General features: G+C 40.4%; 1 protein-coding gene, 2 long non-coding RNA genes and 1 pseudogene across 6 annotated transcripts; 2 read left to right on the forward strand and 2 right to left on the reverse strand.

The window, feature by feature from the left end:
- Window positions 1-30,051: 30,051 nt before the first annotated feature.
- Window positions 30,052-37,545, reverse strand: LOC133040454 (uncharacterized). Its single transcript, XR_009688963.1, has 3 exons — window positions 37,279-37,545; window positions 32,291-33,579; window positions 30,052-30,549 (listed from the first exon to the last, which is right to left on the reverse strand). It is a non-coding gene; the product is annotated as an uncharacterized LOC133040454 (long non-coding RNA).
- Window positions 37,546-37,985: 440 nt separating this feature from the next.
- On the forward strand, window positions 37,986-243,278 carry POU2F1 (POU class 2 homeobox 1). Of its 4 annotated transcripts, none has more exons than XM_061120175.1 (16): window positions 37,986-38,447; window positions 150,403-150,468; window positions 179,065-179,165; window positions 183,310-183,363; window positions 185,248-185,367; window positions 188,157-188,345; window positions 189,740-189,866; window positions 190,954-191,048; window positions 196,115-196,288; window positions 202,441-202,582; window positions 204,352-204,497; window positions 204,962-205,141; window positions 206,574-206,679; window positions 229,387-229,732; window positions 230,461-230,549; window positions 232,352-243,278. In XM_061120175.1, the coding sequence occupies exons 1-16, from the start codon at window positions 38,123-38,125 to the stop codon at window positions 232,660-232,662; spliced, it is 2,571 nt and encodes an 856-aa protein (XP_060976158.1). In that variant the 5' UTR covers window positions 37,986-38,122; the 3' UTR covers window positions 232,663-243,278. The 4 variants fall into 4 exon arrangements, with proteins under 4 accessions (XP_060976158.1, XP_060976159.1, XP_060976160.1 ...); XM_061120176.1 differs by lacking the exon at window positions 37,986-38,447 and adding an exon at window positions 146,329-147,267; XM_061120177.1 differs by lacking the exon at window positions 37,986-38,447 and adding an exon at window positions 147,388-147,441.
- Window positions 100,334-147,253, reverse strand: LOC133040455 (uncharacterized). The gene is made up of 3 exons (XR_009688964.1): window positions 147,162-147,253; window positions 126,044-126,189; window positions 100,334-100,697 (listed from the first exon to the last, which is right to left on the reverse strand). It is a non-coding gene; the product is annotated as an uncharacterized LOC133040455 (long non-coding RNA).
- Window positions 155,250-158,570, forward strand: LOC133041086 (large ribosomal subunit protein uL11-like; annotated as a pseudogene).
- Window positions 243,279-245,792: the final 2,514 nt, after the last annotated feature.

Genomic DNA, 245,792 nt, shown 5'->3' on the forward strand with positions numbered 1-245,792 from the left:
AGAAGAGTACCATATTCCTCTTAAAAAGTTTAAGGATTAATTAGTAATAGTTACATGGAAGACTAAGCAAACAACAAATAAGATAATTATTTACTTCAGGAGAAAAAGGAAAGTAGTACTTGATAATAAATATAATTACAGTAGACTGAGTGGTTCAACTGTAACCTGGATCTGTGCTGTGCTGTGGTTAGTCACTCAGTCGTTTCTGACCCTTTGCGATCCCATGGACTGCAGCCCACCACGCTCCTCTGTCCATGGGTTTATCCTGGCAAGAACACTGGAGTGGGTTGCCATGCCCTTCTCCAGGGGATCTTCATTGCAGGCGGATGGATTTTTTACTGACTGAGCCACCAGAGAAGCCCACCTAACAATAAAAATGTCAATTCTGGTTTTATATGTTTTACTATAATTTTGAATGCTGATTTAATTAAAAAATTAACACAGTCATAGCTCTAAGCGAGGTGGTATAAGAATAAAGGAAACTCATCAATCCAAACTAAATCCTATCTACATCTACAATTAGAAGTAAATAAATAATGTCCAAAATATAAAATTTTGAAAAAAATTGGCAGTATAAGCATATTTAGACAGTAAAAAACAGAAGAAATAGCTAAAAGGTTCTAGGAATAGGCATTGGAGTGGGGAGAATGAGGCTTATGGATATACGTTTAATTTCTCAAATTTACAGCAGTATTGAGTATACATACACACGTGTTTTGCTTTAATACACATGAAAAGCTTTTCAATGACTAGAGAACAGAAAGAAAGTGTTTTTATTTGTGATAGAAAGCAAGGCTCTCATTAATTTAATAGACTTGAGACGAAGATAAAAATCATTATGTGGTCAATCTTTGGCCTAAGACAGATGTCAATTAGATTTATTAATGTAGTCAATGTAAACAAATATACTGAATTATAAAGAAAGAGAAAAAAACAGCAGAATAAAATGCTTAAAATAGATCATGAAGATTCTATCTAAAAAGGGGGGTAAAATGATGGTCTTTAGGATGTATTTAATACTCTGAAAATGTGTGTATAACTCTCATTTTACACATAAGTCCATTTATCCTGTAGTACAGGTCTAATTTTCCAGGCAGATTTTTAGGAATACACTATATAGGGGGGAGAGTGGGGGGAAAGCATATATTAACGTTTAAAAGCTTGTTTAAAATAACCAGATCATCCTAATTCTCCTCTTCAATGAGAGACATTTCATTTCTTTTCCCATTCTCAAAGACACTACATGAAGGTATTATTTTGGCACATTTTCTCTGCATAAAGGTCCTTATGGTGACTCAGACGGTAAACAATCTGCCTGCAATGCAGAAGACCTGGGTTTGATCCCTGGGTCAGGAAGATCCCCTGGAGAAGGGAATGCAACCCACTCCAGTATTCTTGCCTAGAGAATTCCATGGACAGTGGAGCCTGGCCAGCTGTAGTCCATAGGGTCACAAAGAGTTTGACACAACTGAGCAACTAACACTTTCACTTTTACTTGAGTTTATACACCAGAAGACTCTCTTTTTGGTCAGGAGGCCTTGTTGTATGCTTCCCACCCATAAGACACTTTCTCCAAACTTTCAGACTCTCTTTTACATTTCAGATCACGGCCAGCTAGTGGACTATGGGATTCCTGCAAACTCCAAATTATGTTCTGATGATTCCCTCTTCCCCTGACCCTTTTAACATTGTGGGCAGAACTTTTTTTTTTTTTTCCTTTTCAGAAAAAGTTTAAGAGTAAATAGCAGGTGCATCAAGTGTCCTGTAAGAGAAAATGTGCGTGTGATTTTATAAACCAGTGATTTCCATCCAACCAAGCTGTCCCTTTTAGGTTTGTCTTGACCCCACAAGCGGGTAGTTTTCAGTTCAGTTTGGAAGCCACTCATGTCATTCATCATCAACAAACATCCAAGGCGTGGTTTTTACATAGTTTTAAAACAAACATAATAATAAATAATAAATTTTCTTCCCAACTAACATTAGCTAGAGAATATTTTAAGCCAAAATTAAAACCCAGAAATATTTCTGAAGTACAATAAATATAATTAGACTACTAGCTCTCTTTTAGTCTTTGGGTTCTTTTATTGCTGGAGGATGATCCTAATTTCCTAAACAAAGGTATACATAGGCTATTCTTATCCTATTTATCCTTCAAAACCCAGTCAAAGAGTCACCTCTTTCAGGCCTCCCCTGCCACTGCCTACCTTCAGACTAGATAAAGTTGTATGTTTCCTTGTGATTGGAATATTTTTTTATTGTTATACACAAATCAGCAAATTGTAATTTATTGTTTTCTTTGTAAGGTCCTATAATGGCAAGGATTATGTCATATTTACCTCTAGTTCCCTTTGACCTAACTCAAGGACTGGCATAGCATGGAGTAGTCAGTAAACATTGGTTGAATAGAACTGAATGGTAATTGAGAGTCTTTTCTTACTTGTGAATTGAACTATTTTGAAGTCTTACAGCTATATGAAATATCTTTCTATTTAGTTACATATATAACAAATTGTCTTTATTAAAAAGATTTAAGTTACATGAAATTGGAGTGTCCTAGAATGTCCTAAACATATGACCATATGGCTTCAAAGTCACATGATACTGGCAGCTTGGATTTATCTAATTTGACAAAATGAGGTGTTCAATGGCATTTGAAAAGAAATGTCAGAAAAAAGCATGGTGCAGGGCAGTGGGGCAGGGCGAGTAACTGGATGTGGGGGGGAAGGTGCTTAAATCAATTTCAGTTGCCAAAGGGAAGTGATTCACTTCCAAGTGATTTGTTCTGACTCTGGTATTAATTTCCTAGATCTGGTAGTTTATCTTCTAGTAATTGGGGTAACACCTTTGGGTGTTATTTGGCCCTTTACACTGAACAACTCAATGTTAAAATATAAGAAAACACTTGTTACAACTTGCTAATTAAAGAACTAGATTCTTCTAGTCTTTAGGTTCTCAGCGAAATTAGGAGGATGATTAGTACAGAATTACTTCAAAAGCAGTGAAAATTACAGGGGTTAAACCAATTTGGATTATGAAAGAATAAGGTATAGTGGTGGGAACTTAATCTTCCTATGCTGGAGAAATAGCACCTGCAGTATTAAAGCATTTCATTAACTCACTTGTTCGTTTCAACAAACTTATTTTGAGGCTCATGAAAAACACTGCAGTGGCTATGGCATACAGCAGGACTCCTAAAAAAGCACTTGAAAGGATGTGCCAGCAGGTTGAAAAGTTATTATCCTTCTTTAAGAACTCAACGAATGTCATAACTTACTTTGGTCATTGAGGCATGAGATACAAGAGGGGTCTTATAAGAATAGTCAGCATAACATGTAACTCGATTCCAGGTGAACTGGATTTATGCTGATATTCAATCCCTAATTATATGTTTATCAGAGCAGAGAGAACTTAATCTACAAAGAATCTTAGGCATTAACAAGATTCTGTGTACAGCATTCAAACCTGACTTGTTTGTTTGTTAATGAGCTAATGACATTATTTAATGTGAAGAAAGTAGGAAAGTATCCAGAATCTGACTCTTTCCAGGCTTCATCCTTTGTATTCAAGAATCTTGAAGGAGATCCTTGACAGTGAGTGTTCATCTCAACCAACAGACTATTGGCATAAAACCATTAATTTTGTATCTATTAAGTCTGTAAGGCACTAAGGATGCCAAAAAATATAAGCTATGATCTCTGTCTTCACTGGGCTTCAGTTCAGTCGCTCGGTCGTGTCTGACTCTTTGCAACCCCATGAACCACAGCACGCCAGGCCTCCCTGTCCATCACCAACTCCCGGAGTCCACCCAAACCTATGTCCATCGAGTCAGTGACGCCATTCAACCATCTCATCCTCTGTCATCCCCTTCTCCTCCTGCCTTCAATCTTTCCCAGCATCAGGGTCTTTCCCAATGAGTCAGGTCTTCGCATCAGGTAGCCAAAGTATTGGAGTTTCAGCTTCAATATCAGTCCTTCCAATGAACACCCAGGACTGATCTCCTTTAGGATGGACTGGTTGGATCTCCTAACAGTCCAAGGGACTCTCAAGAGTCTTCTCCAACACCACAGTTCAAAAGCATCAATTCTTCGGCAATTAGCTTTTTTTATAGTCCAACTCTCACATCCATACATGACCACTGGAAAAACCATAACCTTGACTAGACGGAACTTTGTTGGCAAAGTAATGTCTCTGCTTTTTCATATGCTGTCTAGGTTGGTCATAACTTTCCTTCCAAGGAGTAAGCATCTTTTAATTTCATGGCTGCAGTCACCATCTGCAGTGATTTTGGAGCCCCCCGAAATAAAGTCTGACACTGTTTCTACTGTTTCCCCATCTATTTTCCATGAAGTGATGGGACCAGATGCCATGATCTTAGTTTTCTGAATGTTCAGCTTTAAGCCAACTTTTTCACTCTCCTCTTTCACTTTCATCACGAGATTCTTTAGTTCTTCTTCACTTTCTGCCATAAGGGTGGTGTCAGCTGCATATCTGAGGTTATCGATATTTCTCCTGGCAATCTTGATTCCAGCTTGTGCTTCTTCCAGCTCAGTGTTTCTCATGATGTACTCTACTTGTAAGTTAAATAAACAAGGTGACAATATACAGCCTTGATGTACTCCTTTTCCTATTTGGAACCAGTCTGTTCTTCCATGTCCAGTTATAACTGTTGCTTCCTGACCTGAGTACAGGTTTCTCAAGAGGAAGGTCAGATGGTCTGGTATTCCCATCTCTTTAAGAATTTTCCAGAGTTTGCTGTGGTCCACACAGTCAAATGCTTTGGCACAGTCAATAAAGCAGAAATAGATGTTTTTCTGAAACTTTCTTGCTTTTTTGATGATCCAGTGGATGTTGGCAACTTGATCTCTGGTTCCTCTGCCTTTTCTAAAACCAGTTGAACATCTGGAAGTTCACAGTTCACATATTGCTGAAGCCTGGCTTGGAGAATTTTGAGCATTACTTTACTCGCGTGTGAGAGTCACTGGGCTTATTGACTCTCAAAGGATGAAGTGTGTATAAGAAGACAATAACATTGGAGAAACATGCAAAATGCTAACTACAATATAAGCTGTAAATTCAGGGATGGATTGTCTGGTTGGAGAAATGGAGGAAGAACTCGACAAAGACCTTCAAAGAGGGGCATGTGGCAGAGGGGTGAGAGCAGAGTGGGAGAATAGGAGGACACAGCAAGAGTAACAGAAGTGGGGATGGAACACTGGCGGCGTTGGAGAGCAGTGCATAGACCAGTTGTGCCATGGGGTGTGCACAGTTAACTTGGAACAGGGTTAACACACTAGAGCCAGATGCCCAAATTTGCACTATAGTATGTGCATTATTTGGCCTGAATTTAGTTTGAACATTGAAAAACTGGTAGAATTCACATGAAAATCTAGATTCCTGATATACTCTTATTTAAAATGTTATTGAAGTATAGTTAATTTACATTGTGTTTAATTTCTGCTGTACAGCAAAGTGCCTCAGTTATACATATACTTTTTCTTATTATTTTACACATTCTTTTCCATTATGGTTTATCACAGGATACTGAATATAGTTCCTTGTGATGTATACAGTAGGCTTTTGTTATTTATTCATCCTATGTATAATAGTTTGCATCTGCTAATCCTAGACTCCCAATCCATCCCTCCCGCACCCCTGATATACTCTTAAAAATTGGAAAGTCTGATAGGCCTGTGTTCCTGAAAGGCAGTAACCACTTGAAGCTGAATCACTGCTATGCCCTTCAGACCAGAGCGGGTTTTCCACTTTAATGGAAACAAACATTTCTCAAAATCTTAAGGGCTCACAAATACAAAATTTTATTTCTCACTCTTATTACACGTAAACTGTGATTAGTTGTGGCAGTGCTCTGTGTATCTTCTTTATTCTGGGATCTAGGCTGAATGAGCAGCCCCCACCTGGATACCTCAGTACCTTTTCCAAGGCAGAGGAGAAAAAACAGCAATGGCAGAGTTATGAGATGGCTCTTAAAACTTTACTCAGTCACAGCATACATCAGTTCCTCTGAGAGCACATTTGGTCAAAGAACGTCACAGGCCAAGCCTGGGTCCGTGGTTTGGGAAAGTGTCATCTCACAGGGCGGTTGGTTGAGTGACTAACTGGGAATATATAATAGCAATCCTCAACATTACTGAATGTATTCCTCCCCTACTGAGATATTTTGGAATGAAATAGGAGTGAGAATCTGAGGCCTTTGGATGACAGCTACAAGGCTTCATGTCTGACAGCAAAGTTCCACGTGGACGTAAAACAAAGAGACAGCATTAACAGCAACAAAGGCCCAGGAAGGCTTGACTCTAGGAAACAGGGCTTTTACATCCCCCTCGTAAGAAATGTTCAACTGGACTCAACAGAAGCTAACAGAGGCAGAAGAGTGGGTTGGATCCCTTTGCTCCTGTCTTCATTTACAGCAAAGGACAGAACCCTTTGTCACCTTGGAAACCACCAACAAAGGCAGTGTGTAAAGCTATAGGCTCTCCCTGTCGGCTCTCTCTGAGGTGGCTGGGCTAAGTGGTGGGGTGGGGTATTCTGCTATTCAACTGCCCTGAGTCTTGGGTATTGTGAAGTCAGGCAGGTAACCCCAGCTGGAAGGAAAAGCTGTTTGGCCTTTGATGGCCAGAGCTGACTACATATGTGCCTCCTTGTCTTCTGTATTCCAAGATGTCACTGCTGACAGAGCAGAGTGCGGCGACAGTGTCTGAACCTGTGGCCTACTCTCGGGACGGTTCAGCCTCTCTGCTGTGTAGCTATTCTTCACGTTTTATTGAAGAACACAGTTGGTTTCTGCTTTTACTTCCATAGTCACACACTAATTAAATTTTAAAAATTCTTATCATTATCAACAACATTTACTAGAACATCTTCTATATGACTATTCGACTGCTTCAAATATCTGATTGTCTTGAATGTAGAGCTTTGTTTTTTTAAATTAATTAATTAATTAATTTATTTTAATTGGAGGATAATTACTTTACAACATTGTTGTGGTTTTTGCCATACATCTACCTGAATCAGCCACATGTGTCCCTCCATCCTGAATACCCCTCCAACCTCCCTCCCCACCCCATCCCTGTAGGTTGTCCCAGAGCACTGGCTTTGAGTGCCCTGCTTCATGCATCGAACTTGCACTGGTCGTCTATTTTACATATGGTAATATACATGTTTCAATGTATATTGAATGCTATTCTCTCAAATCATTCCACCCCCACCTTCTCCTACATAGTCCAAAAGTCTATTCTTTACATCTGTGTCTCTTTTGCTGCCTTGCATATAAGATTGCCATTACTTTCTAAATTTCATATGTATATGTTAATATGTTGTATTGGTGTTTCTCTTTCTGACTTACTTCAGTCTGTATAAGAGGCTCCAGTTTCATCCACCTCATTAGAACTGACTCAAAGGTGTTCTTTTTTATAGCTGAGATACATTCCATTGTGTATATGTACCACATCTTCCTTATCCATTCATCTGTCAATGGACATCTAGGTTGCTTCCCTGTCCTAGCCATTGTAAACAGTGCTGCATGAACATGGAGATGTTAAATTAACTAAAAGATTGCACCTGATCTTAGCCAAAAGGCTGAGAAGCGATAACTAAAAGATTGGTCACACTTATCACTGTGTCAGCTTGGAGACTTCACTTGATTTCCAATGTCAGGTTGATGCTACTCTGGCATTACCAAGAGGTCGGTCCTTGGCCTTTGAAATAGGATTTTGAGCTTCTTAGACTTTCCAGCTAGTATCAGTTAAGTAACAGCACACAGTTGACAGTAGTTCAGTATGTCTATAGCCTCACCTGTGTAGTTTGTGCCCTCCACAGCATTTGCATACCTGAGGCCATTTCTTTGTGGCTGTTCACAAGTGACATCATTTTGGGGTTTTTTTGCCTTTTGCTAAAGAAAGCATCTAGATTAAACATTATTGAGCTCAAAACTATATACTGTCTTCACATACAGGATGGTTTAATTGCAATGACAACAGATTGAGGGGAGCCTGAACTTTGGTTTCAGCTTTACCACTTATTTGGGCTTCCCTGATGGCTCAGATGGTAAAGAATCTGCCTGCAATGAAGTACTATCCCTGGGTTGGGAGGATCCCCTGGAGGAGGGCATGGCAACCCACTCCAGTGTTCTTGCCTGGAGAATCCCCCATGGACAGAGGTGCCCGGCGGGCTCCAGTCCATGGGGTCGCAGAGAGCTGGACATGACTGAGCGACTAAGCACAGCGCAGCATAGCACCACCACTTACCACATGACCACACGGAAGCCATTGACTCCCGGGTAAGAAGAGAGGACTAGAACAGACAAGAGACAGCAAACAGACGCCTAACGTGCCTTTGACAGTTTAACAAGGCTACTCAGTGGTGGCCCTGATTCCCACAGATCCTGGAATGATCCTCAGGATCCTTTCCAGCACAGAGTTCAAGGCAGATACCACCAGTCATTAGGACTGACACAGGTTGAAATCATTGTGAAAGTCTAGGTCCAGACAATCTGCAATATATGTAGATAACATGTGAAAGTGTTGCAAGAATGGGGACCCCTTCCAGGCCCTGAGAGTGGGTTCTTGTCTAACACTCAGAAATAAATTGTCTGAGGAGACACGCATGCTGATAAAGCAAGAGACTTTATTCGGAAGGCGTAAGGCAACCAGGAAAACCGCTCTGCTGTGTGGCTCACAGTCTCCAGTTTTATGGGGATAGGATTCATTTCTGGGTTGTCTTTGGCCAATCATTCTGACTCAGCATCCTTCCTGGTGGTGCATGCATTGTTCAACCAAGATGGACGCCAGCAAGAAGGATTCTGGGAGGTGCTAGGACTCGTGGCTTCTCCTTTTGACCTTTCCTGAACTCTTTCGTTAGTGGTGGTTTGTTAGTTCCAAGTTCTTTGGTGCTGGCAGCAAGTTTCCATATGTTTTATATGTCTCTAGTTCAGGCCCAATTTGTTTATTGAGGATGATTCGAGGAGGAGGAGGAGGAGGATGTCAGCCAAGAAGTCCTTTGTCATGGTAATGTTTCAACGTTGTGTTAGTAACCTTTTACATAATGTCTTTTGTTCTTTCCCTAACTCTTTCCCTAAAGTTTCAGTAGTAAACATGGTTCACAGACAGAAAAAGGGCAGCAATGTCCGAAAGTCTTCTTTTGGAGGCAGGACGAAAGCGCAAGTTTGTAGGCCGACGTTTATGCATAATTTTGCTGGGCCCATACACAAAGGAAGGACTTCATAACCTAAAGAAATGTTAATTAGTTTTCCCTCCTCCCCAGGGTGTGACGGTTCCAGGGAGGGGGCATATGGGTGGAGTCATTGGTTGGGTTCCAGGGAGGGGGCATATGGGTGGAGTCATTGGTTGATTCGATGGGTCTTTCCTCGTCCACATTATGACCTGAAATAAAGGGGGGTTGGGTAAGTAAATTAGTTAATCCGGCTTGAGCTGGGGGTTGCAGGCCAACGGAGCATAGCGATAAGGTTTCAGGACTCTGAGACATTCCCTGTTGAGAAATCAGATTCTTAACTTGATTAGTGAGGGTTTTTATTTGTCCCCAAGTGGGGAGATCATAGGGTTGATGTCGCTGAGGGTGGTACTTTCTGGAGATCTTTAGAGCAGCCATGGCCTGTATTGGAATTTCTTCCTCCCAGGGTTCTTGTTGTTTCCATTTTGAATGTCGGGGGCCCCCTTGGGTCGAATTTTCCGAGGAAAATATTTATTGGATCCATCTGAGGAAATACAAGCATATCCCTTTCCCCACAAGATTAATTTCTCAGATTTCCGTTGTTTCGTTAACCCGTCTTGGTACCAAATGGGCAGGGGAAGAGAAGTGTCCTTCAGTTCCTCGAAATGCCTTTCTGCCCTTGTTAAAATATTTCCCTATGGCAGGTTTAAAAAATTTAAAAGAAATAGAGCTGTATTAACAAAAATTTTGGGTTTAGAAAATATCTTATGTTGGAATCTAGTAAAATCTGCTTTAGATAAGGAAGACAGTAGTGTTCCTGTGTATTCCCCCTTTAATTTTTTTATTTGTAACTTAGTGTGTGATGTGTTTGTTCGACTATGTCTTGTGTCTGTGGATTATAAGGAATACCTGTAATATGTTTAATAGAAAAAGATGGTAAAAATTGTTTGAAGTGTCTAGAAATATAGGCAGGGCCATTGTCTGTTTTAATAGAACTAGGTGTTCCCATTACAGCAAAACAGGCTAACAAGTGAGTGATAACTTGTTGTGTAGCCTCACCGCAAAGAGGTGTGGCCCAGATAAAAGAGGAATTTGTATCGATACAGACGTGTAGGAAAGAGGATGGAGAAAGTTTAGGGCAATGAGTTACATCCATTTGCCATAGTTCATTAGGTTGTAAACCGCGAGGATTAATACCTCGTGCGATGGGTCGAAGATGCAGGGGTCTACAAGTGGAGCAGTTACTAATGATTTCTTTAGCCTGACGGTATGGGATTTTCCATAGCTGGTGTAGGGAGCCAGCATTGTTATGCAACAGAGCATGCTGTTCCTCCGGAGTAGCAAAAGAGACCAGTTTATCAGCTTGCTCATTACCATAGGTCTTGGGTAATATAAATGGGAGAATTGCGATTTTTAACAACAGATTGTAGTTCAAGAAAGAGTTGTTGAATAATGGGTTGATTGGAGTTTATGATGGAAGTTTCTATATCTATTAATACAAAAACTGAATATTTAGAATCAGAGACTATATTAATGGGGTAAGGATATAGGCAAATAACTTGAATAAGAGCATATAATTAATTTTGTTGAGCAGAATGAAATTTAGTGTAAAAGACTTTGTGTTTTTTAAGAGACCAGAAAGAAGCTTTGGCATTTTTAGTCCCATTTATATAAAAAACCTCAGCTTGTGGTATAGGCTGTGAGCTGATAATGCGAGAAATAATAAATTTAGTATTTTTGAAGAAATTCTACAGCTTACCAGAAGGATAATGATATGAAATTTCTCCAAAATATTTTAGAAAAGCTATTTGGAAATCAGTATATGTTTGTAATGTCTTCAAATTGAGACTTATTTGTAATAAAGTTTTATTAAAGTATAAAGGAGATAGAGAAAGCCTCTGACATAGGCATCAAAAGGGGGCGGAAAGAATGCCCTCCTGCTAGTCTTTGGCCAGATGTCATATAACTACCAGCAGTCTGTTAATTAGAGAAAGGAAATGTCTCAAAACTGAAGAGAATAGCACCAGGTCCCTCACCCACAACATGCACTTTGAGATAACATTAGCACCAGGTGAGTTGTCTCCGGCCACAAAATGATTGACATGAATCTTGAAGAAAGGCAGGTTTCCAAGCAAATACACTTTTATTAACATAGCTTAAGAGAACATTTGCATGAGTAAAACATACCTGTTTGTCAAGTCTGAATGAGTCTTAGGCAGAACCAACTTGGAGACAGAGTCTGGGGTAAATGTATAGCACATTAACATAGCTTAAGACAAACATTTCCATAAGAAAAATGTATTGGTTAGCTCAAGGTTTGAGAAAAGTTAAGTTCAAGTGAAACCAGGTGTCATTATGGCAACACAGTATTTTAAGAGAAACCTCTTTTTAAATTTGTATAGAGAAGGAAAAAACATATATTTATATCGCTAGTTTGTTTTTTCCTGTTGCTTAAGAGAGATAAAAATGTCTGACACTTGTAACCTAGTTTTTCCATTTGGAGACCCCGGTCCTTCTTGCCTGTTAAGTCAAACTAGATTGGCCAATAAAAGACTGAAGGTTTGGGGGCAGGGGCCCAAAAAAGTCTAGTAGGTATTCTAGAGGGGACTTTTTGAGGGTAAAGGAGTTTAGGGCTGGTATATCGAGGGCAATGCTGCCAGATGTTGAGGCTTTGAGGGAAAAGATGGAATTTGTCCCTGGTTTTTGTTGAAGAGGACCTGGGAGGTCTCTTGCTTGGAGTTTCCCGGAATAGGTTTTTCTTTAATATCAAATTTAGATTTACACTCTTTGGCCCAATGCATTTTATCTACGGCAGCAAGGGCAGATTTTTTGGAGGTCTTTTAAAGTTTTCTTAGGGCAGCCTCTTTTCAAATGGTACTTATCTCCACATGTAAAACATCTATTATTTTCCTATTCTTAAGGCAGCAACCATTGTTTCAGCTAGTATTTGTATCTTTTGAGTTTCTGATTCTATATTGCGACAAGCCTTTAAATAATCAAAAATAGTTTCTGCATCACGAATTGGGGCTATAGCCCTTTGACATTCCTGATTTGTATTTTCATAAGCAAGTAATTTTTCTAGTTGCCTTTTAGCTTCTTCTCCAATCACTGTACGAGAAATAGCAGTTTCTAATCTAGCTAAGAAATCAGCATACTTTTCATTAGGTCCCTGCAATATTTTAGTGTAGCTACCTGTAGGTTCCCCTTGAGGAGTAATTTGATCCCAAGCTTCAAGGGCCACTGTTTTTAATTGATCATGCAACAAAGGAGGGCATCGTATTTGAGCTTCTATAGCGTCAAATTGTCCGGTGCCAGTTAACATTTCAAAAGTAATTTGGTTTTGGGGAGCGCCAACTCGAGCATTTCTGTTAGCATGATCTCTGGATATATCTTGGAACCACATTGTCCACTGAAGATACTCTCCTGGTTTAAGGAGAGCTTTTATTAAAATTCGCCAATCATAGGGAATAAAGTTTCCAATATTAGACGCCAGAGCATTTAGAATCTCTCTAGTAAAAGGCGAATTCTGGGCCATACATAGTTACAGCCTTTTTCATTTGTTGCTTGTGAAAAAAGTTAATACCTTCATATTGAGGTGTTATTTGCCCCTGAGTATCAACATTTCTTAAAACTGGAAAGGCGGAGAAACCTTCAGCTTCAGAGACTTGCAATTGCAAAGTCAGCAACTCAGAGAGCCTCCGTCGGAAGCGGGTAGATTATTGTTATTCAGAAAGGTGTTGTCAGTTTTAATGTTAAAAGGTGTCTTAGGGGAATCTTTGTGAAAATCATTAGGTTTTATCCAGGGAGAGACATTGGGATATGTGCCCTCTGGCAGGGGAGGAGCCCTTGGAGCAAGCGGGGCAGGGTTAGTAGGAAAATCTTGAAGTATCTTTTGTTGTTCTAATTGGGCCTTTTGTAAGGTATCATCGTCTAATTTATATTCATGTAATAAGTGTTCTGCCTGTTGCTGAATATCAGGAGGGCTAGAATTACCTTGAAATGGCAGAATCACAGTTTCAATGCGAGCCCATAGGGGCCAGAAATCTATCGGAACTACCTTCATTAGGGAATCAAGGGTTACATTCAACCACTGTCTGAAGGCAAGCCTCTATTCTCTGGCATGAAACCGAAAATCCCTGAACTTTAAATAAGTGCTAAAGTAAAGTAGAAAAGTGAGGGGGCTTTCCAGCCGATTTACCCGTGTCTTAGTACTTACCGGCCTCAGTAGGCCCCGGGGGTCACTCCGTCCGAAGCCACGTGTACCAGAGTCCCTGTTTCTGGGAGCCACTTGTTGGTTCTTTAATGGACCAGAACCTGGGGGTCCGGAGTCGACGATAAGAAAGTAAGAGAGAGCGCTTGTTGGTCCTTTAATGGACCGGAACCTAGTGGTTCCAAGAGGAAGAGAGAGAAAGAGGCTGACATCCCCTGGTTTACACGGAAAGCCAATAGAGCCCTGTTCTTAGGGCTCGCGCGGCTGCACGTAGGCACCGGGCGCCCTCTCGAGTGGGTCTTAGAACCCCGGGCAGGAAAGTGAGCTCAGCGGGCCTCCGCGCTCCAAGGAATTAGCCAGAAATAGAAAGAGAGAAGGAATAGAAAGAAAGAAGGAAAGAAAGAAAGACACGGGGACCAAAGCTCTGATGGAGCAAAGGTGTTTTAATCAACATGGCGTGGGCATATATACCGTAGTAATTCTCAGCAAAGATAAAGATTAAAATTCCAGACTTACAAAGCATAAGATGATCCCTATCAAAGAGAGGGAGTTGCAAACAATCATCTTTTACCATTTGGCTCATAATAAGGAAGAGGGTACTTATCACTGTAATGAGAAATGCCTGGATTCCTCAGCCCCGGGAAAGGAGTGCCTCTCCTCTTAATTCCTGAATATTCAGGAATCAATAAGGGCCAGAGGGCTCCTGACAGATCCAGAACAGCACACAGGAAGCCTCTTGTTAAATGCTTCCTGACAATCAATCTTCTCTCAAGGTTGCAGAAAATTTAAATAAGTTAACAAGTATAAAATAAAAAGTAAAAACCATGATTCATAAGTTGTACTCTATAAATATTAGTTCCTAAGGGTGGAAAACTGGTTTATAATGAGCACTTTGGGACTTTTGACTCATTTTCTATTTTAGCAAAAGTTTGGTAAGCTTTAAGAGTCAGGAAACATTTTTAGTCAGAAACATTATTATTTTAGGGCAAGAGATAAACACCTGTACTCCCTTGGATCACCATCTTCCTTTGAAACAAAGGTAAGAGCTGGAATATAAGCGCTCCCTCTTTAAGATTTGCCTCCTTTACCAATGAGATGTTACAATTTCTTTTTTACATAAAACAAATTAGAAATGTTCAAGAGAATGATAACTCAATAGCTGCCATGCTTTGTGGATGACATTCATTAAGGGGGAAATGTTATGACTCAAAATAACATACTTCTAACTCTGTGCTAAGATTTGAAGCATGCACAGTGCTTGATGATGTACATGAGAATAATGCAAATCCCTCTGGAAATGTATATGTGACACTTTTCAGAATGATCTGTGTCAGAGTTCCAAGCGCCCCAAATAGAAGGCTTCTAATGCTCAAAATCCAGATAAATCTCCTATTTCCACCACAAAGATTACAATTTCTTTGAAACCGTAACCTTAGCACCTTTCTTTTGCCTCCACGACTATGCCTCTTCCTTCCACCTGCCGCTCTGCCAAGTTCATTGTCAGTATGTATTTTCCCTCCTATTTGGAGTGCAAAGACATATAATTACCCCAGAAGGAAAATTTGAGAGTACAAGCTGTACACAGAAGGTTAGGATTGCTAATATATAACTTAGCTAAAAATCTGTTTATTTAGAGTAGCTTGTTTCACAAGTCTTGCTTTTGTGGTAGCCCATTTTGGGAGCAAAACATCTTCTCCAAAAGCAATGATCTGCTGTAGATCAACACTGATGAAGGGTCTTAAGGCCCAGCGGTATCTGTTCAATTTGTGGGGTTTCCTAAGGATTAAGGGAAAAGATTTCTGAGTATTTTGTTGAGTATATTTTTTAAAATGCAAATGGATATAATTAATCCCTGAATTCAAAGCCTGTGGTAAGCAATCTTTTTGTGAAAGAACCAATGTAAGTGAAAGTGAAAGTTGCTCAGTAGTGTCTGACTCTGCAACACCATACTGTCCATGGAATTCTGCAGGTCAGAATACTGGAGTGGGTAGCTGTTCCCTTCTCCAGGGGAAAAACCATTATAAAAACATAAAAAGTTTACAGCCCCCACTTCTTATTTTTTCTACGTGAAAATGTCTTTTTTTCTCTTTCTTCATAAAAGCGGTATAAACTCAGGAAAAATTAGGACTGCTTTGCAGTCAATAACTATGAATATCTAGACCCATTAAAGAAGCAGCCAAGTGGGGATCTTTTTCCATCTTTTTATTAAATTAAATAAAAGTGCAAGGCATGCAGCTTTAAGTTAGAAAGAGCTCATCACTTTTCTAAGGGTATAGAGTTTTTTCTTTTAATGTTGTCTCTTCTGAATTATTATGGTGGGCCAATAACATGATTGTATACCTGAGAGTCATAGGAGAATCACTTTTAAAATGATCATAACTGAATTCAATATGAAAACTAGTTTAAAAATATATTTAAATATGTGTGTATATATACAAACACACGTATACATATATATGTATATACACACTGATGTAAACACATTGATCTATATGTATGTGTTGTGTAAATATGTATATCAGAAGCCTTTACCTCTGAAAGTTGGGATAATTCTAAAATAATTTTTACATATAGGGAGATAATTACCTCCAATTAGTCCCTTCTACTGAGAAAGACTTATGGAAGCAGGAGTGGTAAAAGAAAAATAGAAACTTTAAATCCTCACTACTCTTTGTTGCTAAAATGTGAGACACAGAATAGATGTCTTTTGTTTTATCAGAGCTTGTAATTGTACCTTTGGATGTGCAAAGGTGGGTCAGAGATATGCAGAGAGTACAGAGTGAAGCTATTCAAAATATATGATAAAGAAAGTGAGTAGGCAAAGGGGTTCAGTTCCCCCATGGGGTCCATGAATTGTTTAAATTGTGAAGAAGAGAAGAAGAGACAGTAACAGTGGGATAAAAGTGAGATCCAGAGATCAAGTGTCAGAAGAGACCATGAGAACATAAGGTTCCAGGAATTTGTAATACTGTATTGAGGGAAGTAGGACAACAGGCATTGCAGTTAGCACCAACTGTGAGTTAGGAGCATTAAGGTAATTGCACTTCAGTCTCAAGGGAATAGATACCCATTTATATTAGTTTCATGAATCAAGTCTGGAGAATATGTACCAAGGTATTCATGGTCATAACAACAACTCATTCCTAGATATTTTAATTTGTTAGGCTTGGAAGCAGAGCCGCAAATGTGTTTATTTAAAAGGTTATTCAGGAAAAGTACCAAGCATTGATGAGAGAAATAAAAGACCTAAATATATTATATTGGTATGTAATATTTTCACTAACTGAAATGTTGAGTTTTATGAAGATGTCTCTCAAAGTTATCGAGAGATCTGATGTAACCTCAGTCAAAATCATGACACATTTCTTTCAGGAAGTCAATGGTCTGGTGCGTAAATTTACATGAAACTGCAAAAGACAAAGAACAGCCAAGCCAATCTTAGTGAAAAAGAAGACAGTCAGAGGACCTTTATGCTATCAAGTACCATGATATTAATATCAATATTAATAATATCACATAGGCATAAATAGAGAAATGGAATGCAATAAGGTGTCCAGAAACAAAGTCACACAACTGATTTATGACATGTGACTTATGACAAAGGTATCACTGCAGAACAATGGAGAAAGTGGGTTTTCTCCATAAATAGTGCTAGGTTGATCGGTATGTATCCATAGGGGATTAAAGGAAGGTTGACCTCTACCTTGTACCACACACAAAAAGTCAGTTCTAGATTGATGATGGACTTAAATGTGAGAGATAAAACAATAAACTTTCTGGAAGGTAACATTGGAAAATATATTTGTGACTTGACAGGATCCCTCCCTACCTCAAAGCAATATGAACCACCCAGCCTGGGGTAACCAAGCATTCTGGCTTGTTTTGGACATTTCCTGTTTTAGCGTTGACATCCCATGTCCTGGCAAACCCCTTAGTTACAGCCAAACTGGGATGGTTGGTCACTTATAAGGGAAAAAAAGATTGACAAAGTGGACTGTGTCAAAACTTAGAAGTTCTTCTGTTCATCAAAGATATCACTAAGAGAGTGAAAAGGCAAATACAAGGATGGAAGGAGATATTTACAACACATCTAGCCAACAAGAAGTTCATATATAATGCCCCTGCTACAGATCGATAAGAGAGGTTTCCCAGGTGACTCAGGGGTAAAGAATCCACCTGCCATAAAAACAAGTAGACCATATGAGGATCTTTAACTTTCATCTAGCTTGTGTCACTTTTTCTATTTCACATTCAGTGCTCTCATCTCACTTAGTTATGTTTTCCAAGTTCTCGCTTTTTTGTTGTTCTTTCTCAAGCCTTTATCAAGCATAGCAGAAAAGCTTGTGTATACAAACATATAAGTAGTATGTATAACATAATATACATATTTTAGAAAACTTACAAATTTTTGCCTAGCTAAAAAATTTATAACATTTTGAGTCTACTTGTCTGACTTAGGAGAATGCTAGATTTCTAATTTATATCACTCAAAAATTTGATATATTTCCGTGTATTTTGGCATCCAGTATTACTGCATAAAGTCTAGAAAGTTTATTATCTTAATGATTTTTAAAATTTTTGAATGATGCTTGAAACTGTTAATCCAATTCTGAGGATATAACGAAATACTATGTTGTAAAAAAAAAAAAAACCCAGGAAATTAACATGTGATACAGTTATTATTAACTAAAGTGCCTTATTCAAGATTTCACACTGCATTTAGTTGCATTGAGTAGCTTCAGCTGCATGCAAAAAATTCTGATAAATTCTCTTTTCATTTTTATTCTATTAGAAATATTTTCTAATCTTCCTTGTTATGGTTTCTTAGATACACCCATCATTTAAAAGTGGACATTTAATTTCCAAATACATGGGGCTTTTACAGTATCTTTGTTATTAATTTATTATTTAAATGCTTTCTTCTCTGCAGTTACCTTCTGTACTTTTTTAGTCTTTGTTGAGCCTTTCAATGGCTAAGTGAAAAATCTCTCTTGGTAAATGTCACATTGCACTTGAAAATATGTCAGTTATTTTCAAATATCTTTTGATATGGATTTCTAACTTAATTCCACAGAGATAAGAGAACAGACTCTGTATGATTTCAATACCTGTAGACCATGAAATTTTTGCACGTTGTTTTATGTCCCTGGATATGTTCCAGTTTCTCCTAGTTTATAGTCTATGTGTACTTGAATAGAATTTGTATCCTACTGTTGTGTGAAAATTGTCACATATGGTCAGGTTTTACCAAAGCGTAAATCTTAATAACTTTGAATTGGTTCATGGTGTTTTTCAGGTCCACTATATCCTTCTACTTTTCTATATATTCATTCTATTAATTTTTGAGAGTTTGATATTGAAACTCCACCTAAAAAAATCTTAATTTATCTGCTTAAAAAGTAATTGTAATATATAGGGGAACTATATGTAACTTCATTCTGTATTTTCCAAGTCTCCTGTAAATGTATTATTATACTTTCATAATTTAAAATTTTTTTAAAATATTTTTAAAATTAAAGAATATGCCTGCCAATGCAGGAGATGCAGGAGAAACAGGTTCGATCCCTGGGTCAAGAAGATCCTCTGGAGGAGGAAATGGCAACCCATAACAATATTCTTGCCTGGAAAATTCCATGGACAGAGGAGCCTAGCAGGCTGCAGCCCATGGGGTGGCAAAGAGTCAGACGTAGCTGAGCAATTGAGCCCACATGCACAGATCACTAAGACAATATAATAGTAAAATGAGCAGATCTTGAAAAAGCATTTCTCAAAATAACCAACAACAAAGAGACTGAAAATTACTCAAATTTGTAAGTCCTGGGTTACATGGTTATTATTAATACATGCTCTCCAGGAGATCAAACATGGGTCTGTCAGACTATAAGGAGGATCCAGATAGAATCAAGATATTAATATTAATACATGCTTCTCCTTTTACATATTACACATCATGAGGAGTTTCCAAAGAGTTAACAGTGGGGTCATTTTGTACTAATTCAACTGTATCTCTAATCAGTATAAATAATTATGCAGAAGTTACTTAGAAAACTATCTAGAGTTTATGTCATGATGAAAGTTTTGTTATTCTCAATTAATCCGTCTTTTGTTATTCTCAATTAATCTGTCTTCATCAAGTCCTGATACAAAAGAACTCAACATGAGGGTTTTTAGGGAGAGATTCCTGCATAGGATGGGTTCTCCAAATATAGAGTCAGTATTTCCATGCCCAGTGAGCAAATGGGGGAGTGAGTTCCCATCACCAAATCATGTCCAAGTTCTGGATTCCTGAGTTGCATGCACTCCTGAACTAGTTTGGAGTCCTGTTGGTGGAGATAAAATGTGGACTGCCAGCAATGGTGGGAAAGGTTGGAGCCCAGAGGCATGCTCTTTTAAAAAATGTAACTATTTTTTAATAGTGGCTTAAAATATTTCCATGAAATGATGGCTAGTGAAACAGTGAAGAATGAATTGAGAATCCAATTGGCGAATGAAATAACAGTGGGGGAGGAGGCATGGTCAGATTTTACGGAAGCACAGCCCTCAAGGCTGAGGAGGCTACTATGTGGCTTGAACAAATACGGCAGCTTCCAGGAAAGGGGAAAGTGGGGATGGGAGCTGAGTTTCTGAATACTATTCGGCTTCAGGGAAAGTTTTTATGATTTAAAAAAAAAATATTGTTTCATTTAATGTCCTTAAAAAAAACAGAATTAAAAATTTTCAAACATATTATGGGGCATGATTCTCTAGAATAATTCCAAAGCCAGCTTCCACAGTGTGTCTGTCAAACCCATCAGCTGGCAGTCCCAGGAACCTGTGTTCATTACTATGAGTGTTGGGGAGAAGCATTCGAGGAGGTTAGGGTAGATACTGTGCTAGAGAAGAGAGGGGAAAGTGAATTAGGAATGGTGCCTGTTCCCCACTCAGGCCTCAAGAGAGAGAAGGAATAATTCAAGCTGAAAGAGCAGTTTTCTTAAGTCATTTGGTAGGACTTGGAGCATAAGCAGGGACTCTTCTGGGCTGGTTGACAGATTTCAACACAATGGTACAATGCACTCTAGCATTCAAGATCACAGCAGGTCCAGAAACTGTTTGGTGTGCCCAGGGGCTTGGGGCTGTGACAGCCCTGGGAAGCTGCCTGATCCTCACTAGCAAGGGTGGCAGGGGGACTCGGCACTTGAAAGGCCAACTTCAAATAGCATATGCTGTCTTACAGTAATGGGAATTGGTGCTGTGAATAGGAACTTTGGGGTTATTGTGCATAATTTAACTTCCTTTATACCCATAGGACAGTAGGGTCTTGAGGCATCTAGGGTTATATGATATCAACATGGTTTATGTAGTTTTCTTTAAAAAAATAAAAGAGGATTCAATTATAATATATAATAATATATAGTAAGATGCTCATTTATTTCACTTGTTAGGGAACATGATATTCCAGGTGAGCCAATTTTTTCCAAATGATTGACGCAGCTCTTAAAGATTTGTAACATTTTAATCTTTCTGATGGAAAACCTGCCAAAATATACTGTACACTTTGCTACTCTCTGAAGCAGAAACAAAGAATAATTTAACCATTCCTTGGTATCTCTGAGTCATGATGAACATTGATTACTTTTTGTACATAGTATTTTAAGGTCTTGGGGCTTCCCAGGTAGCACAGTATAAAGAATCCACCTGACAATGCAGGAGATGCAAGAGACTCAGGTTCAATCCCTGGGCTGAGAAGAACCCCTGGAGTAGGAAATGGCAACCCACTCCAGTATTCTTGCCTGGAAAATTCCATGGGCAGAGGAACCTGGAGGGCCCAGTCCATCGGGTCTCACACACACACAGGATAAGGTCCTGAGGTGTGTAGGGCCACACTTCCCTAGAATACATTGCACCTAGACTGCCATGTTTCTGAATTCTTGCATCCACTTTTGGTGGCCTTTTTTTCTTCCAGTTATTAGGTTGTCAACAGACACTTCCTGCTTTTCTCAGGGAGATGGTTTCTAAGAATCTTCCTTACCCCCATCATTTTACTTTGATATTTAGTCTGCTTTGGATCTAGAAGTTACATGACTCTTCTAAAAATTCTGCCTAAAAAAGCATAAAAAATTGGGTTCTCATTTCTGACAGAGGGTCAGAAAGGTTTGCCTATGAATGAAGTGCAAGTCTTTAAGAAATTAATTTATTTGAGGCATTGCAGATGAACTTTGGGTCTTGGCTGTATTCCTCCAAACTGAAGTTACTGGATGAAGGACTTTCAGAGAAGTGGGTTTTAGTGAACATGTAATTGACATCCTGAGGAGAGGGGAAGAGTTGATTCTAGCCCTCCATCTCACCCTGATCAACATTATCCTATTTATTTTATGGAAACTGTAGTTAATATTCTGAATTAATTAGATTGTACAATCAGTTTCAAAAGCATAATGCAGTAGTGTATAAAATATAATAATGCATAAAACCTGTTATGGAAATTTAAAATTTTAAGACCTAGATGAAATTCAAACATGAATTTTGCATGAAGAAATGAAACAAAACAATTTTGTTCGAGTGATTTGCTTTATTACAAGGGAGAACATCCACAGCATCATTTAAATATCATACCATTCATCATATGCAAGTCTTCCTAGCAAACTAATTTTAGATAGACTCAATAAATATCAAAAGGGTATATCATTGTCCCACCTCTGCTTATTTTCCTTGTGAGGATCAGAAGGCTTAGTAAAAACAGATTTCCTAAAATAAGCATTATCATATACAGAGAAGACTGGAAATCATAAATGATGTGAGCAACTTCCCTTGATTATGACAGGAAGTCTACATATGTAATCTTTGTAGTGAATAAACATCTTTAATTCCTAGTACTATATCATCCAATTCCAGGAAAACATTATCATAATATGAAATAGATTAGAAAGTAAATAGCAATCAGAACTATCTGGCAAAGAGAAACACTAGGTTTTCTCTCCTGAGCTGGGGCAAGCCTGGCTTAGTGAGAAGAGCAAATATAAGGTGGTCCTAGGTTCAACTCTAAGTGCCTGAGTCACTCTGACCAAGTTACTAAACTTCTCTGAACCTCAACTCTTGTCTTTTTTTTTTGGTTGTCATAGGAATTTCTTTGTATGTACATATGTATGTTTTCTGTGAGTGTTCATATTTACACATATACGTTTCCCAAATGAGTAAACCTTAGTTCCTCTGAACATGTAATGAAAATATTGCTTCATTCTCAAGGGTGGCATCCTATTTAAATGAGACAATGTATTTTTAGCACTTTTCTCCATCCCACAAGCCTTCTATTTATTTAGAAACTGTAGCCCTATACCGATAGGGTGCAGGTCCTTACCTCCAGCCCCAGCTCCCTTCTTGTGTGTGTGTCTTTCTAGGGCCCTTCCAACTCCCAGCCAGGAAGCTAGTGGTTGTTCAAGAGTCCACCTTTCCTTCCTCCCACTGGCTCCTAATTCATGTCTGAGTTGTCAGATGCATCTACTCTGAGATCCCCTGATTTATGTGGATTTCATACTGTATACTAACCCACACTGGTGAATGCCCAATAACCTAAAATTCTCTTGAGGAAAGGAATTGTACTTTTATCTCTGGCAGGATAGCTATGGACCTGAAGTGAAACAAAAGAGAAGCACAGTAGCTCAGTAAATACCAGTTTGTTCTCTCCCTATCCCTCCCTGGCTATGATCAAGATGGGGACTTGTGTGTCAACTCGTGTCGGACTAGTCCCTGTGAGTGGTGGGACTTGGTGGGTGTGTTCCATGATCTTCCCACCACCTGCAACAACAGGGACCATGGAGAGAGTACTGCAACCCTTATTTTCTAGAGGAAACCCTAAAGTAAAAGGCATTCAGGTCTCTGGCATGAGGTTAAACAGTGAGTGAGAAGCAGAATGGGATTGATCTCAGATCTGGCTGATGCCAGAAGTCACCTAAGGATTACATTCTATTCCCTTCTCAAATACAACTGACCAGTTACCAGAGAGAGCGCCCATCTTATGCCCATTTGTCTATAAGCTCCCCTCTCTAGACACTGCTATTGCATTTGATTGGTGCTGCTGATCCCTTTTCCAAAGCACTGAGGTCCATGATTTCCCAAACGGGGCAGAGATCTCTCTTTCTTTTGTGCATTAAACTCTATCAGAGTAGTATTAAATCTCCTTATATCTCAATGTCCTATAATAAGTTTCATGAGATGGTCTTTACAGACAGGGCTGAAACTCAATAGGTAAGGTATAGCTGGCATCTACTCTGATGGACTGGTTGTCTGTTCTATTCCATCCATGCTTGTACCATACCAAGTGTTTAATATTTTGACTATCACTTCTACCTCCAGAGCTATTGAAAGTGAAAGTGTTAGTCAGTCATGTCTGTCTCTGTGTGACCCCATGGACTGCAGCTTGCCAGGCTCCTCTGTCCATGGAATTCTCCAGGTAAAAGTACTGGAGTGGGTTGCCATTTCCTTATCCAGGGGATCTTCCTGACCCAGGTATCGAATCCAGGTCTCCTGAATTGTAGGCAGATTCTTTAGCATCTGAGTCACCAGGGAAGCCCATTGAGATATAGATCCAATTTTAAAAAGTGGATAAATTGCTTTAATATAAGCTAAATGTAATTTTAAATAAGTTAACATAATTTTAAATTTATTTAATATTAACAATTTGAAAAATATATTATATATTAGTACACACATATGTTTTGGTTTTTTAATATATACATTTATATGCATACATATGTGCATATTTGTTTTGAAGTCTCTCTCTTTCTTTGGCTGTTTAATAGTTTTGTAGTTAACACCACACCACCTCCTAAAATTTTGGTCCATAACTAAGTGTACTGATGGTGCTTAGAGGCTCCTGCAACACTAGAACAATCCAAGGAGCAATTCTACTTACTTCTTGGTAACAAGGCTGTGCCTTGGTCTTCCTACTTGACTAACTTCTCAACTTCCTATAAAGCTGTAGTTCCAGGCAGCAGTCAAGCAGCAGTTTTACTCAGCTTCCATCTATAAAGGTGTGTGAGTATAAAATAGAGTATAAAAAGGAGTATAAAATGCCATAGGTAGAAGGTTGTGAGTAACATGAAGTGTTTGTAAATAGCTTGTGTTCTGCAAGAGAGGAATGGGTGAGTAAACCATGGTTTGTGCACACAATGAAGTACACACAGCCACAAAAATGGTAAGTAAAGTCTCCAAATACTGATATGACACAATTTTCTGGATATACAGATATGTGAAAAAAGCAAGGTATGGAACAGTACATATGGCATCTATATTTTGTATAAGAAAGAGAGGGAAATAAGAACTTATGTGGTTGTAAGAAGAGATTTCGGAGAAGGCAATGGCACCCCACTCCAGTACTCTTGCCTGGAAAATCCCATGGACGGAGGAGCCTGGTAGGCTGCAGTCCATGGGGTCAGGAAGAGTCAGACACGACTGAGCGACTTCACTTTCACTTTTCACTTTCATGCCTTGGAGAAGGAAATGGCAACCCACTCCAGTGTTCTTGCCTGGAGAATCCCCGGGACGGTGGAGCCTCGTGGGCTGCCGCCTATGGGGTTGCACAGAGTCAGACACGACTGAGGTGACTTAGCAGCAGCAGCAGCAAGAAGAGATTTAGAGGGATAAGCAACAAATAAATAAAAATGATTTCCTAAAGAGAAGAGGAAGTGGGAAATGGTGTAAACATAAGAATTCCTTGTATTATATCATAAAATGCTGTAGTTTTTATTTTTTATTTATGTAAGATATATCTATATAAAATGACTTATATAAGATTTATGGAAGATAAAATTGTAACAAAACACCACCAATTACAAAAAGTGTGTGTGTGTTGTGGCGGGGGGCGGTGGGGCCAAGATGCTTCAAGTCATGAGCCTAGTTCTAGCTCTTTCTCTTTGTGGCACTAAAATCCCAGCACCACTGCCTTCCTCCTGGCTTGCAGCCCAACAGGCCCACAGCGGCAGACCCACTTCTGTGCTATTCCTGATTCACGGAAAGAATAACTGCTTTGGGGCCCACTCCTGTTTGGTTCTCGTTCCTTGTAGTTTATCTATCACTGCCGTAAATTTACAGCAGAGAAAATACTGGGTGTGAAACATCTCTGCTCAGGGAAGTCCCTTCCCTTTTGTTTTAATCCTTACTATTGAAAATTCCTTTAAAATATTTCTTTTCCTGCCTTAGAAACTCTAGCATACTCAGGATAATTAAATATTTCTTGGATGATTAAACAATAGAATGAAGTTTCTAAACCTTTGTTTTCTATACACAGTATCATACTTTGTTGATTTAATATGTCATTGCTTGTAAAATGTACTATAATTTAATATACTATTAAGAAGTGCTGCCAATTAAACTATGACACAACATTTTCTTATATACTAAGATGAATCTTGATTTAAAAGATCTTAAAATGTGAAAAAAAAAAATGTGCATCTTGGAGTAGATAAGATATAGAGTTATCGAGGTAGACTTGGGCGTTGAAAAACTGAATTAAATGTGTACTCACCCCAAGGTGTTCCAAGAAACTAAAGGAAATGTTTTGCCTGGAGTAATGCCGAGTGCATGGTAGGTACTTGATGAATGCTTGTGAGAGAATAAAGTCTTCTTAGCTGCACTGGATGGCCACTAAAATATATGAGGAAGTATGTAAAAATTGTTTTTTAAAAATTGTTAAGCAAAGACTATATCTAGGTTTGTGCTATAACATAAAACACAAAAAGAGAAAAAATAAAGAGGACAATATAGTCCAGCCCTTGAATATTTTATACTCTGATGAAAGAAAGAAATGTAACAAACATAGTTTGACACTGGAGTGAGGTCAGGACTGAAGGTGTAGCTTTGGGGGTTGGCTTCAGAGAGATAACAGTTAAAATTGTGGGGATAATAATGACATCAAACAGGCTTGCAGCAATGAGGAAACAGACAAGGGCAGATCCTTGGAGAGCACATACATTAGATGGGAAGAAGGGGATCCAGCCAGGAAATCCAAGATGTGTTTAGAGAGATCAGAGGAAACAGTGGAGCACAAACTTGTCACTGAAGCTAGATTTGGACAGGTGGTTTTAAGAAGGAAGGAACCATTGCTGTTGTCCAACTGCTGAGAGATGGAACAGGATGAAAACTGGAAGTGTTACCAAATTTTGCAGTTGGGAGGTCATCAGTAACTTCTAATAAAGTAATTTCAGGAAAATGATTGGAGCAGATATCAGACTATAATATGTAGATGAGTAAATGCAAGAGTTTATTTAGAAATAGCTTATGAGGAAGGATAGGAAGAGACAGGGAAAAAATAGAAAGGGCAGAAATGGAATCGATGAATGCAGGAGGGGAAATAGAGAAACATGCAAACAAAGCAAAGGCCTGGCTGTCTACATGCAGTAGAAGGCAGCTTGGGAAGGCAGAGGGCAGCCAAGGCACAGAGCAGATCTGATGTCCTAGAGACGCTATGGAATCAGGCAGTCTTTCATTCAACTCCTAGCTCCTTACTGTATGAACTTGAACAAGTTACTTCACCTTGGCCCTTCAGATACCAAGAAAAAATCCTCAGAAAGGAAACAGACACGCCAAAAACACTCTTAACAGTAAGTATGATACATTCCTCAGTTTTTTTTTCCTCCTTATAATTTTAATGTAGGCTGATGACATAAATCCAAGCATAATTCTAGGAAAGAATCTTACAGGCAAACAAAATGACTGTTTTCAAGTGCATGGCTCTCTGACAGTTTGGCTTTTAAGAATACCTAGAGATGGAATTAGAAGTGGATTTCATCCTGAATGCCAAAATTGATGAAATGCCAATGACTGCCTGAGGCACAGGTTGGAAGAAACATGAGCAACAGTCAAGGCTTGGCTTAAGAAAGGGTTATGGATTAAAGAAGGTGTCCAGGGGCTTGGAACAGACAGTACAAGAGTTCAGTTCAGTTCAGCTGCTCAGTCGTGTCTGACTCTTTGTGACCCCACGGACTGCAGCACGCCAGGCCTCCCTGTCCATCACCAAGTCCCAGAGTTTACTCAAACCCATGTCCACTGAGTCAGTGATGCCATCCAACCATCTCATCCTCTATTGTCTCCTTCTCCTCCTGCCTTCAACCTTTCCCAGCATCAGGGTCTTTTCAAATGAGTCAGCTCTTAGCATCAGGTGGCCAAAGTATTGGGGCTTCAGCTTCAGCATCAGTCCTTCCAATGAACATTCAGGACTGATTTCCTTTAGGATGAACTGGTTGGATCTCCTTGCAGTCCAAGGGACTCTCAAGAGTCTTCTCCAACACCACAGTTCAAAGGCATAAATTCTTCGGAGCTCATCTTTCTTTATAGTCCAATTCTCACATCCATACATGACTACTGGGAAAATCATAGTCTTGACTAGACGGACCTTTGTTGGCAAAGTTTCATGTCTCTGCTTTTCAAAAAGCTGTCTAGGTTGGTCATAACTTTTCTTCCAAGGAGCAAGTGTCTTTTTTTTTTTTTTCCTTTATTAGTTGGAGGCTAATTACTTTACAATATTGTAGTGGTTTTTCCCATACATTGACATGAATCAGCCATGGATTTACATGTGTTCCCCATCCTGAACCCCGCTCCCACCTCCCTCCCCATCCCATCCCTCTGGGTCATCCCAGTGCACCAGCCCTGAGCACTTGTCTCACGCACGCCAGTCCAGGTTGGATGCATAAGGCAAGTGTCTTTTAATTTCATGGCTGCAGTCACCATCTGCAGTGATTTCGGAGCCCCCAAAAATAAAGTCTGTCACTGTCTCCATTGTTTCCCCATCTATTTGCCATGAAGTGATGGGACCAGATGCCACGATCTTAGTTTTCTGAATGTTGAGTTTTAAGCCAACTTTTTCACTCTCCTCTTTCACTTTCATCAAGAGGCTCTTTAGTTCTTCGCTTTCTGCCGTAAGTGCGGTGTCATCTGCATATCTGAGGTTATTGATATTTCTCCTGGCAATCTTGATTCCAGCTTGTCCTTCATCCAGCCTGGCATTGTGCGTGATGTACTCTGCATATAAGTTAAATAAGCAGGGTGACAATATACAGCCTTGATGCATTCCTTTCCTGATTTGGAACCAGTCTGTTGTTCCATGTCCAGTTCTAACTGTTGCTTCTTATCCTGCATACAGATTTCTCAGGAGTCAGGTCAGGTGGTCTGGTATTCCCATCTCTTGAGGAATTTTCCAATTTGTTGTGATCCACACAGTCAAAGGCTTTGGCATACTCAATAAAGCAGAAGTAGATGTTTTTCTAGAACTCTCTTGCTTTTTTGATGATCCAGTGGATGGTGGCAATTTGATCTCTGGCTCCTCTGCCTTTTCTAAATCCAGCTTGAACATCTGGAAGTTCACAGTTCATGTACTGTTGAAGTCTGGCTTGGAAAATTTTAAGCATTACTTTGCTAGGGTGTGAGATGAGTGCAATTGTGTGGTAGTTTGTGCATTCTTTGGGATTGCCTTTCTTTGGGATTGGAATGAAAATGGACCTTTTCCAGTCCTGTGGCCACTGCTGAGTTTTCCAAATTTGCTGACATACTGAGTGTAGCACTTTCACGGCATCATCTTTCGGGATTTGAAATAGCTCACCTGGAATTCCATCATCTCCACTAGCTTTGTTCATAGTGATGCTTCCTAAGGCCCACTTGGCTTCACATTCCAGGATGTCTGGCTCTAGGTGAGTGATCACACCATCATGATTATCTGGGTAGTGAAGATCTTTTTTGCATAGTTTTTCTGTGTATTCTTGCCACCTCTTCTTAATGTCAGTATAAAATATTATAATATAATAAGATATTATATGAGTTGTGACAAAAATTTGCTGACCCTGAACCAGAGGGGACCATGGACTATATGTCTATCAGTTCTCCATCAATGATACTGAGCTTTCTGATAAGTATTGACTTTTAAAGATTTCAGTGTACATTCTTGAAAAAGTACATACTATACATTGTACATTAAGGGTAGAAACATAAATTGCAGCAGGTAGCTACAGTAAGTAGGTTTGACATCCCTTTATGAAAGTTAAGATATGTGATCAGGATACAGTTACTAATTTAATAGAGGCCATCTCCACCTGCTCATAGAGGAGGATCACGGAAATATCTGAGGCAAGATCAAAGTCTTCCTTGGGAAAAATTCTGGGTACACCGTAAGACATGGAGAAAAAGGAGATCAAGGTCCCAATGCTACTTATACAAAGGTCATGATCATTTTATCATGAAAATTTTTAAAGTCATTGTTGCTAATCTTGCTCCACTCCAAAGAAGCACTCATAGTATATGTAGCTTTAAGCAATGAAACATCTTGGTTGAATCTCCCAGGATAGTAAATTTCATATATATATATATATATATATACACATGTATATGTATGTATGTATGTATATGTATACATATGGGGGCTTCCCAGGTGGTGCTAGTGATAAAGAATCCACCTACCAATGTAGGAGACGTGGGTTCAATCCCTGGGTTGGGAAGATCCCCTGGAGGAGGGCATGGCAATCCACTCCAGTATTCTTGCCTGGAGAATCCCATGGACAGAAGAGCCTGGTGGGCTACAGTACATAGGGTTGCAAAGATTCGGACACAACTGAAGCAACTTAGCACACATATACATTTTATATATATATATATGGATTATATATAATGCTTTAAAGTAGTGATACCATGTTTTCAAATGAATCTTATCTTGATTTCCAGTACAGGTAAAGTAAAATCATTTCAGCTAAAGAGGAGGTGGAGGGGTTGGTCTTCACCCTCTCTTAAGGCCAGGCCTAAGATCTTCATGAAACATGGCTTGAAAACTCTGCTATAAGAGTAACTAGTTATGAAATACACCTTAGGTCACTAGAGAAATTAATTTGCTATATTAGAATGATAGTCTTTATGAATAGCTAAAATGTTGGAGATGTTTATAAAAATACAATTGTTTTTAATTTATTCAGCTAAGGTAATTAGAATCATTAAAATACATCTCCCAGAGTCTGGATTCCTCAGTCTTTAACAAAACTATCTAGCAGCACGGAGAGTTAACTTCAGTACAAGGAATTCTGTGTCCGGCCCAGTCCCAGTCCCAGGCTTCCCTTCAGCTGATTGGCTTGTTGTTTCTAACATGTTCTCTCTTGAGAATGGTACTCCATGGTCCAGGAAAGCTGCAGGAATTTCAGTCTTCACATCTGCATTCCAGGCAGCAGGAAGGGAAAATGAAGAACAAAGTAACTCTTCTTTTAGAAGCTTCCTAGAAAGCCAACCCAACAATTCCTTAAAACCCAAAAGGCAAAATTTAATCACATGGCCACACCTAGCTACAAAGGCTTATGTGTTACCCTTTAGCAGCATAGATTTACACATTCACATCCACACATTACTGCTGTCAACTAAAGAACATCCAGTAACAGTAACTTCTAGGTAGACTCATCATACCTTTGTACTACTTCTGTACCTTATATGTATATGGTGTGAATATATATATATATATATATATATATGTACACACACACACACACACATGCACCTTCTTTCACCATTACCTGCAGGCATCTACTGACCAGTTTTATTTCAAAGATGTCATGCAAATGGAATCATACAGCATGATTTGAGATTTTCTGCTTTCATTTAGTATAATGCCTCTGAGAGTTCTTGCATTTGTCAATAATTCATTTTTTTTTTAAACTGCAAAATAGTATTCCACGTTATGAATGTACTCCAGTTTTTTTTTCCATTCACTTGTTTAAGAGCCTTTGAATTGTTTCTAGATTTGGCAACTATAACAGAGCTGCTATTTGTATGTATGCTTTTTAGTGAACATAAATTTGCATCCATGTCTGTATTGTAATTATGAGATTACATACAGGGACGTTATGTGTTAATATGTTCTCTTACCACATGAACTTTATGCACCTCCAGGGTTTGGCCTGATCCAAAGCAAGCATCAGTGTTAAGGAGTACAATCCCTGAACAGTGTTTGAATGTCAGTTCTACTGTTTAAGTGGGGTGACAAAGGTTAAGTTACTTACTACCTCTATGCCTCAATTTCCCCCACCCTGGAAAATGGAAGCAGTTGTCATAACCTACACATTGGTTCCTTGACCTGGGGAGTCAAGGCTATTACGTGGGAAAGGCCAGGTGGAAGCCACTAGACCTACTTCTATCCAGGAAAATAGTAAATCAAAAGGAATGCTGCGTTACTGGAGGGATTGTAAAGATTAGTTCCACCATCAAGGATCTGAAAGTTGTAGGGGTGGTTATTCCTACCACATCCCCATTTAACTCTCCTATTTGGTCTATACAGGAGACAGATAGATCTTGGAAAATGACAGAGGATTACCAAAGCTTAACTGGGTGTTGACCTCACTGACAGCTGCTGTACCAGATGTGGTTTCAAAGCTAGAGCAAATTAACACATCCCCTGGTATATAGCTATTAATCTAGCAAATGCCTTTTCTTCCATCCCTGTTAATAAGACCCACAAGAAGCAGTTTGTTTGCAGCAAATACACCTTCACCATCCCACGTCAGAAGTATGTCAATTCACCAGCTGGGAATCACAATGCAGTTTGCAGGATCTTGCTTTCTTTTCTCTTTCACAAGCTATTACACTAGTTCATTGCATTGATGACATCATGCTGATTGGACCTAGTAAGGAAGAAGTAGTAACTACTTCAACTGGCAACTTTAAACTAGTAAGGCATTTACGTGTCAAAGTGTGAGAAATAAGTCTGACAAATTCAGGGGCTTTCTACCTCAGTGAAATTTCTAGGGACCCAGTGGTGTGGTGCACATCAAGATATCCCTTCTAAGGTGAAGGATAAATTGTTGCATCTGGCTCCTCCTACAACTAAAAAAAGAGGCACAGTGCCTAGCGGGGTTTGGATTTTAGAGGAAACAGCCCACATTTGGGTTATTTCAACCTACTTACCAAGTGACTCAAAAAGCCGTGAATTTTGAATGAGACCCAGCATAAGGGAAAGCTCCGCAACAAGTCCAGACAGCTGTGCAAGCTGCTCCAGCACACGGGCCATAGGACCTGGCAGATCCAAAGATGCTCCACATGTCAGTCATAGCGGGGGATGCAGCTAGTCTCCGACTGAACCACAGGCAAACCCTTAGGACTTCAGAGCAAAGCCCTGACATTTTCTATAGATTACTACTCTCCTTTTGGGAAATAGCTCTTGGCCTACTACTGGACTTCAATAGAGACTGAATGCTTACCGATGGGCCACCAAATTACCATGAGACTTGAGCTGCCCATCATGAACTGGAAATTACCTAATTTATGAGGGTGTGCACAACACTTCAAATGAACTCCTTGAGTCTTATAACTGTTACAGACAGAAATCTTGGGAACAAGTATGGAAATGGATATTAGGGGATTAGAATAACGATGGAAAGAATATAAAGTTGAATCAGGCCTTTGCACTTGGACTGGAACACAACATTGCTTCTTGGGCCTTCAAACTGCCGATCTGGAGACTTTTCAGCCTCCATAATTATATAAGCTCATTCTTTATAAAACATTTCTTTCATATACATATATATATATATATATATATATATGTGTGTGTGTGTGTGTGTGTAACTCCAATTGGTTTTGTTTCTCTGCAGAACACTGACTAATACAAGTAAGTTACATAATATCTATATGACTCAATTTCCCCCTCCTGGACAACTGGGATAATCAGAGTTCTTATTCTCCAGAGTTGTAAGGATTTTAAAAAGTTGATACACAAAGTCTGCTGGGGTCAAAGCAGTATCTTACACATTTTCATATCCTTCAGTTCAGTTCAGTTCAGTCGCTCAGGCGTGTCCGACTCTGTGCGACCCCATGAATTGCAGCACGCCAGGTCTCCCTGTCCATCACCAACTCCCGGAGTTGACTCAAACTCATGCCCATGGAGTCGGTGATGCCATCCAGCCATCTCATCCTGTGTCGTCCCCTCCTCCTCCTGCCCCCAATCCCTCCCAGCATCAGGGTCTTTTCCAATGAGTCAACTCTTCGCATCAGGTGGCCAAAGTGCTGGAGTTTCCACTTCAGCATCAGTCCTTCCAATGAACACCCAGGACTGATCTCCTTTAGGATGGACTGGTTGAATCTCCTTGCAGTCCAAGGGACTCTCAAGAGTCTTCTCCAACACTACAGTTCAAAAGCATCAATTTTCCGGTGCTCAGCTTTCTTCACAGTCCAACTCTCACATCCATACATGACCACTGGAAAAAAACATATTTCATATCCTTAACACCTAGTAAAGTTTATGGCAGAATGAAGATTTCAAAACTATTTGTCGAATAGATGATGTATCAATTTTTAAAATAATCCTAACATATATAACTGTATCATTTATTATTTCTTACTCAACAAATATTTATGACTATCTACTATGTTCAGTTATTGTGCTAGGCCCTGGGCTCAGATCCTGAACTCCTTATTGCCAAATTCAGACTTAAATTGAAGAAAGTAGGGAAAACCACTAGACCATTTAGGTATGACCTAAATAAAATCCCTTACGATTATACAATGAAAGTGACAAATAGATTCAAGGGATAAGACCTGATAGAGTCCCTGAAGAACTATGGATGGAGATTCCTGACATTGTACAGGAGGCAGTGATAAAGACCATCCCCAAGAAAAAGAAATGAAAAAAGGCAAAATGGTTGTCTGCGGAGGCCTTACAGATAGCTGAGAAAAGAAGGGATGCTAAAGGCAAAGGAGGAAAGGAAAGATATACCCATTTGAATGCAGATTTCCAAAGAATAGCAAGGAGAGATAAGAAAGCCTTCCTCAGTGATCAGTACAAAGAAATAGAGGAAAATAATAGAATGGGATAGACTAAAGATCTCCAAGAAAATTAGAGATACCAAGGGAACATTTCATGCAAAGATAGGCACAATTAAGGACAGAAATGGTATGGACATAACTGAAGCAGAAGATTTAAGACGTGGCAAGAATACACAGAAGAACTATACAAAAAAGATCTTCATGGCCCAGATAACCATGATGGTGTGATCACTCACCTAGAGCCAGACATCCTGGAATGTGAAGTCAAGTAGGGCTTAGGAAGCATCACTACAAAAAAAAGCTAGTGGAGGTGATGGAATTCCAGGTGAGCTATTTCAAATCCCGAAAGATGATGCCGTGAAAGTGCTGCACTCAATATGTCAGCAAATTTGGAAAACTCAGCAGTGGCCACAGGACTGGAAAAGGTCCATTTTCATTCCAATCCCAAAGAAAGGCAATCCCAAAGAATGCACAAACTACCACACAATTGCACTCATCTCACACCCTAGCAAAGTAATGCTTAAAATTTTCCAAGCCAGACTTCAACAGTACATGAACTGTGAACTTCCAGATGTTCAAGCTGGGTTTAGAAAAGGCAGAGGAGCCAGAGATCAAATTGCCACCATCCACTGGATCATCGAAAAAGCAAGAGAGTTCTAGAAAAACATCTACTTTTGCTTTATTGAGTATGCCAAAGCCTTTGACTGTGTGAATCACAACAAATTGGAAAATTCTTCAAGAGATGGGAATACCAGACCACCTGACCTGACTCCTGAGAAATCTGTATGCAGGATAAGAAGCAACAGTTAGAACTGGACATGGAACAACAGACTGGTTCCAAATCAGGAAAGGAATGCATCAAGGCTGTATATTGTCACCCTGCTTATTTAACTTATATGCAGAGTACATCATGCACAATGCCAGGCTGGATGAAGGACAAGCTGGAATCAAGATTGCCAGGAGAAATATCAATAACCTCAGATATGCAGATGACACCACCCTTATGGCAGAAAGTGAAGAAGAACTAGCGTCTCTTGATGAAAGTGAAAGAGGAGAGTGAAAAAGTTGGCTTAAAACTCAACATTCAGGAAACTAAGATCAAGGCATCATGGCAAATAGATGGGGAAACAATGCAAACAGTGACAGACTTTGGTTTTCTTGGGTCCCAATATCACTGCAGATGGTGACTGCAGCCATGAAATTAAAAGACACTTGCTCCTTGGAAGAAAAGTTATGACCAACCTAGACAGCATATGAAAAAGCAGAGACATTACTTTGCCAACAAAAAAGTCTGTCTTGTGAAAGCTATGGTTTTTCTAGTAGTCATGTATGGATGTGAGAGTTGGATTATAAAGAAAGCTGAGCGCCTAAGAATTGATGCCGTTGAACTGTGGTGTTGGAGAAGACTCTTGAGAGTCCCTTGGACTTCAGGAAGATGCATCCAGTCCATCCTAAAGGAAATCAGTCCTGAATATTCATTGGAAAGACTGATGCTGAAGCTGAAACTCCAATACTTTGGCCACCTGATGTGAAGAACTGACTCACTGGAAAAGACCCTGATTCTGGGAAAGACTGAAGGCCAGAAGAGAAGGGGACAACCGAGGATGAGATGGCTGGATGGCATCACTGACTCAATGGACATGAGTTTGAGTAAGCTCTGGGAATTGGTGATGAACAGGGAAGCCTGGTGTGCTGCAGTCTGTGGGGTTGCAAAGAGTTGGACATGACTGAGCAACTGAACTGAACTGAACTGAGCATACATTTGGAAACACAAATATTACCATCAAGAGGAAGATGAATCACTGATACATAGTATTTTCAGCTTTCTTTTCCTCACAGAGCTATTTTTCTTTACATAAAAGTTCATTCCATAAAACTTTTCCTTTTATATAAATAAAATAATAATGAATAGCAGATGCAGTGGCTTCAGTTCCTTTCTGAAAGTCATATTAATTTACTTTTTGAAACAAAGAGCAAAACAAAGATTAAATAGAAGAATTTAAACAAGGGTATTTAATTTCTTTTTCTTAGTGGAGATGACTTCAAATTTGTTGCCCTTAAAGCAGGGTCATGTACTTAACTTTGTCCCTTGTGCCTCAGCTGATAAAGAATCCGCCTGCAATGTGGGAGACCTGGGTTCGATGCCTGGTTTGGGAAGATCCTCCGAAGAAGTGAAAGGCTACCCACTCCAGTATCCTGGCTCAGAGAATTCCACGGACTGTACAGTCTGCTAGGTCGCAAAGAGTCTGACACAAGTGAGCAACTTTCAAATAGATTAAGGATTCTGAGACTTTCTATTAATAGCAATGCTGGTGAATATGCTATATTTACAGATTAATTGTAACATGATTAAATTTTGCATTTGTTTAACTGTGTGTTGGTTGGCCATTGTCTGAAATAATTAGATTATAGGGTAGCCCAATTATTTGGCTTAGAGTCATGCATACACCCTAGGCCTTAACTGCCATGAATAAATCAATACCACCTGGAATTCATTGGCTGACATCGACAATAGGTTTAACTGTACTTGCACAGTGTAAGAAATTCAATGAGCAGGCTAAGAACAATGATTAAAACTTCAGCTATTAAACAATGGCTGGCTATCTCCTAGTGATCAGTTTTTTTCCTCAGTGCAGAAATTGTGCCTGCGTGCTCAGTCGTGTCCTCCTCTTTTCGACTCCCTGGACTGCAGCCTAACTGGCTCCTCTGTCCATGGGCTTATCCCGGCAGGAATGCCACTGCCATGTCCTCCTCAGGGGGATCTTCATCACCCAGAGACGGAGCCCCAGTCTCCTTCAGTTCCTGCACTGGCCAGCGGATTCTTCATCTGAGCCACCTGGGAAGACCAGAATTTGTAATCCTTCTCAATTTAAATCTTACATTTTTTTCTCCTCAAGACTACCTAAAACTGATTTTTTTAAAAAAACTTTTATTTGGTAATCATCAAATACAGTACACTCCTCTTAAAAAAAAAAAAAGGAAAAATCACAGGGCTTAAAAATTCGTAAAATAATTAGACCCGGGTCTTGTCCAGGAAAATCTATTAAATTTAGATAAAGAAATCTTAGAACATTATGACTAGTTACAAGCAAAGATATCTACATCGGAAAACGCCTGCTTTTCATATTTACCTTGAGAAGCAACAAAGTAAAATTCTTGATGAAGCTACCGCTGATTTCGACATTTTTTTATTGACTAGGTCGTGGGTTTTCAGTTTATGCTAGGTTTCAAAAGATGTTCATTACCGAAAGGAAGGGAAGAATGCTTATCTGGAGACCAGAGGTCGGCTATTTGCTTCCATCCGGTGCGCGGCGATCAAGGCACCTGAAAGGGTAGGGGCGGGAACTGGCGGCTTAATAAAACTTCCAGATAACGTGCAAGCCAGCCGGGTGTTGAAAACAAGTAGAGCAGAAGATCTGGGGCTAACTAAAAGAATCACAGGACACTCCCCCTCGCATCGGCCCGGGTCAGGTCTCCAGCATCGGCAAGGTTGAGGGCGGGGACTAATTCGGATTCAAACTTAAAGCGGGAGGCCAGCGCCTGGCCCAGCAGGTGCCTCCAGCCCGGTTCCCCGCCGCTGGTTTCCGCCCCTACCTGCCCACAGGGCCGGAAATTACCTAGCAGGGGAGCGGCCCGTCCTTTGTTGTCGGTGTTTAAAAAGCGCGGAAAGCCTTAAAAAGTGCGCAGCGAAGAGGGCGCGGGCCAGTCCGCCCACCGACACTTCGCGCGTCTCTCCCCTTTTGGCCATTGGGTCCCTTGTCCTTCTTGTAGCATGCCACTGGGGGAAGCCAGAGTAAAATCGGGAGGAGAGTAAAGCGGGAAGAGAAGGGAGGATATTAAGATACCACAAACGCGCTCCGTACTACACTTCACAGTTCACACATCAGGAGGGAGCCAGGGAAAATGGCGCAAGCGCAGACCGCCTTTTAGGCGCGTGGGGAAATTCGCGCATGTGCAGAGCCCAGACGGGAAAAGATGAAGCGAAGGAGTGACTCGCAGGTTGAGGGCGCTTCAGCTACTGAAGAGCCACGGCTGCCAGGGAGCGCGTGCGCAGAGAGCCCTGTGGAGGTGGGCCTCTTCCAGGGGGACAGCCTCGCGCGCCCCCTGGCGCGCGCCCGCGGAGAGGCGGGAGCTGGAGGGGGCGGAGAGCAGGGAGGAGGTCTGGAGGGCGGGCGGGGGGAGGGGAGCCGGAGCGAGGGAGGGTTTATCGACCGGGCGATTTTGGTTAAAATATTCAAAATGGCGGACGGAGGAGCAGCGAGTCAAGATGAGAGTTCAGCCGCGGCGGCAGCAGCAGCAGGTAATCATTACAGCATTTTACATATTCATATTCATACTCAACCCCGGCTCCCGCTGCCCCCCCGCGACTTAGCATAATTTATTAGTACTCAGGATTATTATAATTAACGGCGGGGAGATGGGGGGCCAGGGAGCACGGAGCCCCCGCCGGGCGCCTAGCGGAGGGGGAAAGAGCCTCGGAGCGGCCAGGCGGAGGGGGAAGACGAGGGGCAAAGGGGGCTGCGATCTGCCGCTCTCCTCCTGCCCCGAGCCCACCCCGCCGCGGGCTCGCCCGCCCGCCGGCACCGTCCTCCTCCTCCTCCTCCGCCGGCCGCCTCCGCCTCCTAGCCGCCGAGCCCCTACCCAAGCGGGTCCGCGGCGGGGCCGCGGGGCCGGGGCAGAGGGAGAGGACAATAAAGACGTTTTACATATTCATAGCTGCTGGGCCGGCGGGGCGCGGCGGGGCGCGGCGGGGCGCGGGCGGGCGACCCGGGCCGGACGGGCGCGGCGTGGGGGGGCGTGGAGGGCGAGACGGAGGTGGCGGCGAGCACAATGCCGGGGAGGCGGCGGGGCCGGAGCGGACCCCGGCGGCCGGACCGCCGCACGTGTCCTGCCCCCGGCGCGGGCCGGGGCGACCCCTCCCCCGCGCTGCTGGCCGCGGGGGGCGGCCCGCAGAGCGGCCCGGGTGCGCCCGCGGACAGTGCCCGGCCCGCGCCGCGCCGCCGCACCGGGGTCCGAGCGGGGCCGAGCCCGCGGGTCACGGCCCCGGGCGCCCCGGCCGCGCCCCACTCATCCCCCGTACGGTGGCCTGACCCGAGCCGGGCCTGCGCTGTGGATGGGTAGGGGTGAGCGGTCCTGGGCGCTGCGAGGGGGCCTCCGGGCGCAGGGACTGGGGAGTCCGCGCCGGTAGGCGCTTCGCCCCCTTGGGGGCGGACTGGGTTGAAAGCGGCCCTTGGGGAAAGTTCTCCTCCGAGGAGCAGGTCCTCTGAGGCCATCCCATGTGCTCCAGGCCACCGGTCAGGGGTCCCAGCGGGTCCTGGGGAGGCCCCTTGTTCCCCGGCGGCCGTGGTTTCTCGGGAGAATTGAGCCGAATGAAGGTGCCTGGCGCGGTCTGAGCTCCGGGTCCCCTGCCCCACCCTGTCTGCCCCCCGCTGCTGCGCTTGACCCAGACCCGCGAGGCCGGGGGCCCTCGGGGGCCTCTCCCCCTCAGGCCGCAGCGGCGCCCGGAGGCCTCCCGGGAACTCGGACGGAAAGCGCTGCCCTCCTGCCTTGCCCCAGAACCGGCTGCGCTGACAAGTTGATAATATTCTTGGTTTCCCCCCACCGGTTGGGAGTTGGGTAGGGGCGGGGATCCCCCTTCCTGGTTCTCTGCTCCTGTTTTCTTGCTGGGTGCTGGGTCCTCTTACGCTCTGGTTAGCTGAACCTCTCTCATTTGAATAATGTCTAATTCGGGGAGGTTTATATTATTGAAATGGCCGCCTGGCTTTCCCCGCCTCTCATGTTTAGTAATTCAGACCTTTAATAACAGCCACTCACAGCCCAACGCCGTGTTTATATTTTACATTCGCCCCATGTGCTTTTGTGGTTCGATATGATTCTTTTTTTTTTTTTCCCTTGGCAATCCGCAGGGCTCTGAGATCAAACCCAGACTGTGCTGGGAAGAGAGGGAGCGAGCTAGGCCTTGGCTCCTGCAGCAGTGGCCTAGGCCTCATGTTCTCTGCCGCTTGATTTATTTACTAATAACCAAAATGACTCCCCCCCCAACCCCAAAACTAACTTCCGTACGCTTACCCCTACTCCACGGGCAAAAGAAACCCTCTTGGGGCGTTAGCAGCTTTCAAACAGCTCCTAGCTAAGCATCAACTCTGTCGTGTTCTGTTTTGTCTTAAAAAGACTTTCTTATAGTTTGCCATAATATTGGGCCTAAGGAAAAAAATCTATGCTTTCTCATTTTCAGAGGCGAATGAAACCTATTTTGGTTTAATAAAATCACTTTGTTTTCGGGCTAGTTCACCCCTGCCCCTTGACTTCTACCCCCAAGTTAAACACTTTCAGGCTTTGTAAAGATCTTCAGTATTTGGGAAAAAAAAAAAAGCAGTAGTGTTTTCTAGGAGTTGTAGAGTAGCTAGTTATTTTAGAAGTTCCAATTAACAGCATGCTGCATTCCCCTTTCAGCCTCTTCATTCTAATTTAAAATGGAGCTGATATTAATTTTGTGGTACCACTGTTATAGACTTGCTTATTTTAATTGTAGCACTCCTGAAAACAGAAATGGGGTTATATTTTCTTTGAGTGTTTGTGTCAAGGTTAAATGAGTGAAAATAGAGGAATAAAACTGAGGCATTGTGTCTACCTTGATCTTGAAACTTATTCCCTTCCCAAGCACACCCACCCTTCATCTTTAAGTTGTCAGAATTGATTTTATGTTTTGTGTAGGCTTAGAACATTCGGTCTGTGAAAGGCAGATTAACTTTTGCTATTTAAAAGAAATAATTTTGATTTGGGGGCTTTCCCATAGTAGAGTTGTCTTTTTAATTTTGCATAGTTCTTAGCTGTTTCTTAAAAGCATGGTGTGGCTTCTCTTTGGTGTTTTTTTTTTAATCCCTGCTAGTAAAGTATCAGAGAAGAGTTGTTGAACACTGACATGTTTAATCTTTGAAATTATGTTAATGCACTTGATGGTCAGTTGCAAGATACATATTTTGTGAGACATTAGTCTTCAGATTAATTGGAAACAAAATGCTAGATTTGATGGGCTAAAAGCAAGCCAATTTCAAATACCAGTTCTCACTTTTTTTTTTCTTTTACTGCCAGTAGGCAGGGCCTGAATGCAGCAGGAAAAAAGAATCTGTAGCTTTCATTAGAATGTTCAGGTGAATAACTGCTTCAGAGACTTGAAGCATGAGGTTGGATGGACAAAAAACAGTAATATGACTTCATGCCTTAAATAGCATATGTTTTTGCACCCAATTCTGAAGATGTAGTCAAACTGATGATGTCATTGGACAGAGGACAAGGTGCAGTTAATTTGATTTATTGTCCTGAGGTGAAGTGTAGCAATGAAACCTTCTCATAGGGAAACCATTTATCTCAAGACAATTTCCTTTATAGCTGCAATTTAACCACTACTGAGGCTGCAAATATTTTATCCAAGATGATAAAATGTACGTTGCATTTTACAAACAAAATTTCTTTCTTACAGTTATTGTGATACAGGAAAGGGTGAGTATTGTTAACTGGCCTTATATTTTGGTTGGCTTCCCATGCTGTTGTAAAAATTCACTTCCTAAAATTCTCAGTTGGGGACCATGGTTTAAAATAAGTATAATCATAGAAATGATCCATAAGCATGCCTGTTTTAGATTGGTTTTTTTCATAATCCCCCAAACTCTAGTAAGAAGCTATATTTCTTGATATAGTTTCTTCAAAGCATTGCTCAGGATAAAGGAGAGATCATATTTGGCTTGGAACCTGTTACAATGAGTAGCGTGAACTTGAAGAGGATGAGGGCTGTATATTCTGTTAGGTTGAAATTATAGTGTTCAAAATACTTACAGTAAAGCTTTGCTTTTGTGTTTTGCAAACAGTTTTTTTTTTTTTTTTAATTTCAGAATTCTTTTTGGATTGTCTTGATTTAGTCTGGATAAGTTTGTGCATTTTATTTTGACTGATTAGTGATTTTTTAAATTGTTTCACTGTGAGGTATGAATGCACAAATGATTTTTGACCTATTAAATTTTCCTGTCAGACATTTTCCATCTTATTTTTAACTAGTTTATCTTAAAGTGATGATTAAAATATCCTGGGAATGTGGTGGACTTGTGATTTATTCCTGACTCTGTCCGTGTGAGACGAGAGTCACAGAGTATCCAGGTTACTGTTGGGCCTGCGTAAGTTTATGACCTGCTTCTGTCCTTTTGCATCTGTCAGGTGGCTTCCCACAAGTTTTCAGAAAAGCCATTGTGACTTCCTTCTTTCTTACCCCCTCTAGTAATTATAGTGGTACTTTTGAATTTAGATCTTGAAAATTTATGTGACAACTGACGAAATATTTTAACTTCTAAGAGGATGGTTCTTCCAAGGCATTACTGTTCAAGTAATTTTTAACCTTGACCCCCAAACTAATTTCTAATTCCTTTCATTTTGTCATTGTCAAAAATCCCAGTCATCAAGGAAAAAACAGTGACTATTATTTCAAGTTTGAGTGGTATAGTATTCTGCCATATTTTAGATTTATTATTCTCTGCTTTGATAAGCAATATAAAGAAGAAGAAATAAAATGTGTTTCATTAGTACATAGGTTGAAGTAATTGTTAATCTGTTATTCATCTGGTCGGTGGATCTTGGAATAGGTTTAGGGTTCAGAATGTTAAATTGCTCTTATAAAGCCACCAAAGATGTTTAAAGGAGCCTTGTATATCTTAAGCAGGTGGTTCTAAAGTGACATAACTGGAAATTTGAATGTTGCCTTTCATAAGTATTTTCCATTAAGAATGAAACAAAGTTTCTTGATTTTGTATTGCTTGATCTTGAGTTTAGGTGTGGGTTTGTATGTTTAAGTTGTGTTTTTAAAATTGGTCTCTCACTTTCGTTAATGTCTGTCCCTTTGTACTAGGAGGACTATAATGTAGTAGTGATTCCCTTAATGTTATCAGTTATTTTTTTAATGTTGGAAGCCCACAGCTTTAGTCTTCTTCCAAGCCCCATTAAAATTAACTTTCTTTTAAAATGCTGGTGTGTGACTGTCAGTGTTGGTTCAGTTACAGTTTTTGTAATTAGTAAAGACTTACTAGGAAGCCTAATTTTAAGCAGGAATGTGTTTTCCTAGTGGAAATGATTGTGTTTGGGAATATTCAAACAATTATTGTTTACAGAACAGAGCAAATCACAGGCAAAACTTGTCCCTTTTTGGTCACCCATGTTTCTGTTGTCTCCTGTAATGTTAAATGTCGGAGCAAACATGTTTATGACTTATTTCTTCAAGGAAATCTAATATTAGGCATTAGAGTGTAGATTTGATTGCTATGCATTTGCCTTATTTGAGTTTCTATATCCCTCCTGAATGAGTTCTTTCCTCATTTTCCTCTTTATAGGAAATTCTTTGGACCAGAATTTTCCTTAATTCTTATCTTGATTGTGTTGCTTAAAAATGTCTTTTTGAGTGGAATCAATTTTGAAAGAGGTAATACTTATGGTTCACAGATTACTTATCCATCTTCTTTTGCCAAATATTTTTGCACACTGATGGTGTTTTGTAAAGATACTTGGATACTTTATGTTTACTTTAGATTTATATTTCTTCTTAGGAATTAATTGCTTTTATTTGGTACTGAAATACTTCTAACTATGCTCTAAACTGGCAATGAGCCCTTATAAACTCTTTTAGCAGTAGTAGCAACGGAAACAAAAATAGCGTGAGTGGAGCCAGTGCTTGACTTACTGATCCATGTACAGTATATTTAGAATTTGGAATATGAGAATTGTCTTGAGTATCAGAACCTCTGATTTGAGGAAGCTCTTTATGTATAATACATGTAGTTTTTACTGTGGGATATTAATTTACTGAGCATTGATAAGATATCTTATTTGTATTTAATCACTGATAAAAACGCTTTTGTTTTTCGTTTTTAAATTTTTTTCCCCAGTTAAGCAAATACTCAAGTTTTCAGTGTTGCCTAGATTTTATAGACAGACCTAGCTATCAGCAAAAGAAGAATCAGCAAACCCCTAGATTTATCAGATTTTTTTTTTTTTAAGTACTATACAGGAAACTAGATACTCATTTGGAAGAGAATACGTAATAATTAATTTTTAGAATGACAGTGTGAAGCACAAAACTTATCACTGTGAGTGTTGGTAGTAGCTTTACTCAGCCTGTGATATTGAAAGTCATTGCAGGTACAATTTAATTTGTCACTTGTTCTATTTCATAATTCTCTATGTAACTTTATTGGTTTTTATGTTGGAATTACAGCTCTAGCATGTAAAGTTAATTATTAAATCAGTAAAATAATAAAAATTATGATAGGCCTTTTTTTTTTTTTTTTTGGACTGGTGAGCTTTTGTTTACAATAGAAGATGCAAACAGGAATGGCTAGGAAGTGAACATTATGTTGCGTATGTTAAACAACTCAATTATTTTTAACATGTGGTCACCTCAAGTTGTACTGACTAGTTTTGTAACCTGCAGAATGGATATATATTTTAGAGAAAAGTGACTTAACTATTTTCTTACTTTAGTATACTTTTTAAAATAGTCTGCTTAGTGTTAAAACTGCCCTTTTTTTTGGCTGATTAATGCTTCAGTAGGCAAATATATTTTAATCAATCTTTTAAAAATAATTATTTAAACATTTCTAAGCTTACAAAAATATCTGCTGCTTTGTACCAGGTCCCTATGCCACTTGTCTTTGAGGCTAACAAGGGAATGTAAGACTCTCCTGTGGAGTTTATACTTAGCAGGGAAATTTTTAAAGCAATGTATCTATGGTCAATCCTCTATATTGGTGAGTTTGGCATCCGTTAATTCAGCCAACTGCAGAATGAAAATAATGGAAAGAAATATTCCAGCAAGTTCCAAAAAGCAAAGCTTAAATTTGTTGCATCCTGGCAACTATTTACTTAGCATTTACACTGTATTAGGTACTGTAAGTAATCTAGAGATGATTTAAAGTATATGAGGATGTGCATAAGTTAGATGGAAATGTCGTGCACCCCTGGGTTTTGGTATCTGTGAAGATTCTGGAACCAATCACCTGTGGATAGCAGGGGATGGTTGTAGTTACATATTAAAATATATAATAGATAATAATGGTCAGAGTAGAGATCAGGTCTGTCCAAGTTTGTAGGAACCAAAGCATCCTAGAATGTTTAAAGCTGGAAGATAGTTTAGGTACAGTCTATTTTAAAACCTTTATAGATGAGACTATTCTCACAGAGGGTGGTGGTTTAGTGACTTGCCCACAGTCTCTTAACTGTTGAGTGATGAAGACTTCAGGCTTCATATAAGTCTTCTCCTCCCCCTGCCCCATCTCTCCCTCCACCGCATTGCTGCTAGTCAGAGAAGACTTGTAGTAGGAGGTGAGATTTTTAAGCCACATTTAAAAGGGTGAAAAGAATTTAGAGGAATGGGAAGACAGAGAAGATATTGCAGAGGCGGTTGTGTTCAAGATTGTGCTATAAATGTAAAGAATGAGGTTATTCTATGTGCAGGGAGGCTGTTGGAGTTTTTTGATGTAAGGAATCCTGTGATAAAAGCAGCGTTCTGGGATTAACACGGTGGTGTGCAGGATGGTTTGAAATAGGAAGGGAGGGATTTGGGTCCATGGAAACCAGTATGTAAAAGTCGGGGTGTGTGGTTTTTGACTAATTAAGCTATGGAGATTGTTGTTGTTTAGTTGCTAAGTCATGTCTGACTCTTTTGCGACCCCTTGGACTATAGCTCACCAGGCTCCTCTGTTCATGGGGTTTCCCAGGCAAGAATACTGGAGTGGGTTGCCATTTCCTTCTCCAGGAGATCCTCCCCACCCAGGGATTGAACCTGGGTCTGCTGCATTGGCAGGCAGATTCTTTACTGCTGAGCCACCAGGGAGATACAAACAGTATATAATAAGACAATTACCGTACATCAAAAGGCTTTCAGTCTAATAGTGATGTAATGAAAATATAATTCATAGGATGTTGAGAATGTTGTTCAGTTACTCTGCACAGAATAAGGACCTTTGGGAGAAATTCTTGCCGGTCTTTACAGTAAGAACTTTTTTATTTCTGACCAATGATTTTGTTTTTAGTCTCTGGGACACTGAACTAATTGCCTTTATTTCCTTTTCAAATCAAACTACACGGTTTGGACCACATTATCAACCTGAAAACTTAGATAGGCAATTATAATATCCATTTTTCTTAGCCTCATTCCCAGTTCCATTTTAGGTCCTTACCTTTTGTTTTGCATTTCTTTTATTGCTTCCACCTTTAAACTCTTGTTATTTTGTGTTTTGTGTGGTCTAGCTTATATCCTTTCTGGAGCAAAGCAGGTATAGATAAAATTACCATTAATCATAGCATAATGATACTGTCTGTATTTTTATAGTACCTTAAAATTTATAGTGGTACTCTTATTTTCATTAACTTGTTTGCTCCTTTCAGGCAAGAATTATTCTACCCATTTTACAGTTGAGTAAAATAAGGCTCAGACTAAATGTCTTTCCCAAGGTCATGTGCTTAATAAGCAGTAAGTGTGTTTGGGGACTAGCAGGACTTCCAGGCTGGTGCTTACTGAGGCTGCACAATGCAAAGTGATAGAAGGCCGCCAGGATTCTTTTCTGGAGAGCTCTGCATGTCAGGCGCTGATGGTGTAGGAGTTTGGATTTCACTTGCTTGGCAGTAGGAGTCATTGAATTTTTTTGTTCTGTCCTGAGCCATAATCAAAGTTCTTAATTTAAAGTGTTTAAAAGCAGGTAATTAGAGTCAAAGGGGATACCAGTGTTTTGAGCTTAGAGTATCAAAAGCAGTGCTGTGAGCTTAAGTAGGGAAGTTGGAAGAGAGAACTATTTGGGGGACTAGGCAATGAATGCAATTTTAGACATGTCATTTGAGATAAGATTGGGTGGTTTTCATGGGGTTACACGTTTATTGTGAAAATCAACAAAGTGTTACTGAGCTAGATTGTGTGTATGTGTGTGAGTTGCTCAGTCGTGTCCAACCCTTTGCGACCCCATGAACTGGAGCTCCTCTGTCCATGGGATTTCCAGGCAAGAAGACTGGAGTGGGTTGTCATTTCCTTCTCCAGGGATATCTTCCTGATCGAAGAATCAAACCCCAGTCTCCCGCATTTCAGGCAGACTCTTTACTATCTGAGCCACCAGGGAACCCATACAAATAATAGGATTTGAGATTTATGTTCATGCCACTATGTGTGGACTGAGCATTAAGTCTCAGCATGGTAAATTCTAGGCATCTCATTTTGCCTTTGCCACTGGCTTTTGTAGTGGTTTCAGTAATAAGATGGTGATAATACCAATGTTACAGGGATGCTGTGGGGAGTTACAAATTGATAGCAGAAGCATTTTTAAAGTTCTGTAATAGTTTTTCTTACATTAGCACAAGAGTAAATTTAGCAATTATTATTATTTGTGCTGCTGTAGAGAGGGAGCTTTTAAATTGATTCTGTGGGACACCATACTTCAGGTTGTACATTTCCATGTGTAACCAGCACCTTGGGAAACGGAGGTACTCCCGTAATACTCTTTTGAAAGCTATATAGTGGAGGTATTATTGCATTGTAGCAAACATAAACTTGTCCTTGATTTCAAGGCATGCTGTTATCTCACCCCTACCCCTGCCTATACATTCTTATCTTTTACTACTTCCTTAAAGAGCATGACTCAATAATTCCGATGGAAAATTCCCTTTATAGTCAGTTCAGTTGCTCAGGCCTGTCCAACTCTTTGTGACCCCATGGACTGCAGCACGTCAGGCTTCCCTGTCCATCACCAACTCCCGGAGCTTGCTCAAACTCATTCCCATCGCCCTTTATGTCCCTTTATAGGCCCACCACAAACAGTGTTTCTTTTAACAGGTTTTAATTTTTAAAAAATCACCTTAAAACTTTGTCTTGAAGAGCTGTTCTGGGAAGGTGGCTTTATTTGTTTTGAAGTGTGGACTCTCCTCCCCCCCCTCGCAGTTCTGTCCCCTGACCTGAAAGGACACCCACTGTCTGGGCCAGTCCTGTGTTTGGGGTGCTCTGAGAACTCTTGGTCACAGGCTATGCTGCCCCCTTCCTTGGAATGTTGTGGTATGTCCTGTGGTTCAGTGAAAACAGCATTGAAGGTTGGGAGACCTGGGCTCTAGATCACTAATTAGCTTTGTGACTGGGACAAATTCCTTCACCACTGATTTTTTTTTCCTTTATTTGCATTTGTAAATAAGAGTTTTCAAACAAAAGGCCATTGGAATCATTTTCAAAATGAATTTTGGACAGAAGCTTAATGTTAAAAGGTTAAGAGTGGAGCTCTTCTGATTGAGGAAGGCGCAGGGCAGGGAAGACATCTGCCTCTGCTCCCCAGAGTGACCCTATAGACCCTTCATAGGGTCTTAGACCTCCTGCTGGTGCGCTGTTTGAAACTGGCTATCCTTATTTATCATGCAGACCTATCTGTTATTCTGTCTCTACGCCTATGCTTCTGTCCTGCTTTGTCTGAATTTAGCACTTAATTTGTGTTCATTTAGCTAATTTAGCACTTCATTATACACAGTCTTATTTTCTTCACTAATTGAGTTATATAAGTAAATCTTGTCTCTTCCTAAGAAGCCTTGAGAGAAGGAACACACTGCTAGGGACAGAGTCGACAGTTAGCAAATGATGCTTGATTGATTAAATTAGAGGTTCTTAATCTTTGCAATACTTTGATAACCTGATGTGAAGAACTGACTCATTAGAAAAGACCCTGATGCTGGGAAAGATTGAAGGCAGGAGGAGAAGGGGATGAGAAGATAAGATGGTTGGATGGCATCACTGACTGGATGGATGTCAGTTTGAGCAAGCTCCAGGAGTTGGTGATGGACAGGGAAGCCTGGTGTCCTGGAGTCCATGGGGTCGAAAAGAGTCAGACACGACTGAGTAACTGAACTGAATCTTTGCTGGGATAAGACTTGCCCATTTTTCAGCATGAAGAGGCCCAGACCTTACCTTCCAAGTTTCTAAAAAAGCAGAGGTCTGGTGAGCCATAGTTTTTAAAAGTTTGTAAAAAATAATTCAGTTACTTTGAATTTGTTGCATTTCTAGATTGTTGCTTAGAATATTTTGAATTGTGGTTCTCAGTGGACCGTAAAGTCTTCATAGTGGAAAGACAGAGAACTAGGAAACTTGGATCCTTACTCTGTTTGTAGCACTATCTCGCTTGATGGTATTGAACAAATCTCTTAACTTTTCTGGCCCATAGGGTTCTAAATTGACAAATTGTGTTTTATTTTCATATTTTGTTTTTCTTTTTAAGCTGTGGAATTCTTCAAAAGCCTCTTTTTTGGTGAAGACCACTAAACACGACAGATACTTTGGCTTTCATCTGAATACCATTTTAATAAACATATAAAGAATATAGAACATGGTAGGCTTGATCCTATCTCAGCAGCAGAGCTAAAATATATGGGGAGTCTGAAAATGTAGTATTTAGATTTTAAACTTGAAACAGCTTTCTAGAATGTGAATGAACAAGGACAGTAAGCTTATCAGGAACTGTAATAATTCTTGTGAGCATGAGGTGGATTATAATTAACCAATCATTTTTATTAGTTGGAGGCTAATTACTTTACAGTATTGTAGTGGTTTTTTGCCATACATTGACATGAATCAGCATTGGGGGGAAAAAAAAAAAAACGGAAATTTAAAAAATTCAAAAGAAAAATAAATAAATAAAATGCATGAGAAAAAATATAAAAACAAAAAAAATAATTAACCAATCAGACTGGTCCTTCTGCATTCATATAATTCAGTAAATGTAGACTTTTGTTCTGTTCCTTTGCCTTGCACGAAGCGCTGGAGAAAGAGTGGTAAATAAGACAAATACTGCTCCTGGCCTCTGAAATCTTACAGCCTGTTGGGCAAGTCATACATTAAATAACGCTGTTTACAGTTAATTGAGTAAAATGGGGGAGATTCAGAATACTCTGAATAAGATAAGGACATTAAGATAGGGACACCTGATCAGGACGAGAGGATTTAGGAAGGTCTTCCTGAGGAAGCAGTGTTTACACTTGAGACATGAAGGGTGACTGCAAGTTATCAGTTCAAGTCTGGGAGTAGGAAGTGGGGTTGAAAATGTTATAAGCAAAGGAAGCAATATATATGTAATTTTTGAAACCAGCGCTAGTTACTAAGCTTTACGTGCATTTTCCCATTAATCTTCACAGTGACCCCATGGAGTGTGTTTAGTTGTCATTCATCCTCATCATCTTTCAGGTAGGAAAGCTGTAAGAGGCTGAGTGGTACACCTAGGTCTCTGACCTATTTTGGATGCAATTAAGAGCATAAACCATTAACTTCTGCTTCCAGTCAAATTGAATGATGAACTGTTTAGCAGCTATTATTTTTGAGTTTATCCTTAGTGCTCTTGCAGTTCCCAGTTCCAGATTGTGTGGTCTAGAATCAGTGGTGCATTTATCTCTATCTTGCAGTTTGGGGAGATGGACAATTGATCAGCAGATCCAATGTTAACCTAGCTTTCAGGCATCTCCAGTTGTTGATTATAAAAATATTTTGAAGCTGTCTGGGGGAGATGGACAATTGATCAGCAGATCCAATGTTAACCTAGCTTTCAGGCATCTCCAGTTGTTGATTATAAAAATATTTTGAAGCTGTCTGTATGTAGATTGTTGATTCTGGTGGTCCGTAAAGCTTGAACATTTTGAAATTATACTTGAAAACTGAAGCTACTTGCAGATGTTAACATCCAGATAATTTTCATCTGGGGTATCATTTATATTCTTCTGTTGGCTAGATTAGGAAATCAGAACATGTATTTAAAATATTTGAATGTTTCTCCAGTGAGTTGTGACTTAAAATTGATATGCTGGCAAGTGCCGGGAATTTGTTCATCACTCCCCTTCCCCCACGAAGCTGTAAGTAAGCCAGCTTTCAGTTGAAGGAACAAGACAGTTGATTATTGTCTCTGATGAGAAGTTGGTCATTTAATAGTATGATATTCCCTATCACATATACCATGTTTAATCCTTCCCCCATCACCCTGTTTATTGGTACAGTGTTTGTGTGTGAAACATTTTTCTTTACAGTGCATAGTCATTGCCCTCTATGTGCGTCTTCAAAACGTCAGCCAAGAAGGCTGCTTTGGCAGACTGTAGTATATGTTAATTCATCTGTCAATCACTGTTAGGTAGAAGGGAATTGGTGAAAATCCTCTCGTGTCATGAGAGACATTGTAAACATCACTAAAGCCTGGGAAGGCAAATTAACCGTTTTATGAGTGTTGCTGGAAGAAGCCATGGTGTAACTTGAGAGAACTGGAGTGTCAGCACCGTCGCCAGTCCGTGGTGCTGGAAGCACGTCTGAACGGTGCTGTCCTGCTGTGGACACAGTGTGGTGCTGGGTCAGCGAGTGAGCCCCTGTCCTGCAGTGTTCTCGTGTGTGCACGCGCACACCTGCATACCCTAATTAGATGCACGGTGTATCCACATCCACTCTCCTACCTCAGGTGTGCCTGCCCCTTGTGTTTGTGTGGCTGTTGTTTAGTTACCGAGCTGTGTCCAATTCTTTTGCAGTCCTGGGGACTGTAGCCTGCCAGGGTCCTCTGTCCAAGGGATTTGCCACTTAAGAATATAGGAGTGGTTTGCCATTTCCTTCCCTACGTATATGTGTGTACATAATTCAAAAAGGAGTCAGTGTGCATCCTGCTTTTTTTTTTTTCTTTTAAACATGTCATCCTATTTTAGGTTTACCCAGGTAAATAGACCTTTTTATTTGTTAAGTACAACCACTGGGTAATTTCAGGGCTTCTCTGGTATCTCAGATGGTAAAGAATCCGCCTGCCATGCGGAAGACCTGGGTTTGATCTCTGGGTTGGGAAGTTCCCCTGGAGAAGGAAATGGCAACCTACTCCAGTATTCTTGCCTGGAGAATCCCATGGACGGAAGAGTCTGATAGGTTGTAGTTCATGGTGTCACAAAGAGTTGGACACGACTGAGCTACTGAACTGAGCTGAGCACTAAACACTGGGTAATTTCAAGGCTAACTCCCCCACCTTTTTTTAAAGATCTTTGAACTTCATTTAGTTGAGTAACTTCTAGTGGCATAAATAACAAACAGTAAACTGATTGTTGAATTGTTATTCAGGGTAGCTGTAACTGATCAAGGATGAGTGATCTTAGGTTAATCAGAGAGACCCATTGAAGTCAGTAGTGGGGCAATTTTCACCTTGTCTTATGAAACTGGAAAATATTGACATGTCTGCAGCTTTCAGTTCTTCAAAAACTAACCTAACCTGTCCTTTTACCTAATAATTTTTTTTTTTACAAATATCCTTCCATACCTTACCTAATCCTTTTTAGTGCGTGTATATTATTTTATTGTATTGATGCACCAGCCTATTTACTTGTTTCTTTTGGATATATGTTAAATTTTTTCTGTAACTATGTTATAAGCATCCATCTATAGTGTTTTTTTTTTTTAAAGATAAATTCTTAGGAATAGAATTGTAGCATTAAAAAAATTAAATGTTTAAAAATTTTGTGCATGTTGTCAGATTGTCTTTGAGAGAGGTACCATTCTGTGTTTTTATCTATAGTACATATTTTATCTATAGTATTTAATAGTATCAATTTCCCCATAGTGTCTTTAAAATTTTTGATGTATTGATAGATGAAACATTGTTTTAATTTTTATATTTTTGCTATAAGTCAAACAAACATTTTATTTTCTTTTTCTGTATATTTTCCAAATGTAAAGCAGTGACTTCTTACTCTTGTATTGCTGTAGTTCTGACCCTTTGATGAAAATTTATAACTTCTTAAATATTTTCTTTTCGTGAGTACCCCGCTCCCCCCACACACAATTAATTCCTGTACCTCTTTTGCGTAGCAGTTTAGAGATGAGAGGAGAGTTGGCTTCATGCCTTGGGAACACTTAAGCATTCTTCCTCAGCCTCCCTAGTATCCCCCATTATATGAGGTAGCTATCTTTCCCTGTTTCTGTAGATACTATTCTTGCATCTTACTTACCACTTTTAATTATTGGTCAGCTTGTTTCTCTTTTTTATAATAACTTAAGCTCTGTGCTGTCAGGGACTGTTTTACCCCAGGCATTTAACAGGTTTGTTGTTGCTGATCAGTTTGTGTCTGACTCCTTGTGACCCCATGGACCGCAGCATGCTAGGCTCCTCTGTTGTTCACTGTCTCCTGGCATTTGCTTCAATTCATGTGAATCAGTGTTTCGATTGGGCCATGCCTTGCGCTGGGCAAAAATGTTTCCTTTAGTAGAGGGGAATTAGGGTGAGCCTAATTTTTTACTCTGCCTGTTCTGAAGAAATTTTGATTTTTAATCAAATGTTTAGGATGAAGAAGAACTGGAAAGAAATACAAGTTGGAAAGTCTAGGAATTTATGTACTCCCATCTCGTCCTCTGCCGCCGCCTTCTCCTTTTGCCTTCAATCTTTCCCAGCATCAGGGTCTTCTCCAATGAGGCAGGCGGCCAAAGTATTGGAGCTTCAGCATCAGTCCTTCCAATGAATATTCAGGGTCAGGTTCCTTTAGGATTGACTGTTGTAACACATGCTTGCTATGTATTTGGTGTTCAACAAATATTTACTGAATGATTTTTTTTTTTTTTTTTTTGATTCTCAGATTTTCTTCTAGCAATGTATCTAATAGCAGAGGAGAATGAACTTGATTTCTGAGAGAGCCTGGGGCTGTATCACACAAAAGAAAAAACTGTGGTGGCCTCTAATACTTTAAAATTTATATCTATGAATACTTTGTTTTCTTTTATAATATGTTGATAATTTGTTTTATATATCAAATATTATAAATTGCTCAACTTTTGAGTAAAATTTACTTTCTAGGAAGAGAAGCATATCTATGGTTTTGAGTACTCTGCCAGAGAGCCTTGCCGAATCAGTCTCCTTACCAAGGAAGCATATGAAGTGAAACGAGCTTCAGTTCTAGAACCAAACAGACGTGGGTTTGAATCCTGGCATTGCCACCTACTGACCGTGGGTCAGTGGGCTGGTGGGCTAGTTATTTAGCCTCCTTGTAGTGCTTTACAGAATTATCTATTTAACAAGTTTATTCATAGCAGATATTTGTTGAATGCCTACAGTTTGTGGCATTGTGCCGTTTGCCAGGTTTGTGATTGTAATAATCATATGTTTGCCTTCATGGAGCATCAGGTGTGCCAAGGTTCTCTTCCTTGTGGCTAGTAGCATTTACCCTCCTTCCCCTGGATCTGTTGCTAATTTCCCATCCACTTAGCAGTGCTTCAGCAACAACCAAGTCTTATTTATCTGGAATCAACTAGTGTGCAGACGAACCGTAGTTTAAAAGAAATAGTGCATTTTTGAAAGAATAAGAAATGACCAGCAAAAGCATCTGCATATATTCTATGTGATCTCTCGTTGACCCCTGCCGGATAACCTTAAGTTCTACATGTATGTACCCACTTAGTAGTCATATCCTTTATTGGCAACTGTCTGTTAGCTGTTCACTCATTAAGAGGGGATAGTTGCAGCTCAGCTCGCACTGTGGTCCTGGAGAGCAGAGCCTTGCCTTGCGCTGCACAAGAATGTTTCTTTTAGTAGAGGGGAATTAGGGTGAGCCTAATTTTTTACTCTGCTGTTCTGAAGAAGTTTTGATTTTTAATCAGATGTTTAGGATGAAGAAGAATTGGAAAGAAATTCAAGTTGGAAAGTCTAGGAATGTATTTACTCCCTATGAACTTGGTCCCACGTGGCACTAGTGGTAAAGAACCTGCCTGCCAGTGCAGGTTAGACGTAAGAGACACTGGTTCGATCCCTGGGTTGGGAAGATCCCCCGGAGAAACAAATGTCAATCCACTCCAGTATTCTTGCCTGGAGAATCCCATGGACTGAGGAGGCTGACGGGCTACAGTCCATAGGGTTGCATAGAGTCAGACACAACTGAAGCGATTTAGGACACAGTGCAACATGAACTTGGTACTGATAGGACCTAAAAGCATCCCAGTGCTAGACTGAACTGGGATCGAAGCTCCCAGGCTTGGAATTTTCTGGGTGTGAGGAACAGGGAGTTTCAGGAAGCTGACGATGGAAGGAGGGTAATTTAACTTCTGAATGGAAATGGCTCAACAGTGTTATGTGTGAACCCTGGATGACATACAGCAGTGATATCATTGTAGAGTCACTCGGTGGCTAGGAAAGATGACAGTGACCTTGAAGAAAGAGGCTGTCTAGCAAAATCATGATCATGTGTCTTGTGGAGTATAAACACCTGCCTAGATTATGCCAAGTAATTGGAAAGCTGAGGGGTCAGTAGACGCAGATTGTTGCAATGCATAGGGTTTTTCCTCATATTTGGGGGTAGGGAGAAGAGCTCAGATAAGACACAGGTTATAAAAACAGTCTGTTTTCCCCTTTTGGTCATTTTTATCAAGTAATTTTTATGTTTTCTGTGTCAATTATGACTTTTGCTTTTACTGTTTTGAGTGATACCTGTGAAATAATATTTCTAAATATTATATGTAACTTTAGATTTACAATAAGTTCAAGTTTACACAAAGCCATTTTTAACTGCCATTGTTCTAATTTGTATAAATAAAAAAAATTATTGGTGGTATTCTCTGATCTTTCTTCTGCTCCCCTTCTTAATTTTCCTTTTCTGATTTCCCCAGTTAACTGAGCATTGTCTGGTTTTTATTTTTTTAAATCTGTGTATCATACTCTTGAAATCCTTCCACTCCCTTGACTTCTCATGTGATTTTGTTTTCTGTTGCACTAAATTTAAAAAGAACATTTTCCATATGGTGCATTACTGCAAGCTTCATCCATTTGTTGCTTTTTTGCTCACCCCAAAGCTTAAGGTAGTTTGTAGAGGTTTATGAACTGTAGCAAGAAATGCAAAATAAAAATATAAAATAAAAATTCTAATATAAAAACCTAATATTTGTTTTCACAGATATTTCTCTAAGCTTCATTGTAGGTGGTGCAAAAAAAAAAAAATCTCTATGTTCATAATATTTGAAAGCAAACAAACTGTTTTAAAAAAGTGTAGTTTCTGACACTTAAGATCAGAAGGAAGTTGCTCCTCAGAGGCCTTGTAAGCAGGACCCCATGTAATAAGATGAGCAGTGGCCTCATGGTAGGCCTACCGTGCATGCACCAAGAAACTTCACAAGGCCCCTCTGTAGGCCCAGATGCATGATCATTTGTGGTGGGGCGATGAGGATGATTCAAACAGTGTGGCAGAGATTTTATAATAATTAGAAGGATGGAAATGTTGCATATCCTTTAGGCAATCTTCCACAAGTATTCTTTCTCTCAATTTTGTATAGATTATAAGCTCTGTGAGGACAGGAGGCCTGTTTTGTTCACATTAGTACAGAGTTACAGGCACAGTGTCGGTTATTGAGTCTTTTCAGAATACACATGCACTGAGGTTGAAACTGAAGGAGAGTTTTGTTCAGGGAGACCTTGGCTGCCCAGGCAGCTCCTCAAAGGTTAATACTATATGGCAGGCTCATTGGCAGCCTGGTTCTCGGAAACTTGATTTCGTTACCATTCTTATGGGTAATTGAGTTCAAAAGAACTGACTCTTGATGAGCAAATACAGGATAGACAGAAATAGAAACAATGCCTGTTTGTGTTAACCTATAAACCTGTTATGAGAAATATAATTGCAAAGTGTACCAAAATTCTTGATCATTCAGCAGTACATTGCCTCATTTTACAAATTGCAGTCAGAAGAGTTGCTTAATGACTTTTTTTTTGGTCAAGGCTAAGAAAATAATTATGCTAATAGTCAGGACGTACTTTCTCTGCTGGTTAGGATGTATTTTGCCCTGAACAGTGCTGGGCACATCCTGAAAATTTTTGTTCTCTAGGCTTCCCATTCCTGTTTTTAATTGTTTGCCCCTGATAGAAAGAGACACTAGGTTAACTAGGCTATTTAAAAGCTGTTTTATTTAGGGAGAAAGTTGAAGTTTGTATTGTTTGTGGATCTCAACTCCCTGTGGTATTCTTGTGTACCATGCTGTTAAGGCATAGTTAACTCTCAGTTAGAATAAATGATGTTTATCTTATATAGTTTCCATTGCTTTGACAGAATAAATGCATGCATGTTCAGTCACTCAGTTTTGCCCCACTGTGCGACCTCATGGACTATAGCCTACCAGGCTCCTCTGTCCAAGGGGTTTTCCTGGCAGGAATACTGGAGTGGGTTGGCATTTCCTCCTCCAGGGAATCTCTCACCCAGGGATTGAACCCATGTCTCCTGCATTGGTAGGCGGATTCTTTACCACTGAGCCACCTGGGAAGCCAGACTTAAAGAGATGATCTAATAAAGTGCTGTCCACAGATGCAATTCAGGTGTAATATATGTGTGCACTACAATTGTGCATAGACAGTAAACTGTGGTGACCTAATGGCTATGTATTGGTATCGTAGTCACAGTTGAGACTCTCATCTCTGCCTACCCCCTTCTTTTTTTTAAATTCTAGCAGGTGCTGGGAATGCTCAAAGCAGAATACATAGCCCCTTGAACAACAATAAGCTTTGAAAAGTGATCACTTTAATGCAGACATGAAAGTTTCCTGTCAGTTTATTTAATTTTAGGCATGGAAAAGGTTTTTGACATGACACACAACTCAGATGCCATCCAAGGAAAAGATTGATAGATTTAACTATGTATTTTAAGTTTCTTCCTGTCAAAAGACTCTATAAAAAATTATATAACTTAATATACAAATATTTGTAGCATATAGGAATGACAGTTGATTTTTCTTAATGTATTAAGTATTATTGAAAAGTGAAAGTGAAAGTTGCTCAGTCGTGTCTGACTCTGTCTGACCCCATGGACTGTACAGTCCCTGGAATTCTCCAGGCCAGAATACTGGAGTGGGTAGCCTTTCCCTTCTCCAGGGGATCTTCCCAATCCAGGGAATGAACCCAGGTCTCCTGCACTGCAGGCAGATTCTTTTCCAGCTGAGCCACCAGGGAAGCCCCTTAAGTATTGTTAGATGTCAACAATAAACGGCAGACATCTCAACAGAAAAGTGGTCAAAGAATATGAACAGGCAGTTGGCTTGAGAATAAGAGTATAAACATATGAAACCTGATTAAGAGCCTCAGCTATAAAGACAGAACATTCTTTAAGATGGAAATACATAAAATGGAAGGATGAATTAGAAAAGCTGTGCTTTAGGTAGAATAGTGGAGAAATTTATGTGTTAGGGAAAGTGGTAGAGTTGAATACTGGCCATGGTTTAGAAGTAACATAGGAGTGTTTGTATACATGTATACTAAAGAGCTTCTTGAAGGTGAAAGAGGAGAGTGAAAAAGACGGCTTAAAATTCAACATTCCCAAAACTATATCCAGTCCCATCACTTCATGGCAAATAGATGGGGAAACAATGGAAAGAGTAAGCAGATACTATTTTTTTGGGCTCCAGAATCACTGAGGACAATGACTGCAGCTGTGAAATTAAAGGACGCTTGCTCTTTGGAAGGAAAGCTATGACAAACCTAGACAGTGTATTAAAAAGCAGAGACATCCCTTTGCCAACCAAGGTTCGTATAGTCAAAGCTATGGTTTTTCCAGTAAATGTACAGATATGAGAGTTGGACCATAAAGAAATCTGAGTGCCAAAGAATTGATGCTTTCAAATCGGGGTGTGGTGAAGACTCTTGAGAGTCCCTGGGCTGCAAGGAAATCAAACCAGTCAACCCTAAAAGAAAATCAACCCTGAATATTCTTTGAAACGACTGATGCTGAAGCTCCAATACTTTGGCCACCTGATGTGAAGAGCTGATTCATTGGAAAGACCCTGATGCTGAGGAAGATTGAAGGCAGGAGGAGAAGGGGGCAACAGGATGAGATGGTTGGATAGCATCTCTAATTCAATGGATATAAGTTTGAGCAAACTTTAGGAGATGGTGAAGGACAGGGAACCCTGGTGTGCTACAGTCCGTGGGGTTGCGAAGAGTCAGACACAACTTAGTGACTGAATAACAAAAACAGTACACACACACATATGTGCATTGGGTTGGCTGAAAAATTCATTCAGGTTTTTTCATTATGTCATTCGAAAAACCCGAATGAATTTTTTGGCCAACTGTGTGTGTGTGTGTGTGTGTGACACAACTTAGCGACTGAATAACAAAAACAGTACACACACACATATGTGCATTGGGTTGGCTGAAAAATTCATTCAGGTTTTTTCATTAATTTTTTGGCCAACCGTGTGTGTGTGTGTGTGCGCGTGTGCGTGTGCGTGTGCGCACGCGCGCGCGCGCCATTTCCTCCTTTAAAGCAATAAAATTTCCAAATAGCATATATTGAGTTGGCCAAAAGCTTTGTTTGGATTTTTGAAAGCTGTAACAAAAACCCTGAGTGAACTTTTTTTGTCAACCCAATATATATATGTATGTGTGTATTGTTTCCAGTATATATGCTATTTGGTAATTTTATTGCTTTAAAGGCAGAAAGGGCCTCTCTGGTAGCTCAGATGGTAAAGAATACACCTGCAGTGTGGGAGACCTGCGTTCGATCTCTGGGTTGGGAAGATCCCATGGAGGAGGGCACTGCCCCCCACCTTAGTGTTTTTGCCTGGAGAATCCCCACAGACAGAGGGAGGGTCCTGGCGGGCTACACTCCATGGGGCCATAAAGAGTCAGATACGACTGAGTGACTGAGCACACATAAAGGAGGAAAATATATTTAAAATATGAAATAGTTAAGTGGAGAAGGGATTCCTGCCATTCCTGATTTAATGTGAAAGCAGATAAATGATGTGTTTATGCCTTGCCTAAGCTTGTGTTCGTGTGTGTGCGTAGACGCTCAGTTGTGTCCGACTCTTTGCAACCCTATGAACTGTAGTGATTGTTAATTTGTTCCTAGATAAATGTCTCATAGATAATTGAAAGTCAACTATTAACTCACTTTTTCTTGTACTCCTGCACAAACATCTTTAATGCATGCTTCCACCGTCCTGATGAAGGTCCTTTTTGCAATAGTTTGAAGCCCTTCCCCCAGAATTCTTTAGCATTACATTTATGGGAATATCCATTCTGATTCAGAGCTCAACTTCTGGAACTTTTGCATTAGGGGTTCCTTGTTTTGTAATGAAATTGTCACCCAGGAGATAACAGTTAATCTCTCCTCCTCCTCTCGTGTTTTAATCATTTACCTCATTGGCCAGTGTAAAGCAATAACCTTAGCAGAACTCTCTTCCATTATAACTCACTTTTCTTATAGGTGTGTCTCCAAACGGTCTACAGACGCCTCCTTCTAGTGCCAAGTGAAATAATTATTTTACTTAAAAAGAAGGAATCAGAAATCTTCTAGCTGCTGCTGGACAGTGAACATAGCGCTGCTGCTGCGGCCAAGTCGCTGCGGTCGTGTCCGGCTCTGTGCGACCCACAGACGCAGCCCACCAGGCTGCTCTGTCCCTGGGATTCTCCAGGCAAGAACACAGGAGTGGGTTGCCATTTCCTTCTCCAGTGCATGCATGCATGCTAAGTCGCTCCAGTCGTGTCCAACTCTCTGCGACCCCATGGACAGCAGCCCACCAGGCTCCTCTGTCCACGGAATTCTCTAGGACAGAGTACTGGAGTGGGTTGCCATAATGAGGTCAGCAAAAAGTTACTTTAGCATATGATGTGATGCTGTTACAAGAATTTGAAAGCATGGATAAATAAGTTGACAGCTAATTTTTTTGGTGTGAGCTGAAAAATTAACAGACAACCTCAGTTGTCAGTATTAGCTTAAGATGGAATGGTTCTGGGTAGTATAAAATAACAAGTTATCAAGTTTGTTTTTGGCCCATCTTCCAGGCACTGTACTAAGTGTTCTACATGAATTATCTCATTTAATCCTCACATCAGCTATGACACTATGATATAGATTCTGTTATAACTCTGTTTTGTAGATGTGGAAACTAAGGTATAAGAAAGTCATATAATTTTCCAAAGTTAACATAACTAGAAAGTGGTAGACTTAGTTTATAATAAGTTAAAGGTATTGATTCCAGTTTTTAGCTAACTTCAGTTGACTTCTCTATTTGATTAAGGATGGTATTTTTAGCAGAAATTCTTTATTATTGTTAGTCACTTTTTTTTTCCTTTTTTTGGAAACGAGTTACCTGTTGGGTGGCAAAGTAACTTTAGAGATAATTACACATTTAAGTGTTGCTTGCTTCTGTCATACAGTATTATAGATAATAATTTTGGATCAATTGAGAAGCATAGATTTAATGCTTTTTGAAGTTGAGGTATCAGTTTTGAGTTATTCAGCCTTCTAGCAACAGTCAGAATAAATTCCATGGATGAAACTTTCAGCACTCTGAACAGTGACATAAAAGAAAAATAGAATGTGGATACCTTTGGAAGGTGTGTGTTTGTGTGTCTGTCTGCCTGTCTGTGTGCCAGTTTTCTGTTCTGGACCTCATGGAAGAGCTGCTTGCCCTTTTGATGATGCTGAAAGACTGTTAAAGCTGGTATTTGCAAAAGAGATGATAAGTTGCTGGTGTAAGAACTCAAATCACAGAAGACTCCCAAGACCAGCTTTCTTACAGTGGTGACATGTTGAAGCAGAAAATGTTTGAGCATGTCTCTTAAGATAGTCTAGCTATAGAATTTGCTAGGTTTTGTCCTGAGATAGAGAAGCAAATATATACTTTTTTCCATAGCTTAACTTTTACTTAGTTATTTAATTACCCTGTATGTAAAATCAACCCAAACCAGGAGCCACAACTTAATCAATTTATATGGACCCAAGTTTTCATATTTGGAATTGTTACTTGTTTTTACTAGCAAGGTTTGTTTGAGGAGCTTCCCTAGTGGCTCAGTGGTAAAGAATCCACCTGCCAATGCAGGAGACACAGGTTCGATCCCTGATCTGGGAAGATCTCACATGCCTCGGAGCAGCCAAGCCTGTGTGCCACAACCATTGAGCCTGTGCTCTGGAGGTGGAAAGTCATGAGAGCAGAGCCCACATGCGGCGGCTGCTGCAGCCCGCACACTGAGAGCCCAGGCTGCGCAGCAAGAGAAGCCGCCTCGACTGGAGAAAGCCCGCCAACAGCAAAGGCCCAGCACGGCCACAAATAAATACATTAAACAAAATTATTTGTATTTGAGTTTTTCTGTAAGATAGTATGAAAAACGCGAACGAACTTTTTGGCCAATTCAGTAATAAAAAGTTCAAAACCTTTGGGAGTTTGTGCTAACTATAATTGTTTTGCTATAGAACAATACTTCACATATAGTAATACATTTATGGTGCCTGCTTTTGCATAGGATAAATATTATACCTGTACATTATAGACAAGACTCAGAAAACTATCAATTACACATATTCATATGCAAACATATGGGCATATTCCCTTTTTTCCTCTTAGTCCGTAGTCTCTCAAAATGAATTCTATGTTTATTTGACTCAGAATTTTGAGGAGATGTCACTTAGTTGAAGCCAGATCTGTTCTTTAGTGCCACTATGTAACTGACAGTTCACCTGCATCTATTTCCAGCTCTGTTTACATTTTAACTGGATCACTTTCACATAGTAATTAAGAATAATAGCCCAGAAATCTGGCAAATTGGTTTGAATACACGACCAATAACTTTCTTCCTTCTGCAGATTTCATTGCTTACTATATACGAGGCATTATTTTAGGCACTGAAGAAAACCTAGATTCTGAGAAATTATCTGTAAATATTCTTCCTCACATAGCTGTGTTTAGAATTAAATGAGATAATGTACATAGATTGCTGAGTGCTTTGCCTGGAAAATGAAATCCATAATTTTTTTCTTATCCTGGGATCTGTAAAAATTTATGTTATTTAAATCTTTTGATGACTTTGAACTCTCAGTACAAAAGCAAGTATGAACGAGTGCTAACATTTTTAATGCGTCATGCAAAATTACAAATACAGAAAGCGAATTGATTATCCACATTTTAAGACTCCTTTGATTTTTGAAATAGTCAGTAGATATGCCATAAATTGTGGAAGACTAAATAATTTATTAATGTTAAAGAAAACATTATGATGTTTTCAAAATGGACATGATGTTTACTGTCACATGTAATTTTTATTCTTTGCAAAGTAGATTTTTGCTTAATTTTTCTCTTGGTAATCCTTAGACTTTGAGCTCCTTGAGGGTTTTGAAAGATTCCAAGTTTTGTTAATTTTAGTACCTCATTTTAGCACAGTATTTAGCTCATAGAAGATATTGAGTATATATTTATTGAAGTATTTTCTTAAATTTAATTCAGTTTTCATTTTAATGTGTCCCATGTAATTAGCATCTTGCACACTACCACAGGCATACTAGTAGGCCTAATAAAGGTAAAGGTCTGAGCAGCCGTCACGTAGAAACATTTCTTCTTTTGCTCTCTGCTGTATCTGTCCTTAATAACCGACCCAGAGTCGAGTCTTTCTGTGTCTGCCCAAGTTCTGCTCATCCTGGCTCTGAGAGTCCCAAGCACTAGGCACTATGAGGCTTGCTGAATTGAAGGGCTGGGGCAGTGTGAGAATGTGGGCTCTGGAGATTTGGGATTGGGAATACATCTTAGGTCAGACGAGAGCATGTGAAGGAGCAGGAAGAATTTTTGTGAGTTCAGAAATGTGAGCTTGGCTTAGCTGGATCCTTTGCTTCGGTCTCTCTAAAGGTCAAGGTGTTGGCCAGAACCGTGATCTCATCTGAAGGCCCAGTCGGGGGATGACCCGCTTCCGCGATCACACACATGGCTGTTGGCTAGACACAGGTCCTTACTGTGAGACAGATGAGGTGAGGGCCTTGGTTCCTTCTAGACTGTTAGCTGGAGGCTACCCTCAGTTCCTCACCACGTGAGCTTCTCCAGCTTGCTTCATCGGCTCAAAAACACAACAGCTAGAGAGTGCTAGCGGGAAAGGAGTTGTTAGAAGTCACAGCCTAGTCGGGAGCAGTCTTATCCTTTTGTAATATTCTGTTTGTTAGAAGCAGGTCACTTGGTTCAGCCCACACACAAGAGGAGGCGTCTACACAGGCGTGAATACCAAGAGTTGGGAATTCTTGGGGGCCATCTTAAAAATTTAATCACAAGATCTTCAGTAATTTTTAAGTATAGAAAGGGGTCCTGAGGCTTAAAAAAAAACAACAAAAACTCCTAATCTACACGTATGTTAAATCGGTGGCATATACATGTGGGAAGAAATAGCATCCTTTAAAAAGGTTTTCTTTAGAGTAATACCTTGGGCCTGGGAAGTGAAAATGAAATGGGGAAGAACTTCTTTTTGTGGACCTCATTTTCTGAAGAAAAGGGTCTTAATATTATTTATTACATAGCTTTTTTTTTTTAAGCAACGTCTTTCAGGAAGTAGCACAAACATGATAGAATGAAATAGCAGATGTTAGAAAAATTAAAAAGTCTCTGAAGCATATCATAGCTGCCATGAGAACACAAAGCACTGTTTTGTCATGGTAATTGCAACTCCATGAGCAGGAAGAAAGAATGCATCAGATACTTAGGGTACCTGGTTGATTGAGAGATGTAAGAGTAGCATCTGACTAAATATTTGCACTATGCTTTATGATATGAGAAGCCAGGATGCTTGATTTCTTGGTGAGAATTTTGAAGTTTGCACTACACTTTTGCCACTGTCCTCTTCTGTGATGTTAATCTTTTGAAGCTAAAATTTCTTCATCTGTAGAGTGGAGCCATGGATTAGGTGAAGGTTCTATTTGTTTTCACAGTTTTTTAAGACGGTCTGGGTTAGGGTGAGAAGAAAATGAATGACCGGATCTGTGATTAGTGATGACTTATAGGCAGAATTTCGGAAGTAAGTATATAAGGTTTCTTAATGTCTTTTCTGCCATCCCTTTATCTTTTCCTGCTTACCTCTCTTTCCTCTTATGAGGAACTCACTCACATAAAGATACTGAGGTTATTAACTTTACTACAGTATGTATTTAAGCATTTTATATTGTAACATAGGATTATCAGATGTTGATCATAGGTCCTTGTGTCCAAATATCTTTAGCTTTAATGTCTATAGAGAGGTCTGGGAAGGAAGAAAATAGGAACATATTCTTACAAAGCAGAACTTTTCTTTGGAGAATCTTTGTATATATGTTAGCCTTTAGGAAGCTCTCAGAACTTGACTGTAAAAGTGAAAGAATTTGCAGTGATAATTTTTTTAAAATGGTTGTTAAAATGTTTCAGATCAATTCCAATATGGCTTAAAGGCCATTAAATGACCCAAATATTTTCTAAAAAAATGATGATTTTATTGTAAAATTGTTTATATCAGATCATTTGATCCAAACAAAAAGTCTTCTTTTTCAAACTCATAGGACAAGACAAGATAATTTTTGTGAGTCTAATTTTAATTCTTCTTGCAAGTATAAAAGCATACAAGGTGACTGAGAAGAATGTTGATGTCAGAGAAGCCATTATTGATATCAGAATAGCCTGAATATTGTTTATATCCCAAGATTCACATATAAAGGGAGCTGAAAAATTGTAAACAAGCTTGTCTCAGTTTGAGCAACCTTTCAATGCTAGAAATTTGTCAAGACAAAAATGGATGGCTAGAAGAAGCAGAAATTGCAGATAGCAGTATAGTAGTAACTTGGGAAATGACTATAATACTAAGTGTCATGTGCCAAAACTATGTTTAGTGAATTATTCTATTTCCTTATATTTTTGAAATTTAAGATAAGGAACACAATTGCAGCAAAGAAGTCCTTCTATCAGATTTATTGTTGATGAGATTGTTGTCCTTCAGTCAATTTGTATCCTTTTTATGAAGATTCATCTAAGAAATAACTTTTAGATATTAAATATTTGAAAAAGTTTTGCTTTTCTTGAGTTGAATGCTGCTGTCCCCTTACCTCAACCCTCCCAAAGCAAAGTTCAGAACGTTTTTTTCTTTGCTTTTAGCTGCTGGGAATTTTAGTGCCAAATTATTCCTCAGTTTAAGAACTTTATATATTTACGTTCTAAATTTATGCTTGTTTTATTCTTTTCTTCTTAATTTTCTTTTTTTCTATGTGTCTTGTAGTTTTTTCTTCCTCAGAAAAAACTTATGAGATTGTTCTTATAAAATTTTTTAATAATAATAAACTGAAAAAATTCTCAGCTTTACTAGTTATCAAAGAAATGCAAATTATAGCAACATTGAGAAATATTTCAAATCAAACTATGAGAAATGAAAATACGGTTTTCAGTGCTGATTGACATTGTTGTTGAGTCACATCTGACTCTTTCGGGACCCACCAGGCTCCTCTGTGGATTTCCCAGGCAAGGATGCCGGAGTAGGCTGTCATTTCCTTCTCCAGGGGATCTTCCTGACCCAAGGATTGAACCCGTGTCTCTTCAGTCTCCTGCATTGGAGAATTCCTTACCACTGTGCCACCTGGAAGCCCACTGATTGACATGGATACAGTGAGTAGGGCACCATTGCATCTGTTCAGTTCAGTTCAGTTGAGTCGTGTCTGACTCTTTGCAACCCCATGGACTGCAGCACGCCAGGCCTCCCTGTCCATCACCAGCTTCCGGAGTTTACTCAGATTCGTGTCCATTGAGTTGGTGATGCCATCCAACCATCTCATCCTCTGTCATCCCCTTCTGCCTTCAGTCTTTCCCAGCATCAGGGTCTTTTCAAATGAGTCAGTTCTTCGCATCCGGTGGCCAAAGTATTGGAGTTTTAGCTTCAGCATCAGTCCTTTCAATGAATATTCAGGACTGATCTCCTTTAAGATGGACTGGTTGGATCTCCTTGCAGTCCAAAGGACTCTCAAGAGTCTTCTCCAACACCACAGTTCAAAAGCATCAATTCTTTGGCGCTCAGCTTTCTTTATAGTCCAACTCTCACATCCATACATGACTACTGGAAAAACCATAGCTTTGAGTAGACGGACCTTTGTTGGCAAAGTAATGTCTCTGCTTTTTCATATGCTGTCTAGGTTGGTCATAACTTTTCTTCCAAGGAGAAGGCGTCTTTTAATTTCATGGCTGCAGTCACCATCTGCAGTGATTTTAGAGCCCAGAAAAATGCAGTCTGCCACTGTTTCCCCATCTATTTGCCGTGAAGTGATGGGACCAGATGCCATGACCTTAGTTTTCTGAATGCTGAGTTTTAAGCTAACTTTTTCACTCTCCTCTTTCACTTTCATCAAGAGTCTTTTTAGTTCCTCTTCACTTTCTGCCATAAGGGTGGTGTCAATCTGCATATCTGAGGTTATTGATATTTCTCCTGGCAATCTTGATTCCACCTTGTGCTTCATCCAATCCAGCATTTCTCATGATGTACTCTATTGGTGGAAGTATAAATCTATATTACCTTTCTGGAGAGCCCTAAAACATCCATTTATTTTGATCTAATGATTTAAGTTCTTGAATATCTCCTAAGGAGATTCCCTAAATTTGGAAAAAGCTTAATACCCAAGATGTTTATATCCCCTATTTTAAAAAAGGTAAAATTTAAAAACAACCTAAATGGGTTGTTTGAGTGAGCATGCAAACTGTTGTGTATCTGTCCATTTGATGGAAGGAGTGATAACATTTCTAAAAGTCTTTATAATAAAATAATAATGTAGCTAGCTTTAATTGGGTATCTTAATTAACTATGTCAGGACTGTGCTAAGCACTTTCTCTTTTAATCTTCACAACAACTTTATGAGGGTAGATGTGTGTATTAACTACTGCTTTATAGACAAGGAAACAGGCTTGGGGAGCTGACAGAACTTGTTGGAAACCATCCAACTCCTAACTAAGTGGTAGAACCTGGGTACAAACCTAGTCTGACTTTTGTAACCTGGTACTTCGAAACACTTCCTCTTTAATGAGAAAAGTTGTGGGGGAAACATTGGGGTGCATGTATCTTTTTGAATTACGGTTTATTGAAAATGTAAAATGTGTTTGATAAACAGTGAAAGAAGCATAGAAGATAATTTCTATGACTGTTAAGATCTGGAAGGGATTTAAAATCCTAAGACTCTCCTTCAATAACTTAGAGTGGAGTTAAGTTACTTGACCCAAGGTCTTACAATTGAAAAAAGACTCTATATTTTAGATTTCCAAGTAAATTGTGTTTGCTTTTGTATGGTGGTTTTTTAAAAATTAAAATGTAATGATTTCTGTATCTCCTAGCAGTATTTGGAAGACAGGAAGACCATATCTTTAATTTTTCCTTTGCTTTTTTGTTGATAATTTCTTCTGTCAGATTTTTTCTGTTTCTCATAGGCTAATAAAAATGAGGTGTTGTAGATTTAATTTAATTAGTTTATAGCTTTATAAGGAAATGATGACTGTGTAAACAAATGGTACTTCAGTTTAATGCTAAATGTAATTTTGTAAGTAAATCAGGTTATAAACATTATTCAATTTTTATTTCTCCCAGTTCATAACAAAAATTTCTCCCAATTAAAAAAAATTATTGAGGTATAATTGATTTACAGTGTTGTGTCAGTTTCAGGTGTACAACACAGTGAATCTGTTATACATGTATCCTTTCTTTTTTAACTTCTTTTTTCATATAGGTCATTACAGAGTATTGAGTAGAGCTCTCTGTGCTATATAGTAGGTCCTTATTTGTTACTGGTTTCTTATATATGTATCAATCCCAGTCTTCCAATTTATCTCCTCCCCTTACCTGCCAATAACCATAAGTTTATTTTTTTACCATCTGTAACTCTATTTCTGTTTGTAGATAAGTTCGTTTATAGACTTTTTTTGTTTTTTTTTTTAAGATTCCACGTATAAGCAGTGTCATGTATTTGTCTTCTTCTGTCTGATTTACTTCACTCAGTGTGACAATCTCTAGGTTCATTTGTGTTGCTGCAAATGGCATTATTTTATTTTATTTTTTGGGGCCGAGTAACATTCCATTGTGTATTTTTAGCATATCCTTATCCATTCATCTGTTGGTGGCCATCTAGGTTGCTTCCGTGTCTGGGCTATTGTAAATAGTGCTACAATGAACATTGGGGTGCGTGTATCTTGTTGAATTATGGTTTTCTCCAGATATATGCCCAGGAGTGGCGTTTCTGGATCATATGGCAGCTCTATTTTCAGTTTTTTTAAGGAGTCTGCTTACTCTTTTCCGAAGTGGCTGTACCAATTTACATTTCTACCAACAGCGTTTGTTTGTAGATATTTTTGATTATGGCCATTCTAGCCAGAGTAAGGTAATATCTCATTGTAGTTTTTGATTTGCATTTCTCTAATAATCAGTGATGTAGAGAATCTTTTCACGTGCTTTTTACCATCTGTATGTTGTTGGAGAAATGTCTGTTTAGATCTCCCACCCATATTTTGATTGGGTTGTTTGTTTCTTTTTAATTGAGTTGTATGAGCTGTTTGTATTAATTTTGAGGTTAATCCCTTGTCAGTTTCCAGATATTTCCTCCCATTCTGAGGGTTGTCTTCATTTTGTTTATGGTTTCTTTTAATTTTTCCCCAATTTTAAGATGAGTTTGAATTGGAAGTGGTAGAACCTGGGTACAAACCCTAGTCTGACTAGTCACTGTTGAAAACAGTGCATGTATTTTAATCTTTACCCAAATTTCCTCTTCCCCCCTCCAACTTTCCTCTCTACCAGATCTCATCCTTTTTCCTTTTTGTTTAAAAATTTATGAAAATCTTTCATTTCCTGTTGAATTCCAATTTTGAGCTATCTAATACCTATTAGCTTGCTTCTGTCTTCTTAGCAGTTGGAACATTGAATTGTTTATAAGTTCTTTTTTTGGCTTTGATACATGTTTTATATACATATAGTTCAAAAGATGTGCTTCAAAAAGTTAGCTTAAACAAAAAATGCAGGTAGAATAATCACCAGTAAGGGGGAAGTATCAATTTCTGATAATAGAATGACCTATGGTTTGTGGAAAGACCTGTAGTTGAGTCATATGCTTTGCTTTACAGAATGCATAACAAACAGTTTTACCCATTATCAGGTTTCTTTTGGAAAGGCATAGTTGTATAATGTGTGTATATACTGAATTTAGAAAACATTGCAAGAAATTGTGTGTGATAATTTCTTTGATGTGTGGTAATTCCTTTGTGTGCAGTGCTTTTTAAGAACTCAGGGTAGGGTAGTTAGGTTTTTTAACTTAAGTATTTAACTGCAGCAAATTTATAAATGAGACTTTTAGTAGATGAACTTGTATGAAACAGTCATTGAAAGCTAATGTTAAATGTTATTTAACACTTATTGCCTAATATACATCAGGCAACATGTCTTACTGATTTACATATATCACTTATTTTTTACTCTGAACTTCAGTCAGAAAAGATAGCCACCATCCTGCAAGAATTCACAATTCAGTGGAGGTTGTGGGGGGAGGGCAGTATGGGAATAGATGAATCAATTGAAAATTGGAATATCCTGTGATAAATCTGTGAAGGATGTAAACCACCTGGTGTACAGTAGACAGGAGATTCACTTAAACTAACTGTTTAGGGAGAGTGAGTGAGTGTCAGTCACTCAGTCGTGTCCAACTCTTTGCGACCCCATGAACTGTAGCTCACTAGGCTCCTATGTCCGTGAAATTCTCTAGGCAAGAATACTGGAATGGGTTGCCATTCCCTTCTCCAGGGGATCTTCCCAACCCAGGGGTTAAACCCTGGTCTCTTGCATTGCAACAGATTGTTTACTGTCTGAGCCCCCAGGGAGAAGGAGAGAAAGTCAGGGAAGACTACCAAAGAAGGCCAGAGCTGAAAGATGGTGGGAGTTAAGTTGAGGATATGGGGTAAGGATGAGGGGTGGGCAAGGGGAGTCTGGCATGTTCTTTTTAGTACTAAATGAACACGAGAGCATCTAAGTAGCATTTTACATTTTTAGCCAAAATAATAGCTGATATTTAGTACACGCTCGTATATGTGCCAGTCACTCCAAGAGCTCTGTGCATTCTGTGTATTAAGCCCTTTAATTCTCACAACACTATTGTGTAGGTATTGTGATTATTCCCATTTTACAGATGAGGCACAGGAAGATGAAATAACTTACCTGGAAAATATCATAACTAAGACGTGTAAGAGCTTGAATATAAACCCAGGCTGACTAACTTCAGAGTTTGGGCTTTTACTAGTACAGGAAGTTAAACTCTGGGTTGCTTTGGCGAGAAACCCTTTTCACATATCAGCCTTTTCTTTCACCTTGCCCCAAGCTGCTTTGAACATGAGGTAAACTGCTGAACTCCCTTCCTTTGCTATACACCTTTAACTCCCTCCTCAACCCATTGAAATCTGGGTTCTAAAGACATACTTTTACTGGGTTGTGGAGGACTAGCCTCTAGGGTTGTGCCTCCTATTGTTTTTATTTTTCCAGTAGTGCTTGGCAGCCCAAGGTGTATGAGTGCAGAAGGCAGTCAGATGTAATCCTCCAGGATTGGGGGCTTTGTTGGGATGTACAGTGGAAGGACAAGGAAGCAAGGAAGAACAAGAAAATATTGACAAAAAAGTCATATAATGGACCCCATGGTCTCACTGGAATTGAGAAGACAGGAGTGAATTGATGACCTAGGGGAAAATGGACACATAAGGGGTCTGAATAAGGGGTCTGACAGAGTGCCTGAAGAACTATGGATGGAAGTTTGTGACTTTGCACAGGAGGCAGTGGTCAAGACCATCCCCAAGGAAAAGAAATGCAGAAAGGCAAAATGGTTGTCTGAGGAGGCCTGACAAATAGCTGAGAAGAGAAGGGAAGCTAAAGGCAAAGGAGAAAAGGAAAGATATACCCATTTGAATGCAGAGTTCCAAAGAATATTAAGTTGAGATAAGAAAGCCTTCCTCAGTGCAAAGAAATAGAGGAAAACAATATATCAGGAAAGACTAGAGATCTCTTCAAGAAAATTAGAGCTACCAAGGGAACATTTCATGCAAAGATGGGCACAATAAAGGACAGAAATGGTATGGACATAACAGAAGCAGAAGATATTAAGAAGAGGTGGCAGAGATACACAGAAGAACCGTACAAAAAAGATCTTCATGACCCAGATAACCCCAATGGTATGATCACTCACCTAGAGCCAGACATTCTGGAATGCGAAGTCAAATGGGCCTTAGGAAGCATCACTACAAACAAAGCTAGTGGAGGTGATGGAATTCCAGTTGAGCTATTTCAAATCCTAAAAGATGATGCCGTAAAAGTACTATACTCAATATGCCAGCAAATTTTGAAAACTCAGCTGTGGCCGCAAGACTGGAAAAGGTTAGTCTTCATTGCAATCCGAAAGAAAGGCGATGGCAAAGAATGTTCAAACTACCGCACAATTGCATTCATCTCACATGCTAGCAAGGTAATGCTCAAAATTCTCCAAGCCAGGCTTCAACAGTACGTAAACCAAGAACTTCCAGATGTACAATCTGGATTTCGAAAAGGCTGAGGAACCAGAGATCAAGTTGTCAACATCCGTTGGATCATTGAAAAAGCAAGAGAGTTCAGAAGAACATCTCTTTCAGCTTTATTGACTATGGCAAAGCCTTTGTGTGGATCATGACAATGTTGTGGAAAATTCTTCATGAGATGGGAATACCATATCACCTGACCTGTCTTCTGAGAAATCTGTATGCAAGTCAAGAAGCAACAGTTAGAACTGGACATGGAACAATGGACTGGTTCCAAACTGGGAAAGGAGTACATCAAGGCTGTATATTGTCACCCTGCTTATTTAACTTACATGCAGAGTACATCATGAGAAATGCCAGGCTGGATGAAGCACAAGGTGGAATCAAGATTGCCAGGAGAAATATCAATAACCTCAGATATACAGATGACACCACCCTTATGGCAGAAAGTGAAGAAGAACTAAAGAGCCTCTTGATGAAAGTGAAAGAGGAGAGTGAAAAAGTTGGCTTAAAACTCAGCATTCAGAAAACTAAGATCATGGCATCCGGTCCCATCACTTGATGGCAAATAGATGGGGAAACAATGTAAACAGTGAGAGGGTTTATTTTTTGGGGCCTCCGAAATCACTGCAGATGATGAATGAAGCCATGAAATTAAAAGACGCCGTCTCCTTGGAAGAAAAGCTGTGACTAACCTAAACAGCATATTAAAAAGCAAAGACATTATTTTGCTGACAGAGGTCCATCTAGTCAAAGCTATGGTTTTTCCAGTAGTCATGTATGGATGTGAGAGTTGGACTATAAAGAAAGCTGAGTGTCAAAGAATTGATGCTTTTGAGCTGTGGTGTTGGAGAAGACGCCTGAGAGTCCCTTGAGGTTAGTAAGGAGATCAAATCAGTCAATCCTAAAGGATATCAACCCCGAATATTCACTGGAAGGACTGACGCTGAAGCTGAAACTCCAATACTTTGTCAACCTGATGCGAAGACCTGACTCACTGCAAAAGACCCTGATGCTGGGAAAGACAGAAGGCAGGAGGATAAGGAGATGAGAGAGGACGAGATGGTTGGATGGCATCACTGACTCGATGGACATGAGTTTGAGCGAGCTCTGGGAGTTGGTGATGGACAGGGAAGCCTGGCTTGTTGCAGTCCATGGGGTCGCAAAGAGTCAGACAGGACTGAGTGACTGAATTAAACCGAAGGGGTCTGAATAAGTTGGAGGAAATACGTCTTTAATGAGAGTAAGGGAGTGAGCGATCCAGAAAGAGTGAGGTTGTGTTGAGAAGGTTTGAAGTGCTAGAGGAGGAGGAGTTCTGGGTGGTGATGGGATTCCAGATATGACCTTTGGTGCGAGTGACTGAAAAGGGAAAGTGTTAGTCTCTCAGTTGTGTCCAACTCTTTGTGACCCCGTGGGCTGTAGACCACCAGGCTTACTGAAATAAGGATCATTTCATTAAAGTAGAGGAAGCTGATTAATCCAGGGTGAGGTATAATTGACTCAGGGTGAGGATGGGCCTGTGTATTCAGTGGAGCAGTGTGATGAGCTGTGAAAAAGAACGAAAGCATAATTTGCAAGGTGTTTTTTGTCATCGTCTTTGCCCCTAGGAGCCAAATATTCATTAAGCACTGGGAGGGTATGTTTACCTTTATAATTGATATGTTATTCTTGTTTGCCTAGAATAATGCAAAGGCTTCTGTGAAAAGGAGCATTGTTTGTATGATCAGATTCTTGTATGGGTCCTCTTTTTGTCCATCGGCAGATGAATGGATAAGGAAGCTATGGTACATACACACAATGGAATATTACTCAGTATTTTTATTCTTAAGGCTATTACCACAGGAACGTAAGGGGAAAAAAGTGTAATCTTATTTGAGAGAATTAGTTTTTGTTAGCATTGCCCTGAGAGGATGCTACTTTGGGGCTGAACATTGATGCATACAAGTAACAAAGGTACAGTCTGTTGGTTTTCTATGAATCTAGATGTAGCTATTTACTTAGTGGACTCTGCAAGTCTTCTTTGTATCAACAGAGTGGATCAAACCGACTCTAAAAATTGGTCTCCAGTAATCTCATCTGTAGGGGCTTCCCAGGTGACCTAGTGGTAAAGAATCTGCCTGCCAGTGCAGGAGACACAAGAGACATGGGTTCGATACCTGGGTCGGGAAGATACCCTAGAGAAGGAAACCATTCCAGTAGTTTTTGCCTGGGAAGTCCCATGGATAGAGGGGCCTGGTGGGCTACAGTCCACGGGGTCGCAAAGAGTCTGACATGACTTTGCCAGTAAACAGCAACAACAGATCTCATTGACAGGGGAAATTTAAGGGCCTAGAATGTTTGCATAACTCAGTATTCTGGTATATAAAATAGTGCATTATTTTAAAAATATGTCATAATATCACTATGTCTTTATTGTAAGTTATTTATTTCTTCAAATTTTCCTGATTATGTTCAGTTTAGGCTAGATTGAAAATGAATACACATACACAAACTTTGTTTTGCCAAGTTTCTAAAAGCAAATTACTGTGTTATTTTAGTAATTTCAGGATTGTGTTCCTCAAGAAATCAGTAAAAATTTAACATTTCAGGTAATAATAGGTTTGTGTGTGTGCAGAGGTATTATAAGAAAAATCTCATGAGCAGACTATGAGGTTTTTAGTTTTAAAACTAATCTTGATAAAAACAAAAAAAAAAAATGTTGAGTTCATTTGTACCTAAGTAAATTGGGGTCAGTATTTATCAATATTTTGCTAAGTATGGAGAGAAATAGGGTTTGGAGACATAGTTTACAATATATTAGTGGAGAATTCTTGTTTTGATTTGCTTTCATGTTTTCTCTATATTGGATATTAGGAAAATTGTGTTTTTCCACTGAAAGTTTGTACTTCTTGGGAATTCTCCTGGTTTGACATTCAGAGCTTATTGATCAAACCTTAGGGTATATTTCCTTCCTGACACAGTAGGTTTTGCAAGATGGATAAAAACACCACATCATTTGTATCCTTGGTCAGTATATTGGTGTTGTAGACTTAACAGTGGATAATGTAAACTAATTAAATTATCTGTATTTTGTTAGGAATTATGAGAAAATAGATATGGTATTTGTTGTTCAGTCACTCAGTCATGTCCGACTCTTTGGGACCCCATGCACTGCAGCACGCCAGGCTTCCCTGTCCTTCACCATCTCCTGGAGCTTGCTCAAGCTTGTGTCCATTGAGTCACTGATGCCATCCAGCCGTCTCATCCTCTGTCGTCTCCTTCTCCTCTTGCCCTCAGTTTTTCCCAGCATCAGGGTCTTTTCCAGTGAGTCAGCTCTTCACATCGGTTGACAAAGTATTGGAGCTTCAGTTTCAGCATCAGTCCTTCCAGTGAATATTCAGGGTTGGTTTCCTTTAGGATTGACTCGTTTGATCTCCTTGCAGTCCAAGGGACTCGTGGGAGTCTTCTCCAGCACCGCAGTTCGAAAGCCTAAGTTCTTTGGTGCTCAGCTTTCTTTATGGTCCAATTCTCACATCTGCATATGACTACTGGAAAAACCAGGGCTTTGACTATACAGACTTTTGTTGGCTAGGTTTGTCATAGCTTTTCTTTCAAGAAGCAAGTGTCTTTCCTTTTCATAGCTGCAGTCACCATCTGCAGTGATTTTGGAGCCTAAGAAAATAAAGTGTGTCACTGTTTCCATTGTTTCTCCCTCTGTTTGCCATGAAGTGATGGGACAGGGTGCCATGATCTTTGTTCTTTGAATGTTTCACCTTCATCAAGAGCCGTTCCTCTTATCATCTGCATATCTGAGGTTATTGATATTTCTCCCGGCAATCTTGATTCCAGCTTGGGCTTCATCTGGCCCAGTATTTCGCCTGATGTACTCTGCATGTAAGTGAGATAAGCAGGGTGACAGTATACAGCCTTGGTGTACTCCTTTCCCGATTTGGAACCAGTCTGTTGTTCCATGCCCGGTTCTAACTGTTGCTTCCTGACTTGTATACAGATTTCTCAGGAGGTAGGTAAAGTGGTCTGGTGTAGTCAATAAAACAGAAGTAGATGTTTTTCTGAACTCTCTTGCTTTTTCGATGATCCAACGGATGTTGACAATTTGATCTCTGCTTCCTCTGCCTTTTATAAATCCAGCTTGTACATCTGGAAGTTCTCGGTTCACATACTGTTGAAGCCTAGCTTGAAGGATTTGCATATTACCTTGCTAGCGTGTGAAATGAGTGCAGTTGTGTGGTACTTTGAACATTCTTTGGCATTGCCTTTCTTTGGGATTGGAATGAAAACCGACCTTTTCCAGTTCTATGGCCACTGCTGAGTTTTCCAAATTTGCTGGCATATTGAGTGCAGCACTTTCACAGCATCATCTTTTAGGATTTGAAATAGCTCAGCTGGAATTTTGTCACCTCTACTAGCTTTGTTCATAGTGATGCTTCCTTGACTTCGCATTCCAAGATGTCTGGCTCTAGGTGAGAGATCACACCATCGTGGCTGTCCAGGTCATTAAGATCTTTTTGTGTAGTTCTTCTGTGTATTCTTGCCGCGCCTTCTTAATCTCTTCTTCTTTTAGGTCCCTACCATTTCTGTCCTTAATTGTGCCCATCTTTGCATGAAATGTTCCCTTGGTATCTCTAATTCTCTTGAACAGATGTCTAGTCTTTACCATTCTATTCTTTTTTCTGTTTCTTCTTTATGTATTAATTATTTGAATCAAATGTATTTCTTTTCTTAGGGTTGGCAGTTTTCTCTGTGTTTTTTAATGCTTCCTTATCTTTCATCTCATAAGATATGATGCTTCTCCAAATGAATGCCATCCTATTTACTGTTAGGATGATCTGAAGAGATTTCTGTAGAGAGTATATTTAGAACCAACAGTCTAGGATTCATGTCCTATATCTTTGCAGATGAAGCACAGATGTTTGCAGTTTCTTTGTAGACTACATCTGCTAGACAACATGCGTACGTGTTCAGTTGCTAAGTCATGTCTGACTCTTTGCTGCCCCATGAACTGTAGCCTGCCAGGCTCTTATATACATGGAATTTCCTGGGTGAGAATATGGGCGTGACTTACCAGTACCCTTTCTAGGGAATCTTCCCCATCCAGGGATTGAACTGGAGTCTCCTAAATTGGAGGTGGATTCTTCACCACTGAGCCACTAGGGAAGCCCCTACAGATCAACAGTCCTCACTAATTCCCCTTGAGAGACTTGTTTGGGGAATTCAAGTGTGGTTTTCCAAAGTGCTGTTTAAACTTATTCCGGCATAGTTTTCTGTGTAGAAGCTCATGCAAGAATCACTAATATGAAGTGATTAGGGGGCCATAAGGTTCCAAAGTCTGTTTTCAGTGTTAATGTTTTTTTTTGCTGTGAAGGGAAATGAGCATCATAATGAAATCCATAGCTGATGATTTGAGAGGACAAGCCAGATTGTTATCTATAGTCTGTATAATTGTGTAATTAAGTTACAGCTTTTATTAAAGGTGGATTTTTACTTTTTTGCAAATTCCAAACCAAAAGAATGTTCACAAGTGAGCCACAAGTGGCAAAATTAAAATATTTCTGCCTATTAGAAAAACTTTAAAAAAATTCTTTTAAAATATATTTGATAGCTTTTTTTGCTTAAAGCAGAGTTAACATGGATCATTAGTTTGTAGCTTTTCATGTGATACATAATGGCACTAGAGAAAAAGCATGTATCTGTCAAGGATGTCATTTCTAATATTTCACAGCCCAAGACTGTTCTGGCTGGTATTTTGCTGGGATCTTTGGGTATTGGCTGATTTATGTATACATTTAATTCATACTTACATAATCTTTTTGAGCCTTTGGGTTTGTAAAAATGGCCTTGTTTTATTCCAGTACAGTGTTCTTTACAATGTATATTTTAAAATAGGATGACCCAAAGTGCATGTTATGATGAATTTGTAAATGAAAGACTTCTGAAACTTGAACAGACTTTGTTATCAAGGGACAAGTTCAGTCAATGAGGCCGAAAGAGCTTCCCTTCAAAGAAGAGCCCGCGGTCCTCTAGGCGGTTTGGGTCACTGTTATTCTCTCTCTCCTCAGCCCAAGAGCTTGTGCTTAGAGGCCGGAAACAACACTTTTATCCTCTGCGAATTCTCTAGTAATTTACTAACTCTGTTGTACAACAAGATGTCATTTCTTTCCATCATCATGTTTCATCTTTTATTTTTCTAGTTTTTCTTCTTAAGAGTGGAACTTGGAACTATTTGGTTAAGGATTTTAAAAATTTTAAATAAATAGTGTTCTTTCTCTTAGATTTTTTTTTCCTTTTTAAGTTTGTGCTAAGTTTGTCTGTGTCAGTACGGAAAAGAATAGAAAATGTTCACTGAGGGAAAGTTTTTGTCTTTTCTGTATTATATGATTTTTTCTGTTTGCTCCTTTTATAATACAAGTTTAAAAAAAAAAAAAAAAGGCAACTTCAGTGACATTTATACTCTAGTTGGCATATAGTAAGTTTTATTAGTTTGAGTTTTGATGAGAATGAATGGACTCTATTCTTGCTTGGTTGAGTCCTCTGGCAAAATATTTCAGATTCCTATATAATATGGTGAGTTAAATTGCTTCAGTGGGATTTTCAATTTTTTAAACAAGCCTGTTCACACATTGTTCAGGTTTTAAACAGGAAACCTTTTTGATAATGCTGCCACAAATCTAGAAGACATCTTGGTATTCTTTTTGTAAAATCTTATGAGTATTGGTCTGACTCAAAGGTTATGGTGACATGCAAATGAAACATTTGGCAGCCTCAATTTTATTTAATGTGAATTTGAGCAATATTACTAATATGCTTTAAGTGAGAGCAACCACTGTGCCTCTTTTTCACCTCACTTGTACAAATGAACTAGCGTGTGGCCCTGCAAGGAGGTAGAAAATATTTTTTAAATGGGATTTGATGCAGGGGTAATTATGTCTTTTTCTATTGCCTAACTTCATACCAGAGCTATGTTCCATGTTTCTTGCTGCATAGGAAGCTATGAAGAAGGCAGTATTAGTTTTATCTATTGTTAAAAAATAGCAAGTACTATTTAAAGTCTCACCTATAACTGTAGAGAACCTTGAACCTAAAATCAGAAGCATTTTTCCTTTGATTCAGCAGTCGAACATATGGGATAATGTTCCATTCTTGATTATCAGGGAAGATGTTGGTTTGGGTAATATCTTCATCTGTTTCTTTCCCCATTCCCCTCCACCCCCACCCACCCAGTGTGTAAAGCATTATTTAATTGGAATGCCCCAAAATGATATTATGATTCATTTTCTTCCATTGGGTGATTTTTGGTGACTAATTCACAGCAAAATGTAAGACTAAACTTACATTCCATAACATTTACTGCTTCCCTACTGCCAACAATTTGAAAAACTGGATATATTTAATAAGAATTGTTTTCCTTAAGCAGATTTTCAGCAGTCATTGGTTTTTTTTTAACTAGAGAGGTAGGGGCAGGTGACATTACTCACCTTGAAGCTTTTTCACAGTATGCATGGCTGGGCCCTAATTTATTAATAGGTTTAGTAGGTTCAGGCATCTTTGTTTTTACAAAGCCTTTCAAATGCTCCTAAATCATGTTTGCTTTTAAAATCTATGGAAATGAGACAAGTCTGTGAATAGGTAAGTGCAATGAAATGTTGTAGGTATTGTGAGAGAGACCTGTATTTGGTTTGTTGAGGGCTCAAAGAAGTCCTAATGGGTACCTAAAAGAAAGGTTTCATGATAGAACAAACACCTCAGCTGAATCTTGTTCACCCAAGTGTTTTAGAGTAGGGGAAACCCCTTGAATCCATGGCATAACACATGAAGATTCCAGCTGAGAGCAATGTGAACAAGTGAAAGTCGCTCAGTCATGTCCGACTCTTTGTGACCCCATGGACTATAAGTCCATGTAATTCTCTAGACCAGGATACTGGAGTGGGTGGCATTTCCCTTCTCCAGGAGATCTTCCCAACCCAGGGATTGAACTCAGGTCTTCTGCAATGCAGGTGGATTCTTTACCAGCTGAGCCACAAGGGAAGCCCAGTGTGAACGAAGGACAAATGAAAAACAGCTTACTAAATTTTGGAAATTGTAAGAGCATGATTATGTGGTGAAGATGGTCAGAATTAAGATGGCTTTTATGCTGTAGGAAACAAGGAGATATTAAAAAGTATGATGAAAGAAAAATAAGATTAGACTTGAACTTTGGAAAGACCATATTCCACAGTATGGAATATGGATTGGAGTGGTATGAGACTGGGTGCAGGGAGGCCAGTTGGATACAGTCACAGTAATGAGGCAGGAGTGGTGAGGAGGCCTAGACTAAGGGAACTGCACACAGCTTGGGGAGGGAAGAGGATTGGAAAAAAATTAAAGAGGTGAAATCTTTGAGAATTGGTGACTGATTGGCTTTCGAAAATGAAGAGAAAAGGATACCTCATTTGTATTAAGAAATTGGATAATGTGCCAAACATCAAGGTAAAGGTTTCCAGGACATAATTTGGTTTTCAAAGAAGATAATGGGGGTGGAGGTTATAGGTGATGGGAGAGGGAAATGGGAATGAGCCTCAGTGGAAGAATTTACTTTGGGTGAGAAGGAGTAAAGAACGTCTCTGTTTTGGCTTGGGAGGACTCACTTCTTCGCCACTTTGAGTCCATGCGTAATGAGTGAGTGCTCTGGCATTCCCCAGTCAAGTGGGTTGTTCAAGGTGGGCAGTTTCTTGGGTGACGCCAATCACAGCTTTTGCTTTAGAGCTAGGAGGAATCCTCCTGCCACTTAAACCCAGGCTAATGAAATGCAGGAGTGGCTGCACTTCTTGGCCCAACAGGTAAAGCCTAAGAAGGAAGTCTGAGAGAGACAGAGAAGAGAGAAAAGTCAGGTCTTGAAGATTTTGGTTAAGTGACTGTAATGTGTTCTACGTCTGGCTATTCCAGTTATTTGAGCCCATTAAACACCCCACCACCACCACCACTTTTCTTTTAATTTATATCACTTTGTATTAGGTTTCCTGTCCCTTGGAATAGATGTAGTCCTGATAGGGAAATAATAAATATATATATATATATATATATTTTTTTTTTTTTTTGCTGAGTCAGGAGAATAGATGGCAGACAGAACATGAATTTTTAGATGAAGAATTGGTCAGGATATTCACCCAAATAACCTTGAGTTCCTTTGTTGTTGTTGTTCAGTCACTAAGTCATGCCCAACTCTTTGCGACCCCATAGAATGCAGTATGCCAGGCTCCCACATCCTTCACAAGTCTCCCAGAGTTTGCTCAGATTCATGTCCATTGAGTCAGTGATGCCATCCAACTACCTCATCTGTTTCCCCATCTCCTTTTGCCTCAGTCTTTCCCAGCATCAGGGTCTTTTCCAGTGAGTCAGGTCTTCACATCAGGTGGCCAAAGTATTGGAGCTTCAACTTCAGCATCAGTCCTTCCAATGAATATTCAGGGTTGATTTCCTTTTGGATTGACTGGTTTGATCTCCTTACTATCCAAGGGACTAAAGTCTTCTCCAGCACCACAGTTAGAAAGCATCAATTCTTTGGCGCTCAGCCTTCTTTTTGGTCCAGCTCTCACTTCTGTACATGACTGCTGGAAAAACCACAGCTTTGACTGTACGGACCTTTTGGCAAAGTGGTTTCTCTGCTTTGGTGGCTGAAGTGGTAAAGCGTCTGCCTGCAGTGCCGGAGACCTATGTTTGATCCCTGGGTCGGGAGGATCCCCTGGAGAGGAAAATGCAACCCCCTCCAGTGTTCTTGCCTGAAGAATTCCATGGACAGAGGAGCCTGTGGGCTACAGTCCATGGGTCCCCAAGAGTTGAACACAACTGAGCAACTACCACACATAGCTAGGTTTGTCTTAGCTTTCCTTCCAAGGAGCAAGTGTCTTCCAGCTTCCTGGCTGCAGTCACCGTCCACAGTGATTTTGGAGCCCAAGAAAATAAAATCTGTCACTGCTTCCACTTTCCCCCTTATGTTTGCCATACCGTGACAGGACTCGATTCCATCTTATTAGGTATTTGAATGTTGAGTTTTCAGCCAACTTTTTCACTCTCCTCTTTCACCCTCAGCAAGAGGCTCTTTAGTTCTTCTTCACTTTCTGCCTTTAAAATGGTATCATCTACATATCTGAAGTTGTTGATATTTCTCTGGCAATCTTGATTCCAGTTTGTAATTCATCCAGCCTGGCATTTTCCATGATGTACTCTGCATTGAGTTCGTAACTAAGTTGGAAACAGCAGAATTAAGTGACTTGCTGAAGGTGAGCATCTAATAAGTGAGACCTGAGATTAAAATTTAGGTAGTGTACTTCTAGCTCAGTGCTTTTAATACCATATTATCTGACTTATGCAGACAGAAAAGAAATGATGTTCTCTGGTTGACCTGTTGTTTAGTCGCTCAGTCGTGTCTGACTCTTGTGACCCTATGGATTGCAGCTCGCCAGGCTCCTCTCTCCAGGGGATCTTCCTGATTCAGGGATCAAACCTATGTCTCTTGCATCTCCTGCATTGGCAGGTGGATACTTTACCACTGAGCCACGAGGGAAGCCCTCTTGGTCGAGCTGTCTGTGGATAAAAAGAAATGTGATTTTTATCTATTTTTTTGTTGTTTTTGAAGAACTCTTTGGGATAGAACAGTACAGTGACTCCTTCCTGAAGAGCCTGAGTGAATATCTATTGATAAATTAGGGTTTGGGTATACTGGTTATAGCTACAGGAATCTTTATTTTAAGGTAGTCATAATTTTGAGTTCTTAAGGCAGAGAGATGCCTATACAGCAGTAAAATCCTATTTGAATGTGTCAGTCCCTTTTCACTATCTGGATGTGTGTTGCAGGAAGGGGGACCCCTTCCAGGGCCCGAAACTGGGCTCTTGTCTAAAACTCGGAAATGAATTGTCCAAGGAGAGGCATATTCTGACCAAGCAAGAGACTTTATTGGGAAGGGCGCCCGGGTGGAGAGCGGGAGCGTCAGGGAACCCAGGAGAACCGCTCTGCCCCGTGGCTCACAGTCTCGGTTTTATGGTGACGGGATTAGTTTCACCTAATGGGTTGTCTTTAGCCAGTCATTCTGACCCAGGGATCGAACCCCAGTCTCCTGCATTGGCAGGCAGATTCTTCACCACCGCCCCAGCTGGAAGCCCGGCTAACTACAGCACAGGGGCTTATAAATGCTTCTTTCTTTCAGTGTGGCCTCAGTGAATGAGACCTGAGTCATAACGGCAAATTTTATATTCAGCCTTAAAATTTATATGAGTATTTTATTCAGCAAAGTTTTTTTAAGTACAAACTTTGCTCAAAGAATTATAGGAAACAAAACATGAATCAGAAACAGTTCCTGCCCTCAAAAGGCTCTTAGAACAGTTTTTACGGATTATAAATTCTGTTGTTTATATGTGCAAATGTATCCATCTTAACTTCACAAAAGGAGAGGGTGGAAGTTGTTTATAATTTACTTGGGGAAATCAAACATACAAGGAGAAAGTCTTCAAGATAGTATAGTGTAAGTTACAAAGCCCTGAAAGTACGGGGCTGTAGAAGTGGAGGAAATAGTTTTGTGCTTGAGGTATGCTGGGGGCCGAGAGGGGGAGACCATGAGCTGGGTCCTGAACAAGGAACGCAGGATTGTGACAAGTGGGTTAGGAGTGGAGGGTGGGATTGCATTTCAGAAAGACAGAACTATGTGAACCAAAATCTGGTGGAGACAGAAAAAACTTGTGTTTGGAGCAAAAGTAGTTCAATTTGGCTAGAACACACAGGAGTTAAAGTAAATAAGTTTGCCAGTTTGTGTAGGGTCTTAAATATCAGGCTAAGGTGTTTGGACTTAATTCAGTAGACAGTGAGGAGCCACTAAAGTTTTTTGAGTAATATGATCTGGGCCATGATTTTGAAAGATTAATCTGGTTGTATTGTGACTAATGAATGAATAGGGAAAAGAAAGTATTTTACATTGTTCGCTCACTTATTTTTCCTTTCTATCTAAACATAACTAAAACCAAGCATGAGCTTAATTTAGTTATTAAATAATAATGCTAAGAATCTTTAGTAATACATATATTTGTGTTTTCATATTCAACTACCTTTTAAAACTAGTTGAGGCCTTATTCACCTGATGGATTCTAATTACAGTTTTGCATTTAGACTCTTCTTCAGGTAGTTATATACCACAGATAGATTAACCTTCCAGTATATTGTTCTGATTGTACCACTGTACTCCTCAAGAAGCCTTCACCACTTGGCTGCTGAAGAGAGTCTGAAAGTCATAACCCAGTAATCAAGGCCCTCCCTGGTTTCTCTCCCACTCCCACCATTCCCTGACTGCTTCAGAAAAAGTGTTCTTAAGACTACTTGTGATTTCCTGTTTCTTTGTCTCAGTTACTCTAGTTTCTATGGTCTTCTTAGAGTCATAACATTAAAAAGGGGGAAAGGACATTGTGGTCCTGAGAACTTAAGTGACTAGATCATATCTGGCAGAACTGGGATGAAAGCTCTGTCATTTATTCAAAAAGTATTCTTTGTACTTGCCAGGTACCAGGTATGGTGCCATACCCTGAGGATATGATGGTAAGTGGAACAGAAGTGGTTCCTATTCTTTATAGCCTGCAGTCTCAAGAGACAAACATTAACTATTAGGTATACTTAAGCCAATATTATAGTCACTGATTGAGGTGAGTCCTATCAAGGAAAAGTACTTTTTTGAGAGAATATAATGAGGGAAGGCCATGAAGCTAATTCAGAGTGGCATGTCAGGGAAGGTCTCTTTAAGGAAGTGAATTTTAAGCTAAGAACTGAAATGTGAGCATGAAAGCTGAGAGGCAAAGCAAAAGGTGAGAAGGGCATTCATTCCAAGCAGAGAGAACAGCGTGCCCCAATCTCCCACCCCCACTGAGTGGAGAAGAATTTGGGGTCATAGAGGAACTCAAAGGTCAGTGTGGCCAAGACATTTTGGTTACTGAGGAGTAAGGTGAGGCCAGAGGTAGATCATGTAGAGCCTTTGGGGCCATATTTAGTATTTTTCATTTTGTATCCAATACAAGGGGAAGAAAGTGGTAATTGAAAGGCTTTTGAAGAATGATACGATTCAGTTTTTGTTTTTACAAATCACTGTAATTAATAATATATCCTAAATCTAGCCTCTTCTTTTCTCTACTTACCCTGCCCTGGTCTAAAACTCATATGAATTAGCTGGTCTCTGCTTCCACTCTTGCAGTCCTACAGCCTGTTCTTGACATCATCGCTAGTATTCGCCTTTAAAATGTTACAGCACAGCTCTCCTCTGCTCCACTCCTCCTGAGTTTTCCTATTGCATACAGAGTAAAAGCAGAGGCACGCTCCCACCTCAGAACCTTCATCCTTGTTCTCTTTGCCTGGGCACTTTTCCAGATAGAGCCTTGTGGTTCACTTCCTAACCTTTAGGTCTTTGTACAGTTGGTGAATCCATCCCTGGCCACATATATTTAACACTAGACCGCACCCTGTCTATCCTTTCCTACTTTCTTTTTCCCCAGATCACTTAACTGCCTTCAGATGTGTTTTATACTAGAATTTAAGTTTCTTAGGCAAAGGATTTTGTAGGAGAGTTTTGTGCATGGTACTCAATACTCATTACTTAGTCTGCCTGGCAGATAGCAGACATTTAGTAATTATTAGTTGAAGGATGAATGAATGGATGGAGATTGTATTGGAGGAGTCTAGAGTAGAAGCTGAGGGAACAGTTAACGGTTCTTTGTCTAGATAAGAGATGATGTTGGCCTAGTTGAAGATTGTGGAAGATGCAAAGAAATGACGGATTTAAGATATGTTTTGGAGGAGACTTCCCTGGTGGTTCAGTGGCTATGACTCTGTACTCCCAATGCAGGGAGCCTGTGTTCAATCCTTGGTCAGGGAACTAGACTCCCTCATGCCACAACTAAGACCCAGTACAGCTGAATAAATAATTTTTTTTTTAAAAAAAGCTATATCTTGGAGATAAGTATCAACAGGATAGTTCACATGATTAAAATAACTCAAGCCATTACCTTACAAATTTAATGTTTTTTTTTTTTTTTTCCATTAAATCACCATGAAACATAACTGTTAGCTAGTAATGTTAGTAATTAGATTTTTTTTTTAAGTCTCTGTCTACTGGTGCTGCCATATTCACTGATAGTAGCAGACTGTGGTGAAGAGTAATTGACAAGTATTTTAAATATTTAAAATATTAATGCTTAGTTATTTTAAATATTTTTAGACTTTTAAAATCAAACTGGTGCAACAGTGCATGCAGAAGTGGTATATATGGCATAGTTCTTTTAGTTAGCCCAGGGTGGTGGTTCTTAACTTGGGATGGTTTTGCTCCCCAGGGAACATTTGGCAGTGTCTGGAGACATTTTTGGTTGTAGGTGCCACTAGCAACTTGTAGGCTGTTGCTAGTAGCACTGGTTATTAGAGGCCAGGTTTTGCTGCTGAACTCTCTGCAGTACCCAGGTCAGCCCTCCTCCCCCAGTGGAATCTGGTCCAGGATGTCAGTAGTGCTGGGGTTGAGAAACCCTGCCTATGGGATTGAAACTCAGTTTTCACCTTATTTTAGTGGTCAGTCTACAGTTACGCTGTAACATCCACAGACCTGTATGATTTCTTGTCTGTACAAGGTGTGACTAGAGTGGTCCTTACTTTTAAACAAATATACAATAAGCAACATATATATATGCTCAGGTACATGAATCCAGTTGAAAGCTCTATCTTCAAAGTAGCTGTTGAAAAGATTATTCGTTTATGTGATCCTGCCTTTTTTTACAGTTGCCTTTGAGCCTGCAGCAAATTCTTGACATCTCCTTATTGGTAGCACATTTTCTTCTGAGGGTGAGTTAGGAAATATCCAGTGCCTTCTGAATGTACTGTGATGAGTAACGAGGTTGGGGAGTAATTCTGTTGAAAAATGGAATTGAGATATGACTTGTAAAGTAATAATTGGCTCTGAAAATAGTTAAAAAGAGTAATGCTTTTTCTGCAGATATTTTCATCAGTAAATATTGGGGATAAATGTACTGAATTCTCAACTTGAAGGAGCATGTTTATGTGTGAAAGTTCTAAAATGGTTTAAAACAAAAGCAATGTTTCTTAGAATGTCAAAATATTAAAAAGATGGTTGTTGTCTAGGATCAGGGGAAATAGGCGCTCTCAAATAATTTGAGGAAAGTTGGCACAACTTTTGGAGAGCACTTTGATAATGTTAAAATTTTAAATATTTGAAATTCTACCTCTAGTCATTAATTTACAGAAACATTTATACCAGTAAGCAAAGACACATACAAAATCTCTATCTCATCGTCTGTATACATACAAGCTGTTTCTTAAAGCATTGTCTGTAAAGTGGAAAAAACGGAACAATCCAAATACCTATCAACAGCATCTCAGTCACTAATCTTTAGTACATCTCTGTGGTGGATTATTGTACACCACCAAAAAGAATTGATGTGTGGACTGAAAGGAGAAATAAAATGTATTAAGTTGGAGAGGGAATAGTAAAAACAAAGCAAAACCCAAACAAGCACATATGGCATACTGTAGAAAATTATATATGTAGGAGCTGGAAGAAAAAATACTAAATCTAACAATTGGGACTAGGTAAGTGAAAGTTGCTCAGTCATATCCGACTCTTCGTGACCCCATGGACTGTAACCTGCCAGGCTCCTCTGTCCATGGAATTCTCCAGGCAAGAATACTGAAGTGAGTAGCCGTTCTCTTCTCCAGGGGATCTTCCCAACCCAGGGATTGAACCCAGGTCTCCTACATTGCGGGTGAATTCTTTACTGACTGAGCCAGCAGCGAAGCCCAAGAGTACTGGAGTGGGTAGACTATCCCTTCTCCAGGGGATCTTCCCTACCCAGGAATCGAACTGGGATCTCCTGCATTGCAGGTGGATTCTTTACTAGCTGAGCTACCAGGGAAGCCCTGCTCGGATAGCTTTCCTGTATTTCAGAGATGTTTGATAGTTTTATAATGAATATATGTTTTACAGTCGGGAAGAAAAATAGTAAATATTTTAAAGTGAAAGAACAGTCACCATACTTTGTAGCCAGATCTTTTATTGTTTTGAAGTAGCCTTTTGTTTTTTTTTTTTTCTTCTTTTTTTCGCCTTTTGCTTTAATATGAAACTTTTTAGTAGTTTAGTATTTGTATTCACAAATACCTAAAATTGGCTAAAGGTTCCTAAGGGTTTTGCTCTTCATCTGAAGTTATTCACTGCTTTTTAAAAAATTTTAAGTAATTTACTTGAAAAGTGAAAATGTCAAAAGATTAGTTATGGAATGGCTTGTTTTAAAAAATCTTAGGCTTTAAAATACAGTATAGAAGTCTCATCTGTATTTATCCTGCAGGTGGCGCTGGTGGTTTTGTGTTCTTCTGCAGTGTTGATTCAAGTATAATTCACCTAAACTTCAAAATCATTTAATTACTAGTCCTGTTTGAGGAATGCTGTCTTTCATGTGACTGTTGAAAATCAGATGTTTTTCAAACTATGATTTCAAGGAATATAGTGTAGCAGTTCTTTGGACATAATTCATTTTGTTCTATATCTGCTTTATTACTCATGACAATCTCTGTGAAAATTGTTTATTTTAATACTGAGTGATACTCTCTAACACCTTTAAAGTTCCAAAACTTCATGAAAACTGGCAGTAGAGCTAATTTTTTCAGATGAATTCTCTCTGAAGTCCTCCCTTTCCCCCTCTCTTTGTGTGTCTGACTCCCCCTCTCCTTCCCTTTCTTTCTGTCAGTCTGTCAAGTTCAAGAGCAGCTCAGATGCCATGAATCAAGTGAAGCACAAAAGGGGGAAAGGAGACCCTTTTGAAGAACAAAGGCCTCCCATTAGGCTGCCATGTTCTTTTTGACAAAACGTGCTCCCTACATAGTTCCTATTGTTGTCCACATGGCCTGCACATAAGGTAAATACAGTAGATCCTCATTACCTCACGTTTTCCTTCTCTTCCGCCAGTGCCACACGCAACCAGTGAAGCTTTAGGTCTTTGAGGCCTTTAAGCATTCTTACACAGTTGCTTTATCTCCTTTTAAAAAACTACATGGGTAGAAAAGGAAGTGGAGAGAGATGCACATCAAAACCCCACAAGGGGAGAAAATTGGCTGTTAAAGAAGCTGCAACTCCAGAATCCAGGGCAGGTGGAAGGAACCGAAATCTTTACTGCTGTTCTTCTGCTCTGTGCCTTTTAATATCCTGCATCTGAAAAATATCTTTGATTCACATTCAGTATGGGTTGGTGAGTTAGTTTCTCCTCTTTGTCTAACATAGCAAAACAGGCAAATGGGAATAAATCTAGTTGCTGAGAACAGACCTTGCAGTCGTGAGAAGCTCTCACTGATTTGCTGCTGCTTTTCCTTGGGTGTTTGCGTGGTGTTGTGTAGATGGCTTAACTGTCGGCTTCTTGTCTTCTATTACTTTTTGTAGGGGTGGAACTGAGAACTGGTGACAGCAAACAGCTTAGAGTGGGCAAACAATAAAGGGAATTACTTATGTACACCAGACTTAAAATTCCAGAGAAAAAATATTGAAATTTCAAATTTTACACACTTGAAACTTAGCTTGAAATTTAGCTTGCTTTACTGTTGCTGACAAAGGTCAGCTGCTTTTGGAGAGGGCTGTGTGACTGATTCAAGATATTTGCCTACTTGTTCATCTTTGAGAAAAACATCAGATTAGCAAGTCTAGTGCAATAGCCAGAGACCTCCTTAGTTCACTGCAGAGATGCAATATCTGATCATTGGAGGTTTGAACTATGGTTTTATTTATTCTTTCAAAGAAATTGGCAAGTCACTCAGTGATTTGTGGTAGGGTTTGGGGATGTGGTGAAAGAGATGGAAGAAGGAAGAATCTGGTGGACAATTTGTGACTTGACGTATAGAGAGTGAATCTATCGTTTTAGGTTTGCAGAAGTGATTCAGTGGGGTTAAAAAGAACCTTTGTAAGAATTAGAGAAATATATCCTTTGTAGGAACAGTAGTAACATTTTATTTTGAAAATTTCATGCGATTTTTTTTTTTTTTTAGTTGGAGGCCAATCACTTCACAACATTTCAGTGGGTTTTGTCATACATTGATATGAATCAGCCATGGATTTACACGTCTTCCCCATCCCAATCCCCGCTCCCACCTCCCTCTCCACCCGATTCCTCTGGGTCTTCCCAGTGCACCAGGCCGGAGCACTTGTCTCATGCATCCCACCTGGGCTGGTGATCTGTTTCACCATAGATAGTATACATGCTGTTCTTTTGAAATATCCCACCCTCACATTCTCCCACAGAGTTCAAAAGTCTGTTCTGTACATCTGTGTCTCTTTTTCTGTTTTGCATATAGGGTTATCGTTACCATCTTTCTAAATTCCATATATATGTGTTAGTATGCTGTAATGTTCTTTATCTTTCTGGCTTACTTCACTCTTTTTAGTATTTCTATTCTTTCTCCCATACAACATTCAAATAAAAGTCCATAGTGTACCCCCCTTTTTGATCCTAAGCATTTCTTCTAATACTAAAACCTGGCTAGTGCACTTGAAGTTAAAAATAAAAAATAAATGTGTTAATGTGTGAGGAAATGTTTTGACCTTTAGTGGACCCTTGTTATTGCTTTTCAGGAACCTTATTGCTTGGTTTCTTATTTTGGGGTTACAGGAGTTTGCAGGAAATCCTTTGGTTTATACATTTGGCAGCAAAAGAAAAGGCAAAGAGCTTCTTGCTTTGTATTGTGTAGGAAAGTACCATTTCGGTTGTCTGTGCAGGATGTTCTAAAGATGTAGCAAAGGAGTTTGGGGGGGAGGTGGGAGGAAGAGGCTTGCAGTTCTAATCTTTTCTTGCTTTTGCCTCTGGTCATGCCTTGGATTGTTTTTCTGCTTTTGTTCCTTGGGGTGGCATCTGTCTTCAGGAGAGATTACTTCACAGTCAAATACAACTGCTGAACTGTGGCAGTTTTTATTTCTACATTGCTGGAAACAGGGGTAGGCATAAGGTTGGGCTTCCCTGGTGGCTCAGACGGTAAAGAATTCACCTGCAGTGCGGGAGACCTGAGTTCAATCCTTGGGTTGGGAAGATCCCTTAGAGGAGGGCATGGCAGCCCACTCTAGTATTCTCGCCTGGAGAATCCCCATGGACAGCCCATGGCGGGCTATAGTCCATGGGGTCACAGAGAGTCGGACACGACTGAGCGACCAAGCGCAGCACAGTACAGGTTGTCCTCTGGCCAAATCCAGCATGCTTTCAGTCTTTGTATGGCCCGGGAGCAAAGATGAAATGTTTTATTTTTAAATAGAAAAACACTAAAAGCATAACATTTCATGACACATGAAAATTAGATGGGAATTTCTGTACCCATGATTACACGCATGTACACCACCACACGCATTTGTTTTTTATCCTCTGTGTAGAATCCGGGGCTGCACGTGTGCTGCGACAGTCAGCTGAGGGGTTGCGACAGGACTGAATGACCCGTAAAGATGAAGATGTTTGCCTTCTGGCCCTCTGCAAAACAAGCTTGTAATAAAGGATTGCCTGCAGTTTGTTAGAATGAACAGCATAGAGTTTTTCTAAGACTAGAAATGTTTGCCATTATTATGTTGTTTTCTGTGTTCTTTATTTGTTCATCAGGAAGACTTTTTCTAGTCCTTTCTTGTCTTTTCTTTCCTCCTCTTCACTTTTTTTTGTTTGTTTGAGATTGCTCTTTTTAGGGGGTGGGGGAGGGCTGGGGGGAGATGCTCCAACTCTGGCTCCTTAGGTATATTTTCTACTAAGATTTTGAAAAAAATCAAATTGCATTCAGAACTCAGTCTAATTTCCAAGTCTGCTGAGAGCTGTGTTGCTTTTTCTTCTTTAAAGCACGGCAGATTACATTGCTTGACCATTGGAGAGCTGTATACTGTTGTTTAGGAAAATTTGAGAACTTAGATTCACACAGGCAAATATTGCCCCAATTTAGCCAGACACTGAAATGGGCAGTTAAACTTTCTTGAAAGCATTAGACTTCCAAAATTTGTAAATCAGTCATTTTAAGCTGCATTAAGAGGATTGCATTTTAGACTTGTTCTTTAAAACATTGATTTTTCTTTCTCTTGGCTTCAGGGTTGGTAGCTTCTGCCCTTCCCTTAGTATCCAGTGAAGTGCAACAGTTGTTGGAAAAGTAACTGGGAGCCCTCATAGGCTTCTGTGGGAAAAGCTCGGGTGAGCCATGTTATAGTTTGCTGGGTGGAGAATTTGAATTGGTAGCCTGTATTCTGTGATTTTTCCTGCTTTTCTCTCTCCTGTCAGTCACATGCTTAGGACAGTAAAATTAGGGATTTAGAAATATCATCAGAGAATAAATTATTGAGCTTCACAAAGGTATAAAAATCATAGTTAAAAATAGGTATTTAATTTTTTGTCTTACTAACATCTCTTAAATAAGAGAATCAGAAGCACATTGTTCATGACTTATCTCTATATAAAATAAGGAAGGTAGTAATCATAAATCCAACTCCTGATTTATTCTGAATGACCACCAGCTGCAAACTAAGTATGATTTTTTACTCTAGCTAGGATTTCTTGTTCCTAATCATAGCCAAGCAGTAATAAAGTTGATATCTTCCTTTATTTCGTTATTCACATTATATTACTCTATGCAGATTTTTTTTTTTTTGCCAAGTCATGCAGGCTTGTGGGGTCTTAGTTCTCCAGCCAGATAAGGGGTCAAACCTGGGCCCCCACAGTGAGAGTGCTGAGTTCTAACCACTGGACCACAAGGAAATTCCTTACTCAGGATTTTAAAAATATGTTTGGGTAGAGAATGAAGCTATCAAAAATCCACGTGGCTGTAAAAATAATGGTAATACTCAGTTTGGTTATTTTTGATAGTTTCTTTGCTTAGTTTCTTTCCTTTGCATTAGATCTTTGCATATTGCCTAAATTTACCCTTTTTGGTTCATTTCTGTAGGAGTTGCAGGGATATTAAAGAAGCAGTTTTGATTTTAAATAAGAGGTTACCTATTCCTATTGTTTCATTGGCCTTGCGTTTAGGTAAGTTGCTCTTTGGCGCTGTGCACTCTGCCTTATTAACCACGTGTCTGCCCCTGCTGCTGCTGCTGCTCGGCCCCTCGGTCGCCTCCCACTCTCTGCACTCCCTGCTCCGTAGCCCGCCAGGCCCTCTGTCCATGGGGCTTTCCAGGCAAGAACACTGGAGCGGGCTGTCATTTCCTGCTCCAGGGGATCTTCCCAACCAGGGATCGAACCCAGGTCTTCTGTGTCTCCTTCATTGGCAGGCGGGTTCTTTACCACTTTGAGCCACCTGGGAAGCCCCATAACATAATTTAGTACATTTGCTAATTAGTAGGCTTACTTCTCTGTGGACTCAACTGTGTTACCAAAACAGTTGGGAAATTAAAGTAATTAAGTTCTTAATTTTTCATAAGTTCAGTTGTCTGTCTAAACTATGAATTTGGTAAAATTATGCTTGCTTATAAATTCTTTTCTTGCAAGAAGTCATGTTCAGTTCAGTCGCTCAGTCGTGTCCGACTCTTTGTGGTCCCTTGGACTGCAGCATGCCAGGCCTCCCTTGTCCATCATCAACTCCCGGAGTTTACTCAGACTGATGTCCTTTGAGTTGGTGATGACATCCAACCATTTCATCCTCTGACGTCCCCTTCTCCCCCCACCTTCAACCTTTCCTAGCATCAGGGTCTTTTCAAGTGAGTCAGTTCTTCGCATCAAGTGGCCAAAGTATCGGAATTTCACCTTCAGCATCAGTCCTTCCAATGAATATTCAGGACTGATCTCCTTTAGGATGAACTGGTTGGATCTCCTTGCAGTCCAAGGGACTCTCAAGAATCTTCTCCAACACCACAGTTCAAAAGCATCAATTCTTCGGCGCTCAGCTTTCTTTATAGACCAACTGTCACATCCATACATGACCACTGGAAAAACCATAGCTTTGACTAGACAGACCTTTGTTGGCAAAGTAATGTCTCTGAAGTCATGTTACTTTTCATTAGTTGCTAATATCTTTGCTTAAGGAGAATATTAACAATCTTGTCACTTTCCTTTACAGTTCTTTCTTGTTTTCCATCTTTTTCTTTGCCTTTTAGAAGATGCTGTTTTTAGTCCCGAGATTTGCAACTGATGAATTCTAGGGCTAACCTTAGCCAAAAGAATATAATGATTATTGATGGTGGAAGAATTATATGATGAGATCAATAGTGTGTTCTCTTTCCCCTCCCTTGCCTCTTCCTTCCCCTCCCCTCCCCACTTTCCCCCTCCTCTCTCCTTCCTTTTCCTCCCCTTCCCTTTCCTTTTCTTTTCTTGTACATATTCTAAAAGGAAAGTAAGTTAGGTGGAATCCACCTAACAGAGAGGTGAAATTATTTTTGTAGTGAGCATAGAGGGATGATTAAATGATATTTTGTCATTCTCTCAGTGATTGTCTTGTTTTCTTCCCCACAAATTAGAGATTAAATTTTACTGTTTAGTAACTTTCCTTGATATGTCTGTAATAGTTGGACAGATTAAATCACACAAAAAAATCCGGTCTCATTGTTTTAGAGCTTCTGTTTCTTCTAGTCTGATTAACTTTTCTCTTTAGCATTTATTTTTATGTGTATTTAAAGGCATTATGGTTTTCCCCATTGGAGTGTATGCTACACAAGGGCACAGACGTTGACTTGTTCTCTATCCCCACCACCTGAATAGTGAACAGAGCACACAGCAGGTGCTCAGAAAACTTGGTGAGTAAATGTTTTCACATATATAGCTGTGTGTGCACATCCGAAGTCATTGGGGTTAGTTGTGCCTTTGTCTTGGACCTCATTTCAGATAATCACAAAAATCTTCATCCAAAAATAAGGAGAATAGACCCACATAAACTTGTGACTCTACTAAAGAGTGTGTGTGTGCCACTGACACGCTATTAACAGCAGATAGACATCATGAGAGAAGCAAAGGAGTAGGGTAGGGTATTGGACAAGTGAATTGTGTGAGGAAACATCATTAAATATTAGCCAGGAAAACTGAACCTGTGAACTGTGTTGCAGAGGAAACTGGCACATAGGGCGCATGAGGCTCAGGAGAGCAAGGATTGACCCCTTGAACGGTCTTCAGGTCGAGGGGAGAGGCCCCCGAGGAAGCCAGCATCACAGAGGGGCAGACAGCGGCCTGAGGGCCAGGCCTGCGGGGGCGTCTGCTTCTTGTCTTCTAGCCTCGTGGCCTTAGCATCCTAAACCCTGTTTGCCGCTGCGAGGACTGTAGTGGTGTTGTTACTGTTTTTACCAGCAGCCCCCAGCAACCTCAACTGCGGCTGCTCTTCCCTGGCAAGCAGGGAGCAGCTTGGTGAGGACAGACCATCTCTTACCAAAAGTGTTTTCTTACATCAGATACTTATTTTGCGGCTTATTTTAAAACTCTATCATAGAACTAAGGGTACATCATTGTGCCGTAATATTACAGTAGGCCACAGTGGCCATGAAATCTCTCTACCCAGTCTTTCTAAAATTGGAAGATGGGACTAAATGTTGTGATTCAGCTGTTCAGGTTTTCCATTCTCATTTTTTAAAGTGCTTGAGCTACCCTGGAGAAGGAAACGGCAACACACTCCTGCCTGGGAAATCCCCTGGACAGAGGATCCTAGTGGGCTACAGTCCATGGGGTCACAAAGAGTCAAACATGACCGAACACAAGCCTAACTCTGCAGGCAGAGTTACAGAATCTTTACATTTGAAGACTGCCTGGAAGAGTTTAGGTTAAGAAGCAAAGACATTTTAAAATACCTGCTTAGTGGCACTCTGTCCTAGTAATGGTGAATTTTAGATTCTGTCATTCTTCATCCCCCCATCCCCAACAGTGATGATTGATTAAACAGTAAATGAAAAATGTGGAACCCTGGTAATGACTGATTGATGGTTCTGTGAAATAGCATTTATGCCTTGACTACTTTCCATTCAGAGTTCCTGTATAAGAATACCTTTGTGTCCTGGAAGTGTTCAGGAAAAACTACTTTATATGGATCCTACTCAATCATTTACTTATCTTAGAATTTTTAACAGAGATGGTGGTTTGACTACATTATGCCCCAAAATAAGTAATATAGGAGCAAAATATTTAACTTCCATTAGAAGACTCTTCTTATATAGGAAGAACTCATTTTTTTTTTTAATGAAATCTTTTCCTATTGAAGCCATTGATGTACCTTGTGAGAGAAATTGTTCTGAAGTTCGTAATTAAAAGCAGCTAAATGTCCTCTCCACGCACATGAGTCTGAACTGTGAAATGTTTTTAAAAAGGACAGGAAGGATAGAAAGTGTTCAATTAAAAAATGAAATATTTTCAGTTCCATATTGTAATCAAGTGGAGGAGGGAACATTGTATAGAGAAAAAAGAAATGAAAAAGAAAGCTATATTGATGGCAGGGAGACAGTACAAAGCAAGAAAGGAAGGTTAGAAATAAGGGAAAACAAGAGAGGTTTTATTAAAGGGGTGAGCAGAAAATCGACCTGTAATGTTCTGCTGCTAAGAGCCTTGGAATAATTCACCAGTCTTTGAAATATTCCTATTTGATCATTAGTAATCTCTAGGTTATGAAATCCAGTGGGCATTTTTCCAGACCATTTCTTAATTGAGGTCTCAACAGCATTTGACATTCTTGTCCACTATCTCTCTCTAACCCTTCTGGAAGCTGTGAAATCATGCTATTTTGATTTTCTTCTCATTTCTCTAGTAGCTTCTGTTTTGTTACATTTTTGTCCTTAGACATTGGAGTTCATGAAGGCTCAGTCCTGGACACCTGTATGTTTTTTCTATAACCTAGCAAATGTATCCATCCTGTGGCTTCAGTTACCACTGAGTAATGCTACATGTCATTCTCTAGTGACCTGCACATCAGTGAATAGCGTTGCCTTACTCATTTAGATGTCCAGGTCAGAGACTTAGGAGTCGTTCCCAATACCCGCCTCAGCCTCACATCCCAAATCCTTACTACCACAGCCCGTTTTACGTTGTTTAGTGACTCCCAAGTCTGCCTGTTTCTCAGTCCATGTTCTCAGCTACCCTAGTCTTGTAGTCATCATCTCTGTCTTACAGCATAATAGTAGTCTTCCATAATCTTCCTTTCATTTATTCTCTACACTGAAACTAAGATGATCTTTTGAAAATATGAGTCCAGTCATATCATTCTGCTTAAAATTCTTTCCCACTGCTTTTAGAATAAAGACGAACATCCCACATGCCTACTTCTCCAGCCTTTCCTCTCTCCTCCTCCTCTTCACATGAGCCACCCAGTCCCTTTGTTCAGATTCTCACAGGTGCCAACCCCTGACCTTCCACATTTTGCTTTGCCTGGTCAATTCCCAGTCCATTCTTCAGATCTCAACACAAAGACAGTTTCCGTAGAAAAACTGCTGCTTGACATATGGTCTTATCGTAGTTTGTTCTTTTCTAGCATTTATCGTAATTTGTCATTATGTATCTCTATGATGAGACAGAAAAATCCCAAGAGGGATGAAACCTGGTCTGTTTCTCTCACTGCTGAACGCCTAGAATCCCCAGCACCTGGCGGTTAAATGTCTTGAGTCTCTCTTTTTCTGTAGACTCAAGGTATGCGTCGCTGGTCCATACATTTTACTTTGAAGAAATCTTATGACACTCTGTAATCTGTTTAGGACTCAAAGATGAGGATAATTGTGTTTTCTGTAATGTTTATCTGTTTTGTTTTCTATAATGTTTATCATTCAACACAGTATAGAAATAAAAGATCCAGGAAAAATCAGCTGTTTTCTGAACTGGAACTGAGTCCTTTCAGATTGCCTGGAAACACCATTTTTACCTGTCCCTGAATGTGTTTCCTCAAAGAAGACATGCTGACTTAGGGGTTTTGCTTTAATTCAGCAAACATTTGAGGGCGTATAATATGCCAGACACTTTGTAGACTTTAATTGACTACTCCCCCCTGCATTTATCTTTCTGTGATAATGGAAGTTAAAGTAATTTTAAACCTAGATTTGCTTTCCATGACCTCTGTTGCACATGGGTACATATTTGTGTGTTTGAGCCTTTCTTTAAACAAATCACTTTATAAATGAAGTGTTCACTTGAAAGATGTCATTTCTCTTGACTGTGATTAGTTAGACAAACTCTAATTTTTACATAATTATGCCTGTTAAAGGTATTCAAATGCCATTGGAAATAGATTTGTTCCCCTAAGTTCTGTTTCTTCCTGACAATACCAGTAGAATATTTCTGCAGATATTTGGTAGAGGGTTGTGGTATATAACAAATGTCATTCATGGATGAGACTTAGAAATAGGATTTTAAACAAGAAATTCAGTTCTTTGTTTTAAAAATATACTACAATTAATTTCTGCCCCAAGATGTTAGACCAAGAGCTGTTACAGTTTTCAAATTTAGGTTTATGTTGAGCCCATTTTTTCCCCCTTAGAGATCTTTCCCACCATGATAGACTATGTATCAGAATTAAGGGAGTAACTTGTGGCCTACCCTTGCAAACCAGATATTGGTTTATTGGATTATTTGAAATAGAAATATTGGATTATTAAGGAGCTTAACAGGGGAGTAGGGGAGAAATGTGGTTCTTGGTAGAGGGAACTACAGCATGAATGTTCCTAGGGAAACAGATGTTGAGAGTCAGGGGTGATGAATGGGATTAAGTGGAAGATTTAGCATGCATGTTTACTTGTCTAGAGTGACGAAAAGGTGGTGATTAGTGGAAACTGTGTTTGGAAATACAAGCTAAGAATTTTGACTTGATAAGATGATTTGTATTTCAAAATATAGTCTAAAAGTTTATAATGTGAGAAAAAATAAAACTTTGCTCTGGTCTTGTGAAAGTAAAAGTAGATGCTATAGGTAGCAAAGATGATGGTGTTAGAGCTTGATTTTTTTTTTTTTTTTAATGGCTTAATTTTGTTACTTACAGCTGTTTTTTAAGTTTTCTAACTAGTCTTCATCCAGAGAATTTAGGAAAGTAACTCTGAACACTTTGTATTTAGCAGACATGTTGTTATATTTCAAAACAGTTTCTCCTGTCAGTTCTTTGTGCCAGTGTCAGCCCAAATTACCTAAAGGTATGGAGAGCACTCTAACAGTAACTTCTAAAAAGCTAGTTGACGTTAGGTTTTTACATGACCCCTGCTCTGTTTTAAAGGTTTTAAAGGTGAGGGTCAAGGTGGGCCTCCAACCAGTTTTGCTTTGCTTTTAGGCTTTTGTGTCCCCTTTTCATTGAGATGGTTTCCTTTGCTTGTTCTTTCCAGTCTTAGGCTTTTATTTTTCCCAGCCCTAAATAAGCATGAAAGGGAAGATATTCCTTCTTTCTAACCCTTTTCCAGAAATTAATTGCGCTACAATCTTAGCTTCTTAGATTTCAAGCAGTCCTCACGCCAAAGGCATATGCGTGCTACTGTGCTAAGTCTTACAGTGATGAGGCGGGAGCATGCGGGGCTGCCTGCTGTCAGGTGCTGCTAGAGCGCCAGGTAATGCTAACGCAAATCATGTTATCAAAGTATCCATATAAACAGTGCCCCTGCTCCACCCTGCCAAGCTAAGTGCCCTAAATGCGTTAAGACCACATCCCCAGAGGAGGGTGAAGTGTCTAGGTTTCATTTGGCTCTGGTTTAGATGAAGAAATATAAATTATACAGTTCCCTAGAGGTCCATTTATAGACTGGTCTTATTCAAAACGTATGTCAAGTGTTGTATTTGGAAGTGCTATCCTGGTAGCAGAATGCCTAAGACCCTGACTGTCTACATGAAGAAAAGTGTACAAGTTTAAAGTAATGTGTTTGGGAGAAAATATTCCCGTTTACACATGTAGGGTGGCAAGCTCTTACCAGGAGAGAGAATTTTAAAATTACTGTTGTTTATTATTTGAAGATAGCAGACTGATGTGCTGCACCCGCAAGACTAGCTCTGACTTTTACAAGAAAGATTGTTAGAAACATAGAAAATATTTTTCTATCCTCGTGCCAAAGTGTCTGTATATATTGTATATAGGTTTGGACATGTTGCTTTAGGAAAGAAGAAAGTTCCAGAAGAGACATGATTAAAAACCAAAAAGACAAAATAATCAAAGCACTTCAAGCTGGATTATTATAAAACTTTAGGATGTTTTAGGCATCCATTCAACCAGGTAGTTACTGAGAAATCAGCATATTCTAGGCCATGTACTAGGCTCACAGAGTGCTCTTCGATGCTTCAGTCAGACTGGTCGGCGCAAACTGTATGTCTCTCTGGTGTGTTTTTCTTACCACTCTAATAGGAAAAACAAAAGAACAAGAAATTAAGGGGGAAAAAAAACCTTGAGATTGTATATGATCTGAGGTCATAAAACCTTGAATAGGTAGAGTAGATGCAGAGTTACTGATGAACATTTTGGAGGCCCGGCCTCAGGGGATGGTGATGGAGTTCTGAAGCCAGACTGCCTGTGTTTGAGTCCTGGGCTGTTTTGAGGATAATGTATCAAAGTGGTTAGAACAGTATTTAGCCACAGTAAAGGCTTAATAAATGGTAGCTATTGAGTTGAAGAATACTAGAACTTTGTAAAGACATAGAGAACTATATATTGGACAAATGAAAAATATTAAAGCACCCCCACAATTAACCAGCCTGTCGTTAGGCAAATTCCTGACGAACTAAAGATCAGATCCAGTGGAGAATGCCTTTTAGTAGCCTGTAAATATTCATGCTTTTTAGAATTCTGGGACATAATTGTGGTGCTTGAAGCTTATAAAAGGGGGATTTTAAGAGTTGTTTGAATAACAAAAGATTGGCCTGCTGAATGTGGAAGAGCATTCCAGGAATCAGGATTAGTTCCAGAGGACAGTTCACAAAAAAAGTGTTAAGTAAATTTGTGTGGGTCTAAAGCAGGTGTTCTCAAATGAGGGCGATTTTGCCTCTCAGGAGGCATTTGACCGCGCCTGGGAGAAGGGTGCTACAGGCGTCTTGTTAGAGACCTGGGACACTGCTAAACATCCCAGACTGCACAGTGCAGTGTCCACAGCAAAGAATTACCCAATCCCAAATGCCAGGAATGCTGAAGTTAAGAAAGAAGGGTCTAGTATGAGGTGTAATAAAGTGCCACTGGGTAATAGAAGCCTGCATTTTTAATATCTCCACCCCAGCCCCCAAGAAACAAATATGAATACAAATTTAGCTCAGGTTAATATCGCTCGCCATAATGCATACAAGCATCTTTAACAGACCACACTGCTTGTGCAGTGTTACCTTGTGCCCTGCACTCAGGAGCCTGAAATGACGCCATCTTTGCTGTAACATCCACACTGTATGTCTTACTCCCCTATCCTTTAGGGAGCGAATGTAATGCATGTTTGCTTAGATTAGAAATTGTGATGAAAACTGTTATCAAGAATCTTCTTTTCTAGGTATCTTTTTTTGTTGTCATACTCCCACCCCCGCAGGCACGCTTTTGTACACCAGGCAAGGTGATAGGTTAACAAAACAGCAAATAAGGAAGATTTATTTCGCTGGTTGAATAAAGAAAAGTTGAAGCTTGAAGATGTAGAGATCCATGGCATTTGTTTGTAGGACAGTTCCTGTCATCACTATGGGGTTTTATGGAATGTGATGTGGTTAGAAAGAGGGATAGAGGTGACGGTGTGTAAGTGGCGTGGAGGGCTGCCTGGCCTGTGTAGTCTTTCTGAAGTGAGGCAGTGTGTTGAAGAACACTGTGATCTGGAAGAAGATAGGGACCTTTCCTTTTCATTTCAGACCTATAAATTCAGCTACTTGCTGAACCTCTTGGAACCCATAGGCATGTCAAATTAAACATGCCCAAACTCGTTCCCTCTTCACTCCCACATTTTCCCTTCTTGTACTCATGTTTTCCTCCTCCTTAATACCATCACCTACATGCTCAGTCACTCAGACCAGAAGCTGGCAGTCATTCTGCTCATCTCCTTCACTCAGCTGAGCATATAAACTGGCACCAAGGCTGCTCCGAAATGTTCACGCTTGTTTCTTCTCCGTTCTCCCCGACTACTTTAGTTCTAACCCCCATTCCTGCCCTGAGTTCATGTAGTGGTTCAGTTTTCAGACTTGACACCCTGTTAACTTGTAGTCATATAGCTTCCAAAAAACTATCCAAAAAAAAGTTAAAAAAATAATTATGTTGCTCTTGCTTAAAACCCTTAAAACTTTAAGGTTAAAATTTAACTTATTTTAAGTTGAAGCTGAAATTTAAATATGAGGAACTTAATGTCCTTGCTTACCTCTCTAACTTTACCTCTAACTTTACCTTCCTTACCTCCTCACACATAGCATTTGCTGTTTCCTGAACTTGTGACTATCACACCACTTTCCCTGCTCATGTTCTATGTTTTCCTATACTTTCGTATCCCAGTACTCATTGTTTCACTTGTTCTACTCAGTAAATCCTGCTCTGACTTTCTCGTCTGATGGATGAGTTGTAGCTCTTCTTGGCCCCTTTAGCGTCTCAGGTAAGAGTTTAAATGCAGGACTTGCTTCAGAGATAAACTAGATAATAAAACTTAAGCTCCACTCTTTGCTGGTTAGGTCTCCTTGGGCGGTTAAATGTCTTTATATCGTTCAGTTTTCTTGTGTGTTAAATAGGAGTAATACTAGAACTTAGCTAATAGGCTTGCTCTTGTGAGAATAGTATATATCAAATACTTAGAATAGTCCTTGGCATATGTTAACACTTATTGAGCCTTAGCCTGTTGTTATAGTAATGTGTTCTCTTTCATAGCACATAGTATCAGGTACTGAATCACTCACTACTTACTCCCTCTTCCACTGTATTGTAAGCTTTTTGATGGAAGGAACTAAATTTTACTCAACTTAAATTTTATTCAAAAATATTTATTGGATATCCATTGGATCATAAATATTTGGCCAAATCTAAATTGCCCAACTTTTGTGAGGCCTCTGAGCCATATGAACAATTTATCTTCATAGAAAAAGTATTGTTTTAAAAAAGAGAAAGAAGAGTTTGTATTGAGCCCAGACTCTTTAATGATTCAACTTTCTACTTAACTGGTGTATGTCTTAAAGTTAATATCCAAGTTGTAATTAATGTTGGTATCTTTTATATTAACTGACAACCATTTGGATATTTCTAATCTGAAAACACCAGAGTATTTCACAGATTGGTCAATTATTTCAAATCACCGTGAGAGGTAGAAGCCCAGTGCTCTGGCTTCCACTGTTTTTGCTTTCTGTTAGACCATCTTGTATCTATGGCTTTCCGTTGTTATTTGACAGAATAATAATGATCAGGATTTAAAATATATTTCTTATTTATTTTTCAGGTATTTGAAAATACCATGGTATACTCACTTTGCCATTGCCACTGTCCAAAACTTAAAAACCTTTTCATGAGACTAAGATCTTGCACACTGTCCTGTGGGCAGTCCTTACCAGTCCGCATTCTGACTTGGCGGCACAGGCGGGAAACCCCGCTGCCGTGGAACATTGCTTGTGAAGAAGGGCATCTGTCAGCATGAGCTTATTTTTCTCTCTTAAAACAGACATTTTAATGAAAAAATGGGAAATAACATGGCGTTTCATCTTTAGCGTTAAGCTATAGAATCTTCTTCCATGCTACCGTGAACTCTAATACACATACAATGATAGGCTCTAATGTTATTCTTAGTATATTTCTTTCAGAATTTTGTTAATGCCTTTCACAATAAATAAATGGTTGTCAAATTGAATTGAACTCACTGAGTAGATGAGTTGCTTTGTTTTGCTTTATTTAGAAGTGGAAATTAAATTCTAAATCGATTGGCATCTGTGATGTTGGTTTAAGAGTTTGTGTCTTTATTCTGCCACTTTTATAGCATCTGAATTAGGACCGTTTGCTTAAATTCCTTTTTTCTCATCTATAAAATAAAGCAAAAGATAACTGCTGCAGAGAATGTTGTTAGGTTTAAATCAGATCATATTGAAGCCTACCTATCAGGGTATCTGGTACAAGAAAACTGTTCAGTAAATGTTCAACATACTGAAAACAAATAGTGCTTTAGGTGTGTCTTAAGGCTATTTTAATAGAGGCCTTATAGAATCACAAAATCATAAACATTACAGGGGAAATCAGAGTTCAAGCTCAGCCTTCCTTTAGGAATTTAATTTTTTGTCTAGCATCCCCATCAAGTATTCATTTCTCAGTGCCTACGCATAAGGCACTGTGGTAGATTTGAAGAAAGTTCTGAGTTGACCAAGGCACTGACGCCCTTCTAAGGGAGGAACAGGGAGCCCTGGCGTGCCGCCGTCCGCGGGGCCGCAGAGTCGGGCACGGCTGGGTGACTGAGCAGCAGCAACGCTCTGCTCAAGAAGGCTGTTGATGGCAGGCTTCACTGGCGAGGTGGTGGTGCAACTAGATCGCGAAGGGTGAGTAGAAAATGAATGCCTAGAGGAGTTTCTGACTGCAGGAGCAAGTGGAACAAAGGAGAGAAAATACACAGCCGTCTCAGAAAATGGGGAGTGTGAGTAATTCATTCTGCTGGAGTTAAGGAGAGTAGAGGAGCACGGAAAGGTCAGGTTGGAAGAGAAGGTTATGGCCGGACAGTGGGAGTCCTGGGTGCATTGCTGCGGTTGACTTCCTGGCACACGTCAGATGGAGTGTAATGAAAAAGTTTTAACTGTGAATTCTGTAATTGCAATCATTCCTTTTTTTTTTTAAAGTATATAATAATTTTAAAACAGTCCTTAATATTAACTTGAAATATGTCGCCTTGTAACTTTCATCTCTGTTCTAGTTCATTTTCTGTAGCCTAACAGAGGCAATCCCTTTCTTTTCCCTCACATCAAATGAGACACCTGTCAGTTTTACCTCTAAAACACATATTGAATTTGTCCCTGTATTTTCTATCCCGAGTTTAAGCTACCACCATCTAGATTAATGTGACACATGGCTCAGAATCAGCCAATAAGTTTCTATTCTTGCTGTCCTGTTAAGAGTAGTCTTCAAAACCTTTCGCAGATATCCATTCTTAAAAAATACAGATAGTATCCTGTAAACCGTGTCACTGTGCTTGACCTTTATCATCTTAGTGAAGCTAAGGAAACAGTCTGCTGATTGTTACTTTCCTGTTCTAGCCATGGCGAGAATCACTCAGGTAATGTCATTGTTGATGCATTACCGTGAGGTAGAGAGCACTGGAAATGTCTGTTAAAATCAGGGCAGAGGAGGAGACTTTAAACCACAGTGACGAGAGTGTGGAGTAAAGGCAGAGCTATGACAGAGGGGACACTGCGCCGTGTAAGAGGATGCGCTGTGCTCTAAGCACATCAGCTTACAGCACGTTTTGGTTTTTTTCTAGTTTAAACGTATTTATTTTTTGGCTCTGCTGGGTCTTCGTTGCTGCACGCGGGCTTTCTCTAGTTGCAGCAAGTGGGGGCGACTCTTTGTGGTGGACTGGCTCTGGTGCCTTCTCTTGTTGTGGAGCACAGACTCTTGGCACGTGGGCTGGCGGTTGCAGCTCATGGACTCTAGAACTCAGGCTCGGTAGTTGTGGCTCATGGGCTTAGCTGCTCGGTGGCATGTGGAATTCTTGCTGGACTAGAAATTGAATCCATGTCCCCTGCATTGGCAGATGGAGTTCTGATCCACTGTACCACCGAGGAAGTCCTAGAGCTTCTTTTTGAGGATTGAAATTGTTTAAAACTTACTCTCAAAGACTTCTGACACTATAATAGATTATTCAGAGAAATTCTACAAAAATCCTACAAACGCCTATAACATTCATATACATGTTTTCTGTGCAAGCCCAAGGATATGTGAGGGATTTCCACAGAATCCATGAAGAAGAAAATGTACGGTCACCAAGTTCACCCTGGGGCTGTCTTAAGGGCCTTTGTCCAAACCATCCTCCAGACCCTTGTGATTTAATGTCTATTCTAGACAGAAGACTAGACTTTTCAGGGTGGAGAAATGGAGCTGAGATCCCTGCATAAAGCTTGGAACCCTTACAAAAGGCCTACACCCTAAGCAACATTCAAAAAACTAAGACCATGGCATCTGGTCCCATCTCTTCTTGGCAAATAGAAGGGGAAAGGTGGAGGCAGTGACAGACTTTATTTTCTTGGGCTCCCAAATCACTACAGACAGTGACTGCAGCCTTGAAATTAAAAGATGCTTGCTCCTGGGAAGGAAAGTTATGAAAAACCTAGACAATGTATTAAAAACCAGAGACCTTAATTTGCTGACAAAGGTCTGTATAGTCAAAGCTATGGTTTTCTCAGTAGTCATGTACAGATGTGAGAATTGGATCATAAAAAAGGCCGAGCACTGAAAAATCAATGCTTTCAAATTGTGGTGCTAGAGAAGACTCTTGAGAGTCCCTTGGACTGCATGGAAATCAAGCCAATCAATCCTAAAGGAAATAAACCCCGAGTATTCATTGAAAGGTCTGATACTAAAGGTTAAGCTCCAATACTTTGGCCACCTGATGCGAAGAGCCGACTCATTGGAAAAGACCCTGATGCTGGGAAGGATTAAAGACAAAAGGAGAAGGAGACTGCAGAGAATGAGATGGTTAGATCACATCAGCGACTAAATGAATATGTGTTTGAGCGAACTCCGGGAGGTGGTGAAGGACAGAGGAGTCTGGCCTGCTGCAGTACTTGAGGTCACGAAAGGTCAGACGCGACTTAGAGACTGAGCAACAACAGTAACAACCATACTTGGCAAAAGGGTAGGCCAGGAGACTTTCACCCACCAGCAGAGTACTGCAGTGAAGGCTTGTCTCTCTTTACATCTAGGTACAAATCTTCCTTAACTCTTTTTAAATACAAATTTGAAGTTCGAATTTATACTACCTGTGTGATCTGGGAAACCCAAAGCCAAGAAATAAAAGTGCTCCCAAGGTATAAATGCCTCAGGTTGGGCAGAAGCAAATGTATGACCTTTCTGAAGGAATGTACATTCAACCCATGCTTTGGAGACTTCTCCAGATTAGTTTTCTTAATATGAGTCTATACCCCAAAATTATACGACATAGGAAGAGACAGGGCAACATCAGACTTGCAGCAAAACAACCAGCAACAGAAGTAAACTCCCTGCTGCCTCCCACAGTGTGAAGGAAGGTGATTGATTAAAATCAGGTTTACTATTTAAATTAATTTTTAAATGTTTTAGTAATAAGGGGATTGAAATCATGAGCAGGTAACCAGCTGTGAAAATTACTAAGCAGATTTGGCAAAGAGATAATCTCTAGAAAGAAAAAAATAAATGCAATGAACAAGTTAAATAGTAGATAAGGTACTTTTTGAAGAGTGAGTTAATGACAGATGTAAAGAAATTAAGCAGCTGAAGTAATGAAAGATATGAAAGAGAAGTTAAGAGATATGGAGAATAGAATGAGAAAGTTTAAACTGAATCTAATTGTAGTCAGGAAGCAACAGTTAGAACTGGACATGGAACAACAGACTGGTTCCAAATCAGGAAAGGAGTGCATCAAGGCTGTATATTGTCACCCTGCTTATTTAACTTCTATGCAGAGTACATCAGGAGTGACGCTGGGCTGGAGGAAGCACAAGCTGGAATCAAGATTGCTGGGAGAAATATCAATAACCTCAGATACACAGATGATACCACCCTTATGGAAGAAAGTGAAGAACTAAAGACCCCCTTGATGAAAGTGAAAAAGGAAAGTGAAAAAGTTGGCTTAAAACTCAACATTCAGAAAACTAAGATCATGGCATCTGGTCCCATCACTTCATGGCAAATAGATGAGGAAACAGTGGAAACAGTGTCAGACTTTATTTTTGGGGGACTCCAAAATCACTGCAGTTGGTGACTGCAGCCATGGAATTAAAAGATGCTTACTCCTTGGAAGGAAAGTTATGACCAACCTAGACAACATATTAAAAAGCAGAGACATTACTATGTCAACAAAGGTCCGTCTAGTCAAGGCCATGGTTTTTCCAGTAGTCATGCATGGATGTGAGAGTTGGACTATAAAGAAAGCTGAACGCCGAATAATTGATGCTTTTGAACTGTGGTGTTGAAGAAGACTCTTGAGAGTCCCTTGGACTGCAAGGAGATACAGCCAGTCCATCCTAAAGGAGATCAGTCCTGGGTGTTCATTGGAAGGACTGATGTTGAAGCTGAAACTCCAATACTTTGGCCACCTCATGTGGAGAGCTGACTCATTGGAAAAGACCCTGATGCTGGCAGGGATTGGGGGCTGGAGGAGAAGGGGACGACGGAGGATGAGATGGCAGGGTGGCATCACCGACTCGATGGACATGGGTTTGGATAGACTCTGGCAGTTGGTGATGGACAGGGAGGCCTGGCGTATTGCGGTTCATGGGGTCGCAAAGAGGCAGACACCGAGTGAGTAAACTGAGCTGAACTGAATTGTAGTTTCAGAGAGAACAGGGATAGTTCTCAACTGTTATCAATTCGAATACATACTGGATAGGAGTTTTCTGGAACTGATGAAAGGCATGAATTCTCAGCTTTAGGAAGTACAATAAAAGCCCAGGCAGGGTAGATAAAAATTCTGTACCTAGATATATCTTATAGTGAAACTGCAGGAAATCAACTCTAAAGAGAATATCTTAATAAAAGACAAGAAGAATAGATAACTGCTCATAAAAGTACCACATTTTCACAGTATTCAATAGCAACAAATGGAAGCCTGAAGAGAATGAAATTGTACGATGCTAAGGGAAAATGACTAGTAATCTTATTTTTACCTAGCTGAACTTTTATTCAAGAAAAAAAAAAAAAAGAAGAAATGACGTTTCTTGGGCAAATAAAAGCTCTAAATAAAATAAAAGTTGGCTACTGTCATACCTTCACTAAAGGGACTTTGAAAAGATGTACTTAAGAAGTGGAGAAGTTGAACTCAGAAGGAAAGACTGAGATGGAAGAGGAATGGTAAGCAAAGAAATCATTAACATGGGTAAATCTAAGTAAGACCTTGGTAAAGAGTAAATGCTTGACTAACAGATAAATGATTCATCTCTTTTCCTATAATAGTGTGCTTTCTTGTTCAACCATAGCAAATAGATGGGTTGACTTCTCATTCAGAATTTTGCAAAGAAAGGCTGGAATCTCAACAGGACTCCCAATATGATTAGTCTTTATTTTGCAAAGTTAAGAGGCATAGTCTGTCTCCAGGATGTGATTTAGAATGGCTGACTTTCTTGCAAGATTTGTGTCTATTTATAGGTTGTTACACAAATTTTAATTTAAGTATTAACTAGTCTTATCCTTGTTTACCAAGATCCTGAAAGTCAGTTTTGGTTTATAGTTTGAATCTGGAATTTCTGCTCAGAATGTCCCCAGATTTCACATCCATTAATTAAAAGATAGTTCTAAATTTATTGTTTCTGAGAACCCATGCTAATCTAGGGAAAACATAATAAATAAAGCAGTACTTGCTCCTCTCTATGGCCAAGAACATCACAAAGCAGAAGCTAGTCTCCTATATATTAAGGGTCCGAAACGCAGTACTTGGATGCAATCTCACAGACAACAGAATGATCTCTGTTCGTTTCCAAGGCAAACAATTCAGTATCACGGTAATCCAAGTCTATGCCCTGACCAGTAATGCTGAAAAAGGTGAAGTTGAACAGTTCTGTGAAGACCTTGTACAAGACTTTTTAGGACTATAACACCCAAAAAAGATGTCCTTTTCATTATAGGAGACTGGAACGCAAAAGCAGAAAGTCAAGAAACACCTGGAGTGACAGGCAAATTTCACCTTGGAGTACAGAATGAAGCAGAGCAAAGGCTGATAGAGTTTTGCCAAGAGAACGCACTGGTCATAGCAAACACCCTCTTCCAACAACATAAGAGATGACTCTAGACATGGACATCACCAGATGGTCAGTACCGAAATCAGACTGATTATATTTTTTGCAGCCAAAGATGGAGACGCTCTATACAGTCAGCAAAAACAAGACTGGGAGCTGACTGTGGCTCAGATCATGAACTCCGTATGCCAAATTCAGACTAAAATTGAAGAAAGTAGGGAAAACCACTAGACCATTCAAGTATGACCTAAATCAAATCCCTTACAATTACACAGTGGAAGTGAGAAATAGATTTAAGGGACTAGGTCTGATAGACAGAGTGCCTGATGAACTATAGTTGGAGGTTCATGACTTTGTACAGGAGGCAGGGATCAAGACCATCCACAAGAAAAAGAAATGCAAAAAAGGAAAATGGCTGTCTGAGGAGGCCTTACAAATAGCTGTGAAAAGAAGAGAAGTGAAAAGTAAAGGAGGAAAGGAAAGATATTCCCATTTGAGCAGAGTTCCAAAGAATAGCAAGGAGAGATAAGAAAGCCTTCCTCAGTGATCAGTGCAAAGAAATAGAGGAAAACAATAGATTGGGAAAGACTAGAGATCTCTTCAAGAAAATAAGAGATACCAAGGGAACATTTCATGCAAAGATGGGCTCAATAAAGGAGAGAAATGGTATGGACCGTACAGAAGCAGAAGATTTAAGAAGAGGTGGCAAGAAGAAGAACTATAAAAAAAAAAGATCTTCACGACTCAGAAATCACAATGGTGTGATCACTCACCTATAGCCAGATATCCTGGAGTGCAAAGTCAAGTGGGCCTTAGGAAGCATCACTACAAACAAAGCTAGTGGAGGTGATGGAATTCCAGTTGAGCTATTTCAAATCCCGAAAGATGATGCTGTGAAAGTGCTGCACTCAATATGCCACCAAATTTGGAAAATTCAGCAGTGGCCACAGGACTGGAAAAGGTCCATTTTCATTCCTATCCCAAAGAAAGGTAATGTCGAAGAATGCTCAAACTACCACATAATTGCACTCATCTCACACGCTAGTAAAGTAATGCTCAAAATTCTCCAAGCCAGGCTTCAACAATACACGGGATGTAAACTTCGAGATGTTCAAGCTGGTTTTAGAAAAGGCAGAGGAACCAGAGATCAAATTGCCAACATCCGCTGGATCATCGAAAAAACGAGAGTTCCAGAAAAACATCTCTTTCTGCTTTACTGACTATGCCAAAGCCTTTGACTGTGTGGATCACAATAAACTGGAAAATTCTTCAAGAGATGGGAATACCAGACCACCTGACCTGCCTCTTGAGAAACCTGTATGCAGGTCAGGAAGCCACAGTTAGAACTGGACATGGAACAACAGACTGGTTCCCAACAGGAAAAGGAGCATGTCAAGGCTGTATATTGTCACCCTGCTTATTTAACTCATATGTGGAGTACATCATGAGAAACACTGGGCTGGAGGAAGCACAAGCTGGAATCAAGATTGCCGGGAGAAATACCAATAACCTCAGATATGCAGATGACACCACCTTTATGGCAGAAAGTGAAGAAGAACTAAAGAGCCTCTTGATGAATGTGAAAGAGGAGAGTGGAAAAGTTGGCTTAAAGCTGAACATTCAGAAAACCAAGATCATGGCATCTAGTCCCATCAGTTCATGGGAAATAGATAGGGAAACAGTGACTGACTTTATTTTGGGGGGCTCCAAAATCACTGCAGATGGTGACTGCAGCCATGAAATTAAAAGACGCTTACTCCTTGGAAGGGAAGTTATGACCAACCTAGACAGCATGTTAAAAAGCAGAGACATTACTTTACCAATATAAGTCTGCCTAGTCAAGGCTATGGTTTTTCCAGTAGTCATATATGAATGTGAGAGTTGGAGTATAAAGAAAGTTGAGCACCAAAGCAGTGATGCTTTTGAACTGTGGTTTTCGCGAATACTCTTGAGAGTCCCTTGAACTGCAAGGAGATTCAACCAGTCCATCCTAAAGGAGATTAGTCCTGAGAGTGTTCATTGAAAGGACTGATGTTGAAGCTGAAACTCCAATACTTTGGGTCACCTAATATGAAGAGCTGACTCATTTGAAAAGACCTTGATGCTGGGAAAGATTGCAGGTGGGAAGAGAAGGGGACGACAGAGAATGAGATGGTTGGATGGCATCACCGACTCAGTGCACATGAATTTGGGTGAACTCCAGGAGTCGGTGATGGACTGGGAGGCCTGTCGTGCTGCAGTCCATGGGGTTGCAAAGAGTCAGACACGACTGAGCGGCTGAACTGAATTTTACTGAGTCTCCTATATGGCCCTGACTTTTAAAAAGAAATATTCGGTAAACAGAATATTTTTTAACTGTTGTATTTCAGATTTGCTATCAGGAGTATACTTTCAGTAGGGGTTTGTTAGGAGGGCTGCTTTTATTCAAAATCAGTGAATGACTTCTCTGAACACATATTCTGTCTTTTTCAGAAATACTTTCTTTCAAGGAGTTTGTTTTATTATGGACTTAAGCTGCTATCCCTGATCTGATACATACTGACTTCCTAGTTTCCATTCATTCCCTGGAGAAATACTTTTCTGAGTACCGTTCACACTCTATTATGCACTAAGGTTGCTGTTGTGAATAAGACAGACTGAAAAAAATACCAGTGCCCAGAAAGCTTGCCTTTTTTTGTTAATTGTTCAGTTGCTCAGTTGTGTCCAATTCTGTCAACCCATGGACTGCAGCACTCCAAGCTTCCCTGTCCATCACCAACTCCTGGAACTTGCTCAAACTCATGTCCATTGAGTCAGTGACGCCATCCAACCATCTCATCCTCTGTTGCCCCCTTTTCCTTTTGCCTTCAATCTTTCCCAGCATCGGGGTGCTTTCTGATGAATCAGCTCTTCACAGCAGGTGGCCAAAGTATTGGAGCTTCAGCATCAGTCCTTTTGAAAAGACTATTCAGGGTTGATTTCTTTTAGGGTTGATTGGTTTGATCTCCTCGCAGCCCAGGGGACTCTCAAGAGTCTTCACCAGCACCCTGATTTTAAAGCATCAATTCTTCGCCACTCAGCCTTCTTTATGGTCCACCTCTCACATCTATGCATGACTACTGGAAAAACCATAGCTTTGACTATACTGACTTTTGTCAGCAAAGTGAGGTCTCTGCTTTTTATTACATTGTCTAGGTTTGTCATAGCTTTTCTTCCAAGGAGCAGGCATCTTTTAATTTCATTCTGGCAGTCACTGTCCACAGTGATTTTGAAACCCAGGAAAACAAAATCTGCCACTGTTTCCACTTCTCCATCCATTTGCCATGAAGTGATGGGACTGGACGCCATGATCTTCATTTTTTGAATGTTGATTTTTAAGCCAGCTTTTAGTTCCTCTCTACTTTATGCCTTTAGAGTGATATCATCTGCACATCTGAGGAATCTTGATTCCAGCTTTTATTCATCCAGCCCACATTTCACATTATGTACTCTGCATGTAAGTTAAATAAGCAGGGTGACAATACACAGTGGTGTTGTGCTCCTTTCCCAGTTTGGAACCAGTCTGTTGTTCCATGTTCAGTTCAAACTGTTGCTTCTTGACCTACATGCAAGTTTCCCAGGAGGCAGGTAAGGTATTCCCATCTCTTTAAGTATTGTCCGCAGTTTGTTGTTATCCCTACAGTCAAAGGCTTTAGCATAGTCAGTGAAACAGAAGTAGTTGTTTTTCTGGAACTCCGTTGCTTTCTCTGTGGTCTAACGAATGTTGGCAGTTTAGTCTCTGGCTCCTCTCCCTTTTCTAAACCCAGCCTGTACATCTGGAAGTTCTTGGTTCATGTATTGCTGAAGCCTAGCTGGAAGGATTTTGAGTATTACCTTTCTAGCATGTGAAATGAGTGTGATTATATGGTAGTTTGCACATTCTTTGACACTGCCCTTCTTTGGAATTGGAATGAAAACTGACCTTTTCCAGTCCTTTGGCAACTACTGAGTTTTCCAAATTTGCTGGCATAGTGCAGCACTTTAACAGCATCATCCTATTTTAGAATTTTAAATAGCTTCATCTGGAATTCCATCACCCCCACTAGCTTTGTTCCTACTAATGCTTCCTAAGGCCCACTTGGCTTCACACTCCAGGATATCTGGCTCTCAGGTGAGTGATCACACCATTGTGGTTATCCAGTTCATTAAGAACTTTTCTGTTTAGTTCTTCTGTGTATTCTTGCCATCTCTTCTTAATCACTTCTGTTTCCGTTAGGTCCATACCATTTCTGTGCTTTATTGTGCCCATCTTTGCATGAAATGTGCCCTCGCCTTTTAATGGAATAAGTTAAAATTATGAGAGCATAGAACAAAATGGCTTGACATGATAGTCATGGACTGGTACAGGGAAGGAGAAATATTCTTTAAATTGCATGGTCTGGGAAGGCTTCTTTGAGGATATGACTTTTAGTCCAAGACTGGAATAGCAAAGAAAAAGAAGCTACCTGGGCAGAAGCATCCTAGACTGAAGGAAAAGACATCGCAAAGGCTATAAGGCTGATGACCTTGGTATATATCCCTGTGCTGCTATATGCACTTTTTTAATTTTAATTTGTTTATAGCCATGACACATTGCAAGATATTTATTCCTATCAGGTCTTGAACCCATGGTCTCGGTTGTGAAAGTGCCAAGTCCTAACCATTAGACTGTCATGGAATTCTCAGTATATGCACTTCCTCAGTTATGAATGTGCCAAGTCCTAACCTTGAGACTGTCATTGATTCCCAGTGTACGCACTTCAGTTCAGTCATTCAGCCATGTCCAACTCTTTGCAACCCCATGGACTGCAGCACACCGGGCTTCCCTGTCCATCACCAACTCCCAGAGCTTGCTCAACCTCTTGTTCATTAAGTCAGTGATGCCATCCAACCATCTCATCCTCTGTCGTCCCCTTCTCCTGCTTGCAATTTTTTCCATCATCAGGGTCTTTTCCAATGAGTCAGCTCTTCACATCAGGTGGCCAAAGTATTGGAGTTTCAGCTTCAACATCAGTCCTTCCAATGAACATTCAGGACTGATTTCGTTTACAATTGACTGGTTTGATCTTGCAGTCCAAGGGACTCTCAAGAGTCTTCTCCAACACCACAGTTCAAAAGCATCAATTCTTCGGCACTCAGCTTTGTTTATAGTCCAACTCTCACATCCATACGTGACTACTGGAAAAAGCATAGCTTTGAATAGACGGACCTTTGTTGGCAAAGTAATGCTGTCTAGGTTGGTCATAACTTTTCTTTCAAGGAGCAAGTGTGTTTTAATTTCATGGCTGAGTCACCGTCTTCAGTGATTTTGGAGCCCGGAAATATAAAGTCTGTCACTGTTTCCATTGTTTCTCCACCTATTTGCCATGAAGTGATGTGGCACTGGATGCCATGATCTCAGTTTTCTGAATGTTGAGCTTTAAGCCAACTTTTTCACTCTCCTGTTTCATTTTCATCAAGAGGCTCTTTGGTTCTTCTTCACTCTCTGCCTCTTCACTTCTGCTCTTTAGTTCCTCTTCACTAAGGGTGGTGACATCTGTGTGTCTGAGGTTATTGATACTTGTCCCGTCAGTGTTCAGTCCAGCTTGTGCTTCATACAGCCAGGCATTTTGCATGATGTATTCTGCATGTAAGTTAAATAAGCACGGTGATGTTATACATCCTTGATGTACTCCTTTCCCGATTGGAAACCAGTCCGCTGTTCCATGTCCGGTTCTAACTGTTGTTTCTTGACCTGCATATGGGTTTCTCAGGAGGCAAGTAAGGTGGTCTGCTATTCTTATGTCTCGAAGAATTTTCCAGTTTGTTGTGATCCACACAGTCAAAGGCTTTGGCGTAGTCAATAAAACAGATGTAGATGTTTTTCTGGATTTCTCTTTCTTTTTCTATGATCCACCAGATATTGACAATTTGATCTCTGGTTCCTCTGCCTTTTCTAAATCCACCTTGAACATCTGGAAGTTCATGGTTCACATACTATTGAAGCTTGGAGAATTTTGAGCATTACTTTGCTAGCATGTGAGATGGGTACAATTGTGTGGTAGTTCAAGCATTCTTTGGCGTTGCCCTTCTTTGGGACTGGAATGAAAACTGACCTTTTCCAGTCCTCTGGACGCTGCTGAGTTTTCCAAATTTGCTGACATATTGAGTTCAGCACTTTCACAGCATCATCTTTTAGGATTTGAAATAGATCAGCTGGAATTCCATTACCTCCACTAGCTTTGTTCGTAGTGATGCTTCCTAAGGCCCACTTGACTGTGCATTCCAGGATGCCTGTCTCTAGGTGAGTGATCACACCAGTATTGTTATCTAGGTCATGAAGGTCTTTTTTATCTCGTTCTTCTGTGTATTCGTGCCACCTCTTAATAACTTCTGCTTCTGTTAGGTCCATACCATTCTGTCCTTTATTGTGCCCATCTTTGCATGAAATATGCCCTTAGTATCTCTATAATTTTCCTGAAGAGATCTCTATTCTTTCCCATTCTGTTGTTTTCCTCTATTTCTTTGCACTGATCGCTGAGGAAGCCTTCTTATGTCTTCTTGGGCTTCTTTAGAACTCTGCCTTCAGATGGGTGTATCTTTCCTTTTCTCCTTTTTCTTTTGCTTCTCTCCTTTTCTCAAATATTTGTAAGGCCTCCTCAGACAACCAGTTTGCCTTTTTGCATTTCTTTTTCTTGGGGATGGTTTAGATCACTGCCTCTTGTATTATGTTACAAACCTCTGTCCATAGTTCTTCAGGCACTCTATCTATCAGATCTAAACCCTTGAATCCGTTTTCACTTCCACTGTATAATCATAAGGGATTTTATTTAGGTCATACCTGAATGGTCTAGTGGTTTTCCCAACTTTGTTCAATTTTCGTCTGAATTTGGCAATATGGAGTTCATGATCTGAGCCACAGTCAGCTTCTGATCTTATTTTTGCTGACTTTATAGAGGTTCTGCATCTTTAGCTGCAAAGAATATAATCAGTCTGATTTCGGTACTGACCATCTGGTGATGTCCATGTCTAGAGTCATCTCTTGTGTTGTTGGAAGAGGGTTTTGGCTATGACCAGTGCGTTCTCTTGGCAGAACTCTGTTAGCTTATGCCCTGCTTCATTTTGTACTCCAAGGCCAAATTTGCCTGTTACTCCAGGTATCTCTTTACTTCCTACTTTTGCATTCCAGTCCCCTATGATGAAAAGGACACGTTTTTTGGGTGTTAGTTCTAGAAAGTCTTGTAGGTCTTCATAGAACCATTCAATTTCAGCATCTTCAGCGTTACTGGTTGGGGCATAGACATGGATTACTGTGATATTGAGTGATTTGCATTGGAAACAAACAGATCGTTCTGTTGGTTTTGAGATTACACCCAAGTACTGCATATCGGACTCTTTTGTTGACTATGAGGGCTACTCCATTTCATCTAAGGGATTCTTGCTCACAGTAGTAGATATAATGGTCATTTGAATTTAATTCACCCATTCCAGTCCATTTTAGTTCACTGATTCCTAAAATACTGGTTCACTCTTGCCATCTCCTGTTTGACCACTTCTGATTTACCTTGATTCATGGACCTGACATTCCAGGTTCCTATACAATATTGCTCTTTACAGCATCGGACTTTACTTCCATCACCAGTCACATCCACAACTGGGTGTTGTTTTCACTGTGGCTCTGTCTCTTCATTCTTTCTGGAGTTATTTCTCTGCTCTTCCCCAGTAGCATATTGGGCACCTATCGACCTGGGGAGTTCATCTTTCAGTGACCTGTCTTTTGCCTTTTCATACTGTTCGTGGGGCGCTCCAGGCAGGAATGCTGAAGTGGTACTGAATACTGAAGAGCGCTGAGCCAGACCTGTGGTTGAATCCCCTGCGGAGGTACGAACGGCCTGGGTGCAGCTCCCGGATCCCACAGCCTGAGGCATGAGCCCTGTTGGAGCAGGTGTGCATTTAGAGAGTTTATGTGGTGGGTTAACATGGCCTTACATTTTGAGGAAATTTATTTTAATGTTATGATGCTGTGAAAAGCACACCAGATTGTCATAGCTTGAATTTCTTTTACTGACTTGGATAAGGTAAATTACCCTGATTTTTGCCCTATCCTGTATTCAGCCTGTGAAACTAAACATTTTTGACTTACAAATCTAGATTTTTCGTATAGGAGACAAGTGGTTGGTTGTTGTCTGTCGCTCAGTCGTGTTTGACTCTTTGTGACCCCATGGACTAGAGCATACCAGCTTTCCCTGGCCTTCATTTCCTGGAGCTTGTTCAGACATCTGTTGAGTCGGTGATGCCATCCAACCATCTCATCCTCTGTGGTCCCCTTCTCCTCCTGCCTTCAGTGTTTCCAAGCATCAGGGTCTTTTGTAATGAGTAAGCTCTTCGCATCAGGTGGCCAAAGTATTGGAGTTTTAGCTTCATTATCAATCCTTCCAATGAATATTCTGGATTGATTTCCTTTAGGATTGACTGGTCTCATCTCCTTGTAGTCCAAGAGACTCTCAAGAGTCTTCTTCAACACCACAGTTCAGAAGCATCAATTCTTTGGTGCTCAATTTCCTTTGTAGTCCAACTCTCACATCCATACATGACCACTGGAAAAACCATATCTTTGACTATTCAGATCTTGGTTGGCAAAGTGATCTCTCTGCTTTTTAATAGACTCTCTAGATTTGTCATAACTTTTCTTCCAAGGAGCGTCTTTTAATTTCAAGGCTGCAGTCACCATTGGCAGTGATTTTGAAGCCCAAGGAAATAAAGTCTGTTACTTTTTATGCTGTTTATTCATCTATTTGCCAAGAAGTGATGGGACCAGATGCCATTATCCTAGTTTTTTGAATGTTGAGTTCCAAGCCAGGTTTTTCACTTTCCACTTTCACCTTCATCAAGGGGCTCTGCAGTTCCTCTTTGCTTTCAGCCATAAGGGTGATGTTATCTGCATATCTGAGGTATTGATATTTCTCCCGGCAATCTTGATTCCAGCTTGTGCTTCATCCAGCATGGGATTTCGCATAACATACTCTGTGTATAAGTTAAATAAGCAGGAGGCAAGAGATAATGGCAAAGGATATGAATTTCTTAGATATGAAACCTGAAAGGTAATATTAAGAACCCCAAATGATGTCACAGAATTTAAACATTTTATCTATTATTTATAATAAACATTATTACATAAATATGTAGTTATTTATAGGTTTTCAACATTAGTAAGGAATCTTAAAATTTTATGAAAATGACCTTTTCTCTTTGTATTAAAATATGTGTATGTTTGTTCCCTTTTAAAAGTAAAAACATTTCTTAGCCTTTACTTAAATTATAGATTTCTAATGTCCTAGCTTTTCATGTCTGATCTTTCTGGCTTCATAGAGCAGAGTACAGGACCCTGTACATAATGATTGACTTTTTTTTTTTTTACTTTTTTATTGTTATTATTTTTGACTGTGCTGGGTTTTGTTGCTTTGCTCAGGCTTTTCTCTTGTTGGGCACATGGAGGCTGCTCTCTGGTTGTGCTGTGCAGACTTTGTCGTTGTGACGGCTTGTCTTGTTCTGGAGGGCAGGCTGTAGGTTTTCAGGCCTCAGTGCTTCCAGCACGCAGCATTGGCAGTGGCAGCGCCCTTGTCCAGTACTTCAGGTGCACAGACTTAGTCACTTCCAGACTTGTGGACTCTTCCTGGACGAGGGGTCAAAGCCGTGTCCCCTGCCTTGGCAGATGGACTCTTATCCACTGCACCACCAAGGAAGTCCATAATTTCTTAAAAGTTTTTTTTTTGAGTGAAGAAATTATTGGATGAATATGTATAAACATTATTTTAAAGTGATCTTTAGAGACTAATGATCAGTAGTTGGTATACTTAAAACGATTAACATGACATCAGTTACTTTTTAAAAAGTGATTTTGTAAATTTCCTTAGAAAATACTTTTGCATTTCTAAAAGAGAAGGTGGTCAATGTGAGGAACACTTATATGTACCAAAAATCAGAAAATGGATCTGAATTTCAGCTGTGCCATCGTTCACAAGAGTATTTCAAAATAAATCATGCAGCCTTGCACACAAGTTCCTAGTATCGAAGGCATTAGATTGATTATTGTTGACATTTCTCTTGTTCTGAAACTCTGTGATTTTCATCCTTTGTTGTTTGTAAGAACCAGGAGAGATAAAGTTTACCTTTATGTTAGATTCAATTCTAAATCTAGTGATCGAAGACAGTGGTACTTAAACCATTCTTGTTAAAGGATAAAGGAAAACTTTTAAAATGTTCAGTGGTAGTATGTACACGCTGATTATGTTAAGATCAGTTGTGCCACTTTTATTTTCTTTAAAGGCCTGTACTTTTCATCTTCCTAATTTCTCTCTAAGTATTGAGATTTTACTACAAAAGAATGGTATATTTATAAGAAGGGGTTCAACTCAAATGGTGAAATGTTTGGAGGTTCATGGCCTCTTTAAGGAGATTTTATGGAGTGGTCTACAATATGATGCTGTTTTGTTTTTTTCTCAAGTTTCGTTTTTTTAGGGTGGGAGGAGGTGCTCGGTGCTTCTCGTTTACATTGAGCATATTCTATTGCATATTAGCTTATTATTGGGGAATTTTTCCAAAGTGAAAATGAAATCTGTTTAATGGTAAATTCAGGCTTAGAATGGAGAATTTTCACAGCCCCGTTTGTCCCCCAGACGGTCTCAGATGGTAGAAGAGTATCTGAGGGACGTTACTTTAGGGGCTCTCGTCCCTTCACGGTGGGCAGAGTGCAGCCCGGCTGACCTGTAGCGGTGCGGCTGGCTTGGAGCTCCTGAGACCCGACATGCCTTTTCCACAGTCCTGCTGTTTTCTCTCACATTCATGTTAGAGAATCGTGTGCATGTATACACACACGTGCACACACACACTCCCAAATATCTCGTTTGACTTGGCTCACATAATTAAGAGATCAGACGCTTTAGAGACGGTAGGACTGGCCTCTGAGTTGCTGTGCCCTCAGGTTCTTTTATTTATGGTTGCAAAACAACTTCCAGCAGCAACCAGGAAACTATGCTTCCTTATTCGTGTCCAGAGGAAGGAGAGTCACCACTTACTGTCTGTATTCAAAGTGAGAGTAACTGTCCCATAAAAGTTCAGGAGCTCTTTCCTTAATTTCGTCGGCCAGATTTGAGTAAAGTTCTTGTATACATACAGTTCATTCCTGAACAAGTCAGTAGCTTGGGAGATTAATCTTTCAGATTAATTTTAGATTAATTTCAGAAATTTAGAAAATTTCAGATTAAAGTTAATCTTTCAGATCTTGCCTTTATCCAAGTGAGAGAGTCGGAATGGCAACCAGCGTGGACCATTAGTATGTAACCTGCAGTCAGGCATCAAAGTCAATGAAATAGATATCACTGGATCAGCTCTGGCCCACTAGTGGCACTTCGGCAGTCACTGGTATAGTCCAAAGTGGACCAAGGATGTGCCCTAAGGAACATCAGTATTTAACAGAGGAGAAGAGGAGCCTGCAAATCAGTTTCCTGCTTATATTTATTCTGTATTGCTGCTTTGATGGAGAATTGTTTTAAAAATTTAAGACAATAATGATGACCTTAGAGTATGTTTTCTTTATATTTCTTTTTCCAAGAGAATGAATTGCTGGCAATATGGTAAGCTTAGAAATTGAGATTTGAATTTATCCCTTAAGTAAAACTTTTCCCTTGAATATTTGAGTAAAAATGTTCTTATAATTTAGGTGTTTCCTAATTTGAGAAACGAAAATAACAAGCAGCAGAAAACAAGTCAAATGTATGTTCTCTTCTGCTTCCTGCCTTGTTTGTAAAGTCAAGAATATGACCTTTGAGTAAATTTCATCGTGCTTCTTATCATAAGACAGATTATAAAATAATTCTTGATGTAGCTAAACATTCTGCTTTGAATTTCCTAGGTTTTTTTCTTTGTAAATTGTGACTGATTGTCAACTCACTTAAAACATGATTTCAAAAGTACATTTTGCAGGTGTAATACTGAAGGTATTGGGCTTCCCTGGTGGACCAGTGGTTAAGAATCCCCCACACAATGTGGGAGGCACTGGTTCATTCCCTGGTCGGGAAGATCCCATGTGCCTTGGAGCAATTAAGCCAGTGCACCACCGCCGTTGAGCCCGTGTGCAGTGGCCCCCGAAGCCGGCACAGACTCGAGCCTGTGCTCTGCAACGGGAGAAGCCAGCCCGATGAGAAGCCTACACATGAGCAGCCGCTGCTCTCCGCAGCTAGAGAAAACCCACTCAAGGCAACAAGGCCCAGCACAGCCAAAAATAAAGCTATTCAAAAATACTGAAGGCATTTAGCAATTTATTTTCAATTATGACCTTCAGAAAACTTCAGTTGGCTTGAATTCATTGATTTTAATGGTATATGGCATGTTTGATTTACCCAGTGGTTTTTCTCCATTGTATCTCTCTGGTTACTTTAAAAACTATCTGGGGTTTTTTTTTGTTTTTTTTTTTTTTAAACTGCTCTCTGTTGTCTTAAAGGAAATAGAGAAGGAATTACAAATACGTATACAGAAATTAATGGAAAAATGAAAAGAATATTTTGTAGTGTATAAACTGTAATGTGTTAGATACTAAGGAAAAACTGCATCCATGTATGTTTCCTTTTTTGGGGGGCGGGTGCTGTTCTGGGTCTTCATTGCTGTGTGAGGACTTTCTCTAGTTGCAGTGAGCGGGGGCTACTCTCTTCTTGGACATCTCATTGAGGTGGCTTGTCCCCTCTGTTGGCAGGCAGATTATTAACCACTGGATCACCAATGGATACATACATGGATGTCTCTCCATGTATGTTTCTTAAAAAAATTTTTTTTTTTTTTTTTACAAGTACAGCCATCCCTTAGCACTGGGGAAATTGGTTTCATGACCCTCATGGATACCAAAACCCAAGTGTGCTGAAGTCCCTTGTATAGGAAGGCATAGAATTTGTGTATCTCCTGTATAGTACTTTAAATCACCTTTTGATTACTTATAATACTTAATACAATATAAAGGCTGCATAAATAGTTGTGAATATAATGCAGATGCCCTGTAAATAGTTGCCAGCATGTGGCAAATTCAGGTTTTGCTTTTTGAAACTTTCTGGGTTTTTTTTTTTTTTTTAAAGTATTTTTGATTTACATGGATTGATTGAATCCTTGGATGCAGAACCCATAGATATGGAGGGCCAATTTTAGTGAAGAATGTTAAAATTTATGACTCAAACTTTCAGGCTCATCCCTACATACATGATTGATGTATTGGAAAAAAATATTATTCTCTTTTACTGTAAAGTAATAAATGGTTAGATTGTTGCCCTGTGTGTGGTTTCATTAATGTTGTACTAATTTATGCCAGTTATACTAATTAGTCATGTCGTACTAATTCAGACAAAGCTATGAAGTAGAGGTAGGAGTAAATAAGAGTCAATGTCTGTACCAGCTCTTCATCCATTAGGGCTGCTTGAACCTACTGTTCAGGGTTCTGAGCCCTTGTGGCAAAGAATGTGATGGTCAGTCAGTGACAGTAAATGTACACACCTGTGTGTACGAAATACTGACCTTTCTTATTTCCTGAAGACAAAATGTAGTCTTGCACCTTTTCCCAGAATTCAGTGATAACAGTCTATATTGATGTATGCCCATCATCTATGTGAGTGTGTTTTCAGCCAATTGAAGTAGATGCTTGTAAATTTGGAAGGAGGTTAATGTCAGATTTGGGGGTCTTTTTTAAAGTTAATGAAGTATACCCTTAAAATATGAAGTAGGCTGTTGAGCTTCACGAAGGACCACCCCCTTATAATACATAGTCCAAGAGTCTTCTGATTGACCTCCATGTTTCTGAAGTAACTGCTGATGCTGGTATCCCTATTCTGTAGATGAGGAAGTAGGCACAAGTGAGATACCTGTTTCCAGTCACTTTGTGTTTAAGCAGCTAACCGTTCCAGTGTTCCCCACTGATGTCACTGTTCCCCCTTAAAGCCTTAGGTCATTTTATACAGCTTGCTCAGTCTTGCCCTTTTCTCTTTTTGTGTTCATAGACTGGGAAAGTGAGAAGAGCTTTCCTGCCTTTTTAGTTACCAAACCGCTCTCAGGTTTCAGTGACTCAGTTCAAAGAAAGAAGGCAGTCTTTCTATGCCTGGTAAATATTTTATGCTAACAAAAGCTATGAATTTAGTGGCCTGTGATAAATCCAGGTGTTATGATGATTACCTTTAAGTTTGCAGAATGACTATAAAAATGACTCAATATATTACAGTTCATTTTTAACTCTGAAATTTGTTTGATATTTATTGATATGATACTTAACGCTTAGCATGCCTGTGTCCTACCCAGCAATGGAAAACAGTTTAGGATTGGCCCTACTACTTAGATTTGGCTCTAATTTCTCTTGAAAAAGTTGTGAAATTAATGTAAATAGGTACATGTTAAATCTCATTTTTATTGTGATAATATAACATTAGTAATAATACCTATGTGGTAGTTTAATAGAAGTGCTTTGTAGTTTTATACAATTAATCTAGTAATCAAAATATTATAACTTAGATTTTACCATTTTACAAATGACCTAAGTGAATATTAGATTGATGAAGTAACTTTTTTAAGGAAGTTCAGTTAGCCAGTGTGGAGCTAAGATCAGAATCTAGACTCCTAATCTAGTGCCTTTTAAAAATTCTTATTTTTTTAAGTACCTTAAATATAAATTAACTTGCTTAAGGGAATAAAAAACCATAATGACATTTCATGTGAATTTCCCTTTTGTATAACTTAATATAGCAACAGAGAAAATAGTTTTATTTATTCTACATTAAATACTTTGTCTATTAATAGCAATATTAGAACAATTAATTAACTACTAGGTGCCATTGAAGCTTTTAGATATGTTTTGTTCAAATCTGAGGAGAACCCTTGGGAGTATTATTGTACCTGTTTTACAGATGAGGGAACTGAGGCTTAGAAAGAGTCATAGTTTAGAATTTTAGAGTTCTAGAACTGGAGTTTAAACATACTTTCCTCTGCTTTCAAAGCCTATTACTAAACTGTGAAGCCTGTTTATTTTTTAAATTAAAATTTAATCATAAATCCAACCCATTCCTTATTAACTGATACTGATTATGGAATTATTTCCTCTTAACTCATCCATCCCCAAATTTTACCACTTTAAAGACATGTTGAAGTAGTGTGGAGAAACCATAAAATTGTATCTGTAGGCCTTATACCCCCTCAAAAAATATATAATGTGGTCAGTCATGTCTGACTCTTTGCAACCCCTTGGACTGTAGCCGGCCAGGCTCCTCTGTCAATGGGCTTCTCCAGGCAAGAATACTGGAGTGGGTAGCCATTTCCTTCTCCAATATATAATATTTGTATATTATAAATACGTTTAAACTAATTTGAGCAAGTCCATATGTATATTTTGTGTGATTGAAAGTTTGTCTCCATGTTTCTACTTATTATAGTTGATCATCAAGCAATGATTACCTTCCTAAAATATTTTTAAAGTGGACCTTTCAAAATTAGTTAAGAGGAGAACAAGATAGTGGAGGAGTAGATGGACGTGGATTACATCTCTTCTCCACGGATGTGTCAGGAATATACCTTCAGACACAGAAGTGCGTGCAGAAAACCAGCTGAGAGCAGACAGGAGTACCTGACCAGAGGCAAAGAATATATAGAACCACACAAAACTCACTAGGATGAAAGAACTAGGGAGTAAAACATGAGTGTTAGTAGGAGTGGACCTGCCTTCAGCGGGTGGGGGAACACATCAGGGCAGTTGTCTGAGTCAGAGGAGAAACATTTAAGGCTGAGAGTGAAATAGCTGATCTGCAGCAGCATAAATGGAATGAGAGTCAGACATCCCTTGCTGCAGCCATACGTACCCCGGACAGGAGCTGATCCTCTGGAAGGCTCAGCAGCTGGGAGCTGGAGTTTGGGGATTGTGGAGCAATCCCAGGGCGAGGGATGCTGTTGACTGCAGAGAGACAGATGGCGGGGATGTGAGAGAGGAGACCGTGGTGGGAAATGCCTGTGGAGGAAAGCCAGGAAGCCGTGGAAGCAAGGTGATACAGCTGAGTATTGTAGCGTGTGGAGCCATCTCCATAGCCTCTCTCTCCCCACACATCAGCGTCTGCAGCTGAAGAATAGAGAGGCTGGCCCATCAAACGCCTGACACCCTGAACTACAGATAGGACCCCACCTAGGGGGCCCCTTTAAGTGACTGATGCACCAGTCTGCAGAGTAGGGCCCCAGGCAAGGGAGCCCCCTAAGTGCCTGAATGGGCGGAGCTACAGAGACAGACTGGCCACAGAGGCCTTCTGATCACCAGCTACAACAGGCTTGGAAAAAAGACTCTGATAGGGCCATAACTCCTGTGGCAGAGGCAGTCCAGGTCCCTGCACACTTTGTGCTGCCAGGCACTAAGAAATCCAATTAAGCTTTTGAGCTTTTTTTTCCTTCCCCCTCAGTCATATTTTTTATTGTTGTCATATACCTCTGCCTCTACATTGGGCTTTTGCAGTTCAGCGGAGTTTTCCTCTTTTTTTTCCCTTTTCTTTTTTTTAAATTTTTTAAGCCTATTGTTATTTTTTCTACACTTATTCCTTTGTTTGCTTTTCCTACTGTTCTTTTCCCCTTGCAGTTATCTTTAACATATATAATCTTTATCTACCTCTGTTTAACTTTGCATATCTATTCTTTGTTTCTTTTCTTTCTCTCCTTTCCTCTCAACATATTTGTTAGTTTTATTTTCATTGTTTTGTTCCCCACTTGGCACCTTGCTTTAGTTTGTTTTCCAGTTTGTGCTTTAGTTAGTTTTGTTCTTAACTGGTAAATATAATTTTTTATTTGCTTTGTTCACCAGGTCAATCTACTGTACTTTATTTTTGTTGGACTGTTTTCACTTTGCTTGTGGGTATATATGTATGTGTGTATATTCCATTATTTTTATTATTATTTGTCTGATTTTATAATTGCCATTTGTCTGGGGTTCATCTTTGGTTTCCCATTTTTGGATATTTGTTTTGGTCTCACTTAATGCCATAACAGACCCACTTGTTGGTCAAGCCCTGAGCCTTTGGAGTAGGAGCACTGACTTCAAGACCCTAGACTACCAGAAAACTAACCCTAGGGAGTATCAAATAGTGAGAACTCACACAAAGGAAACCACTTGAATAAAAGACCTGGCATCACCCAACCACCAGTAGCACCCTGTGCAGGATGCCTCACTAAACAACAAACAAAACAAAAATACAAACCCAATCATCAACAGACATGATTAACACCTCACTCAGCCTTGCCCAGCAGAGGAAAAACAAACAAATAAGCAAAAACCAGCACAAATCTCACCACATATGAAGTTCACACAAACCACTGGACCAACCGTAGGAGGGCAGAAACCAAATAGAAGAAAGAATTCAGCCTTCTTCAAGGAAAGAATTCAACTTTCCTTGAAGCCTGGGAAAAGGAGACCTCAAACACAAAAACATTTTTAAAAAAATAATGAAAAGACAGAGAAATGCTAAACAAATGAAGGAACAAACTAGAAATACAGATGTACAAATAAATGAAGAGGAAATAGGCAAACTACCTGAAAGAGAATTCAGAATAATGATGGTAAAGATGATCAAAAACCTTGAAAACAAGATGGAGAAAATGCAAGAATCAATTAACAAAGACGCAGAAGAATTAAAGAATAAACATACAGAGACAACACAGTTACTGAAATTAAAAATACTCTAGAAGGAATCAATAGCAGAATATCTGAAGCAGAAGAATGAATCAATGAGCTGGAAGATAAAATCGTGGAAATAACTTCTGAAGAGCAGGATAAACTAAAAAAGAATGAAAAGAACTGAGGACAGTCTCAGAGACCTCTGGGACCATATCAAAGGTGCCAACTTTCGAATTATAGGTATCCTAGAAGAAGAAGAGAAAAAGAAAGGGTATGAGAAAATTTTTGAAGAGATTAGAGTTGAAAATTTCCCCAACATGGAAAAGGAAATAGTCAAGTGCAAGAGGCACAAAGAGTCCCCTACAGGATAAACCCAAGGAGAAACATGCCAAGACATGTACTAATCAGCTGTTGAAGACGAAACACAAAGAAAGAATATGAAAAGCAGCAAGGGAGAAACAACAGATAACATACAAGGGAAACCCCATACACTTAACAGCTGATCTTTCGGCAGAAACTCTTCAGGCAAGAAGGGAATGGCAGGATATACTTAAAGTACTGAAAGGTAAAAATCTACAACCAAGATTACTGTACCTGGCAAGGATCTCATTCAAAATTGATGGAGAAATAAAAAGCTTTTCAGACAAGCAGAAGTTAAGAGAATTCAGTACCACCAAACCAGCTTTATGACAAATGTTAAAGGGACTTATATAGTCAAGAAATACAAGAGAAGAAAAAAGACTTACAAAATCAACCCCAAACAATTAAGAAAATGGCATAGGAACATATATACCAATAATTACTTAAATGTAAATGGATTAAATTGGCCAACCAAAAGACACAGACTGGCTGAATGGATACAAAAACAAGACCCATATATATGCTGTCTACAAGAAGCCTACTTCATACCTAAAGACACATATAGACTGAAAGTGAGAGGATGGAAAAATACATTCCATGCAAATGGGAAGCAACAGAAAGCTGGACTAGCAATCCTCATATCAGACAAAATAGACCTGAAAGTAAAGATTACAAGAGATAAGGCAGGACACTACATAATGATCAAGGGATCAATCCAAGAGGAAGTCACAACAATTGTAAATGTCTATGCACCCAACATAGGAGATCTCAATACATAAGACAAACACTAACAGACATAAAAGGAGAAATTGACAGTAATGTAATAATAGTAGGAGACTTTTAACACCCTACTCACACCAAAGGACACATCATCAAAAAAGAAAATTAATAAGGAAACACAAGTCTTAAATGATAGGTGATATGGATCTCATTGATATTTTTCAGGACATTCCACCCAAATGCAGAAGAATACACCTTCTCAAGTGCACATGGACCATTCTTCAGGACAGACCACATCCTGGGTCACAAATCAAACTTCGGTAAATTTAAGAAAATTGAAATTGTATCATGCATCTTCTCTGACCACAAAGCTATGAGACTAGGTATCAATTACAAGAAAAAAAAACTGTAAGAAAAACAAAGACATGGAGATTAAACAACACGTGTCTGAATAACCAACAGGTTACTGAAGAAATCAAAAGGGAAATCAGAAAATTTCTAGAAACAAATGACAATGAAAACAAGACAACTCAAAACCTATGGGATGCAGCAAAAGCAGTTCTAAGAGTGAAGTTTATAGCAATACAATCCCACCTCAAGAAACAAGAAAAACATCGAATAGACAACCTAACTTTACACCTAAAACAACTGGAAAAAGAACAACAACAAAAAACCCCCCACAAAATTAGCAGAAGAAAAGAAATTATAAAGATCCAAGCAGAAACAAATGGAAAGAAATGAAAGAAACAATAGTAAAGATTAATAAAACTAAAAGCTGGTTCTTTGAAAAGGTAAACAAAATTGACAGACCTTTAGCCAGACTCATCAAGAACAAAAGAGAGAAGAATCAAGTCAACAAAATTAGAAATGAAAAAGGAGAGGTTACAACAGACAATGCAGAAATACAAATGATATTAAGAGACTGTTATAAGAGACAACTATATAGCAATGAAGTCTAAAACCTGGAAAAAATGGACAGATTCTTAGAAAAGTTCAATCTTCCAAGACTGAACCAGAAAGAAATAGAAATTACGTACAAGCACTGAAATTGAAGCTGTGATCAAAAATCTCCCGAAAAACAAAAGCCAGGGACCAGATGGCTTCACAGGAGAATTCTGTCAAGCATTTAGAGAAGAGCTAACGCCTATCCTAAGAATCTTTCAAAAAAATTGCAGAGGAAGGAACGCTTCCAAACTCATTCTACGAGGCCACCATAACCCTGATACCAAAACCAGACAAAGACAACACAATAAAAGAAAATGACAGGCCAATATCACTGATGAACACAGATGCAAAAATCCTCAGCAAAATTTTAGCAAACAGAGTTCAGCAACACATCAAAAAGCTCATAACACTATAATCAACTTGGGTTTATTCCAGGGATGCAAGGATTCTTCAATATACGCAAATCAATCAATGTGATACACCATATTAACAAATTGAAAGATAAAAACCATATGATTTTCTCAATAGATGCGGGAAAAGCCTTTAACAAAATTCAGCACCTATTTATGATTAAAACTCTTCAAAAAATGGGTATAGAAGGAACCTACCTCAACATAGTAAAGGCCAGATATAATAAGCCTATGGCAAACATTATCCTCAATGGTGAAAAACTGAAAGCATTCCCTCTAAGATCAGGAACAAGACAAGGGTGTCCACTTTCACCACTATTACTCAACATAGTTCTGAAAAGTCCAACCTATAGCAGTGAGAGAAGAAAAAGAAATGAAAGGAACCCAGATTAGAAAAGAAGTAAGCTCTCACTGTTTGCAGATGACATGTTACTGTTCATAGAAAACCCTAAAGGTAGTATCAGAAAATTACTAGAGCTAATCAGTGAATTTGGCAAAGTTGCAGGATACAAAATCAATACACAGAAATCACTTGCACTTGTATATATGAACAGTGAAAAAATCAGAGAAATTAAGGAATCAATCCCATTCACCATTGCAACAAAAAGAATTAAATGTCTAGGAATAAACTTACCTAAGGAGACAAAAGAACTGTACACAGAAAATTATAAGACACTAATGAAAGAAATCAAAGATGACATAAACAGATGGAGAGGTATTCCATGTTCCTGGGTAGGAGGAATCAATATTGTGAAAATGACTATACTACCAAATGCAATGTACAGATTCAATGCAATCCCTATCAAATTACCAATGGCATTCTTCACAGAACTAGAACAGAAAATTTCAAAATTCATATGGAAGCATAAAAAACCCCAAATAGCCAAACCAGTCTTGAGAATGAAGAATGGAGCTGGAGGAATCAACCTTCCTGACCTCAGATTATACTACAAAGGCTACAGTCATCAAGACAGTATGGTACTGGCACAAAAACAGAAATATAGATCAATGGAACAAGATAGAAAGCACAGAAATAAACCCATGCCCCTACGGGTACCTTATTTTTGGCAAAGGAAGCAAGAATATGCAATGGGGCAAAGACAGCCTCTTCAATATATGGTGCTGGGAAAAGTGGACAGTTACACATAAAAGAATGAAATTAGAACACTTACTAACACCATACACAAAGATAAACTCAAAATAGATTAAAGACCTAAGTGTAAGACCAGAAACTATGAAACTCTGAGAGGAAAACATAGGCAGAACACTTGATGACATAAATCAAAGCAAGATTCTTTATGACCCACCTGTTAGAGTAATGGAAATAAAAACAAAAGTAAACAAGTGGGACCTGATTAAACTTAAAGGCTTTTGCACAGCACAGGAACCTATAAGCAAAGTGAAAAGACAACTCTCAGAATGAGAGAAAATAATAGCAAGTGAAACAACTGACAAAGGATTAATTTCCAAAATATACAAGCAGTTCATACAACTGAATACCAGAAAAACAAACAACCCAATCAAAAAGTGGGAAAAAAACCTAAACAGACATTTCTCCAAAGAAGACATACAGATGGCTAACAAACACATGAAAAGATGCTCAACATCACTCATTATTAGAGAAATGCAAATCAAAACCACAATGAGATATCACCTCACACCAGTGAGAATGGCTGTCCTCTAAAAGTCCATTATACAGAGTGAAGTAAGCCAGAAAGATAAAGAACATTACAGCATACTAACACATATATATGGAATTTAGAAAGATGGTAACGATAACCCTATATGCAAAACAGAAAAAGAGACACAGAAGTACAGAACAGACTTTTGAACTCTGTGGGAGAAAGTGAGGGTGGGATGTTTCGAAAGAACAGCATGTATATTATCTATGGTGAAACAGATCACCAGCCCAGGTGGGATGCATGAGACAAGTGCTCCGGCCTGGTGCACTGGGAAGACCCAGAGGAATCGGGTGGAGAGGGAGGTGGGAGGGGGGATCGGGATGGGGAATACGTGTAACTCTATGGCTGATTCATATCAATGTATGACAAAACCCACTGAAATGTTGTGAAGTAATTAGCCTCCAACTAATAAAAATAAATAAATAAATAAATAAAAGTCTACAAATAATAAGTGCTAGAGAGGGTGTGGAGAAAAGGGAATGCTCCTGCACTGTTGGTGGGAATGTAAGTTGATACAGCCACTGTGAGAGACAGTATGGAGGTTCCTTAAAAACCTAGGAATAAAACCACCATATAACAGAGCAATCCCACTCCTAGGTATATACCCTGAGGAAACCAAAATTGTAAGAGACACATGTATCCCACTGTTCACTGCAGCACTATTTACAATAGCTAGAACATGGAAGCAACCTAGATGTCCATTGACAGATGAATGGATAAAGAAGTTTTGGTACATATACACAGTGATATTACTCAGCCATAAAGACAAACATATTTGAGTCAGTTCTAATGAGGTGGATGAACCTAGAACCTATTATAGAGAGTGAAGTGAGTGAGAAAGAGAAAGATAAATACCGTATTCTAACGCTTATATACAGAATCTAGAAAAATGGTACTGAAGAATTTACTTACAGGGTAGCAATGGAGAAACAGACATAGAGAATAGACTTACGGACATGGGGAGAAGGAGGAGAGGGCGAGATATATGGAAAGAGTAACATGGAAACTTACATCACCATATGTAAAATAGATAGCCAAGGGGAATTTGCTGTATGTCTCAGGAAACTCAAACAGGGGCTCTGTGTCAACCTAGAGGGGTGGGGTGGGGCGGGAGATGGGAGGGAGCTTCAAAAGGGAGGGGATGTACGCATACCTATGGCTGATTCATGTTGAGCTTTGACAGAAAACAGAAAATTCTGTAAAGCAATTATCCTTCAATTAAAAAGAATATCACTCAACCTAAAAAAAAGGGCTAAGATTCCATTAATGAAAAAATATCGATATTATAGCAAAGAGTACTACTCAGAAATTAAGACATTTCAGGTGTCTGACTAGCTTTGGGATAAACAAAAGCTTATTATCTTAAATGAAACTATAATGATAAAAGTTTAAAGAAAATACTTCTTCTTTAGTAAAATACCTAGAATACCAGAGTTTCTCAAACTAGGAGTATCTTTGCTTGTCTTAGCTGACTTATCCTTTGAAACTCACTTTTCCTCAGGAATCTTTCACCAAATTACTGCCACAGCCTGCCTGGCCAAAAGAGAGTGGGGGTTGTACGATGTAGACAATGAGATATAAAGAAATATTTTTTTTTTTTAGTTGCACATGTTACATAATTGGGGCTTCCCAGGTGGCTCAGTGGTAAAGAATTCACCTGCCAGTGCAGGAGACATGGCTCTGTCACTGGATGGGGAAGATCCCCTGGAACACGAAATGGCAACCCATTCCAGTATTCCTGCCTGCAAAATTGCGTGGACAGAGGAGGCTGGTGGGCTGCAGTCCCTGGGGTCACAACGAATCAGACCCAGTGGGGTGACCGAGCACACAGGCACACATAGCTGTTTTATTCCTGGTGGTGTGGAGATCTTATAGGATAGGATTGTAATTTATGTGCATTTTAATCTCTACTGTTCAAAATGAGCAATAATATAAGTTAGATTGGTACCTTTCTGTTCTAGCTGGAACTTGTGAAGGTGGAAGAAATTTATTGATACAGTGACATTATGATGAGATTACAGAGTTATGTAACTACCCTAAATATTACTTGCAGCTACTCATCATCTGCTGAGTAAGGGGAGGGAGGTGAGGTAGGGCTGGGGCAGCTGACATATATTAAATTCCTACTCTGTTGGGCATGTGCTACACATATCTACATGTATGCTTTCACTTATAATATGTAGGTAAATGTAACAGTACAGGAAGTAGAGCAAAGACAAGAAGCACTGTTTACAAACATATCTTTTTTTTGTATAGACGGTCAGCTTTTTAAACTTTTCGTATTCTTCTGTCATCCACTTTTGGCCAACCACACCCTTTGTTTCCAGCTCTCTGGGTCACGGCTACCTGGGATTGCTGTATAGTGCTCATGTGGCCAGACAGCCATTTAGTGGGGATTTTAAGTTCTCAGACTATAGTTAACAGTAGTGTATTATATACTTTAAATTTTGCCAAGAGGGTAGATCTTACTTACGTGCTCTTGCCACAAAAACATTTTTAATTAAAAACAAAGTGGGGTGGGAGACACAAAAGGAAACTTTTATAGGTGATGAATAAGTTTATGGCTTTAATTGTAGTCTCACAGATGTATATTTATCTCCAAACTTACTGAGTTTGTACACATTAAATATATACAGCCTTTTGTGTCAATCATATTGCAATAAACTGGTTTTTAAAAAACTTTTTAAAGGGAAAATTTATACTTTTAAGGAATGTTGAAGATTAAAATAGAAAAAATCTTTAGTATATATTGAATATTTATTAGAATATTAAAATAATCCTGTTATTTTTATAATTCCTGATTATTGTCAAAATAACTAACATTCTCATTGTAAGAACAGCCTTGGGAGACAGCATGATTATTCCCATTTTTCAGATGAGACAGTTAAGGTTCAAATGTTGTGTTAAGTTTCCTAGGGATGCTATAACAAAGTACCATACATCAGGTGCCTCAAACAACAGCAATTTATCTTCTCATAGTCATGGAGGCTAAAAATTTAGGATTAAGGTTTTGTCACTGTTCGTTCCTTCTGAAGGTTGTGAGGGAGAATCTGTTACATGCCCTTCTTCCTGTCTTCCCTTTGTGTGTATCTGCCTCTGTATTTAAATTTTCCTCTTTTGTAAAGACAGCAATAGTATTGGACTGGAGCTCACCCTGGTGACATCATCTTAACTTGATCATCTCCAAAGACCCTATTTCCACAGAAGGCCACATTCACATATCCTGGGATTAGGCCTTTAGCATCTTTGGGGAAGACACAATTCACCCATAAAGGATATGAAGTCATTTGATTAGGGTCTCTTAAGTAGGAAAAGTTAGACATAGTGCATTGTACAGCCACTGAAATAGTAATTTTAAAAGAATATGAAATATATCTGTAATACCACATTGAAAATTCAACTATACTTCAATTTTAATAAAGTAAAATTCACTTTATAATATTTTCTTATGCCTGGGTAGATTTTATTTAAAATTAACTGAGTTTCTAAAATATTTAATAGCATTTTTGGTTGTACTGTATTTCAAATTCTTTTTCTTTCGTTGGATGATAAATAAGTGCTGTGACACCAGCTGTGGAAAGTTGTCCAATACTCAGTGCTTAGATCTGAGTTTAAATCCATTAATTTAACTAATTAAGTTAACTACAAATTAACTACCATTAATTCAGTGTAAAGCTTTAAAATGTCAACTCCTCCACCGTATTTTGAGATGCCCATCAGAATACTGTTTATTTCAGGTGCACTCTGATACTAGATTATCTGTACATTTCACACTCTGGAAGAATTATGGTTTCACCTGTGTTAATATGCATCTTGTGATCAGAGATTTCTGAAGATTGGAGAGAGCAAGAGTCTACTAGGATAATAAAACAGTGTGTGGTAATATGTTGATCTCTTCCTCCTCTACCCCCCAAATCTCTGCTGTATCTTCCTTTTTCTTGTAAAATGATTTTAGACTTACAGAAATGTTGAAAAATAGTACAGATAACTTTTTCCCTGAACCTTTGGAGAGTAAGCTGCTGACTTGATGCCCTATCATTCCCAGATACTTCAGTATATATAATTGCTGCAAATAAGGACATTCTTCTGCATAACTTTGATGCAAACATAAAACTCAGGAAATTCACAATAATACATTGCCACCAACTAATCCATAGACCATATTCAAATATTTTTACCCTTAGATATGCTCTTCATAGCAAAAGAATTCAATCCAAGATCCTGCTTTGCATTTAGTTGTCATATCTCTTTAGTATTCTTCCATCTGGAATAGTTCATTAGTCTTTCCTTGATCTCTCAGCACAGTGACACTTTGGAAGAATATGTTTTGTGGAATGTGTTTGAATTGGAGCTTTTGTGATAGTTCCTCATGACTAGATTCAAGTTATGTGTCTATGGCAGGAATATCACAGAAGTGAAGTGTTCTCATTTTTTAGAGGGGTGAAGGTTTGATTTGTCCCTTGACTGGTGATACTCACTTTGATCACTCAATTAAGGTGGTGTTTACCAAGCTTCTTTACTGCAAGGTACACTTCTTCCCTTTGTAATTAATATTTATTTTGTGGACTCTTTGCAATCTCATGGATTGTAGCCCACCAAGTCCTCTGTCCATGGAATTCTCCAGGCAAGAATACTGGAGTGGGTTGCCATGCCCTCCTGCAGGGGATCTTCCCAAGCCAGGGATCCAACCTGTCTCTTAAGTCTCTTGCATTGGCAGGAAGGTTGCTTACCACTAGCGCTACCTGAGAAGTTTTATATTTTGTGTGCAAATTGTAAATTCTTGTCATCAAATTTTCACCCACTAAATTTAGCATTGGTTGTTTCTTGACTGAATTTACTACTATTAGGTTGGTGCAAAAGTAATTTTGGTTTTACATTGTTAAACTTTGCCATTTCATATTGGAATGCATTCTTAAATGAGATTATTTTATACATTATTTTAATGCATATTTCCTGCTTAGTTTTTTTACTCCTATAACTTATTACCTGCTGATTATTTTATATTTATTTTAGACTATAGAAATGGTGTTAGACAAAAGGCAGATTTTAGTGTTTTTTTTATTTGAGTTCAAAATGGGTCATAAAGCAATAGAGACAACTCGAAACATCAACACCGCATTTGGCTCAAGAACTGCTAATGAGCATACAGTGCAGTGTTTCTTCAAGAAGTTTTGCAAAGGAGACAAGAGCCTTGAAGATAAGGAGCATGGTGGCCGGGCATCGAAAGTGGACAATGGACAACTGAGAGCAGTCATCGAAGCTGATCCTCTTATGACTACAGAAGTTGCTGAAGATTCCATGTCGACCGTTTTATGGTCATTTGGTATTTCAAGCAAATTGGAAAGGTGAAGTTTGATAAGTGGATATCTCATGAGCTGACTGAAAATCAAAAAAATATTGTCATTTTGAACTGTCTTCTCTTATTCCATGCAACAACAGCGAACCATTTCTCAATTGGATTGTGACGTGTGACGAAAAGTGGATTGTATACCAAATTGGCGATGACCAGCTCAGTGGTTGGGCCGAGAAAAGCTCCAAAGCACTTCCCCAAACCAAACTTGTGCCAAAAATAGGTCATGGTCACTGTTTGGTGGTCTTCCTGCCAGTCTGATCTTTCTGAATCCTGGCAAAACCATTACATCTGAGAAGCAGGCTCAGCAAATTGATGAGATGCACCAAAAACTGCAAGGCCTGCAGCCAGTATTGGTCAACAGAATGGGCCCAGTTCTTCTCCATGACAGCATCCTACCACACATTGCACCAGCAACACTTCAAAAGTTGAACAAATTGGACTATGAAATTTTGCCCCACCTGCCATATTCACCTGACCTCTCAGCAACCAACCTTGGCTTCTTCAAGCATCTTGACATCTTTTTTCAGGCAAAACACTTCCACAACCAGTAGGAGACAGAAAATGCTTGCCAGGAGGTGGTGAATCCTGAAGAAAGGATTTTTATGCTACAGGATTAAACAGACTTATTTCTCATTGGCAAAAATGTGTCGATGAAATGGTTCCTATTTTGTTAATAAAGATGTGTTTGAGGCGAGTTTTAGCAATTTAAAATTCACAGCCCTAAACCGCGATTGCTTTTGTATCAACCTAATATAATGGTTTCCAAATGTTGGTTGTCCTGACATTCTACTGTAAGGAAGAACTTTTTCTTCTCCCTGTTCATTTATTTATATATACGCATGGAATCTTGACTTTCTATGAGTATTGGTTATAAGTCATCATTTTTTTTTTTCCACTTTGTCCAAATTGTCAAAAGTTGGTCAATGGGAGACATTTCAAGCTGGCTTCTATTTCTTTTTTACATATTCCCATAATTTTTTAAAGCATTTCCACTTGTAATTTCTTCACCAAAACAGTAAAAGAAGTAAAAAATAAAGGCTCAGTGAAAAAACAGAAAACGTCAATAAAGAAATAGAGAATATAAAGAGCTAAATGGAAGTTTTAGCATTGAAACCCATAATAACTGAAAGAAAAAACTCACTGGGTAGGCTTATAGTAGAATGAAGGGGACTAAGGGATCTTGAAGATAAGATAGTAGACACTACCCAATCTGAACAAGAAGGAAAAATAGAGCAAATAAATGAGCAGAGCCTTAGGTACCTGTAGGGTTATGACCAAAAAAGACTACAACAAGAGAAGGAGAAGAGTGAAAGAATGCAGGGCTGAGAAGTAATTAAAGAAATAATGGATGCAAACTTGCCATGCTTGGCAGAAGACATAAACCTGCACCTCCAAGAAACTGAGAAAATTCCAAACAAGATAGATCCAAAGAAATGTGCAAGATAAAACTTATGTAAAATTAAAGACAAAGGAAAAATCTTGAAAATACAAGGAGAGAAGTGGCACCTTATGTATGGGGAAAAACAGTTCCAGTAATAGTGGATTAATCATCAGAAACCATGGAGGCTATGAGACATTTGCAAAATATTTCTCAAGTACAGAAAGAGCTCAGAACTTCTATATTCAGGAAAAATACCCTTCAGGAATGAAGGGAGAAATCAAGATATTCTTAGATGGTGGAAAACAAATAGAATTTGTTTCCAGCAGCCCTACCCAAAAAGAATATTTAATTTAAAACCCAACAGCACACAAAAAAATAAAAATAAAATAAAATCCAACAGCACATATTCAGGACTTCTTTGCTGAAAACTTCAAAATACTAATAGGAGAAGTTAAGGGAAACTTAGGGAAATGGAGAGGAAATGGAGAGATGTGCTGTGTTCATGGATTGGAAGATTCAACATAGGAAAGATGAATTCTTCCCCGATTGATACACACGTTTGATGTAATTCCTATTAAAATTCCTTGAAGATTTTTTGTTTTTGTTTTTGCTTTTTTGTTGAAATATGGTTGATTTACAATGTTGTTAGTTTCTGATATACAGCAAAGTGATATATGAGATCAGATTCTTTCCCATTGCTGCTGTGCTACTCAGTCACTGGTCGTGTCCGCCTCTTTGTGACCTCTGCCCATGGGATTCTCCAGGCAAGAATACTGGAGTGGGCAACCATTCCCTTACCCAGTGCATCTTCCTGGCCCAGAGATGAAACCCACAACTCTGCTTTGACAGGAGGACTCTTCACCACAGAGCCACCTGGGAAGCCCTCTTTTCCTTTATAGTTTATTATAAAATAGTGTAATTCCTTGTGCTACTCAGTAGGTCCTTGTACTTATCTATTTTATATAGTAGTCTGTATCCATTAACTCTGTTAAGATTTTTAATAGGTATGGTTATCCTAAAATTAATACAGAAATGCAAAAGAATTAGAAAAGTTAATAAAATTTTGAAAAGAAGAATAAAATGTGAAGAATCCATCTTTAATTTTAAGAGTTTTTATAAGAATCAAGGCTTAGTAGTAGGGACATTGACACATTGATTAGTAGAATAGAATAGAAAACTCAGAAATATCTAGACAAGTACAGCCAATGAATTTGTGACTAAAGTACAAAAACAGTGAAGGAAGAATAGTCTTTTAAACAAATGAGGGGGGCGGGTGGGGAATACTTTTACCCTAAACCTCACACTAGGATTAAAAACAGAAGAAAATTTTTAGGACATAGGCCTCAGTTAAAAATGCTTAATCATGACACCAAAAGCACAGTTCGTAAAAGAAAAAAATTGATAACCTGGACTTTATCAAAATTAAAAAGTTTTTCTGTGTGCAAAACTCTGTTAAATGGATGCACAGTAAGGAAGAATAGTGGCAAAGCACATACCTGATAAAGGATTGTTATCTACAATGTATAAAGAATTCTCAAAACTGAAGCAGAAAAAAACAAATCTATTAGAAAAAAAGAGACTTGGAGGGAATTCCCTGGCCGTCCAGTGGTTAGAACTCCATGCTTTCATTGCCAAGGGTCCCCCCCATTCAATCCCTGGTCAGGGAACTAAGATCCCACAAGTTGTGGGAAATGGCCAAAAGAAACAAAGCAACAGATTTTTGCATTTTTAGAAAAATTTAGGAAAAAAAATGGACATGTCACTGAAGGTGATATATGAATGGCAAATAAGTATATTCCCTTCATAGATCACCCTTCACATTGTTGTGGTGAAGGGGCTTACATAACTCAATAAAGCTATGAGCCGTGCTATGCAGAGCCACCCAAAACAGACGGGACTGTGGGTTACACTAAACTATATGGATCACAACAAAAATTGATCAAAGAGATGGGAATACCAGGCCTCCTTACCTGTCTGAGAAGCTTTTATGCAGGCTAAGAGGCAGCAGTTAGAGCTGGACATGGAACAACAGACTGGTTAAAAATTTGGAAAGGAGTACAACAAGGCTGTATATTGTCATCCTACTTATTTAACTTTCATATTTAACTTAGTCAAAGTGGGGTTGCAGCAGGGAAATTCTTTGTGACGAAATAGTTCTGTATTTTGATTGCAGTGGTGATTGCATAAATCTACACATGTGACAGTGAAATTGTATAGAGCAAAATAATGAAGGAGCACGTCAAGGCTGTATATTGTCACCCTGCTTATTTAACTTGTATACAAAATACATGCGTGAGTCAGCTCTTCGCATCAGGTGGCCAAAGTATTCGAAATTCAGCTTCAGTATCAGTCCTTCCGGTGAATACTCAGAGCTGATTTCCTTTAAGATTGACTGGTTTAATCTCCTTGCTGTCCAAGGGACTCTCAAGAGTCTTCTCCAATACCACAGTTCAAAAGCATCAATTCTTCAGCACTTAGCCTTCTTTATTATCCAACTCTCACATTCGTACATGACTACTGGAAAAACCATAGCTTTGACTAGATGGGCCTTTGTTTGCAAAGTGTTGTCTCTGCTTTTTAATACGCTGTCGAGGCCTGTCTTAGCTTTTCTTCCAAGGAACAAGCGTCTTTTAATTTCATCACAACAGTCACCATCTGCAGTGATTTTGGAGCCCAAAAAATAAAGTCTCTCACTGTTTCCATTGTTTCTCCATCTATTTGCCATGAAGTAATAGGTCCAGATGCCATGATCTTTGTTTTTTGCATGTTGAATTTTAAGCCAGCCTTTTCACTCTCCTCTTTCACCTTCATCAAGAGCCACCTGGGAAGCCTAGTTCAAAGGATGGGTAGGAATAACCAAAGCAGCACGTGGTTTTAAATAAAGTCTGTTTTTCATGGATTTAAGAAATGTAATCAGAGAAAAAGTCACATTCCTGTTCTTAAGGTTGGAAAACTCTTAAGATTAGTCAAGGATGTCAAAATAAATTACAGATCTGTGTTGTCACCTGTTCTTTTCCTCCATGGGATTTTCACACTTGCAGTTATGTATTTACTGCTTCTCCAGGCAAAAATACTGGAGTGGGTTGCCATTTCCTTCTTCAGGGCATCTTCCCGGATCAGGGATTGGTAGGTGGATTCTTTACCATCGAGCCATGTTATGTATTTAATTGTTTAATATTTTGTCTACTGTGGAGTTGTAAGCATTCTGTACTCAGCATTGTAGTCCCAATTCCTGTTCTAGTGTCTGGCAGCACTTAGTAAATACTTACTGAATGTGTTCATACATGAAGTAAATGACGGCAGAACTGTTTAAATTAAAACAAAAGACAGTTACAGAAGTAAAAATCAGGATGATAAAATAGAAAAGTTTAGTGTAATGGTAAAAGTTGAGTAGAATGACACAAGATTTAAGCTTTTACAGCTAAGAACTTGAGGGTTGGATTTTGTAATGATGCTAGGTTTACCGAAGAATGCCAGAGTGTTGGACTGAGCAGTAAATGAGCTGTGGCGTGGCTGTAGAGATAGAAGGTAGCGCAGGTTAAGGAAGAGACCAAAGCATGAGCCTCTTAATACTGGCTGCTTTCTAGTGAGGCGGCTTTCTTGACAAACCACCTCCTAAATGACAGGTCTGTTCACTGGTGCCCTCAGAAGTCCTGCTTGAAGCATCCTGATGATGCCGAAGCATCCTGATGATGCCCTCGGCGTGCTGAATGCTTCCTCCTTACTGTGCCTGTGCGTACCTGCTGCTGGTGCGGGAGGTGTACGCGTATCACGATTCGTTTACTTGTTTGTGCTGTCAGCCCTTTTCATGATGGTTTATACTTCTTATTTAATTAGATGATTTAAATAATTATTAGATCAATCAAGGAAAAAGTTAAGTTTCTGGAAAAACTTAAAAGTTTCCTGTGAAACCCAAGTTGAATGCTTTGTAAAGATTTGATAAAAGGTAATTACTAAAAATAAATACTGCTTGGTATTTGGTTATCTAAATTTTTAGTAAATGGTAGACATTCCCTTTGGGGTTTGGGGGTTTATTGTGTTTTTGGGTTTTTTTGCTGTGTGTCTACTGAAATCCCTGTACTGCAACCTTAGGAGGCATCATTCACATATGTCAGTCAAAATGGCTATCTTTAATAATCTGCAAGTAATAAATGCTGGAGAGGATGTGAGAAAAAGGAACCTTCCTACACTGTTGGTGGGAATGTAAATTGGTGCAGCCACGATGAAGAAAAGTAGGAAGATTCCTTTTAAAAACTAAAAATAGGGTTACCATATAATCCTGCAGTCCCATTCCTGGGCATATATCTGAAAACTTTAACTCAAAAAGATACATGCACCTCAGTATTCATATCAGCACTGTTCACAATAGCCAGGACATGGAAGCAACCTAAGAAGCCAAGACAGATGAATAGATAAGATGTGAAATATATATACACACAATGGAATATTAATCAGCCATAGAAGAGTGAAATAACGCCATTTGCAGCAACATGGATGGGCCTAGATAATATGATATTTAAGTCAAATAAGTCAGAGAAGGACAAATATGATATCACTTATATGTGGAAACTGAAATTCTGTGCATGAACTTGTTTACAAAACAGAAATAGACTCACAGACATAGAAAACAAACTGAGGGAGATGGTAAGGAAGAGATAAAATGGAAATTTGGGGTTAACAGATACACACTACTACTATATAAAGCAGATTACAACAGGGATCTACTATATAATACAGGGAACTATATTCAATATCTTTTAATAGCCTTTAATGGAAAAGAATCTGAAAATATGTTTCTGAATCACTTTGCTATACATCTGAATCACTATAAATCAACTATACTTTAATAAAAGTATTTATTTTAAAAAAGAGTATTCATTGACCTCTTCCAGTGGAAACAGTTGTTATCTTACTAGTCAACTCCTAAACTATGTTTTGGTGGCGGTTTGGTTCGAGAAGTTGTGTCCAAGTCTTTGGGAAACCATGGACTGCGGCCTGCCAGGCTCCTCTGTCCATGGGATTTCCCAGGCATGAATACTGGAGTGAGTTGCCATTTTTTTCTCCAGGGGAATCTTCTCAACTCAAGAATCGAACTGGGTCTCCTTCATTGCAGGCGGATTCTTTACTGACTGAGCCACCAGGGAAGCCAAACTAGGTCTTAAAAGGAAAGCAGTTTATAATTGATTTAATTCGTGCTGAAGTGTGAATAGCAATCCCACAAACCTCCCAGAAATGGTTCTTCTTTTTTAAAAGGATATTCTTTTTAGGTTAAGTTTTAATCTATTTCAGACAGAGGACCAAGTGAACATTTGAAGTGGAAGTTGCTCAGTCGTGTCCGACTCTTTGTGACCCCATGGATTATATAGTCCATGGAATTCTCCGGGCCAGAATACTGGAGTGGGTAGCCTTTCCCTACTCCAGGGGATCTTCCCAACCTAGGGATCGAATCCAGGTCTCCCGCATTGCAGGCGGATTCTTTACCAGCTGAGCCACAAGGAACATTTGAGTCTTTGTGGAAAAAGCTCTCTGTCTGTTCCCCTCTTTCAGATCTAAGTATTCCATGGTTAGGGGACTCTAATGGGAAAATGGTGGCCATCCCTCCCCCAATCCATCTATGAAAGGCCTGGACAACCTTCTCATATTTAAGCCTTCCGTCTAGAATGCACAAAGTACCTAGATCAAGAGTGACAGGGAGTTTTCTTCACCCTGACTCCTGTGACAGAGTCAGTAGCCTGGATGAGGTGAGGCTTCATGTCATCCTGGATAGTTGCATCTCATGCTGCCTTCTCTCTCCCTCACCCTGGGCTGAAAATGGTGAGTTGTGCAGTAGAGGGGAGGAGGTCTCACATTTCATTGTCGCCTGTGTGAGTTGGTGAGCTACAGGCCTACTGTGCAGAAAGACCCTGTGGAACTCTCTTGACCTGAGGGAGAGGACGGTAATTATACTGCCTTGCAAGGTATCTTCCAGTAAACACTCCTTAGCTGCCCGTGATTGTCTGTCTGTAGCTATAGGTCATCCTTAGCTGATGTATGAAAGACCTAGTTGGCATGGGAAAGATAGTTGAGTGGTATTTACCGCATAAGGTAGAAAAAGGTAGATTGTGAGGTGCAGAGAGATTCTGTGATAAATGCAGGCAATAAATGTAAAATTTTATGAAGGCAGAAGAAGGAAAAAAACATTTATTGACTGACATCCACTATGTTCCAATCACATTCATCGCTACTTCTCATATTTTCCTGCCAAGTAGAAGTTGTGTAGTCCAATACATTCTACCTTAAAAATTCACTTGTTTCCTTTTCTGTTCCATAATATATTATTGATTGTTTTGATACAAAGTGTTGTGAATTATTATGGAATAAAATCGATGTTCGTAGAAGATACACCGTGTTTGCCCTGTGTCTTCATGTCTTCTCTGGCACAGCCACCTCCTGCTCTAGTGCGGGGTCTGGTCTGAGAAGCACAAGCACATTTGTCCTCAGAGCAGCCTCGGGGGAAAGATAGTACTTTACAGATGAGAAAAGGAAGGTTCAGAGAGGGAACGTCTCACAGGTACTACATGTCAGTGCTAAATTTCTCCCCCACACTCCCTGTCTTACAGATTTTGTGGTTCTATAAAACAGAAAAACTAGCAATATAAATAGAGTGCTGATCTAAAAGTTAAGAAGCCTTTTTGGTTCTGTTCCTAGCAAAGTTGTTGACTTCTGGGAAATCTTTTGACCATTCCTTAGAGAATTCTTATATTTCATTTCCTCATATGCATATTGTTTCATTTCATCCTTAATGTTAGGGAAAGGTATATACGTATTTTTAAGAGTCAGACACTTGGCATGCTTGAAGATAAGTTCTTAATAAAAGCAATTATTAGTGAAATAATACCATTAAGAACTCTCTCAAGTCTGGTGCACTCTTCTGTGTGTCCACACACACTTGACTTTTAAACACAAAGTCATTGTCACCAATTGTTGGTTTCCTTACTATGCTGAAAAGAAACTGTTTTAGTCTGCTGCTTGATTCAAGCCCTCCATGTCTACCAGTTCCCTAAATGTATGATTTGTACATAGGTATTACAGTGGCCAGGTGCTCAAGTTTTAATGTCAGCAAAATCCGGTATTAAATCCTGACTCCAAATTATTCGTGTGACACTAGGTAAAATACTTCAACTCTCAAGCTGTCCCTCAGTTTCCTTATTTTAAAAAAGGAGTAGTAATGCTTATTTCATGGGTTTTTAGAAATCTCTCAAACTGTCTAATGATTACATTAGAATGTTGTTATATGGTAATGCCTAAAAAATTTGGTGTTGATGTTTTACCTTGTAAATTCATTTTAAATTGAATAAATGTATTTTTGTAAGTATTTTAAGTTTATAGATTCATATCCATTAAGTGAAATTTACTTGAAAATACTAAGTAATTCCACAATTTAATGACCCATTTTTTTATGATTGATATTGTAAATAACAAGTTGTCATACACTTTAGATTGATTTTGATGGGGGAAGGATATTTTGTGATATGTGGCATTCAATTAATCTATTTGGTTAATTTGGTAGTATAAAAGAATTTGCAGCTAATGAGTTTTCATACTCCTGAAGATAATTTTATAGATGCTGCATTGCTCCCAGATATTTGCTGGCTCCTTGTTTTAAAGTAGGACTTTCCCCTGACAGTGTATGCTAATATTTGGAAAATTCTCTATCAGTAGGCTAGCAGCATCTTGACAGCCCTGTGTTCTGCTTCTACCTTGCTAATTGTTTCCTTGGGATTATTTGGATTGTGTCAAAAGCTTTTTGCAAATCCTCTTATTACTGAAGTCATTGTTGCCAGCAGGAATAAGATTAAAGGTGCTTAAGTCTGTAGAGTTGTTTCTAATTTGTACGTGTCATTTCAGTGGCATTTTAACAGAACACAGTCTCCTGTCCCTCCCCTCTCCCTCAGTACTATCTTAAGTTAGGTCCAAGAAGCCAGACCATTGGAAGAAATCTCATTTTATCCTCCTAATTATTATGCTGGCACTCAGGAGATAATTTTTCCCTTCATGCACTGCCAATTAATATGCAAATAGACTGATAAATATTTATGCAATGATTTAAATTATGCAGGGGGTGCTTTCAGTGTATTCCGTAAATGAATTGTTCATGGACTTCAAAGTGCTGGCTGCTGAGCTAACGAGGAGAGATTTGCATAAGGCCCTAATCACGCGCATACTGATTAAGCTTCATTATGGAAACTGCCAGCTGCAATCTTTGTTTCTATTTTATTACAAAAAGGGGAACTTTTCATGCTTCAGTTGCCTTGACAATGTCAGTCCTAGCTGGTAAGAGAGACTAAAACTACTCTGAGCAACTGAAGTTTCCTTATTCAGTTGAAGATTGCTATGGTGTAACTGAAGTTGTATTTTGCTTCTCCCCTAATCCACTTTCCACCTCCCACCCTTGTTCTCTAAAGAATATAGTGTAGATTTGTTAGAAATAGTAGTACCTTCTTTCTCCCACGCCAAACCGCTACCTGTTTCTTCCTTGCTTTGGACTGTCTGAACCTCTAGAAGATTTCACAGCAATGCTGGACTGCAGTGACTATGTCCTAGGTGGGTACCAGCACAGTTCTTTCTTATAAGCTTTAATATGGAAATAGTGTGTGTAGGGTTGACTATGCATAAATACTTAATCGCATATGCAACCAACTTGTGGGAGGGGGGAGAAGTGGACTGAGCTGGGAAGGAGGAGAGCATTTGCAAAGCATAAGCCTGCTTGAATTTACAGTAAGTTCCTCCCTACCACTAGCTCTTCTGGTTCAGAGGATATTTTCAGTAAATAGTGTGGATTTAGAGCTCTACTTGAATGGAGGACATTTTTGCTTTTTGGGAATTTCTGTTGAGAGCATTTCATATTGTTCTAAAAAAACAGTCTAAATCTGAAACAAGATATAAAGTGTACCTCGATAATATGTACATATTAGTAAAAATGTTTTGCATACTGAATATGAATATCTTATCTAAAAACCAAAAATGCCTGGTGAAAAATAAGATGGAGCCATAGTACATAGTTGTTCCCATAAATCCTTAATGCAGAAGGTAGTTGGAATGGTTAACTGCAGTAGGACCATTGATCAATTTCCAGATTTTAGAAACTGTTAACTGTTTTCAAATTTTAATTAATACTAGCCTGTTTTATTTTTAAAAATCAACTTCTGTTCTTTAGGAAACAATTTTTAAGTGCTGGAAAGCATGTTTTTAGAGTTTTTTTCCTAAAAAACAGTAAGATTTGGGGAGAGAAATGTGTGGCTTGAATATATAAACTGCCTTTGGTTAAGGTTTAAAATAGATTGAGGCACTTTGGTTTTTAGATGTACTGTGACTATAGTAACCGTATTTTGTGCTGAGTTTTTTCTATTTATATGAAGAATTATTGAATCCTCTTTGGGTTACTCTGGTCATATCTCCAAGTGATGTTATGAACCCCAGATTATTTTTTTTCCTGTATGTAATCTTTCCCACTTGAAAAGTGGAGGCTGTCCCTAACACCATTGCAATTGCTCATAATAAAATGACAGATCTGAAAATGTTTGAATTTTTAGGCAGAAGGCATGGTCTAAACCCAAGATAGTAGTGATACTTACACAGCATGATAGAAACCACTATGAAAAGGGTGAATGGCTAAAATGGCAAACTGATGTCAAGAATTGAGTCCAAGAGCAACCTGTAGACTGTGTTTTAGACTCATAGTCGGTTTAGTGTGCCTAGAGAGAAGAAAAAAATCTTCAAACATAAATAAAACTTACTTGTATTTACTCTTTTACATCCACTAAGTTGGGAACTCAAGAAAGGAAAGTGCCTTTTTGAAATATTTTTGGCAATATATTTTAGAATTAGAAATTGTTATTTCAGTTCACAGTTAATATCATTTAAACATTTTTCCATTCCATTCCAATGTATAACATTCATAGTTGTATAGTTAGTCAGAATTTGGTTTTATTTATTTTTGTGTATGTGTATTAAACTCTTGAGAGTTTAATAGAAAATGCATAGAAGATTCACATGGAATATCTGTGACATAATTTTTAATTTATACATGTGGAAACCAAGATATGAATTATACAAGATCATGACTTGTTAAGAACTATGCCTGCAGCTTTGTTTTTATGGTTTGTGGGGAAAAATTGTTACCCTTCTGATGAACGTTAACTAGTTCATCATTTTTTCCCATTTTGTTTTAACATACATTATAAAGGAAGCACTGAGCAGCATGTATGCTTTATTAGTATACTCTATTACATTTATTGTGACTTTTCTTGACGTTCGTAAGATTTCGGTTAAGTCTTTCAGAAAGCTGATATTTCCTAAGTTGTACACCTGTTGCTTTCAAAACTTAGTATGCTTTCAGATGATATTTAAATTTTTCTGAATGGGTCTGGGAAGGAAGTTATAGAACTGTCTTCATTTATGACTGCAGACTTAACAAATTTGAACTCTGAACATGTAAAGAACAGAACAAAGATATGTTAGAACTACTTAAGCCCATAAGGCAAGCATTTGTTTCAAAAACTGCATTAGAAAAGCCATTGCATAGCTTCCAGATTGGAAATGAAATTTATGGGAGGATTCTTGATTCTTTCTTACCAGTTATGCCTGTGGATAAAATAACTAAGGGCAACATGTTGGGGATTACTAACGATTATTTTGATTTTCTAGTTAAACATTTAAGCAGATGACAAAATGGGCTCTTGAGTCAAAATCTGAATAAATACAGTTTAAGTATTATTCTCTACTAATGATTATAGTTAGATGGTTCTTAATATGATGGGCAGAAAAATTAGAACTTGCTTGATAGTAAACTTATTTGATTATAAATATGCTAAGTTTCAGCTCACAAGAGAAATAGAATAAGATATATAATATATAAAAGTATAGTTTAGAGGTAAGAATAAAGTGCACTTATTCTTGTTTTCCCTCTTGCATATCTTCTAAGATGCTTAATATTGCTTGATGAAAATTTATTACTATGAAAGTGTCCATTTAGGATATCAAGGCAGTATCATTTTTAAGTGAGTATGACTGTGACTTAATTTTGCAATTATTAGATGTATCTGTTATGCCTTGTAATCCAGCTTCTTGTACTAGTTTATAATTGTATGATTTTGGTATATTTTCACTTTGATGCATGTTTAGTTTCTTTTGGGGGGCATGGAGAGTAAATATGGAGTTATTTTTCTTAGACATGTTTTCTTTTTATTCTGTTGAGTTATTGTCCAGTCTGTTATCAAGATTACCAGTAGCTTATTTAGGTTATAATTAATGAATATCTTTACTTATGAAAAAAGAAACTTTTTGGGAATAACATATTTTGTTTTGTGAGGTACTTCTCCCCCTCCCACCCCAATTTTGTTTCTGTAATATACTCTATGCTTCATATTATAAATCATTTTCCTCTTTTTTATATTATACTCTCATAATTTTTCAGGTTAGATTTCTGTTGTCTCTGTTGGAAGAATCTTAAATTTCTTTAAAAGATGATTTATTTGTGGATCATTTCAGAGTTAAGGAAATCTTAAATTTCTTTCAGATGAAATTATATTATAGTTTCCAATGTTTTAGTGTTGACACCATCTCTCCTTGAACTTTAGGGCTGTGACATTAGTCAGTATTCTTAACCTTTTTGTTTGCCACAATTTTTGCTTACCCAAACACATCCCCAAGTTTAAAAAAATCTCTAATTTATTGCAGACTCAAGAATGAACAATCCGTCAGAAACCAGTAAACCATCTATGGAGAGTGGAGATAACAACACAGGTAAGAGATGATTTTCAGATCCAGCCTTTTAATTAAATGTAATAGTGCTAAAAGAAGACACTTCCTATTTAACTCGTTTTCGGTGAATAAAAACCAATGTGAGTATTGAGCTGTCAAATAAAGTTAGTATTTGCAGAAACTGAGATTGTATTTACTTAAGATTATATAACTTCTGCAGATTGTTTACTCTTTTCCTGCTATATATCAGAGAAACTGTAGAGTAGCTGAGAGAATAATCTTGTGGGTCGGTCAGTTCTGAGTATGAACTATTAGTCTAGCTTTGTGACTTTAGGCAGTTTCCCCAATCTTTTTGAGACTTAATTTGTTCACCTGTAAAATGGGAATAATAAATTTCACAGGTCACTGTGAGTATTACAGGAAATGTATTGAACATTCTGGCAGCTATACAGTAGCCTTTCAGTAAAATGTTGTTCCTGTCATGGGTGTTAATCAAGATAGGAAATCTTATCCACATTTAGTATAAATTGTACTGAAGTAACATTATTAATATAAGTAGATAAAAACATATCTGTTCTTAATACATCCTTTTAATAGGTAATTTTTTAGAAAAAAATTATACTTGATTAAACCCTTTATCAGGTGATAATTAATACCATAAAATGAGGAAACTGAGACCCCCCTTGGGAGGAGGCGAGACTGTAAAGGATAGATTGTCCCCACAGCCCATACTCTTTTTTTTTTCTTTTTCATTTATTTTTATTAGTTGGAGGCTAATTACTTTACAGTATTGTAGTGGTTTTTGCCATACACTGACATGAATCAGCCATGGGTTTACATGTGTTCCCCATCCCGATCCCCCCTCCCGCCTCCCTCCCCAGCCGATCCCTCTGGGTCTTCCCGGTGCACCAGCCCTGAGCGCTCATCTCATGCATCCCACCTGACAGCCCATACTCTTGCCTCCTGATATCTGACTGTGTGTCTTTGTCTGCCAGAGATGGTGCGGGGACTTCCCCAGTTTCTAGTAAAGGCATCAACTACAAATATACAACCATTTAAGAAGGGATACCCAGAACGTAATAGTTTCACTAGGTTTTTTACTAGCAGAGAGGGTTGCCTCTTTGACTTGTCATTTTTAAAATGCCTAACTATTAAAAAAAAAAAAAAGTCTAATTATGGGATATAGCAGGACTTCCCAGGTGGCACTAGTGGTTAAGAAGTGATGTGAAGTCACTCAGTCGTGTCCGACTCTTTGCAACCCCATGGACTGTAGCCTGCCAGGCTTCTTCATTCATTGGATTTTCCAGGCAGGAGTACTGGAGTGGATTGTCACTTCCTTCTCCAGGGGATCTTGCTGACCCAGGGATTGAACTGGGGTCCCCGCGTTACAGGCAGATTCCTTAAAGTCTGAGCCAGCGGGGAAGTCCACTGCCTGCCACTGTAGGAGACTCGGGTTCAGTCCCTGGATCAGGAGGATCCCTGGAGGAGCGTGTGACAACCCACTCCAGCGCTTTTCCCTGGAGAGTCCCGTGGACAGGGAAGCTGGCGGGCTGTGGTCCAGAGGGTCGCAAAGAGTCGGACGTGACTGAAACAACTTAGCACACACCCACACGTAGGACACAGTAAACGTTGAGAGTCCCTCTTGGAAACTGTCTTTGTTTTCCACCCCTCCTAGCGACAGCGCCTTTTAATTTGAAGTAGATGAGTTGAACCAGTATAGGAGCTTCCTGCCCATATTTCTTTCATTTACAATTTTTCTATACCGTGAGATACTTGTTAATCTTTTAATCTTTAAAACATACCTGCTTCTTTACATGAAACTGAGCAGTGAGGTTTCCTGTTGTATTTAATACCTCTCTCAAGTTACTCTGAGGCTAACCATATAGATTGTGGTAAATATATCCTGAGAAGGGAAGGGCAGCATTCTGCTCTGTCTGAAGTGTCAACCAGTTTCCTTTATATCTCCATCTTCCTTTTTTTTTTTTTGGTAGCTGCAGTCCCTCTGCCAGTATTTGGCCACCTAACTTAGGTGTGGGACTTGTTTGTAGAGAGAAATAAGGCAGTTGATACCATTAAGATGCTAGAAGAGAATGAGCAGGACACCTGTACCTAAAGAACAGGTTCAAAGATGAGTCGTGTATTTCTTAAAGAAGGGAAACAGACCCAGAATGATTGGATAACACTGGGAATGGAATGTTCACTGTATCGGATTCCTTGGGAATCCATCACTATAGTAGAAGTTTCAGTAGCTACCATTTATTGAGTATCACATTTAATAAAACCCTGGTGACATGTTTTTAAAAATCTTAAGCACTATATGCATTACCTGGTTTTAACTTGAGTTCTTTTGAGAGCCCTGCAAGTTAGGTATTATTTCAAGGAATAGAAAATTGAGACACAAAGCCAGCCAGGAAATAAAGGCAGGATCAGAATTTATACCCGACATACGGTTCATGCCCTGCATATGGTTCCTCCTATGACTGTAATAAGATAAAACTGAAAATTTAAGCAACACTTTGTGTATCTGTTTCAGATCTAAAACCATTTATAGAGGTGTGTAAGATAAATTCTAGCTGAAACACTTGCTGAAACAGTCTCATGAATTTCTTGCCATTTTAAGATGGAGTGCTTGGTAGACTCATCCTACCATAGAGCTGAGCGGTATGAATTTAGATATTTTACTTTTTAATGTCTCTAAAACTGATTTTTGTGGGTGGTACTTTCTTAGACTTTTTTTTAATTTCCATCACCAGCAATAATGGTTGATTTTACAAAATAGGGGAAATTTGTTTTCTTTTTTCTCAAGAATTACTGCTAATGCAATAATAGTAGAAGTTGGATCAAACATGAGATGATCTTAGCTCTGAAGCGTGATGACTCACACTTTCTGTGTGTTGACTGAAGCATTTGTTGCCTTTATAAAACTACAAATTACTTCCATGTTATAGGCTTTTATGTTCACTTGAGGATAACCTTGAATGTCAGTTTCTTAAATGGTAAAGGTCTGTCACTGTGTTGTTAGCGTCGCCAACTGATGTCAGGTGGTTAGCTCAGGAACATAAAAATACATTTGAGTTCCAGTTTGTGTAGTAAATTACCATGTCTGATACATTGAGTGTAAAATTACAGTTTATTTGTACTTCACTGGTGGTCCAGTGGCCAAGACTGCATGCTTCAACTGTAGGGCATGTGGGTTCAATCCCTGGTTGGGGAACTAAGATCCTACATGCTGTGTGGCACAGCCAAAAAATAAAAAATAATAAAATTATAGTTTATTCAAATAATTACATGTTTATAACTTGATTTTTATTTAAAAATATAACAAGCCTGGAGATTAATTGTAAGGAGTATATGGGTTCTTGGATTTTGTTAGTTTATGAATAACAAGTAAAATTTTCAGTGGAAAAGAACTCAGCATTATAATAAAACTGAAGTTTCACATTTTCTGGATTCAGAATACTTTTGTGTAGATTACTACAATTTTAAACATTTCAGGAAAAAAATAATGTTTGATTTGTGACGTTTTAAAAGAATGTATTCTAAGAGTATTTAAGATTATGTTGAGATGGTACTTCTTTGCCTTTCTCCAGCCAGAGTGATTTATTTAGATTGAGCAGCTAAGTCTGACAATGCGCTTTTGTCAAATAGCCCTTACATGTTCACAGAAAATGTATTGTTTAGGTTTATTAATTTATTACTAAGTGTGTGCCTATCCTATATGTATAATAACAATATTATTATATTTGGTGTTATTAAAAGATGTTAGTACAAATAAATGAGACACTGTCAGTCTTTGAAGAGTTAGCAGTCCATTAGAGATGAAACAGATATGCAGGTGACAGTTTCAGGGTAGATTATGGTAATTCAAGAAGAGGTATAGAAAAGTGCCATGGTGATATTTCACAGGCCAGGTGAAATGAGCCACCAGAGAGAAAGAAGTTAAAGAAAAAAAACTGAGAGAACTGAGGTAGGGGAAAGAGGTAGGATCAAAAGTACAGAATAGAGGGTTAACTTTGAAAATAGAAAAAGATACACCCTCTTTTACTATTGAGGAGAAGAAGGTAAAATCAGACAGTGACAGAATATTGAGGTGGAAGGGAGATGGAAAATGAGGGATAATTTACATTAGGTTTCTCCATTTTTCTCATTTTTCATCTGAGGATGAAAAATTTTCATTTTCCTCTGAGAGGAAGACAGGGATAAGAGTAATAATAGTGGCAGCATTTACCATTGGTTGAATTCTTACCATATGTGCATGACTAGCTGCTTTATTGTGTATACTTTATATCATAATTGATAAAAGTAAGTAGTATTATGCCTGTTTTACAGATAAGGGAAATAAATTCAAAACTACTTAGTAATTTTTGATTGCAAAGATCTTGAGCCTTTTATTATCTCATATTGCCTCAAAGATTTTGAATGAGATGGATTTGAGGTTTTGAGTAGAGTTAGTGAGTTTTGACATAGTTACCTTTAAGGGATTGATCAAAATAAATAAAATATTAATAAGCTTCTTGAGGTCAGATTAAAGAGAGTAGATACATGGCTCATAGCCTGTCTCAGGAAGTCCAAGATCAGAAGTGAAGAAAATGGAAGATTGTATTATTTTTCCAAATAATATCCTTTCAATAAAGTACCCATCTAGATAAGAGGGAGTAATAACGATATTTCTTATGACACAGCTTTCTGTACAAGGATGCTGGAAAAGATGCTTCCCCTAGGGGAAACAATAACTCTACTTCTTTCTCCAAGCCTTTGGTAACCTCTAATCTGTTTTCTGTCTCTGAATTTACCTATTCTAGATACTTTACTTAAGTGGAATTATGCAGTGCGTTCTTTTGTGTCTGATTTGTTTCACCTAGCATATTTTCAAGCTCATCTGTGTCGTCCAGCATATAGCTGTATGTCTGCGTCACAGTTTGCTTACCCATTCATCTGTTTGTGGACACTCGGGTCGTCTCCACTGTGACCTGGGCACCAGTGTGCGTAGTTCTTTGGAGTGTGTAACCAATTGTGACGTTGCTGGCTAAAACAGCACAATTTTATTATGGCTTTGGAGGTCAGAAGTCCTAAGCTACACTCCTTCCAGAAGCTCTGTGGAGAGAATTCATTGCCTTCTCTTCTCTAGTAGCTTCTATAGGCTACCTGTGTTCCTTGGTTTATGACCTCTTCCTCCATCTTCAAAGCCAGAAGTAAAGTGTCTTTAGCTCTGTCTGCCTGTCTTCCTCTCTCTCTCACTGCTGCTCCTCTTATCACATCTTCTCTGACTCTCCTGCCTTCCTCTATTTCTTACAAAGACCATCTTGTGGTTACACTGGGTCCACTCAGATAATCGAGGAGAACAGCCCCATCTAAAGACCCTTGACCTGATCCAGTCTGCAAAATCTTTTTTACCATGTAAGGTAACTATTCACAGCTTCTGGGATTAAAATGTGGACATCTTTGAGTGGCCATTTTGCCTGCCACAGTACTTTATCCTAAATTAAATCTGATTAACTGTATCATAGGTGACAGTTGGAGACCAGAAGTTGTATAATGTTTTATAAACTTCAGTAAGAAAAACCAAGGCATTTTCTTTAATGTAAAAATTATTAGACAAATGTTAAGCCTTGCTCACTTTTTAATCAGAGAGCAGATTTCTGTCATCAGTATTTCTGACAAACATTCATCTACCTTGAGCTTGGACTCATCCTTTGGCAGGGAACAGTTTTTAATGCATTCTATTCTGCTGTTGTATAACTGTGTTATCTATACTCTTGAATTCTGCCCTTAGCAGTAACACAGATTAAAATGATTTTTCTCATTTTCTAAAAATGAAAGCTTTCCTAGAAGTCATTGCCCTAGTCTAAGTTTTCATCGTTTGACATTTATTATAAAGTGATTTATTAGAAAGGGCTTCCCTCATAGCTCAGTTGGTAAAGAATCTGCCTGCAGTGCAGGAGACCCCACTCGGATTCCTGGGTTGCAAAGATCCATTGGAGAAAGGATAGGCTTACCCACTCCAGTATTCTGGCCTGGAGAATTCCAGGACTGAATAGTTTTTTTTTTTAATTTATCTATTATAAAGTATTTATTATATTAGTACATATATTATAAAGTATATAGATTTATTATAAAGTAGTATAAATTGATAATTTATTATAAAGTAATATAACAGTGGCTGTCATTCAGTAAGTATTACAAGTAATTAATAGTGATTGTCATTCATTAAGTATTATGTTCATTAAGTATGTTAAACACTGGTATAGATTACCTCATTTAATCCTTATAACAACCATATGAGGCATTATTTTTTCTTTCTGTAGATCAGGGATTGAGGCTTAGATGTTACTTGACAAGAATCACACATATCTATAAGCAAATGTCTATAAAAGTGAGCAGAGACATCCTCCTATCCTTTGTACTATGTTCCTTTTGTTTTGTCTTCTGTGTGTAAGACTCTACACTATACTCAGTAGAATCACTAAAATTGAATAAAATATTAATTTGTTCTCAAGAAATTTATCTTATAGAGAACATGTATGAAAATGTAATAGAATAATCGTAAGTATTACAAGAGTCCATAGGAATTCAGTGTAAGGAGATATCATTTCTGGCTGGGAAGATCAGGGAAGGCTTTGAAGAAAGTGGAGCTTAAACTGGACCTTGAAGCTGGGTAGGATCTAAATGTGATGGTAACAGGCAGTGTGTGTTCAGTATGGAGAAGGAGTGAAAGCTCAGATGGCAGGAAGAAATCTGCACTGAAGGTTTCTGATTTCTTCGGTTTCCCCATCGTGTCCTGTGGTTTCTAAATCTTTTATCATTTAGTCATCCTCAGAATTAGTATTATAGTTCTACAGACTTTAGTGAAGCCCCTTCCATTACCATTGGCTTATTTTTATTATTTTTGAAATTTTATTGTTGGCTTTTATAATTTTTATAATTAATAAAGATAAAATGACATCAGATTAAATTTTTTTAATATGATAGTATTTTTCTGATAATATTTAACTGTTCTGAAAGATTAAAAATTTTTTAATTTTAAAGCAACCAACTCATCTTTTAACCAGACAAGAACTCAATTTTAGGAGGATTTGGTTTTAACCTGTTGATTGAGTTTGTGTTCGGTTTAACTATCTTCTTTTTACCTGAATTATGTTCCCTTGATTTTTTTCATTCAGATGATTTTTCTCCAGGATAATATCAAGATCTTTTTGGCAACTGACAAAGCCAAATAAATTTATTAATTCAACCTAATCTACAGTTATGAAGTGGCATTCCAAAAATACTGTCAGAAATTCTTAGCAGCAAATGTTTATCTATTCTGTGGGACTTATTAGTGCCATGGTTGATATTAGGAAGTTATATTCTTAAGAGATCATGATCAGGCATCATTTTCTTTGAGATGAGGACAAAAGATGTTGAAAGACCAGGGCACCAGTGAATGTATCTGCTATTTTTGTAACAATTGAAGAATCTTGATGTATTGAAACAGTGCTAGTTTGGGAAAATATTTCCAGATGAAGTACCAGTATTTTTGGAAGAAGCCTCAGAAATTCACTGAGGGACAGGCCTCACATAAAGTTATCATCAAAACAGAGTGGAGCTTTCAGCCTGGAGGAAGCAAAGATGCAGCTTTCCTCAGTTGTCCCAAATCCAGGTTCATCTGGCACCAGTCGACTCCACCGTGCCAACTAACTTAGACCCCAATGATATCAGAGTCGTGTATCTGAGGTGCACCAGTGGGGAAGTAGGTGCCACGTCTGCCCTGGCTCCCAAGACCGGTCCTCTGGCTCTGTCTCCAAAAAAGGTTGGTGATGACATCACCAGGGCAACTGGCGATAGGAAGGGCCTGAGGATTACAGTGAAACTGACCATTCACAACAGACAGGCCCAGATTGAGGTGGTACCTTCTACTTCTGCCCTGATCATCAAAGCCCTCCAGTACAAAGACAGAAGAAGAAGAACATTAAGCACAGATGAAATAACACTTTTGATGAGCTTGTCAACATTGCCTGACAGATGTGGAATCAGTCTTTAGTAGCTAGAGTATTCTCTGGAAATAAAGAATTAAAGAAATCCTGGAGACCGCCCAGTCTGTGGGCTGCAGTGTTGATGGCTGCCACTTTCATGACATCAACCATGGTGCGGTGCAGTGCAGCTAGATAAGAACTGCAAAGAAAAAAGAGAAATAAAAGACTGTTTGGCAACCAAAAAACTAAACAAAAAATAGTGGAACAGTTACACATTTCAGACTCCACAAGGCTATTTTCCTTTTGAACTTATGTTTATCGTAGGATTATTCCTAGTATTCTTATTGCTATAATTATTGTGTTAAATTTATTTCATATTTTACTGTGTGGACTGCATTATGCACTGGCCAAAGTTCTTTTATAAGCATCAGAGTGGAAATACCAACACTGATAGTGATTTTTCTCGGTCTTCCTTCATAGGATGTTTTAAATAGTTACACAGGTCATTGAAACTGCCTGGAGCACTTCTAGAGCCTCATGAGCATGGTAGAGGATATATTACTCTGTTCTTGGTGGTCTAGAAGCAAAAAGTCAAACACTTAATAGGAAAGATGGCTTTCCTCTAGTGTTTGGTTTGGCAGACGTCAAAGTACATGGCTTCTAAGAGACTCTGACTACTGCGTGCTGAGGAACTTCCCTGTCCCTGCCCTTTGGTGCCCGTGGGGGGCTTTGATTGCTGCTGTTTTGGTGTCTGGGGCAGAGAGCCATGCATAATTAGTGAGCCTATGAGAATACTAAGTGACATTTTAATTAAAATTTCACTTTTGTTAAATGAGTGAATAAGCAATTGATCTTTTCACCAAGTGGTAACCCAGTAACAAAAATTAAGATTTTTAAAGGTAGTATCCACTTTATTTTTATTCATTACCAATAGAATTTAGAATATTAATATGTTGTGTTTGTTTCTAAAAGGCTGCTTTAAACACAGATTATGAGATTGTGGTTTTCTCCCGTCTTCCTTACAAAGCAGGTTAGTTCCCTACATGTCACTTTTTTGTATTCTTTTTTTCTAGCAAATATAAAAGATTTCCCCAGTTATCTTATATTTTACATCTTGCTTGAAGCAAAAAACTAGACTCCATTACTCTTTCAATTAGACCCACTACACAGCATTTTTGGCTTAGAGCGGTGGCAGGAGAAGCCAGGGTCAGATTTAATGAGCACTGGGGAGAAGTGGAGAGGAGACTGAGAAGGTGTTTTTTAGAAAAAAGGGAGGAAGAAAAGGAAGTAATCTAAAAATAAATACCTGTGTTTGTCTTGGGACCACGATAGACGTAGCACCATTACCTGAGTAGGGATGACCTGAACTGGGAATAGACTGCCTGAGGTGATACGTTCAGTTTTGAAGATGTTGCATTTGGGTGCCTTATAGTACTTGTGGGTGAAAAAGTGAGTAATTGAAGATAGAGATACATTCCTGAGGAAGAAAAATTGGCTGCTTATATAGGTGTGGAAGCACTTAGCAGGGAGATACTACTGGGAAGAGAATGGAATAAGCTGAGAAGAGGACCACAGGCAAAGTTCTTCTACAACATAAAAAGGGCGGACAGAGAAAGAGAAGCCCTGCCCTCTAGTAGGGTGGCCACGGGCTGCACATCGCTGTTTAAAGTAAATTAAAAATTCAGTCATGTAAGCTACCCTTCTTGTGCTCAGTAGCCACATGTCACTAGTGGCTACTATCTGCTATGGTAGTAAAACATTTCCATCATCACATAAACTTCCTTTGGACAGTGCTTTAAGCAGACTAAGAAGGAGCAGCTGCAGAGATCAGCAGTGAACTGGACAGCAGAATTCATGCAGTTAGTGTTCACCGTGATGAAGTCTTGCAAAGAGGTAGAGACATGTAGGACTCTTAAAACGTCATCTTTGGATTTGACAGTTAGTAGTTACTAGGCACTTTTTAAGAAATTTATTTTATTGAAGTATAGTTGATTTACAATGTTGTGTTAATTTCTGCTATACAACAAAGTGATTTAGTTATATGTATATATATTCTTTTTCATTATGGTTTATTACAAGATATTGAATATAGTTCCCTGTGCAATATAGTAGTACCTTGTTTATTTATTCATATACTAGGGACTTAAAGGTTTTAAGTAAGTGATACAAGGAAAGAAATTGCTATGGATAAAGTTGGGCAGGGGAAGGATAAATGTAGGCAACTTTTTTAATAGAAGCTCTATAAGAAGGTGTGTGATTAAGAGCTTAGGCCCTGGACCAGACCATCTGGATTCAGATCCAGTTTTTTTTTTCAGTTATGTTACTTTGGGCACATTATTTCCTTCTGTGCCAGTTTTTTTAAGCTATAATATGAAGATAAATAATAATAAGCCATTGCATAAAATTGATGTTGAAAGCAAGTAGATGTATAATTCAGTAAGGGCTCAGTAACTAGTGTTTATTATGAGTATGAGCATGATGATGATGTGATATTAAATAAAAGGAAGGAATGGATAGAAGAGGAGTTCAAGTCCATTTATCTGCTAAGAGAGAATCAGTAGGAGGGGAGTGGTAAAGTACCTAAGGAGAAGGTGGGTGTTGGTTTTCAGAGCACTGATAAATGAAGTAGCTTAGATAGAAGCCCTCTCCTCCTCCACCATCACATTTTTCTTTTTTTTAAATGTTGGAGAAATGGGAACGTGAAGAAGTTAAAGATAAGTTATAGATAATGGATATAGATGATAAGTTTTTAAGTAGAAGGGAAGGTAAGAAAGCACTCTAGATAGGATTAGGAACAGAGATAAGTAGGAATGTCCTTGTGGTATTGGGGAAAATGAAACCAGGGAATAGAATGTGGTAAGAAGTCTGGGAGTAGTGTTTATTCATCCAGATAAATAAACAATACAAGAAGGATTGGTAGCAAAGAGTCATAATTCAAGCTGGGAACCCTGACCTCAGATAAAACCAGGATAACAAGTTTTACTGCAGCTTTTCAGGGACGTTGTGTGTTTCCCAACGAAGCAGGAAACTGCTGCCATTACCTGGCTCACTGAAGGGTGAATAAGGAGCCTGTGACTAGATGATGAGGCAGGAGAGAGATGGAACAGACAAATGTTTGCAGATCTTTGTAAACAAAAATGTTGCTATGATACTGTAATTGTAGAATAAGGGCTTTTTGGTTTTCTTAGTCTTCAGAGTATTCCTGTTACATTATATTTGCAGAAGACTTGATCTCAGTAGCTCACAAGTCATTATTCTACAATTAAGAAGAAAGCTAAAAAAAATTTATTTTAATAGAAACTTCCATCCTGATAGAGTTAATTCAACAAACGTCAACCATTTATAGAAATCTTAGCATGCGTCACTGATGTGCAGTTATCTACATAAAAACAACCAAAAAAAGTAAAACATGTACCATTTCCTGAATACATGAATATACAATAGCAGTGAAAATTGTTCAGTTCAGTTCAGTCACTCAGTCGTGTCCAACTGTTTGCGACCCCATTAATCACAGCACACCAGGCCTCCCTGTCCATCACCAACACCCAGAGTCTACTCAAACGCATGTCCCTTGAGTCGGTGATGCCACCCAACTATCTCCTCCTCTTTTGTCCCCTTGTCCTCCCACCCTCAATCTCTCCCAGCATCAGGGTCTTTTCAAATGAGTCTGCTCTTCGCATCAGGTGGCCAAAGTATTGGAGTTTCAGCGTCAGCATCAGTCCTACCAGTGAACACCCAGGACTGATCTCCTTTAGGATGGACTGGTTGAATCTCCTTGCAGTCCAAAGGACTCTCAAGAATCTTCTCCAACACCACATTTCAAAATCATCAATTCTTCGGTGCTCAGCTTTCTTTATAGTCCAACTCTCACATCCATACATGACTACTGGGAAAACCATAGCCTTGACTAGGCGGACCTTTGTTGACAAAGTAGTGTCTCTGCTTTTCAATATGCTGTCCAGGTTGGTCATAACTTTCCTTCCAAGGAGTAAGCGTCTTTTAATTCCATGGTTGCAGTCACCATCTGTAGTGATTTTGGAGCCAAGAAAAATAAAGTCAGCCACTGTTTCCACTGTTCCCCCATCTGTTTGCCATGAAGTGATGGGACCAGATGCCATGATCTTAGTTTTCTGAATGTTCAGTTTTAAACCAACTTTTTCACTCTCCTCTTTCACTTTCATCAAGAGGCTCTTTAGTTCTTCTTCACTTTCTGCCATAAGGGTGGTGTCATCTGCGTATCTGAGGTTATTGATGTTTCTCCCGACAGTCCTGATTCCAGCTTGTGCTTCCTCCAGCCCTGTATTTCACATGATGTACTCTTCATATAAGTTAAATAAGCAGGGTGACAATATACAGCCTTGACGTACACCTTTTCCTATTTGGAACAAGTCTGTTGTTCCATGTCCAGTTCTAACTGTTGCTTCCTGACCTGCATACAGATTTCTCAAGAGGCAGGTCAGGTGGTCTGGTATTCCCATCTCTTGAGGAATTTTCCACAGTTTGTTGTGATCCACCCAGTCAAAGGCTTTGGCATAGTCAATAATGCAGAAATAGATGTTTTTCTGAAACTCTCTTGCTTTTTCTATGATCCAGGGGATGTTGACAATTTGATCTCTGGTTCCTCTGCCTTTTCTAAATCCAGCTTGAACATCTGGAAGTTCACGATTCACGTATTGCTGAAGCCTGGCTTAGAGAATTTTGAGCATTACTTTACTAGTGTGTGAGATGAGTGCAATTGTGTGGTAGTGTGAGCATTCTTTGGGATTGCCTTTCTTTGGGATTGGAATAAAAACGAACCTTTTCCAGTCCTGTGGCCACTGCTGAGTTTTCCAAATTTGCTGGCATATTGAGTGCAGCACTTTCACAGCATCATCTTTTAGGATTTGAAATAGCTCAACTGGAATTACATCACCTCCACTAGCTTTGTTCGCAGTGATGCTTCCTAAGGCCCACTTGACTGTGCATTCCACGATGTCTGGCTCTAGGCGAGTGACCACACCATAGTGATTATCTGGGTCGTGAAGCTCTTTTTTGTACAGTTCTTCTGTGTATTCTTGCCACCTCTTCTTAATATCTTCTGCTTCTATACAGTCCATACCATTTCTGTCCTTTATTGAGCCCATCTTTGCATGAAATGTTCCCTTGGTATCTCTGATTTTCTTGAAGTCTTTCCCATTCTATTGTTTTCCTGTATTTCTTTGCATTGATCTCCGAGGAAGGCTTTCTTTTTTTTTTTTTTTATTATTATTATTATTTTTTTCCAGTGGGTTTTGTCATACATTGATATGAATCAGCCATGGATTTACATGTATTCCCAATCCCGATCCCCCCCTCCCACCTCCCTCTCCACCCGATTCCTCTGGGTCTTCCCAGTGCACCAGGCCGGAGCACTTGTCTCGTGCATCCCACCTGGGCTGGTGATCTGTTTCACCATAGATAGTATACATGCTGTTCTTTTGAAATATCCCACCCTCACATTCTCCCACAAAGTTCAAAAGTCTGTTCTGTATTTCTGTGTCTCTTTTTCTGTTCTGCATATAGGGTTATCGTTATCACCTTTCTAAATTCCATATACATGTGTCAGTATGCTGTAATGTTCTTTATCTTTCTGGCTTACTTCACTCTGTATAAGGGGCTCCAGCTTCATCCATCTCATTAGGACTGGTTCAAATGAATTCTTATCTCTCCTTGCTATTCTTTGGAACTCTGCATTCAAATAGCTATATCTTTCCTTTTCTCCTTTCCTTTTGGCTTCTCTTCTTTTCACAGCTATTTGTAAGGCCTTTTCAGACAGCCATTTTGCTTTTTTGCATTTCTTTTTCTTGGGGGTGGTCTTGATCCCTGTCTCCTGTACAATGTTGTGAACCTCCGACCATAGTTCATCAGGCACTCTGTCTATCAGATCTAGTCCCTTAAATCTATTTCTCACTTCCACTGTGTAATTGTAAGGGATTTGATTTAGGTTATACCTGAATGGTCTAGTGGTTCTCCCTACTTTCTTCAATTTAAGTCTGAATTTGGCAGTAAGGAGTTCATGATCTGAGCCACAGTCAGCTCCCGGTCTTCTTTTTGTTGACTACATAGAGCTTCTCCATGTTTGGCTGCAAAGAATGTGATCAGTCTGATTTTGAATTTTTAGCAGATGTGTTATAATCATCCATTCTGTGGATAAACTATGGCATCAGTTCTGATTATGCATCTTGTTTTGTAGTAACATAGAATGTTTTTATAGCCATAAGTGATGCTCTTTCTGGATTTCCATTATCCCAGGTTCCTCCTGTTTTATGGTGACACACTTGGAAGAAACCACCTGTTTCTTCCACACACAGACACAGACACAGACACAGACACACACACACACACACACGCGCAGACACAGACACACAGACACACACACAGACACACACACACACACACAGACACAGAGAGACACACACACACAGACACACAGAGACACAGACACAGACACACACACACAGACACAGACATACACAGACACACACACACAGACACACACACACAGACACACACACACACAGACACAGACATACACAGACACACAGACACAGACACACACAGACACAGACACACACACACAGACACACACACAGACACAGACACAGAGACACACAGACACACACACAGAGACACACAGACACACAAAGAGACACACACACACAAAGACACAGACACAGACACACACACACAAAGACACAGACACACACACAGACACAGACACACAGCCACAGGCACACACACACACAGACACACATACACAGACACACAAAGACACACAGACACACACACACAGACATAGACACACACACACACAGACGCACACACACAGACACACACACACACACACACACACACACAGAAGCCAAGTTTTCCTGAAGATTTTTTGGCTGTTATTTGTATTAGATATGCCCCACAGTTGCCTGACTTTTTGTGAAGTTCATTTGGAATTTGTGTTGCTTATCAAGATAATGCAGTGACAGGCACAGATATTATCGTTATTTCTTGTAGGACATCTGAAATTTATCATAATTTTGGTTGCCTTAAATTTACTGCCTTAAATTAAAAATCTGAAAAAAAAAAACTTTTCCTTATTGTATAGGTTTAACTGAAGTTGTAGTATATAATGTGGCTGCTCATTACAGATTAAAATATAGTAGATATTATCCAGAATATAGCTGCTTAGTGATGAAAAATTGCTTTCGCAAACCGCATGTTACAGAATTTCTCATTCAAAAAATTTTTATTTATTTTTGTACATACACAGTTCCACTAGAGGTTAACTCTCTTGTTACTTGCTTTGTAGCAGCATGTCAAGTGGCCAGTTAGATAGGTGAGATTGGCTGCTATAGCCAGGGAAACTCACAAGGCAGTAAGATTTCTACTGTCTGTTTTGTTCTACAGCTGCGAATTCATCTTTGGTTTTGTTTAATTGAGGTGAAATGCGTATTACATAAAATTAGCCATTAAAAGCAAACAATTCTGTGACATTTATTACATTCACAGTGTTGTTGCAGCTACCGCTTTTATCTAGTTGTAACATTACCCCAAAAGGAAACCATTAAATGGTTGCTCTCCTTTTTCCCTCCCCCCAGCTCCTGGCAGTCTGTGATCTGTCTGTGCTGGTTGAGCCCTTCTGGAGATTTCATTTAAATGGAATCATACTGCGTGTGACTTTCTGCGTCTCACTTCTTCACTTAGCATAATGTTTCTGAGGTTCACCTGTGTTGTAGCATGTATCAGTACGTCATTCTTCTTGTGCCCGAATAATACGCCATTGTGTGACTATAACACAGTTTGTTTTTCCAGTCATCTGTTAATGGACATTTGGGTTGTTTCTACTTTTTAGTTATTGTGAATAGTGCTGCTATGAATATTCCTGTCCAAGGATTTGAGTATCTGTTTTCAATCCTTTGGGGTATATACCTACAGTGGAATTGATGGATCATGTAGTTAACCTTTTTGAAGACCCACTAAACTCTTCCACAGCAGCTCAATCATTTTCCATTTCCACAATCAGGGCCAGGGATCCCATTTTTTCCACATCCTTGTTATACTTGTTATTTTCCCTTTTTTTCCCTCCTGTTAGAGCCTACTAATGGGTTGAATAATATACATTTAAAGTAACCTCTCTGTATTCATTTTTCCGAGGAAATAGTGTTAGAAACCAAATCTTTGCTTCTTTTTTCTCCAACAGTATCTTTGGGCATCTCCCTCTGTATTACAGTTAGAATGACTTATGATATGAACAATGGGTTGTAATAAAGTATGTTTACACCTGAACCATTTGATTTTTTTCTTTACTCACCTTGGTGGTTCAGCCCTCACTCTGTAACCCCAGACCCTATTTAAAATCTCCTCTCCCTCTTTGCCACACTAGAACTCTCAAAGCACTTTGTACCTTTCTTAACGCAAATACCATAGTCTGCCATGCTTTGCTTGAGGGCAGTGTCAGTTTTTCTTATTTATTTACTACCTCTCAGACCTGTGCATTTAGAAGAAAAATCTGAGATCACTGAGATTAGAAAAAAGAACTTTTTTTTTTAAGTATCATGGTTTCCTTTAGATATAACTAGATCCTGAAGAGATAATTAAAATGTAAGTTTTAATTTTGAGGCCTCAAATGGTTGATCTGTTTGGAAAACATTAATATTACCTCTTAAATAAGGATTACGTGTCTTTACTTAAAAGCTCGGTTGTAGTCTTTAATGACCTGTATGGGAATAGGATCTAAGGAGGAGTGGACATACATGCGTATGCATGACTGATGCACTCTTCTGTACGGCACAAGCTAACACAACATTGTAAGTCACCTATACACCAATAAAGTTAATTCAAAAGTAAAAATAAAGAAAAGGCACATGTATTTTTAAATTGCTTCAATCATTATGGACTCAATATGTATGGGATTCATATTTACAAACTACTATACATAAAATGGGGCTTCCCAGGTGGCACTAGCGGTACAGAACCTGCCTGCAAAGGCAGGAGACGTAGAAGATGTGGGCTCCATCCCTGGGTCAGGAAGATTCCCTGGAGGAAGGCGTGGCAACCCACTCCAGTATTTTTGCCTGGAGAATCCCACGGACAAAGGAGCCTTGCGGGCTACAGTCCATGGGGTCACAAGAGAGTCGGACATGACTTAGCGACTAAAACAACAAAAAAAGGACATAGATATCTATTCCCATTCATGCAGAAATGACAACAGGATTAGGGTAATGAAAAGACTGTCCTCCCTCTACCAAAAGATAATAATAATAATAAAAGCACTTCTGGACAGAATTTTAAAAAGCGGAAGTCAATTTTTTTTAAGAGACAAATCACATTGGAGTAAATAGAAGGTATAAATTATTGCTTTTGTGTTTGGAGGGTTGGAAGCATAAAGGAAGGTAGCATGTGATCTGGGCACTTAAAGGCATTGAAAAGCATGAAACCTGTGCAAATCTCATAAATGTGAACTGTATTCATCAGGAGAGGAAACTTTTCCTGTTTGGTCCTTGACTACTGCCTGTGAAGAAACAACTTGCTGGGAGATGACAGCTTGCCAATTCTTAGGGAAAGTCGCTCAGTCATGTCTGGCTCTTTGCAACCCCATACAGTCCTGAAATTCTCTAGGCCAGAACACTGGAGTGTGTAGCCTTTCCCTTCTCCAGGGGATCTTTCAAACCCAGGTCTGCCGCATTGCAGACGGATTCTTTACCAGCTGAGCCACTGGGGAAGCCAAAAATTCTTAAACTTCACCTAACTTTCAGCTGGGCCTCCACTGTAACTGGTGTCCTTGGATTCACCTCTAGTGCACCTGCTTTTTTCTTTGCCTCTTGCTGTCTGGATGTGTCCCCAAAAGTTTACTGCAACTCTGGTCATTGTTGATGTTTTTCTTTTACTGTTTTAATATAAAAGTGGTAATTGTAAAAACCTGTATGTAAACATATATGTGTGCTTTAAGCACTCATGTGTCTACTGCTCTGGTCACAAAACAGTTATCATGTTCCAGAAGGCCACTGTAGATCCATTCTGATCATGTGCTTCTACCAAAGAGGTAACCATCAACCTGAATTTGGTGTTAACGCTCACATTGCTTTTCTTTCCATATTTTTCCAGCTATGTATGAGTTGAATCATATATATACATATATATATGAATATATATATATTCTCTGTCTGGTTTCTTTTGCTGAACATTATGTTTTGGGGATTCATCCAGGTTTGTACATATGTCTCTAATTCACTTTCACTGGATATGTAATCCCAGTATATGAATGCATCGCAATTTTTCTGTCCATTCTGTTATTGATAGACATTTCCATTATTTTTAGGCTTTTGCTATTACAAACATTACTGCTATAATTTTGTGATCTCTTGATACATATGTGTGAAAGTCTCTAGAGTATTTAATAGTGTAACTGCTGAACTTGTTACAGTGTTACTCAGTACTGTGGCCACAGCTAAAGTGGTAGTACTGACTAATACTGCTACCAACAACAGATGAGAATTTTAGTCTTGCCAAAACTTCCTGTTAACCAACTTTGTCATTTTAGCCAATCTAGTGGGTGTGAAATGCTCTCTCGTTGGGACTTTATTGTATTTCCCTAGTTTCTAAGGAAGTTGAATATCCTTTCTTGTGTTTGTGGGCCATTGTGTTTCCTCTTTTGTGAAATTCTTAATTCATTTGTTTTGCCGGTCTTATTTTTCTATTGGGCTTTTAAAGTTGATTCATAGGAGTTTTTTGTGTGTTCTGAATACTAATCCTTTTTTATTTATATGTTTGTAATTATTTTCTTCTTTTCATTAATTATACATAGTCTTTTGATGAATGATGCTTATAATTTTAAAGTAGTAGGTATGCATGTGGTTAGTCACTCAGTTGTGTCCGACTCTACGTGAACCCAGGGACTGTAGCCCAGCAGGCTTCTCCGTCCATGGGGATTCTCCAGGCAACAATATTAGAGTGGGTTACTGTGCCCTCCTCCAAGGGATCTTCCCAACCCAGGTCTCGAACCTAGGTCTTCCGCATTGCAGGTGGATTCTTTACCATCTGAGCTATCAGGGAAGTCCAAGAATACTGGAATGAGTAGCCTATCCCTTCAGAGGATCTTCACGACCCAGGAATCAAATGGGACTGTCCTGCATTACAATGGATTCTTTATCAACTGACCTACCAAGGAAGCCCAGGTCACTTGTTTGTAACAAAGGCAATTTTCACAGATTTTGTGTGCTGCATCTTATTAAATTTCTTATTCTGATTATTCACTTCAGTTCAGTCACTCAGTCCTGTCCAACTCTTTGTGACCCCATGGACTGCAGCACGCCAGGCTTCCCTGTCCATCACCAACTCCCGGAGCTTGCTCAAACTCATGTCCATTGAGTCGGTGATGCCATCCAACCATCTCATCCTCTGTCATCCCCTTCTCCTCCTGTCTTCAATCTTTCCCAGCATCAGGGTCTTTTCCAAGGAGTCAGTTCTTCACATCAGGTGGCCCAAGTGTGAGCTGCAACATCAGTCCTTCCAATGAATATTCAGAACTGATTTCCTTGAGGATTGACTGGTTGGATCTCCTTGCAGTCCAAGGGACTCTCAAGAATCTTCTCCAACACCACAGTTCAAAAGCATCAATTCTTTGGCAGTCAGCTTTCTTTATGATACAACTCTCACATGCATACATGACTACTGGATAAACCATAGCTTTGACTAGATGGACCTTTGTTGGCAAAGTAATGTCTCTGCTTTTTAATATGCTGTCTAGGTTGGAGAAGGAAATGGAAACCCACTCCAGTACTCTTGCCTGGAACATCCCATGGACGGAGGAGCCTGGTAGGCCACAGTCCATGGGGTCATGAAGAGTCGGACGTGACTGAGTGACTTCACTTTCACTTTTCACTTTCATGCATTGGAGAAGGAAATGGCAACCCACTCCAGGGTTCTTGCCTCGAGAATCCCAGGGACGGGGGAGCCTGGTGGGCTGCCGTATATGGACTCACACAGAGTTGGACACAACCCAAGTGACTTAGCAGCAGCAGCAGTTAGATTGGTCATAACTTTTCTTCCAAGGAGCAAGCATCTTTTAATTTCATGGCTGAGTCACCATTTGCAGTGATTTTGGAGCCCAAGAAAATAAAGTCTGTCACTGTTTCCATTGTTTCTCCATTTGCCATGAAGTGGTGGGACCAGATGCCATGATCTTAGTTGTCTGAATGTTGAGTCTTAAGCCAGCTTCTTCACTTCTCTCTTTCACTTTCATCAAGAGGCTCTTTAGTTATTCTTCACTTTCTGCCAGAAGGGCGGTGATATCTGCATGTCTGAGGTTATTGACATTTCTCCCAGCAATCTTGATTCCAGCTTGTGCTTCATACAGCCCTGTATTTCACTTGATGTACTCTGCATATAAGTTAAATAACCAGGGTGACAAAATGCAGGCTTGACATACTCTTTTCCCAATTTGGAACCATTCTGTTGTTCCATGTCCAGTTCTAACTGTTGCTTCTTTACGTGCATACAGATTTTATAGGAGGCAGGTAAGGTGGTCTGGTGTTCCCATTTCTTGAAGAATTTTCCAGTTTGTTGTGATCCACACAGTCAATGGCTTTGGCATAGTCAATAAAGCAGTAGATGTTTTTCTGGAACTCTCTTGCTTTTTCATTGATCCAGCAGTGTTGGCAGTTTGATCTCTGATTCCTCTACCTTTTCTAAATCCAGCTTGAACATCTGGAAGTTCACAGTTCACATACTGTTGAAACCTGGCTTGGAGAATTTTCAGCATTACTTTGCTAGCATGTGAGATGAGTACAATTGTGTGGTAGTTTGAGCATTCTTTGGCATTGCCTTTCTTTGGCAGTGCCCTTTGGCAATGCCCTTGGGATTGGAATGAAAACTGACCTTTTCCAGTCCTGTGGCCACTGCTGAGTTTTTCAAATTTGCTTGCATATTGAGTGCAGCACTTTTACAGCATCACCTTTTAGGATTTGAAATAGCTCGACTGAAATTCCATCACCTCCACTAGCTTTGTTCGTAGTGATGCTTCCTAAGGCCCACTTGAGTTCGCATTCCAGGATGTTCGGCTCTAGGTGAGTGATCACACCATTGTGGTTATCTGGGTCATAAAGATCTTTTTTGTACAGTTCTTCTGTGTACTCTTGTTGCCTCTTAATATCTTCTGCTTCTTTTAGGTCCATACCATTTCTGTCCTTAATTGTGCCCATCTTTGCATGAAATGTTCCCTTGGTATCTCTAATTTTCTTGAAGAGATCTCTATTCTTTCCCATTCTGTTGTTTTCCTCTATTTCTTGCATTGATCACTGAGGAAGGCTTTCTTATCACTCTTTGCTGTTCTTTGGAACTCTGCATTCAGATGGGTATATCTTTCCTTTTCTCCTTTTCCTTTTGCTCATGTTCTTTTCTCAACTATTTGTAAGACTTCCTCAGACAACCATTTTGCCTTTTTGCATTTCTTTTTCTTGGGGATGGTCTGGATCCCTGCCTCTTGTACAATGTCATGAATCTCTGTCTATAGTTCATCAGGCACTCTGTCTATCAGATCTAGTCCCTTAAATCTATTTCTCACTTCCACTGAATCTTTTTGTACACTCTCACTGTAAGGAATTTGATTTAGGTCATACCTGAATGATCTGGTGGTTTTCCCCTCTTTCTTCAATTTAAGTCTGAATTTGGCAATAAGGAGTTCATGATCTGAGCCACAGTCAGCTCCTGGTCTTCTTTTTGCTGTTTAGAGCTTCTCCATCTTTTGTCTGCAAAGAATATAATTAATCTGATTTTGGTATTGACCATCTGGTGATGTGCATGTGTAGAGTCTTTTCTTGTGTTGTTTATAGAGTGTGTTTGCTATGACCAGTGCGTTCTCTTGGCAAAACTGTTAGCCTTTGTCCTGCTTGATTTTGTACTCCAAGGCCAAATTTTCCTGTTACTCCAGGTATCTCTTGTCTTCCTAGTTTTGCATCCCAGTCCCCTATGGTGCAAAGGACATCTTTTTTTTTGGTGTTAGTTTTAGAAGGTCTTGAAGGTCTTCATAGAAACATTTAACTTCAGCTTTTTCAGCATTACTGGTTGGGACATAGACTTGGATTACTATGATATGGAATGGTTTGCCTTGGAAATGAACAGAGATCATTGTATCATTCTTGAGACTACACCCAAGTTCTGCATTTCTGACTCTTTTGTTGACTACGAGGGCTGCTCCATTTCTTCTAAGGGTTTCAGAATGCCCACAGTAATAGATAAAATGGCCATGTAAATTAAATTTGCCCATTCCTGTCCATTTTGGTTCACTGATTCTTAAAATGCTGATGCTCCCTCTTGCCATCTCCTGTTTGACCACTTCCAACTTATCTTGATTCAGTTCAGTTCAGTTCAGTCGCTCAGTCGTGTCCAACTCTTTGCAACCCCATGAATCGCAGCATGCCAGGCCTCCCTGTCCATCACCAACTCCCTGACTCTACCCAAACCCATGTCCATTGAGTCAGTGATGCCATCCAGCCATCTCATCTTCTGTCATCCCCTTCTCCTCCTGCCCCCAATCCTTCCCAGCATCAGGGCCTTTTCAAATGAGTCAGCTCTTCACATCAGGTGGCCAAAGTACTGGAGTTTCAGCATCAGCATCAGTCCTTCCAATGAACACCCAGGACTGATCTCCTTTAGGATGGACTGGTTGGATCTCCTTGCAGTCCAAGGGACTCTCAAGAGTCTTCTCCAACACCACAGTGCAAAAGCATCAATTCTTCAGCGCTCAGCTTTCTTCACTGTCCAACTCGCACATCCATACATGACTGCTGGAAAACCCAACCTTGATTCATGGACCTAATATTCCAGGTTCCTAGGCAGTATTGTTCTTTACAGCATTGGACTTTACTTCCATCACCAGTCACATCCACAACTTGGCGTTGTCCCTTTGGCTCCGTTTCTTCATTCTTTCTGGAGTTATTTCTCTGCTCTTCTCCAGTAGCATATTGGGTACCTACTGACCTGGGGAGTTCATCTTTCAGTGTCTTATCTGTTTGCCTTTTCGTACTGTTCATGGGGTTCTCAAGGTTAGAGTCCTGGTTTGCCATTCCCTTCTCCAGTGGACCACACTCTGTCAGAACTCTCCACCATGACCTGTCCGTCTTGGGTGATCCTACAAGGCATGGCTTGTAGTTTCATTGAGTTAGACAAGGCTGTGGCCCATGTGATCAGTTTGATTAGTTTTCTGTGATTGTTGTTTTCTTTCTGTTTGTCCTCTGATGGATAAGGATAAGAGGCCAATAGAAGCTTCCTGTTGGGAGAGGCTGACTGTGGAGGGAGCTAGGCCTCCTGCTGACAGTCGGGGCCATGCTCAGTAAATCTTTAATCTAATTTTCTGTTGATGGGTAGGGCTGTGTTCCCTCCTTGTTGTTTGACCTGAGACCAAAGTGTGGTGGGGTTGATGAAGATCATGGGGACCTCCTTCAAAAGGTCTTGCACATGCACTGTGGTATTCAGTGCCCCTGACACTGTAGCAGGCCAGTGTCTACCCATGCCTCCTCCAGAGACTCCTGGACCCTCAGGGACAAGTCTGGGCCAGTCTCTTGTGGGGTCACTGCTCCTTTCTCCTGGGTCCTGGTGCACACAAGCTTTGGTTTGTCCCCTCCAAGAGTCTGTTTCCCCAGTCCTGTGTCAGTTCTGTAATCAAATCCCACTGGCCTCCAAAGTCAAATTGCTTGGGGGTTCTCAGCCCCTTTGCCAGATCCCCAGGTTGGGAAATCTGTCGTGGGTCCTAGAACTTTCTTAACAGTGCGAGAATTTAATTGGTATAACTGTTCTGCAGTTTGTGGGTTGTCTGCTTGGCGGCTCTATGGTGGGGTTAATGGCGACCTCTTCTAAGAGGGCTTATGCCACAGGCTGTGTGACCCAGGTCTGCCGCACACAAAGCCCTTGCCTCTGCGGCAGCCCACTGCTAGCTCATGCCTCCACAGGAGACACTCAAATACCCAAAGGCAGGTGTGTCTCAGTCTCTGTGGGGTCCTGGGTCCTGTTGCTCACAAGGTTTTGTTGAGCCCTCCAAGCATCTCTGGCAGGGGTTTGATTCTAATCGCGATTTTGCCCCTCCTACCGTCTTGTTGTCCTTTGCCCTTGGACATGGGATATCATTTTTTGGTGAGATCCAGCATTCTCCTCTCAATGGTTGTTCAACAGCGAGTTGTAATTTTGGAGTTCTCGTATGGGAAGATGAGCGCACATCCTTCTACTCTGCCATCTTGTGTGTCCTTATAAACATCTTGTTGGGCTTCCCTCATAGCTCAGTCGGTAAAGAATCTGCCTGCAATGCAGGAGACCCGGGTTCGATTTCTGGGTCGGGAAGATCCCCTGGAGAAGGAAATGGCAACCTACTCCAGTGTTATTGCCTGGAGAATCCCATGGACAGAGGAACCTGGCAGACTCCAGTCCATGTGGTCACAAGAGTCGGACATGACTTAGCGATTAAAGAGAGAGAGAGAGAGAAACATCTTGTGTGTTACATTCCTTAGAATATTCTATGTCCATAATCAAATTATCTAGGAAGAAAGTTTGTTTTTTTCACCCCAGCTTACTGTTTTCTTTCCTTATTTTGCTGACTAAGCCTTCCAATAGCTAGCACACTTATCTTGTTCTTAATCTTAAAGTGAGTCATTTACTCTGTCAAGTTAGAGAAGCTTCTTTCTTTTCCTACACCTAGAATTTTTATCATAAGTGGATATTGACTTTTGTCTAAATGTTTTTCTCCATCTTTTGAGGTGATTGTATGATTTTACCCCCTTACATTATTTGAATTTCTTTTAGCCCCAAACCAACCTTGCATTCCTGAAATAAGTCCATCTTAGTCACAATATTTTGTTCTACTGGATTATTTTTGTTATTATTTAGGATATTTTCATATATTTATGATTTTTGTTTTTCATACTTTGTCAAGTTTTAGTATCAAGGCCTCATAAAATGAGTTATGAAGTATTTCCTTTTTTTTAAAACCACACTCTGATAATGTTGTATAGGATTCCAATTCTTTTTTCCTTGAATTTTTGAAAGCACGCAGAATAAAATAATCTAGACTTTTCATTTCCTTTTCAGGAATATTTTTATCTACTAATTCAATTTCTTCAAATGCTGTGGACTCTTGAGTTGTTTTTTGTTGTTGTTGTTTCTTTCTTGAGTCAGTCTTGGTAAAGTTTCTAGAGAGTTATCTGTCTCTTAAGTTTTATTTTATCAGTTCACAATATCTTCTTATTAGTTTCTGTGACATTTTTTTATTTTGCTCATTTGGTTATCCTTAAATTATTTGCTGCTTTTATTTTATTTTACCAGAAGTTTGTTAGGTTATATGATTCTTTTGAAAGAACCTAGTTGATATTTCTGTTATGTGTTTTCCCCCATTTCATTAATTCTTGATCCATTTCTTTCTTCTTTCTCAGTACTTAATCCTTATATTTTCTGTACCACTTGATCATAGTACCCAGTCCTTGCAGCTTTCTCTTCTCTGGCTTCTGAGGATGTTAGTCTTGAGGGAGCTTTTTCCTACTTTTTTAACTGCTTCCTCTGACTCTTTGTCTTTACATCTTCTAATTAGATCCCCTCTTATCTTCAACCTTTTCTCTGTACGCAGTCCCAGCCTATGATCGTGCAAAAACAATATGGACTCTTTACAAACCATACTTTGAATCTGTGGGCTCTGTAGGAACCATACTTTGAATCTGTGGGCTCTGTAGAAACCATACTTTGAGTCTTGAATTTTTATCTTTTCCTAGGCTGGTGATGGGCAGTGTGATACTGTCTTGGGTGCTGGGCAGCAGCGGGAGGGGAAACAACCGATACACTTATAACCATTTAGCACCTATGCATCCATTCTGTTTTTCACTTTCATTACATTATTTATTAAGTTACATGCTGCTGCTGCTGCTGCTAAGTCGCGTCAGTCGTGTCCGACTCTATGTGACCCCATAGATGGCAGCCCACCAGGCTCCTCTGTCTCTGGGATTCTCCAGGCAAGAATACTAGAGTGGGTTGCCATTTCCTTCTCCATTAAGTTATATGAGATAGTCAATATTTTATTATAAAACAAGCTTTGTGTTAGATGATTTTACCCAACTGTGGGCTAATAAAAATGTTCTGAGCACATTTAAGTTAGGTCAGGCCAAGCTGTGACATTCTGTAGGTTAGGTGTATTAAATGCATTTTTGACTTAGGATATTTTCATTTTAGGAAGGGTTTTATCAGAATGTAACCCCATCGTTAATTAAGAAGATCTATACATATATCCATTCTTAGTTAATTGACTTTTTACTTTACTAATTTCAACTACCCTTTCTCTATGAGTGAGTTTATGCAGAATCAGGAACCTATTCCTTGGCTTAGCCCTTCCACCAACTAGCTCAGATATCGTGAGCAATTCACTTAAGATTCCTTAATCTCTGTTTCTTCACCAGTGAGATAAGGAGGTGTGAAGTTTACCTCAGTAATAGTGTTCTAGTGATAACCTTACAAGTTCTTTAGCTCTGACCTCTGTCATTCTAAATTCCTCAGGATAACTTGTCTTAGATGTTTTATTAGGGTTTCTGAAACTCAGTGCTGTGTCTTACGTTAATCTGCATCTGTAATTCAGCCTTCTCCCCCAACCTCAGTTTCCCTGATTGCTCCTTTGAGTGCTGCTGTTTTCTCAGGCACACATTTGGTTTTGGCTCCCAGCGTTCCTATTTTTCCATGCTGCCTTCATACTGAAGTCTGATTAGGGTATGCCTGTGTGTATCTGTTCCCTTCTCCTTTCTTTAGCTCAGAATATGTTTTACGAGAATGATTTCTATGCAGTATCTACTTTATTCTACCTCTCACATCCCAGTGGAGCCTCAGCACTTTAATTTAAAAAAAAAAAATATGTGTGCCTTTGCATCTTAGATCTCTGGTTGTCTGAGTTGTTATCTCAGTGTTTTGATCATACCATGCTTTGGTTACCATAACTTTATGCCACCCCTCCTCACCCCCAAGAGGAAGAGCAGAGAACTTAAATAGCATTATGTGTAGGCCACTGGAATAGGCTTTGTACACCAGAAATCAGTCAAACTTGTGTTGTATATTTCTTTGTGATTTACAAAAAGCTTATTTTTATGAGAACTCAAGAATGGAACCAGTGTGTGGAATTTTCATGGTCTCCTTGAGAGTGAAATATTTGTTTCTAAAAGACTTCAACTGGTGATGTGTTAATCTCTGTTTTTCAAAATCTTATCTTCTTTTAGCCTTGTTGATTTATTTAATGTATCTTGAGCTTGTTTCTCTAATGCTACACGGTCTTAGAATCTTGACATAAGTAGTGATTTCCTGCATCGAGATGGAGACAGCAGCCATTGACAAAAATGTGCAACTTTAAATAGTGAAACTTCTATATGTGGTTTATGGAATTTAAAGTAAATTTTATTTCATGCTAGTGTCTCACACTACTTGATGCAAGCATGTACTCTTAGTATCATTAATTATGTATATGTAAGAAGTTCTATATTTCCTATCTATGAGAAACTTTAGGAAAAACCATAAGAGAACAATCACTATGAGATTTTTCAAGGAGGTGAAATGTATGTACACTTTTTAAATAATTATCTCAAACCTTAAATAGTTCTTGTGAGTCATGTGATCTACCTAATTAATTCTATTAAAGTGATGCATTTGCTCAAAGTTAACTAGAATATATAATGGCAGAAGTTAGCCCCCTTTTAGAAATACCACCTGAAGTTTCTAGCTTGCTCTTTTCTAACTGGTCTGCTCTGTCAACATACACGGAGGCTGAGGAAGAGAAATTGAGATATTCCAGTGGTAGGAAATGGAAGCTCACTACCATGTTTATGTGACTCAATGATTCTTGCAGGTTCCCATAGTCCATTATATTTTATTCACTACAAAGCATTCTGGTTATTTCTAAATAATACCTAGACATAGTAATTTGAAAACAATGTAGTATGTTCTTAGAAAGTATTTCTGGGTAGTGGGGTGGTATGTCTTTCCATAAATTAGTCCAGTTCCTACGTTAGATTGCAGTATAAGTGGTTAAAGGCACTGACTGACGTAACAGTTAGAAAATGATGATGACAGCAGGGCCCCTGCTAATTAGATGTATGCAGCAGTCTGTACATTAGTAAGATCATTCTGTTTATCTAAATGATTGCTTTTACTGTCGTTTATTAAAGCGTTTTAAGAGTAAATTCATCTCAGTCTTGGCAAAGTCACCTGTTAATTTCTTCTGTCCAAGCCATGTATCGAGAAAGGAGAGACTAGAAGAGAGCCTTGGTACTCCCATAAGAGCTCTGTCTCTACCAGTCTTTACAGCAGTGTAATAATGATAATCTCTTCTTCAAGCCACCTTAGGTCTCATGTTTGTTCTGACCCCACTTGCTCTAATTGCTGCTTTCACTTTTGAACTAACATGATTTTATGATTATAATTTATTATTCATAGTTTTGTTTCTTAAGCTTTATCTGCATCCATGTGCGTGTCTTGCAGTCCTGTCTTTAGAAGATAAATCATTTTGCTGTATTTCTTCATCCTTTTGAATCTCTTTTCCTCCTTGCAGGTACTTAGAAAAATGCTTGTACAAAACAGGTGCTTGATAAATGCACCTGTTTGAGAGAAATCTGGTGCTCATTCCAGTGTTTCTGTTTTCAATAGTTATATTATTTTGCTTGCTTCCTAGGCACACAAACCAATGGTCTGGACTTTCAGAAGCAGCCTGTGCCCGTTGGAGGAGCGATCTCAACAGCCCAGGCCCAGGCTTTCCTTGGACATCTCCATCAGGTAGGTGGTTCTGCTCAGCTGTGAGAGAGAGTTCCATGGAGACATGGAATGCTAAGGCTTAGTAAAGTGACTTCAGCATGTGGGACTTTTAAAGTTGATTTAAATCTGGTGTTACCAGCATCTAACCGTGTCATTCTGAATGGTTGCTAGGTAATCTTTACCTTGGTTGACTATATAGCTGTTGACCCCACAGCTATGTGAAAAAGAGTTCCCTTGTTATGAACAGATACATTTACAATTGGGTTACTGTTTTTGTGAGTGTGGTCTGTGGTGACTCACTGAAAGTATTGAACAGTAAATTACAAAGTCATGCAAAATGACTTAACACCCATTGCCTGAGACTTGCTGTGTAAGGCTTTGAGTTCACAGCTCGTATTCCTTCTTTAAAGCAATTTCAAACCATTTACATTTGGGCAACCACTTAGAGGCTTTGCCTGACTGTGAACATCCTGGTTTGGGGTTCAACTTTTTTACTCTTATGTTACGTGAATTTCTCCTAAGTCCAAAGCAGGCTCTAAATCTATCATCCGTATGTTATCATTAAAATAGACAGAAAAGGAATATAAAAATAAATATTGACTCTCCAAGAGTTTGGGGATATGGGAGCTGGTTGCAAATTGAAAGTAAATAAAACAATGAAAACATTTGGGAGACAGATTAGGAATGTGTCTCAACTGCTTGATTTATGTTCACAGTTATGTGTTAAAGCATTACTTTGCACAACTTGTTGGTCTTTACCTCATATAACCCTCATATAACCTTTACCTCATATAAACCCTAGAACTGGTTTAGTGTACAAATTGTGCAGGTCAGCAGTAGTGATTTTGGTAGTGCCGGATGGTACTAGTGGTGGAGGTTCAATGAAAAGCACATATGGACATAAAATAATAGATGTTCAATAATTACTTGTTGAACAAATGAATGAACAGATGGTAAAACTTATGAGTACAGAGAAAGAAATGATTAGCTCATCTCATATATTGTAAGATTTTTATCATAGGGTAATTTTTAAGCCATGTTTTAAAGAATGTTGTTGTTCGGTCGCTAAGTCAAGTCTGACCCTTTGTAACTCCAGGAACTACAGCACACCAGGCTTCCCTGTCCTTCACTGTCTCCTAGAATTTGCTCAAACTCATGTCCATTGAGTCGGTGATGCCATCTTCCTCAGCATCAGGGTCTTTTCCAGTGAGTCAGCTCTTCACCAAATTCTTCTTCCAGGTGGCCAAAGTATTGGAGCTTCAGCTTCACCATTCCGAAGAGCAAACGTCTTTTAATTTCATGGCTGCAGTCACCATCCACAGTGATTTTGGAGCCCCAGAAAATAAAATCTGTCACTGTTAACACTTTTCCCTCATCTATTTGCCATGAAGTGATGGGGCTGGATGCCATGATCTTCATTTTTTGAATGTTAAATTTTTTTTTCTTTTTATTTATTTATTTTTATTAGTTGGAGGCTAATTACTTCACAACATTTCAGTGGGTTTTGTCATACACTGATATGAATCAGCCATAGATTTACGTGTATTCCCCATCCCGATCCCCCCTCCCACCTCCCTCTCCACCCGATTCCTCTGGGTCTTCCCAGTGCACCAGGCCCGAGCACTTGTCTCATGCATCCCACCTGGGCTGGTGATCTGTTTCACCATAGATAATATACATGCTGTTCTTTCGAAACATCCCACCCTCACCTTCTCCCACAGAGTTCAAAAGTCTGTTCTGTATTTCTGTGTCTCTTTTTCTGTTTTGCATATAGGGTTATCGTTACCATCTTTCTAAATTCCATATATATGTGTTAGTATGCTGTAATGTTCTTTATCTTTCTGGCTTACTTCACTCTGTATAATGGGCTCCAGTTTCATCCATCTCATTAGGACTGATTCAAATGAATTCTTTTTAACGGCTGAGTAATATTCCATGGTGTATATGTACCACAGCTTCCTTATCCATTCATCTGCTGATGGGCGTCTAGGTTGCTTCCATGTCCTGGCTATTATAATGAATGTTAAATTTTAAGCCAGATTTTTCACTCTCCTCTTTCACCTTCATCAAGAGGTTCTTTTTTAGTTCCTCTTTGCTTTCTGCCATTAGAGTAGTATCATCTGCATATCTGAGGTTGTTGATATTTCTCCCGGCAATCTTGATTCCAACTTGTGCTTCATCCAGCCTGGCATTTTGCGTGATGTACTCTGCATGTAAGTTAAGTAAGCAGGGTGACAGTATACAGCCTTGACATACTCCTTTTCCAGTTTTGATTTTGAACCAGTTCATTGTTCCATGTCTGTTCCAGGGGATCTTCTCAACCCAGGGATTAAACTCAGGTCTCCTGCATTGCAGGCAGTTTCTTTACCATCTGAGCCACCAGGGAAGCCCAAAGGATGTTGGGAGCTAGCAAATGGAGTTGTAAAGGGATGCTCTCACTTTTTGTTTTCAACTTTCTATTTTGGAAACTTTAAAATCTATGGAAAATTGAATAACAATAGAACAGTTTTCAGCCAGAAGCTCTTCATCTGGTATCACTAACTGTTACCATGTTACCATATATGCTTTATGTGTTTGTGTTTGTACACATACATTTTGTGTATGTATGTACATGTCAACTTGGAGAAGGAAATGGCAACCCACTCCAGTATTCTTGCCTAGAGAATCCTGTGGACAGAGGAGCCTGGTGGGCTGCTGTCCATAGGGTCGCACAGAGTTGGACACAACTGAAGCGACTTAGCAGCAGCATGCATGTCAACTTGTCCCATTATTCTATACTGAATTTGATCATTTGATTAAGGTAGGGTGTCAGATTTGTCTACTATAAAGGTAACTAACTTTCTTCCTCATAATTAATAAGGAGGTACTGTAAGACTTGTGTTCCTCAACAAAGTTTTACCCAGAAACAATATGATCGAAATAAATTCACAAAGAAACTTTAAGTTCAGGAAGTCTTGATGCTGTGTGCTAAATCCAAAATGGAATTATCATGTTAATGATAAATTTTTTCAGTCTTCCAAATTTGAACCCTGGAGTAATCTGTAACTTTTTTCCCTTAATTTATGTCCAGTCAGTTTCCAGGACCCTGTGTAGTACTTTTGCAATACTTTCCATGTTTCCTACTTTTAATTCCCACTGCTGCCATTCTAGGGTAGGTTTCCATTTACTCAAACCTAGTTTATATAACAATCCAGTTGTTTTATATAGCGTTCATCAATTTAGATTTGACTGATGTTTCATCACAATTAGAACTAGAGGGAAATACACTGTAAATAATAATGTATTCTTCTAAGTGCATCATAGTAGAAGGAACATGTATCATTACTGGTGGCTTTAACTGTGATCACTTGTCTTCCTGATTTTCCCACTGTTTTACCCTTTGTAATTAATATCTATGGAGAGATAGGGAGAGAATATGTAAATATCATGTTACTCCTTAGATTTCACCCATTAGTTAGAACATCAATTAGTGACAGTTGCCTGAATCAGTTATTATTATCATGGTTGCCACATGATGATCCTTATTTTAATATAACCATGGTTTGAACTTTTTGAATGTGTAAAGTGTTACTATTAACTGTTCTGACAGACTTTCATATGTGGCTTATAGGACAGATTCTTTATTTCAGCTAGGATTTTTGAATTATGACAATAAATATTTTAAGGACTTGACTATGTGGGTGGGGTGTATGTGTGTATATATATATATATATATATAAGATTTTTACTTTTATATACATGAAATTTTGAAATTAGAATGAGTAGATAATTTTGATTGTTTTTAAGGGTAAAAGTAATGTCTACAAGTAGCCCGCTTCTATGTTCTTTAACTCAATGTGGAAGATGAGTTAAGGTTTGAGAAACTAAGTATCCTGTGAGTACAAACAATGTAATGTAAGGAATGTCCAATACAAGTGTGGCATGCCTGCTGATGCAAATTTAGTGTGGGACAACATCTCCAGAAAAGAAATTTTAACAGCATTTTCCGCTGGGAGATGGAGGTACTGTGAGCTTTTCCATAAGGTTTCAACTCCATAAGGTAAACCTCTTTGTATGCTTGGCTCTGAATAAAACACGCATTTATAGAAACTTGTTGATGACAGGCTGTAATGATGGATGTCAACAGTATTCGATTAGAATTTCTCCAATTGCTTTACTTTCATAGGTCCAGCTCGCTGGAACAAGTTTACAGGCTGCTGCTCAGTCTCTGAATGTACAGGTGAGCTGGGACATGGGACTGTGGATCCATTTTTCTATTCATTTTTACCGTATTTTTCTAATTTTCTGTAACGAATATGCAATAATTTTATAATGAAAATACTTAGAAGTATTACTCTTTTCTTACTGAATCTCATAAAGATTCAAATAATGATAATCATTGCCATTAATAAAAATCCATTTTATATTACATCACTGTGAATGTCCAAAGGTGAACAAGAAAAGTCTACTTTCAAGGTTTTATTTGGAAGTTCAGTAAAAGTGTTTCTAACTTGTACAGCCATTTATCATTTTTCATTTCTTAGGAAAACATTATAGTGGAGGGAAGAACAATAGAGTGAGAGACCTAAGTCTTAGGTTTGAATTCTTTCTGCCACTCACTAGCTGTATGAATTTTGGCAAGTCACTTTTCCTCCTGGAGCTCATTTTTTCTTATACAGTCAGCCCTGCCTATCCCTGGGTTCCACATCTGGAGGTACAGAGAGCTGACTGTGAAGGACTTCAGCATCTGCAGATTTTGGTGTCTGGGGCAGGGGGTTGGGGGTGTGGGGGTGGTCCTGGGACTTATTCTCTGTAGATACCAAGGGGCAACTGCATGTATTTAAGTGGATGAGTTTGAAGATTGCCAAGGTTCTTCTCTGCTCTGCCATGTCATGAGTGTGAGAATTGCAATTAAACCTATTTATAAACATTAATGGGCTTCATACAGTCAAATTTAAAGACAAAACTTAAATCTGGGTGCTTTGTTTTTATGAACCATTCAGCATAACATGCAAAGTTCACTTTTTATGCATTACTCCATAATACTTCAGTCAACCTGCTGCTTCCTTTCATTATAGTGTTTAGGTAACTAACAGTCAAGAGAGAAAAACAGTATTCTGGAAGGTTGATTTCAGTGTTGCTAATGACTAAAGACGTTGGACTGAGCATTCCATGAAACCAAGTGAAATATGGACCTAGTAACACATGGAGGCGAGAAGAGAAAAGAAAAGGAGATAATGTGACCTTCCCTTTTGAGGGAGAGGAGGTGGAAAATTGCCTTGGTTGCCATGGTAAACTTTTATCCCTTAGAGAGATGTTGGCAAACAGGCTGTATCTCCACTGTGGAATGTTTACAGTCTTGAACTGTAATTATCTCTCAGTGACTGGCAGAATTAATCAGAGCCTTTATGTTAATTAGCCTCACTGCAGTCCCCAAAACAGGTGGTGGGAAATATGCAAATCTAGGCAGAATTTTAATGCTCTGCATAACCAGTTTTAATTACCATAAAATTTTCTCTCAGTGCCGCTTTCAGGATCATGTTCTCTTTCCCTCTTGGCTGCAGCATTTCCCTCTAAGCTTGTGTGTTATTTGATGGGGGAATGCTAAATTTATAGTTCTCTAAAAGATTAGTTGAAAAGTTCAGTAGGTCAAATAATCAATTTCTGAGATGGTATATAGGGAAATATTACACTGACCACCAAAGACATGTCAAAATGTTGAGATGGAGGGTCTGTCTAGTGTAAACATAGGTTGAAAATATGTTTCTTACATATTTTCATTTCATTACATATTCTTACTCCTTATTTCCAGAGTTAAGGATTTGTGTTTATGAAAAATTCTGTCGACTAGTAGAAGACCAAATTACTTTTTCTTCTTAAAAATTAAGAAGAATTATTGAAAATTTTTAAAAATTAAGAAAAACTAAGCAGCTTTGCTGATTTTGGAATAAAAAATCTGAAAACTTAATACATAAAATTAGGAAAAGACAAAGATTGATAAGAAAGGAAATGTGAATTTGGAAAACTCATGATTAGATAAGTCTGTGTTTTAAATCTTAAGATATGGAATTAGTACTTTTAAAAAATCAGTTATTAAATCTTTTTTTCTCCCCCCACCCCTCAGTCTAAACCTAATGAAGAATCGGGGGATTCACAGCAGCCAAGCCAGCCTTCCCAGCAGCCTTCAGTGCAGGCGGCCATCCCCCAGACCCAGCTTATGCTGGCTGGAGGACAGATAACCGGGGTAAGTTTTCACTGAGAGATTTGTAATAAACTTTGTGTCAAAATTGCCATTGGCCAGTATCTGATTAGATCTGTTGACTGTAGCAGATACATGGCTATATACCTGGCATATGTCTTTAAAGGAATTCTCTACATTGTAAACAGCTCTGAAAAAAGAGCTATCCTTGTTATGAGTTTTCATGAGTTGTCATGAGTGTATTTGTTCTTACTATGGCAGATAGGCTCTGGGTAAACTTAAGGACTTTTTTAAACCAATGTTTCAACTGTTGCTTCATCATGCAGTGGAATCATGTTCCCGTGGTTGAAATAGTTACAGTGATGAAATTGTATCAGTGGTTGTTAGTTTGGAGTTACAACATCACTGCAGAGTAGAAGTTAAAGAATGGATTAGTACCTATAAAAGAAAAACATTTTAAATTACTGTATAGTGTTCTAAGGGGCTTCCCAAGTGGCTCAGTGGTAAAGAATCCGCCTGCTGATGCAAGAGACACGAGTTCGATCCCTGGGTCAGGAAGATCCCCTGGAGTAGGAAATTGCAACTTGTTCCGGTATTCTTGCCTGGAAAATTCAGTGGACAGAGAAGCCTGGCAGGCCGCAGTCCATGGGTCACAAAGAGTCAGGCATGACTGAGTGACCGAGCACACACATAGTGTTCTAAAATGAAACCTCTGCTGTCTTATCCCAGCTCTTCAGTTTACTGTGTTGGCTGATTCATCTCTCTGTGCCTCAGGTTTCCTTCAGTTAAATGCAGATGTTAATAATACTTAGCTCACAGTATTGTTTTAGAGATTAAGAGTAATGATGTAGGTGAAACTCATAGAACAGTGTCTGGCATGTCCTAGCGTTCAATAAATGTCATCTGTTTTTATTGGTAGTAAATTTTTTTTAACTTTAATTGGAGGCTAATTACTTTACATTATTGTAGTGGTTTTGCCATACATTCACATGACTCAGCCATGGGTGCACATGCGTTCCCCATCCTGTTCCCCCCTCCCACCTCCCTCCCCATCCCATCCCTCAGGGTTGTCCCAGTGCACCAGCCCTGAGCACCCTGTCAATGCATCAAACCTGAGCTGGCGATCTGTTTCACATATGATAATATACATGTTTCAATGCTATTCTCTCAGATCATCCCACCCTCGCCTTCTCCCGCAGAGTCCAAAAGTCTGTTCTGTACATCTGTGTCTCTTTTGCTGTCTCGCATATAGGATCATCTTTACCATCTTTTTAAATTCCATATATATGCGTTAGTATACTGTATTGGTGTTTTTCTTTCTGACTGACTTCACTCTGTATAATAGGCTCCAGTTTCATCCACCTCATTAGAACTGATTCAAATGCATTCTTTTTAATGGCTGAGTAACATTCCATTGTGTATATGTACCACAGCTTATCCATTCATCTGCCGCTGAACATTTAGGTTGCTCCCATGTCCCGGCTATTGTAAACAGTGCTGTGACGAACATTGGGGTACACATGTCTCTTTCAATATTGGTAGTAAATTGACCTGTGCAAGTATATTAAGCTTTTAACTTTTTGGATGTCTTTGCTTGGAAGCCCCATTAAAAATATTTTCCAATGTTGAAAATTTGTCTTAAATTATCTTTTGTGGGGGAAGAGGAGTGGTAAGGAAGAGTTGTTTGTTATTCAGTTCATATCACATCAACCTACAAAATATTTTATTTCCTTCATTTCAGTTAAGTATGTTTTGGTAGTGGAAGGCTCTTTTAAGAGTTGTTGCAGAATTGTTTTACAAAATCCCATCAGTAGAAATTAATATGTTTACATGTTATATAAAATATTTATAAACATCTATCTTGATGGATATTGGGATTTTGAATGATTTAATTTTGATTCTGTCTAATACACAAATTTTACTGGACCTTTTTTGAAAAAGGATTATGCCACTAAATGACATACTTGCTCTTCAGAATATTCCTTCTTGATTTGATTAGAACACGTCACCAAAAAGAAGGTAGAACATACTTAACACTTTAAGTGTGGTTGAAATAAGCTGCATTTTGAAAGCAAGTTTAAATCTTCAAATACATTTCCTGTTTTCTTGTTTGGGTTTTGTTTGAGTGCCTAGTGTTGACAATAGTAAGAGACACTTGGAATCCAGGTTCATGTGGCTGGAGCTTCTGTCAAACTTGGGTATTGGGATTCATTTGCATCTAAAGAGAGTGTCTGTCACCACCTTTTTCACAGAGATAATATATTGGAAAGAGGATGTAAAGTTGCAGAGACCCAATGCTTTCAGTAACAGAAAAGACTGTTGGGGAGGAGTCTGTAGGGAGACTTGGAAAAGAAATAGACCTCATAATCTTTAGTCATGTCTTAGAACATAATGAAAGTGATGGAATATGGCAGGGATTCATGCTAATTAGAAGAAGCTGGGCCTTATCAGTTCTTTCCTCGTCAAATCAGCATCCTTGTTCCTTATTCATATCACTAATCACTTGCTGTTCTGTTGGGTGTAAATTTCTTTTCATTTCCTGTCAATATTGATTCTTTTCTTCCTTGCTTACTAGTTAATTACTTTTTTTGCCTGAACCCTTGGGCCTCGGGCAAGCTTGAATGACTAAGTCCAGAGTGAGGACCACTATTTTAATGTAAACGGTCTGAAAGTAACGGTAGCTTGGTCACTGATGACCGATTTAGCCTCGTACTTGCCATATGAAGTTGGGTGGCTGTGGTTTAACACCACTTGAGTGACTTCAAAGCAGTTGGCTTGCGCTAGGGGCCCATCTCCTTCAGCCCTTTCCAACTGCTGGTCCTGATCTTGTCTAGCTGACCCTGACACCAGCCCAGCAGCAGCTGCTGCTCCAGCAGGCCCAGGCCCAGGCCCAGCTGCTGGCGGCCGCCGTGCAGCAGCATTCCGCCAGCCAGCAGCACAGCGCTGCCGGGGCCACCATCTCCGCCTCCGCCGCCACGCCCATGACGCAGATCCCCTTGTCTCAGCCCATACAGATCGCGCAGGTGAGTGAGGGACCTCACAGCCGGGGTGGGAAGGGGGGAGTGATGGCAGGTTTTCTGTGGTGGTAAGTTCACTTTCTGATTGCTAGTGTGGGCGTTTAAAGGCCTGAGAAGCTCTAACTCAGTGAGGTGAGTGATGAAACCTTCCTTACTACTGAACTAGAAATAATACGTTTGTTTGCTTATTTGAGTTGGTATTATAAACACATAACTGATTATTTGAATAACTTTGTATTAGGTGGCAATTCTTGAATAATTAGCTGGCATATTTCTGGAGCAGAGGATTACTGTATTTATTTAATTAGCTAATTACGGCAGGCATGCGTTCTTCCATGTGCTCTGCAGTGAATGCTGCCACCCGTGTGTGAGAGAAACTGGGAATCATCTGTGCTACAGGGTGATTAGCTTTGTGCAGAACTGCATTGGAGTGTTGTTTGGCTTTAATTTTTGCATTTTAGGGCAGAGTATCCAGAGATAATAAAAATTTATTTAGAGAGGCATAGACAGTTCTACCAAGGAGGAAAAGTAAATGGAAACCTTTATCTCAAGAAGAGGAAAAAAGGAGTAGTCACATCAGTGAAACGTATGAAGAGTTGTTATGAGTCCAATGCAGATAATTGTTTTATACCCCCAGAGAAGACTCAGAATGGGCTTAAATTATAGCTAGAATTTGACTAAACATTGAAAAAAAAGTCAATAAACTATAAGTACAGAATAGATGTCAGACTAATGTTTATGACTATTATGTAATAGTTTATTTTGCCCATTTTTTTCATTACCAAATAAATGTTTTTCATGCCTAAGTTGTGAGACTCTACCTTGACATTATTCTGATAAGATAATATGCATGCAAGGACATTAAAAATTATGAAATAATAAGCCAATATAAGCAAGTTTAATATGTTATAGATCAGATTTTTATATGGATAGCTTTTTTTAAAATTTATGCACTGTTTTCTAGTTGAGTTAGGCTGGTGCCAAACTTCATACGTCTTTTAATTTATTGATGCAGGTTCAGACATAACACTTTTGCTCTACAAGAGGAAATTCAGTCACTTAAAATAGCAACATATTCTTTTCTCACTTGATTTTTAAAGCTCATGTCGGTCTCTACGTGCTAAAGATACAACCATAGGCATTTAACTATTGAAAATTAGTTTTAGCATAAGTCATGACACAATATACGCTCATAGAAATAGCATGTCCTTGTCGCAGCTCCAGGTTTCTTCATATACTTTGGAACATATCCAGAGCACATCCTTGTTAGGAGTTTATAATAATGTCAAATATTAACTCTTTTTTTATTTGGATGACAGAACTCATCATCTGGGAACCTTAAGATTAAGCACACTTTTATTTCAGAATCTCCAATCCATGTTTTAATCCTGCTTTTTTAGGATCTGCAACAACTGCAACAACTTCAACAGCAGAATCTCAACCTGCAGCAGTTTGTATTGGTCCATCCAACAACCAACCTGCAGCCAGCGCAGTTTATCATCTCACAGACGCCCCAGGGCCAGCAGGGTGAGCCCCTCCTTAAAGGTCATTAGTGGTACACCAAGGCTGTCCACTTGTGTGACACAGATGGTAACTATTATACTTTGGCCCGGAAGCTGTACGTTAAAACAGTGGTTTTTTTAAAATTTTATTTAACTTTAAGCTCAATATTCATGTTGAGAAAAACTTTGTCATGCATACGTCATTATTGAAGGTCATCACTCCCTGCCTTTCATGCGCTTACTCAGTAAGGAGTACTGTGAGTTTGACCAAAAGTCTAAATTAAATTCTTCAACTGCTGAACATTTATTGGATAAATTGCTTCTAGTGTTTTGATAGTTTTTCATGGGAATGTGTTCAAAGAATGTGGGCTGAGGATTTGAGCATTGAAAGTATATGCTTCTAACAGTCATTGGTTTTCTTTTGAAGTTTAAGAAAAAGAGGGTATCATGTTAGAAACTGTACAAATTTGGGGAGTTACAAAAAAAAAATCTTCAAGGCCTTTTAGTGCTAACTGTTGTTGTGTTATTTCTGTATAAGTGCAATCATGTTTGTTGGGCTGGTTAATGGAATCAATATACACAGTATTAGAGTATCGAGGCTTCAACCCAAGGAATATTAGTGCATTATGGCTTCCTCATTATTTGTTTTTTAGCCTTTTTTCTTAATCATTCAAAAATCTTTTGTTATACACATACCTATTCCACTTTTAACGGATAAGATAGCCTGCCCCTTTCATGAACTAAACAGTTCTCTGGTCCAGCATATACTAGCAGTTTCTAATGACTTTTGGGTTAAGAAGTTGAGCTTTGTGTTTTTTCTTCAGAGTTTCAAATACTTCTTCACTTTCATCCATTCCTTCCTAAAATAAAAAAAAAAAAGATCAACCAGAGATGTTAGGTTACACCAAAGACATATACCAGTTTTACATTTTTTCCATATCTTCTTGCCCAAATTGTATTTAATAAGACTGAATTGTAGGCAGATAAGACCTTAAGAGTTTTAAGACCAGTAGGACTATCAGGATATCAGTTGAAAATTTTCACTTCACTTTCTTATGCCATATGTTCAATGTAATCTTTAATGTTGGACATAGCATGTTTGTGTTTTCTAGGTCTCCTGCAAGCGCAAAATCTTTTAACACAACTACCTCAGCAAAGCCAAGCCAACCTCCTACAGTCTCAGCCAAGCATCGCCCTCACCTCCCAGGTCAGTTTTCTTCCGTGACGGTTGCTTTCTTTTATCCTGTTGTCTTGAGATACTTTGGGGCTGTGTCTAATTCAGCTCCCTGATAAAAATAAAAAATTTCAAAGCTAGGTTTATCAGCTTCATAAAAAAAAAAGCTGCCAAATTGATGTAGTCTTTGAAAACCTTCAACGAGTCCCTATTTTCTTACATGTTCATAAAGAATAACTGTGTTAGTACTGAATGAGTAATGCATTCTGGCTCTTTAACCACCCTCCCCCCTGATAAATGACAGTAGAGATTACCACTTGAACTAGACACCTAGCGCCTCAGTTAAAGCCATCATTGTTCTTTGCTCTTTGTCAGAAACTGCCAAGAAACTCTTATCTCTGTGTTTTATTCCATCTCAGCTTTCATATGTTGCTTTAGCTAATTTCTTCCAGAGTTTAACTATGGAAAAAGTACAAGTCTAGGCATCTAGAGGTTTAGGCTTTAGACCTAGTTCTCTTTCTTTCCTAGCTGTGACTTTGAGCATATCATTTCTCCGTTCTGCACCTGCGTTTCCTTATCTGTAAAGTAGGTGATTAAACTAGCTGATCCTCAATTCCCCTTCCATCTCTGATTCTCTTTGTTCATAACTGTGGAAGTTATCACTTGATACTAACAAATTACTAGATTTGACAAAATTCAACAACTGTTTATGATTTAAAAAAAAAAAAAAACTCTTCTAGTAACAGAAAGTAACTTACTCAACCTGCTGAAAGGCATCTGCCAAAAAAAAAAAATGCACTGTTACCACTTTTATTCAGCATTGTGCTGAAGAGCCTAGCAATGCAGTAGGATAAGAAAAATAAAGAACATGTAGGTTAGAAAGGAAGGGTCTCCTGTGGCAGACCACATGCTTGTCTATGTAGAAAATTCAGAGGAATGTACAAAAATGTTGCTGCAATTAATAAGTGAACTTAGCAAGTATGATGCAAAGTTAATTCGTAACTTAGCAAGCAAGATACAAAGTCAATAAACAAAAATCTGTATATTAATAAAAATCATTTGGAAATTGAAATTAAGAAGAAAAATATTTGCAGTAATTAAGAATAAATTTAACAAAACGTTTATAAGACCTATACGTTGAAGACTACAAAATCTTGCTAAGTGAAATTGAAGAAAACCTAAGTAAATGGAGAGATGTAATGTGTTCATGAAGACTTCGATTGGTAAAATAAGATCTCTCCAAATTGATCTATAAATTCAACACAATCCCAATTAATATCTACAGGCTTTCTTTGAAGAAATATGTATGGTGTTTCTAACATCTGTACAGAATTGAAGAGGTCATGGAATAGCCAAACAGTTTTGAAGTGAGAAAGTTAAAGGGTTACTTGTCTAGAATTATTATAAAACTATGATAAGGAAAAAAAAAAAAAAAAAACTATGGTAAGAAAGACAGTGTGATAATGGCATGTGAATAGAAATAGAGCAGAAGTCCAATAGACTTGCATATTGAGAGCCAACTGGCTATCCATAGGCAAAAGAAAAGAAAAGAACCTCACTCCTTATCTCACACGATATTATTGTTGTTGCTTAGCCGTGTTCGGCTCTGGGAACCCATGGATCGCAGCACGCCAGGCCTCCCTGTCCCTCACCGTCTCCCACAGTTTGCCCAAGTTCACATCCGTTGAACCAGTGATGCCATCCCACCATCTCATCCTCTGTCACCCTCTTCTCCTTCACAGTCATATACAAAGATTAATTTGAAATGGAGACCTAAACTTAAACCTAACCTAACTTTAGACCTAAACCTAAACCTAAATGCAGACCTAAACTTCTAGAAAAAAACTTAAGGAAAAATCTTTGTGTCCCTGGATAAGGTAATTTCTTAAGTGGGACACAAAAAGCACTAACCATAAAAGAAAAAAAGTAATACATTTAATTTCATAAAAATTAAAAGCTTCTGTTGAAAGAATGAAAAGAAAAGCCACAGACTGGAAGAAAATATTCTTGAAACTTATATCTAATAAAAGACTTATATCCAGTTTATATAAAGAACTCATACAACACAATAAGACAACCTGTTTGTTTTTTTTTAAGGGGGTGTGTGCAAAGTATTTGAAGATATTTTACCAAAGAAGGCATGTTAAATACCCAATAAATGTATGAAAAGATGCTCAAAACTAGCAGTCATGAGGAAAATGCAAATGAAATATCACTACATACCAGAAGAACAGGCATAATTAAAAAGACTATGATAGTACCAAGTGTTGATGAGAATATAAGCAAACCCAGCTCTTAAACATTGCCACTGGGGTTGTGGATTGATGCAGACACTTTAGGAAAGAGCTCGGCAGTCTCTTCTCAAAGTTAAATACGCCTCTTGACTCAGCAGCTGTACTCTCAGAAATGAGTGCATTTGCTCACACAAAGACCTGTACATGAATGTTCATAGAGCTTTTATGAACAGCCTAAACATCCATCAACTGGTGAATAGATACCATAAATTTTGACATATCTATACGATGGATTGCTACTCAGCCATAGAAACAAATGTACTTCTGATACATTCAACATCATGTATGAATTTCGAAAGCATTATACCAGGTGAAAGAAGACAAACATAAAAAACTGTATACTGCATGATTCAATTTATATGGCATTTTACAACAGACAAAGCTGTAGGGACAGAAACCAAATCAGTGGTTGCCAGGGGATGGGGTCTAGGGGGAAGATTGACAACAAAGGGCCCAGGAAACTTTTGAGGGTGATGGAAATTTTCTGCATCTTAATCGCTTATAGCACTTTTATGACTAAATATAGTTGTCAAAACCCATCCAACTGTACACTTTTAAATGGTGCATTTAATTGTGAATAAGCTGAATTACGAAAATGAGGTTGAAAAAAAAACCTATAGCAGCAATTCCTTTCTGACCTGTGAGCTTTGTAAACAGTGGCAGGGCTGATAGCGTCATCCTGACCCCTGCTCACTGAATTTTACTCTACTATTTCTAGATCTGGCCCAGTCCAACCTGAGGTTTCTGGAGTTGGGGTAACTTATCTGTAACCACTCCACCAAAAGGTACCCAAGCTATTTTTAGTCCTTTATTATTTGAGAATGGGGCTACTTCAAGCCTGGAAATAAAGCAGTTGTCTGATAGTTGAGACACATCTCTAACCATCAACCAGTCTCAGTGGGAAGTTATAACCACATAGGACTCTAACTTGGTTGGTCAAGTTTTGGGCTCCTCCAGGTGGTCAGGTTAAAATTTTCTCAGTGTCAGCATGCCAGAGAGATTAATTTTGTTGCCTTCATTGAAGAGGGATGGTAGAGGAGCTTATCCGAAGTGTAGGCATGTGTAATTCCTATTATGTAGTTTTCAGGGGCAGTTAGTTCAGTTGGAGAGAGCATATTACTAATGAGGTAAAATTTAGGGGTGTATGACACGTTAAAATTATAAGAAAAAAAGCACATAACCAGAGACTTCATCTGTAATCCTGTCCTGTAATCTCTCACCTGGGCTTCTGTTCACAGGAAGCCTTAACTGAGCAGTTATGATGCAGTCAGGGCAGCGCCTCTCACTAATGATTCCTCAGAAGGGAGGGTTCTACTCAAAGCTTGTGAGTCAAACAAGATAGATTATACCCTTATGTCCCCAAATAAACTTTAGATGGATTTAAATAATTAAACATTGTTAAAGACATAGAAGAAACAGGATATTAAAAGGAATTTTATCCAAGCTAGAAATAAGTCAAAGCTTTCTCAGATTTGAAGCAACAGCAGATATTAGGAAGAAAAAATAGTTCACCCAAATGATAATTCATAACTTATGTACACTGAAAAATAAAAGGAGAAAAGCAGAGCGAGAAAATTATTTTTATTAATACAACAGACAAAGGCTTAATCGATAACATTTGATGAGCTCTTTGAGAATAAGGATACTATTAATATATAAATGGGTTATGGAAGTTAATTCACATGAAAGGAAGTACAGGTAATAATTAACACATGGGAAAATTTTGGCTTTACGTAATAGGAAATATGAATTAAGGCATTAGCAAAGTACAATTTATTTCTGAATTAGTAAAACATTTTTTAAAACTGCTAACACCAATCATGTGGCGAACATGGTATACTGAGAACCAGCATTATGATACATACCAAAAGCCATGAAATTGTGTATGGTATGCTCTTTATCCAGTTGTAGATAATCCTTTCTGAATTTATCTCGAAGAACTAATTAGAAAGGTGGGAAAAATGACTGTATGCACAGTGTTTCATTGTGGTATCATCTGTGTTAGTAAAAACAAATGAAAAATGTCTAACGATAAAGAAATGGTTAAATAAATTATTTTGATAATATTACCTTTCAGCCCACCTTTGACAATTAGGATGAATGAAACACCATAGTAGAAAAAATTGAAACCTAATATTAAGGGAGAAAAGCAGAGTATAAAATTTTGTTACTATAATTACAGTTAAGGTTAACAATGTATCAGTAGACGTGAGGGAGGAAGAAAACGTCTAGAGGTTATGGATAAATTTAACAGTGTAAAAATGAAGCTGTATGGAGGAAAACTTGAACAAATGGTCAGAAATGAAGCTATTAAGTTATTTAAACTATAGGTGATTTGTTTTTCCCCCTTAAAATGGTTTTTAATAATCCTATTTTTTATAATATTCTATTACAAGTAGGAGATATGATAGTGATAAGACAGGAATGGTTCCTGCTGTTTTGAAACTTATAGTTTAAGTGGCATATTTGTGATCCAGGTTCTTAAAAGTGAAGACTGATTTATTAAATGACATGAGATGCATGTATTCAGACCATTTGAAAACTCAAGGATAATGGATTTCATTTTTGTATATTCGAGTCTTTTCCACAGATGTACGAGTTTAACCTTAACTGTAATTGTAGTGTATATAACATTGCACTCTGCTTTTCTGACTGGGTGTTAGGTTGTACCTGCCGCAGTGTTTATGGTCTTCATAGTTCTTGAGTATAGCTGTTCCTGTAAATTGTTTACTTGCAGCATTCCAGATATAAACTTAAATTTCTTAGTGTATATTTGTTCTTATTCTTCTGTTCCTTTTCTAACAGCCAGCAACCCCAACACGCACAATAGCAGCAACCCCAATTCAGACGCTTCCACAGAGCCAGGCAACACCAAAGCGGATTGACACTCCCAGCTTGGAGGAGCCCAGCGACCTTGAGGAGCTTGAGCAGTTTGCCAAGACCTTCAAACAAAGACGAATCAAACTTGGATTCACTCAGGTAGGATGAACCTGCCTTTAACAGGCTTCCTTCCTTGGCCAGGTTCAAATATTTGCATTCCATGCCCAAAGAGACTTCTAGGGAGCAGTATATTTCTCAGGTTTGTTTTTAATTTTGGACTGTAACTTTTTCTTAGCCATTTCCTGCATTTATAAGTTTAGACTCGTTATTTTTATTCGTGTATAAATATATAATTTACTGTTATATTAAGCTGTGTCATTTGAAAAACGTTTGGTTCTAGCCCTTCGTGTTATATATAAGTAAGAATGAGAGAAATAAAGATTACTTTATTCCTGTTATAGTAGCTGAAAGGGGAAATATTTGAAAGACTTGTTTAAAATAGTTTGTGGGGAAAAGAAAGCAGTAATGGAAAGCACACACGAACACAGAGTAATACCAAACTGAGGCTGATTAACTAAATAGGAATCTGTTGAAGATGAAAACTCCAAATTAATCAAAATCCAAATTAAATTTTAAAATGTCACCTAACAGAGGGTTTTTAAAGTAGAATGAATTTAATGGTTTAAACAGGCCTCTAGGTATATAGCTTGTTGTTCTAACCATTCCTGCTGACTTACTCTTTGATTAACGTGTCACAAATAAAGCAGGAAAAGAATTAAACTGAATGACATTCATGTAAAATGATGCAAGATCATTCAGTTCAGTTCAGTCGCTCAGTCGTGTCCGAGTCTTTGCAGCCCTATGAATCGCAGCACACCAGGCCTCCCCGTCCACCAACTCCCACAGTCCACTCACACCCATGTCCATTGAGTCGGTGATGCCATCCAGCCATCTCATCTTCTGTCCTCCCTTCTCCTCCTGCCCAGCATCAGGGTCTTTTCCAGTGAGTCAGCTCTTCCCATTAGGTGGCCAAAGTATTGGAGTTTCAGCTTCAACATCAGTCCTTCCAATGAACACCCAGGAATGATCTCCTTTAAGATGGACTGGTTGAATCTCCTTGCAGTCCAAGGGACTCCAAGAGTCTTCTCCAATACCACAGTTCAAAAGCATCAATTCTTCGGCCTTCTTTATAGTCCAACTCTCACATCCATACATGACCACTAGAAAAACCATAGCCTTGACTAGACGGACCTTTGTTGACAAAATGTCTCAGCTTTTTAATATGCTATCTAGGTTGGTCATAACTTTCCTTCCAAGGAGTAAGCATCTGTTAATTTCATGGCTGCAGTCACCATCTGCAGTGATTTTGGAGCCCAGAAAAATAAAGTCAGCCACTGTTTCCCCATATATTTGCCGTGAAGTGATGGGAGCGGATGCCATGATCTTAGTTTTCTGAATGTTCAGCTTTAAGCCAACTTTTTCACTCTCCTCTTTCACTTTCATCAAGAGGCTCTTTAGTTCTTCTTCACTTTCTGCCATAAGGGTGGTGTCATCTGCTTATCTGAGGTTATTGATATTGCTCCCAGCAATCTTGATTCCAGCTTGTGCTTCCTCCAGCCCAGCGTTTCTCATGATGTACTCTGTTAAATAAGCAGGGTGACAATATACAGCCTTGACGTACTCCTTTCCTATTTGGAACCAGTCTGTTGTTCCATGTCCAGGTCTAACTGTTGCTTCCTGACCTGCATACAGATTTCTCAAGAGGCAGGTCAGGTTGTCTGGTATTCCTATCTCTTTCAGAATTTTCCACAGTTTATTGTGATCCACACAGTCAAAGGCTTTGGCATAGTCAATAAAGCAGAAAGAGATGTTTTCCTGGAACTCTCTTGCTTTTTCAATGATCCAGCAGATGTTGGCAATTTGATCTCTGGTTCTTCTGCCTTTTCTAAATCCGGCTTGAACATCTGGAAGTTCACGGTTCACGTATTGCTAAAGCCTGGCTTAGAGAATTTTAAGCATTACTTTACTAGCGTGTGAGATGAGTGCAATTGTGCAGTAGTTTGAGCACTCTTTGGCATTGCCTTTCTTTGGAATTGGAATGAAAATGGACCTTTTCCAGTCCTGTGGCCACTGCTGAGTTTTCCAAATTTGCTGGCATATTGAGTATAGCACTTTCACAGCATCATCTTTCAGGATTTGAAATAGCTCAACTGGAATTCCATCACCTCCACTAGCTTTGTTCATAGTGATGCTTCCTAAGGCCCACTTGACTTCACATCCCATTATGTCTGGCTATAGGTGAGTGATCACACCATCATGATTATTTGGATCGTGAAGATCTTTTTTGTACAGTTCTTCTGTGTATTCTTGCCACCTCTTCTTAATATCTTCTGCTTCTGTTTGGTCCATACCATTTCTGTCCTTTATGGAGCCCATCTTTGCATGAAATGTTCCCTTGGTATCTCTAATTTTCTTGAAGAGATCCCTAGTCTTTCCCATTCTATTGTTTTCCTCTATTTCTTTACATTGATCACTGAGGAAGGCTTCTTGTCTCTCTTTGCTGTTCTTTAGAACTCTGCATTCAAATGGGTATATCTTTCCTTTTCTCCTTTCCTTTTGGCTTCTCTTCTTTTCACAGCTATTTGTAAGGCCTCATCAGGCAACCATTTTGCTTTTTTGCATTTCTTTTTCTTTGGGGGATGGTCTTGATCCCTGTTTCCTGTACATTGTCAGAAACCTCCATCCATAGTTCATCAGGCACTCTATCAGATCTAGTCCCTTAAATCTATTTCTCACTTCCAGTGTATAGTCTCAAGGGGCTTGATTTAGGTCATACCTCAATGGTCTAGTGATTTTCCCCACTTTCTTCAGTTTAAGTCTGAATTTGGCAATAAGGAGTTCATGATCTGAGCTACAGTCAGCTCCCGGTCTTGTTTTTGCTGAATGTATAGACCTTCTTCATCTTTGGCTGCAAAGAATATAATCAGTCTGATTTCGGTGTCGACCATCTGGTGATGTCCATGTGTAGAGTCTTCTGTTGTGTTGTTGGAATGCAAAAGTAGGAAGTCAAGAAACACATGGAGTAACAGGCAGATTTAACCTTGGAGTACAGAATGAAGCAGGGCAAAGGCCAATAGAGTTCTGCCAAGAGAATGCACTGCATAGAAAGATCATTAGGTGAAATAAAATTACTGAAGTATAGATTAGATTGGGTGTTTCAATAGAATCAGGAAAAGCCTGATGGTTTTTTCCCCAGAGAATATAATTACTGTTTGAAATTTAAGCCAGCACTAAAATATTATCCAAATTATTTCATGTTAAAAGTGTAGTAACATACCACCTACTCTGGTAGGTGAAAAATCAAGGATGATATCCGTTTTGTTCCTTATATTTCTTTGGTAATTTATTTTTGCTCAAAGAAACATTATATATTGAGAACATAAAATGTTTTTTAATAGATTTAATAATTTTAGAGAAAATGCATATTTGTGAAGAGTCTCAATTATGAAGAAACAAACTGTAATTCACAAAGATTTTAGTACTTTTGAACTATCTAAACCATCTGACTGGCTTTTAAGAAGAAAGCTAAGATGATATAGAACTAGGTTGATAGAAATAAACTAATAAGCTTAAATAAGTATAAGGTTGGCATGTTTAGCAGTGCTTCAGCTCTTAAGCTATCAGTATAGCTTACTGTTCGTTTCCTAGGAGATTGTTGCCCAAGTGATATGGCAAGGCTGTTAAGGCTTTTAAAAACCTTTAACTTTTATACCAAATAGTGGTTTGCCTTTCTGCGGCATTTGACCCAACACACTGCCAGGGTTGTTTCTCTCTCTTTTTCTCTTTCCTTTTTTTTTTTTAGTATTTGTGTATTTGGCTGTGTGGGGTCTTAATTGTGGCATACGGGTCTTCATCGCCTCACGCAGGATCTTTCACATGGCATGTGGGCTCTCATTGTAATGCACGGGCTTCATTACTCCACAGCATGTGGGATCTCGTTGCCCACATCCCCTGTACAAGAAAGTCCCTCTCTCTTGGATAAAGGAGCTTCCCTGTGATCTGGTGTTCTGCTTATGGTTTTATCCTATTCTTTGGCACACCTCTTCCTTATTTTTCAAAATAACTTTGACTTAGCAGTGGCAACATTTCACAAACCTTGACTGTGTGGATTAAGGCGCACATTAGTGATGCAGAATGGGAAGGTCAACGTGTTTTATGTCAGATACCTCAATTGTAGTTTTTTAAAACATTGCTTTGTATCCAGTCTATACACATTCACTCAGAGGGTAAGTTAGACTTTCGAGTTATTGGTTGAAACAAACAAATTACTGTTCTCTGAGTAAATATACATGTTATTAGGTGTTTCAAACAGTATTTTCTAACTGCATAATTTGTTATTAAAGGACTGCTGTAGACGTTATTACATAATTAGAAGGCATGCCATATTCTAACACCATCCCTCACATGTGATACATTCATTTTTTCCTAATCTCAATCTTCATTCCTTTTTTTCTCTGCTTTAAAAAAAAAAAATCAAAGTGATATTATTTAGTTGAGATTCTGTATGAGTTAACTGTTGAAACATTTACTCTGTGAGGAGAACCGAAGGTGGTTGTGTGTTACAAAAGCACTAAACCAAGCTTATATCAAATTAGTGAAAATTAGTACATTAACCGAGGCATCTGTTGCTTTTTAGTCAACGAAATTATTTAAATGTGATGGTCTGCTTCTGTTCCGCTTCTATGAGATAGTATATTCGCAGCTGTCAATAAAACCTTTTATGATTTTGTATCTGTGCTGTCCAGTAGGATAACCACTATCCACATGTGCCTATTGAGTACTTGAAAGGTGGGTAGTGGTGCTAAGGAACTAAAATTGTAATTTATCTGCTTTGAATTAATTTAAATTATACATGCAGCTGGTAGCTATTCTATGGGAAAGATTAGAATATAGATCAGTTGGAGTTCAGGTATTCTCAAAGTCTCATTTTATCTTTATCCAACATTTCTCCTCTGTTAAGCTCTTTGTTACAATTTGCTCACCAGTAAGAAAATGGAGTTTAAAAAGAAATATTCTTTCTTTTCACCGACTAACCCTTTATGTAAGTGCTAATAGACAATGTTCTATCCAAAATGTGGTTTGTAGGGGAGATAAATCAAGGGAGTTAGATATTCCTAATTCAAAACGAGTGTTGCCAAGATAGTTGGGAGTTGGCTGTCTAGTAGAATTAGCTATGTAGTATTTTGGACCAGAAGTGTTGCCTTTCTGTCTTGTCACTAAACTATTTGAAATGAGAGTGTGAATTATTTCTATCATTTAACTGGTGGCTCAGACAGTAGAGAATCCGCCTGTGATGCAGGAGACCCAAGTTCGATCCCTGGGTCAGAAAGATCCCATGAGAAGGGAATGGCTAACCCACTCCAGTATTCTTGCCTGGAGAATCCAAAGGACAGAGGCTACAGTCCATGGGATCATAAAGAGTCAGCCACAATTGAGCAACTAACACTTTGTATTACCTATATATATATACAATAAGAGAGGTTTCAGCTGGAGGAAAAGCCCTCCATACATTTCAAAGGCTTACAGAGAAAGATATTTTTTGCAGTATATTCAAGGGATCATTGTTCTATTGCTATAAGGTTACCAAGTTTCCAGTGCCCATAAAGGTTTTGACTAAATGGGTCAAAACTCTCTACTGTGAATTTCTATAATGGTTACAGAAGTAGTCTTTTTAGAATACCTGGTTTTTGTAACAAACTTTGAAATCCAAACTAAGAGCACAAAGGAGATTTTTTTTTTTAACAGTTTCCAGAAATACTTTACAGGAAAAAAATTAAAGAACGAAGCATAATTTCTAAGATTTAAAGTGATTTATGTGAAGTTGGATTAGTTCAGAAATATCTAAGGTTATCCAGACAGTTACATCTGTTAACCCTGTAGGTGATACAGGTTAACTGATTTTTAAAGATTACTTAGATCACTTTGGTTGCATCAATTACTTGGTAGAATAGCAGCACTACCTTTTGAGAGTTAGCAGAAATACTTGATATTTCAATTATTAAGAAAAGATTCAATATGGAAGGAATATGGGACAGTTTTGAATGTTGTCACCATTGAGGCCTAATTAACAAGAACCTTCACTGGAATACTGTGCTCAGCGTAGGGATGGATGTTTTTGTGGAACCCAGTAAATGGAATGATTGTTGATTCTTTGTCTAGAACAGTTACTGGAGCAGCACCCTCGAGTAAAGACCATAAACATTACATGAATATTCTCTCTCTCTCTTTTCCTATTCTGTATTATTGTGCAGGGCGATGTTGGGCTTGCTATGGGTAAACTGTATGGAAATGACTTCAGCCAAACTACCATCTCTCGTTTTGAAGCCTTGAACCTCAGCTTTAAGAACATGTGCAAATTAAAGCCACTTTTGGAGAAGTGGCTAAATGATGCAGGTGGGTGAATATATTAAAAAATATATACATTTCCTTGGTGTTCATTGAAATTTTACAGGAGGGATTGTTGTATAAATGGGGATTATATTTCTTTTTACATTATTGATACTACAGAATCTTGAAGCTCACTAATCTTGGGAGGATCAACATAAATTATGATTGCATAAATTAGAGATCTAATTCATTTAAATAGTCTAGTAATTGCAAGGTTACATAATCAGCAATAGTTTTTAGCTTTGGAACATTTCTTGTATTTGAGCCCAGAATGAGAGATAGTTGAAGGAAGGTGAAGAGGATAAGAAGGCCTATGTATTTAAATAAACTTGAAAGACAAGTTTATTGGTTCTTCCTCCATGGATTTTTATAAGCTTGTTCCTGATAGTATTTCTGCTCTGTTATTAAAAGTGAGCACACACACTGGTATGTATATACAATGGACTATTACTCAACCATAAAAAAGAATGAAATATTACCATTTGCAACGACATGGATGGACCTAGAGAATATTATATTTAGTAAATGAGTCAAAGACAACTACTATATGATACCACTTATGTGTGGAATCCAAAAAATAATACAAATGAATCTGTATTCATTTAGAAACAGAATCACAGACATAGGAAAAAAACTTATAGTTACCAAAAATGGGAGAAGGAGGGAGGGACACATTAGGAGTATGAGTTTAATAAATACAAAAAATACAAATTACTACTATTACATAAAATAGATAAGCAACAAAGAGATGCTGTATTGTACAGAGATTTATATTCAACATCTTCTAATACTCTATAGTGAAATACAATCTGAAAAAATGTATTTATAACTGAATCACTTTGCTATATACCTGAAACCAACAGAATATTGTAAATCAATTATACTTTGATTTTTAAAAAATGACCACCTTTTTATACATTAAAAAAATTGAGCTATTAGTTTTAACTTACGTGCTTCGTGCTGCGCTTTCCCTTTGGAAATTTTGAATTTTGAGTCACAGAATCATAGACTGTGAGAGCTGTAAGGAATCATAGAGATCCCCTAGACTGTGGTTCTCATTGTAGATGTGAACAAAATTCAGGTGTTTGGCAAAGACAGACCTGTTACTCCCAGCTTTGAGCAGTCTGATTTCGTTGTTCTACATACGGCCTCAGCATCTGTAATCTTACTGAGTTCCACAGGTGAGAACCACTGGTCTGTTCCCTTCGTAGAACATAGAGTGGAAAGAAACTCAGAGATGTCTCTGACATGCTCAGGGTCATTAAACTATTAAAAGACTGAATCTTGTTTAAATTTCAAATGGTTTAAAAGTGTTTCATTGTTTGGTTTGAGGGGAAGGAGAAGGAATACCAGTGAAATAAAATGAGAGGTCATTTGCAAGATAAACATTTAACAGTCAATAATTTCCAAGTTTTCTTCCTTTCATCCCTAGAGTTAATAAATAAAAGAGCAAGCAAAACCAAAACAGAAGAGCAGAGCTGTCTCATAAAAGCAGAAGAGGTAGAGCTTAGGGTATAGAGAGGAGTAGACTGCTTTGTCAGAAACAAATCGAAGAATAGCAGTGACAATATAATGAACCATCCTGAGACAGAGAACGCCAATAAGAGCAGTGGAAAGATCCATGGTAGTGAGCATGTTTTAATGTAAGTTATAATAACCTTCCATACTTGCTTTCAGCCTAAAATATTTTGGTTGGTTGTTGTTGTTAATATGTATATTATGTGCATGAATCATGCTCAGCTAATTTGATTTACATGTTTTCTTCTTTCTTACAGAGAACCTCTCATCTGATTCAGCTCTCTCCAGCCCAAGTGCCCTGAATTCTCCAGGGATGGGAATTGAGGGCTTGAACCGTAGGAGGAAGAAACGCACCAGCATAGAGACCAACATTCGTGTGGCCTTAGAGAAGAGTTTCTTGGAGGTTAGTGAGGATTTTACTTTTCCTGTACATGGGATTATCTGTGTAATACTAATGTTATATACAGGGAAAACACAAGTAGTTTGGTTTGGCTAAATTCTACTGTTTGGAACCAGAACTCTTGGCTTCCTCACATTGTCCAAATGAGATTATGTGTGTGAAGCACTGGAAAAATTCTTAAATTCCCACTAATAAATAAAGCATTAATTTCATTCATGATTAATTGCCCTTACAACTATACATATATATATTCAAGAATAATATTCTAAGTTAAAAAGACTGCATTTAATAAATGTATGTTTATTAGAATATAGAAGTTTTTTGTTAGAAGTGGAGTGATATGGCCCTGTATAGCCCAACTTCATTCTCTTGTTTCTCCTCCCGTTTGCTTATTCATTTAATGACATGGTTATGCCTGTAGTTCAGAAAGTTTTTTCAACAGATGATTTTATTATTTTCCCCTTCAGAATCAAAAGCCTACCTCGGAAGAAATCACCATGATTGCTGATCAACTTAACATGGAAAAGGAGGTAATACGTGTTTGGTTTTGTAACCGCCGCCAGAAGGAAAAAAGAATCAACCCACCTAGCAGTGGTGGGACCAGCAGCTCGCCTATCAAAGCAGTTTTCCCCAGCCCAGCCTCACTGGTAAGGATGGGATGCAAGGGCGCATGCTCAAGGGCCAATGTTTACATTATCAATGACCTATCAAATGATTTTATATCATTACAGGAATCTATTATATATATTCATGTTGAATAAAGGTATATAAATTTATATTTTAAATGTTACCAAAGTAATGAAATCTCTTGTTGTTAACCCAAGAACTTAACTGATCTTTCTTTTTTAAACAGTTATAATCCTTTCCTATTTCATTGCAGTTCCATTATTCTATTCTCTGCTATAGTTTATTAGGTTACTCTATAACTGGGAGTCAGTTTGCAGCTAATTTCAGTTATGTAAAAAATAGTTGCTCTTTATTCTTTTTGGGTTCTAAAGGCTCAATTTATTAAACTCTTACTTACACGGTTAAGTGACAATAAATTCCCAGATAACCTTTCACTCTGAGTTTGTATTGATTTGGGCCTTTTGTTTGTAATCTTATTGAGTCCTCCACTGTTAGCGTTAAAATAGTATTCCTAGACTGAAGGGACGTATAGTTGTCATGTGACTCGCTCGATCTTTAGGATAATTGTGAATGTGATGCCATGTTTCCAACCAGGATTCCAAAGATGGGGGTCTTGTTGAGTTTGCGTTTCTGATACTTTCTTGTTAATTTATTTCTAATTTAATATTACTCCGTGCCAAGGAGACTTTTCAAACTAAAGTCATCGTTAATAGCACTTCCTAGTTTGTTAAGTGAAAGCTTTGATTGTTAACTGGTAAGACTTTAATCATAAAGTTCATGAGATAGTAATCATGAAAATGATAGTATTAGGTAGTTTTGTTTTATGTACATGACTTTTGTATTTTGGATTTATTTGTACTAGAAGGAGGAAGGGAGGAGGGATAGAAGGATAGAAGGAATGCAGTATTTCCTACTTTAGTGTATCAATATGTATGTTAGTTCAAAAAAAGAAACTGTCCACTTTTAAAAATTTGTTTTATATTCTTTCCATCATGAGATTTCATTAAAAACAAAATCAAGACAGTCTTGCCCCCTCACAGCTGAAAATAGAAGTAATAAACAAAAACTCCAAATTCTATGATCCCCTTGAAGAGTTTTCTTATTTAGATCACTTATAATGGTGTAGTATTTTTTAATGATTTAGAGTATTATTCAACGTAACTGAAATATGGGAATTTTTTAATTAATTTCTTATTAAAACTTGGACAAAACCATTTGTAATATTAGTGAAAAACCATCTACTGAAAGCAGCCTTTCCACATAAGTCAGTTTTCTCAATTCCAAGATCAGAGAGTAATTAACAAAATCATTTCTTTTTGGACACTTTAATTTTATTCTGTTGTATTTGGAATTTTAAAAATGTTTATAGGAAAAATAAATCTACAGTATGGACTTACATTTTTAAATTTTGGTTTTTAAATGCTTTTGCATGTTTTCACTTGCGACCTCTAGGTGGCAACCACACCCAGCCTTGTGACGAGCAGCGCGGCAACTACCCTCACGGTCAATCCAGTCCTCCCTTTAACCAGCGCTGCGGTGACTAACCTCTCTGTTACAGGTAAGCAGCAGCCAGGTGTGCGGCTGCGAGGCAAACAGGAGGCCCACGCTAAATTTCTGTGAGAATCTGCCATTAGATTGTAAACTAAGGTGTTTTTTGTTTTTTTTTTTCAGTGGGTTTTGTCATACATTGACATGAATCAGCAATAGATTTACACGTATTCCCCATCCCGATCCCCCCTCCCACCTCCCTCTCCACCCGATTCCCCCGGGTCCTCCCAGTGCACCAGGCCCGAGCACTTGTCTCATGCATCCCACCTGGGCTGGTGACCTGTTTCACCATAGATAATATACATGCTGTTCTTTCGCAACATCCCACCCTCACCTTCTCCCACAGAGTTCAAAAGTCTGTTCTGTACTTCTGTGTTTTAACTAAAAATATATATTGCTTTTTTAAAAGAAAAGTTATATGTGAAAACCTGAACTCTTAAAAAAGTATCAGGCATAATACATTTTTCCAGAAAGAATGCTTTCACATAAAGATTTTATCTTTTTTTCTTTCCCACATTAGTTTGTCTTTTACATTGCTCCTCAGCATTACTTTTTTTTCGGCTATGCCATGCAGCAGGATCTTAGTTCCCCATCTAGGGATTGAACCTGCAGTGGAAGCACCAAGTCTTAACCACTGGGCCACCAGGGAAGGCCCAGAGTTACTTTTTTTCCAACTAACTTCTCCTCCCCTTAAAAATGTGTAATAGGTTCATCTTTTTGCATTCAGGAAAACATCCAAATTCAACATGAATTCATAAACTGTTTACAGTCTGGAGCTTATCTTCCACTCATCTTTTCTCCATCCTATCCTCAAAACACAGGAAGGATCCTCCGTACCTTTGTAAACATCCCACAGTGTAAAATGTCCATCCTAGCCTTCACTTCTTTCTGTTAGTGATGAAACTACTCCAGCTTAGATATCAGTTCTTCTTGGATGTATACTGCTTAGTTACTCCAGGAAATTATTTCCACCTGCCTATATTATAAACAATTTTTATACTTCTTTATTTTCCAATAGACTTTGTACATCTCAAAAGATGTGACTATCATTTCTGAAATGTCAGTGCCTAGCTTAGTGTTTGACACATTCATGGTAAAAATGAATAAATATTTTCTGTTAAATGGCACATTTTCCAGATACATCTAAAATAAATTAGTATTGTCATCAGAAGTTTCTTAGTGATACATATTGCAGAAGACATTCTCTAGTTATTCACCAGGTTGATATATATGCTAGTAAATCATTGGATAGATTTATGATCTTTCATAATCAAGCTTAAATTTAACCTGAAGTTGGGAAATTTGATTTTTTTCCACTCATATTTTAAGTGACTTAACCATGATGTAAAAATTGGATTAAATGGTTTTATGTAGTTATTAAATTTCTAAGTTAGAAAATTTCATAATATTGTTTATTCAGAGCAGTACCTTTGATAACTTTTGGGCCTTTGACCTCTTTGAAAATTCGGTGAAAGCTATAAACTTTTCCTCTCACAAAATAAACATACTCAGTTTTTAGTAAAATACAAGGTTTATAAATGACAAACCTCATCAGCTCTCACCTTACGAAGGCTTGGCATTTCTGGATGTCTTAGAGGTAAATTAAAAACTTGTGTTCCAGAGTGTATCGTATTCAGCACCTTAGCTTAATATGCAAACTGTTGGTGATCGGTTGCTATTGTGTTGGTCACCAGGAACATGAAATTCCTGCCTCTGCGGCAGTTACTGTCTACCCTAACTGCATTAACTGGTAAATTGTGTACTTTACCTTCCAAACAAATTATAAGTCATATTACATTAGGTTTAAAGATATGCTTCTATTGAAAAAAAAAAATCATAATAGTTCAGACATTAAGAACAAGTAGCTTTGCAGATTTCATAAAATGGCACATTAAATGGCATTTCTTAAATGGCACAAATCTGAAGCAAAAGGTAATTTTAAGAAGATATACATACTTGAAACTAGCTGGAAATTAAAAAAAAAATTTTTGGTGATCTTAACTGACTAATCAAATTCTCTTAAACTCAATTACTTGGCCCATTTATGTACATTTAATTATGACAGTCTTCTGAAGTGTTAGTAACTGTTGGAATGAAATTTTTCTTTAATCATTAAAATTTTTAGCATGGGAAATTCAAATAGGAAAGACAGTCATCATGAGTACTGTTTTTATATCTTTTTTTATGTGTACATAGATGTACAATTCTAATAGTATTTACAGTGTATCCTGCTTTTTTTTTAACTTAATATCTTTTAACATCTTCCTCTGTTACTGTAGTCTTTACTTTTCTAGTTTTGATTTGTCTTAATATCAAATGATCGTACTGTAATTTCATAAACATTTCTATATGCTGACATCATGGTTAAGTTCTATAGAAGGTAGCCAACTTTTCCAGTTTGAGCCCTGCAAATATTAAATCCCAGGAAACTTCTCAAGTCTGTAAGCCACATAACTAGCCTTGCTTGTTCACTATTGTATTTCTCATGTCCAGCACACCACCTAGAGTGTAAGATGCCCAGTAATTATTAAATGAATGAAGTTTTCACTATTATGAATACTATAATGAACACTTTTGTGCATACAGCTTTTTCTTTAATTTTTTTAACATCATTTCAGATGTATAGAAAAGTTATAAGAATAGTTTAAAGAAATCCCAAATCTCTTCCTTACATTTTCCAAATATTAAAATTTTACTGTATTTGCTTCCTCTCTTCCTTTTCCCCTTTCTGTGTGTTTCTCTTCCTGTGTTTGTGTATGTGGTTTTTTTTCTGAACTGTTTTTTTTCTCCTGAACTGTTTTTAAGAGCAAATTACAGATATGCCCCTTGTACCCCTAATACTTTACTATATATTTTTTAATAAGCAAGAAATTCTATATATAACCAGAGTAGTTACAAAACATCAGGTTATTAACATTGACTCAGTTACTATTATCCAGTAAATAGCTCCCATTCAGATTTTGCCAGTTGGAGCAGTAATATTCCTTACAGCAAAAGAGAATCTGAGGTCATGTATCACACTCGATTGTTGTGTCTCTTTAGTTTCATTTGGTTTGGGACAATTTGAATCTTTGTGTTTTGTGGCATTGATATTTTTGAAGAGTATAGTTAGTTATCTTGTAGAATGTCCCTTGATTTGGGTTTACCTGATGTTTTGTCATGGTTAGATTCAGATTATGTACTTTGGGCAGGAATCCCACAGAAGTGATGTTGAGTCCCTCTTTGTGCATTATGTGGAGACGCGTGCTGTTGATTAGTCCCAGTGTTATTAACTTTGGTAATTTCATTAAGGTGGTATCTGCCAGATTTTTTCATTGTATAGTTACTGTATATTGTTAATGTAATAACATTGTATAGTTATTTTACTCTTTACAGTTAGTATCTTATGAGGAGTTTGAGACTGCAAAAATCCTGTTCCTCAGATGTTTATACACTAGTGTCTATTGATGATTTTTGCCTGAATCTATGTTATTCTGACTCTCATATAGTTTCATCATTTCTTTTAAATTTATTAGTTGGCTTTCAACTCTAAGGATGAACTTTTCCTTTTCCTCTATGTATCTATCTGTATCAGTGTGGACTCGGAAATTCTTTCTGCATTCAATAGGTTACAATCCTACTATCACTTTTTATTTATTATTCAGATTTTCCAGATTTAGCCAAAGGGAACTACTTCAGAGTGGCTTCTGTGCCCTTTTGACATGTCCCTAGCATTCTTTGAGTACTTGCTGATTTTTTTGGCACACATGATGTTCAGCCTCATCTTAAAGTTTCTCTGCCTCTTGCCTAGAATCAGCCTCCTTAAAACCCCCAAATTCATACTGATATCTCCAGTTCCAATCCAATACCCTCTAGTTCATTGTTTTCTATCCTAATCTCTTTCCATATTTTAACTCAGTGACAATAACCTGGCTCCCATTATCAACAGTTATAAGTTACTTAATTGCACAATCCTATAGTGAAAAGAAAGGAATTTCAAAATTGCTAACCCATGCCTCTGAAAAGACCAACTAATTCAGTTCAGTTTAGAGTTCTTGTCTTAAGCCTAAAGACATGACGTCCAAATACTGTGTTCAAAAGTTATCTGGGTTAGTTCTTATATGCCCTTCAGTATATTTACGTTATTCATTTGAAATTCCATTTAATTTATTTTTTGTTCATATAAATTAGTGTTTATCCTTCCATCCTTGTGATTTTTTTTAAAGAATATGAGATATTAACTGTTTTATAAGTCAAGACTATACAAAAAGTTCTCCTTAGAAAAATGTCATTCCTTTCTATCATAATTCTCTGTATCCTTGCTATCCCATTCCCACTTGTGCCATTCCTGCGTACTTAGGTGACCTTTTTTGGCTTAACAGATATTCTGAAAAATCACTCCACATTAGTTCATGGAAATCTTCATTATTTTGTTTCATTGTGGCAGAGTACTCCATTATGTGGATACGCTACATTTTATTTTAACTCCTTTTCTGTTGTATGGACATTGAATTTGTTTCCAATATTTTTTAATTATTGACCATGCTGCAGGAGTAACCATGTGGATAAGTATTTTTGTACTGTTGGAAATGTGTCTTGAGGGTAAATTTCAAACTGTAGAATTGCTGAGTCAAAAGGTAACTATGTAGTTTTGTTGGATACTATCAAATTGCCTTCCAAAAGGAGTGTACTTATTTTCAGTCCCACTAATAATGCATGAGAGGGCCAGCTTCCCCATAGCCTGTGCACTCTTTAATTTTTGCCAGTCTGACATGTGAGAAGTTGTATCTCAGTGTACTTTGCTTTTTTATTTTTGGCTGTGCTGGGTCTTCGTTGCTGCGCATGGCTTTCTCTGGCTGTGGTGCAAGGACTTCTCCTTGCAGCGGGGCACGGGCTCTGGAACACGCGGGCTCAGCAGCTGCAGTTCAAGGGTGTTGTATTGCGCAGGCTCAGTAGTTGCGGTAGAAGGACGTGGCTGCCCCTGTGGCCTGTGGAATCTTCTGGACCAGAGATGGAACCCACATCCACCATACTGGCGGGTGGATTCTTAACCTCTGACCACCAGGGAGGTTCTCTCAGTGTACTTTAAATTTCAGTTTTCTGATCATGTAAAGTTGAACATCATTTCATATACTTAAGAGTCATTTTTCATCTTTTATAACAGTGAAATAGGTTTTGTTTCACATCAATTGATCAGTATTGCACAGACTAGAAATTCCAGCTGAGGGAAGTGGTAAGAGCAGACACTGTTGTCATTTTTACAACCATTAGTTTTATGTTGGTGCATAACAATTGCTAAAACTTAGTGGCCTAAATCAATACTCATTTATTATCCCACATATAGGTTGGAAGTTTAGGCATAGATTAGAGCTAAGTCCTCTGCTCAGGGATTTACCAGGCTGAAGTTAAGATGTTGGCTGGGGCTGTGACCTCATATGACGACCAAGATCTTCTAAGTTCGTTAGTTTTCAGAATTCTATCCATATGGTTATAGAACTGAAGTTCCCCCCCCCCCTTTTTTTTTTTCTTTTTGGCTGGCTGTGAGCTAGATCACTCAAATCCCACAGGCTAACCCCAAGTCCTAGCTCCATGACCTTAAACATGGCAGCTTCTTCAAAAGCAACATGAAAATCTCTATCCAGTCAGCTGCTACAGAGAATCTTATAAATATAAGGTAATCAGTCCTCTCATGTTTGTCATATGATATAATCCAGTTAAAGGAGTAGTTATTGCATCCCGCATCATATTCACAGATCTACCTGTTCTTAAGAGATGGGGATTATACATCAGGATTTTGATGTTTTCTTTTAAAGAGTTTTTGAGTTGGTTTTGGCAGGCAGATAGATTACTACAGATTAGCTTGACCCTTTCACGATTTATTTTTTAAGCTTTACTAGATTGGCCGTAAAGTAGCCTTCACTAGTTTCAGGTGTGACCCTTCTGGGGTCTCTAATGAATGCCCAACTCAATAGCGTCCCCTCTCTGTGTAGTTAGACACGGAGTATCTCCTTGTCCTGCACGAATTCCAAGGATCATTCGGTTTACATCCTCCCTGCTTGGACTCATGGTGTTTCCCTGTGCATGTGTAATTTAGTATTCAACTATAGATTCTAGGAAACCCCGCTGTACATTTCTAGAGAGATTTTTCTGGTTTCTTCCTTCCCACTACCCTCTCCTGCAGACTCCGGCCATTTTGGCGTTCAGCCGCAGTTTTCGTCTCCTTGAGTCAGTGAAATCGCTGGGCTCTACTTGGTTTCCTCCCCTGGCACAGAGGTTTGAAAAGCACTTCCAGGGACTTCCGTGGTGGTGCAGTGGTTAAGAACCCACCTGCCGATGCAGAGCAACTGCTGAGCCTGCGCTCTGCAGCGCCTAAAGCCCTTGTGCCTTCAGCCCGCGCTCCTCAGCAGGGGAGGCCGCCACAGCGAGGGGCCCGCGCTCCTCAGCGGGCGAGGCCGCCACAGCGAGGGGCCCGCGCTCCTCAGCGGGCGAGGCCGCCACAGCGAGGGGCCCGCGCTCCTCAGCGGGCGAGGCCGCCACAGCGAGGGGCCGCGCTCCTCAGCGGGCGAGGCCGCCACAGCGAGGGGCCGCGCTCCTCAGCAGGGGAGGCCGCCACAGCGAGGGGCCGCGCTCCTCAGCGGGCGAGGCCGCCACAGCGAGGGGCCGCGCTCCTCAGCGGGCGAGGCCGCCACAGCGAGGGGCCCGCGCTCCTCAGCGGGCGAGGCCGCCACAGCGAGGGGCCCGCGCTCCTCAGCGGGCGAGGCCGCCACAGCGAGGGGCCCGCGCTCCTCAGCGGGCGAGGCCGCCACAGCGAGGGGCCCGCGCTCCTCAGCGGGCGAGGCCGCCACAGCGAGGGGCCCGCGCTCCTCAGCGGGCGAGGCCGCCACAGCGAGGGGCCCGCGCTCCTCAGCGGGCGAGGCCGCCACAGCGAGGGGCCCGCGCTCCTCAGCGGGCGAGGCCGCCACAGCGAGGGGCCCGCGCTCCTCAGCGGGCGAGGCCGCCACAGCGAGGGGCCCGCGCTCCTCAGCGGGCGAGGCCGCCACAGCGAGGGGCCCGCGCTCCACAGCAGGGGAGGCCGCCACAGCGAGGGGCCCGCGCTCCCTCCACAGCAGGGGAGGCCGCCACAGCGAGGGGCCCGCGCTCCCTCCACAGCAGGGGAGGCCGCCACAGCGAGGGGCCCGCGCTCCCTCCACAGCAGGGGAGGCCGCCACAGCGAGGGGCCCGCGCTCCCTCCACAGCAGGGGAGGCCGCCACAGCGAGGGGCCCGCGCTCCCTCCACAGCAGGGGAGGCCGCCACAGCGAGGGGCCCGCGCTCCCTCCACAGCAGGGGAGGCCGCCACAGCGAGGGGCCCGCGCTCCCTCCACAGCAGGGGAGGCCGCCACAGCGAGGGGCCCGCGCTCCCTCCACAGCAGGGGAGGCCGCCACAGCGAGGGGCCCGCGCTCCCTCCACAGCAGGGGAGGCCGCCACAGCGAGGGGCCCGCGCTCCCTCCACAGCAGGGGAGGCCGCCACAGCGAGGGGCCCGCGCTCCCTCCACAGCAGGGGAGGCCGCCACAGCGAGGGGCCCGCGCTCCCTCCACAGCAGGGGAGGCCGCCACAGCGAGGGGCCCGCGCTCCCTCCACAGCAGGGGAGGCCGCCACAGCGAGGGGCCCGCGCTCCCTCCACAGCAGGGGAGGCCGCCACAGCGAGGGGCCCGCGCTCCCTCCACAGCAGGGGAGGCCGCCACAGCGAGGGGCCCGCGCTCCCTCCACAGCAGGGGAGGCCGCCACAGCGAGGGGCCCGCGCTCCCTCCACAGCAGGGGAGGCCGCCACAGCGAGGGGCCCGCGCTCCCTCCACAGCAGGGGAGGCCGCCACAGCGAGGGGCCCGCGCTCCCTCCACAGCAGGGGAGGCCGCCACAGCGAGGGGCCCGCGCTCCCTCCACAGCAGGGGAGGCCGCCACAGCGAGGGGCCCGCGCTCCCTCCACAGCAGGGGAGGCCGCCACAGCGAGGGGCCCGCGCTCCCTCCACAGCAGGGGAGGCCGCCACAGCGAGGGGCCCGCGCTCCCTCCACAGCAGGGGAGGCCGCCACAGCGAGGGGCCCGCGCTCCCTCCACAGCAGGGGAGGCCGCCACAGCGAGGGGCCCGCGCTCCCTCCACAGCAGGGGAGGCCGCCACAGCGAGGGGCCCGCGCTCCCTCCACAGCAGGGGAGGCCGCCACAGCGAGGGGCCCGCGCTCCCTCCACAGCAGGGGAGGCCGCCACAGCGAGGGGCCCGCGCTCCCTCCACAGCAGGGGAGGCCGCCACAGCGAGGGGCCCGCGCTCCCTCCACAGCAGGGGAGGCCGCCACAGCGAGGGGCCCGCGCTCCCTCCACAGCAGGGGAGGCCGCCACAGCGAGGGGCCCGCGCTCCCTCCACAGCAGGGGAGGCCGCCACAGCGAGGGGCCCGCGCTCCCTCCACAGCAGGGGAGGCCGCCACAGCGAGGGGCCCGCGCTCCCTCCACAGCAGGGGAGGCCGCCACAGCGAGGGGCCCGCGCTCCCTCCACAGCAGGGGAGGCCGCCACAGCGAGGGGCCCGCGCTCCCTCCACAGCAGGGGAGGCCGCCACAGCGAGGGGCCCGCGCTCCCTCCACAGCAGGGGAGGCCGCCACAGCGAGGGGCCCGCGCTCCCTCCACAGCAGGGGAGGCCGCCACAGCGAGGGGCCCGCGCTCCCTCCACAGCAGGGGAGGCCGCCACAGCGAGGGGCCCGCGCTCCCTCCACAGCAGGGGAGGCCGCCACAGCGAGGGGCCCGCGCTCCCTCCACAGCAGGGGAGGCCGCCACAGCGAGGGGCCCGCGCTCCCTCCACAGCAGGGGAGGCCGCCACAGCGAGGGGCCCGCGCTCCCTCCACAGCAGGGGAGGCCGCCACAGCGAGGGGCCCGCGCTCCCTCCACAGCAGGGGAGGCCGCCACAGCGAGGGGCCCGCGCTCCCTCCACAGCAGGGGAGGCCGCCACAGCGAGGGGCCCGCGCTCCCTCCACAGCAGGGGAGGCCGCCACAGCGAGGGGCCCGCGCTCCCTCCACAGCAGGGGAGGCCGCCACAGCGAGGGGCCCGCGCTCCCTCCACAGCAGGGGAGGCCGCCACAGCGAGGGGCCCGCGCTCCCTCCACAGCAGGGGAGGCCGCCACAGCGAGGGGCCCGCGCTCCCTCCACAGCAGGGGAGGCCGCCACAGCGAGGGGCCCGCGCTCCCTCCACAGCAGGGGAGGCCGCCACAGCGAGGGGCCCGCGCTCCCTCCACAGCAGGGGAGGCCGCCACAGCGAGGGGCCCGCGCTCCCTCCACAGCAGGGGAGGCCGCCACAGCGAGGGGCCCGCGCTCCCTCCACAGCAGGGGAGGCCGCCACAGCGAGGGGCCCGCGCTCCCTCCACAGCAGGGGAGGCCGCCACAGCGAGGGGCCCGCGCTCCCTCCACAGCAGGGGAGGCCGCCACAGCGAGGGGCCCGCGCTCCCTCCACAGCAGGGGAGGCCGCCACAGCGAGGGGCCCGCGCTCCCTCCACAGCAGGGGAGGCCGCCACAGCGAGGGGCCCGCGCTCCCTCCACAGCAGGGGAGGCCGCCACAGCGAGGGGCCCGCGCTCCCTCCACAGCAGGGGAGGCCGCCACAGCGAGGGGCCCGCGCTCCCTCCACAGCAGGGGAGGCCGCCACAGCGAGGGGCCCGCGCTCCCTCCACAGCAGGGGAGGCCGCCACAGCGAGGGGCCCGCGCTCCCTCCACAGCAGGGGAGGCCGCCACAGCGAGGGGCCCGCGCTCCCTCCACAGCAGGGGAGGCCGCCACAGCGAGGGGCCCGCGCTCCCTCCACAGCAGGGGAGGCCGCCACAGCGAGGGGCCCGCGCTCCCTCCACAGCAGGGGAGGCCGCCACAGCGAGGGGCCCGCGCTCCCTCCACAGCAGGGGAGGCCGCCACAGCGAGGGGCCCGCGCTCCCTCCACAGCAGGGGAGGCCGCCACAGCGAGGGGCCCGCGCTCCCTCCACAGCAGGGGAGGCCGCCACAGCGAGGGGCCCGCGCTCCCTCCACAGCAGGGGAGGCCGCCACAGCGAGGGGCCCGCGCTCCCTCCACAGCAGGGGAGGCCGCCACAGCGAGGGGCCCGCGCTCCCTCCACAGCAGGGGAGGCCGCCACAGCGAGGGGCCCGCGCTCCCTCCACAGCAGGGGAGGCCGCCACAGCGAGGGGCCCGCGCTCCCTCCACAGCAGGGGAGGCCGCCACAGCGAGGGGCCCGCGCTCCCTCCACAGCAGGGGAGGCCGCCACAGCGAGGGGCCCGCGCTCCCTCCACAGCAGGGGAGGCCGCCACAGCGAGGGGCCCGCGCTCCCTCCACAGCAGGGGAGGCCGCCACAGCGAGGGGCCCGCGCTCCCTCCACAGCAGGGGAGGCCGCCACAGCGAGGGGCCCGCGCTCCCTCCACAGCAGGGGAGGCCGCCACAGCGAGGGGCCCGCGCTCCCTCCACAGCAGGGGAGGCCGCCACAGCGAGGGGCCCGCGCTCCCTCCACAGCAGGGGAGGCCGCCACAGCGAGGGGCCCGCGCTCCCTCCACAGCAGGGGAGGCCGCCACAGCGAGGGGCCCGCGCTCCCTCCACAGCAGGGGAGGCCGCCACAGCGAGGGGCCCGCGCTCCCTCCACAGCAGGGGAGGCCGCCACAGCGAGGGGCCCGCGCTCCCTCCACAGCAGGGGAGGCCGCCACAGCGAGGGGCCCGCGCTCCCTCCACAGCAGGGGAGGCCGCCACAGCGAGGGGCCCGCGCTCCCTCCACAGCAGGGGAGGCCGCCACAGCGAGGGGCCCGCGCTCCCTCCACAGCAGGGGAGGCCGCCACAGCGAGGGGCCCGCGCTCCCTCCACAGCAGGGGAGGCCGCCACAGCGAGGGGCCCGCGCTCCCTCCACAGCAGGGGAGGCCGCCACAGCGAGGGGCCCGCGCTCACAGCAGGGGAGGCCGCCACAGCGAGGGGCCCGCGCTCCCTCCACAGCAGGGGAGGCCGCCACAGCGAGGGGCCCGCGCTCCCTCCACAGCAGGGGAGGCCGCCACAGCGAGGGGCCCGCGCTCCCTCCACAGCAGGGGAGGCCGCCACAGCGAGGGGCCCGCGCTCCCTCCACAGCAGGGGAGGCCGCCACAGCGAGGGGCCCGCGCTCCCTCCACAGCAGGGGAGGCCGCCACAGCGAGGGGCCCGCGCTCCCTCCACAGCAGGGGAGGCCGCCACAGCGAGGGGCCCGCGCTCCCTCCACAGCAGGGGAGGCCGCCACAGCGAGGGGCCCGCGCTCCCTCCACAGCAGGGGAGGCCGCCACAGCGAGGGGCCCGCGCTCCCTCCACAGCAGGGGAGGCCGCCACAGCGAGGGGCCCGCGCTCCCTCCACAGCAGGGGAGGCCGCCACAGCGAGGGGCCCGCGCTCCCTCCACAGCAGGGGAGGCCGCCACAGCGAGGGGCCCGCGCTCCCTCCACAGCAGGGGAGGCCGCCACAGCGAGGGGCCCGCGCTCCCTCCACAGCAGGGGAGGCCGCCACAGCGAGGGGCCCGCGCTCCCTCCACAGCAGGGGAGGCCGCCACAGCGAGGGGCCCGCGCTCCCTCCACAGCAGGGGAGGCCGCCACAGCGAGGGGCCCGCGCTCCCTCCACAGCAGGGGAGGCCGCCACAGCGAGGGGCCCGCGCTCCCTCCACAGCAGGGGAGGCCGCCACAGCGAGGGGCCCGCGCTCCCTCCACAGCAGGGGAGGCCGCCACAGCGAGGGGCCCGCGCTCCCTCCACAGCAGGGGAGGCCGCCACAGCGAGGGGCCCGCGCTCCCTCCACAGCAGGGGAGGCCGCCACAGCGAGGGGCCCGCGCTCCCTCCACAGCAGGGGAGGCCGCCACAGCGAGGGGCCCGCGCTCCCTCCACAGCAGGGGAGGCCGCCACAGCGAGGGGCCCGCGCTCCCTCCACAGCAGGGGAGGCCGCCACAGCGAGGGGCCCGCGCTCCCTCCACAGCAGGGGAGGCCGCCACAGCGAGGGGCCCGCGCTCCCTCCACAGCAGGGGAGGCCGCCACAGCGAGGGGCCCGCGCTCCCTCCACAGCAGGGGAGGCCGCCACAGCGAGGGGCCCGCGCTCCCTCCACAGCAGGGGAGGCCGCCACAGCGAGGGGCCCGCGCTCCCTCCACAGCAGGGGAGGCCGCCACAGCGAGGGGCCCGCGCTCCCTCCACAGCAGGGGAGGCCGCCACAGCGAGGGGCCCGCGCTCCCTCCACAGCAGGGGAGGCCGCCACAGCGAGGGGCCCGCGCTCCCTCCACAGCAGGGGAGGCCGCCACAGCGAGGGGCCCGCGCTCCCTCCACAGCAGGGGAGGCCGCCACAGCGAGGGGCCCGCGCTCCCTCCACAGCAGGGGAGGCCGCCACAGCGAGGGGCCCGCGCTCCCTCCACAGCAGGGGAGGCCGCCACAGCGAGGGGCCCGCGCTCCCTCCACAGCAGGGGAGGCCGCCACAGCGAGGGGCCCGCGCTCCCTCCACAGCAGGGGAGGCCGCCACAGCGAGGGGCCCGCGCTCCCTCCACAGCAGGGGAGGCCGCCACAGCGAGGGGCCCGCGCTCCCTCCACAGCAGGGGAGGCCGCCACAGCGAGGGGCCCGCGCTCCCTCCACAGCAGGGGAGGCCGCCACAGCGAGGGGCCCGCGCTCCCTCCACAGCAGGGGAGGCCGCCACAGCGAGGGGCCCGCGCTCCCTCCACAGCAGGGGAGGCCGCCACAGCGAGGGGCCCGCGCTCCCTCCACAGCAGGGGAGGCCGCCACAGCGAGGGGCCCGCGCTCCCTCCACAGCAGGGGAGGCCGCCACAGCGAGGGGCCCGCGCTCCCTCCACAGCAGGGGAGGCCGCCACAGCGAGGGGCCCGCGCTCCCTCCACAGCAGGGGAGGCCGCCACAGCGAGGGGCCCGCGCTCCCTCCACAGCAGGGGAGGCCGCCACAGCGAGGGGCCCGCGCTCCCTCCACAGCAGGGGAGGCCGCCACAGCGAGGGGCCCGCGCTCCCTCCACAGCAGGGGAGGCCGCCACAGCGAGGGGCCCGCGCTCCCTCCACAGCAGGGGAGGCCGCCACAGCGAGGGGCCCGCGCTCCCTCCACAGCAGGGGAGGCCGCCACAGCGAGGGGCCCGCGCTCCCTCCACAGCAGGGGAGGCCGCCACAGCGAGGGGCCCGCGCTCCCTCCACAGCAGGGGAGGCCGCCACAGCGAGGGGCCCGCGCTCCCTCCACAGCAGGGGAGGCCGCCACAGCGAGGGGCCCGCGCTCCCTCCACAGCAGGGGAGGCCGCCACAGCGAGGGGCCCGCGCTCCCTCCACAGCAGGGGAGGCCGCCACAGCGAGGGGCCCGCGCTCCCTCCACAGCAGGGGAGGCCGCCACAGCGAGGGGCCCGCGCTCCCTCCACAGCAGGGGAGGCCGCCACAGCGAGGGGCCCGCGCTCCCTCCACAGCAGGGGAGGCCGCCACAGCGAGGGGCCCGCGCTCCCTCCACAGCAGGGGAGGCCGCCACAGCGAGGGGCCCGCGCTCCCTCCACAGCAGGGGAGGCCGCCACAGCGAGGGGCCCGCGCTCCCTCCACAGCAGGGGAGGCCGCCACAGCGAGGGGCCCGCGCTCCCTCCACAGCAGGGGAGGCCGCCACAGCGAGGGGCCCGCGCTCCCTCCACAGCAGGGGAGGCCGCCACAGCGAGGGGCCCGCGCTCCCTCCACAGCAGGGGAGGCCGCCACAGCGAGGGGCCCGCGCTCCCTCCACAGCAGGGGAGGCCGCCACAGCGAGGGGCCCGCGCTCCCTCCACAGCAGGGGAGGCCGCCACAGCGAGGGGCCCGCGCTCCCTCCACAGCAGGGGAGGCCGCCACAGCGAGGGGCCCGCGCTCCCTCCACAGCAGGGGAGGCCGCCACAGCGAGGGGCCCGCGCTCCCTCCACAGCAGGGGAGGCCGCCACAGCGAGGGGCCCGCGCTCCCTCCACAGCAGGGGAGGCCGCCACAGCGAGGGGCCCGCGCTCCCTCCACAGCAGGGGAGGCCGCCACAGCGAGGGGCCCGCGCTCCCTCCACAGCAGGGGAGGCCGCCACAGCGAGGGGCCCGCGCTCCCTCCACAGCAGGGGAGGCCGCCACAGCGAGGGGCCCGCGCTCCCTCCACAGCAGGGGAGGCCGCCACAGCGAGGGGCCCGCGCTCCCTCCACAGCAGGGGAGGCCGCCACAGCGAGGGGCCCGCGCTCCCTCCTCAGCAGGGGAGGCCGCCACAGCGAGGGGCCCGCGCTCCCTCCTCAGCAGGGGAGGCCGCCACAGCGAGGGGCCCGCGCTCCCTCCTCAGCAGGGGAGGCCGCCACAGCGAGGGGCCCGCGCTCCACAGCAGGGGAGGCCGCCACAGCGAGGGGCCCGCGCTCCTCAGCAGGGGAGGCCGCCACAGCGAGGGGCCCCGCGCTCCACAGCGGGCGAGGCCGCCACAGCGAGGGGCCCACGCACCCTAGCAAAGGGCAGCCCCGCTCACCGCAGCCGGAGAACACTCGTGCAGAGTGGTGAGGACCCAGTGCCGCCCAAAAGAAGCAAACAGAGGTGCTTCCAAATACAGGGCCCACGTCATTTGTTTCTCTTTCTTCAGGGATCACAGCACTGTGCTGCTTATCTTCTCACACTTAAAACAGTTTCTCATGTTCCTCTAATTCTTATTATGGTATAAGGGTAAGTTTGCTATCCTTACTCTAACTGTCAAAAGCAAAACATTAAATTAGCAATCAGAATTTATAACTCTGACAAAGTCTAAGGTGAGCCCCCACCATGGTGTCTGTCTCATAGTGTTCATGCTTTTGTGACTCTGTCTTGTTAGCAGCCTTACTCTAGAGACCCACCTCACCAGTCAGGTAACTGGGGGTGACCTCTAACATTGAGGTTGACCTTTACGCAACAGCCAGAAAGAAGCTGGGCATTTAGTCTAGAGCAGCAAGCAAATTCTGCCAAATGATTTTTTCCAACAATCCAGGTGAGCTTGGCAACATACTCTTCCCCAGTTATGCCAACAAAATGGAACAGTTTGGCTGGTACCTTTATTGTGGCCTTGCAGAGGACCATCTAGGCTGTGCTTGCACACCTGACCCACAGAAACTATAAGATAGTAAATGTATGTTGTTTTATGTTGCTAAGTTTGTAGTACTTTGTTTAATAGCAATAGAAAGTGAGTATGATAATATTGGAACGGTTTAGTCGCTCAGTCTTGTCTGGCTCTTTGCAACCCAATGGACTGTAGCCCACCAGGCACCTGTGTTCATGGGATTTCCCAGGTAAAAATACTGGAATCGGTTGCCATTTCCTTTTCCAAGGGATCTTCTCTACCCGGGGATCAAACCCGCCTCTACTGCATTGCAGGTGGATTCGTTACAACTGAGCCAGCAGGGAAGCCCACAATAGTATTAAATTTGCATAAATATTGTTCAAAGCCATCCCATGATAGGGTAAAAAAAAATGTAATCTTCTGGCACTTAAACCCTGCTCCTTGAAAGAGAAGATTACAAGAGTCGGATGTCAAATGGATTTTGTTTTCTTCCTCTTGTCAGCTCAAAATCATGTCCTGTTTTAGTTTTATTCCTGTTTCGACCATAACTTTCTTATTATAGCCTCTTTTGCTCTGACATTTCTATATTGCGTTTCTTTTTTTCTGTTGACAAAAGTAGCATATTCTTTCACTCATTATTTATGAAAGTCATTCAATATCTTATAGTTTATCTAATGCACTCTACTTTCTTTCTAAAGATTTTCTCCTTGGGGTCCTCATGATTGGTTAATTTAACTTCTTTTCATTGTGTTCCTGAGTTAAATTCAATATTTCTGGTAAACTTTTCTAGAATAGAAAATGAATGATCATGACTGTTCTGCTCCAGAAAGATACCTATTCTTATGTGTCTTTAAGAACTTGTAAAAATTCCGCAGCCCTTAATAATCTCAACTAAACATGCTCTGCCTCAAATTCTTATTCCAAAATAATGTTTCATAGTAAACCATATGCAACCCCATAGCTATTTTCAGTCTCTCCCTGTTCACTCCTCCAGTATCCATGGCAATGACTAGTCTACTCTGTCTCTATGGATTTGCCTGTCTCAGACAAATATAAATGGAGTCATATAATATGACCTATTTCCAAGGTTTATCCATGTTGCAGAGTAATGTTGGAACTTCATTCCTTTTAATGATTGAGTGGTATTTCATTGTGTGGATATACCATATTCTGTTTATTATACGAGTAGATGGACATTTGAGTTATGTACAGTTTGGGGCCATTTCAATACTGTTGATATGAGTATGCATTTACAAGTTTTAATGTGGTTATATGTTTTCATTTCTCTAGGGTAGATATTTAGGAGTTGAATTGCTGCATTATGCAGCATGCCAGAATATTATAAACAACTTATGCCCCCCAAAATTAGGTGACTTAGATGAAATGAACAAATTTTGAGGAAGACACGAATTACCAAAACTGACTCAGCAAGAAATAGAAAACCTTTAAAACACCTAAAACAAGTAAATGGACCAAAAAGAAGTGCCTAAACTCAGATGGCTGTAACAGTGAATTCTATCAGATATTTTAGGAAAAAGTAAGAGTTAATCTTTAGCAGTCTCCTCCAGAAGATAGAGGAGGAACAACTCATTGAAGGAAGCCAATATTACCTTGATGTTAAAGCCAAACAAAGATACCGTAAGAAAAAGATTATAAACCCATATCACTCATGAAAATGTACACAGAAGTCCTCAACAAAATCTTAACAAGTCATAAGCAACATATAAAAAAGATTATACATGACCAAGGAGTTATCCCAGGAATAAAAAGTTGGCTTAATAATTGAACATAAATTAATGTAATACACCATAGTAATAGAAGACCAAATTCTCATGATCATCTTACTAGATACAGAAAAAGCATTTGACAAAATCCAACACCCATTCATGGTTAAAAAAACCTGGAATAGAAGAAGGCTTCCTAACCTGATAAAGAGCATCAACTGAAAAACCTACAGCATCTTAAATGGGAAGGACTGAATGTTTTCCCCCCTAACATTGGGAACAAAGGAAGAATGTTTGTTCTAACAGATTTCTAATTGGTCTAGTTATAGCCAGCTTAACAATGGAAAAAAATTTTAAACATCCAGTTTGAAAGGGGAGAAGTTAAAACTGTCTTTTTTTCTTCATCATCCTATATGTATAAAATTCCCAGGGAGTTCACTCAGCAAAAAAAAAAAAAATTCTTAGAACTCAATAGTAAGGGACTATCTTTCCTGGTGCAATGGATAAGAATCTGCCTGCCAGTGCAAGGGACATGGGTTCAACCCCTGGTCTAGGAGGATCCCACATGCCTCAGAGCAACCAAGCCTGTGCACCACAACTACAGAGCCTGCACTCATAAGAGCCCAAGAGCCACAGCTCCTGAAGCCTGTGCCCAGCAACAGGAGAAGCCACCACAGTGAGCCTGCTGAACTCAGCCACAGCTCCTGAAGCCTGTGCCCTGCAGCAGGAGAAGCCACCACAGTGAGCCTGCTGAACTCAGCCACAGCTCCTGAAGCCTGTGCCCTGCAGCAGGAGAAGCCACCACAGTGAGCCTGCTGAACTCAGCCACAGCTCCTGAAGCCTGTGCCCTGCAGCAGGAGAAGCCACCACAGTGAGCCTGCTGAACTCAGCCACAGCTCCTGAAGCCTGTGCCCTGCAGCAGGAGAAGCCACCACAGTGAGCCTGCTGAACTCAGCCACAGCTCCTGAAGCCTGTGCTCTGCAAGGAGCAGTAGCATCCCCTTGCTGCAACTAGAGAAAGCCCACGCAAAGCAGCCTAAATAAATACATAAATAATTTTTTAAAAACTCAATAGTAAGTATATAAGCAACTTGGTTTTTTAAAGGGGCAGAAGATCTTAATATATAATAACATTGTATCTAATGTACATTATATTATATTTAATATACATTATAAGGGACAGAAATGGTATGGACCTAACAGAAGCAGAAGATATTAAGAAGTGGTGGCAAGAATACACAGAAGAACTATACGAAAAAGATCTTCATGACCGAGATAACCACGATGGTGTGATTACCCACCTAGAACCAGACATCTGGAATGTGAAGTCAAGTGGGCCGTAGGAAGCATCACTGTGAACAAAGTTGGTGGAGGTGATGGAATTCCAGTTGAGCTATTTCAAATCCTAAAAGATGATGCTGTGAAAGTGCTGCACTCAATATGCCAGCAAATCTGGAAAACTCAGCAGTGGCCACAGGACTGGAAAAGGTCCATTTTCCTTCCAATCCCAAAGAAAGGCAATCCCAAAGAATGCTCAGACTATCGCACAATTGCACTCATCTCACACCCTAGCAAAGTAATGCTCAAAATTCTCCAAGCCAGGCTTCAACAGTATATGAACAGTGAACTTCCAGATGTTCAAGCTGGGCTTAGAAAAGGCAGAAGAACCAGAGATCAAATTGCCAACATCTTCTGGATCATCAAAAAAACAAAGAGAGTTCCAGAAAAACATCTACTTCTGCTTTACTGACTACACCAAAGCCTTTGACTGTGTGGATCACAACAAACTGTGGAAAATCCTTCACAAGATGGGAACACCAGGCCACCTGACCTGCCTCCTGAGAAATCTGTATGCAAGTCAAGAAGCAAGAGTTAGAATTGGACATGGAACAACAGACTGGTTCCAAATCGGGAAAGGAGTACATCAAGGCTGTATATTGTCACCCTGCTTATTTAACTTATATGCAGAGTACATCATGAGAAATGCTAGACTGGATGAAGCAGAAGCTGGAATCAAGATTGTTTGGAGAAATATCAATAACCTCAGATATGCCTTCTTAATGCATATCTTAATATATATTAAGAAACCACCCTTATGTCAGAAAGCAAAGAAGAACTAAAAAGACTCTTGATGAAAGTGAAAGAGGAGAGTGAAAAAATTGGCTTAAAACTCGGCATTCAGAAAACTAAGGTCATGGCATCCAGTCCCATCACTTCATGACAAATAGATGGGGAAATAGTGGTAACAGTGACAGATTTTATTTTGGGGGGCTCCAAAATCACTGCAGATGGTGACTGCAACCATGAAATTAAAAGATGCTTACTCCTTGGAAGGAAAGTTATGACCAACCTGGACAGCATATTAAAAAGCAGAGACATTACTTTGTCAACAAAGGTCCATCTAGTCAAAAGACTATGGTTTTTCTAGTGGTCATGTATGGATTTGAGAGTTGTACTATAAAGAAAGCTGAGCACCGAAGAATTGATGCTTTTGAACTGTGGTGTTGGAGAAGACTCTTGAGAGTCCCTTGGACTGCAAGGAGATCCAACCAGTCAATCCTAAAGGAAATCAGTCCTGAATATACATTGGAAGGACTGATGCTGACGCTGAAACTTCAATACTTTGGCCACCTGATTCAAAGAACTGACTCCTTGGAAAAGACACTGATCCTGGGAAAGATTGAAGGTGGGAAGAGAAGGGGATGACAGAGGATGAGATGGTTGGATGGCATCACCAACTCGATGGACATGAGTTTGAGTAAACTCTGAGGATTGGTGATAGACAGGGAAGCCTTTGCAGTCCATGGGCTCACAAAGAGTTGGACACAACTGAGCAGCTGAACTGAACTGACACATTATATCAAAGAAGATATAGAAATGACTAATAAGCACATGAAAAGATGTTCAACATTATTACTCAGAGAAATGCACATTTAAAATCATAATGAGATACTACTTAATACTAGAATGGCTATAATCAGAAAGACCAAAAATAAATAGGTCTTCAATATGTGGAGAAACTGGAATCTTCATGCATTGTTGGTGGAAATGTAAAATGATATGGCCACTTTGGAAAATACTTTGGCAGTGTCTTTAAAAGTTAATCATTAATTTACCATCCTACCCAATAATTCCCCCAAGAGAACAGCAAATGTTTCCACAAAAACTTTTACACAATGATCATAGCAGCATTATTCGTAATAATCAAAAACTGGAAACAAGCCATTACCCACCAAGTGGTGAATGAATTAAACATCATGTGGTCTATCCGTGCAGTGGGGTACTTCTCAGCTAGAAGGAAGTATTGATTCCTACTACAACATGGATAAACCTTGAAAACAGCTTGCTAACTGAAGGAAGCTAGATGCAAAAGACTACAAATCAAATGATTCATTTATATGACGTGTCTGGGAAAGGTAAATCTACAGATCAAAAAAGCAGATGACTGGAGGCTGTAGGTGGGAACAAGTGTATCTACAGATAGGCACTAGGGATCTTTTTCAGTCATAAACTATATGGGGGTGATGGCTGTACCACTCTGTCAATATATTAAAAACCATTGAATTTTATACTTAAATTGGGTCAGTTTTATGGCATATAAATTTTATCTCTCTAAATCCATTTTTTAAAAAAGATGAAATGGGTACTCACCTTGGCAGTACGTGTACTAAAATTATAACAATACAGAGATAGGGATTAACAGATACTAACTACCATATATAAAATCAGTGAACAACAAGGATTTACTGTGTAGTTCAGGGAACTATATTCAATATCCTGTAATAACCTGTAATGGAAAAGAATGGAGGAGAATGTATGTGTAGATATAGACATATGTATAACTGAATTACTTTGCTATACACCTGAGCAATATTTAAACCAATTACAATAATTTTTTTTATTTTAATTAGAAAAGATGAGATGGGAAGCAAGAGGTTATGCCAAACACTATGTATTCTTGTAGATAACTTTCTACTAACCTTGTGAGGTGGATGATGGCATCTTATTTTGTTGTTGAGGACATTGAAGCTCAGCAAACATCAATTCCCTGATCAAAATTGCCCAAGTAATTGAATTGCTAAGAATATAGATAAAAGATACATGTTGATTAAAATGTATGTACTGACTGGGAGAAGTAATTTGAAGATCTTACTAAGTTACTGTACTCTATTGCTCATGACATTCATGGTGAAGACACTTAGAATGTGACTGGAGGATGCATGAGTGTATGGGTAGTTGCTTAGTTGTCTGGCTCTTTGAGACCCTGTGGACTGTAGCCCATCTTTGTCCATGGGATTTCCCAGGCAAGAACACTGAAGCAGGTTGCAGTTTCCTCCTCCAGGGGATCTTCTCAACCCAGGGATCAAACCCGAGTCCCCTGTGTGTCATTGGAGATTGGCATTGTTAGATTGTGTCTCTTTGGCAGGCACATTTTTTACCATTGTGCCACCTGGGAAGTGGTTGGAAGATAAAACCAGAAAAAATAACTTTGAGTGGTTTCTGGAGTCATTGTCTCTTAGCCTAGCTTAAATTCACTGATGAAATTATTGGGATTTTCTTTGTATACATGTGGGACTTTAAGAAATTGATGCTGAGTAGTCTAAAGATGGCAATGGCGAGTGAAGAAAGCATGAAGTGAACGCTACTTTAAGCTTTTGACCTCAAGATATGGGCGATTTCATCTCAGAACTTTGAAAAGAAAGTAGTGCCCATAAGTGAAATCAAGTTAGATAAGGTGAGAAATTGGTCAAGAGAAGATTGAAATTTACTAGCAGTAGAAAAGAAATGAGAAAAGATGTTTACCTTTCTATAGAACAGTGTGCAGGTCTTAGGAGAAGAGTGTCAAAAAGTGAAAAAGTGTATGAATCTGCCAAACATAAGAACGAGCATAGCATCAATAGCCCAGTGACATAAATTGATTTGATAGATTTAGAACTGAATGATGATATTGTGATTAATAGTATCCACAAAGATGTAATTTGTACTTATGGACAGCAAGAGTGAAGAGGAAATCATCTTATATTTTTGAGAAGGGCAGAAAGAAGAGTAAGTAAATCCTCCTTTTTCAGTTAACAGTAAGAAAGGTATGTTTACCTGAATCATTCAAGGACTACATAGCACTTTTGTGTAACGTAATAGGACACGGAGAAAGTAGAATTCAGTACTGAAATAGATGGGATCTAATTTTCTCCTAGCTCTGTGATATGTGAAGAAACGTTTCTTCACAGTAAAATGATGAGAGTTGAATTCTAGATGTTCTTAGTATAGGTCAGAAAAAAACTTCAACATAGGTTTTAAAAGAACAAAACTGACTGAATTTTTAATACAGCTGTTAATAGAGAAGAGAGTCTTCTCCAGCTTAGTGACAGATTTTATCACAGAGAAAGTTTTTATATAGATCTTTTTTCTAATATGTTTATGGGTTTGAAAGATTTATTTTGATTGGTCTAGTTCTTATATCATTTCTGAAGTCTTTTATACTTCTAGACATATGCCTTTTGTTATTTTTGTACTATTTCTGTGAATGTTATTAATATTTATTTTAGTAAAATATACATATTTTTCTTGATTTCATTATTTTGTTTTGATTTTTATAAAGAGACTAAGGAGATTTCTAAATGAAGATGCTTTTCAGAAGCTTAGATTTTTTTGCTTATACATATCTTCTCCAGAGCAATTGTGTTCTATAGTTAGAGCCTCTGTGATTTTTTTTTTTAAATTTTTAATAGGAAATTGGAATTGGAAAGCCATGTTCTCTGTTTCATGGTTACTTTATTACTCTTGCCTCTTAAAGTAGGATTCATGGCTTTGGTTCTTAAAATGTTTGTTTTTGCGGTTAATTTCCATAGAAGCACTGAACTAGTTTAATAGAAAAGGACATACTTAGATGTTACTAGATGGTAGATTATTCAGTTGATTCTAGAGTTTGGCTGAATAAAGCAACCATCCTTCCAAAAACTTTTCCAGAAGGTCACTGTCAAGTGTGATTCTCTTTCAGGCACTACAGATACCACCTCCAACAACACTGCAACCGTGATCTCCACGGCGCCTCCGGCCTCCTCAGCGGTCACCTCCCCCTCTCTGAGCCCCTCCCCGTCTGCCTCAGCCTCCGCCTCTGAGGCCTCCAGTGCCAGTGAGACCAGCACGACACAGACCACCTCCGCTCCTCTGGCGGCTCCTCTTGGGGCCAGCCAGGTCATGGTGACAGCATCAGGGCTGCAAACAGCAGCAGCTGCCGCCCTCCAGGGAGCCGCCCAGCTGCCAGCAAATGCCAGTCTTGCTGCCATGGCTGCTGCTGCAGGACTGAACCCAGGCCTGATGGCACCCTCACAGTTTGCAGCTGGGTAAGGCGCTTTCTTACCTTGTTTACACCTGAGAGACAACTCGGAGGTCATCCCTAGAGTTACTCATAGGGAGTACTTTTCAACACTATCTTAAATGCGAAAACAAAAAACCTTTAAAGCCATATCTCTTTGAAATAGGTTGCTCTGTAGTAGCACAGGGACTTTGATTGTGGTTGGACTAGAGTTTCTTAACACCCTGGAAATCACAGTTTTATCCCTAAATGAAGATACTGAACACCAGGCCACTGATTATACCTGAGTGATGGGGCCAGGGAAAAAGCACAGAGTTCCTGGCTCATATTCTTACACTTTTTCCATAAATCTCTCAACTGTCTGCTTTCTAATTCTTAAACATAAATAAGAGATATATAATAATAGGATTCCCAATTTTATAATATCATCAAAAAAATAAGAATTAGTTTGTAAATATATTCCTTTCTCTGTCATTTTTTTCTCTTGTTTTGGAAAAAAGAGAACAAAGTAACTCAAAGAGTCAAAATGACTAAGTTTTACATTTTGTGTGGACCATAACCATGCTTTGCTTTGTATAAGTGAGCATCAAGGAAAGCAGTAATTTGGAAGCACCATGTAAAGAGTATAAAAAGAATAACACATATTCCCGTGTACTTCCCACCTGTATTTTCCTTTTTCTCTTCCCTCTGGGTATGTTGTCGAATTGACACATGTGTCTACGTTATAATAATGTGTCTGCTCTTCTGGTCTTTCAGAGGTGCCTTACTCAGTCTCAATCCGGGAACCCTAGGTGGTGCTCTCAGCCCAGCTCTGATGAGCAACAGTACACTGGCAACTATTCAAGGTCAGTAGAATTTTTTCCCTTTCTCTTTTTTTTTCCTTAAATGGAGGAAGTCTGCTTTGCTAGAGGTGAAAGTGATATGAAGAGATAGTTGAATTGATAATGCTGACTAACCTAAGGACCAGGAATGTGTTCTTATAAAAAGCTTTGTAAGAGAAATAGAGGTGTCAGTCTGTAAGAACAGGAAATATGCTTAGTGTGGTGTATTAAGAAACCAGGACTGGTACTTGCCTGGCGATCCAGCAGTTAAAACTGCGCTTCCACCACAGGGGGCGCAGGTTCCATCCCTGGTCAGGTAACTAAAATCCTGCCGGCTGCACAGTGTGGCCAGAAAAACAGAGAAAGAAACCAGGACTTTTATGCTAATATTTATCTTCATATAATATAGGCTTGGAGGCATTTCTTCCTAAATTTATCTAAATAGTCATCCAAGAACCATCCACAGGCAAGCTTGACCCAGTAAAACTCCCCAGACCCCATCCTCACCCTCAAGAGCCATATGCAAGAAGTCTCTGTAACAGATTAACGTTGGAGGACATCATGCAGCCTGCAAGAGTACTTTTAATTTTGATTATGTTCTGCCGTTTGTATATCTTCATCATTATAGAGCTTATATTCTCTTGGATTTTAACATCTCTTTCCCAAGCCCAGATGGGTCCCTTTTGGCCTTAGCATGCTGTCCAGTCTAAAATGAGTCTTAAGTCCACTCATTCTATGTATTGAAGAGTCTGCTTTGTTTAGTATTTGAGCTTTGTGTTTGAAGATGCTTGTTGTTATGTGATTCAAGGAAACACTTTGAGACATCACTATACTAATCTCAGAATCTTTTCTTAAAAAATAATTCATGCTTAAATGAGAGTTCTTGGAGTCAAAAACAGTTTTTAAACTGCTAAACTTCATTTAGGATTAGTGTTTCATGAATGATGTCTCTACAGTATACTGTAGGCAGTTCCAGACAAATCCAAAATATCACTTAGATTACCTTACATTATATTGACTTTCTCATTGATTAAATCATATGTGAAATTGCTTCCTGGTTAGATCTATAAAGCTTTTATTATAAAATGATTTCTTTTTGGAGTAAGATTTGTGATAAATCACTTTTTCTCTTGCATTACAATGTGTCTCTGGTCTGTGGTGATGCTAAAAAGACACAGCTGTGTACTGAAGAGGTACTGTATGGGAAGATCTAGAACTGGACTATGACCCTAAGCCTGGAGTCTCAGAAAATGTCAAGCTGCACCAGGACTCACTGTTCTGTACTCACTGTGTGATCCTATCCAAAGTCAGGGATGTTCCTTCAGTTCCTCTTGCTTTTTTTAATTATGTAAGAAATCAAATTTTTAATGCCACTAGGAAAAACCCTCAAATATACATGTGAGGGTATGATTATGTGAGTGAGGGGATTGTGGGGGGTTTTCAGATACAGGAAAAGATAGTCTTTTGAATGGAGTCACTCTAAAGTCAGTAATCTTCATTAAATCAAAATTATTGGATTTAACAGATATTTCTGGGTAGATGAAATAAGTTGAGATTTCAAGATAGAAATAAAACTCTGATTCTCTTCTCCCCTATCTTGTTCATGCTCATTAGAGTTTTCAGTCCTCTAAGGCGCTTTTAAAATTATAAATAAATTTTGGTTGATAAATTATAGCACTGTGATTAAGGGGAAGAAAGTCAGTTAAGGGATAAACTTTTTTCATCTGAGTTGTAGGAAAACTTAGGACGTTTGATGTGTTCTTTGTCGTCTCCAAGCTGATACTAACGTTCTCCTCCTACCTGTTTTCTGGGGGGTTTGTCTGTAGCTCTTGCCTCTGGTGGCTCTCTTCCAATAACGTCCCTGGATGCAACGGGGAACCTGGTATTTGCCAACGCAGGAGGAGCCCCCAACATCGTGACTGCCCCTCTGTTCCTGACCCCTCAGAACCTCTCTCTGCTCACCAGCAACCCAGTTAGCTTGGTCTCGGCCGCTGCAACCTCTGCAGGGAATTCTGGACCTGCAGCCAGCCTCCATGCCACCTCCACCTCAGCTGAGTCTGTCCAGAACTCTCTTTTCACTGTGGCCTCTGCCAGCGGGGCTGCCTCCACCACCACCACTGCCTCCAAGGCGCAGTGAGCTGGGCCTAGCGGCGCTGCTGGCAGAGACTGAAACACGTGATGGACTTCCTGTTGCCATGTCGCAAGGGCAAGGGAACGGAGGGAGAGAAGAGAAAAACACATGGCGGAAAAAAAGATGGAGCTGGGACAGCAAATTTGCCTAATTTTTTAATAAAACACTGTCTTTTCAGGATTGCTTCATGGATTGGAGAACTTTCTAACCAAAAATTAAAAAAAAAAAAAAAAAAGGCAGAAACAAAAAAAATCAAAAACAAACAAAAAAATAAGTGAAAGGACTACTTATCATTTCCAGCAGTCATGATGACAAGTTAAGGTGGGTTACCAATTCCGATATAGGAAGGGGACTTCTTGTTTGTCTAAATTTCTTTTTCTTTAAAAAAAATCATTTTTATGGGTCTGTTGTACAGGCCATTAAGTCATAACAAGGTGTTTATAATCATATCAATTGTGTTGGGGGTTCCTTTCTTAACTGGTACAATTTAGGCAGGCCTGTATTACTGTATCTCTATTGTTATTGTTGTTATTGTTTTATATATATATATATATAGTTTATATATATATATATAGTTTGAACATGTTTATCTCTTGCTCCTGGATCCTATTTCAGTGAGCTCCCACACTGTGGGGTGGGAGGGCTTTAGGGTAAGGGGGGACTTACATTCTTAACTGCGGGGAATGTTCTTGCTGGTTTCCTTATCCTTGATGACTCTTACAGAGGTGCTAGAAAATTATTTTCTTTTGCCACTTATGCAAGAGGCTTGGTGCAGAAGCTGAAGGCAGTGTGTGCAAACACTCCCACTCCACACACGCCCCCTTGCCCCCATCAGGTGGTGCCTTTGGAGCACTTTTGTGTAGGAAGGAATTCCTGCTGAACTGTAGCTCTCACTCACCCCAAATCATTGACCTAAGGCCCAGGCCCTGTGGTGCAACAGTGCTGCTTTCTGCTACTTTCAATGGAAATGGCTGTACGTGTTGCAGGCAGCGTCTGGTTCCAAAGAGCAAAGACTACTGCAGACACCTGACTTGGTGGTTCTCCTGATTTCTTATCTCCTGAAATGCTCCTACTGTTGGTGTGTGTGTTTGTTTTTTCCACGTTGTGGAAGTTTTTCATCCAAACTTCCTTTAACTTACTTGGCAAAGAACAAAATGACTTACTGAAACTGGGAAACTTTTCCCTTCTTTTGTTTATTGAAGGAACTCTACTAGACTGTTTTTCATTGGTTATAGATCACCCAAAGAGGTGTGATGAGAAGAATGTGAGGTTACCACGTTTTCCTCTAGCCACAGACTTCCTTTTCAGTAGATGGCTTATCAGTTCCTCTAACCCTGATACTCTCCTTGGTTCTATGACTGGAGAAGGCACTAATTAGCCAAATACGGGATCTGTAGAACCTTTGAAAGACTTTGAGCAGGAACTTTGTACACACCTCACATGTCTCCTTGGTTTGTTAGTGATGCTCCTGCTAGGTAGGTCTAAATGGCAATACACATCTCTTTATTCATTGTAGAAGGCAATTAGCTTCTGTAATTGTTTTCAGGGTATTTCTAGACGATGTAAATGAGCCCATGAAAAGGAAATGTTTATGGAAGGAGATGAATAGGAATGAAGGTTTCCCTTCTCCAGGAAGGGTAACCTGGAGATTAGATTTCCCTTTTTGTCAGTGTTCTATTATTATAGTACCTGTATCCAAAACAATTCCCAAAGACTGGATTGCTGCAGTGCAGCTCATTTGAGCTCCCTTCTTATTGGAATTAGAGGTCCCACCTGGCATCTGCGGGTGGTCGTGTACATCTCTGGTGGTTCCATGACTGCACTTTTCCCCCTTCCAAGCTTGGGGCTGAGAGAGAGCTTACAGGTGATTTTTCTTCTTCTTGCTCTGCTTGTGTCCACGAGGGAGCTTGAATTCTGTGTATTTGTCTCAGTGTTGGGAAAGGCAGTGATACAGACACAGTGTGTATTTCTGTTTGTGATCATTCAAGTTGGAGACAGGCATATTAATATTAAAAGGCCAGAAACGTTTTAGTTCCCTTGTTAGTTTTTCTTCTGTTTCTTTTGTCTTCCCATTTTATTTCACAAAGTACCCTTCACCTTCCTAAAATCCCTCTAAAATCAGTGAACTGCAAGCAGGGAAACTAACAAATGTCCATCCACCGTTTTTATGTGTGGTATGTTTTTTTAATGTTGTTTTTTTTAACTAAGCTTGAACCAAAGTCAATTTTTAGCAAGCTGCTGTACTAATGGACTAGTTTATATCGTGCAGTTCAGACACATTGAGGAGATAGATGCTACTGACAATTTCTTTTTTTCATTTGTCTTTATTAATTTTATATAAAAGTTGCTGCTTGTTTTAATCTTTTATGTTGGTAAATTGTAATATCCTCTGGGCAGACATTAACTTGATTTTTTAAGTAGTTTATTTAGTTTGGTGTGTAAATAGAATGGCAGTGTCAGTTACTAATTTTTCTCCTCTTCATCCCTCTGTTTCTCTGATGTAGTTGAATTTGACCTTTTATCCTGATTTGACATCTCTAATTTTAGTCTGTGCAGATGATTTTAGGGCTGTCAGTTACACTGTAGCTGCCCACAGGGATGGGTCCCTTCCTTGGGAGTGGTAGGTTAGGAGGAAGGATTCAGGGAGGAAAATGCTGATACCCACCAGACTGGGTTAGAGGTTGTAGCATTCACTTCCCAGATCACTACCAAAGGAAGTGTTGAGTCCCAAGCGACTCAAGCCCAGTGGATTAAGAGGAGGAGCAAGGAGGCCGTTTTTGTTTTCCTACGTGGTTCAGAGATACTCCCTCTCCTAAATAAGATCGCCAATAGACTTTCATATTAAAAAAAAAAAAGATACTAAGCTTTAAATGTCAATACAGTGGTCTTCTATTCCCTGCCCTGTCTGTAGTCTCTAATCAGTTTGGGATAAAGGGATTCTGCCTTTGTGTGGGTATGAGTGTGGATCACTTTGTGAGGATAAACTTTAAACCAGCATAAAAACCTGTGTTCGAAAGAAGAAATCCATCCTTTAGACAGAGATAACTCTTAGAATTTTTCTTTTATTCTCTTATTTAAGAAACAAGTTGTGAAATGTATACACGAAACACTAAAACAGCTTGTTGATGGGTGTTTAACTTAAAATTGAATCCCCATCATCATCCCTAGATAGTCTACTGACCATATTGCTTCATGACTCAACCTTTAGTCCTTTTTTACTTTGTATCATCTTTTTTATCATCTCAAGAAATGTTTTGAATCTTCTAAGGTACTCAGACTTAACTTTTAGCCACCTTATATGGGAGAGTCTGGAAATTAAGGGGTCCATTTGGCCAAAAAGAAATGTTTGGTAGAGTTTCTGCACTTCTAAGAGAAAAGACCAGGTAGGTCATCACAGTTCATTGTGGTCATTCTTTGTTTTCCCCTTAATCTTTATGCAAGTTTTATTTTATTCCTGAATTTGGTTAATACATATTAAGCCAAAGACTAATTCCAAATGCATTTATAGTGATACTATATTTGCCCATGGTAATGGGCCCTGCCTGGGGAGTAGTGAATGTAATTGTTTGAATCCTGCTTATCACAAGCAGGGCAGTTTGGTTATAATCTTTATTTGTACCCTGTATAAATCTAAAGGACAGAGGAGAAAGACCTAGAAAAGGGCTTCTCAGAAGAACAATATTATTGTTCTTGATTTAAGAAATATGTTGAGTGCTGTGTTAGTTTAAATGTTTCTGAAGTTATATAGGCAGTCTTTTAGAATCAAAAAAATAATTGTTCCTATCCATTCATTACTTGATATAAAACACACTTTCTTTTATTTATTTGTTAAGAAAGATCAATACCATCCCAGTTTGCTCAACTTATTACTAGAGAAATGGAACCAAAGGCATCCAACTTTCATTTTGTTTAGGGCCATACTGATTTGTACTTCATGGTAGCATTATTAGAAATTAGTATTTTTTAAAAGGGAAAATAAGATTAATTAAAAGATTCTTAGTGAGATTATCTTGCCAATTTATTCTACACAGTTCATCCATCATTGGGAAGAAAAGCACAATTATACCTCTTTCTTATGTTATTTTGTTCTATTATTCCTCATTTATTTGGGAAGGTGGGAGAAAACCTTGTCTATATTATACAGAAGCACAGATACTTGCTTGACACAATATTTAAATTCAGCCCAATCTTTAACATTAAATTTTCTATTTAAATTGCTGGGAAAGCTGGATACGTTTGGAAATACAAGAAATTAATGTAGATTTTTAAAGTTGTAGATCCTGATAGTAAACATTGCAATTAGTATATAATAAACACTTGGCTTACAGAAGAAACTCTTTGTAGTTCATAGTCTAAAGTTGTTCCCAAACCTTATCATCCTCACAAAACTTTCTTTACCAAGAGAAAAGTGAAATCATTACAATAGGAAGAAACGAGAGAGAATGGACAGGGAGCTGACTTAAATGGGCAAGAATTGATGGATTCATTTGATCATAACCATTGTGAGTTCATTTTTGTATGTGTGTGTGAAAAGCATTTAGTTTAATCACAGCCCTGGCCGTCTGTGCACACAGTACAAATGTGAACTTGGACAAAAATAGGATAAATAAATGGCTCTCACCATTAAAGACTGATACTAATCCTGTTCTACCATATTCTTTTCTTAATCTGAAGAAATTAAATGGAACACCCCTGAAATTTTCAGTAAGATATTTGAAGGGATCCATCCAGAGGACAGGGAATATGTCTTTTCTCAGTTCTCCAGTTTATACCCAGATTTCCATATGATTTGTGAAGTTGCTTTCTTCTGACCATCCTTATTCATGAAGCAGTTCCATGTGTAGGCTCTTCTACCCTCAGCCTTTTCTTAAAGCAGTAAACATTAGTGGATTTTATGTTATTCTGTAATCTGGATCTCCTTTCCTCTCTTCCTTTTCACTTTGAATGGTGATACCTTAATCCGTGAGGATAATGCTGGTGGGTAACAGCTAGCTTCTGGCACCTTCATAAAATACCTCAGCATAGCTTAGCATTGTTACAGAGCTGGTTTAAACTAAAAACCAAATAAATAAAAAGGAAAAACTTTATAAATAGTGGAAATAATTCTAGCTGTAGCATTTAGTTGAACTGATGTTTATTACGATTGATAAACATGACTGATGCTATATGTATTTGGGATCCTGTTTATAGGTTACAGTTTATAGGGTTAGGGAGGGGTGGGGGGAAGAGGAGAAGGTGATTATGTTAGAAGGAAAACATTGCATTGCGTGTGCATGTGTGTGTGTTTCCTTATCTCTGTCTTGCCAAAGGAAACTTGATCATCCCTGTGTTTGGGTTTGGGGTTTTTTGGCCTCTCTAAGGTCTGGGCTGCAGTGCAGTGTGGCATGCAGGGTACACATTTGTTATCCAGTTCAGGGTCCTCAAGGCATTTACATCCCTTCCTGTGGCTGCCTGGGCCCCCCAGACCCTGCCAGGCTCTTCTGATGATTCATTACCTCTTATGTAGCAAGAGCTTAAGAGAAGGGTTAATGTGTGAATGTTGGGGTATGTAGTTGAGAAATAGAGACAGAATTAGACAAGCACCCTGTAATTTGGAGAGGAAAAGAGAAATGAGTGAGTCATGCATCTTAATCTTAGGAAATTACAGTAGAACATTTTTTTGTCACCCTCTGTCACATTATTGAATGTTGTGCAGGTTGCACAGCAGCTTAAAACCTCACTTCCTTTACTCGTATCAAGGCTAATTCTGTCTTGACCATAAATGCAAACAGAAGGAAACCAGATCAAGAAGTGGAAAGCCAACCAGCTGGCCCCATACGTGTGATGGTGTGACCTTTAGAGACTGATTAGTGAGGCGGACGAAAGTATTGTTCTTGGTGGGTTGTCTTGAATGAGAAATGATGCTGGTTTAGGAACAGTTAAGAGCCCTTTCTGGCCAGACTGTGAGACAGACTTTCTTGGCTTCCCAAGTTCAGATATAGACTCTGTGTCCAAAAAGGCTATTTTTCAATAGGTGACCCTTCTCATAGAACCTCAGTGGGGTTCCGTCTGGATACCAAAGACACTGCATTGTTTATTCTTCTGTTTTCCATACAAGCAGCAGAAATAGGAACAAAAAGCTGAAATTTGGAAAAAGCTTTACATTTGTCTCTTTACTTTTCCTCTCCCCTCTCTTCTTCCGCCTATACAATCTCCACTTTTTGAAGGAAGTCTTGTTGGTCATCCTAGCTTTGGAAAAGAGATTTATTTAGTTTCACTCTGCTGGTTCTGTAAAGATGCATAGAGTTGCTCAGTGTGGCAGTGATATTCTTGGAATTGCTGGGAAATTTAGAAGGGAGTGTGGCAAAAGATGGGGGTAGGATTCTTTTATTTCCCTTTATCTAACACTTAAAGTGAGAACAGGTACAACCAGTGTGAGTTCAGATGCTATTTAGTTGTTCTGTCACTTGTAACGGATAAGCGTTTTTAAGAGCAAGATTACATGAAGACCCGAAAGACCTTCTTTTATTCTTCCGTCAAGCTGTATTGTTACAGAATGTTTCTACATATGGGCTCTGGAGACTTGAGTAGTTCATTGTTTTGGTTTACTATTGATAAGACAGAAAATGGGAGAGGGAAATGAAATTTATTGTTCTCAATATTCTATCAAAAAATGATCAGGTTGCAGAACTTCATGACAGCTTTACCGGTAATCCTATTCTGGCATTATATAAAAGTGATATTAATATTAGGTGACTTTTCAAAATACTAGATAGGTCAGGAAGCAGGTAACAGGGCTATTAAAGATAACAGCACTTGAAACACTTGTGGGAAGACAGACCAAACATGATGGACCGCCGCTGCCGCGGAAGCCAAGCTCCCAGGGTGGGCAGGGCAGGGCCGGTCCTTTAATGATTCTTTCAGTCCCTAAATCAGCCCATTCTGCACAGGACCGTGCCACCCAGGGTCACCTTCTAGTTCAAACCCAGGACACTGTCAGAAAGTTCAGACCCCAAAACTAATTTACTATAAAAAGGCAAGCAAAACATTGAAGTCTGATATAAAGTTCCCCCGAGGTTTGTTTGTTTACTTGTTCATCATTGTTTTGAGTCAGCCACAACCTCACAAAAGCAGCTTAAGGCTCCTTTCGTGACTTGGCAGTGACGCCTAGCTCTCCCGGGATACAAGAAGTCTGCGGGCAGACGGTTGGTACAGTGATGCCTCCACAATGAGACATCCAAACACTTCTTTAAAGTTGGGATCTCCTTCGAATGGAAACAGGCAGAGCCAAGGGCAGAGAAGACTACTCCTACCTGGTCCCACAGTGTCTCTAAGTCAGAACAATAGCACAGGAAGGGAAAGCACTTTCAGAAGCAGAAGGACAGTCCTGTTAGGAAAGGCTGTGGTTGTAGGCAACTGGAGGTGCCATGTCTTTGGTTCTGACCCTACACAGTTCTACGTGAGGCAGATACTTTCTGAGAGTAGAGTGGACCAGCCTGGTTGTGTTTAAAACTGCAAACAGTTCAGAGTGGGGGGAGGAGAGAGCCTAAGACTTGATTACAACACTGGCTTTTGACAGCGTAAATAGTGTCTCCCCTGAGTGCAGGTAAGGGGGAGACAGACTTCTTCCAGCTTCTTACCTTTGCTTGAGGGGGCCTGTGTGCATTGCTCAGTCCACAGGAGGTTTCATTCCAAGGAAATGCCCTCCCCTACATTAGACCATAGTTCAGTCCCTGCAGCTGTGGTGATAGCAGAAACGAGGTGAGTAAGTGTGGGGGTTTTCCGCCCACCACAAATCCAGGAGCTGTTGTATACCTCATTTCTAACTCGTGACTGAGTAACATGCTTTAACTTTCTCTAACCCCTACAGAGTTGCCAAGTCTGCCCTCCCTCTTCTGAGTAATGTTGAGCTCTGGCCTATAGCATCATGGGACCTGTAGCCTAGGGTGGGACTTCCCAAAGCCTCCGAATGTTGCTGCTTTAAAAGCTACTGCAAGCTGAGGGCAAATTGCAATCGTCTCTTTCTTTTTGTTGCAAGGGGTTTTCACAGGACTCTCTAACATCTGTTCCCCGCCACCCTGCCCTTAGGGGCTGGCCAGCCACCCCACACCCCAACCCGAACCACGTCTCTGATCGCTGGCCACACATCACCTCCTGTACTTGCCTTCTCCCTGGTAGGGAGAGGTCATCCCCTTCCCCTGTGAGGCCTCAGGGTTCTGCTTCTTTTCAGGACTTTGGGTGGAAGGGAAGACACACCAAAGGCTCCTTTAAGCTGACTGCTGCATACACATTTCACTTTTTTCCTTTGACATGACCAAAAAAAATCCCCAAATATTTAAGTTTTTATTATTATTAATATTATTATTATTATTTGACAATCTTATATCCATTGGGCTGTCTAGAAGCTGCATCTCCAGCCCTTCACCTTTTCTTTGAATGTAGTTCCCAACCTTCAATTCCCACCCCCGCTGTTGAAAAAAAAAGCTTTGCCAGGTCTTACTACTGCTGCTATAAGCCAGGGGAGGGTGGTTTCTTTGTGTTGTTTTGCTTCATTTTTAAAATTTCCAGCCAAAACCAAAGATTTTTTAATGATTGTATAAACTCAAAACAAACAAAAAAACCAAAGAAAAGGGAAGTCTTCAGCATCAATCCAGTCTGTGGCGTCCTGGCATTAAGAGGAGAGGGTGGGGAGGTGGGGCCTCTGACAGTATTGGAAGGGCAGGGGGTCTGTTTTCCATGGTCCAGGTTTGCAGAGGCAGCTGCTCAGTAGCCTTGACTCTCGCCAACTTGTGAACATGCCGTGGAATAAATTGGCGTTTCAGATTTTCTAAAACAATGGGCGGAAGCCCGTCACCATGATAAGACACCCTGCATTTACCACGGTGACCCACCCCTACGACAGCCGTGTCACCACAGGGCTTAGCAGAGGGGCCGGGAGGGTCGGGGCTGCTGGGCACCCGTGGACTCCACAGAGTGGGGGAGATTGAAGACTGGTGCAGGATTGGCTGCTCTGCTGGGTGCTTTAACCTCTGGGGCGGTGCTGGCGGGTGAACACGCGCCAAGTTGCCCTTCTGAGCCTTTTCTCTCTTTTCCTTTACTGGAACTGCTTGGAAGTGGCTGTCCTGTTTGTGAGAAAACATGCAGAACGATTGTCAAGCTTCTCATTTCTCCTCACTGTAATCTGTTTCCTCTTTGCAGCACCACTGTGCAACTATGCATTGTATTTCACAACCTTTTGCGCTAGGTAGATGCCTGTGACTTTTTAACTTGGGGGGTGGGGGGTTGCAAATGAAGGAACTTTTTACATGGATCTTTTTAATCTCAGTTGATCGGGGAAGGGGGGGATTTGGTTTTAGGGTCATACAAGCTCTATCCCAAAGCAAAATCCAAATGTTAATAATATTAGCCTGATGCAGATACCAAAGATAATTTCTTTCCTGCAGAACCTTAGACTTGTGTATTAAGTACGATTACCCAGCACTTGCATTAGTCTAACCTCAGTAATTCCAAAGCTTAGATGTATATTTTGGTATATTTCTGGGATATTAAAAAAAAAAAATGTCATTTCTTGTTTCAGTGTAATGCTCTTAAAGTCATAGCATGAAAATAACTGTCCTATTCTTAGTAGTTTGAATAATAGTATTTTTGTATATTTGGGGTGTGTCTCTGTATGTATTAACATAACAGTTTTCACTGCCTAGGTGTTCATAATAAAAAAGAAAACAAAAAAGTTCTGAGTGTACATAATATTCAGTAATAAACTTCCACTGGGTTCAATTTGGATTGAATATTTGCTGATTACCAATCCCAACTGGGATTCCGTTTTGTTTTAAAGAGACAGTGATCGTGTTTTTCTAAAGCTGTTTTCTTTCTCTGTCTTTAAATATCTTAACTTTACCACCTTTCTCTTTTCTTGCCTTTTTTCTTTTTTTAAATATTGATTCAGGGGTGTTTTTCCACTGTTGTCAAGGGAGGAACACAAGGGGAAATTGACTCCTTGGTCTCCCAAAACTTTTTGTTTTATGTACTTAACTTTAAAATGTGAGTTTGAGTTCTCTTTTGTGGAAACTTAAGATGTGGTGTAAATGATTTTTTTTCCAAAATTGTCCAGCAACTTTAATGAGGCAGTGACAATTCCTAAGTAGTTTATTGGGAGTCCTTTTACATTTCTGCTTAGATAACTACAGTCTGGGTGGCTATTGTATAGCCTCACTGTCCCAGCATACCTGGTTAGCCATTTCCCCTCTGATAGGAATATTTCACAAGAATCAACTGATAACTTGGAGTTCAGGACCTCATAATCTGGGCCCTTGGGAAATACTTTTTCTTGGTTTTGAAAACCTGAAACACAAGCAACTTCACATTTGGGGGAATTAGCTGGCACCTCCTGAGGCCTGAGGAGGTGGTGGGGAATATGAACGGTGCTGTCTCTTTCAAAGTGCCCTTTATATGATCCCCTTCCTGAGGCTGCCTGCAGGGGCCCTATAGGCTGGGAAAGGTTGTGTAGGGGACAGTGGATCAGAATGAAATGGTAGATTTCGTGTAGATGCATTTGTCTGCTGTAATTTTTTATATATATTAAACACTGTAACTGTACAGTTCATTTCTGTTGTAAAACATCATTAAACCATTTTCCAAGTGTTTTCACATTGTTTGAGTTTCTCTGAAGTTGTCATGTTGGTATTCTGGATGCTTCACATATTCCCACACTACTCCCCTACGCCTTCCAACTTATTTTTTCCAGCAGGTGCTCTCAGGAGTCCCAGGGTCCCTGTAAGCACGTTGGCTCCTCCCCCACCCTCACCCCGACTCTTGCACACTTCCCCTTCTGCCCCATGGGGCCCTGTGGCCACCACCGTGCTCCCTCCCCAGGCCCTAGTAGTTTTCTGGGACCCTGAGTCTGGTAGCAGTGGTCTCCTTCAGGCCTGAGGACTTTCTGTGATCAAACACACAAACCCTTGATTGACCTGTGGGAGAAGTCTTCACAACTCCCCTCTCACTGTGTGTTTGACTTCAGAACTGGCATTAAACTTGACTTTTTCCAAACTGATGGTTTAAACTGCCGTGCGCCTCTAGCATTTCTTGCCAGGCCCTGAACACTCATTCTCCGGTGTCCTTTGAAGGAAGGTGATCCTGCTTGAATTTGGCCTCTCGTTCTCCTGTCTGATGGTTCACAACTTAGCTCCCTCTGGCTTCTTAATAGCCAACATTTAGTGTCTTAGTGCAATTTAGTTGACTACATAAAAAGGAAAATTGGAATCTTAAAATGAATTTCCCAGAGACAGGGAACTTCAGCCTGTTAACAAGCTTTGGGAGGTGACCTCTTGACTAGTGTGTATGAACTGAATTTGTGCATCCCCTTAAAGGAGGAGTCAGAGATTGAAAGAGAGCTCACACTGTGGCCTCAGGTTTTGCTTGCTGTCCTGAAAGGGGCCCAAAGTGGAAGACAAAGACTGGCTTCTTCTCTCCCCACTTCCTATGTCAAAGAATGCCTCACTCTTTCCCAGTCTACCGTGTCTCATATTTATACCTTGCTTTTCAGTTTGTAAAGTTATTTTATTAAAACAATTTTAATATGAGTCAGCTATTTGGTAGAGACAGCAGCGGGCTCACAAGCATAAGAAAGACTTCAGAAAGCAAAACCCCTTTGTCACATGCGGATATGAGGATAAGCACTGATTTCCACCTGTTTCCCTGTAGTTCTTTGTGAAAAGGTTATGTTCTAACCCACTCCAGAGGTATCTGCCAAGCAGAATTACTCATGAAAGGATGTGAGTTTTCTTGCTGAAGCCTTTTCTCTCCCCAACGACTAGGGCCACTCTCAACTTGATGTGGGGCTTTGTTCTGCCGGTACATCCACTCCCCTCTCCCACTGGCCTTCTCTTGTGTAGTTGTCTTGCACAAAGTCCAGTAAGTCCTATACCCCGGCCACCCTGGGCAAGCTCCGGCACCCATAGCTTACAGCCAGCTTTCCTCCTACTTCGTGAGTCAAAATCTTGACAGAATTAGGTCAAATTCTTATTTTCAGGCCAGCCATATGGGTCATACACAGCCTATATGAAACTTAGCTGACCTTAAAACTAGGTATGAGGTTGAGGCTTATTCATGTTGACTAACAGAGGAAGCTAACTTCAGTTTTTAAGATGCCCGATGAGAAGATGATAAAGAAGCAGCAGCCAAAAAAGAGCTGTCACTTGTCTTTATGAACTAGTCAGTGGAAGAGGAGCTAAAACAACATAGTGTAATTTGCCCCATGACCAGGTTACATAATCAGGGTTGAGTTTTCAGCCATTCTGTCCCACCTCAGAGGTCTTTTCCTTCCACAAACCCACAGCTTCTGTACCTTGGTGAGCTCTGTCCACACCCTGTCATCAGCGGCCACTCATCCCTGCTTCCACCTAAGGGTCCTGTGTGGATCACAACACTGCAGTGTGATGCAGAGTTCTTTACATGGTGTGGACAAAATCCAGCGACAAAATTTTAAGTCACTAACTGGGATGTTACTTCTCTAGCCTTCTTGGTAGCTTGCAAAGTGCTAGCTAGGTACAGAAGAGGAAGGTGCTAGTTAATACCTGGTGGATGGAACTGAATTCCCCTCTGAGGCCAGGATACAGATCAAATGCCTTTGTGAGGCATCCTGTCTCTGTGAATTGCCTGGCAGAGAGGCACATCACTTCTGTTGAAATCCCAAATGCTCAGGGGCTTTTAATAGCCATGGCCTTGCATTTCAATGTCTTTTTTTATTTCAAAATCTATCCAATATTAATTGCTGGCTTCATGAGTTCTTTAAGTTGCTATGTCATGTCCAACTCGGGAGACCCCCATGGACTATGGCACACAGGCTCCTCTGTCCATGGGATTTCCCGGGCAAGAATACTGGATGGAGTGGATTGCCATTTTATTCTCCACGGCATCTTCCAATGTCTCCTGCATTGGCAGGCAGATTACCACTGAGCCATCTGGGAAGGCTTATTGAGTTAGGGCCTTATAAACAGCCACTACAGTTAAGACAAAATACTGCTGGGGACAGGGTCACTTTCGGGGGCAGAATCTGACCCCCAAAATGTTTTTTTGTCCCTTCCCCATACCTTACAGACTGAGGTTGTGTGCTGTGGCATTGGCGGCTGCTCATAACCCCCAACACCCCCTGCTAACAG

This window comes from Dama dama, chromosome 20, assembly GCF_033118175.1.
Source record: "Dama dama isolate Ldn47 chromosome 20, ASM3311817v1, whole genome shotgun sequence".
Taxonomy (NCBI): Eukaryota; Metazoa; Chordata; class Mammalia; order Artiodactyla; family Cervidae; genus Dama; species Dama dama.

What these genes read in the sequence shown, in the direction of transcription:
- POU2F1 (XM_061120175.1), top strand. Translation starts at nt 38,123, where the DNA reads ATGAAGCGAAGGAGTGACTCGCAGGTTGAGGGCGCTTCAGCTACTGAA. An exon ending in TAGAGAAGAGTTTCTTGGAG is followed by an intron (nt 204,498 to 204,961) that starts GTTAGTGAGGAT and finishes TTTCCCCTTCAG; the next exon opens with AATCAAAAGCCTACCTCGGA. An exon ending in CCCTCACAGTTTGCAGCTGG is followed by an intron (nt 229,733 to 230,460) that starts GTAAGGCGCTTT and finishes CTGGTCTTTCAG; the next exon opens with AGGTGCCTTACTCAGTCTCA.